Source organism: Pelophylax lessonae, assembly GCF_965119305.1.
Source record: "Pelophylax lessonae genome assembly, chromosome: 7".
Lineage (NCBI taxonomy): Eukaryota > Metazoa > Chordata > Amphibia > Anura > Ranidae > Pelophylax > Pelophylax lessonae.
The window spans coordinates 80,984,352-81,272,709 of record NC_138774.1 but is presented as its reverse complement, the minus strand read 5'-3'; the positions used below and the strand labels follow the sequence as shown (position 1 = coordinate 81,272,709).

The 288,358-nt window shown below is 45.5% G+C and overlaps 2 protein-coding genes across 3 annotated transcripts; one reads left to right on the top strand and one right to left on the bottom strand.

Moving 5' to 3' along the window:
* Positions 1 to 30,088: 30,088 nt before the first annotated feature.
* GMFG (glia maturation factor gamma) lies at positions 30,089 to 63,219 on the bottom strand. Its single transcript, XM_082262645.1, has 7 exons — positions 63,084 to 63,219; positions 49,083 to 49,179; positions 48,895 to 48,944; positions 43,663 to 43,736; positions 37,798 to 37,865; positions 34,113 to 34,186; positions 30,089 to 30,423 (listed from the first exon to the last, which is right to left on the bottom strand). The coding sequence occupies exons 1-7, from the start codon at positions 63,084 to 63,086 to the stop codon at positions 30,352 to 30,354; spliced, it is 438 nt and encodes a 145-aa protein (XP_082118771.1). The 5' UTR covers positions 63,087 to 63,219; the 3' UTR covers positions 30,089 to 30,351.
* Positions 63,220 to 96,697: 33,478 nt separating this feature from the next.
* On the top strand, positions 96,698 to 272,572 carry SAMD4B (sterile alpha motif domain containing 4B). 2 transcript variants are annotated; one of them, XM_082262800.1, is made up of 13 exons: positions 96,698 to 96,802; positions 132,575 to 132,911; positions 159,992 to 160,465; positions 179,058 to 179,297; positions 181,653 to 181,762; positions 198,656 to 198,742; positions 215,911 to 216,208; positions 216,298 to 216,383; positions 246,554 to 246,654; positions 260,761 to 260,959; positions 261,041 to 261,164; positions 271,085 to 271,168; positions 271,831 to 272,572. In XM_082262800.1, exons 2-13 carry the CDS (start codon positions 132,716 to 132,718, stop codon positions 271,857 to 271,859), a joined length of 2,028 nt encoding a protein of 675 aa, XP_082118926.1. In that variant the 5' UTR covers positions 96,698 to 96,802; positions 132,575 to 132,715; the 3' UTR covers positions 271,860 to 272,572. The 2 variants fall into 2 exon arrangements, with proteins under 2 accessions (XP_082118926.1, XP_082118925.1); XM_082262799.1 differs by having other exon boundaries at positions 246,554 to 246,678.
* Positions 272,573 to 288,358: the final 15,786 nt, after the last annotated feature.

Here is a 288,358-nt window from a genome sequence, read left to right as displayed (position 1 = left end):
GGTCAGCAGATCAGATAGCAGAGTCGTGGTTAGGCAAGCCGGGGTCATACACAGGGCAGATGACAAGAGAAGATCCGTGAAAAATCCGAGGTCAGAGCTGGAAGCGAGACAAGAGGAATCCAAGAGCAAGCCGGGTTGACAACAGGTGATCAGAAGCAGCAGTGAACACAGGAACAGGAAGCAGGAAACAGGAAGCTGAAGACCAGTCATCAATGTTCATGTGCCACAGATATCCTTTTAAAGGCCAGACGGTGGTGGGATTGGACGTCCACTTTGTGCACCAGCACACACACGTCTTCGCTCTAGTGAACGTGCGTTTGCAATACGTGTGTGTGTATTCATGCGGGCGCGGCCATGTTGAGAATTGGCTAATGTGCCAGGTCTATGAGCGATTATTCCCCTGCTAGTTCCCTGACAGCCAGGTTGTCTGCCGATGCCGGGTCGAGAGCCAGGAAAGTCGTCAGCCAAGCCAGGTCATAAACGGAGGAACATGGAGAACAGAAGATGGCTAGCAGAGATGCACCTTAAGGCACAAACACAAGGGCAAGGACTGCAACCGATCAGGTGATAGAAATAGTCAGGTGTGCAGCATCATTATTGTACGACGCCCAGGCAGCAGGCAAGTGATGATGCAATCAGAGTCTATAAGAGGCAGCAGTCTGCACATGTCCAAGATGGCTGCCAACAGGAGGGCAAGGTAAGACCTTGACACACTGTCTTTCTCTGCCCCCTTCTTCAGCCCCCACAGCACTGTCCTCCTCTGCCCCCTTCACCCCCCCCCCATAGTAATGTCCTCCTTTGTCCCCTTCTGACATGAGTTTCCTCCTCTCTTCTGTGGCCACAGCACCACCGAGACCGAGAGTGTCTTCTATTAAAAAATGGCGCCAAGCCAGTACATCACTGCGCATGCGCCTGTCCAAAAATTGGCGAGCGTGTATGAGCTTTTCCAAGCCCGAGGGGCTTTGGAACGGTGCATGTGCAGTTGCACGTCGGGCCGCAGCAATCTTTTTTATGGGCTAGCTGAAGGGATTGCCCCCTCAGGACAGGCCCTTTGACACAGATCTGTACTCACTGTAAGCAGAATCAGATCCATTCCAGTGTCTCTCTTCCATTCAGCTTTGCAGGACCTGCGGGTTTAGTTCCTTTGTACTAATTGGAACCAAGTGCTGCCATGGGGTTTTCCATATGGTAAATTTCTGTGATTTTGGAGATCCACAGCACAGAGAAGTGGGGGTCTCCTGCTTTCACAGGGCCAAGATGCAAGCCCTAACTGCATTTACTAGGTGGATCAGTATAGTCTTCCCTGGAACGCATGTACCAGGGAATATATATTTGGCCGGGTCCATTCTTAGGTCAAAGTCAGTCAAATGTTTGATAACATATCTAACAGTGGACCAGACATGTTGAAGTTTATCACATGTCCAAAAGACATGCAAGAGGATGCCCTCTTCCTCTCAGCAACTCCAACAGGTGGCAGAAGTTTGAGAAAATATTTTACAAAAAACTGATAGAGTTCTGTACCATTGTACTTGGCACTTATACCTTATGTCTTGATATTGATTAGCAATAAATGAATAATCTGTGAAATACAGGATATTCTCCCTTTGAGCTAGTAAGAAGGAGGCGCCCAGGTCACATTCCCAACTAAGTAAAAATAGCGGTACAAAATCTTCCTCAGGAAGCACCAGAAGGCTGTATGCAGCAGAGACAAAATGAGCTGAAGGCCCCTTAGACACTTGAAAGATGTTTTCGGAGGTGTGGAACTTATCACGTTTCACAACAGAAACCAGGTAATGACAAAGTTGTTGAGGCCGCCAGGGGTCTAAGGGAGGATCAAACATTTGCTTAATGGAAGAAACGGATTTCAGGCCTGTGTCCCTAACGAAACCTTCAATGTGGTAAGTACCCGAATGCAAAAGTCGCCTAAAACAACGATGGGAAAGTGTAGGCTTTTGAGGATCCACATTTCCCAGGATTGGGGTCATGGCAGAAGGTTGAGAAAGAATTCTGCCACAGTCATTGGCTTGCAGGAGCTCACGTAGAGTGGAAACTGTCAATGGGTGACTTCTGAGGTCCGTCAAAAATAACCATTGGGAGGCAGCGTAGAGGTACATCCAAAGTGGACTGCTCCAGGGAAATCCACTGCTAATTGTTGTAGTCTTTACACCAGGCCATCACTACAGCCAAGTTCGCCACCTGGCGGTATTTCACTGGATTCAGGAACACAATATGCTGGGCTGTTGAGTTTTTTGGATGCGCTCTGTCTTAGATGTATAATCCATTCCTAAATAAATTTTTTTAATAATAAAAAAAATACAATATCCCTTTTTAAACTTGTGATCATTAACAAAATAGCAAACAAATATATAGAAGCCATTATACTTTTTAAATGTTTAATAGGGGATTTTTTTGAGTTTTGGGCAGAAAAAATAATTAGCCCCCCCTACCCTCCTCTGTTAAAAAAAATCAGGCCATGTTCCATTTTTGCCATTTTGCATCTATTTTTACTAATTGCACATTCTTTTTGCATAAGAGATTTCCCAAGACAATAAAAATGATGCCTAGAATATACTAATTGTAATAGTCAGAATTATTTGTCAGACTCATGTACAAACTCAAGTTCATAGGCATTTTTAAAAAAAATAATGTAATTGTTCATATAATTTCATTTTAGTGTATTCAGTTTTAAAAAAATGAATAGTAATTATTTAATGTAAATGTTTCATAAATACCACTTGCAACAAGCAGATGGCAAGCTCTATGCAAACGATTAGCTTTTTCAAGGCTCTTTCTTAAAGCCATGGTCTAAAAATAGACAGCTGAAAGAAAAGGGATATAATCCTTTTTAGGGCCAGTTCACATTGGTGCAATGGAAGACATTGCATATGATTCACACTGCACTGCTATGCAAATCACGTGCGATGTCTTTGCGATGCAAATTCAGCCATAAAGATTGTTTGGTTGAATTTGCATCACATTCGGACTAAAGTCATGCAGGACCCTTTTTTTGGTCCACACCAGAATCTGATCGCATGGGTGTTCACACCCATGCAATCCGATTCCTGTCTGAATTGACAGTTCACACTGTGATATGCAAACTGATCTGGGGGTGTCATTAACTTTGTTTTAACACCCCCAGCGATTCGCATACGGCAGTGTGAACTGCCCGCTAGTCGGGTGTGATGCGAGAATCCTCAGTGGATTGGTAGAGTCTCCCGCATCCCACCAATGTGAACCGGCCCTTATAAAGTTTTCAGAGACAGGAGAGTCTTATTGGGAATGCAATTGCGTTGCTTTAACTGACAATTGCGCGGTCGTGCGATGATGTACCCAAATAAAATTGATGTCTTTTTTCCCACAAACAGAGCTTTCCTTTGGTGGTATTTGATGACCTTTTTATTTTTTGTGCTATAAACAAAAAAAGAACCACAATTTTGAAAAAAGATATATATATATATATACAGTATATATATTTTTTACTTTCTGCTATAAAACATTTAAAACAAAAAAAAAAATCGTTTTTTTCATCAGTTTAGGCCAATATGTATTCTGCTACATATTTTTGGTAAAAAAAATCCCAATAAGTGTATATGGACTGGTTTGCGCAAAAGTTATTGCGTCTACAAACTATAGGATACATTTATGGACTTTTTATTTATTTTTGATTGTTTTACTAGTAATGGCAGCGATCAGCGATTTTTAGTGGGACTGAGACATTGCGGTGGACAAATCTAACACTAATGCCCCGTACACACGTGCAGATTATCTGAAGACTTTTGTCTGCAGACTTACCAAAACCATATAATATGAGGTCAAACCTAAACACTTTCAATTTGTATGCAATCCGGCAGGCCCTTGCACTACATAGAAAAGGTAAATCTGAAGACAAAAGTCTTCAGATAATCTGCACGTGTGTACGGGGCATTAGTGACACTTTTTGGGGACCAGTGACACCAATACAGTGATCAGTGCTAAAAAACAAAATGCACTGTTACTGTATAAATGACACTGGCAGGGAAAGGGTTAACACTAGGAGTGATCAAGGGGTTAAGTGTGCTCCTAGGGAGTGCTTTCTAACTGTAGGGGGAGTGGATGTACTAGAGGAAAAGAGAGATCTGAAACACAAGATCCCTCTCTGCCTCTGTGACAGAACAGTGGTCTGCCTTGTTTACACAGGCAGACCGCCGTTTTGTCATTCCATGGAACGATCGTCTGGTCCCCGCGGCCATTGCGACCGCCGGAACTGCTGATTGGCTCCTGCTGTGACTGGATGTGATTGGACGCACGGGCCCCCGAAAACCCAGCACAAAATCATGTACATGTACAAGATTTGGTGCAGCTGGGCTACCCTGCCGCAGTATATATGCGGTGGGTGGTCCGGAAGTGGTAATATTATTATACAGGATTTATATAGCACCAACAGTGCTCTACAACATGAGGGCAGACAGTACAGTTACAATACAGTTAATTACAGGAGGATTTAGAGGGCCCTGCTCCTTAGAGCTTACAGGTAGACAATATGGCCCACTCTAAGGCTCCATGTACACGGGACGCTGGAAATGGCCATTTAGGAGCAGTTGGGTGTTTTTTTCAGAAGCCCCTGAACGCAGCTCCATGTTATATTATCTGTCCATGTACACATGGTCGTTTACAGTCATTTGCAGGCAGTTGCGTTCAGGGATGTTTTTTAGAACGCAACTATTTGCGTTGGAACGCGTGTTTCCCGGTGTCTCAAACGCAAAAACGCGACCGAACGCGATGACCCGCTTTAGCGTTCACGTTTTTCCATTTTAAAGGGGAATAGTTTTTTTGACCTCTAGGAACGGTTCTAAACGCAAACGCCCGCTAAACGCCCGCTAAATGCGGGTACAAACACGACCGAACGGACGTTTCAAACGTCCTAAAAATTCCAGCATTCAAAGGGACGTTTAACAACGTCCCGTGTACATGGAGCCTTAGGGCTCTTTTACATAGGTGTTGAATTTTAAAGCAAATAAACCACCAAATAATGATGTGCATAGTGCTAGAGGGTAATGCTGCACTCTATGTTCCAGATAGAGGAACATAAAACCTTGCAAGACCTCCAACCATAAAAAAAATCACAAAGAAAACAAACAGTAAAGTAATGAAAATAATATCAACATCAATAAATAAAACCACCAATAAAGTGGAAAAATAAACTCATATTCAGTATAAATCCAACAATGATATAACAAATTTCAATTTCCATGTTCTGTGTACTGTGAGACATAGTGAATGCAGGGTCCTGGGTTAAGTAACATTTTAAGGGCTCTGTGACGGAATCCTGGAATCTGGACACCACGACTGGGTATCTCCGCCAAGAACCTGCTTCCTAAGCTCTGGAACTTGGGATCCGTGAATCTGGCTATAGTTACAAAAAGAACTCGACAGTACAAGTTTTGGAGTAAAACCAGAATCAAACTGTTTATTGAAACACAAAGCAGAAGGAGATATACACTCTGACAACCCCTCCCCCTTAGCTAATCCACACAAACATGCACATCCCATAATAAGCTTACTCAAGGCAGACATGAACAATAGAACAATGAAATGCAGGTATTCAACAATAACAAACCCCCCACCCCACTAGCAAGGGTCTATGAAACCCAGGATAACTGGGGTAACACGAAAGGCTGAGTCCAGTGTGGTTGTACAGCGAGTCTGATTAGTGCAGTACCGACTGGGGTTCTTGGTCACCCTGTGCCCCTAATAGACACCGGGTGACTTACACATAAGAGGGGCTGGGGAAGCTGGACAAGTAGTCTCCCAATCTCCCTAAAGCAATCTAGGTTCCACAAGCCCCCCAGCCAAAGTGACTCACGTCACAGGCTCCACTAGGGGGCCAGTGTAGAATCTTGTGTGAAAATGAAATGCCATAGTTCCACTTGTTTTAGTCCCAAACCACCCCGGACATAGGTCTATGAATTCCCTTATAGGATAATCAGAACCTCCAGATTATAAGAGATCAAAAGCGCAGGATTCACCAAATGCAAATCACACCAGGGTATTGTAACAACCTGCGTGCCCACCAAGTCCTCCACTGGCTGTCCAGAAAGCACAATTCTCCGCAATAAGATTCAGAGAAAAATACAAAGAACCATAGTGTAATTTTGCTAAAAACCCCAATTTATTTAATGCACATATAGTCACAAGCATTTCAGGGTAACAAAACCTCAAAAGCACCACGCTGGTTATGACGCCAGGTGTGATAGCATCATAGGCCGCTAGCCCCATCCTACGCGTTTTGTCTGTGCAAGGGACATCCTCAGGGGACATAAATGAGAATTTTAGAATAGCCTTTGGGCTCGTTCACACCAACTGTTAACCCCCTTAGCTGAAGAGGGAGTGGCTAGGGGACTACAGATGCTGCAGCAGGTATTATACCCCCCTTTAAGGGAAGGGGGCCACTCTGCAAGTGCACTGCAACTGCATGCAATGCACAAGGTTGCAGAATACTAGTTCAGGGTACTAAGGGTTAAAGCAGTCCTCCTCACCACCTGTCAGATGCTCTCTGTAGAGAGAGATCCAAACACGGATCGATCTTTAAAGACCAATTCTAGTGTCAACAAGCCCTAATTGTTGCCTTACCACAACGCAAGGCGGCACCAACGCTGCACCTCCATCCACTCCCTAGTTTAACAATTTTGAGTGGCATTGATAGGCAGTCGGGAAGCACAATTGTAGAGCACCATAATAATTCCCACAAACATTTGAGATTCCCAGAGCTATCCTTTGAGCTAGTTTCATGGTGTAATCACTTTTCTCATTGCCTAAACATACACCAGACACACAACGTAGCTTGCCATCAGTTGCAGTTTGTCAGCTGATTAGTCTTCTAGGCAACCATACACACACAGGTGCCTATCTGGCAGAGGCAGGAGCTTCCATATACCGACACTAATCTGCATGCAGTCAGATTGGCCATCCTTTTTTTGGCAGACAATTAGTGCAACTGCAGAGCCACACAATGCAATCTCCCACAGATTATCAGTGAATTTACGACCAAGCACCCAGACAATGGTAACACAATGCAACAGTCTTTCTATAGGAGTTATAATTCTTAGCAAGTATCAGAAACCACTCATTTATTATTTGAATTGAATGTTCCTAAGTGGGTAGTGTACAGAAATATGTAAAAAAAAAAAAAAAAGTAAAAATTACAAAGGACATAGAAATTTGGCTACTGACTATAAAAAAAAGAAGAGAAAAAATAATTAAAAATGTTGTCTGTGCTGGTGGAAGCACACCCACAAAATTTAGCTTTTCACTGAGTTCAGAACAGGCTCCGTAGGAATTAAAACAGACATTTTTCCTTATGCTCAATATATTGAGGTATGGATATGGGCTGGACTCTAAACCTTGGCCAATCACTTCTGGGGGTGTCACCTCTCTGGGATATAGTTTAGGGTTGTCTCTGATTTAGCTATATACTGTATATACAGTATGTCGGCATGGTGGTTAGTCTGAGATGGTGAAAGTTATGACATACCATGTGGGAACATGAGGTGTATGGCCAGGGGTGTCTTGTTTTAATAGTTGTGTGATTTGGTTTAGAGGTGGTGAATGGAGAGTGTGAGTAGAGTTGGTTGTGGGGCGGGGGGTTGGGTAATAGGGGCCAAGAGTGACATGACTTACCTGAATATGGGCCAGTTTGGTTGGGTGGTGTGTGTTGAGCGTGTGCATAGTTGCTTGTTGCTGGCTTTGTTTTTATACTAGGTGTGTAAAGTTTTGTTGGTTGTGATTTAGCACTTCCTTTTATCCCATGCCTCTTTATGTACAGTTGGTATTGGTACACTCTGGTGTGGCCAGTTGTGGTCCTCTTCTCCCCCCTGGGTGCTCCAGTGCCCAGAAGACCGCCCTCTTAGGTTGCTACATAGGGGTTGGTGTTTAGGTCCCATGTGGACACCCTGCTTGGAGTCAGTGGTTTATTAATGTAATATGGAATCAAATTGTTACAATATTTGTACTGCCAAAATGTTTTTTAATTTTCAGATCATTCCATACTGTCCCTGATGAAGCAGTAAAGGACTGTAAAACACGTTGGAAATAATCAACGGAATACTGCAACAATTTTGATTTCTCTTGTATTTGCATTGATTTTAAATACTGTGTATCGCATATTTGATGTGATTGATTGGTGGTTATGCATTATTTTTTTTTAATAGGAACATATAAATAATGTTTTAACTATATATGTTTTAAGTTTCGGTACGATGCTTTTAAAGTCCTTTATTTTGGAGGGATAATTTCTAGGGATAAAATGATAAAGATTGTACTGCGCAAAACTGTGTATCCTATGTAAAACGTTTTTGTAAAATCAATTGTCTATACATAAATAGTAATCGTATAGACAATTGATTTTGCAATAACTTTTTACATAGGATACACAGTTTTGCGCAGCACAATCTTTATAATTTGACACAAACTGCACTCACGGTTAGGGAGTGAACAGTGCTAGCAGCATCTCTGACTAACATCACCATAGATTGCTCGCAGCCCCTCTCATTAAAATTTTCTATCGATAGACCGATATGGTGTTTTCAGGGCCAATACCGATATCGATATTTTGGTCACAACGTATCGGTATTGGCCGATATGGGCCGAAATATTGTACATTTAAAGTTTTGAAAGATAAAGACAATTTTTGACACAAATCTGGTACTGAACTTGTTAATTTTTGTTTATGCTTAATGACTGGTTTGCTGGCACCCTGTGGTGGGTGGCTGGCTGTCTGTCTGGCACCCTATGGTGGGTGGCTGGCTGACTGGCACCCTTTGGTGGGTGGCGGCTGGCACCCTGTGGGTGGCGGCTGACTGGCTGTCTGGAACCCTGTGGTGGGTGGCTGCCTGGCTCGCACCCTGTGGTAGGTGGGTGGCTAGCACAAGGGCTGTGGGTGGCTGGCTGGTACAGTGCCTGTGGCTGGCTAGTACAGGGTCTGTGGTTGGCTGGCTGTCTGGCACCCTGTCTGTGGGTGGCTGGCTGTCTGGCACCCTGTGGTGGGTGGCTGGCTGGCTTGCACCCTGTGGTGGGTGGGTGGCTGGTACAGGACCTGTGGGTGGCTGGCTGGTACAGGGCCTGTGGGTGGCTGTCTGGCTGGTACAGGACCTGTGGGTGGCTGGCTGGCTGGTACAGTGCCTATGGCTGGCAGGCACAGGGCCTGTGGTGGCTGGCTGGCTGGTACAGGACCTGTGGGTGGCTGGCTGGCTCGCTGGTACAGTGCCTGTGGCTGGCTGGCTGGTACAGGGCCTGTGGATGTGGGTGGCTGGCTGGCATCGGGCTGCTGTGGGTGGGTGTTTGGCTGTGATACACTCCTGTGAGATTAATCCTGACTCCAGACGAGGCTGTCCAAGGCGAGGGAGGCGGCCTAAGAAGGCAGAATGACGTCACAAAAATATCAGCAATATCGGCCAGTTCCGGGGCCAATACCGATATATCGGGGAAAGTGCATATCGGCCCCTGATATAACGGCCTTACCAATAATCGGTCTATCCCTAATATTTTCATTCTGTCCTTTTGAGTCAACCAAGTTTTAAAGCTACTCATGGTTAGGGGCTCCAGGGTTTGTGAATAATGAGTATGAAAACAAACTTTTTGTTTTCCCAGATCTTAATAAGTTTGGTTATGGGTCAAAGACTGCAGAGAATTTGTAGAGCTGTGGGTCGAAAAGTCTCCATTCCTAGGTCAGCATCATTACCAAATAACCAGATAGCCATTATTAGTCTCAGCTGGACAAAACTTTATGTATATATATTAGCAGACGGACATTTAAGGCTCTCTCTCTCTCTCCCTGCTGTGAGCTCCTGCTGCTGAGTGAAAAGGCTGAGTGCTAAAAGAAAACTAAAAGGGTAGAAGTGCTGGCTGTTTGTTTTGGGGAACTCATTCGGGGCACCCTGTTGGTCAGGAACTGACATGAATTTAGTTAGTTGCTCAGATGAGCAGATGTTTTGCTTGTTTTATTCCATTGACTTTCTGTGCAAAGCCCTCCTACATAGAAACTGTATTCGTCTAAAAACTGCAATTATCAATGTAAATGTGTATGCATAACCTGCTTTGTACCAGCAAACTATGTGTCTTACCAGTTCAATGCCAGTGCTTTATATTTGTCTATTAAAAATGAATAAAACTATGCTGTTAAAAAAAAAAAGTGCAGGACAAACCTGTTTGTTCTGTTCATGAGTGTCTCTGTCACCCGCATGGTTTACTGCTGCCAATACCAGTTTAGCCTGTCTTTAAAACTCACATAAAAAATATGAGAGGGAGCTGTTTTACATCCAGCTGTCCATCCAATCCTGCGATTTAAACAGCTCTGCCACACAGCACAGCCCTGCCTGGCAGGGTAGGGTAGCTTATTTTTCTTTGTTTTAGTTTCATGTACAGATCTCCTTCCAAATCCCTACCCTATAACTAGCCAAGAAAAGTAGAAGCAGAAAATTGATGAGTGCATTTATCCGGCTCTCTGCTCCCTCCCCCTATCAGCATGCTTCTATCTTTTTTCAAGTTGCCTTTCAAGTGGCTAATAACACATCAAATTCAATATTTAATGATAAATCAATAAATACAGAGCTTCATTAAAGAGGAAGTAAACTCTGCTTTCTTTTTCTCCTTTTTTGAATATTGTCATACAACAAAGTATTTTCATTCATTGCACATTATAACGTTAGTAAAAAAAGATTTTCAATGACCTTTTTTTAGTATTATAAATTATATCTCCTTCCAAGAATATTGATTTCTGTCTCCCCCTGTAGATGTAATTTTTGCCCTTCCTTGTTTCCCCTACCGAAATCTCACACATGCGCGATTCCATACTATCAAAGCCTCTTTCTCTATCGCCGTTACTACAACAACCAAGATCCGCCGTTCTTAGCTGCCATGACTAGTCACAAGGGGAGAACCAGGAAGCTGAGGAGGAAGGCACAGTATCCCGAACTATCCTAGCTGTGCTGTTTTCAGAGGAACTGACAGATCCGGCATGCTGTTGTTATGGAAACGGCACACATAGTGTTCCGTGAATCTAATGATGAACTGCGCATGCTACTAAACTGCTGAATGAATTGTAAGAAGATTATACAAGTGAGTAAAGTTTAACAGGCAGCGATCAATAGCATTAGTAACATAGATTACAACGAGCTAAAGTTTTAGAGAGTTTACAACCACTTTAATATGTGTGTATGTAGGATTCAGTTTTAAGTGCAAAGAATATTAAATATATATAATATATATATATATATATATATATATATATATATATATATATATATATATATATATATATGATTCGAGGGTGTCCTGTATTAAAAGTGGTCTCCGTCTCCTTCTCCTCTCCTGGCTTCCCTGTCTCCTCATTTCGCCGCTGGCCAGTCTCCTTTTGCTGCCTGTGCCTCCAGCCTGACAGTCTCTGCTGCTGACCAGGTAAGCCTGTGGTCCTCCCTATGTCTGTAACAGAGCTTGGCTTCTGGTCTGTGGAAATCCTGATGACTGATTCTGCCTTGCAGGTACCCTGATTAATTTCTGCCTGCCTTTAAGCACTGAAGATTGAATGGAATGGTGTGTATGTGTATATATACATATATATATATATATATATATATATATATATATATATATATATATATATATATATAGTATTTTTTTTTTATTAAAAGAGAGCACCCCTTTTTTTCAGGGGAAAGAGCCCATGGCGGGATAAACTCCCGCAAAGAGCTGCCAAGTCGACGCCCCAAGCTCAGAAAAAAAAGAAGGGGCAGGATATGACAATTCGCAAAGTCACCAAGAACAGGAGCATCGCCTGTCCGAACGGTCCAGATCACCCTCACCTTTACCTCACTGTAGCCGCTCGGATCCGAGCCAAGAGAGGTGATGGCATAGAAAGGCCTCCAAGAAGAGTAAATATGGGTGTAAGCACAGAAGAAGATCCTCTTCGTCTTCCAGGGCATCTTCACTAGGGATGATCGAACTTTTGAAAAGTTCGGTTCGACCAGAACACCCGAACTTCACGAAAGTTCGGTTCGGATTTCAGAACCCCATTGAAATCAATGGGACCCGAACTTCTGTAATCAAAAAACACCATTTTTAAGCCCTAAAACCCAATAAATGCCCCTAAAAAGTGCCTAGGGTTCTGGGTCATGCCCCAGGGACTATTAATCACACAAAAAAAAGTTCTTAAAAATTGTCATTTTTGATAAAAAAGCCAATTATTGAAAAATTAAAAAAAAAAAAAAAGAGATTTTTTAGATTTTTACTTTGGATTTAGTATCTGGGGGGTCTAAAAGGTGTGCATGTGAAGTTTCAGCTCTGTAGCATGTCCAGAACCATGAAAAAAAAAAAGATAATTTTTCAGTAGAACAGGGATGTGGTTCGGGAGCCTCCTTTAACTTTAACACCTATATGATCTTTTTTTCTGGTTCTGGACATGCTACAGAGCTGAAACTTCACAGGTACACCTTTTAGACCCCCCAGACACAAAATCACACAAAAAAAGTTCTTAAAAATTGTCATTTTTGATAAAAAAGCCAATTATTGAAAAATTTAAAAAAAAAAAAAAAAAAAGAGATTTTTTGATTTTTACTTTGGATTTAGTATCTGGGGGGTCTAAAAGGTGTGCATGTGAAGTTTCAGGTCTGTAGCATGTCCAGAACCCCCCAAAAATTAGCATTTTCTTATAATTTTTATTAGAACAGGAATACGGCTTCTCTACGGCGCTTTTTCTTGCATTTATCGGGCATTTTTGGAGGCAGGCATGACTTTTTTTGGATTTAGTGTCTGGGGGGTCTAAAAAGTGTACCTGTGAAGTTTCAGCTCTGTAGCATGTCCAGAACCAGAAAAAAAGATAATTTTTCAGTAGAGCAGGGATGGTGGGACCCCTCTTTTACACTTATATGATCTTTTTTTGGGGTTCTGGACATGCTACAGAGCTGAAACTTCACAGGTACACCTTTTAGACCCCCCAGACACAAAATCACACAAAAAAAGTTCTTAAAAATTGTCATTTTTGATAAAAAAGCCAATTATTGAAAAATTAAAAAAAAAAAAAAAAAAAAAAAAGATATCACACCTATATATGTCTCGGGGTATATATTCAGACATATATGCCTATATATACACCCTATACACATGTTCAGATGTTTTGCCTGCCTCAAAAGAACCCCAAAAAATGCCAAAAAAAACGCTAGCGTCAAAAAAAAAATGCCCAGGTGTGTTTTTGCTGGCATTTTTTGGGGATTTTGGAGGCAGGCAAAACATCAGAACTTGTGCACAGTACCACTATACACAAGTTCAGATGTTTTTCCTGACTGCAAAGAACCCAAAAAAATGCCTGCTATTAAACCGGCAAGGTGTTACAGCAGAGAAGCCATATTCCTGTGCTTAAAGTTTTCTAATACAAACGATCTTTTTTTTTCTGGTTCTGGACATGCTACAGACCTGAAACTTCACATGCACACCTTTTAGACCCCCCAGATACTAAATCCAAAGTAAAAATCAAAAAATCTCTTTTTTTTTTTTTTTTTTTTTTTTTTTTTAATTTTTCAATAATTGGCTTTTTTATCAAAAATGACAATTTTTAAGAACTTTATTTTTGATAAAAAAGCCAATTATTGAAAAATTAAAAAAAAAAAAAAAAAAAAAAAAAAAAAGAGATTTTTTGATTTTTACTTTGGATTTAGTATCTGGGGGGTCTAAAAGGTGTGCATGTGAAGTTTCAGGTCTGTAGCATGTCCAGAACCAGAAAAAAAAAGATCGTTTGTATTAGAAAACTTTAAGCACAGGAATATGGCTTCTCTGCTGTAACACCTTGCCGGTTTAATAGCAGGCATTTTTTTGGGTTCTTTGCAGTCAGGAAAAACATCTGAACTTGTGTATAGTGGTACTGTGCACAAGTTCTGATGTTTTGCCTGCCTCCAAAATCCCCAAAAAATGCCAGCAAAAACACACCTGGGCATTTTTTTTTTGACGCTAGCGTTTTTTTTGGCATTTTTTGGGGTTCTTTTGAGGCAGGCAAAACATCTGAACATGTGTATAGGGTGTATATATAGGCATATATGTCTGAATATATACCCCGAGACATATATAGGTGTGATATCTTTTTTTTTTTTTTTTTTTTTTTTAATTTTTCAATAATTGGCTTTTTTATCAAAAATGACAATTTTTAAGAACTTTTTTTGTGTGATTTTGTGTCTGGGGGGTCTAAAAGGTGTACCTGTGAAGTTTCAGCTCTGTAGCATGTCCAGAACCCCAAAAAAAGATCATATAAGTGTAAAAGAGGGGTCCCACCATCCCTGCTCTACTGAAAAATTATCTTTTTTTCTGGTTCTGGACATGCTACAGAGCTGAAACTTCACAGGTACACTTTTTAGACCCCCCAGACACTAAATCCAAAAAAAGTCATGCCTGCCTCCAAAAATGCCCGATAAATGCAAGAAAAAGCGCCGTAGAGAAGCCGTATTCCTGTTCTAATAAAAATTATAAGAAAATGCTAATTTTTGGGGGGTTCTGGACATGCTACAGAGCTGAAACTTCACATGTACACTTTTTAGACCCCCCAGATACTAAATCCAAAGTAAAAATCAAAAAATCTCTTTTTTTTTTTTTTTTTTTTTTTTTTTAATTTTTCAATAATTGGCTTTTTTATCAAAAATGACAATTTTTAAGAACTTTTTTTTGTGTGATTTTGTGTCTGGGGGGTCTAAAAGGTGTACCTGTGAAGTTTCAGCTCTGTAGCATGTCCAGAACCATAAAAAAAAAGATCGTTTGTATTAGAAAACTTTAAGCACAGGAATATGGCTTCTCTGCTGTAACACCTTGCCAGTTTAATAGCAGGCATTTTTTTGGGTTCTTTGCAGTCAGGAAAAACATCTGAACTTGTGTATAGTGGTACTGTGCACAAGTTCTGATGTTTTGCCTGCCTCCAAAACCCCCCAAAAAATGCCAGCAAAAACACACCTGGGCATTTTTTTTTTGACGCTAGCGTTTTTTTTGGCATTTTTTGGGGTTCTTTTGAGGCAGGCAAAACATCTGAACTTGTGTATAGTGGTACTGTGCACAAGTTCTGATGTTTTGCCTGCCTCCAAAACCCCCCAAAAAATGCCAGCAAAAACACACCTGGGCATTTTTTTTTTTGACACTAGCGTTTTTTTGGCATTTTTTGGGGTTCTTTTGAGGCAGGCAAAACATCTGAACTTGTGTATAGTGGTACTGTGCACAAGTTCTGATGTTTTGCCTGCCTCCAAAACCCCCCAAAAAATGCCAGCAAAAACACACCTGGGCATTTTTTTTTTGACACTAGCGTTTTTTTGGCATTTTTTGGGGTTCTTTTGAGGCAGGCAAAACATCTGAACATGTGTATAGGGGGTATATATAGGCATATATGTCTGAATATATACCCCTAGACATATATAGGTGTGATAGTAGCAGAAATATATTACTGTAAATGATTTCATTAGCGCAAGCATTTATTTCTGCTACTATCACACCTATATATGTCTAGGGGTATATATTCAGACATATATGTCTATATATACCCCCTATACACATATTCAGATGTCATGTCTGACATCAAACATGTCCTCAAAAAAGCACTGGCAGTGGCAGCCCCTGCAGCATTAAAAAATGCTTGCTGGTGAGAAGCCACATTCCTGTCCCGAAGCAGAGAAATGATCATTTCTCTATAGCGGTCACCCTGCTATGGAAGGGTTTTGTCACCCTGCCATAGCAGTCACTGTCAGTTAACCCTACACTACACTACGGTCCCCTGACACTTAACACTTTCCCTACAGAAACTAAATTTTTGAAGCTAACTTAAGTGTAAAGGAGCACTCTAACTACACTAGATATCCCTTTCCTCACACTAAAAATAGCTAAATGACACTTTTAAAGTAAAATTAACAGAACTGCTTCCACTCTCTTCCATGTCCAGTATAACAATGCTGGGAATATGGCGGGGGCGATCTTATATACTGGGGGGCGTATTCACTAATGATTGGTCTAGGGACCCCCTAGTCACTCCAATCACATTCCTAGCATTCTTCTGCCCCCTCAATTGGCTTTTGCTAATGGTTCTGGTCCAATCACGGGCTTTTAAAGCCCATTTCCTGAAGCATTGCATTTTGGGCGGTTCTGGTTGCCGAATTCCGAACTTTTTGGGCAAAAAGTTCTAAATTCGGCCGAACCTCGAACACCCAATGTTCGGGCCGAACCGATGGTGGACCCGAACCGTTCGATCATCCCTAATCTTCACCAAACCAGCCCGAAAGGGAAAGCCTGTTGGGCTTACTCGGCCCAAGTTTTGCTAAGGAAGCTTGTATTTGCCTCTTGCTTCAAGGGAGCTGCGCGTGACAATGCAGCAGATGCTCGGCAGGTGAAATTTTATTTTAAGGCAGCTGTCAAGGAAGGGTTGAGGCGCGTTTCAAGGAAACCAGCTCGCCACACTTTGTCTTAAGCTTCAGGTGGTTTGGAACTGGAAGCGTCAGTCCGTTTCAACTCTGATTTGGGGAGGGACTCTTATTCTTCTGAATCTGAAGTTGAGCCGGAATCTCATGCATTTGATTTTTCTTTGGTTCCCGCCTTGGTGGAAGCCATGAAGGATGGTATGAAAGGAGGCCTCCCCCCGAGGAAGAGATATTATCCTGATCTGAAGAAATCCGTTCCTTCCTTCCCCCGCATGTTTGAAATTCAGGAAGTGGTGAAGGATGAATGGGCAAGGCCAGACAAAAAGTTGAATGTCCATAATAGGGTCTCAAAGCTTTATCTTTTCAGCCTTAAACATGCAGAACTGTGGGACACTTCTCCTAGGGTGGATGCTTCATTGCAGAGGTTGGCCAGCCATTTTACACTTCCACTGGAAGATTCGGTCTCTTTAAGGATCCCATGGATCGCAGAATTGACACAAATTTAAAGAGATTGTATATGGTGGCAGGAGCAGCATGCAGGTCAGCTATGGCACTCACGTCTGTGGCAGCGGCCCTCAAGGTTTGGGTAACAGAGTTGGAGGCTCAGTCTTTGGGAGAGGTGCTTGGAAGTGGTAATTATTCTCCTTTGCAGTTTGTAAGAACAGCTGTATTTTTTCTGGTGGAAGCAGCAGTGAACCAAGTCAGGATGACCGCTAAGATGATGGCCTATTCCGTGACAGCACATTGAGCTTTATGGTTGAAGCACTGGTTAGCGGACAATGCATCTAAACACAGCCTTTGTTCAGTCCCAATCGACAGGAAGCTTCTCTTCGGCAAGGCTGTGGAGTCAGTAATTCAGGGGGTCTCGGACAGCAAGTCAGGTCAGATTCCCCAGGAGAGAAGGAGGCAGCGCCAGCACTTTCGCTTCTCCAAAAGGGCTAAGGAGGGTTTAAGAGAGGCTAGTTCCTATAGCCTGGTAAGCCATTCTTCAGACAATGGAGGGAAGTTGGCTCATCCTTCCCAAAATCTTCCAAGTCCAAGCCCAACCAGGACCCAAAGGGATCAGACAAGACCTTCTGAAGGTGTCTCCACCCAGTCCCCTCTGGTTGGAGCAAGGCTAGCTCATTTTGGAGGAGTCTGGGCGGACAAGGTGCAGGATGCTTTGATCTTGACAATCATTTACAATGGCTATTGACTGAAGTTCAGGGCAAGACCCCCTCAAGCCGTTTTTTGGGGAAACCCGACTTCTGGCTTGTTCAGAGAAGAAGCATTGCTTGCTAGTGTACATAAGGAAATTATTAGCAGCTGTGGCCATTGTCCTGGTCCCAAGTCGAGAATGGGGTCAAATAATTTATTCCCCTGTGCACTTAGTAACAAAGGCATCGGGAGGTTTCAGGCCGGTCTTGGACCTAAAATGTTTAAATTCCTTTATGAGGGTTCCGCTATTCAAGATGGAATAGTTGGAAAGGATTATTTCAGTCAAGAAAGGAGACTGGATGGCCTCCATTGATCTGGCAGATGGCTATCTGCAAGTTCCCATAGATGCGGAGCCCCATCGCTCCTTCAGATTTGCAGTGGAAGGCCGACATTTCCAGTTTCGTTGTCTTCCATTCTGCCTCTGCACAGCTCCCTGAACATTCTCGAGAGTGCTGTCAGCTGTCATTGCAATTCTAAGGGTTAAAGACATCCAAATTTTCCATTACTTGAATGACATGCTACTTCTGGGCCCTTCCAAAGTACTCATGACTTGCGAGACGCTATCTATTTTCTAGTGGTTAATCAATCATCGAAAGAGCCAGATATTGCTCCAAAACAAATTTCAATGCTATAGCACGTTTCTCCTGCACTCAGAGACAGGGCCCCGCCTATCCAACTTATTCAAAGGTGTTGTTCCACAGAACTAATGCTTGGCTTCCCAAATGGCCATGGCCTTGCTGCCCTTTAAAACTGGGGGTGTCTGTAGGCACCAAAATCATAAAACAGAGGGTGCACTATCCTGAATAATAGGCTTTATTAAGTGTAAGTACATATACTCACAAACAAATGTTTAAAAAGGCACATAAAATCTGAACAGCTGGAACAATCTGTATCACGTTGATAGATGATGGCTAATCTGTCACCCGAAGGCTAAAATTGATGGAGTGGAGATTGAAAGGAAATCTTTTAGAATGGGTTCTAGATACCTTGTTGCAAGCTTGTAAGAGGACAACAAATTCAACTTATCACCCAGTTTGGAAGGCTTTTTTGTCTTTCTCTGCAGAAAGGGATTGTAATTTCGGGTCTCCTTCGGTGTAGAATATTTTGGAATTCCTGCAGTATGGCCTAGGCAATGGATTAGTCTACAATTCCTTGAAGGTCCAGATTTCTGCCCTGTCAGCCATGACAAATAAGAGGTGGGCATTGGTTTCTTTAGTGGTCCGGATTTGGAAAGCAGCCATGAGGATTAGACCTCCAGTGAAATTGTTTTGAAGACAAATGGGTCTTGTCTTTGGTATTGAAGGCCTTGTTGGCTCCCCCATTTGATCCAGCTCCTCCTGCTCCTTATTCCATTTGACCTAAAAGGACGGTTTTCTTGACGGCCATTGCATTGGCCAGAAGAGTCTCCGAATGATGTGCCTTCTCCGCTAGGGAACCATATTGTCTGTTTCCTCAAGACACAGTTGTGCTCAGACCGGTACCAAGTTTTCTTCCGAAAGTGGCAACTTAATTTCATTTTGGGAGTTGGTGCTCCCGCCCTTTCCGGTGGGTGAAGCAGATGATGAATGGAAGAAGCTGGACTTGGTTTCCTACTTATCTACCTACCTGGACCGGACTAAGGAGTTCCGAAGACAGGATCAACTTTTAGTTTTCCCGATCGGTCCAAAGAAGGCTTTGGCAGTGCCATCCAGGACCATATCCTCTTGGATTGTCAAGACCATTTAAATTGCATACAAATCTCTGGGTCTTCCCCCACCCTCTGAAGTTAGGGCACATTCAACTAGTCATATGGCAGCTTCCTGGGCAGCGTATGCTAAAGTATCGCCTGAAGTAGTATGAATAGCAGCAAGCTAGAGTGCGCCCAATACTTTCATCCGTCATTACAGGGTGAATGTGTCTCTTCCGTCTTTGGTAGCCTTTGGTTCTACTGTTATTACAGTGGCTGTCAGCTATTTAAATATATTTAGCAGCTTCAAGTGCTGGACTATGTGTTTTTCTTTTTTACTTAGATTTTCTTCCCCGAGGGAACCATGAATGCCAACATGTACTGTGACATGCTGAAGCAGAGCATGATCCCCTACCTTCGGAGACTGGGCCACAGGGCAGTATTCCAACACGATAACAACCCCAAACACACCTCCAAGACAACCACTGCCTTGCTAAAAAAGCTGAGGGTAAAGTTAATGTACTGGCCAAGCATGTCTCCAGACCTAAACCCTATTGAGCATCTGTGGGGCACTCTTAAATGGAAGGTGGAGGAGCGCAAGGTCTCTAACATCCACCAGCTACGTGATGTTGCCATGGAGGAGTGGAAGAGGACTCCAGTGGCAACCTGTGAAGCTCTGGTGAACTACATGCCCAAGAGGGTTAAGGCAGTGCTAGAAAATAATTGTGGCCACACAAAATATTGACACTTTGGGCCAAATTTGGACATTTTCACTTAGGGGTATACTCACTTTTGTTGCCAGCAGTTTAGATGGCAGATTTACACTGTTATACAAGCTGTACACTCACTACTTTACATTGTAGCAAAGTGTAACTTCTTCAGTGTTGTCAGATACTGTGCATATATATATATATATATATATATATATATATATATACACACTATATAAACAATAGTATACAAAAATGTAAATAAAATTGACTCAAAACATTTACAGTACAGTTACATTTATTTAGTCGGTGTCCAGAGCTGGCAGAAAACATGCAGACATTGAAAGCAGAATGTCATAAATGCACCCCTTAAAACTGTTTATTTTTTTTAAATATCTTATACAATTAATTTAAAATGTATTTTTAAAAAATCAGTTTATAAACATTTTAACTTACAAATACTGTATATATAAATAAAAGGCATCAATACCAATTATACTTGCCCCCTGTGTTCTCTGTGCCCTTCACAGCTGCCTCAGCTGCCTTCCCCTAGTTAAATCTCTATGCAGACTTTTCTTTGCCCATTGTTCTCATGGCAAAATTTGAATGCATTGCACGTTGCTGTGCCTTTAGAGTTGGAAGGCATCGTCCTTAACATTGTGGTGTAAAATGTTCTTATATGCATACATTTATTCTTATAGCATCACTAGCTACTGACAGGTTTACATTATAGTATTAAAGAGCTACAAAAAGCCAGCTACTCAATCTATTTTTTATGAGCAGAGAACAACATGTTCTCTCTGCAATCTAAGGCTACACAACAAAGAAGACCTCGTTTAGAATCTCAAGTTAAAGATGTATCAAAAGCAAAGATTTGTGCGGCACAGTTTACACTTATACAGTTAGCCGGGTTTTATAATAAAAGAAAACTATGGCGCATTTTCAGGGTGTACATATTTTGGGAAATTACTGTAATGTTTGCACTAAACACATTTTTTATGTCAGTTTAAGATTTTAATATGCACTTTGTGCCTTCCAATACTTTATTCCGTACATGGGCATCAGACCAGGAAGTAAGTCTAATGTGGCATATTTTCAACTGCTTCTTAGCTGTCTTGCTAGCTTTTGAGTTGTTTTAAACTTAAAGAGGAACTCAACTCCCCTTTACATTTCTTTACCCTCGTATTTGTATCACTGGGTGGGCCACAAAAATATATACTCAACCACCTTGCAAATCCAGCACTGTTTGGTGTAACCCATATACAGCCCCTAAAATTATCCACATTTTGTCATGTTACAACCAAAAACATAAATGTATTTTATTGGGATTTTATGTGATAGACCAATACAAAATGGCACATGATTGTGAAGTGGAAGGAAAATGATAAATGGTTTTCAAACCTTTTCTACAAATATCTGAAAAGTATGGCATGCATTTGTATTCAGCCCCCTTTACTCTGATACCCCTAACTAAAACTTAGTGGAACCAATTGCCTTCAGAAGTCACCTAATTAGTAAATAGAGTCCACCTGTGTGTAATTTAATCTCAGTATAAATACAGCTGTTCTGTGAAGCCCTCAGAGTTTTTTTTAGAGAACCTTAGTGAACAAATAGCACTACGAAGGCCAAGGAACACACCAGACAGGTCAGGGATAAAGTTGTAGAGAAGTTTAAAGCAGGGTTAGGTTATAAAACAATATCCCAAGCTTTGAACATCTCACAGACACTGTTCCATAATCCAAAAATGGAAAGAGTATCGCACAACTGCAAACCTACAAAGACATAGCCATCCACCTAAACTGACAGGCCCGGCAAGGAGAGCATTAATCATAGAAGCAGCCAAGAGGCCCCATGTTAACTCATGAGGAACTGCTGAGATCCACAGCTCAGGTGGGAGAATCTGTCCACAGGACAACTATTTTTTGTGCACTCCACAAATCTGATCTTTATGGAAGAGTGACAATAAGAAAGCCATTGTTGAAAGAAAGGCATAAGAAGTGCTATTTGCAGTTTGCAAGAAGCCATGTGGGGGACACAGCAAACATGTGGAAGAAGGTGCTCTGGTCAGTTGACACCAAAATTGTACTTTTTTCCTAAAAGCAAAATGCTATGTGTGGAGGAAAACTAAAACTGCATATCACCCTGAACACACCATCCCCACCCTAAAACATGGTGGTGGCAGCATCATGTTGTGGGGATGCTTTTCTTCAGCAGGGAGAGGGAAGCTGTTCAGAGTTAATGGGAAGATGGATGGAGCCAAATACAGGGCAATCTTAGAAGAAAACCTGAAAAAGACTTGAAACTGGAGCAGAGATTTACCTTCCAGCAGGACAACGACCCTAAACATACAGCCAGAGCTACAATGGAATAGATACTTCAAAGCATATTTATGTGTTGAGAGGCCCAGTAGAACTCCAGGCCTAAATCCAATTGAAAATCTGTAGAAAGACTTGAAAATGTCTGTTCACAGATGCTCTCTATTCAATCTGACAGAGCTTGAGCTATTATGCAAAGAAGAATGGGCAAACATTTTATTCTCTAGATGTGCAAAGCTGGTAGAGAAATACCCAAAAAGACTTATTTGTAAAAAAAAATTGAAAACCATTTATAATTTTCCTTCCTCTTAACAATTTTGTGCCACTTTGTGTTGGTCTATCACATGAAGTCCCAATAAATTAAATGTATGTCTTTGGTTGTAACATGGCAAAATGTGGAAAATTTCAAGGGGTATTAATACTTTTTCAAGGCACTGTATATACAAACCAGTGACACACACTTCCAGGTGCTAGCTTCTATAGGGATGTATTGCCCAATACAACCATCTTTCAAAAGAGCACAGAAGCGCACACCGGGATACTGCCGAGTCTGTTGTGTAGCAGTTTGACTTCAGCTTGTCTCCTTCCAAGCCACGCCACTAAAACGAGATTCACCCACTAACTACATCACTACAATTTAGCCCATGAGTGAAACCCATTAGTGTTCAGACATAAGCTGAACCCGAACTGCTATACAGTAGATCTGGCAGTCTCCGGGTGTGTGCTGTTTTGATAGATGGTCGTCTGGTGTAATCCACTTCTCTGTCTAAGACCTTTTGGTTATAAGCCAATGTGTCATGAACTTGCAATAGTGTTTGGCAGCTTACCTGTTCCTTCATGTCTGTATTAGAGGTCAGACTTCACTTCTGGTTCCTTTTTATCACCTCTCCTTCTTGTTCCTGCCCCACCCCAGGTCATCATAGGAAGTCTATATTAACCAGTGCACTGCAGGTCTGCTTTGCTGTTCAACAGTGTTTATTTCCTGTTTGCCGTTTGCTTGATCTACCTTTCTGTGTACCGGCTTTGGCTTGTCTCTGACTATTCCTGTTTGCCTGTTACCCTGACCTTTGGCCTGTCCCTTGGTTACCCTCGTCTGTCTGTTACCCTGACCTCGGCTTACCCATCAACATTCCATGTGTCCTGAGTGGCTGCTTCCCTTCTCTCCCTACGGAGCGTGACCCGGGGGACCCCAGGAGCCGGGACCTGGGCCCAGCTGCAGCCAAGTCCATTCTCACCACTAGAGGCTCTGGTGAACACCTGCTGGGTCTTAGACTCTGGGGAATCTTGGGCTCACGTTCCGGTCCATCCGCAGCAGTCTGCTATCAGGTTCACTACCTTGCGCTGCACCCCTGCCTCCAACAGGGTGCAGTTGTCACCTGGCCACAGATGACCTGACACAATGTCTTCTGCAATGTCACTAGGGGACCAGCAGTCTCTTCTGAGTTCTTTGAGTTGGCCCACTTATGAAGTGGCTGTGCATGTGCAGTGCAAGGACCTTTTTCCAGACCGTATGCAGTGAGGCCAAGATTATCAAAGTCTTCTAGTATGTGTGAACATCAGTATCCCAGGAGGCTTCAGACGAGAAGGCAGGTGGGTTTGAAGACATCATTCTCATCCATGCAAGAAAGTGGTAAGTCTGGGTCCGGATCGTGCAGTTTTCTTTATTTATAAACAAGATACATACACTAGTTACAAAGCAGTCACAGACAATGTAACCCACCTCAGCTTACCAAGATCATGAAAGAATCCTTTGGATCTATCTAAACTTCTACATGGGCATTTTGATGAACACTTGGCAATATGATGCTGACAGAACATCACACACCAGGAACCAATTTTTTTATTGGTATTTACAGCCATGATGTCACGCTCTCTTCTGCTTGGACAACAATAAATATTCATTAAGGGCTGATTCACACCACAATTTCTCCATTGCGCATGTGTTTCTGAATGCATATTTTTGTTGCATTCTGGTAAGGGATAGGCCAAACACCCCCCTGTTCGGATCGCACCAGAACATCTCGCACAGGGAAAAAGTTATAGCGAACATGCAAACTCTATTAAAGTCTATGGGATACGAACATGAAAAATCAAGTCTTAATTTTAAAGGCTTATATGCAAGTTATTGCCATAAAAAGTGTATGTGGACCTGGGTACCGCCCCGGGGGACATGTATCAATGCAAAAAATGTTTTTTAACAAGGTACTTTTAAGGTACTTTGAAGCTCCACTCGTCTGCAATGTACTGTGGGCGAGCGGCCGGTGTAGGCAAAGCGACATACCCATACATTGCTGCCTACTTCCGGGTTTAGGATGCGTGCATGCACATCCCCCACCCAGCAGAATCCTGTTATTAGGCCCCAGACAATGACTCATGGCCGGGACCTGCTGATATGCTATGTACAATTTATTGCCCTGAGCTCTGTGTTAATAAACCACCATTAGTAGTATAAAAAAAAAAAAACTATGGCCAAGTTTTGTATAGGATATTTTTTATAGAAGAAAGTAAAAAATATTTTTTTTCTCAAAATTTTCGGTCGTTTTTGTTTTATATCGCAAAAAAAAATAAAAAAAAACCCAGTGGCGGTCAAATACCACCAAAAAAGCTCTATTTGTGTGAAAACAATGATATAAATTTTGTTTGGATACAGCATTGCATGACTGCGCAAATTACCAGTTAAAGTAGCACAATGCAGGATAAGAAAAAAAAGGCCTGGTCATGAAGGGGGTAAAATCTTCAGTTGCTCTAGTGGTTAAGAAGAAAATCGGGAAGTTGTAGGGACAGAGTTAGGAGCTTTAGGACTAGTTTGCTATTTTTGTGTGGTCCAGCGGCCACCATCATCCAAAGATATTGTCAGAAAAGGATTAGCCCTGGAGCACTTTTCTTTCTTTGCTGTTTATTTGAATAAAATATACAAAATGTTTATTTTCCCAAAGTTTTGACACTGACACATGAAATCCTTTTAAAACAAGAGAAAAATTGTGCTTGTGTTAAACCTATCAAAGAGCTGCAGACACAATAATGAGATATTTGCCGTGTTGTGCTGCCAATAATGATCAATGAAAATTAAATATAAATAAATGTCCAAAGAAAAAAACACAGTCCCGTAAAATTAATGATGAGAAGTGAGTGATCCACATAGCTAAGATTGAAGATGGGTGAAATTCTTTCCATCCAGCATAATGGCCAATCACCAACACCCACATAAGATGTCCTCTTACCGGAGCTCGAGTACCCCCTGAGAACAGGCAGGTCAAACAGGCTTTTGGGGACTTATTCCCTGCAACAGTGCTCCAGCCGTGTTTGACCAGGCACAGGAACAATGCCTCTGCATACATCTCAGGATGGATACCACCGACTCCCATAAGTGTACTATACACTATATTGTCAAAAGAATTGGGTCACCTACCTTTGCACGCACATAAACTTTAATGGCATCCAAGTCTTAGCCCGTAGGGCTCAACCCTTGCAGCTATAACAGCTTCAAATCCTATGGGAAGGTTGTCCACAAGGTTTAGGAGTGCGTCTATGGGAATGTTTGACCATTCTTCCAGAAGCACATTTGTGAGGTCAGGCACTGATGTTGAATGAGAAGAACTGGCTCGCAGTCTCCGCTCTAATTATTCTCAAAGGTTTTCTATCGGATTGAGGCCAGGTTCTTCCACCCCAAACTCGCTCATCCATGTCTTTATAGACCTTGCTTTGTGCACTGGTGCGCAGTCATGTTGGAAAGGGAAGGGGCCTTCCCCAAACTGTTACATAGTTACATAGTTAGTCAGGTTGAAAAAAGACACAAGTCCATCCGGTTCAAACAAAAAAAAAAAACAGTATTGAAAACCCAACCATGCAATCCCATATACACAATCCTATACCTGCTGTTGATCCAGAGGAAGGCGAAAATAAACCCCAGCAAAGCATGATCCAATTTGCTACAGCAGGGGAAAAAAAATCCTTCCTGATCCCCCAAGAGGCAATCGGATATTCCCTGGATCAACTTTACCTAAAAAAAAATGTTAGTACCCATTTATATTATGTACACCTAGGAAAGAATCCAGACCTTTTTTAAAGCAATCTAGCGAGCTACCCAGAACCACCTCTGGAGGGAGTCTATCCCACATTTTCACAGCTCTTATGGTGAAGAAACCTTTCCGTATTTGGAGACTAAATCTGTTTTCCTCTCGAGACGTAAAGAGTGCCCCCTTGTCCTCTGTGATGACTTTAAAGTGAACGACTCAACACCAAGTTCACTATATGGACCCCTTATGTATTTATACATGTTGATCATATCCCCCATTAATCTTCTCTTCTCAAGAGAGAATAAATTCAGTTCCTCTAATCTTTTCTCATAGCTGACGTCCTCCATGCCTCATATCAGTTTGGTTGCCCTTCTCTGCACTTACTCCAGTTCCCCGATATCCTTTTTAAGAACTGGTGCCCAAAACTGAACTGCATATTCCAGATGAGGTCTTACTAATGATTTGTAGAGGGGCAAAATGATATCTCTCTCTCTGGAGTCCATGCCTCTGTTAATACAAGAAAGGACTTTGCTTGCTTTGGAAACAGCAGCTTGGCATTGCATGCTATTATTAAGCTTATGATCTACCAGAACACCCAGATCCTTCTCCGCCATGGATTCCCCCAGTTCTACTCCACCTATTATGTATGATGCATGCATTTTCTTAGCCCCCAAGTGCATAACTTTACATTTATCAACATTAAACCTCATTTGCCACATAGTTGCCCAATGAAACAGTGCATTGAGGTCAGCTTGTAAGTTGGGTACATCCTGTAAAGAAGTCATTCCACTACAAAGCTTGGAGTCATCTGCAAAGACTGAAATGGTACTTTTAATCCCAGACTCTATATCATTTATACAGATATTAAAAAGTAAGGGTCCCAACACTGAACCTTGGGGTACACCACTGATAACCTTAGACCATTCAGAGTAAGAATCATTAACCACTACTCTCTGAATTCTATCTTTTAGCCAATTTTCTATCCAATTACAAACCGATCTTTCCAAGCCAGTAGACTTTACCTTACACACTAGCCGTGTGTGGGCAACTGTGTCAAACGCTTTTGCAAAATCCAAGTATACTACATCCACAGCCACCCCTCTGTCCAAGGTTTTACTCACCTCCTCATAAAAAGAAATCAGGTTTGTTTGACAACTTCAGTCTTTCATGAATCCATGCTGTCTGTTGCTTAAAATATTTTTTTCCAGCAAGAACTCACCTATGTGGTTTTTTATTAAACTCTCCAGTATCTTCCCAACTATAGAAGTTAAACTAACAGGTCTATAGTTACTTGGCAAAGACTTATATCCCTTTTTAAATATAGGCACCACATTGGCCCTACACCAATCAAGTGGTACTATTCCAGTCCTTAAAGAGTCCCTAAAAATGAGAAACAAAGGCTTAGAAATTACAGCGCTCCATTCTTTTAGGATGCATGGGTGGATGCCATCTGGTCCAGGTGCTTTATCCACTCTTATTCTGTATAAATATTTCTGGACCATATCACTTTTGAGCCATTGTGGATCATTTGGGGCCGTGACAATACCGTTCTTATTATTATGGTCATGAGCTCCCCCATGCTCCTTTGTATATACAGAGCTGAAGAAAGTATTTAATAAACTTGCCTTTTCTTTGTCCCCAGTCACCCACTCCTGATTATTTTTTTTGTTCCCACAAAGTTAGGAGTATGAAATTGTCCAAAATGTCTTGGTATGCTGACCCCTTAAGAGTTCCCTTTACAGTAACTAAAGGGCCAAGCCCAACCCCTGAAAAACAACCCCACACCATAATCCCCCCTCCACCAAATGATTTGGACCACTGCAAAAAGCAAGGTCCATAAAGGCATGGATGAGCGAGTTTGGGGTGGAGGAACTTGACTGGCCTGCACAGAGTCCTGACCTCAACCTGATAGAACACCTTTGGGATGAATTAGATTAGAGTGTAGACTGCGAGCCAGGCCTTCTCGTCCAACATCAGTGCCTGACCTCACAAATGCGCTTCTGGAAAAATGGTCAAACGTTCCCATAGACACACTCCTAAACCTTGTGGACAGCCTTCCAAGAAGAGTTGAAGCTGTTATAGCTACAAAGGGTGAGCCAACTCAATACTGAACCCTACCAACAAAAACTTTGATGCCATTAACCACTTGCCGCCTGCTCACTCAAGCACTACTGCGGCAAAGTGGTTAGTTATCGTCTGGCGACGTAGACCTACGTCGCCAAACACTCCCCTTTCTTGGCGGCGCGCGCGCCGCCGGAGGCTCGCTCCCGCTGTATTCAGTCACAGCGGGAGTCGGGCCAGGGGAGGAGCAGCGAGGATCGCCTCTGCTCTTCCCCGATCGTCGGGGAATCGAGTGTGGAGATCCGCCTGCTTGTGTAAACACAAGCGGGCGGATCTCCTAAGTGACAGACAGTGACAGATTGCAGGGTTCAGCAAAGTTGAACCCTCGATCTGTCCCTGTGTCAGTCAGTCACCTCCCCCCTACACTCGTTAGTAAGCACCAGGCATACATTAACCCCTCCCTCTCCAATGAAATTAACCCCTTCCCTGCCAGTGACATTTTTACAGTAACAGTCCATATATATAGCACTGATTACTGCAGAAATGTCACTGGTACCCCCAAAAGTGTCAAAAATGTCAGTCAAGGGTCCGATCTGTCCACCGCAATGTCGCAGTCCTGCAAAAAAAATCGCAGATTGCCGCCATTACGCGTTAAAAAAAAAAAACACCAAAAATGACAGAAATCTTTCCCTTGTTAGTAAACGCAATAAATTTTGCGCAAACCAATCAAAATACGCTTATTGTGATTTTTTTTTACCAAACATAGGTAGCAGAAAACAAATTGGCTAAAAATTTAAAAAAACATTTGATTTGTACATTTTTTGGGGGGGGGGGGGATTTCATATAAAAAATGTTAAAAATATTGTTATTTTTTCAAAATAAACGCTCTTTTTTTGTTTATAGCGCAAAAAGTAAAAATCGCACAGGTGATCAAATACCACCAAAAGAAAGCTCTGTTTGTGGAGAAAAAAAAAGGACGTAAATTTCGTTTGGGTACGGCATTGCACGACCGCGCAATTTTCAGTTTAAGTCGCACAGTGCCGAATCGCAAAAAGTGGCCCAGACGTAAGACAGCAAAATCCTCCGGTGGTAAAGTGGTTAAATTAATGTGGGTTTAAAGGCAGGTGTCCCAATACTTTTGACAATATTGTGTACATGGATAAAAAAAGACACTACACAGTGTAAAACCTTTTGACAGATCCTTTATTAAAAGTACTACTCACAATGTATATAAAATTCATGCGAATGTCTCCAACAAACAATCCCGTGCAAGAAAGATATGAAAACCATTGTAATCACACATTCATCTTTTGACATTCATTCTTCAACCAATGCATTTCTCAGGTCATTTTAGTTGTGCAGCAAGCTTCAATATCTGAATCAGACATCAGGTTCCTTCCCGTATATTGGCAGTAAAGGTCCACAGCAAAATTGCACATTCCCATTCCCTATTTTTATATAAAGACTTTATACAGTTTGTGTGTTTGGGGCCACGAAGGGCTGATGAACGTGAGAACTCAACAGGAATCACATGTTCTCTGCTCTCCAAGAGCGAAAAACAAAACATGTTTATAAAAGACCTGTCATGAGAGAGGATTATTACTGCCGGTCCTTTCCTAAAATGCTCATTGCCTGGCTGTTATCCTGACCTGTTGACCTCAAGTAACCATTTACTGACCTAGAACAATTATGCAGAGCAGAACAGTCAGAAGTCCTCTGCATCCATGTTCCAGGTCAGTAACAAAGTATTGAAGCCACAGGGTCAGGATCACTGCCAGGTAACCAACAATTTCAGAAGGAGCGGTCAGCATTGGCAGCCCCATATTTCTCTCATTACAGGTTTGCTGTAACCTATTAACACTTATAGTTGGAAAATGTTCAAATCACGGTTCTTATTCACATCATCACCCAGACGGCAGGGACCGAACTGTTGTTGAGACTGATTTTAGGAAATGTGCTTATTGGTATCCATATTGGTCCACTTCAACGGAAGAAAGCCAGGCGCTCTAGCAGCCATTCCTCTGTAAGGTCGCTGGTGTTTCTAATCTCAAATACCTGCAATCAGCATAGAAAGAACATTCTATTTGTTAAAGCATATCCAGACTCAAGAAAAAAAATGATGAGGTGGCTGCATTCGTTTTCTTTTTTTGTTTTCCTTTATTTTACCCTGGTAATCTTGCCGTTAAGTCAATTCCTGTCCTAGGGTGACAACTGTACTGGGCAGTGTTGCCTCCCTAGTACAGGGAGTGCATTAGAACTAAATAATGCCCCCCCCCCTTCTTCATAACATGGGGAGATGTTTTGTAGTCCACAGAGATAGCAGGGAACAGTGCTAAATAATAACAGAGGTAGAGAGTACGAGAAGTTATCATCTCACATGATTTCTGGTTGGATGAACAGCTATTTTTTTTTTTTGTTGAAGATATAATAAAACCCTTGCAGTGCGTTTTATTTTAACCACTTGCCGACCGCCGCACGACTATATACGGCGGCGGTCAGCCCCTCCTGGGCAAAGTGACGTACCGGTACGTCACCCACCCACAAGCCTCTAGGGGGCGAGCGTGCGCCGCCGGGGGCGCGCTTCCGCCCCCGCTCGTTCCCTGACATCCCTGTGCAAGTGACCGGCGGCTCCGATGTCCGCCGGCCACTTGCGATCTCCCGCTGTAGAGGGAGAAAGGCAGGCGGCTAATGTAAACACAGACGCCTGTCATTCTCCCTGGTGTAACTGCAGAGATTGTACGATCCTGCTATGTAGGATCGTATGTCTCTGTGGTTACATCCTAGCCACGCCCCCCCACAGTTAGAAACACGCCCCCAGGGATACATTTAACCCACTGATCATCAATAAAGTTAACCCCTTCCCTGCCAGTGTCATTTTTACAGTAACAGTGCATATGTATAGCACTGATTACTGTAATAATGTCACAGGTACCCCCAAAAGTGTCAAAAATGTCAGTCAAGGGTCCGATCTGTCCGCCGCAATGTCGCAGTCCCAAAAAAAATCGCAGATCGCCGCCATTACTAGTTAAAAAAAAAACAATAAAAATGACATAAATCTTTCCCGTAGTTAGTAAACGCAATAACTTTTGCGCAAACCAATCCAAAAACGCTTATTGCGATTTTTTTCCAAAAATATGTAGCAAAAAACAAAATAGGCCTAAAATGTTAAAAAATTTTGATTTTTACATTTTTTTTGGGGAACTTCATATAAAAAAATGTGAAAAATATTGTTATTTTTTCAAAATTATCCTTCTTTTTTTGTTTATAGCGCAAAAAGTAAAAATCGCACAGGTGATCAAATACCATCAAAAGAAAGCTCTGTTTGTGGGAAAAAAAGGACGTCAATTTAATTTGGGTACAGCGTCCCACGACCGCGCAATTGTCCGTTAAAGTCACGCAGTGCCGAATCGCAAAATAGGCCCTGGTCTTTGAGCAGCCAAATCCTTCGGGCCTTAAGTAGTTAACCGTTTCTTCAAAACCCTAAATTTATATCTGCTACCTATAGTGTTTTGAGGTGCTACGGTAAATATACTTTTAGAACCCCTAAACAGGGGGAAACTTAGTGAAAATGGGCGTGGTTTGTCCAAATATGGTCAGATTGGGCAGGATTTGATAGGTCTGAGGTTGGTTACAAAATTAATCTAATGCCAAATAAGTGTCACCAGCACACTTACTAAAAGCTTTCATTTGTTGCAAAAAGACATGCGATGTTTCAGAGCCATCATTAGGCCTCTTCGTTTTCCAACATTAGTGACCAATAAAAGCTCATTATATGCATTTTTGATGTGCTGGTGACGTTTGAAATGCATTGGATATACGGCAATGGCAATGGTATCATTCATTGATGAGTCACTACTGTGTTACAGAAATAGGAGTAGAATGGGAAAGAATACACAGCTTTGATTCATTCACTTGTGTATTTACTTTTCAGCTTGAGCTACTACACTCCATAAACATGTTTTAAACAAAGCTGAGGAGGATAGTCTGGAAATTGTGTAAAGAAGCCAAGAGTGCCACCTGCTGTCTGCATTTGAAAACACAAAATACTCATATGCAATCATTTTATACTTACCTACCATTTTTAACACTTGACATTTTTTATTATATTTTTAAGCTAGACAATAATATATAAATATATAAAAAGTATATACACCGATCAGCCATAACATTATGACCACTGACAGGTAAAGTCAATAATATTGAGTATCTTGTTATAATGGCATCTGAAAGTGGGTGGGATATATTAGGTAGCAATGGAACATGTTGCGCTTGAAGTTGATGCGTTGAAAGCTGAAAAAATTAGAGAGTGTAAGGATTAGAGTGACTCTGACAAGGGACAAGCTGTAATGGCTAGACGACTAGGTCAGAGCTACTCCAAAACTGTAGCTCTTGTTGGATGTTCCTAGTCTGCATATGTTAGGAAGTAAAGGGAAGGAAAACCGGTGAACCAGCGACGCAGTCATGGGCGGTCAAGGTTTACTGGTGCATGTGGTGAGTGAAGGCTCGCCCATGAAGTTTGATCCAACAGAAGAGCTACTTCTACCTTCTTGCTGGAGAAGTTAATGATGGTTCCAATAGAAGGGCGTCAGAACACACAGGGCAAACAAATGGCCACTGCCCCACCTATAACTGGGCTTTGCAGCAAGGAGCACATGGAAGGGCAACACATGTAAAACAAAACCAAAGAAAATTCCCAGCTCAACTTACAAGCCAGCCTGCAAGCAACCAAAGTGTCCTGCCTAAGAGTTCATGTTAAAAACAGGGGTTTACTGTGCACACATTTGCAAATACATGTGTAAGCTGCAAATGGTTGTGACAAGGCAACCCAGTATTATCTGCAGTCCTAACTCTATGAATTTTGAGAGTCTCCAAAGTAGAAGCATGTGCATAATAATGGATAGGCAAAGGGCATGTGAGCCTGGAGGGAGCCCACCCCTCCTTAAAGGCACAGGGACACTCTGGACACCCAGCATATAGCACAATTACAGCAAAGGTCTCCAGTACATCCACTCACCAATATTCCAAAGGTACAAATCTTTGCTGCCATTGTGCTATATGCTGGGTGTCCAGTGTGCCCCTGTGCCTTTAAGGAGCGATGGGCTCCCTTCAGGCTACAATGCCCTGCCACTGCAGATAATACTGGGGTTCCGTGACCTCTGCAGTTTTAGAATATATTTTCAAATGTGTACAAACGAAACCCCTGTTTTTAATGCAAACTGTTGGACAGGATAGTTTGGTTGGTTGCAGGCTGGCTGGTAAATTGAGCTGGGAATTTTCTTTGGTGGAACACACAGTGCATCACAGTTTGTTGTGTATAAAGCTGCGTAGCCACAAACAGGTCAGGGTGCCCATGCTGACCCACATCCACAGCCATAAGCGCCAACAATGGGCACGTGAGTATCAGAACTACTGTAGACCAAGGGACGAAGGTTGTCTTGTCTGTTTAATTCAAAAATAGTTTTGAGAAACACAACAAGGTGTTTGAGATGTTAACTTGGACTCCAAATTCTCCAGATCTCAATCCATTCATGCATCTGGGGAATGTGCTGGGAAAACAAGTCTGATCCATGGAGGCCCACCTCGTTACTTACAGGACTTTAAGGATCTGCTACTGATGGTTTGGTGCCAGATACCCCAGCATACCTTCACAGGTCTAGTGGAGTCTATGCCCTGACGGGTTATGGTGGGTGGTCATAATGTGTATTCTGTACGTTCTCGTTATCTCCGCTCCATTGTTTGTTTACCTTAGTAAGCTCAGCGATTTGAACCAGTCTGTTTTTACTTCCTGCGTACATCATCTGCTGCTCAGGCTTACAACCTGTTTACAGGGAAAATATCATGGTAAATGTATGTGAACGAGGACAGGTGCTTATTCAGTAACAGCACAATAGAGTGGTAACATATAGCAACCAACCAGATTCCACTTTCCCAAAGGGTCCCCATACATCTTATAATCTGAGCATTTTTTCTCACAATTTTTGTACAGTCAACTTTAGATTTACCAATTCAATGTGTGGCACTACTCCCATGGGAGCTGCTGAAAGCGGATTCCCCTGGGTTACCCATAGCAACGACTTGTGAATTCTTAGTACTTTAGATTCTTGGCTCAGTCAGTAAACAGTCCAGGGGATTTGGTTTTTGTTGTTTTTATTTTATGATTGGATGGGAGAAGGGATGAGTAATATACTCCAACTTGGTAAACTATGCACAATCTTGTGGACTTCTAGCTATGTTTAATGCGGCAAGGCCACTGCTTCACCTTGCCCCTGAAGTGAAGTATTTGAAAGGCGAACCACTTGGTAAATTTCTCTTCAGGGTTCTACTTGGCGCCCCCTTTCTCTCTGACTGTGTGCGCTGACCTTCCGTCCACTGACCTCACTGGAGGGGTCCCCTTCCTGGGCAGACCCCTTGGCAAGCCCCCTGGTACTCACGGACACTGTTTTTCCCAGGTAGCTCAGCCCTCAGCTCCACTGTCAGTTTCTCCAGGACCTTTATGGCTCAGCTCCACACCTGGCTCACCAGGCCAACTGCCTGTGACCACTTTCCTCAACATACAGAAGGAGAGACAGCCGTCACCCTCCTCCAGGGACTCGGCTTCCCGCCAAAGACTCCCTGTCACATGTGCCCTTGGCTTTTATGATCAATCCCAGGATGCACGGCGGTTGTGCCCTCCCACTGGGACTGTCACAAAAGCCTGTGTGTCATTGGCTGGGTTTCCTCCACTGTCCAACAGGCTCCCCTATTGGATACAGTGGGGACACTCCCTCAGACCAAGTGAATCACACATGGACACATGTAACAGGCAAAACTAACAATCCTGCTCCCCTGATAAGCAGAAGAGCAAAACAATGCTTTTATTCTAGCACCTAGGAGGGTGCTACAAATGTAATATGTGAGTAGTTGCCGTTTGTTTGTAATATGTGAATCTGCCTACTTTATTCAAACAATTGGTATCCAAACATACAGGCCCTTGCACTACATAGTTATTGGTATATCTAAAGGAGATTGTACAATTAGATTGTAAACTATGTGGTGAGCTTTAGTTAAATCACTGAAAGATTTGAAGGAGTGATGGCTAAACTTGGGACAAAAGGAAACATATAAAGCGAACACGGCTCCTAATGCTGGCTGTACACATGACAATTTTGTTGCTTTCCATCAATGAACGAACAATTAAGACTGTTGTTAAAGTGGTTGTAAACCCTTACATATATCCAGTGAAGTGACTATCCTCAGAGATGAAACAAATCCCCCTACATATGTTGTACCTGTTTATCCACGTCTTCTCTTCTCTACATCCATTCAAAGTCCAGAATGTATAAAGCTTGTCTGAGAAGTTACACTCTGCAGAGCTTAGTGAGGAGCACTCTGAGAGATAAATGGAGGGAAGAGACTCCCCCTCTTCACACAGCACCCAGGATCAGAGCTGAGGCTGTCAATCACAGGCTGCGTGCTGGAGCTCCCTCCCCTGTCACCATTTCTCTCTTGATGTCAGGAAAACTTGTCAGAAGTGATTCATGCTGATAGCAGAGGAAGGAAGTAGCAGACAGAAATGACACTTAGTGCTCTTAATTGAGACAAGTACACACTATAGAAGGGTATGCTTTGCGTATTTTATGTCTGAAGTTTACAACCACTTTAAACTGTCACATTTTATATATGTTTTTCCCTCCCTGTGGTAAAGTTGTCACTGAAACAAGAAGTGAGAGAAATTCTTCAATGGGTACACAAACAGGAACAGAAAACTGATAGATGTTTTAAATTTCCTAGACTGCTGAAACAAGTATTTAACTGCCATTGTGTCTGAGTTTTTTCCTTACTTTGATAAAAAGTTAAGAGAACCATATTTTAAGGTTGTTGCTGAAAGAGGAGATAAGGTGAAATCTTTGAAATTTTTTCAACGGTGGTAATTCCCTTTATTCTGGGAGATTTCCTCTCACTTCCTGTTGTGTCTTAGGGACAGGATATTATGGAGAATCTCCCTAGTCTGACCACAGACAACGAAAAACACTTATGACTATGGGCTTGTTCACACACGCTCACACTATTATTGCTGCTCCTCTGAAAAGTGATATGTTTTACTTTTCAGAGTGTGTTTGATTGGCAGTGAGGAGGCATTATGCCACCTCCTCACCATCTGTTTTAGCTCTCAAAATGCCAACCCACCATGCTGCAGCCATGTACATTGCATGTGGTTGCTGAACAGCCCAATTCACCAATTGCCACTCGTCAAATCCAATAAGCCAGTTACTTTTTGCCACAGCTTGTGTAAAGCCGTGAGCCGCTGCTTTTCTGTGTTTAGGTGGGTAGTCATGGGCCGGTAAAACCATGGCTCAACCGTCTGCTTTTACTGCCCACTGGCTGCCCATGTGAATGAGCCTTTAAGTCAAAAGTGGCAAATTTTGGGGCTACGGGCTAACCCTAATCTCAAGCCACTGCCAAACTGCCACCAGGATATAGGGGTCCTAAGGAAAAATTCATCCTCATCACCACAAACTCCTTCTCCTGTCCTGTGCTGTGCTGCTGCCTGAGATATATATATATATATATATATATATATACAGGGCATTTTTTCAGCAGGAACGCAGAGGAACGCAGTTCCGGCACCTCTAGCACTGAATGTACAGTATGTAATGGCAAGGGGTGCTGGGGTGAGGTGTGATGGAAGGTCTACTGATGCTGGCTGCTGGGGGATCTATTGTTGCCGGAGAGGATCTAGTTTTGTGTGGTGACCTATTGTTGCTGGTGGGATCAATTGTTGTTGCAAGGGATCTACTGTTGAGGGAGGGATCTATTGTTCCTGGCTGCTGGAGAGTCTATTGATGCTGGCTGCTGGGAGATCTGTTCTTGCTGCTGTGGGTCAATTGTTGCTAGAGTGATATTTTGTTGCAGGGGTCCAAAGTTGCTGGGGAGGTCTATTATTGCTGGGGGAATCTATTGTTGCTGGGGGTGTATATTGTTGCTGGCTGCAGGGGATCTATTTTACTGCTTTTCTTGTTATCATTAACAAATTCCATACAAATTAATTAGCACAACATGATGATACTTGGCTTTGTATTCTCTAAATGAGGCAGTGCTGGGAGGTCGGTAGGGGGTGGTACTAAGGGACGGTGCTCGCAGGTGTGTTGGGGGTGGAACCAAGGGACAGTGCTCGGAGGTGGGTTGGGGGTGGAACCAAGGGACAGTACTCGGAGGTGGGTTGGGGGTGGAACCAAGGGATGGTGCTCAGAGGTGGGTAGGGGCGGAGACAAGAAGTGTCTCAGAAGGGGGGAGTTCCTGCACCTATTCTCTGAGAAAAAAGCCCTGTATATGTATATGTATTATATCTGTAGTGTAATGTAAACTGAGTACTTCCAGTTCTGGTCTTAAAGATGGCATAGTATACAGGAAATATGGACGTCCCACCACTGCCCAGATGTGACAACTTACCGACTGGGCTGGAGAAGATCATGCACAGTGGATATGAGATGCGCCCATCATCATGCTTGTACTTGTAACTGTATACCAGAAATGTGTCCTGTGGTCAAGGAAGTCAACAAACACTATATTCTATTTCAGGGTCCCTAACCCTGTGTGAGCTCTGACTAGAGTTTACACAGGATTTACTTTTATAGTGCTACCCCCACTATGGCCACTAGTTTTGTGTGCCGGGTTCTCTTCCCGCTAGAGCTGCACAGCCAGGCAAACAACAGCTTTCACCATTCTGGCTCAAGAAACAGTCTAGGGGTTGTCTTTTTAAAAGTTTTATTACAAATCAAATTGGATGGGGATCAGGGAGCTGTGGGATACTCCAGAACACTAAACAAGAATGCAAGGACGCTATCCCCTTTACAACAGCTTCTTAACGCAGTTCTTCAAGTATTAGGACATGGAGTGGACAGCACTGATACACCATTAACAAGGTCCCAGGCCAGGCAAGTCTTAACAGTGTGGCAGGGGTTAACAGTCACAAGGATCCCTTTCTCGCTCTGGTCTGTACTCACAGTGTCCGCAGAGCTTGGATGTCTCCTTTGGACTCCATCAGGCAGACTCCTGTGTAGAGTTCCCAGATAAGATCCTTAGTGACTCCCCGCTTTTGGCTCCCAATGACTTGTAGAAATATAAGCCCCTAAACTGAGCACAGCTGTAACCTCGATGAGCAGGCTGGATACTCAGCAGGATGGCTAGGAAGGACTGATGGCTCTCCTGGCTGGGAACCTCTCCTCTTGGGAGAAGAACCCTGCTCTCTGGTACTACAAACTATTTATGCATCCTCCAACCACAATCTGGGCCCACCTTTCCAGGGATTGGCTGGAGCTACATAAATATTCAGGCTGCTCATTTGACTCTCCCATCCACTAGGTTCTGAAAAGTTCCAGAAAACAGAGGGAAGCAGTCAAACATGCAGCCTGCAGAGCCCATAGCATCCTTATAGTGGTTGTAAATCCTTACATATACCCAGTGAAGTGACTATGCTTAAGTGATTGATACACAGAGATAAAACCAATCCTCCTATATAAGTTGTATCTGTCTTTCTGCAGTCTTCTTTTCTCTACATCTGTTCAAAGTGCTACATTTATAAGCCTGTCTAAGAGTTCAGAAAAAGGGGGTGGAGGGCTGAAGTTACACTCTGCAGAGCTCAGCGAGGAGAGCTCTAAAAGCTGATTGGAAGGAAGGGACATGCCTCCTCCCCATAGCTCACAGGAACAGAGCTGAGGTTGTCACTCTCCTGGAGCTCCCTCCCCTGTCACCATTTTTCTCTTTGTGTCAGGAAAACCTGTCATAAGTGAGTCATAATGATAGCAGAGGAACGAAGTAGCAGACAGAAATTACACTAGTGCTACTAATTGAGACAAGTACACACTATAGAGGCATATGCTTTGTTCATATTTCATGTCTGAAGTTTACAACCACTTTAAGTAATCACACACTGCTCTCCTAAAGCACTAAATTTACCCAGTCAATCCTAGCAGCCTATATAGGAGGGAGCTGAATTTTTTTTGCTCCTGATAATGCAAAGGAAAGGAGAGTATATGCTCCTGGGGGAAGCAGTAAAGAAAACCCGTTGCGTAGTTCTGCCTCGCTATGCTTGCACAGATAATTCCCATAGGCATCTATGGATCAGTCTCAAGAGGCTGGAAACAATTGGAAGACTGCCCTATGTGGATAAACCACCATGTGTGGCCCCTGTACAGAAAATGGTATTGTAGGCCAGCCTTTCCCAACCAGCGCTCCATGGAACCCTAGGATTCCTCCTGAAATTGCTAGGGGTTCTTTGATCAGTGAGCAATGACAAATTAATCTGAAACCTGCAATGACCACCAATGTAAAAGGGCACTTCTACGTTGACCACTTATGGGAGGGAACACCACAATTTTAACTGTGTGTGGTTTTTTTTTCTTTCTTTTTTTTTGTTATTCCTTTTTTATTTCAATATTTTTTTTTATTATTTTTATGATGGGCAGGCTATGGTTTTTAATTTTTAATTTAAAACGTTGTATAAATGATTGATCACACATTGCTATTGTACTGGGAGTTGTAAGTATAATTATTTTTTAGTAGAGGTTCCCCAAGATCTAAAAATTATATCAAGGGTTCCTCAGGGGTAAAATGTTAAGAAATGCTGCTATAAGCTGTCAACATTACAGGGTGGCAATTTTGGAATAGAGCTGGTATTTTTAGGTCAAGCTGGTGCGCTTAAAGCACAAGTGTGCTTTGTATGGAAATGTATCATTTGAAGAGACACCGTCATTTTTACCCTTTAGGGCAAAAATACCCTGAGCTTCAGGAACTGGTGGAACATGTGAGTTCATCCCATGTGACGGTGCTAGGGTTACCACCTGGCCAGTATTTTAATGGCCTGGCCAGTCAAATTGGGGCTTGTTGCCAATGTTGTTAATAGGAAAAAGTTCATAAGGCTGATATTTTTCCCTAAAAAAAAATGCATCCTTAGACAGTGCTTAGTTCTAATATTAAATCTGGGATCCCCTTTAGATAGACACTGTCACTTAGCCCTGAATGGAAATGCTGACAATACCTGTTTAACAAAAGATCTGTGGGGATACAGATTGTCGCGTGGTTGCTGGGCGACTGCCTTTTTCATCTTTTTGACCTAGCTACTGAATTGTCATCTTCAGCAGCTCATCAGGTTACGCAATGCATCTTCTAGTGATCACAGTGCACTACTGATTTGTGGCTGAGTAAAGAAGCATTAGGGCTAGCTACAACATTACTTGTATAGCACCTATGAAATGGCTAATATTACTATTATTAATATATGGGATTTATGAAGCACCAACAGTTTGTGCAGTGCTTTATGAAATAGAGGGAGACAGTACAATTACAATACAGTTCAGTACTAGAGGGATCAGAGGCAGAGCTGTCTTAATGCAAGGGCACCCCTGGGCACTGCCCAGGAGCCCCAGGTGCTTGGGAGCCCCATGATAATTCTGAATTGCATCATACTTGCCAGATGTCTTGGATTTGCTGGGACAGTCATGCATTTTACTAAACTGTCCCAGAATAGCTGGGACCCAGGAAGCATCCCAGAACCTGTACTATGCCCTTCTGCTTTACCCCTGTTCTATGCCCTTTGTGTTGATTAGCCTTTGATTTATGCATGTTTTCCTATTGTTTATAATCAATTTTATTGAAAGTACTAATACATTTATGTTTAATTTAATTTATACTTTAGTTTTAGAGAGTAGGTGCGTAAATTTGGGCAGGCTGGGAGGGGGTCCCAGTGCATTACTTTGCCCAGGGGCCCATGATGCTGTTCAGACGACCCTGATCAGAGGGTCCGGGTCATTAGAGCTCACAATCTAAAAGGGAGAGTCTAGTGATAGAAAAGATAATAACTGTGAGCTGATGGAGAAAGTAAAAGATCAGTTAATTAGTTAAAGGCAGGATAGGCCTCTCTGAAGCTATGAATTTTCAGAGATCGACCTTAAAAGAGAAGTATGAGAATCTTTCCCCCCCCCCCCCCCCCCATTTATACTTACCTAGGTGGATGCAGCATTGGTTCGATGCTGCACTGAGAATCGAGCGATCGAACACTGCTGATCGCTCAGTTCTGACAGCTCCCTGAGCAGAGAGATGGTGACTGTCGGTCAGCAGCTCTCTGCTCTGCCCACTCCTCGCTCATAAGAGTGTTGGGCTGTAGAGGGGCGGGGAGCGGCTGGCTCAGCCTCTCAGCGGCTCGCTGAGAGACTGAGCCGGGTGTCAGTCCAGGCACCTGGCGAATCCCGACTTCGTGGTCGTGATGACGCGGTGCCTGGGTTGACTTCTGTGATCAGAGAGCGGACTTCAGCCCACTCTCGTATGAAAACCGGTCACAGGAGTGCAGAACGGACTGCACTCCTGTGATCCATAGGAGATGTACAGCCTAAGGAGCTTTGGCTGTACATCTCCTTTAAGGTGGATAGAAAAGTTACCTGTTGAGCATGGGAATTTTTTGATATGGAATTTTGAGATATTTGTTTTTATTGTTTTCAATAAATTTATATGAGGTAGTTCTAGTTAGTGTTGTGTTTTCCACAGCTTGTTTTTTTCTGTTTTGTGTTATCAGTACATTTGTGGTGACACCCATCTTAATGATAGGGGTGGGCACCTCTAATAACTAGTGGATTCCCGCAACCTTTCTATCAGTGGCGGCTGGCACTCAAAATTTGGGGGGGGGGGGGGGGCGCAAACAGAAAAATGTAATAGACATTGCTTCGTGACATAAAACGCTGTAAAAAATTGCGTGACTTTGAGGTCGCAAAAGTGTGAAAGGGGCCTTCAGTAATTAAGGTATAGTGTGCCCCCTTTCAATGCAGAGAGACCAGCGTGCCCCCTTTCAATGCAGAGTGACCAGCGTGCCCCCTTTCAATGCACAGTGACCAGCGTGCCCCCTTTCAATGCACAGTGACCAGCGTGCCCCCTTTCAATGCAGTGACCAGTGTACATGCCCCCTTCAATGCAGAAATCAGCGTTCATGCCCCCAATGCAGTGACCAGTGTACATACCCCCAATGCAGTGACCAGCGTACATGCCCCCAATGCAGTGACCAGCACACCATTCCCCCAATGCAGTGACCAGTGTACATTCCCCCAATGCAGTGACCAGCGTACATTCCCCCAATGCAGTGACCAGCGTACATGCCCCCAATGCAGTGACCAGCATACATGCCCCCAATGCAGAGATCAGCGTGCGTGCCCCCTTCAATGCAGTGACCAGCATACATGCCCCAATGCAGTGACCAGCGTACATGCCCCCAATGCAGTGACTAGCATACATGCCCCCAATGCAGAGATCAGCGTGCGTGCCCCCCCTGCAGTGACCAGCATGCATGCCCCCAATGCAGTGACCAGCATACATGCCCCCAATGCAGAGATCAGCGTGCGTGCCCCCAAATGTAGTGACCAGCATACATACCCCCAATGCAGAGATCAGCGTGCGTGCCCCCAATGTAGTGACCAGCATACATGCCCCAATGCAGAGATCAGCGTGCATGCCCCCTTACTTGCCTGGAGCAGCAGCGGCAGCGAATGGCTTATCCTCAGTCCCGGTGACCGGCGGCGCGTCTCCTCCAGTCCTTCCGCTCCCGCCTCCTCCTCGGCCAATGGCATGGGGTTTGCCTTGCGGCCAATCAGGAAGCGCGTATCAGACGCGCTTCCTGATTGGCCAGGAGGAGTATCGTTGTGACAATAGCAAATTTTCATTTGCTATTGTCACACAATGGGTGGGCTCGGGACGCACTGCTCTGCGCCCCGGGTCCACCCTTTGCATCGCCCTATTAGAGCCTCTGGCTCTAATTAGGTGATGCCAAAAAAAAAAATCCCCATTGAACTTCATGCGTCCAGCACCCCTGCATGCAGATTAGGGGGCCGGATGCATGGATGGGGGGGGCGACGCCCCTGCGCCCTCGGTACACCGGCCGACGCTGCTTTCTATATAGTTTTTTGTGTTAGAGTAAGATTTAGCCAGTCAGATTGGGGTAACGAGTTTCAGAGGATGGGAGAAGCTCTGAAAAAGTCCCGGAGGCGAGCATGAGAGGTCTTGGGAGGAGTGAAGATAATAATTAAAGAAATTTGTATCTGCTAAAAAGTTGCCTTCTGTGACAAAGAGCTAAAGACGTATAGTACAGTATTATTAGGGCAGAGATGATGTCTGTCACTGCCACTCTGCAACCACAATTGAATTGGTAGATAGTCCTTTGGAGTGCCCTGCCTTGGAGGATTGAATCAACTACATTCTTAATTCCTAATTTGAACAAAGAGATTTGCCCATTCCTTCTTATAAGAAGCCACTGACTGATTCATGCATAGCTACTACAGGTCACATGTCTGGTAAGGATATCTGGGTTGACGTTCTGGTAGCTCATTCTGTAGATCATCAGGGGAAATGTCCTGAAAAAGAAAAACAAATTTCAGAGAAATTAATTTGCCCACTCCACATTAGACAGTCAGGTTCCTCCACCACCCTTAACTCGCTCATCCATGTCTTTATGGACCTTGCTTTGTGCACTGGTGCACAGTTATGTTGGAACAGGAAGGGGCCATTCCCAAACTGTTCCCACAAAGTTGGGAGCATGAAATTGTCCAAAATGTCTTGATATGCTGACGCTTTAAGAGTTCCCTTCCCTGGAAGTAGACAATTGCAGTTAATTTCATTCCGAATTGAAATGCGGATGAAATTCAAATTCAAATCGACTCTAATAGTTTTCAAATTAATTTCAAATAGTTTTTGAATTTGAATAATTTTCAAATTCGAATTTGAAAAGTTTTCGAATTCGAATAGTTTTCAATTTGTTCTCCAATTTCCAAAGAGAATAAAATAGGATAGAATGTAAAGGAATAGAACAGAAAAAAATTGAATAGAATATAATAATATACATATATATATTTATATATATATATATATATATATATATATATAATAGAAAGAATAGAACCATCTGCTGGAATTCGAATGTCAAATAGAATAAATCTGAAATTCGAATATGTTAGAAAAGAATAGAATAGAATAGAAAAAAATAGAATAGACTATAAAAGGATAGAAAAGAATAGAACTCAAAAAACAATAGGACTAGAATAGAAAGAATATAACCATTTCCCAAAACTCAAATAGAATCAATTTGAATCTGAATAGAATAGAAAAGAATAGAATAGAAAAGAAAATAACAGAATAGTATAGAAAAAAAACAACAGACCAGAATGGAATAGAATAGAACAAATATAACCATCTTCTGAAATATGAATTTTAAATAGAATGAATTTGAATTTGAATAGAAAAGAATAGAATAGAAAAGAATAGATCAGTATAAGCAAAAAGAAAAATAATAGAATTTGAAAAACAATAGAATAGAATATAACCATTTTCCAAAATTCAAATAGAATCAATTAAAATTTGAATAGAATAGAAAATAATAGATTCTATTGTTTTTTAATTCTATTCTTTTGTATTCTATTATTTTCTATTTGAGTTTCAGAAGATGGTTACATTCTTTCTATTTTATTCTATTCTTTTTTTTTTATTCTTTTCTATGCTATTCTATTCTTTTTTTTTTTTTTTTTTTTTGCTATTCTACTGTGTTCTGTTTTACTCTATTATATTCTATTCTACTCTTTAATTTTCTGTTATATTATTTTCTATTCTATTATAATTTTTTCTTTTCTATTCCTTTATCTTCTTTTCTATTTTATTGTATTTGGAAATTGTAAAACAAATCGAAAACTTTTTGAATTTGAAAACTTTTCAAATTCGAAAAACATTCCAAATTAATTAGAAAACTATTCAAATTAGGAAAATTTGAATTGATTCAAATACGTATGAACGAAACAAATTCCGAAAACGATTTAAACAAATTAAACAAATTTAACTAAACAAATTTATGCAAAAAAACTAATCAAAACGTAACAAAATGAAACAAATTTTTTATTTCTGCACGTCTACCTGGAACTAAGGGGCCAAGCACAACCCCTGAAAAATAACGCCACACCATAATCCCCCCTCCACCAAATGATTTGGGCCAGTGCACAAAGCAAGGTCCATAAAGACATGGATGAGCGAGTTTGGGGTGGAGGAACTTGACTGGCCTGCACAGAGTCCTGATCTCAACCCAATAGAACACCTTTGGGATAAATTAGAGCAGAGACTGTGAGCCAGGCCTTCTCGTCCAACAACAGTGCCTCACAAATGAGCTTCTGGAAGAATAGTAAGACATTCCCATAGACACACTCCTAAACCTTGTAGACAGCCTTCCCAGAAGAGTTGAAGCTGTTATAGCTGCAAAGAGTGGGCCGACTCAAAATTGAGCCCTATGGACTAAGACTGGGATGGCATTAAAGTTCATGTGCATGTAAAGGCCAACGTCCCAATACATTTGACAATATAGTGTATGTCTTAACACTATGGGTCAGTTGTGGTGTTTCCCCAATTCGCCTCAATGGGTTGCGTTTGATGGTGGTACAGCCCACCGAATACGACAAGGGGAATACATTTTGCTGTGGGTGCAAAAAGCAATGCATCGTGACCATGGCTAGTGAACACCCCCATCAGCTGCCTTTTCAGCCTAAAGGTGGTAGTTAGACACAATTCTAAATGAGTCCTAAAGTTCACTGAGATTGGAACTTCCCCTTTTGGTTGAAGTTCCGATTTAAAGAAAACCTGTTCCTTTGTTGGCACTAGAAAATACAAGTAAAAAAAATTAATGGCAGTTATAGAAGTGTAGGCTAACCTCAGACGTCAAAGACTTGGGTACATTGAGATAATCTACTTCCTCTGTCCATAACACTTTTGTGAAATATTGGATGAAAGAAAAACATTGTAGGAATCCTCAATCCTCGGAATTCTTTTGTTTAATTCCTTATGCAAAAAAGTATCTACTGCAAACAATTAGCCTACCATAAAGAATCATCAAAAAAAAAGTGAGAGAAAAACATAGCACCCCGTGATTCTTCCTGATGTTTTTCTGATGTTCATTTGTGGTAGGAATTGAATTAGCATCAAATGTGTTTTTGCATTAAGAACAACTCTCTAAGTCAGGGGGGCTCCAAACTTTATAAACAAAGGGCCTGTTTACTTTCCTTCAGACTTTGGTGGGGGGCCAGACTGTGGTCAGAGGGAGTAGAAAATGCCTCAGTGACAGTGGGATTAAAAAATGCCCCATGCTTCAGTGTCAGAGGGATTTAAAATATGACATAGAACCTGTGGTCACTAGAAGAAAGAATAGTGCTCCATCATTGGTATTAGTGGGAATAATATTGCCACATCGCTGATGTTAGTAGGAGGAATAGTGCCCCATGGTTGGTGTCAGTATGAGGAAAAGTGGCCTCATTGTTGGTGTCAGCTGGAGGAATAGGGCCCCATGGCTGCTGTCAGTGGGAGGAATAGTGCCTCATCATTGGTGTCAGTGGGAGGAATAGTGCCTCATCATTGGTGTCAGTGGGAGGAATACTGCCTCATCATTGGTGTCAGTGGGAGGAATAGTGCCTCATCATTGGTGTCAGTGGGAGGAATAGTGCCTCATCATTGGTGTCAGTGGGAGGAATAGTGCCTCATCATTGGTGTCAGTGAGGGGAATAGTGCCTCATCATTGGTGTCAGTGGGAGGAATAGTTTCTCATCATTGGTGTCAGTAGGAGGAATAGTGACCCATGGTTGGTGTCAGTATGAGGAAAAGTGGCCTCATTGTTGGTGTCAGCTGGAGGAATAGGGCCCCATGGCTGCCGTCAGTGGGAGGAATAGTGCCTCATCATTGGTGTCAGTGGGAGGAATAGTGCCTCATCATTGGTGTCAGTGGGAGGAATACTGCCTCATCATTGGTGTCAGTGGGAGGAATAGTGCCTCATCATTGGTGTCAGTGGGAGGAATAGTGCCTCATCATTGGTGTCAGTGGGAGGAATAGTGCCTCATCATTGGTGTCAGTAGGAGGAATAGTTTCTCATCATTGGTGTCAGTGGGAGGAATAGTGCCCCATGGTTGGTGTCAGTATGAGAAAAAGTGGCCTCATTGTTGGTGTCAGCTGGAGGAATAATGCCCCATGGCTGGTGCCAGTGGGACGAATAGTGCCTGATCGTTGGTGTCAGTGGGAGGAATAGTGCCCCATGGCTGGTGTCAATGGGACGAATAGTGCCTCATCATTGGTGTCAGTGGAAGGAATAGTGCCTCATCATTGGAGTCAGTGGGAGGAATAGTGCCTCATCATTGGTGTCAGTGGAAGGTATAGTGCCTCATCATTGGAGTCAGTGGGAGGAATAGTGCCTCATCATTGATGTCAGTGGGAGGAATAGTGCCTCATCATTGGTGTCAGTGGGAGGAATAGTTTCTCATCATTGGTATCAGTAGGAGGAATAGTGACCCATGGCTGGTGTCAGTTGGAGGAATAATGCCCCATGGCTGGTATCAGTGGGAGGAATAATGCCCCATGGCTGGTGTCAGTGGGAGGAATAGTGCTACATCATTCTTCTCAGTGGAAGGATAGTGCGTCATGGTTGGTGTCAGTGGGAGAAAAAGTGCCCCATGGTTGGTGTCAGAGGGAGGAATGATGCCTTATTGTTGGTGTCAGTGGGAGGAATAGTGGCTTAAATCAGTGGGAGGAATAGTGCCCTAAGGGCCAGATAATAGTGCCCCATGGTTGGTGTAAGTATGAGGAATAGTGGCCTCATTGTTGGTATAGGTGGGAACAATAGTGCCTCATCATTGGTGTCAGTGGGAGGAATAGTGCCTCATTGTTGGTGTCAGTGGGAGGAATAGTGCCCCATCATTCTTCTTAATGGAAGGAATAGTGCCCCGTGGTTGTTGTCATTGGAAAGAATAATGCATCATCATTGGTGTCAGTGGGAGGAATAGTGCCCAATGGTTGGTGTCAGTCAGAGAAATAGAGACACACAGAGGAGTCCTGTCCAGGAGGCACAGGAGCAAGAGTGAGGACAGCAGAAGCCAGCTAGCACATCCAGGAATCTTCAGGAGAAGTCAGTGATGTGGGCTGGTGAGCATGCAGTCTGGGAGGACTGTGGTAAGTAGCCAGGAGGGCTAGGGAGAGAGGCAGCTGCAGCCAGGCAGGCTGGAAGTGCCTGAAGAGGTGGTGCTGGGATCAGTAGCCAGAGGAATGTAAGCTAGACTCTGAGCTTTGCTACACAACCAAAGCAGCCCGCGGTCCCTGCCTGCAAAGGGCTTTTGCTGAAAAAATCTGACAGTTGCTTTTTTGTCAGATTAACTATCAGTGTTCCAGCTGGGTCTGTGTTGTTTTCTGCAAGCAAGTGAAGTGCTGGAGGAAGTGGAGTGTATATAGATTGTGAATAGCAAAGTTGTCCCCGAAGAGTGCTAAAGTCAAGTGAGCATCCCATATTCTTCCTAATCCCTATCCAAGTTTTATCCCCTCAATAAAACATAAAAAACTAGCACTGGACTGTTTCTTAACTCTGGGATACTGCAGAGATTTGGTTTGCCTGGCTGTGCAGGGTGGGGTATCCCCTACGTGGGGTGCGCTACACGTTTTTTGACAAATCCCAGATGAGAGAATAAGCAGAAGATGAGTATGGTGCATGTGACATGGACAACCTACCTCAAACTCTTCCTCCAGGACCACCAGCTGTTTGTCCTTGTCAATCTTCACTAGGAAACAAATGAGAAAGGTGAGTGTGAGGGGAGGACAGACTTTGTGGCCCCCATATAAAACATCCACATGTGTCCACTCGGACATGGTGGCACAGGAGGTCCCAGTGTCCTGTATCTCTATGCATGGTCACTCACTTAAGATAGCAGCATTATTAGTCTCCTTCCTGAAGCGGAATTTCCTCAGCCTGTCTTTCAGCTCAGGGTCCACATCACACACCACCAACGAGTCCGACTGGAGAGGGGAAAGCAGATAAAACGGTTATTTTAGTTCTAGCTGGGATAAAACAAACAAATCAGTGAATTGCAGTGATTTTTTTTTTTTCGCTTTCTTCTGTTCCTTAACAATAATGTTCCTGCGAGCAAACCGGATCTACCTTTTTCTAGGTACTGCGGCGAGCCCAGCACTCTCTCATAAGTGTAGGTAATACATAAATAAATAGTGCAGTGCAGTATAGTGCTCCAAAAAGGAAGATGCGTAAGACTACGTATATAAATAATTTACCAATATTCAATATAACAGGGTAGCTCTGTGTATAATCAATATGTGAATTAAATGAAATAAATATTATTGAATAAATAAGAAATACATTACATGAGTGACAATCAACACACTTTCCAAAGTGATAAAAATATTAAAATGTGCAAACGTGATTGGCTATAAAAAATCTAAAAAATCTGTGAATATATTATTACAAAGAGCGTATCTTAAAGCGGAGTTCCACCCAAATGCGGAACTTCCGCTCATTTGCTTCCTCCCCCCCTCCGGTGCCACTTTTGGTACCTTTCAGGGGGGAGGGGGGAACGGGTACCTGTTTTTGTATTCTGGCCTAGGCCAACAAGGCCCAGGCCTAGGGCGGCACTTTGCAGGGGGGCAGCAAAAAAGCTGCTCCCCACATGAAAAAAAAAACAGCCTCCTCCCGGCTCCCGCACAAAAAGGGTCACCACCGGCTTGTGTTAAACTTTTAGTATAGTGCCACTTTTATGGGGTGAATTGGGCCAGAGGGCAGGGTCCAGGAAGCAAATCAGTCTGGCACCCCCATAAAGCGGTCACGCTGCTACCTGCCCTTATGATAATACCAGTGGGTGAGGACATATGGACAGACTGCCGGCCGCCATCCACACTTAATACAACTGGCCTGATGGCCCCCGATGCTAATAAGTGTGGCACTGCAGCCTAACGCTCCGCCTACCCTCCTCTGCCCCCAGGTATGGCAGGCATCATGTCAATAATATAATTTAATTTCTTTAAACATCCTTGTCCTTGAGCAAGCATATTGAATTGCATCATATACAATTAAGACTTTTAATTGTATATGATGGCAATAATATTTTGGACCTTCTCACTTCATTTGTGCGATCGCAATATGTCCCTGGATGAGTAAGATTACTCCAATCTTATAAGATATTTGGACTTGTGTTTGCTGCCACTGATTATTCCACATATTTGTATAATGACTATGGACTTCCTAGTCATACAAATAAGTGAAATAATCCTATAATTACAATCAGTGGCAGCAAACACAAGTCCAAATATCTTAAAAGAAAGGAGTAATCTTACTAATCCCATGACATAAGGCTGTACTAATGGGCACTGATAAGGCTGCACTGATGGCCACTGATGAGGCCACACTGATATGCTGCACTCATGGGCAGTAATGAGGCGGCACTGATAAGGCTACACTGATGAGGCTAAACTTATGGGAACTAATGAGGCTACGCTGATAGGCACTGATAGACTGTAGGTTATGGTCTGTGGTTTACAGGTGACAGGGCGGGCCATAGTCAAGAAGGGGTGTGGCATTTACAGGAAGGGGTGTTCCCTTTACAGGAAGGGGTGGGTCATAATTAAATTCGGGGATGCACAAGTTTAGTCAGGCCTAGGGCAGCACAAAACTTAAATACACCACTGGCTGCGGTGAAGTGAGGACCCCTCCTCCTACCCCCCCCCCCCCCCCCCTGCCGAGCCAATCCGAATGCTCAGCACACTTCGCGCAGTAGGGACCCGCCCGTGAAGCCGCAAGACTTCACTGCCAGGTTTCCTGACCGGCAATGGCGGCGGGAGCACCCGACAGCCGATGGAAACATGGGCTGCGGTGCTGACATCGCTGGACTCCAGGACAGGTAAGTGTCCTAATATTAAAAGTCAGCAGCTACAGTATGTGTACAGTATGTGTAGCTGCTGACTTTTAATTTTTTTTTGGGGGGGGGGGGGCGGAACTCCGCTTTAAACAGTGTTCACACTTATGTAGTGATTAAAGTGCTGATGATAATCTCTTCTGTGATAATAAAAAATTGCACATTCCAGAAAATGTGAAAAAGTATCTGTATATAGTCCACTTCAAAAGTAACAAAAAAAGTGTATCCAAATAAATCCTCCGTAGTAAAACGTGCCTTCACCACAACACCCTATGTGGCTGGGTCCTCACCTCCGCTCCAGTGACCTAGCAATTAAGCTCAGGTCTCACAGCGCAGTGTACCCCTTAAGGGTCACCTTGGAATCACACATGGTTAGTCAGTCCCCTCAAGAGCATCCCACTCTGGACAAATCTCCCTCATAGCACTCAATCGATGTGACATGAAAAGAAGGGAACTCCAATAGTGCTTATATCTCTTTAAAAATCAATTGTATTCAAAAGTAAAGTACTCACATTAATTAGGTGCTATAGTGCACCAAGCATGAACAGCCTCTGGTCCTTGATGCCTTCTAGAAATTCTATTTATTTGGTCATAGCCATGCTACTGTTATACGTATACTCAAAAGAGAGGCACCCGGTGGCCTTAAAGAGGAAGTAAACCCTCCTCTGCAACTTGTACCTATAGGTAAGCCTAAGAATACATGCACCGTTTAGGAGATATTTACTTTGCATGCAGCCAGTGACATCACTGGCGCGTGCACTCTGAAGGAACGACCGCTCATGCCGTTCCTTCAGAGCCCTGTGCCGTAACCGTCAACCGTCGTCTAAGATGGCCGGATGCCGCAAACCCAGAAGAAGGGTGACCGAACATGTCACCCATGAGACAGGTGAGCGGGCGGCACTGCGAGGCTAAGTTCTAAGGTAAGTATTTCATAATGAGCTAGTATGTGATGCATACTAGCTCATTATGTGTTTGTCTTTCAGGTGTTCGTTTTTTTTTTTTTTTTTATTTCTGAGGTTTACAACCTCTTTAAATGCCAATGAACCTCTCCTTATATATATATATATATATATATATATATATATATATATATATTGTTTATTGCCCTTTGTAACCTGGGTGTATGGAGTTTCTATTAGGTTTTCACAGATTTGTATGTACTCTCACTGCTTCTCTACACACCCAATGGGCTAGATTGTTATTTACCCTGCATAGTGTTTCCACATGTTTCCTTTGTTATGTTTTCTATATCAGTATTCACAATGTACTTTTGCCACTATTGTAGTGATCTTGTTATTGTCTCAGTGCCTTATGTTCTTTGTCTTTTTCTTGTAACTTTGTTATAAGCAAATCCTAATAAAAAGAGATTAAACATAATTACAGCAGATGTCACATAGGACTGTAATAATCTTTTGAATCCTCTAGATGGTGCTAGCATTGCACTGACATGAAAGCTCAAACACATCTTAACCTTTTACTCATTTTAGAGCAGTGTTTCTCAACCTTTTTTCAGTCAAGGCACCCTGTAAAATTATGCACAATCTCAAGGCACCCCATTCTAAAATGTAAAAGAAATGAATAGTGTCACATAATGCAGAAGCATCAACAGACGTAGTTCACTCAACATTAGAGATTATTTATTTTATACACCTTTGCACACTGGTATTGACTAGTATTCCAGTGTTTCTCCTCTCCCTCATTTTCCCTTCCTCATTCAGCTAATGTGATCTCAATGCAGACGGAGAAGGGCAAACAAGGACATCCTCATGTGCTCAATGTCTTCCTTATCAATAAATGACATAATTTATTAGAATCCCAGCAGCTGGCTCGCATGGTGCCTAAGGTTTAACCACTTTAGAACCGCTCACAGTAATACTACTGCGGCAGAGTGGCTCGTTATCGTCCAGCGACGTAGTATTAACGTCGTTGGACACTCCCCCTTCTGGGCGGCGCTTGCGCGCCGCCGGAGGCTCGCTCCCGCTGTTTTCATTCACAGCGGGAGTCGGGCCAGGGGAGGAGCAGCGGCGATCGCCGCTGCTCTTACCCGATCGTCGGGGATCGAGTCTGGAGATCCGCCCGCTGTGTGTAAACACAGCGGGCGGATCTCCATAGTGACAGGGAGTGACAGATCGGACTGTTCAGCATAGATGATTACTGCAGTAATGTCACTGGTACCCCCAAAAGTGTCAAAAATGTCAGTCAAGGGTCCGATCTGTCCGCCGCAATGTCGCAGTCCCGCAAAAAAAAACGCAGATCGCCGCCATTACGCGTTAAAAAAAAAACACCAAAAATGACAGAAATCTTTCCCTTTGTTAGTAAACGCAATAACTTTTGCGCAAACCAATCAAAATACGCTTATTGCGATTTTTTTTTACCAAACATATGTAGCATAAAACAAATTGGCGAAAAAATTTTTAAAAAATTGGTTTTTACATCTTTTTTGGGGGGAATTTCATATAAAAAAATTTTTAAAATATTGTTATTTTTTCAAAATAAACGCTGTTTTTTTGTTTATAGCGCAAAAAGTAAAAATCGCACAGGTGATCAAATACCACCAAAAGAAAGCTCTGTTTGTGGGAAAAAAAGGACGTAAATTTCGTTTGGGTACGGCGTCGCACGACCGCGCAATTGTCAGTTGAAGTCGCACAGCGCCGAATCGCAAAAAGTGGCCTGGACGGAAGACAGCAAAATCCTCCGGTGGTAAAATGGTTAATGTTGCACAAATTAAAACCTGTAGCTTTGTGTAACAAAAAAAATGCAGACGAGATACACCTGCCAGCATGCTGTCAATTTTGGGCAATTTAAGGCAATTGTTTGCATTTTACCAAGGTACCCCTGAAGAGCCCAGAAAGCACCCCGGTGTGCCATGGGCCACTGGTTGAAAAAGGCTGTTTTAGAGCATGTAAGATCCCTTATAGTTCTGATGTTATTCATAGGCTGACAACTCTCAAGCCACCCACGTCACATTTTACTGCTGTTGTCTTGTAATGATGCCTAAAATATATTGGGTATACATAGTGAATAATACTGTTTTACATTAAATGTTCTTGCAGCATTGACTGCAAAATCTATCCTTGCATAGACAACTGTCATCATCTTTTATAACCTGGCTGTGTTGACTTTTCATCAAGTTTAGAGTTTTGCATTTATCAGTGGAAGGTGATGGCAATGATCATCTAATGACTAGGAGTATTGTTCTCTTCTATATGTTGTAATAAGATGGGTATACAGACTTTGAACATTCCTTTATCCTCTCTGTTAACAAAATGCCCTGGGATTTCACAACCACTGCTGTCATAGATTACCTAAGCCAGCTCTGCAGAAGTTAAGACCACACTTCCGTTACACACAGTTCCAGCAAACTCATTCAAGTTTTTGTTCTTCAAAAGATGTTCAAAAGGAGTTGTCAATTTTCCTGCAGTCTTAATTGGGTCTTTTATTTTGCCACCTTTTTAATACCTGACTTCAGTAGGGCCAGCATGCATCCGTGGTTTTTAACCACTTTACCACCGGAGGATTTTGCTGTCTTACGTCTGGGCCACTTTTTGCGATTCGGCACTGTGCGACTTTAACTGACAATTGCGCGGTCATGCAACGCTGTACCCAAACGAAATTTATGTCCTTTTTTCCCACAAACAGAGCTTTCTTTTGGTGGTATTTGATCACCTCTGCGATTTTCATTTTTTGCGATATTAATAAAAAAAAGCGACAATTTTGAAAAAATAACAATATTTTTCTACTTTGACAGTTAAAAAATATCCAATATATTCAATTTTTGTCATATATTTAGGCCAAAATGTATTTAGCTACATGTCTTTCACAAAGAAATTCTCAATGAGCGTATTTTTAAGCACTTTAAGACCGGAAGATTTTACCCCATTCCTGACCAGGCTATATTTTGTGATTCTGCACTGCGTTACTTTAACGGACAATTGCACGGTCATGCAACGCTGTACCCAAGATAAATTTATGTCCTTTTTTCCCCACAAATAGAGTTTTCTTTTGGTGGTATTTGATCACCTGTGCGATTTTTACTTTTTGCGCTATAAACAAAAAAAGAGCGACAATTTTGAAAAAAATATATATATTTTTCACATTTTTTTAGATGAAATTCCCCCCCCCCCCCCCCCCCAAATGTAAAAATCGAAATGTTTTAACATTTTAGGCCAATTTGTTTTCTGCTACATATTTTTGGTAAAAAAATCGCAATAAGCGTATTTTGATTGGTTTGCGCAAAAGTTATCGCAGCTACCAACTAGCGCCGCCCACAAGGGGGGAGTCCAGTGACGTTGGTCTACGTCGCTGGACGATATCGAGCCACTTTGCCGCAGTACGGTCAACGTGACCGGTCGGCAAGTGGTTAAATAGTGGCCCAGGGGCCCTAAAAAGTAATTTTTATGATAGATAGTTTGAGACTTTTAAAGCATAATTCTTAAGGCCCCTTTCACACTTGTGCTACTTGTTCTGCGATTTGGGACTCCAAAGTCGCTTGACAAGTCGTACTCCATGATTTCCAATGAGTACCATTCATATCTGTGGGACTTCAAGTCGCAACGACTTCAAAGTAGTCCCTGCACTACTTTGGGACGATTTGAATGTTTTTGAGGTCTATTGACATAGGCATTGGTACAAGTCCAGTCAAAATTGCAGCAGAATCGCACAACTTTTAGGTCGCATGTGAAAGGGGCCTCAAACATATATTTAAGCTTAGTCCAATGCGATTTGAATATTACAGTCAGATAGCGGAAAATAAAATCCTTATCCTTGCTTCAAAGCAGAGCTCGCTGTACTTTATAAACAATGGACCACACTACTGTCCTTCAGGCTTTAGGGGGACTGGCCTGAGGACAGTGGAAGTAGAAAATGCCCATTTGTCAGTGGGACTAAGAAAATGACATAGTGCCTGAGGTTAGTAGGAGGAGGAAAAGTTTCCCATTATAAGTGTCAGTGGAAGGAACAGTGACCTATTGTTGGTACTAGAGGGAGGAATAGCACCCCATCGTTGGCCTCAGGTGAAGGAATAGTGCCCAATTTTTGTGTCCATGGGAGGAATAGTGTCCCATTGTTGGTATCAGTAGGAGGAACAGTGCCCTGTTGCTGGTTTCAGTGGAAAGAATAGTGTCCCATCGTTGGTGTCAGTGTAAGGAATTGTGCACCATCCGTGGTATCAATGGGAGGAATAATGTCCCATCGTTGGTGTCAATGTAAGGAATTGTGCACCATCCGTGGTATCAATGGGAGGAATAATGTCCCATTGTTGGTGTCAGTGGAAGGAAAAGTGCCTCAATCATTGGTGTCAGAAAAAGGAATAGTGCCTCACTGTTGGTGTCGTTGGGAGGAATAGTGCCTTAAGGACCAATTAAACACAAGCATAGAGCCACATTTGGCCTGTGGTGGGCATCTATCTGGAGATCACTGAGTTAAAGCATTACAAACTGAACCTATTGTATATTACTGAGAATTACAAATACAGTAGTATTCTTAGTACAGGGTTCACCAGCATCTGGTGGTAGAGAAGATCCTTACTGCAAATCTTTAAAGGACCCACATCAACTGATTGCAGATTACTAGGTAAGTGAGTTGAAACTATATGAACAAATAAAATACAAGCAAGTGTGCCCCTTTAAGTGGTAATAAAGAGTTATTAAAGCGGAGTTCCGACCAAAATTTATGTTTCACAATAAAAATACCCCTAGAATACTCATGCCTCTTCCGGTGTAATAAAGTTATGCTGTAATTTATACCCAGTATTGTATATGTGAAGCATGTTTTTCTTACTTTGAATGGTTCTTCCACACATCGGCCATCTCCAGTGTGGGCACTTGAAGTCGCTTTGTCCCTCTTCCTGTATTCCGTGCAAGCTGGCTACCCAGAATGCACCTGGCAATCTCGCGCATGCGCGGCGCGGTGCGTTGCAATCGGCGCGATAGCTTGTTTGATAATAACGAGATGCTATGAGCCAGCGATGCCCATTGCCTCCTGGGATTGATGACACATCTCCCAGGAGCCAATGCAAAACCGGAAATGACGTATGGTGCTGCGGCCTCTGAAGGAGGAAGTCTTCTTAAATAGATGCCTAAATAAGGTTAGTGAACAGAAGAAAAAAAAATTGCCAATTCATTGTAAGGAGATATAGTAGTGCTTCAACCTGAAAAGTGAAAAATGTGGGTGGAACTCCGCTTTAAAATAAAAAAGATGTTGTAGATAGTGGTCCCATACCTCTTCTTTGGTGGTTACCCCCCCCCCCCCACCCCCTTTCACTGTCCACTGCTTCTTATTCTGAGTGTCCTGTGCTATTGGGGCACTTGTGCGGGCACATTTATGAGCTGGACTGCATGCATACATAGACACACAGGGCAGCTCAGCCACGCTCCCCACTCCCTCCTCACTGGATTTGACTGACATCAGCAGGAGCTTTGGCTCCCCCTGCTCTCAGTAAAGCCTGTGAATCCATAAAGAGAGGAGAGCGGGACAGCGCTGGATCATAAGAGGTGTCAGGTAAGTGTTGAGGGGGGCAGAAAAAGTAGTGTGACATTTTTTACCTTAGTGCAGGAAATGCATTAAGGTATAAAAAAAAATGATGTCTTTATAACCACTTTAAGTAAATCTGTCACAAAATTTGGCAAGAAATGCATACACAAAGGTTTCCTTCAGTAAATATTTCATTTTAAAATGATCAGAAGGTCCACAGATACACATAGTCAGCTAAAGTTACTTCCAAATTTCAACTTTTCCTGTAAAAGTCAAGCTTGGCCCTTTTCCCTGCTGCCCACCAATGTAAAAGCCAGAAACACTAACCAATAGTGAGGCGGATGGGAGTATGACCATGCAAAGTTAGGATCTTTAAATAACTAAATCTACCTAAATACACTATAATGCCAAAAGTAGTAGGACGCCGGCCTTTACACGCACATTAACTTTTATGGCATCCCAGTCTTAGTCTGTAGGGTTCAATATTTAGTTGCTGAGTTGGCCCATCCTTTGCAGCTATAACAGCTTCAACTCTTCTGGTAAGGCTGTCAACAAGATTTCTCTACTATATTACATAGTTACATAGTAAAAACCAAACAATCAATTCAGCCAAGCGCTCACTCCGAAGGGGAAGACCGGTGTGCTGCTCTCCTCAGGCGGGGAACTCCAACTAGGATACATATAGGAAAGAGAAGGAGGCGCAACACCTAGTGCATTACCCGTGGTCACCGTATAAAATATTTTATTAAAATGCCAAATGCATACTCACAGACAGGAAGAATGTAAAATCGCATTAGAAGATTCCACCACACATGGAATGGAACACGTCCTGTAATGAGACCGCTAACGCGTTTCGGGAGTCAAGCTCCCTTCATCAGAGCTTGACTCCCGAAACGCGTTAGCGGTCTCATTACAGGACGTGTTCCATTCCATGTGTGGTGGAATCTTCTAATGCGATTTTACATTCTTCCTGTCTGTGAGTATGCATTTGGCATTTTAATAAAATATTTTATACGGTGACCACGGGTAATGCCCTAGGTGTTGCGCCTCCTTCTCTTTCCTATAGTTACATAGTAGTTGAGGTTGAATAAAGACAATAGTCCATCCAGTTCAACCTGTGTAGGTGTGTTTGGGCATAATCATTTCTCATACCCCTGAATGTTTTGATCCTTGAGATGTACGTCCAAGAGTCTTTTAAATGTAGCCATACTCCCCGCAGTTACTACGGCGCATCAGGCATCAGCATACCAAGACATTTTACCAAGCAAGGTCCATAAAGACATGGATGAGCGAGTTTGGGAGCTTTTGGAAAAATGGTCCCATAGACACACTCCTAAAGCTGGTGGACAGCCTCCTCAGAAGAGTTGAGTTGAAGCTGTTAAAGCTGCAAAGGGTGGGCCAACTCAATATTGAACTCTACAGACTAAGACTGGGATGACTTTAAAGTTCATGTGCATGATTGTAAAGGAAGGTGTCCCAAAACTTTTGGTAATATAGTGTATATTTATAATGTTGCTCTCATTTGTTTTTCCCCTAAGCAAGGTGTTGCTGTTGCTTCTGCCTGCAGCCAGTAAGTTTCTCTGGTACCACCATAGAGTGAGAGGTGACAGTAGCACTGGGTCATAAATATTTCTGTTCGTTCTGGCCAACCACTAGGAGGTTTACTGCCAGTGGTGTGTGATAAGAAGGACATAAATATTTCGGGAGAACTTTGTGAGCTCTCTTCCTGAGGACAAGGAACTCGCGGAGAGACTGAAGGTTCATCAGAAGGATCAGAGCATGCTTTTTTCAGCTGAAAGGCCATTTTGAGTAAGGCTTTGATTGGCTGAAACGCATTAATGTTCGCTCTGTTTGGAACATGTGTACTCCTTGGACAAAATAAAGAGAAATTTTATTCATCCTCATCTGGTTTCTGACTTTATCTACATGTAAAGACCCTTTTTAATAAACAGGTGTTCTAAATTCTCACCACTCTATCCAAAAACTAAAACAAAAAAAATGCCTTCAGTTATACTTTCAGGCTACATTTACACAGAGCATGTCGTTTAGCGGCTGAAGAAGGGAAATGGAGGTCATCGGTTCCTCAACATGCCACTCCCACCACCTCTTTATCGCTGTCCTGGGCTACTGTGTCCTTCCCCGGCTCCCCCTTGCACCCCCCCCCCCCCCCGCAGTGCTGCCGGGTCCCCCCCCCTTCCACTTCCTGCCGACTGCTCAGGGGATGTGTCAGGATGTAGAACGGGGAAGGAACCGGTAAATATGTAATTTACCAGCCCTTTACTTGTCTTAATGTCTTTTTTTTGTTGTTTTATTCATTCATAGCTGGGGCATTGTAAAATTGTGTTTATGAATGAACAGGAAGCTTTGTATAGAGCTATTCCTGATCATTCTGTGCAGCTGAGGCGAGGCTGCAGAGAAAGGGACTGATGAATGTGTCCTTAGTCGCTTTATCTGTCTAAAAAGTGAGACATCCGGGGTCTGTTTAGACCCCTGATATTTTATCAAAGCCCCCCAATGGGGGTCCAAAAAAAATATGTAGAAAATAAGAAAAAAAATTAAATTGTAAAAAATAAAAATAAAATAGTAAAACCAACAAAAATAAAAAATTAGTGACACCAGTGGCGGAGCTACCAGGGTTGCAAAGATCGCACTTGCGATTGGGCTCTGGCGCTCCACCACCGTGGGGGGACCCCAAGATGGCAGGAAGGTGGCCCGCTGAGGGACCATAATAAAAGGTCTCACAATGGAAGTAAAGGCCCAGTGGATCAGTGGGAAGAGCCCCGCATAGACTCTGCCAATAGAAGCAGCTCAATGTTATTTTATGTGCCCATGCACAGTAGGACGATTAGAGGTAGAAAAAAAAACTCTTTTGGTTTGTGTTTTGAAAGGGAGTTTTCTGGCAGGAAAAAAACGCTATACGCACCTAAACGCTAGTACAAAACGTTCTATATTCACTTCCAAACCAGGCCTTTTCTGGCACTTTTTGTGTACATGTAACAATTTTGCTATAAAATTACTTAGAACCCCTAAACATTATATTTTTTTAAAGCAGAGGCACTAGAGAATAAATAGGTGGGTTTTGCTATTTTTACAGGTTACCCCTTTAGATTTACACAGGAGGTCTTGTAAAAGAATTACTGCCCATGATTTAGCATTCCTGGTGATACCTCACACGTGCGAGACAATTGCTGTTTGCGTGTGTGGGGGACCGATGCGCACGTTCGCCTTTGCGTACGAACACGGGAGGACAGGGCCACTTTAACCACCTAAGGACCAAGCCTATTTCAGACACATGTTGTTTACAAGTTAAAGTCAGTATTTTTAGCTAAAAAATTACTTGGAACCCCCAAACATTATATATATATATATATATATATATATATATATATATATATATATATATATATTTTTTTTGTTTTTTAGCAAAGACTCTGGATAATAAAATGGTGGTTGTTGCAATATTTTTTGATACGTGGTATTTGGGAAACGGTCTTTCAAACGCAATTTTTTGGGAAAAAATTAATTTGACTGCATTTAAGAAAAAAACTAAACAGGGAAGTTAGCCCAATTTTTTTTGTATATTGTGAAAGATGATGTCACGCTGAGTAAATAGATACCTAACTTGTTACGGTTTAAAATTGCACACACTTGTGGAATGGCGACAAACTACGGTACATACAAATCTCCATAGGTGACGCTTTAAAATTTTTTACCAATTTAGAGTTACAGAGTAGGTCTTTTTTTAGTATTATTGGTCTCACTCTGAGGATCGTGGCGATACCTCACGTGTGGTTTGAACACCGTTTTCATTTGCGGGTGCGACTTACGTATGCGTTTTCTTTCGTGTGCGAGCTCACGGCGCTTTAAAATTTTTAATTTTCAATTTCTCCCACTGCTCTCAGCCAAGACTGTGTGTTTAGGGAGAGAGGAGAAGAGCTGTTGCAGGTGCGTACATACCCACTACCCTTATAACCACTTGAATTATAACAAGGAGGGCACTAAAACACATCTCTGCAGCCAGCAACGTAAACCCCTCCAGCAACAAAATAATTCCCCCAGCAAGAATACCTCCTCCACCTTCCACAATGGATATACTCCAGCAAAAAAAAAAAGACCCCTATCAGCAACAATAGATCCCCATGCAGCTATGATTATAGGCGCACCTGCAACATTAGATCAGAGTTTTTGAATGCTTTTGTTTTTTTAAAAATGGCACCGTTGACATCGGGTTAAACCGGAAGTGATGTCAGGTCATCGCTTCTGGGTTAACGTAGCGGAAAGCCGATCCAAGCCGATTCTGGTTTTATTCGACTAGTTGCTTTCGTTAGGATGGGAGAGCCTAAGCAAGCCGCAAAAAGGGGCAGGAGGGGAAGTGTCCCCTCCCGCTGTTTGTAAAAGCAGTCCAGCAGCTAGTTAGCCACTAGGACAACAAGAGAGCTGACCGCCGGCTCTAAAAAACAGTACCGAAGTGATGCCTGCAGCTGTGGGCATCATCCCAGTATAACCACCCGAAGTCCAGCGACATACGGGTACGTCACTGGTCCAGAAGTGGATATGAGCATTTTTTTCTGCCAAGGGAACTTGCATTTTTTAAGCCCATTGTGCATGGCCCCCTACATGCAAATAGCACCGATGCGGTCCATTGATTTGTGCAAAGTACCAATCTGACAGCTGCTGCTGGTCGCACATTGTGGGGTTGATTTACTAAAAGCAAACAGACTGTGCACCTCTACAGGTGCAGTTCCTTCAGAGCTTAGTGAATGAGGAGAAGCGCTGCTGACTTCCATCATCAAAAAATGAGCAAGCAAAAATTCATTTTTTTTTTGTCCTTGCAGGTGATTGCATACCTCCCAACTTTTTGAGATGGGAACGAGCGACACCTATTAGCAAAAGTATATAGGCATAGGACACATACCCCTGCCACGCCCCCTTTACGGAGACTTGTACAAAAAATAACGATTGGTTAAACCCACAAATGCTTTTTTACCACTACCTTTCCTTTATATTGGCTCTTGGAATTTACAAATGCAGCAATTTAGAAAATGGATGAAGGATTTAGCACTGGGAAACCCTTTTTGATAGATAAGTAGTGGATTTTATATACAACTATATAGATCAGACCACAATGAGAAGGAAAGAGGGACAGAGGGACTTTGTTCCAAATCAGGGACAATGTGATTGGGTAGTTTTACTTTGCGAAGTAAAGCTTCACCTAATTTACTAAGCTCTGCAGCAACTACGTTTGCAAAGTGCATAATCTATATGCCTTTAGTAAATCAACCCCATTGCGTGCATGCGGCATTTTGAACTGCCAGCAGCAATCTACCTGTGTGGCCTTGTGAATGTGGGAATGCAATATGTGCAGTAATCTCTAGTAATCAATCACTGATCCAACTGCAGAAAACTGAAACCTGTGTTTTATGACTAATGCACTTTACTCACTGTCTGTTTTAATTCCATTTAATAACTCTGCAAAGCTACACATTTCTGCAATAACTAAACCAGCAAGACAAGATAAAAGCCTCTTACCATCCTGCAGGGCGTTTCCTCTATGACTGGGTTCCTGTCTGCTGGTTTTGTACCTCTTGCCTGGATGACAGCAGGATGTAAGGGGCAGAAGGAGGAGGAGAGGGGTGCACAGCAAACTACTGTCTCTGCAGCTGCTCGGAACATGCGTCCTCTGACCACATCCTGTTATCACAGCCTTAGTTAGCTGCGATTTAGCTGACTAGGAACAAACATGGTAAGAGGAGACTTTGTGTCAGATATACAGTCATTTTTCTGTAAGATTTAAAGGGTAACTCCACTTTCGTGGGGGAAAAAAATAGCAAATAAAGAGAAAACAATATAGCGTATATAATTGCGACAAAATCATATTGTAATTTAATGTTATTAAAAATTACCTTTTGTTTTCAATCTGCAGCTGTTGTAATTTTCTGAAAATGCAATATGCCAACCTGGAGCTGTTCTGTACACAGAATGTATACTGACCACACCCCAGAAACATCAATTCCTGCTTGTGTGATTGGCTCACCAATTCCCAGAAGTCTGCACTAAGATACAAGTCAGATTTATGGCATCCCCTGCAACAAAGATGTCATTTTTGGTGAGATACTCCCAATAGGAACTCGTCGAAAGGGATGCAGGTCTAGCAGATTTCCTCATTAGAGCCCTGCAGCTGCACAGTTGACTGATAATTATGAAACCACTCCCATTAGACCCACTCAGCACAGAGGAACGAACAATGATTTCTTCAGAATAACAAAAGGTAGGAATCTGCAACAAAGTTTGTTAAAATCCTTGTAATGTATATAGATCACCCAGAGGGGAGTGTTTTTTTCTCAACAAAAGTGAAGTTACGCTTTTAACCACTTTACCACCGGAGGATTTTCCTGCTTTACGTCCAGGCCACTTTTTGCAACTTGGCACTGCGCGAATTTAACTGACAATTGCGCGGTCATGCAATGCCGTACCCAAACGAAATTTACGTCCTTTTTTTCCCACAAACAGAGCTTTCTTTTGGTGGTATTCGATCACCTCTGCACTTTTCATTTTTTGCGATATTAATAAAAAAAAAAGAGCGAAAAGTTTGCGAAAAAATTGACATTTTCTATTTTGACAGTTAAAAAATATCAAATATATTCAACTTTTGTCATATATTTAGGCCAAAATGTATTTAGCTACATGTCTTTGACAAAAAAATTCTCAATGAGCGTATTTTTAACCGCTTTAAGACCGGAAGATTTTACCCCATTCCTGACCAGGCCATATTTTGCGATTCGGCACTGTGTTATTTTAACGGACAATTGCACGGTCATGCGGGTCTGTACCCAAATTAAATGTATGTCCTTTTTCCCCAAAAATTTAGCTTTCTTTTGGTGGCATTTGATCACCTGTGCGATTTTTACTTTTTGCGCTATAAAATAAAAAGAGCGACAATTTTGAAAAAAATAACAATATTTTTCAAATTTTTTTATATGATATTCCCCCCCAAAAAAATTTGAAAAATCAAAATTTTTTAACATTTTAGGCCAATTTGTTTTCTGCTACATATGTTTGGTAAAAAAAATCGCAATAAGCGTATTTTGATTGGTTTGCGCAAAAGTTATCGCAGCTACTAACTACGGGTAATTTATGTCATTTTTATTGTTTTTTTTTTAACTAGTAATGGCGGCGATCTGCGATTTTTTTGCGGGACTGCGACATTGAGGAGGACAGATTGGACCCCTAACTGACATTTTTGACACTTTTGGGGGTACCAGTGACATTACTACAGTAATCAGTGCTATAAATATGCACTGTTACTAAAATAATAACACTGGCAGGGAAGGGGTTAACTTTATTGGTGATCAAGGGGTTAAATGTATGCCTAGTGCTTACTGACGTGTGTGGGGGGAGGGGATTGTGTGACACAGGCACAGATCGCAGGTTCAGCTATGCTGAATCCTGTAATCTGTCCCTGTCTGTCACATAGGAGATCTGCCTGCTTTGTTTACACAAGCGGGCGGATTTCCTCACTCGATCCCCAACGATCAGCAATTCCCACCAGCAGTAAGAGCCAGCAGTACCCACCAACAATACCTGCCAGCAGTACCCACCAGCAGTACCAGCCAGCAGTACCCACCTACAATAGCCACCAGCAGTGCCAGCCAGCGGTACCCACCAACAGTACCCGCCAACAGTACCAGTCGGCAGTACCCGCCAGCAGTACCAGACAGTAGTATCCACCAACAGTACCCACCAGCAGTACCAGCCAGCAGTGCCCACCAACAGTAACCACCAACAGTAGCCACCGGCAGTACCAGCCAGCAGTACCCACCAACAGTACCCACCAGCAGTACCCACCAGCAGTACCAGCCAATAGGGATGATCGAACGGTTCGGGTTGACCATCGGTTCGACCCGAACATTGGCTGTTCGAGGTTTGGCCGAATTCCAAACTTTTTGCTGAAAAAGTTCGGAATTCGGCAACCAGAACCTGACCAAAATGCAATGGTTCAGGAAATGGGCTTTAAAAGCCCGTGATTGGACCAGAACCATCAGTAAAAGCCAATTGAGGGGGCAGGAGAATGCTAGGAATGTGATTGGAGTGACTAGGGGGTCCATAGGCCAATCATTAGTGAATACGCCCCCCAGTATATAAGATAGCCCCCGCCAAATTCCTAGCATTGTTATACAGGGACATGGAAGAGAGTGGAAGCAGTTCTGTGACTTTTGCTACAAAGTGTCATTTAGCAATTTTTAGTGTGAGGAAAGGGATATCTAGTGTAGTTAGGGTGCTATTTTCCACTATAGTTAGCTTTAATTATTCAGTTTCTGTAGGGAAAGTGTTAAGTGTAAGGGGACCGTAGTGTAATGTAAGGTTAACTGACTGTGACTGCTATGGCAGGGTGACAAAACCCTGCCATAGCAGGGTGACCGCTATAGAGAAAAGATCGTTTCTCTTGTGTCACATTCAGTGCACTAATATGGCTTAGCCCCTTTCAGCATTCTTTTTGCTGCAGGCGTTGATAGTGCTTTTTTGAGGACATGTTTGGAGTCAGGCATGACATCTGAACATGTGTATAGGGGTATATATATATATATATATACACACATATGTATGTATATATACACCTGCACATATATAGGTGTGAAAGGAGCAGAACACTATACTTTCGCTAATGAAATAATTAACACTAATATGGCTCGGCTCCTAACACACCTATATATGTGTAAGTGTAAAATACATATAAGTGTGTGTGTATATATATATACCCCTATACAGAAGTTCAGATGTTTTGCCTGCCTCCAAAGAACCCAAAAAAATGCCCAAAAAAACGCCTGCAAGAACAAACCTGGGCATTTTTTTTTTGGCGCTGGCATTTTCTTGGGGCATTTTTTTGGGTTCTTTGGAGGCAGGCAAAACATCTGAACTTCTGTATAGGGGTATATATATATATATATATACACACACACTGATATGTATTTTACACTTACACATATATAGGTGTGTTAGGAGCGGAGCCATATTAGTGCTAATTATTTCATTAGCAAAAGTATAGTGTTCTGCTACTTTCACACCTATATATGTGTATGGGTATATATACATTTAAGTGTGTGTGTATATATACCCCCTATACAGAAGTTCAGATGTTTTAAAAAAGGTACACTTTTTAGACCCCCCGGACACTAAATCCAAAAAATCTCTTTTTTTTTTCAATAATTGGCTCTCTATCAAAAATGACAATTTTTAAGAACTTTTTGTTGTGTGATTAATAGTCCCTGGGGCATGACCCAGAACCCTAGGCACTTTTAAGGGGCATTTATTGGGTTTTAGGGCTTTAAAATGGTGTTTTTTGATTACCGAAGTTTGGGTCCCATTGATTTCAATGGGGTTCTGAAATCCGGGCCGAACTCTCGGGAAGTTCGGATGTTCTGGCCGAACCGAACTTTTGAAAAGTTTGATCATCCCTACCAGCCAACAGTACCCACCAGTAGTACAAGCCAACAGTACCCGCCAGCAATTCCCGCCAGCAGTATCAGCCAGCAGTACCCACCAGTAGTACCCACCAACATTATCCACCAGCAGTACCAGCCAGTGGTACCCACCAACAGTACCTGTCCGCAGTACCCACTAACAGTACCAGCCAGTAGTACAAGCCAACAGTACATGCCAGCAATTCCTACCAGCAGTACCAGCCAGCAGTACCCACCAACAGTACCAACCAGCAGTACCCTCCAACAGTAGCCGCCAGCAGTACCAGGCAGCAGGACCTGCCAGCAGTACCAGCCAGCAGTACCCACCAACACCACCAGCCAACAGTACCCGACAGCAGTACCAGTCAGCAGCACCAACCAGCAGTACCAGCCAGCAATACCAGCCAGCAGTAACCACCAGAAGTACCAGCCAGCAGTACCAGCCAGCAGTTCCCCCACCAGCAGTACCCACCAGCAGAACCAGTCAACAGTACCCGCCAACAGCACCAGCAAGCAGGATCAGCAAGCAGTACTCACTAGCAGTACCAGCCAACAGTACCTGCCAGCAGTTCCCCCACCAGCAGTACAGCCAGCTGTACCAGCCAGCAATACCCACCAGCAGTATCCGCCAGCAGTACCAGAAAGCAGTACCAGCCAGAAATACCCACCAGCAGTTCCAGCCAGCAGTACCAGCCAGCAGTACCAGCCCTGGAGGACAGCCAGCAGCAGCCACCAGCCATACCTGCCTGGGGGACAGCAGCAGCCAGTGATACCTGCAGTAATCCTGAGGAAGAAGTGAAGATTGAGGTCAGTTGAGGTGCAGATAAACTGCAGTGCATCTGTGTGAAAGCAGTATTATCCTCCTTTTACACAATCTGTCCGATTGGGTCCGCCTGCCTGTTTTTCAGGTGGACCCATTCAGATCCTCCATTCACCTCTATAGAGTGGCAGATGTAAAATGGACTTGTGTTTGTTAACACCCACCTATCTCCAATCCGATCCACTTAAAAAATCAGAAGAGGCCCATAGAATAGAGCTGGCTGTGTCTGTGTCTGCTCTGCACATGCTGAGTGAACACGGACCTGTCATCTGCCCAATCCACTGATTGTGGCCTGCGACTGGTTACCAAGTCGCTAAAGTGGTCCTCAAAAGGTATATATATATATATATATATATATATATATATATATATATATATATTTATACTTACACACACACACTTTTTTTTTATTTTTGAGGTGGGGGGGGATCTTGGGTGAGTTCCCACACTTTTTTTCCCAGGACTTGACCCCTGATACTGTGTGCTGCTTTCACTAAGAGATCTGCTTTGCAGAGATGAGAAACTGACATATCTCTCCCTCTGTAGAGAGCTCTGTGTTGTTTACCAACACAAGAGCTCTGGGCTGTGATTGCACGCAGCTGATCAGCAGGTCCCAGACGTGCATCATTGGCTGGGACTTGCTGACAGGCTCCCACTGCGTGCAAACATAGCGGGTGTCGGGCGAGGGGGCGCATATGCGCGCGCCCAAAATCCAGAAGTAGTCACCGACATGCCCCTGTCGCTTTGCTTACAGCGGGTGGGTGTTTGCTAAGTGGTCAAGAACCTCTAATGCAGAGGATGAACTATTCAAGTATATCTAAACCCCAATCACAAACAACGTAATAAGTTGCAGCTCACCAGCCAATAGATGCGGTGGCTGAATGAGGGCTTGTTTACTCACGTGGTAACAGGAGGTTTTATTCCCCTCCAACCCAAACCATTTGGTGACTTGATAGTTAAGCTGACATCACAAGCAACTGTGAGTTAGCATATGCCAAAAAAAGTAACTGTTTTGGGAAACAGTTAAAGTGGAACTAAAGTTGGAAAAATAACAATTGCAAACAGGCAGCCTCTTCATTGCAAAAAGAGATATGCAATTTCTCTTCTGGAATAAAATTAACTTAACCACTTGCTGATCGCTTACTGCATATCAACGTCTGCAAAGTGGCACGGACAGGCAGAATCATGTACCGATACGGCGCTCGCTCCCGATGCTCTGGGGTACGCTCCCGCGCGCCCCTGGTCCCGCCGGTGGTCTGATTCGGTACAGAACTGATCAGTCATCAGGTCCCAGACCTATTTGTGCCTGTGTAATGTTAACACAGGCACAGAAATTACCCTCTCTTCCCTCCCCAAATCCTTTTTGGATTCCAGCGTGAGAGAAGAGAGGATCAAACGTAAGTACAGCACACAGCACACTTCCACACACCTAGATAGGCACATTTAACCCCCGGATCATCCACCCCCTCCCCCAGTTAACCCCTACACCCCCTGTCACTTTGCACACTATACACAGTATATAGCGGTTTTCTATATTTCTGTAATAGTGTGCCTTTTGACATCATTTAGTGCTAGCGACTGTTAGTTTTAGAATACCCGCCACCACCCCAATAAAGATTGAACCCCCTGATCACCCCCAGTTAACCCCTTCACCCCCTGTCACATTGCACACTATATACAGGTAAATAGCGGTTTTCTGTGTATCTGTAATAGTCTGCCTTGTGACTTCATGCAGCGCTAGCAAGTTAGTTTCTCTCCCAAGTAGGTTTAGGGTATCTACCACCCCCCAATAAAGATTTAACCCCCTGATCACCCCCAGTTAACCCCTTCACCCGCTGTCACATTGCACACTCTATACAGGTATATAGCGTTTTTCTGTATTTCTGTAATAGTTTGCCTTGTGACTTGATTTAGCGCTAGTGACAATTCGTTTTAGGCTTAGGGTACTCCCCACCCCCCCCATAAAGATTTAACCCTCTGATCACCCCCAGTTAACCCCTGTATTGCCCTGTCACAGTGTAACTTTTATAGTGTACAGTTTTTTTCTGATCACTATTATTAGTGTCACAGGTGACATTAGTTAGTGTTAACGCTAGTTAGCGTCAGTCTAGGACAGCGCAGATCCCCGCCGCATAGTGAAAGATAATTTAACCCTTTAATTACCAGTAACACACACATACACACACTAAACACCTCCATTACTAGTATTGTTTCTGAACGGATCAATATCTTTTATCTGATCAGAACTATAATAGCATCCCCAATAGCTTAGGGTTCCCAAAACTCAGCGTTAGCAGGATCGTCACGACACCTGCCAGCTCCTGCGTTTAGCCTCTCCGCCCAGCCTGCCCCACCCCAGACCACCCAGGCAAGAGCAGTAATCAATAGATTACTGTCACTTCCAAAAACACAACACACATAAAACTGCAGCGTTAGCAGAGTCTAGCAGTTTTTTTGTAGCGGTTGAAATAGTCCTTGACAACCAGGTGCTTTTTTACCTGTAAGTCACACTACTGTACCTATAAATTTAGTGGCTAAAATGACCAAACAAAGGTACACTAGTGAAGAGGCCTACAGGATACTGAACATGCCAGATGAGAGCGATGGGGAAGCCTCACTGGCAGAATCAGGGTCAGTATACGAGCCAGTAGACAGCAGTGGCTCCCTGACAGATAGCTCTGACAACGGGTGGGACCCTGCTAAGGTCAGGCGTATCCGACCACATTCTGGAGTTGCTGAGGTGCAGAGATCGCAGGGTGCTTGTATGCAGCAGAGTGTCGGTACTAGTGCCGCTCAAACTTCTGGTGAACTGGCAAGCACCAGTGGCCTAGTACACGCTGATCCTAGACATACCAGCTCTGCAGTAGCACTTGGTGACGTGGTGAGTCCCATAAGTGCAGTTGAAGCTAGTGCGGTGGCTAGCACAAGTAGTGGCCTGCAGCCACCGAGAATTCAAAGACAGGCCCGTAGAGCCCATAGTGCCCTCCTTGAAGCGCTGGCATATACTAATTGGCAGCCCACAGATTCTACAGTGTACTTCCCCCGTTCACTGCCCATCCCCGAATTCAGGTGGAAACAGACAATTTTACTCCCCTTAATTTATTTGAGCTGTTTTTCACTGAAGATCTTTACAGATCTATTGTGGACCAAAGCAATTTATATGCTGGTCAATATATCACCGCACATCCAAATTTGTCCCTTGCCAGAGAATTCGTCTGAAAACCTATAACGGTTTCCGAGTATAAAACTCTTCTGGGCCTTTCCCTTAACATGGGCATAACTAAAAGGAGTGAACTGCGGTCATTTTGATCCACTAACCCAGTCCTCCATTTGCGCGTGTTCTCTGCATGCATGGCCAGGGGGAGATATGAGCAAATTCTGCAGTTCATGCACTTCAGTGACAATGAACTCTGTCGTCCTCGGGGAGACCCTGGATATGACAAAATTCTGCCCCTCTTAAACCACTTCAATCAGCGGTTTGCAGACTTGTTTACCCCCAACAAGTTGTCTGCATTGATGAGTCCCTGATTAAGTTTTTTGGCTGCCTTGCTTTCAAGCAGTTTCTCCCCAGCAAGCGTGCCAGATACAGGGTCAAGCTGTATAAGCTGTGTGACAGGGCCACAGGCTATACAGTTAGTTTCCGTGTTTGAGGGAAAAGATAGCACTGTGGAGACCCCCAACTGCCCAAACTACATAGAGAGCAGCTGCAAGATTGTGTGGGACTTGGTGTCACCCTTATTCGGAAAGGTGTACTATTTGTACGTGGACAATTTTTATTCAAGCGTGCCACTTTTTAATCATCTTCTTCAATCACAAATTGGCGCATGTGACCATGCGACCTAATCGCCAGGGCTTCCCCCAACAGCTTGTAGATTCCCGTCTTAGTCGGGGGCAAGAGCCTGCTTGAAAACAAATTGACAAATTGCTTGCAATGAAGTGGAGGGATACACGGAAGGTTTTAGTTCTGTCCTCCATTTTTAGTTCTGTCCTCCATTCACGCAGATAACGACGGTCCAAATTCAACTGGTGTTTTGGAGAAGCCCCTCTATGTCTACGACTACAAACTTAATATGGGAGGGGTGGACCTCAACGACCAGCTTATGGCGCCATACTTAGTTGCCCGTAAAGCCAGACACTGGTACAAAAAAGTGTCTGTTTATTTATTCCAATTGGCTTTGCTGAACCCTTTTGTGCCATACAAAGCGTCAGGACAAACTGGATCCTTCCTACATTTCCAGGTTGAGATCATCAGTGCCTACCTGTATCAAGGAGGTGCTCTTGCCCAACTTTCCCTACCAGATGCAGTGAGCTGGCTGCATGAGAAGCATTTTCCTTATGCCATCCTGAGTACCCCTACCCAAAGACGCCCCCAAAAAAGATGTTGTGTCTGTAGCAAGCGCGGATTTATACGTGACACCCATTATTGTTGCCCCGACTGTCCTGACCAACCTGGTCTCTGCATCGGGGAATGTTTCCATCGCTACCACACACTAGTGGAGTATTAGCGTAGGGTACAGCACGGCACAGTCTAGGGCACACTTACACAGGGTCTCGAAAATTACAAAAAAAAACATAAAATAAAAAAGCCAAAAATAGTTGTCGTTTGAGTTATTTTTCTGTTTTTACTCTGCTCTTCTACTTCTATTTCTACTCTTTCTACTTTTACTGTACTTTGTTACTGTTTTTCATTGGTAACCATTTTTTACTTTTCAGGTACCAATGTAATGTTTTATTTTTATTCTATTAACCAGTTTGCCTTCAGGTACACCCATCAGCTGCCACACTGATTTATATATATTCTGACACCGCAGTTAAAAAAAAATAAAAAATAGGTATACATGGCGTTTGTCATGTATACCCATCATTAGAAAGTAGGTTGGATGTTTTGGGAGGCTAATGATGGGTATACTACACATTTTCTGTCTGAGAATTCTTCATCTTCTTCTTTTACAGCCAGCAGTCGGCTTACATGTAAAAGTGATCCTAGTGGATAATTGGCCGCTAGACTGCTTTTACAAGCAGTGGGAGGGGACTCCCCCACTCCCACCGCCTTCTGTGTTTTTTCTCTGGCTCTCCTGTCCCACTGGGTAATCAGAGAGTGCAGCCAGTGGTTCAATTATCTAACCATAGAGCTGATTGGAGACGAGAATGGCTCCAATCATCTCTATGGCCTATGATACCGGAAGCTACAAGCATTTCATGACTTCTGTTTGGCCAGAAATAAACAGCGCCATTGGGAAATTGGGAAAGCATCTTATCACACCAATCTTGGTGTGGTCAGATGCTTTAAGGTCAGAGGAGAGGTCTAGAGTCTAAAAGACCCCAATTTTTAAAAAAAAAAGAGTACCTGACACTACAGATTGCTGTCATTGGGGATATTTAAATTCACTGTGATAACAATAAAAATGATTAAAGAAAAAAAAATGAAAGGGATGGTGTCAAAATAACATAAAAAAGCAAAATAAAAAAAAATAAAAAAATTCAAGCACCCCTGTGCACAAAGGTGCACACAAGCGTCAATCTAGTGTCATATGTAAACAGCAATTGCAGCATGCATGTGAGGTATCATCGCGAATGCCAGGTCGAGGGAAGTAATTCTTGCAGTAGACCTCCTCTGTAAGTCCAAAGTAGTAACCCGTAAAGACTTTTAAAGCTTTTAAAAATGAACATATTTTTTGCCGCTGCACGGGCGTGTGCAATTTTAAAGCATGTCATGTTTGGTATCTTTGTACTCAGCATAAGATAATATTTCAAATTTTACCAAACAATTAGGAATTATATAGTGTATATGTGCATTAAATTGAAAAAAAGTGTTTTTTGCGTTTGGAAAATCTGTGCGCAAATACCGTGTGACAAAAAAAATTGCAACATCCACCATTTTGTTCTGTATGGCCTCTGCTTTAACCACTTAAGCCCCGGAGGATTTGGCTGCTAAACGACCAGAGGGCTTTTTGCGATTCGGCACTGCGTGACTTTAACGGACAATTGCGCGGTCGTGCGACGCTGTACCTAAACGAATTTGGCGTCCTTTTTTTCCCACAAACAGAGCTTTCTTTTGGCGGTATTTGATCACCTGTGCGGTTTTTTGATCACGCGCTATAAACAAAAAAAGAGCGTAAATTTTTCAAAAATAGCAATATTTTTCCCTTTTTTTTATATGAAATTCCCCCCAAAAAAAATGTAAAAATCAAAATTTTTTAATATTTTCGGCCAATTTGTTTTATGCTACCTATGTTTGGTAAAAAAAATCGCGAAAAGCGTATTTTGATTGGTTTGCGCAAAAGTTATTGCGTTTACTAACAAAGGGAAAGATTTTTGTCATTTTTGTTGTTTTTTTTTTTAACGCGTAATGGCGGCGATCTGCGATTTTTTTTGCGGTACTGCGACATTGCGGCGGACAGATCGGACCCTTGACTGACATTTTTGACACTTTTGGGGTTACCAGTGACATTTCTACAGTAATCAGTGCTATATATATGCACTGTTACTGTAAAAATAAACTATAAATACTTTATTTGAGAGGGAGGGGCTGTGTGTGTCCCTAGGGGCGTGATTCTAACTGTGATTGGCTGTGGCTTCAACTGTATGCAGAGTGATCAATGGATCTACATAGTAGATCCATGTGATCATCTCTCATACAGGGAGAAGAATGACAGGCAGCTTGTTTACACAAGCTGCCTGACTTTCTCCCTCTCCCCCGCCGATCGCAGAGTGGCCGGCGGACATCGGGTCCGCCGGTCACACGCGCGGGGGGGTCCGTGACCACGCGGGAGCGGGAGCGCGCCTCCGGCGGCGCGCGCTCGCTCCCTAAACCCTCACAGGCGAGCGACGTAGACCTACGTCACTTTGCCTGTGAGGGGCTGACCGCCGCCGTAGATAGTCGTGCGGCGGTCGGCAAGTGGTTAAAAAAAATATATAATGTTTGGGGGTTCAAAGTAATTTTCTAGTGAAAAAAAAAATGTTTTCGTGTAAACAAAAAGTCACAGAAGAGGCTTGGTCTTCAAGTGGTTAGAAGAATGAGTGTTGTGTGGCTAAGATTGAGCATAAAATGCCAGGACAGTTCAAACACCCCCCCCCCCCCCAAATGACCCCTTTTTGGAAAGTAGACACCCAAAGCTATTTGCTGAGAGATTGAATAAGGGGAAATGGTCAAAACACTATCAATTGCAAACCACCTCCATCCCACATTTTTCATAGAAAAGCAAAAAAGGAAGCCCAGTGGGACTTTGAATGAGGTGGATGCAAAAATTGATTGAGAAACATAAATATACAATAACAGATTTATTAGGTACATGTATTACATATCAAAAATGCATATTAACAACAGACATCAATACATAGCATAAAAGCGTAATGGCATAAATAGCATGATTAAAAATGAACAACACGCATAAACTCATAAATGGAGTGTAAGCTCGACGCGTTTCGTGGGTCCTAATCGCCCACTCATCAGGAGCATGGGAGAGTATGCCTGTACAGAAATAAGAAACTGGAATGAGTCTAATGTAGATATGCATGAAATTAGCCAGCAGTTGTGGGACTGCAACATAAATATGTGTACCCCAAGTGGGGGAGTCGCACTTACATGCGGCTAGGTAAGGAGTAAGAAATAGTGGATGACCGCTGTCCCAGGGTGGAAAATCGAGAGGCATATTGAGTCCATGGAGTATTTTATATTTTGCCCAAAGTTTCAGGAAAATGACAATATGTTTTTTTTTTTTTTTTTTTCATTTACACAAAGTTGTAATTTTAAATGTAATTTTCACAAAACTTGTGGCAAAATATAAAATATTCCATGGACTCAACATGCCTCTCAGCAAATAGCTTTGGGTGTCTACTTTCCAAAAAGGGGTAATTTGGGGGGGGTCTTGTACCATCTTGACATTTCAGGGCCTCCAAAACCGTGATAGGTAGCGAGAAAGTGCAATAAGAAGTTTACGCCCTTTGAAATTCTGAAGGTGGTGATTGGTTTTTGGGGTCACACGTGTACTCAGGAGAAGCAGCAGAATATGTTTTGGGGTGTAATTACACATATACCCATGGCATGCATGAGCAATATATCATTTGAATGACAATTTTGTGTAAAAAAAATATATTTTTTTTTTTTGTCATTCTTCAAACACCTGAGAGGCATGTGCTCAAGATGCCTCTCAGGACATTCTTTAGGATGTCTACATTCCAAAAAGTGGTCATTTGGGGGGGGGGGGGGGGGTTGTACTGCCCTGTCATTTTAGCACTTCAACAAATGAGATAGGCAGCCAGAAAGTAAAAGCTGCATAAATTCCAGTATTTACACCATAGTTTGTAGAAGCTACAATTTTTGCGCAAACCGATAAAAATACATTTTTTATGATTTTTTTTGTCATGGACACGTAGCTAAATACATTTTGGCCAAAATATATGACAAAAATTGAGTATATTGGATATTTTTTAAAAGACAAAGTAGAAAATGTCATTTTTTCTCAAAATGTTCGCTATTTTTTTATTAATATCGCAAAAAATAAATGGATTTTTGTAAGAACTTACCGTAAAATCCTTTTCTCTTAAGCTCATTGACAGACGTAGTCTTCTTGATTCTCAAGAGCTGGGTTATGTTGTCTCCGCAGGAGTAGGACTAGGCAGAATAACAAAACGTTCTGGCTCCACCCTAGGGGCAGTCCCTGAGGGTATATCCTCCCTCTCTCTGCTACAGGGAATCAGTTCTGTTTAAAGCAGTACAGAGAATTTAACCCAACCCAACTCAATGATAGAGGGGCGGGTACTACGTCTGTCAATGAGCTTAAGAGAAAAGGATTTTACGGTAAGTTCTTACAAAAATCCATTTTTCTCTATCGCTCATTGACAGACGTAGTCTTCTTGATTCTCAAGAGCTGGGACATCCAGAAGCAGTGCCACAAATGAGGGGTGGGATTGACAAAATCAAATCCAATCTAGAAGGCCCAACCGGTGCCAAACTAGAAGTTTTAAAGGCTCATTATAAACAAAGAATGAGGCTAAAGAAAAATTTTTCCAACGGAAAAAAACCCTCGAGGTAGACCACTGGTCTCCTCAAATTGCGGCCTGCAAAACCTTGCGGCCAAATGAGGCATCAGACGATGCCATTACATCAACTTTATAATGTTTAGAGAAGGTATGCACCGACGACCAGGTAGCCGCCTTGCACACCTGGACCACTGACGCCTGATGGCGAAAGGCCCATGACGCACTAAGTGCCCGAGTGGAGTGCGCCTTAACAGGGAACGGGGGCTCCCGACCCTTAATAGAATAAGCCTGCACTACCGTCTGTCTGATCCATCTGGAAATGGTCGCGGCAGATGCAGGCAACCCCTTTTTGGGTCCATCTGGGATCACAAAAAGTGAATCCGTCTTGCGAAACGAGACTGTCGTTTTCAAGTATACCCTGATCGCCCGGACCACATCCAAGGAGTGCAAAGCAAATTCCCGAGGATGACTGGGCTTAGGACACAGGGAAGGTAATACAATTTCTTCATTCAGATGAAATTCTGAAACCACTTTTGGTAGGAAGGATGGATTCGGACGAAGAACCACCTTATCTCTATGAACCACCAGATATGGTGAACGACAAGATAATGCGGCCAGTTCTGACACCCTGCGTGCAGAAGTAATAGCCACCAAGAAGGCCACCTTCTGGGACAACGTGGGTAGAGGAATCTCCCTAATATCTTCAAAGGGAGGTTTCTGAAGAACCGACAACACTAGATTAAGATCCCAGGGGGGTAACGGCGCGTGCACTGGCGGAGCCAGATGTCGCACCCCCTGGATGAAATTCCGCACCAAGGAATGAGTAGCCAAAGGCTTCTGAAAGAAGATGGCTAATGCTGAGACCTGACCCTTGATAGTACTCAAGGCCAGTTTCTGCTCAACCCCTTGTTGCAGAAAAGCCAATATTCGACTAATCGAATAAGACCGAGGACGGAACCCCAAAGGTTCACACCATGCAATGTAGGACTTCCATGTGCGATGATAAATCTTTCTGGAAGTCACTTTCCTTGCTTCAACTAGAGTAGGAATAACTGAAGCTGACAAACCTTTGTCCTTCAGCACCTGGGTCTCAATAGCCAGGCCGTTAAAGCCAGCGATCGTAAAGCAGGATGGAAGATCGGTCCCTGAGACAGTACATCCTCCCTGAGAGGAAGTCTCCATGGGACGTCCGCCACCAGTCTGACCATGTCGGCGTACCAAGCTCGACGAGGCCAGTCCGGAGCTACCAGGATTACTGGGATTCCTTCCTCCTCTACCCTGCGAAGAAGTCTTGGCAGTAACGCGAGAGGAGGGAAGGCATATATTAGCTGGTATTGCCCCCACGGGGCGATCAGTGCGTCTGCGGTTTCTGCTAGAGGATCGCGGGAGCGAGCCACGAATCTCTGAACTTTCCTGTTGAATCGTAATGCCAACAGATCCACATCCGGGGTGCCCCACCGTAGGCACAACTGGTGGAAAACGTCTGGATGGAGGGACCATTCCCCCTGATCCAGGGTCTGACGGCTGAGATAATCTGCCTGCCAATTCTCCACCCCCGGAATGAACACCGCAGAGATTGTTGGAACAAATCATTCCGCCCAGCGAAGAATGCAAGCCACTTCTTTGGCCGCTCGGACACTCTTGGTGCCCCCCTGATGATTGACATAAGCCACGGCCGTGGCATTGTCCGACTGGATCCGAACCGGGCTGCCCTGGAGCTGCTCGGTCCAGTGAATCAGACAAAGTCTGATCGCTCTCAGTTCCAATACATTTATCGGTAACCTGAATTCTTCCGGGGACCAAAGTCCCTGGACAGATAACTGACCAAGAATTCCTCCCCATCCGGATAGACTGGCATCCGTGGTCACTATCGTCCAATATATTGGCAGAAATGACTTTCCCTGGCTGAGCATTGGAGACCGAAGCCACCAAACCAGAGACTCTCTGGTCTGTTTGCTCAATCGTATCTGATTGTCCAGGGATTCCGGATTCCGATTCCATCTGAGAAGAATCTCTTGCTGAAGAATTCAGGTATGGGACTGGGCAAATGGGACTGCTTCGAATGAAGCCACCATCAACCCCAGAACCCTCATGCACTTCCGAAGGGAAGACCAGCTGTTGGACAGTAACAACTGGACTGCTGATTGAATCTTTCGAAGTTTCCCTACCGGAAGGAAAACTCTCGTCCTGACTGTGTCTAGAATTAGACCCAGATATTCGAGCCTCTGGGTGGGAACCAGAAATGACTTTTGCTGGTTCACCAGCCACCCGAATTCCTGTAAAGAAATCATAGTAATTTCTATGTTTTGTAGCAAGGTCTGAGGAGACTCTGCATGAAGCAGAAGATCGTCTAGGTAACCTAGAATCGATATACCTCTTTGGCGCAGAAGTGCCAACATTGGGGCCAACACCTTTGTGAAGACCCGCGGAGCCGTGGCGAGACCGAAAGGTAACGCCACAAACTGATAGTGGTTCTCCTCTACGGAAAAGCGTAGAAAACGCTGATGTCCTGCGAAAATGGGAATGTGAAGATAGGCGTCCTTGATGTCTATGGACGCTAGGACATCCCCTGGATGCAGGAAGGCTGCTACCGTGCGAATGGACTCCATTCTGAATCTTCTTATGTTGACGAAAGAATTGAGTGCTCTTAAGTCCAGAATTGGACGCACTTTGCCCTCTTTCCTGGGTATTGTAAACAGGTTTGAATAAAACCCTTGAAACCGTTCTGTCCAAGGAACGTGGACTACCACTCCTTGTTGTAGTAAATCTGTGACTGCTCTCCTCAGATCTTCTAAACGATCTGCAGATAGACGGATATTGGAAGGGAAGAATCGCGCCGGTGGGAGAGATCGAAACTCGATCTTGTACCCTGACCTTATGACTTCGCAAACCCAATTGTCCGGGATTCTGGAAAGCCATGGATCCGGGAACCGGCGAAGACGTCCCCCCACCCCAGTTATGGGTGGGGGCGCACCTTCAGGCTTTGGATGGTTTATCTTCAGGTCTGGAGGGGGCGGGCTTTTGCTTGCCCGACCAACGACCCCTGACGCCTCCTGTAGGAGCTTTGGAGGACTTAGTTTTTTCACCCGCTGGACGAAAAAACCTCTTGTGAGCAGAAAAAGAAGGCCCTCGTCTTTGACGAGTTCCTCTACCTTTAAAATTTTGCGATAAAAAGGTGCTTTTTCCACCGGTGAGATCCTTAATGATCTCATCTAAGTTGGCTCCAAATAGACGCTCTCCTGAAAAGGGGATATTAGCCAATGCTTTTTTGGAACCTTGGTCGGCTAACCAACCTTTTAGCCACAGTGTACGCCTGAGAACCACTGCTGAGACTGATGCTCGCGCCATTAATGGAGTGGCGTCTAACGCCGCATCACATACAAACTGTAACCCCTGTATCATTTGTTCCAACAAATCTGATACCGCCTGAGGGACTTCTTCTAAGTCCCGGCGTAACCACTTGGTCCATTCAGTTACAGCCTGCGAAACCAGACCAATAGCAATTATTGGTCTGAAAGCTGATCCAATCAAGGAAAACATGGTGCGAGACATAGCTTCTATCTTGCGATCCACTGGATCTTTAAAAGACGGAGCGTCTTCTAAAGGAATAACCGTGGCTTTATTCAATCTAGCAATAGGTGAATCCACCACAGGTGGTTCTGTCCATTTCTTAATAAGGGTTTCCTCAAACGGATAACGCCTGTCAATGCGTTTAGAAATATTAAAAGTGCGTTTTGGCAGACGCCATTCTTCTTCGATTGGATTGCCAAAACATTTGGGCAATGGAAAAACCTTCGCCACTTTGATGCGCTTTTTAGTCCCAAAAGGGATCTCAGTTTCAGCTATTTCCGATGGAGTACCCTGTAACCTTAAAGTCTCTTGAACAGATACAATGAGTGCGTTTACCAACGCTTCCTCTCGGGCTATGGCGGATGCCGAAACATCCTCCTCACTGTCTGAAGAGACAGGACCCGAGACACCAATACCAGATGAAGTACCTGCAACTGCAGAAATAGGCTCAGAGTCTGAATCCGAAGTTTCAGATAATAAGGGGTTAGGCGGGGGTCGCTTTCTTGCGCCCTGTCCCTGACAAGCCACTTCCACCCGGGACACAAAAGTTTCCATAATAGCTGACAAAGATTCAATTGTCAATGGGGTGCTGGAGGATCCCGCAGACCCCTCGAGGGGATCCGGAGGAGATACATGAGTGGCAGGGTCCATGTTAATACAGGACACCTTTGCCAGCAAAAACAAAAAAACTTTTTCTTTTTTTTTTTTTTTTTTTTTTTTGTGTGTCTCCCCCTAGCGCAATAGCGCCCCTCAGAGTACCTGCTTCTCGATCCCAGAGAGAGAGAGAGGGACCCCCAAGGCTCACCAACCGATGCAGTGCAGTTTCCAACAAACTGCAGTCAGCGTCTGTCTTACACAGACTGGAAGGAGCTGTTTGCTTTTTTCCCGGGCAGAAGGCGTGGCTCCGCCCCCTGTGTACGCCTTCCGGCGTTCCCAGCCCTCCACGAGGTAGCTGGGCTCACAAAACATGGCCGCCCCCATAGAAGAGACATAAGACTCCAAAAACATGGCGGCCGGCGTGACCTGAGGACATACATGCATTCGGTCTACGGCAAAATGGCGGCGGACCGCCGATATCGTCTTCCCAGCACATCCACCTGCACTCTGCTAAGAGGTGACATATGGATCTACAGAGATACACTGCACATAAGGTAGGATTATACCTCCTATGTCTGCTGTAATTTACAGTCTGCTGGGTAGAGTGTTAGCTCTTGAACCAAGTCCACTTCCCACAAACACATGCTGTATTACAAGGGGGACTTGTAAGTATCAGATATATACTGACCATATATGGAGGGGCCCATAATATATACTGCCTCATAAATGAGGAAAAAAGGGAACGTTTTACTCACCATACCGAACCGACAGGCACCCTCTCTTCATAATACCCTCTCCACCAAGGTGGGGGTTTGTGGACGCCTCGACTCTCTGGTCCTGGCGTCCAAGCGAGCTTTTAACTCGCAAAGTCAGTCCCTTTACTGGGACTCCGTCGCGGCCGACTCAGCGCACTGGTCTGCACGCGCTCTTAGGCAGAAACCGGGGTGACCACTGGATCTCAACATCCAGCCCGTCGCCCGGCCCCGCATACTTACTTGAATATGTCGCGGCCGACCAAGCGCAATGCCATGGTCTGCGCGCGCTCGTAGGCCGGCTGGGGTGACCACTAGTGTCGCCCAGTCCGGCATTTTTGCTTGAAGATCTCACAGGAAAAAAACACTGGAGAAAACTACCTAAAAAATGTCTTTTTCTTAAAGAAAAAAAGTCTTGCCAGGACCAAAAGATCCCAGCAAGGAACTTAGGTCCTTACTCCTGACTAGACAGAAAAAAACTGATTCCCTGTAGCAGAGAGAGGGAGGATATACCCTCAGGGACTGCCCCTAGGGTGGAGCCAGAACGTTTTGTCATTCTGCCTAGTCCTACTCCTGCGGAGACAACATAACCCAGCTCTTGAGAATCAAGAAGACTACGTCTGTCAATGAGCGATAGAGAAAAAAAGCACAGAGGTGATCAAATACCACCAAAAGAAAGCTCTGTTTGTGAGGAAAAAAAAGACGTTAATTTCGTTAGGGTACAGCATTGCATGACCGTGCAATTGTTAGTTAAAATTATGCAGTGCCAAGTTGAAAAAAGTGGCCCGGTCATTAAGGGGGAAAATCTTCCGGTCTGAAAGTGGTTAAAGCATTTTTTACTTCAACATTTTCCTGATAGGTGCCTGCTGTAACAGCAGGCTTCCTTTGTGTGAAATCCCCGGTGTTTCTGCCAGTCCCCCTACTTTCCTATTAAAACTGACCACACTAAACAGGAGAGCATACTTTGATCAGTTCTCTAGCTATGCTATGCTGAGAATGTGGCCTGCTCTCCTCCGCTTATCATACTTTTCTTGACACCCCCCCCCCCCTACACAGCCATTCACTGGGAAGCTTAGTGTAATTTTGCTTCTCCTCCCCCTAGCTCTTATGCAGCTGAGAACAGAGGGAATATGATCACGTATAAGGCCTCATGTACACTGGCCTTTTTTTTTACAGCTGCTGTTATTGGCTTCAGCTTCTGCAGCCAGTAAACTCCCCAGAATGTTATCTTATGTCTCCATGCACACATAGGCTGTTATCAGCTTTTATCAGCTTTTTTTTTGGCAGAGGCATTTTTTGACTGAAAAAACCCCAGAAATAGTATTTCATCTGTAAAAATTTACTAACTCTGATAAAAGCCTGAAAAACATGGCTATTCTGCATTTATCAGCGTTTTTGAGCAATAAGCTTTTGTGGGAGTATAGTTTTGCTAACAAAAAAATAAAAAAACGCTGCAAAACTCATTCTACAGCTACAGCTTTCTACAGCTAATGCTACTGGCATTTTTATAATGTCCAGTGTGCACAAGGCCTAAAAAAGGGGGAAAAAAATGTATATATAATGTCTTGGTTTTTTTTTTTTTTATATTTATATACAAATGTTTTGCTTTTTGCTTCAATCTTAAACTAAATGGGCTCTTTTTCAAGGTGATCGCTTACAATTACAGCTGGCCATACATTATACTGTATATAGTATGTAGTGAAAGGGCCTGCCTGATTGCATACGAATTTTAGGTTTAGGTGTGGCCTTATATTATTTGGTTTTGGTGAATCTGAAGGAAAATTGAGTTATAAATTAGGTATTACCTGCCTCTTCGCAATACCTTTTAGAATGTACACTGAGCTGCTGCCTTTGTGCCGGTGTTCTATCAGAATACCGCTACCTATCAGATTCTGCAACCAGAAGTGACGTTCAGACGAGAAATACTTAATGCGCATGCACAATGCGTTCCAACATGGCCGCTATGCGTTCCAATAGATTTCCTAATGTGACAGAACACGAAGCAGCGGCGGACATCTTCCTACACTCACGCAAGTCTTGAATTTTATATTTATTTTAGCAGTAAACTCACCTTATAGTCTGAATACCAGTATTACATTTCTATTATTATTGTAATATAGTAACAGAGTTGTATAAAGTACTCGAAACCCATACTTGAGTAAAAGTACAAGTGCTCGATCAAAAAGTGATGAGTAGAAGTGGAAGTGCTCGATCAAAAAATGACTTGTGTAGAAGTACTAAAGTATTCAACATTTTTTGTACTTAAGTATTGCAAGTAGTTTTTTAAAAATTTTGCTACTCAATTACTGAAAGTAAAAGTACCAGTAGTTTTGAAAAAAAAAATTGCTACTCAAGTACTGCAAGTAAAAGTACAAGTACTGTGTTATGTAGTTATTAAAGAAAGAAGTCAAAAGTTTGAACATCATATTGTTTTCCATTATTTCAAATGCAGCTTTCATTTATACATACAGTAGCTTTTATTTTCGTATGCGCTGATAATACACACGTTTTGAGCTTCATGAAACCTGCCATCTACTGTTCTGGCAGTGGTAATTTTTATAATTGTAACGAGTAACTATGCAGCACAAAAAAAAAAATATTGGAGTAGAAGTATTGAAATCATCGAAAAAATGTAGTGAAGTAAAAGTGGAAGTAGGAGAAAAAAATTCTACTCTAGGAAAGTACAGATACCACCTTTCGGTACTTAAGTACAATAGTGAAGTAGTTCTACTTGGGTATTATACATCTCTCTATAGTAAATATAGCGAGAAACCTGCAGGTATAAGGTGGCGACGGCTATCTTGGTACACCCTGCACTGCTAACGACAAACTGATTTTGTAATGAAATAAACTATTTCACTCGGTCGTGGTGAAATAGTCTATTTCAGTATATAAGGTGAGTTTACTTCTAAAATAAATGTAAAATTCAAGACTTGTGTGGGTGTAAGAAGACGTCCGCCGCTGCTTCGTGTTCTGTCACATTAGGAAACCTATTGGAACGCATAGCGGCCATGTTGGAACTCATGGTGCATGCGCAGTAAGTTGTTCTCCTCCGAACATCACTTCCGGTTGCAGAATCTGATAGGTAGCGCTATTCTGACAGAACACCAGGAAGACTACAATCCTGTACTTGCACAGGAGTAATGTCATTGCATGCCATCCATTAAAGTAGAACTATAGGCAAAACTTTATTTTTTTTGATAGAGTAATAGAGCCCTGTCAATTTATTTTTTGCCATATGCGTCCCATTGAGGAGATTAAAGCCTCGTACACACGTAACGATTATCGGCCGACCGATCGGCCGTCTTTTGTTGTGTTGGTTGAAATGTGCTCTAGACTGCACACGAATTTTCTCGGCCAACAAAAACCAACTTCAGAAGTGATGTCATGTTCTGGTTTACTTTCCGTGTTTTTTCTTCTCTGAGCATGCCCAGTCTTGCTCATCAGATTTTTGTCTGCCAAAATCTGTACTGACTGACGGAAAATCGGCCGTTGTGTTGACGGCCAACAAAAATTTTATAGCATGCACACCAGATTTTGTTCGGCCGAAAAGTCGAAGTCGGTTGTCGGAAGCATCATACTAACAAGCCGAAAATCGGCCGATCGGACGTTGGCCGAAAATTCACGGCCAACTATCGTTGCGTGTGTACGAGGCATTAGCTTCACTTCCTGTACCATAGCCAAAACAGGAAGTTAGAGGAAATCTCTGCAATTTAGGGAATTCTTTAGGGAATCCCAGGTCACCAGAACCTTATGGACCTTGCTTTGTGCACTGTTGCTCAGTCATGTTGGAATAGGAAGGGGCCATCCCAAAACACTTCCCACAAAGTTGGGAGCAGAAAATTGTCCAAAATGTCTTGATATGCTGACGCCTTAAGAGTTCTCTTCACTGGAACTAAGAGGCCAAACCCAACCCCTGAAAATCAACCCCACACCATAATCCCCGCTACACCAAATGATTTAGATCAGTGCACAAAGCAAAACATTCCCATAGACACACTCCTAAACCTTGTGGACAGCCTTCCCAGAAGAGTTGAAGCTGTTATAGCTGCAAAGGGTGGACCAACTTAATATTGAACCCTACGGACTAAGACTGAGATGCCATTAAAGTTCATGTGCGTGTAAAGGCAGGTGTCCAAATACTTTTGACAATATAGTATAGTTTTGCACGCATCTAATTGCAGCACTATAGTAACCAATAAGCCCATACACACAGCTGCTTCTTCATGCAAAAAAGTGCGCTGCATTTAGCTAAACACAAAAAAAAGTAGGATACAGCTATCTAAGGCCACATAGATCTGATAGATTGTATGCATGTGCGCTCATAAATGCATGTAAAAATGCACACAAACATGCATGCTATATAAGTACCTGTAATAAAAATAATTAAAATCAAATATACCAATGGAGAAACTATGAATCTAAACACAAGTACAAAACCAAGTTACTCTCAAACCAAGGTTTTACTTTACTTGTATTTAACACAGGATCTTCTGCCAGCTCTGCCAACAAGATCCTGCATTTTGTGCAGAAAATATGCATATGCCCGTGTTAATGAAGCCCAAAACCCCCCAAAAAAATGCTGACAGGCAGGATTTTTATGGCAGAAGAGACCCTTTCAGTCCCACCTGTCATCAGCCCTTCTCCCGCCAGTCATTGTTTATGTGCGCAGGAGTGACTTCATCGCTGCCAAGCCTACCAAACGACTATAAAGTGAGAACTTGGATGGAAGACCTGGAGAAGATGGAAGCGCAGCACTGGAGGGGATTGCCTGCCTAGTAAGTCTGCCATAATGGTGCATACTAGCGCATTATGACTAAAAGCTCCTGGGGTCTAATTAAAAAAGGTTGGCGAAGGTTTAACCACTTTAGGACCGGAGGATTTTCCTGCTTTACGTCCAGGCCACTTTTTGCAACTTGGCACTGTGCGCATTTAACTGACAATTGCTCGGTCATGCAATGCCAAACTCAAACGAAATTTATGTCCTTTTTTCCCACAAACAGAGCTTTCTTTTGGTGGTATTTGATCACCTCTGCGCTTTTCATTTTTTGCGATATTAATAAAAAAATAGCGACAATTTTGAAAAAAAAAAACAATATTTTTCTACTTTGACAGTTAAAAAATATCCAATATATTCAATTTTTGTCATATATTTAGGCCAAAATGTATTTAGCTACATGTCTTTGACAAAAAAATTCTCAATGAGCGTATTTTTAACCGCTTTAAGACCGGAAGATTTTACCCTATTCCTGACCAGGCCATATTTTGCGATTCGGCACTTCATTAATTTAACGGACAATTGCGCGGTCGTGCGACGCTGTATCCAAATAGAGATTTCTTTTGGTGGTATTTGATCACCTGTGCGATTTTTACTTTTTGCGCTATAAACAAAAAATAGCGACAATTTTGCAAAAATAACAATATTTTTCAAATTTTTTCATATGAAATTCCCCCAAAAAAATGTAAAAATCAAATTTTTTTTACATTTTAGGCCAATTTGTTTTCTGCTACATATGTTTGGTAAAAAAAATCGCAATGAGCGTATTTTGATTGGTTTGCGCAAAAGTTATCGCAGCTACTAACTACGGGAAATTTATGTCATTTTTATTGTTTTTTTTTTAAACTAGTAATGGCGGCAATCTAGCGGCGATCTGCAATTTTTTTTGCGGGACTGCGACATTGCGGCGGACAGATCAGACCCCTAACTGACATTTTTGACACTTTTGGGGGTACCAGTGACATTACTACAGTAATCAGTGCTATAAATATGCACTGTTACTGTAATAATGACACTGGCAGGGAACCAGGTTAACTTTATTGGTGATCAAGGGGTTAATGTATGCCTGGTGCTTACTGACATGTGTGGGGGGAGGGGACTGTGTGACACAGGCACAGATCGCAGGTTCAGCTATGCTGAATCCTGTAATCTGTCCCTGCCTGTCACATAGGAGATCCGCCCACTTTGTTTACACAAGCGGGCGGATCTCCTCACTCGATCCCCGACGATCGGGGAAGAGCGGCGGTGATCACCTCCTCTCCTCCCCTGGCCCGACTGCCGCTGTGTCTAAATACAGCGGGAGTGAGCCTCAGGCGGCACGCGGGCAGTACGCTCAGTGTGAGCGGTCGGCAAGTGGTTAAACGGGTTGACAAGTCAGAAGGATGTTTTTCCTAATGCATTCAATGCGATAAGATAAAAAGCCTTCTGTTTGTAGCATGCCCCTTCAGCCCCCCTAATACTTACCCGAGCCGCCTCCCTATCCAGCGATGACCGCGAGTTCCTGAGTCATCTCTCTCTTGATTGGCTGAGACACAGCAGCGGCGCCATTGGCTCCCGTAGCTGTCAATCAAACTCAGTTAGCCAATCGGGAGAGGCGGGGTCGACCGGTACCGCTGTGTCTGAATGGATACACGGGGCTGCGGCTCAGGCTCGATTCCCCCCATAGCAAGCTGCTTGCTGTGGGGGCACTCAACAGGAGCTCCAGCCAGAGACCCGAGAAGGGGAGGATCTGGGCTGCCCTGTGCAAAACCAATTGCACAGAGGAGGTAAGTATAACATGTTTGGAATTTTAAAAGAAAAGTAAATGAGACTTTACAATCGGCTTTAATTTGATGGGTTTAGTTCTGCTTTAAAATAACACAAGGATGTACACACGCCCCTCTGTCACATTTGGTGGGCTATACGGCTGCCAAATGTGACCCATTAAAAGTGTTACTTCACCTTTACCTTTTCATAAAAAATTAAAAGTGAACTAAAGCCCCGTACACACGTACCGATTGTCGGCTGCAAATATTCGGCTGCCGACCGATCGGCCGATTGTAGGCTTGTTAGTATGATGCTTCCGACAGCCGACAGCGCATTTTCGGCCGAACAGAATCTGTTGTGCAGACTTTAAAATATTTGTTGGCCATCACCAGAACGGCCGATTGTTCGCCAGTCAGTACAGAATTCAGCCGACAATCAGCAGATTAGCAAGACTAGGCATGCTCAGAAAAGAAAAAACACACGGAAAGTTAACCATCACATGACATCACTTCTGCAGTCAGCTGTTGTTGGCCGACAAAATTTGTGTGCAGTCTTTTGCAGTTTTCAACCGACAGGACAGCCCTGGACAAAAGACGGCCGATTGTTCGGCCGACGATCGCTACGTGTGTACGGGGCTTAACACCAGAAAACACCCCCCCCTTCTGGTCCTCGCTGTACTTGCCTCCAGGGATGCTGAGTTGTCAGTGATCCCTGCTCTTCTCCCTCTTTTCTGTGCAGCACTTCCAGGATTGATCAGAGAGAATCACTGTGCAGTTGCTGACCAATCACAATCATTGAGGTCCATCCCAGAAGCGCTGCACAGACAAGATAGAGAAGAGCAGATATTTCAAATCTCCAGACTGCTAGACCGGCAGCATGGACACTGAAGGCTCAGCTTCCTTTGAGGTAAGTACAGCAGGGATGGGGGGGGGGGGGGGGGGGGTTAGAGAGGGTATATGCATACCTCCCAACTTTCTGTGATGGGAACGAGCGGCACCTATAAGCATAAGTATGTAGGTATAGGACACACCCCTTGCCATGCCCCCCTTAACCTCCCTGGCGGTATGATTCTTTTGGATTTTAGGTGCTGAAAGTGGCACAATTATTTTGCATGTACTGTAATTCTTGTGAATGAGCAGCCCAAACCAACTGTATACATTTATTATATATATATATGTATGTATACATATATTATGTATACATATATTTTATATATATATATATATATATATATATATATATATAATGTATACAGTTGGTTTGGGCTGCTGATTCACAAGAATTATGTGTATATATATATATATATATATATATGTATATATATATATGTATATATGTATATATATATATATATATGTATATATGTATATAAATGTATTGTAGCAGAGTGTCCCAGAGAGAGCCAGGAAAGGTCCTGTTCGGGGTTTATATATCACCCAGGCATCTCTCCTATACCTTTAGGGATCTCTGAGCCATGATCCAGTTTGGATCTTCGTCCTCTTCAGAAGGCCAATTTAATCTCACCTGAGACAAACAGCAGTGCTCTCCCCAGCCTGGGAATTTAGACAACATTTGTCTAGGAGAGCAGAAGGTTGGTAACACTGTCAGTGTGTGTCTTGGGAAGCTGGCAAGCTGTAGGCTTGCTCAGTCTGAGTTAGTGAGGGACTGCATTGTGTATAGTAAGTGCCGGGACACGGCTAGGCTTTTGTTTATTATTATTATTTCTGTTTGTTTTCCTTAAAGCACTGTACAGCACCTGTATATAGACTTGTATATAGCACAAATAAACACCGTACTGTTTGTCACTAGCACACTGGATTTGGTATCTGTGCCTGAAAAACTGCTCATCCCAGGGAGCTTTGCACCTGCTACCTGTTCCCCAGCTTACAGTATATATATATATATGTATATTTTTATATATATATATATATATATATATATATATATTTACATAAAAAGTACTGTAAAACTGCAGGAAAGGGCACTGGGGGGCAATCTAATGTGATTTATTTTTTTTATTTTGAATGGTATCGGTGTGTTTGGTGTGTTTTTACATTTGAATTTGCCGCCGGTTCCACCCCCCTGCGAACGTCACGTCGCAGGAGACGGAAGCCGGGGCACGGAGACGATCGGGAGGAAGATCCGCCGCGAGACACCGCCGAGACACATCGCTGGATCCCGGTGACAAGGTAAGAAACCTCTTTTACAGGATCCAGCGATGCTTCTGGCGGTACCTCGAGTGTGGCTCGGGGTTACCGCTTTTGGCTCTGAAATTTAACCCCGAGCCACGCTCAGGAATACCGCTAGGAAGGTTAAAGGAGAATTATTTAAAAAAAAAAATATTGGTTAAACTCACAAGTGTTTTTTTTTTTAACAATTACTATTCCTTTATATTGGCTTTTGAATTTTACAAATGCAGTAATTTAGAAATCGGGTGAAAGGTTTCGCACGTAAAACTTTTCGAAGAATAAATAGTGCATTTTTTGTACAGCTATATCATAGTTGCCAACATTTGAAAAATATTTCCAGGGACACTTTGCAGCACAGCTATCAATTACTTACCACACCCACTTCCCTGAAGCTCCGCCCACTTCACATAATTAATCTCTGCCTACTTATCATCAGATTATAGGGTCTACTCAATATAGACAGAATTACAGGAAATTAAAAAGGGAATTTCAAACTTAAGGCCACAGTAGCAGAGTTGGAATAATTTTCCCATTCAGCTGCACTACTTCTGCATAACATTTACGGGCAGCCCGATTAACAGGCGCTTCCAGGGATAATGTAAATTACCCGGGACAGGCTCCTATTTGCCGGGACTGTCCCGGCAAAAACGGGACAGTTGGCAAGTATGCTATATAGATCAGACCAACATGAGGGATAAATGAGAAGGAAGAAGGGACAGAGGGACTTTGGGTTGATTTACTAAAGGCAAATAGACTGTGCACTTTGCAAACTGTAGATGCACTCTGCAAGTGCAGTTGCTGCAGAGCTTAGCAAATAAGGTAAAGCTGCACTTTGCAAAGAACACCCAATCACATACAAGGAAAATTAAAAAAACATTTTTGCTTGCACATTATTGGATGATGGAAGTCAGCAAAGCTTTTGCTCATTTACTAAGGTCTGGAGCAACTGCTTTTGCAGAAATCAACTGCGCTTTGCAAAGTGCACAGTCTATGTGCCTTTAGTAAATCAAACCCTATGTTCCAAATGAGGGACAGTCCCTCAAAATCAGGGACACTTGGGAGCTATGGAGTATGGTATTAGATCACCTTTTCATTTTTTCTTAAAGCGGAGTTCCGGCACAAAAACGATATTTTTTTTTTGTGCCCCTCCGCTAGGTAGCCCTCACCTGAAAAGGAATTGGATAGTTATTTATTTATTTTTTTTATTTACTCACCTTGTAATTGAAGATCGAAGATACTCACCTCAGAGTACTTCCTCCCTCGGAGCCGCGGCTCACCCCGTCACTTCCTGTCTCGCTATGATTCCTGGGAGCTGAACGTCATAGCTCCCAGGAATCAATGCGACGGCACCGGCCCCGCTCCTCATTTCCGGGCGACGCCGTATTCCCCTGCTAAACAGCTTCTGGGCATGCCCAGAAGCTGTGGAGGAATGCAGCGCCGCACCGGAAGTGACGAGAGGGGCCGGTGCAGCACATTCTGGGACAAGAAGATGCGGAAGAAGACACAGAAGAGGACCGCGCCGGCTTCAGCTGCCCACAAGAGAGATGGAAACGCTGTGGAAGAAATTTTATAAGTAAGTATTTCTTCTAAAAGGTAAGTGCGAACCGGGACAGATCAGAGGCTAGCCATTGTGGAATGTACTAGCCCTGACTGTCCCGGGGGTATGTTTATTAAAAAATGACATCTGTGCCCGGAACTCCGCTTTAAAAGGTGAACCTAGCACTTGAGGTTGATTTACTAAAACTGAAAAGTACAAGATCTGATGCAGCTGTGCATAGTAGCTAATCGGTTTCTAAATATAGCTTGTTCAATTAACCACTTCCTGCAAACCGACGTACCTGTACGTCGGCTTGAAGAAGTGGTTGTACCGGGGTGATGCCTGCAGCTCCAGGCATCAACCTAGTACCGTTTTTTAGAGCTGGCAGTCAGCTTGCTTTCTAATGATAACAACCGATGCGGCTCAGCAGCCACTCGGCCATTATCCCAGGAAGAGGGAGGGGACATTCCCCCCTCCTGCCACCTTCTGCCGCTCTGCCTGGGTCTCCCTTCCCACCGGGAGACCCGAGCGACCAGCCTGCATGTCCGTCGGGTGGTTAGAGTCCCGAACGAAGCCGGATTTGGCTTTGATTGGGTCTCTGATCAAATAACCCTGAAGCGACGTCACTTCCGTTTTACTCGGCTGCCAACAGCGCTGATTTAAAAAAGTGACAGTGTTCAAAAATGCCAATTTCGCCATTTTGGATACTTTTAAAGGGGAATGGAGGGGTTTGGGGTCTTTTAGACCCCAGATCCCTCCATAAAGAGTACCTGTCACTGCCTATTACTGTCACGAGGGATGTTTACATTCCTTGTGACAGCAATAAAAGTGATCAGATTTTTTGTTTGTTTAAAGGAACAGTGAAAAAAATAAAATGAATAGGAAAAAATAAAATGTAAAGTACCCCTGTCCCCGTGAGCTTGCGCACCAAAGAAAACGCATACATAAGTCACGCCTGCAAATGTAAACGGTGTTCAAATCACACATCTGAGGTATCGCATCGATCGCTAGAGCAGGAGCAATAATTCTAGAAAAAGACAAAATATAATGTAAACGGGTATGGTAGTGGAATTGTACGGGTAAGTGGGGAAAAGGACAAAGGTGGAAGTGTATCTACCAAACCTGGATTGTGGATTTAAATGTGCCTCTGGATCAACAAAACATTATAAAATAGAATATAAAAAAAGTTCATATTTCTTAGATATTACAAACAATCCATATTAAAAAGGAGATACAGTTATAATAAAGTGTGACAATGCATGTGTACAACAGGTCACATGACCTAAATCCTAAATGTGGACCATATGATCTGCTTGTGGATCTACGCGTTTCGCTCACATCTAAGGAGCTTCTTCAAGATCCAAAAATACATGCATTTCATAATGTCACAGTATCCTTTGTTTAAAATCAATCGATAAATCTCCTACAGGATTTAATAGAATGTGATCATATCATGGAACCCACTGAATCAAACTCGCTAGAGTGAAAGGTATTCATAAGCTCAAAACCAGACCAAAGATGGAATAGGTAGAGCAAAAACCCATATAGGGGAAAGAGACCGGATAACTCCCCTAATCCAGTAGCCTTGGGGTAGAACAGTCCAATAACAAAAGGTCTACCTGTATGTCCAAAAAGCAGGATAGAGAGACCACCAAGATATTTTCTTTACAGATTCAACACGTGTCTGCCAAAGGACCAACGGTAATCTGATAGAGTCCAGTAATTTGATAGACAGACTATCTCTCTCCATACAAATCTCAATTCTAGCAAAAGACCTCCTCTGTAACTCTAAACTGGTAACGGTTAAAACATTTTAAAACGTCACCCTTGGAGATTTTTAGGTAACGAAGTTTGTCGCCATTCCACGAGTGTGCGCAATTTTAAACCGTAACATGTTAGGTATCTATTTACTCGGCGTGACATCACCTTTCACAATATATAAAAAAATTGGGCCAACTTTACTGTTTAGTTTTTTTTTAATTCAGTGAATCAATCACTGAACAATCAAGAGACTGAAAAAAAACAGCATTCAGAAGAGGATAAGAGCAGCCATTGAGGTATATAACTGCTGCATCACTGGAAAGTAGAGGTGAGCATAGCGGGGAGTTCAGTTTCTGCTTTAAATGGGCCGAAGTTGTTGGCAGTACTGCCAGAAAAATGAGACAACGGTATAATTTTTGTGACCCTATTAGGTCAATGATGTCACCAACATCTCCGCCCCCTTTGTTTACGTTCAGCTGTGGGCTGAGGCAGGGCGTGTGCTGCATGCAGATGGTTGGTCCAGCAATGACAAGTGTCACTTTCTGTGTACTGGAATGACATCTCAAAAACTGTTATAAGCTTTCCCGGCTATGGTCTGTGAAATTCACAACCTCTCCTCCCTATCTTAAAAAGGAGCTCCAGTCTGGGCAAAACAAAAAATGAGGGTCAACAGCTACAAATACTGTAGCTGCTGACTTTTAACCAGGTGCTGACCCCCCCCCCCCACATACATTTAGAGGCAGGGCAGCCGCCCGGGGCGGAATCCCATACCCATACATTATTCTGCACTTCCGAGTCTGGGGCGCACACTGCTGCTGTGATTGGACACAGTGGGAGCTAATCAGGGGGTCTGGCGGACGCGATGTCTGCCAGCACCCCACGATCGTTCGGGAGACAGGCAGAGCTGCGATCTGCCTATGTAAACAAGAGAAGGTAGTGATCCTGTGTTTCTGCTAAGCAGGAACACGGATCTCTGCCTTGCCACAGTAAAAGCACCTCCCACACAGTTAGCAAGCTGTACCTATGAACACATTTAACCCTTTGATCGACCCTAATGTTAACCCCATCAATGCCATTGTCATTAGTACAGTGACAGTGCATTTTATTTTAGCTCTAATCACTGTATTAGTGTCACTAGTCCCCAAAAAGTGTCAAAAGTGTCAGGTGTCTGATTTGTCCGCCGCAATATCGCAGTCCCACAATAAGTTGCTGAATGCTGCCATTACTAGTAACAATAACTAAATAAAAATCCCCCAAAAAATCCCTTAGGGCTCTTTCACACGGGCGGTCCGATCAGATCCGCCTGTCAGTTTTTTAGGCGGATCTGATCGGATCCTCCATGCAGCTTTATGAGGCAGCGGATGTCAGCGGAGACACATCCGCTGACACCCGCTGCCATCCGTATCCGATCCTGTCCGTGAAATCTGGACGGATGGAAACCCTATTTTCCATCCATCCTGGGGATCGGATGGGACCAAAGGAGAGCGGACAGGCGGTCCACTCTCATCCGATTCCCCATAGAGAGCAGCGGGGGCTGTGACACCTCCCTCTCCGCACTGCAAGCGGAGACGGAGCTGTCATCCGCCGGCTCAGCGGGGATCGGCGGATCGATCCCCGCTGAGCAGCACGGATCCGCCTACGGAGGCAGACCGTGTGAAAGAGCCCTTAGTTTGTAGACACTATAACTTTTGTTCAAATTAATCAATATACACTCTTTGGGATTTCTTTTTTTACCAAAAACATGTAGCAGAATACACACTTGCCTAAATTGATGAAGAAATTTGATTTTTTTACATATTTTATTGGTTGTGTTTTATAGCAGAAAGTCAAAAATTTTTTTTTTTAAATTGTTGTTTATTTGTTGTTTATAGCGCAAAAAATAAAAACTGCAGAGGTGATCAAAACCACAAAAAGAAAGCTCTTTTTGTGCGTTAATTTGGGTACTGCATGGCTGTGCAATTGTCAGGTAAAGTAACGCAGTGCTGTATCACAAAAAAATAGCCTGGTCATGAAGGGGGGTAAATCGTCCAGGGCTGAATTGGGTAATATAAGGACACTTACCTGTCCAGGAATCCAGCGATATCGGCCCCCTGATCTAATTCTTCAATCGGCTTCGGGTGCAGGCACCGGCATCTTTAGTGCCGGTTTACTACTGCACAAGTCACGCTGCTTTCTGAATGGTTCCACCATCTTCTGGGACCTGTGTGTGTACCAGAAGAAAACAAGGGAATGGAGGAGGGGTCGGAAATACTCAGAGATTGCTGCAGCGATCTTACCCAGATGTGGGTGCTGGCACCTGTCACAACCAGGTACCCGCTCCCCCTAAAAAGGTGCTGAATGTGGCAGTGGAGGGGGGAAGGGTTTGAACAAGCGAAGCTCTTCTTTATGATTGGAGCTCTTCTTTATGATGAGGATAGGGGGAGGGGTTTGTAGTCCAAATCAAGAGAGCAGCCTAGGGTGACTACACTGCTCCTCCATACAGTACAGTGAGGGAGTGTTGTCACCCTAGGACAGGAAGTATCTCCAGGTGAAAATAAAGCAATAGTAAAGACAAACTTCAGCCACCACATCTAAGGACTGATCAGCTGCAATCTGTTTTAGTTTTGGGGGGGAATAGATTTGTTTTTATCTGGAACAAAAGTGGTGCAGTTGCCCATAGCAACCAAGCTTACGCTGTCTCAGAGAATGAAGGGGAGGTTCTGATGTCCCTATGAATGGCCTGTCATCCACAACCATCATTCACATCCCTGCCATCTACATGACATTTCTCCCTCTGCAGTACTCTGCACGCCACGCCCTCCTGCATTGTTCTCCTCCTGTCAATTAAATCCGTCTCGGCCAATCGCGCCGTCAGAGGCGTGGCTTAGAGGTGGGCTCATCGGAGCGGCTGTCAATCACCGGCTCTGGCCGGCCAATCCGCAGTCGGAGGCGTATTCTGTGTAGGGGGCCCCGACGTGCGTGGTGACGTCAGTCTCCAACGCAGAGCGTAACGTGCGACGTGCTGGCGGCGGTGGTTGCCTGTGTGGCTCCCCGGGGGAGTGCAACGGCCTGAGCGGGCGGTAAGTGTGAACGGGGAGCTGAGGGGAGGGTTCTGGGAGCCGGTGGGGGGCACTGGGGGATTCTCCGGCGCTGAAGGGAAGCGACTGCGAATGGGGAGGGGGACTGAGGAGTCACCCCCAACTCATCTCCATAGCAACCGACATGGGGCTGTGCTGTGAGGTAAAGGGGAGCTCAGGGTGGGGGATGGTATTGTGCTGTATAATGGGGGTGATGTGTGTGTCCTATACAGCTCTGTCAGCCCACCCTGTCACTAGCAATGGCACAGCTCCCATCTGTGTCCTCTACACCCCATTCTTCATCACTTCCTGTGCACAACTACTTTATATAGCTGGTGGGGGACTTCTGGCAGCTTTCTTTTTAGAGTGGAACTTCTGTGAGGTTTCTTTTTTTTAGGGTGGAACTTCTGGCAGGTTTCTTTTTTTAGATTGGGTGGGTCACTGTATTTGTATTGGTGGATTGTTGTCACTTGAAGTGGTGGGAGAATAACACGTCACCAGAACATGAAATCGGGGGGCCTATTCACACCTGTGCAGTTGCAGAATAGCGTCGGGCATCCAGTTTACATGAATCGGCTGCCCTGCGACCCACAAACTGGCCAGTGCAGCCCCTGGGCACGGCAATGTGCGGCTGCTAGCTGTCATTAGGCCGGATCATTTACCTGTACATCATTGCCAGTCTAACGTCTTCAATGCGCGCCCCCTGACACAGCGCTCGTTTGGCAGCAGATCTGCTGTGTCCAATCACGCGCAGCATTCGGTGTTTACAAACACCCAGAACTCTGTGTGCTGTGAACAGCGATCTGGCTGCTGCTTCTCCCTAAATAGCAGGGAGAAAAAACAGCCAGATCAGTAAGGCTCCATTCACCATAGTCAGCCTGACAAGTCGCGGTCCCTCGTGGTCCATTGACTGCTACAGGACCCGTTCTAATAGGAGCGACACAAGTCGCTCCGACTTAGAAAAAGGCTCCTGTACTACTTAGGGGCGACTTGCATAGACATTCATTATATGAAGTCCGTGCAAGTCGTGCCGAAGTCGCGGTGCACGGGACTTCACAAGTCGCCCCCGAAGTAGTACAGAGTCGTGCCGCGCTAGTGTGAATGGGCTCTAATGCCTCGTACACAGGATCAGATAATCATACGAAAAAAATCGCTTTCGAATTGATCGTACGATAATCTGATCGTTAGTACCCAGCTTTCAACAACTGATAACGTTTCGTCCAACAAAATCCGAAAGGACAAACAGGAAAACTTTTGTCGTACGATGGCCTAGCCTAGCGAATGACAATCGTTTAATCAGTACAGTATGCGTTTGCTAAAAATCGATAGACAAAGACCGCGCATGATCAGAAACGCTAAAATAACCTGGAAAAAGCCTGGCTGCCATTGATTTTGTTTTGCACTCTCCGATATGCAAACAGGAAGCTTTTCCAGAATCGTACGGAAAAAAACCCCAATATGATTAGTATGCATTGTTGAGTTCGATACTAGTATCATGCAACAAAAAGTGAACGATAAGTCGTCCGATTATCTGATTGTGTGTACGAGGCAAAAGCAGCACACATTACACATTGTGAGGCACACATTTGAACCCTTGATTGCCCCTAGATGTTAATAGAAATTGTATACCCCAGCTATATGAAAGCTTGGAAGTGATTTGCCAACATCCCTGTAAACTGAACAGACAGAGTGGAGGGGGTCTCCCTAGGGTGTGGGATTTTAGCGGCAAACACACTTCCACAAGCGAGTAAAAATTAAATCATTTTATTAACAAAATTATTAAAATAGATCTAACACAGATCTAAAGTGTCACATTTAATGTTCTATACAGAGAATATGTATGGGTGTAATTCAAGGAGATAGAGAGATGCATATACTCAATGGCATATGTTGGCTTCTGAAGGAAATCCTCCCAACCGACGCGTTTCAGGCACGCAGGCCTTTCTTCAGGGGTCTGAAAGTGGGGAGATTTGTGATTTCCTACATAACATGGTAAACTGTATTTCTGGTAGTTGCATAATTTGAAATAGATTACATTGCAGGTAAATTTCAAACAATAGCCCCTAGATGTTAACCCCTTCTCAGCCAGTTTCATTAGTACAGTAACAGTGTATAGTATTATCACTGATCAGCATCACTAGCAACCATTGTTAATTTTGGCAGCAAATTTCGATTTCGTTTTAGTTATAGTCTTTGACTAAAATGCCATTTTAGTTTTAGTCGTATTTTAGTCTTTTGACTGAAATGCGATTTTTTTTTTTTTAGTTTTAGTTGTGTTTTAGTCATTTTTAGTTGAATAAAATCTCATACATTTTAGTCAACTACAAATCGAATAGGTTTAGGTTAATTGTAATGCATTATTTAACCACTTTATCACCGGAGAATTTTGCTGTCTTTCGTCCAGGCCACTTTTTGCGATTCGGCGCTGTGCGACTTTAACTGACACTTGCGCGGTCATGCAACGCCGTACCCAAACGAAATTTACGTCCTTTTTTTCCCACAAACAGAGATTTCTTTTGGTGGTATTTGATCACCTGTGCGATTTTACTTTTTGTGCTATAAACAAAAAAAGAGGGTTTATTTTGAAAAAATAACAATATTTTTCACATTTTTTTTATATGAAATTCCCCCCCCAAAAAATTAAAAAATCAAAATCTTTTTAAATTTTTTGCCAATTTGTTTTCTGCTACCTATGTTTGGTAAAAAAAAATCACAAGCGTATTTTGATTGGTTTGCGAAAAAGTTATTGCGTTTACTAACTAAGGGAAAGATTTCTGTCATTTTTGGTGTTTTTTTTTTTTTTCTTTAATGAGTAATGGCGGCGATCTGCGATTTTTGTAGGACTGCGACATTTCAGCGGACAGATCGGACCCTTGACTGACATTTTTGACACTTTTGGGGGTACCAGTGACATTACTACAGTAATCAGTGCTATACATATGCACTGTTACTGTAAAAATGACACTGGCAGGGAATGGGTTAATTTTATTGGAGAGGGAGGGGTTAATGTATGCCTGGTGCTTACTAACGTGTGTGGGGGGAGGTGACTGAGTGACACAGGGACAGATCGCATGTTCAGCTATGCTGAACCCTGCAATCTGACACTGCCTGTCACTTAGGAGATCCGCCCGCTCTGTTTACACAAGCAGGTGGATTTCCAAACTCGATTCCCTGACTATCGGGGCAGAGCAGCGGCGATCGCCGCCGCTCCTCCCCTGGCCCGACTCCAGCTGTAACTGAATACAGCGGGAGCGTGCCTCCGGTGGCGTGTGAGCGCCGCCTACAGGGGGAGGAGTCCAGCGACGTAGGTCTACGTCGCTGGACGGGATCGTGCCACATTGCTGCAGTAGTGTCAATGTGGGCGGTCATAAAGTGGTTAAACATTTCTCTAGCATTTACAAATTGTATACTCCTGGGGTAAAAATCTAATATCTTTTTATAAGGTTTGAACGCGCAATACAGACACAGATTTAGCCCCCGTTCACACTGGGGCAACCTGTCAGGCGACCTGGTCGCCTGACAGGTCGCCTTCCATAAAGAAGCTGTGGACCCTTTCTAATAGGAGCGACACAAGTCGCTCCGACCTAGAAAAAGGGTCCGGAGCTTCTTTGGGGCGACCCAGAGCGACCTGCATAGACTTCAATGTTATGAAGTCCGTGCCGGCCGCTCCGAGGTCGCGGTGCGAGCAGTGCGCCGCGACCTATGAGGTCGCCCGGCAAAGTAGCGTCGCCCCAGTGTGAACGGGGCCTCAGGCTGCATTCACATGTCAGCGTTTGGATCGCGGGCAGAACCGCCGCGGTTCCGCCCTCGATCCGGAAAATATTGCAAATCGCGGGACGCCTAGCGTTGCCCCGTTGATTTGCAATAGCCCCCCAAACGCCGAGCGATGTTGCCGCGATTTCCGCCTGCCGAATCGCGGCAACATCGCGCAAACAATCGCGGGACGCAATACGCTCCAAAGAAGCTCTTGTACAAAGAAGCTCTTGTACTTCTTTGGAGCGTATTGCGTCCCGCGATTTTGTTTGCGCGATGTTGCCGCGATTCGGCAGGCGGAAATCGCGGCAACATCGCTCTGCGTTTGGGGGGCTATTGCAAATCAACGGGGCAACGCTAGGCGTCCCGCGATTTGCAATAATCTCCGGATCGCGGGCGGAACCGCGGCGGTTCTGCCCGCGATCCAAACGCTGACATGTGAATGCAGCCTTAGCCATTGTGAAATATAACATCTTTATAAATAAAACAAAGTTTCATAAACAAACATAAATATTGCTTTTTGACAAACCGAAGTGCAACTTTAAAATACAAAAAACTGTAAACTCCATTGGCTGTAATGTCATTGCAAGAGAGAGAGAGACAGAATAATAACAATATCCAGAAAAAAGTTATAAATTGATTTGCATTTTATTGAGTAAAATAAGTATTTGATCCCCTATCAATCGGCATGATTTCTGGCTCCCAGATGTCTTCTATACAGGTAACAAGCTGAGATTGTAAGCTCTAACGAGCAGGGCCCTCTAGCTCCTCCTGTTTTGAACTGTATTGTAACTGTATTGTCTTCCTTCACATTGTAAAGCGCTGCGCAAACTGTTGGCGCTATATAAATCCTGTATAATAATAATAATAATAATTAGGAGCACTCTCTTAAAGGGAGTGTTGCTAATCTCCGCTTTTTACCTGTATAAAGACCCCTGTCCACAGAATCCATGAGATTCAAATCTCTCCACCATGGCCAAGACCAAAGAGCTTCCCAAGGATGGCAGGGACAAGATTGTAGACCTACACAAGGCAGGAGTGGGCTACAAGACCATCGCCAAGCAGCTTGGTGAGCGGGTAATAATTGGTGCGATTATTCGCAGATGGAAGAAACGGAAAATAACTGTCAACTCCCTCGGTTTTGGGCTCCATGCAAGATCTCACCTGATGGAGTTTCAATGATCATGAAAACGATGAAAATCAGTCCAGAACTACACGGGAGAATGTTGTCTATGACCTCAAGGCAGCTGGGATCATCATCACCAAGAAAAAAAATTGGTAACACACATGAAGGACTGAAATCCTGCAGCACCCGCAAGGTCCCTCTGCCTGTCTGAAGTTTGCTAATTAACATTTGAATGATTCAGAGAAGAACTGGGTGAAAGTGTTATGGGCAGATAAGACCAAAATCGAGTTCTTTGGCATCAACCCAACTTGCCGTGTTTGGAGGAGGGGGAATGCTGCCTATGACCCCAAGTACACCATCCCCACTGTGAAACATGGCGGTGGAAACATACTTTGGGGGTGTTTTTCTGCTAAAGGGACAATGGACAGGGCCACGTACCATCAAATCTTGATTGAGAACCTCCTTCCCTCAGCCAGGGCAATATAAAATGGGTCATGGATGGGTATTCCAGCATGACAATGACCCAAAACACACGGCCAAGGCAACAAAGGAGTGGCTCAAGAAAAAGCACATTAAGGTCCTGGAGTGGCCTAGCCAGTCTCCAGACCCTAATCCCATAGAAAATATGTGGAGGGAGCTGAAGGTTTCGAGTTACCAAACGTCCGCCTCAAAACCTTAATGACTTCAAGAGGATCTGCAAATAGGAGTGGGACAAAATCCCTCTTGAGATGTGTGCAAACCTGGATTCCAAATACAATAAATGTCTGACCTCTGTGATTCCCAGCAAGAGTTTTGCCATCAAGTACTAAGTAATGTTTTGCGAAGGGGTCAAATACTTATTTCACTCATTAAAATTTAAATCAATTTATAACTTTTTTGAAATGCGTTTTTCTGGATTTTTTTGTTCTGTCTCACTGTTAAAATAAACCTACCATTAGAATTAGACTGATCATTTCTTTGACAGTGGGCAAACATACAAAGTCAGCAGGGGTTTAAATACTTTTTTCCCCTCACTGATGGGCACTGACTAGCAGCACTATGGGCACTGACTGTGGGCACTGATGTCGGGCACTGTGGGCAGATGTGGCATTATTTCCCCTCTTCAGTAATCAGGGCACTGGTGATCTGTGCCCTGATTACCTTGCTGTGTGTTCCCTTACCGCCGATCGGGCTCTGCTCCTTCCTCACACGCAGTCTCTGTTTGAGGAAGAGAGCTGGCGATGAGAGATGATCTCATATGTTTGGTGACTAGCAGCAGTGTGGGCACTGATGGTGCTGCCCATCAGTGCTGATCAGTGCCACCCGTCAGTATCCATCAGTGCCGCCTCTAAGTGCCACCCGTCAGTGCCACCTCTCAGTGCTCATCAGTGCCGCCTATCAGTGCTCATCAGTGCGGCATATTAGTGCCACCTCATCAGTGCCCATAAGTGCCACCTCATCAGCGCCCATCAGTGAAGGCGAAAAATTTATTTATTTTCAAAATTTACTCAGAAAATAAGAAAAACTTTTTTTTTTTTTTCAAAATTTTCTTTTTTTTTTTTTTTTTTTTTTTGTAAGAAATAAAAAACCCAGAGGTGATTAAATACCACCAAAAAAAGCTCTATTTGTGTGAAAAAAAATGATAAAAATCTCATCTGGGTACAGTGTAGCATGACCGCGCAATTGTCATTCAAAGCGTGAGAGCGCTGAAAGCTGAAAATTAGCCTGGATAGGAAGGGGGTATAAGTGCCCAGTAGGCAAGTGGTTAATGCTCTCCTTGCCCGGCCTGTCAGTTTAGGTGGCTGTCCATGTCTTAGTCGGTTTGCAGTTGTGCCATACTCCTCATTTCCAGATGATAAATTAAACGGTGCTCCATGAGATGTTCAAAGCCTGGGATATTATTTTTATAATCTAACCCTGCTGTAAACTTTTCCACAACTTTATCCCTGACCTGTGATATGTTCCGTGGCCTTCATGATGCTGTTTGTTTACTAAGGTTCTCTAACAAACCTCAGAACAGCTGTATTTATACTGAGAATAATTGACACACAAGTGGACTTTATTTACTAATTAGGTGACTTTTGAAGGCAATTGGTTCTACTAGATTTTAGTTAGGGGCAGGGCCGCTGATAGGGGGGACCACCAGCCCTCTTGTAGGGGGCCCGAGCACACAGGGGGGCCCACACAGAGAGGGGGATTAGTGATGGACAACAAATACAGAAATCTTCCTCCAGCACCTGAATCTGATCTGTCCCTCTCCCTGCTATCAGCTTTTATCTGTTGAGAAAGAGACAGTCCTCCCTACACTAATCCCCCCCCCCCCCCCCCCCCCCAGCACTTATCTCTGCTCAGGAGTTTATTTGTAAATTGTAACTTTGTTTTTCTCTCTCTGTCTCTCTGATCACTGAGCTCCAACTGCCCAGCCTGTATATTTTTCTCATCTCATCTTCGTACGGGGCCCCGCGATTTCTAACAGCAGCCCTGGTTAGGGGTATCAGAGTAAAGGGGGCTGAATTCAAATGCATGTCACAGTTTTCACATATTTATTTGTAAAAAAATGTGAATACCATTTTTATTAGAGCTGCACTATTAATCATTAAAAAATCGCAATCTGGATTCATTGCCCAAGCGACCCCCCCCCCCCCCCCCCCCCCACGATCCTAAATCGGCATGTCCTCGCTTCTTTCAGAGATGTTCTCGCTCACTCACAGCTGTCAAAAAAAAAAAAAGCCTCCATTAAATGTTTATCAACATTGTTAAGGCTGCTAGATAATTTAAATGCAATGTTATACAATGTATCATTTCATTCTTTTAGATCAAAGGAATGAACTTCTGTCTGTAAGCCCCGGTTCACACCACAGCAATGACAGACATTGCATGTGATTCGGAGCGCACTGCTGGGAATTCAGCCATACAGATTGTATGGCTGAATTTGCATCTGATTCGGACTGAAAACGCACAGGACCCTTTTTTGGGTCCACAGCAGAATCGGATCGCATGGCGGTTCACACCAGTGCGATCCAATACTGTCAGTTCGCACTGCGATATGCAATGTATGTATTATTTATTTTTTAGCAGAGACCCTAGAGAATAAAATGGCGATTGTTGCAATATTTTATGTCGCATGGTATTTGCGCAGAAAAAAAAGCAGTTTTTTGGGAAAAAATACACTTTAATGAATTTAAAAAACTAAACCGTAAAGTTAGCACAATTTTTTTTTGTATAATTTAAAAGATGTTACGCCGAGAATCATGAGAGAATCGCGATCGTTATTCTATGCAAACAAAATCGTGATTCTCATTTTATCCGGAATTGTGCAGCTCTACCATTTATCATTTTCCTTCCACTTCACAATTATGTGCCACTTTGTGTTGGTCTATCACATAAAATCCCAATAAAATACATTTAAGTTTTTGGTTGCAACGTGACAAAATGTGGAAAATTTCTTGGGAAATGAATACTTTTTCAAGACACTGTAGATGTAGATGAATTCAAAGACACCCCAAAAATCAAAGTGAAAAAAATGATGCAGCAGGCTAGTCCATTTTGCTGAAATTTCAATGCAGCAACTCAGAATGGTAGTTTTTATGGCCCCCGCGTGCTTGTATGCATGCCTGACAACTTAGGGGTACGCTCTTAATGAGACGACGGATGGTGTCCTGGGGTATTTACTCCCAGATCTGGACCAGGACATTACTGAGCTCTTAAACAGACTCAGGTGCAACCTGATGGTGGCAAATGGACAGAAACCTAATGTCCCAAAGATGTTCCATTGGATTTAGGTCAGGCGAGCGTGGGGGGCCATTAAATGGTATCAATTCCTTCATTCTCCAGGCACTGGCTGCATACTCTCGCCACATGAGGCTGGGCATCGTCGTGCACCAGGAGGAGCACAGGACCCACTGCACCAGCGTAGGATCTGACAATGGGTCCAAAGATTTCATTCCAATACCTAATGGCAGTCAGGGTGCGATTGTCTTGTCTGTACTCCATGGATATGCCTCCCCAGACCATCACTGACCCACCAGCAAACCGGTCATGCTGAACAATGTTACAGGCAGTATACCGTTCTCCATGGCCTCTCCAGACACTTTTTATGTCTGTCACGTGCTCAGGGTGAACCCGTTCTCATCTGTGAAAAGCCCAGGTCACCAGTGGCAGACCTGCCAATTCTGGTGTTCACTGGCAAATGCCAATCAAGCTCCATGGTGCCAGGCAGTGAGCACAAGGCCCACTAGAGAACATCGGGCCTTCAGACCACCCTCATGAAGTCTGTTTCTGATTGTTTGGTCAGAGACATTCACACCAGTGGCCTGCTGGAGGAGGTTTGGTAGGGCTCTGGCAGCCCTGCTGATGGATTAAGGGCCTTCTACGGCCCAGTCCAGCTCTCCTGGAGTATCTGCCTGTCTCCTGGAATCTCCTCCCTGCTCTTGAGACTGTGCTGGGAGACACAGCAAACCTTCTGGCAATGGCACGTATTGATGTGCCATCCTGGAGGAGTTGGACTGCCAGTGCAACCTCTATAGGGTCCAGGTATCGCCTCATGCTACCAATAGTGACACTGACCCTAGCCAAATGCAAAACTAGTCAAAAACAGTCAGAAAAGAGGAGTAGGAAAAATAATTTTCAGTGGCCTCCACCTGTAAAACCATTCCTGTTTTAGGGTTGTCTCATTGTTGCCCGTCTAGTGCACCTGTTTTTATTTCATAAACGGCAAACCAGCTGAAACTGATTAACAACCCCCTCTGCTACTTAACCGGCCAGGTCAATATCCCAGCAGTTTAATTGACTTGATGCTGTACTCTAATAAAGTGTTCCTTTAATTTTTTTAAGGATTGTATGTGAAACAAATTAAAAATACTTTTTTGTTTTTTTTAGTGATCACATTCCCTCTGTTTTCAGCTGTATAAGAGGCTTGGAAAAACAGCAGTGCACTGATCTTCCCAGTGAATGGCTGTGCTGGGGAAGGGGGTGTGTCAGCACAAGTCTGATCATTGGAGGATAGACAGACTGTGCTTCTAGCACAGCCAGAAAACTGACCACGCTGGGAAGGATGTGCTTTCATGCCTAGCTTTGTTAGTTTGAAATAAGGAAGCAGGGGGCTGGCAGGTTCACCAGGGTTTTTACACCAAAGAAGAAATGCAAAGAGAACCGAATACTTTTTAATTCAGGGGTGGGCAAACTTTTTGACTCGAGGGCAGCAATGGGTTCATATATTGGACCCGGGGGCCGGACCAAGAGTAGATGGACTGTGTGGTCAATGCAGATATGCCAGTGTGCCCCCTTTCAATGCAGATATGCCAGTGTGCCCCCTTTCAATGCAGATATGCCAGTGTGCCCCCTTTCAATGCAGATATGCCAGTGTGCCCCCTTTCAATGCAGATATGCCAGTGTGCCCCCTTTCAATGCAGATATGCCAGTGTGCCCCCTTTCAATGCAGATATGCCAGTGTGCCCCCTTTCAATGCAGATATGCCAGTGTGCCCCCTTTCAATGCAGATATGCCAGTGTGCCCCCTTTCAATGCAGATATGCCAGTGTGCCCCCTTTCAATGCAGATATGCCAGTGTGCCCCCTTTCAATGCAGATATGCCAGTGTGCCCCCTTTCAATGCCGATATGCCAGTGTGCCCCCTTTCAATGCCGATATGCCAGTGTGCCCCCTTTCAATGCCGATATGCCAGTGTGCCCCCTTTCAATGCCGATATGCCAGTGTGCCCCCTTTCAATGCCGATATGCCAGTGTGCCCCCTTTCAATGCCGATATGCCAGTGTGCCCCCTTTCAATGCCGATATGCCAGTGTGCCCCCTTTCAATGCCGATATGCCAGTGTGCCCCCTTTCAATGCCGATATGCCAGTGTGCCCCCTTTCAATGCCGATATGCCAGTGTGCCCCCTTTCAATGCCGATATGCCAGTGTGCCCCCTTTCAATGCCGATATGCCAGTGTGCCCCCTTTCAATGCCGATATGCCAGTGTGCCCCCTTTCAATGCCGATATGCCAGTGTGCCCCCTTTCAATGCCGATATGCCAGTGTGCCCCCTTTCAATGCCGATATGCCAGTGTGCCCCCTTTCAATGCCGATATGCCAGTGTGCCCCCTTTCAATGCCGATATGCCAGTGTGCCCCCTTTCAATGCCGATATGCCAGTGTGCCCCCTTTCAATGCCGATATGCCAGTGTGCCCCCTTTCAATGCCGATATGCCAGTGTGCCCCCTTTCAATGCCGATATGCCAGTGTGCCCCCTTTCAATGCCGATATGCCAGCCCCCACACACGAGACCAGTGCACTCACTTACCTCAGGCAGCGCTTCTCTTCAGTCCCCCAACGTCTCCTCAGTCCTTCCTCCTCGGCCAATGGCATGAGGTTTGCCTTTCGGCCAATCAGGAAGCGGGAGGACTCGCTTTCTGATTGGCCAGGAGGAGGATCCGTGTGACAATAGCGAATTTTCATTCGCTGTTGTCACACAATGGGCGGGCTCTGGGCGCACTGCTCTGTGTGCCCCGGCCGCCACTGCCGAAGTTCCTCGGGCGGCCTGGTACTGTTTGATACACGGTACCGGTCCGCGGCCCTGGGGTTGGGGAACACTGTGCGCTCCGCAGGCCCGATTAAAAGGTCCGCTGGGTCGTAGTTTGCCCGTTCCTGTTTTAACCACTTCAGCTTGGAACGATTTTACCCCCTTAATGACCTGGCCATTTTATGTGATTCGGCACTGTTACTTTAATGAAAAATTGCGCGGTCGTGCAACGCTGTACCCAAATACAATTGATGTCCTTTTTTCCACACAAATAGAGCTTTCTTTTGGTGTTATTTGATCACCTCTGCAGTTTTTAGAATTTGCGCTATAAACAAAAAAAGAGCGACAATTTTGAAAACTCAATGTTTTACTTTCTGCTATAAAACATTCCCAATAAAAAATAAATTAAAAAAATCTAATTATTATCAGTTTAAGCCAATGTGTATTCTGCTACATATTTTTGGTAAAAAAAAAATCCCAAAAAGTGTATTTTAATCAGCTTGCGTAAAAGTTATAGCGTTTTACAAACTAGGGGAAAGATTTTTGTACTTTTTTTTTATTTATTTTTTTGTTTTTTAGTAATCGCAGAGATCAGCGATTTTTTGCGGGACTGCGACAATGGGGCAGGCAGATCGGACCCCTAACTGACATTTTTGACACTTTTTGGGGACCAGTGACATTAATCAGTGCTAAATATTATGTACTGTTACTGTATAAATGACACTGGTAGGGAAGCTGTTAACACCGGGGGTAATCAAAGGGTTAAATGTATACCGGTTTGTGCTTACTGACTGTGTGGGGGTGGCTCTGTGACAGGCACAGAGAGATCGGGGTTTCAGCTTAGCTTGAAACTCATGATCTCTCCCTGCCTGTGTGACCAAAGACCCGCCTGCTTTGTTTACATAAGCAGACGGGTCTTCTGTCAGTTTGTTAGGATTGCGGGAGGCTGGCAGGGATCGCCACCGCTCCTCCGCAGTCTGGCTCCCGCTGTGTTAATCATAGTGGATCTATGTGATTATGTGCAGCCGAGCCGCCCTGCCTCAGTAAATCTGTGTGGGGTGGTCGGCAAGCGGGTTAAAGGAGTACTATGGGCAAAGTTTTTTAGTTCAGCATGCACTCCTGTGATACGTTTTCAGCTAACAGTGGGCTGATATCACTCAGTCGGTCCAGGTGCTGGATTGATTCTGGCTTTATAGTTGGGATCCACCAAAATGCCTGAACTGGTAGATGGCTCAGCCTCTGAGAGCCGCTGAGTGACTGAGCCGGCTGCTTACACCTTCCCACAGCCTGGAGGGGGAGAGCAAGGTGAATCGGTGAGCTGGTGACCGACAGCCATGACTTTCTGCTCAAAGCGGAGGGGAGAACTGAGTGAACAGCGGTCTTTGGTTGCTCACTTCTCACTACAGAGCCATTGGGGGACAGGCGCATCATCAGATCAATGCGGTATCCACCTGGGTGAGTATAACTTTTTTTTTTTTTAAATCCAATACCTCTTTTAACACAAATGCATAGTGCAACAGATACATATCAATATACTCTTTTAAAAAAATGACACAGCAAGCACACTGCTAATTTCTTTTGTGTTCCTGGATATGCCTAAAGACGCACAGGTGCGAATGAAGCCATAGGAAAACCTGGCCAATAGGCCTCTATATCAAAGGCTTAGAGCTGCAGCAAAATTGACACCTGGGTTATAGCGTTATACCACACTAAGGACGCATTTCACACACATTAATGAATGCTATCCAAACCCCTCCTCTGTTCCAAGTTTTTTTTTTTTTCCCCCTAAAGGGGAAATTCTACCACTGATGCACTGTGAACACTTTAAAAACATGGGCTCAATGCTTCAAAATGCATTGAGCACTTGTAAGTGAGGCCTAAGGGCTCATTTACGCTAGCATGAAAAGGCAGCAGGCGAGCTTGTTAAAATGATGTTGCTTGGCAGGAATTATATCCCCTCTTGCCTTCTGGCACTACCCAACTAAACGCAGCCCATACAAGGGAATGGGGCAATGCTGCAACTGACCCTGATGTACATGGTTGCTGCACAGTAGTCCAGCAATTAAGGGTTAAAAGAGACATTGTGCAGGCGATACAATGCCTCCTCGAAGCCTGCCAGATGCATGTTTTTCCTGCATTTTTTTACACTCCTACTATTTTTTTTTTTTTTTAAATCATACTGCACCACAACGTATAGTATAAATATAGGTGTGATGGCTAGGTGTGTTAGGGCTCTTTCACACGGGCGATCAGTTTTTATTCTCCGCTCTGGTCCTTTTTTTTTTTTTTTTTTCCTTCACGGAGCAGATGACATTTGTGTCATCCGGTCCGTATGTCCGCATATCATCCCATCCGTTTGCGGATGATATACGGACATAATGTATGTCTATGGGCATTGCGGATGTCAGCGGATGACACCGCTGACATCCGATTTTGCTTCCTTTCCGTTTTTTGAACGGAAGAAAAATAGGGTTCTGTTCCGTTCCAAATGCATACCTACATTCAAAAAGTGAAGTCCCACTGGTTCGCTCTCCCCCTTTACCCCCCCCCCCCCCCCCAGCCTGCATTGGAGGTACAGGTTTATTCTGGTTAAAGGAGGCGGGGGGGGGGAGTGAGTAGATTTTTTTTTTTTTGGGGTACCTGCTCCCATTTCCGAAATCCTTACCTATACCTAGATGAGAATGACGTTGCCTCAGTCTTTTAGGACATGCTGCAGTCCATTAATAGAATGCCACACAAGATTGTGGGGGGGGGGGGGGTGGTTGTGGTTCCTCAGGAGCCCAGAGCCGGCTCCTATGTTCAAGATGGTGGTGATGGGGGGCCTGCAGTTTCGGGAAGATAGCACTGAACTTCAGGCACTGATTAGTACATGTATCTGAAGTCGGCAGCAACATGCTTAAACTTGAGTTCCTCTTTATCAGTTGTATTTCACACAGCTTCTACAAATTCTTATTTTAAAATCCATTAAGAATAGATAAGTCTTAGGTGTAGCTGTGTGTCTTAGAGCTGGTTCACACTACCAGAAAGTTTCCCCGTGACTTGTTTAGAGACTTGTTTAGAGACTTGTTTAGAGACTTGTTTAGAGACTTGTTTAGAGACTTGTTTAGAGACTTGTTTAGAGACTTGTTTAGAGACTTGTTTAGAGACTTGTTTAGAGACTTGTTTAGAGACTTGTTTAGAGACTTGTTTAGAGACTTGTTTAGAGACTTGTTTAGAGACTTGTTTAGAGACTTGTTTAGAGACTTGTTTAGAGACTTGTTTAGAGACTTGTTTAGAGACTTGTTTAGAGACTTGTTTAGAGACTTGTTTAGAGACTTGTTTAGAGACTTGTTTAGAGACTTGTTTAGAGACTTGTTTAGAGACTTGTTTAGAGACTTGTTTAGAGACTTGTTTAGAGACTTGTTTAGAGACTTGTTTAGAGACTTGTTTAGAGACTTGTTTAGAGACTTGTTTAGAGACTTGTTTAGAGACTTGTTTAGAGACTTGTTTAGAGACTTGTTTAGAGACTTGTTTAGAGACTTGTTTAGAGACTTGTTTAGAGACTTGTTTAGAGACTTGTTTAGAGACTTGTTTAGAGACTTGTTTAGAGACTTGTTTAGAGACTTGTTTAGAGACTTGTTTAGAGACTTGTTTAGAGACTTGTTTAGAGACTTGTTTAGAGACTTGTTTAGAGACTTGTTTAGAGACTTGTTTAGAGACTTGTTTAGAGACTTGTTTAGAGACTTGTTTAGAGACTTGTTTAGAGACTTGTTTAGAGACTTGTTTAGAGACTTGTTTAGAGACTTGTTTAGAGACTTGTTTAGAGACTTGTTTAGAGACTTGTTTAGAGACTTGTTTAGAGACTTGTTTAGAGACTTGTTTAGAGACTTGTTTAGAGACTTGTTTAGAGACTTGTTTAGAGACTTGTTTAGAGACTTGTTTAGAGACTTGTTTAGAGACTTGTTTAGAGACTTGTTTAGAGACTTGTTTAGAGACTTGTTTAGAGACTTGTTTAGAGACTTGTTTAGAGACTTGTTTAGAGACTTGTTTAGAGACTTGTTTAGAGACTTGTTTAGAGACTTGTTTAGAGACTTGTTTAGAGACTTGTTTAGAGACTTGTTTAGAGACTTGTTTAGAGACTTGTTTAGAGACTTGTTTAGAGACTTGTTTAGAGACTTGTTTAGAGACTTGTTTAGAGACTTGTTTAGAGACTTGTTTAGAGACTTGTTTAGAGACTTGTTTAGAGACTTGTTTAGAGACTTGTTTAGAGACTTGTTTAGAGACTTGTTTAGAGACTTGTTTAGAGACTTGTTTAGAGACTTGTTTAGAGACTTGTTTAGAGACTTGTTTAGAGACTTGTTTAGAGACTTGTTTAGAGACTTGTTTAGAGACTTGTTTAGAGACTTGTTTAGAGACTTGTTTAGAGACTTGTTTAGAGACTTGTTTACTACTTTGAAGAGGCAGGCGACTTTGTCTGTGGGGAATGCCTGGCTAATCTCTCTGTTCTTCCTGGAAAGTCTGATAACAAGTCGTGTCAATTAAGATAAGGAGGCAACTCCCATTGAAGTATATGGGACAGTCGGATCACTGGTCGCCTCAAAGTAGTACAGGACCCTTTTCTGAAGTCGGAGCAACTTCAGTAGTGCCAATTAAGACGGTACTGATTGATTAACATTGCTTTTGTTATGTCAAGCTACCTGGGGCAACACAAGTTGCCTCACAAGTCACGCTAGTGTGAATGGGCTCTTAGACTTAGATGACATTTATAAATCGACCCCTATATGTCTTATGACAAAAATATTTTTGCCTGATGACTCGCACACCTTATTATTGTGTGTGGTCAGCTGCTTGTACGGACCTGGCATGGAAATGTCCTTGTACTATTGGAAGGCCATCAATCCATATGGCATAAAAACTCATATAAAAATAATGAAGGCTTGCAGTGAATCTAGAGACCCCTGTAAGGAATCGTTTAGGCGATTGGCTGAGCTGTCGTTGAACCTAAAATATAACATGCAGCTGTACTGTGGCTGACATGCTTTGCTGCTGCGGCAAATTCAACCCCACTTTGCGAGTTTGACAGACACCACCGCCTGGCAGACTTGTCCGTTGAAGTCAAAGGGACCCACCTTGCGCATACTGCAATGCTTTTTCTTCACCGCCACAGCAAATTAGAACTAAAGGTAAAAACTTTTTTTTAACAGGGAAAGCCATCTTTGCCATCTTTGCTTCACTTCTTGTACCATAGCCAAAACAGAACAGGAAGGAGAGGAAATCCCTCCAAAGTAATTGAATCCCTGGTTGTCACTAGTCTAGTGGTCCCCATTGGAAAAATTCCACCGATACTGTCCTGGGGTCCCAAAATTCCGGATTTTCTTTTTACTTTCACTCAGTGACAATGGTGACCATGACAAATAGAGGCTCAATCTTTATAACAGGCACAGACAGCAATAAAAACCTGACAGGGGTTCTAATCCCTCTCAACTCTATCCAAAATCAAAAAACAGTTCTGCCTGTAGTTCTACTTTAACTTGACTTGTCAAGTTTGGCACCAAAACTGCAAGCCAAACGCTTTGCCTGTGGTGCAGCACATTACTCCAACACAAAATTCAGCTTTGGCTGGAGGAAAAAAAAAGGCATTCGGGAGGTGGCAGGATCTCCTCCTAAATGCCTGGTTGCCACAGTTCTACGGCCTTTAAAAAATCGATTCACCGCAGATTGGTTTTTCGGAGGGGTGGTAGAGACTTTTGCCTAAATGAAAAAACATTTCTCTTACGTCCTCCGACAGTCGCCGCCCCTTCATAATCTTCACCAATGGGTAATTGACCTTTGCTCCGCAGGAGTAGCTAGGCAACAAGATTTGTTAATATCAAAGCTTTTAGCATATCACACCCCTAGGGGGCGGTCCCCTCAGTCAATACCTCCCTGCTTCCAGCATTCTCAACTCAGTTTTCAATTGCCTAGCTTAGGAGTAGCTGGCTGTTCCTGTGCTTGGGCTTTCAATCTCAGCCTTCTATCCTCTTTTTGATTTTATTTCAAGTATTTTTCTCTTTCTTTTACTTAGCTGTTTTTTTCTCAGCATTAGTTTAGTTTTCTTCGGATGAAGATGATCATGCGGAGCTGGGTCTCGGACTGGCCACCCTGGATCCCAGGGCTGAGAGCCAGGGGTTTCCCCAGCCTGCCATCGAGTGTTCAGCTCAGGTTTCCCTGGCATATTGAACGACCCATCCCTGTTCGCTGCAGGGATGCTGCCTGTGAGGTGGCTACCTCACCGGACGCCATTTGCGGTTTCGCACAGCAGTCCACTGCGTCCTGGCTACGACACTCCCTGTTCTCAGTACAGCGGTTTGGTCGCTAGAGAAGGCTCCCCACGCCATCCGGAATGGTAAGTGTTTTTCTATGTGGGGACCTGTCTGTTTGGGTGTCAGTCTGTGACTGTGTGACCCGCATGTCTGTGTAAGTGCTGAGCTCCCTGTCAGATTCCTGTGATAGCTGCCTTTCTGTGGGCTGCGGGGGGGGGGGGGGGGCTCTCCCGCTCTGCTGTGTGAGATGTATGGGGCAGACTGGGCTCAGACATGCTGTGCGGCGACCGCTGAGCGGCCCGCCATTTTTTTCGGCAAACTGTGGTGACCGGCCCTGTGTGGTACAGTGCGGTGTTTTGGCGCCATTGCCTAAATTCCCTCAGCCGAGCGGCCATGTTTGTGAAGCCTTCATAGGCTATATAGGGCGGTCAGTCATTGCATCACTTCCTTTTTCACTGGAACAGCGATCGGTGGCAGCAGCTGTGTGCTCTCTCCAGGTTTTTACCTTCCTTATCCTGTATTTCCTTGCTCAGTGCTCCTTATCCCTGCGGGGGTCGGTACATCCAGTAGTGTGCGGTGGGCTGCGCTCGCCGCGGTCTTAAAGGGGCGGTCCTTTATTTCAGTTGATACTGGGGCATGGATTCTCAGGATTGCAAGTTTCCTCCCACCCTGGTGGGGGGCAAAGGGGCTGCTGCATCCCCCGAAGGGGGCTGATCTGGCTGCTGTTGTAGCGAACTTGGCTTCTCAGGTGCAGATGCTAATGGCTGATCGATCCGCAAAACGGCCCAGGTTATCTATTTCCTCTGATTCAGAGGGCGATGGGGCTGCTATGGCTGGAGTGCCCTTCTCAGGGTCTCGTTCATCTCTGGACCTTGTGGGGTCTGAGGGGGAGGCTGAGGTAGAAGGAGTTGATACTTCTCCCCCCGGCTCGCCTGAAGAGCTTGCACTCATGGATGAGTTGATTACTTCTATCAAGGAAACACTGCGTCTGCAGGATGAACCAAGTCCTCCTGTTTTGATGTCCTCTTATGGGACGCAAAGGAAACGCAAAACAGCGCAGGTTTTTCCCTGCCCTGCGGAATTTCAGCGCACTGTTGATGGCGCAATTTAAAGAAGCCCTTTACTGTGCCAAGTAAGTTCAAGCTGCGTTATCCATTTACACCCACCACTGATGAGCGTTGGTGTGTGCTGCTCAGGTGGATCACGCGGTGGCAGTTTTGAATAAATATACTGCGATTCCTGCTGAGGATACCCCGGTGTTCCGGGACCCTACGGACAGGAGATTGGAGTCTCTGGCCCGTCATGCTTATACGGTTGCTGGTTCTATGCTGAAGCCTATTTTTGCTTCCATTATGGCAGCCCAAGCTATTACGGATTGGACGCAGGTGCTCAGGCGCACCCTGGTGGCTGACTCTGCTCCGCCGACAACATTGGCTATGGTAGATCAAATTCATCAGGGTGTCATGTATTTGTGCGATGCGGACTTGGATTTGGTCCCTTTGGCTGCACGCCTCTCCAGTGTAGCGGTGTTGAACCGTCGCCTGATATGGCTGAAATGTTGGTCGGTTGACCAATCCTCTCGCAAGACTCTAGCTAATCTTCCCTACGCGGGATCTCGCCTTTTTGGCAAGTCTTTGGATACTCTGATAAAGGGAATTTCCGGGGGTAAGAGCACTCTCTTACCCCACACTCGCAAGAATAAGTCTGTTCGCGGGAAGAAGCCGTGGGCAGGTAAGCAGAAGTCCGGCCAGTCCGGGTCCGCTGCCCATACCAATTCGGCCTGAAGGGGCGCCCTCACCCGGTTCTGGGGTGGAGGGACGTTTGCTCGGTTTTCTTCAACCCTGGCTGGCCCGTATCCGGGACAGCCGGGTTCAGGAAATCGTTTGATCTGGTTACAAGATCGAGTTTCTCTCTTGGCCGGCGGGCAGATATTTCCCCTCAAATCTTCAGCTATCTCCGGAGCGCTTGCAGGATCTGCACCTGGCGGTGCGGGACCTGCGGACTCAAGGAGTGGTGGTTCCGGTGCCTCATCGGGACAGATTTCGAGGGTTTTACTCCAATCTGTTCACTGTGCCCAGAAAGGAGGGCAAGGTACGTCCGATTCTGGACTTGAAAGCTCTGAACCGCTTTGTGCGGGTTCGCAAGTTCCGCATGGAATCCCTGCGATCGGTGGTGGCTGCCCTGGTTCCGGGGGAATTCATGGCCTCCATCGACTTGAAGGATGCGTACCTTCACATCCCCATTTTCGAGGGTCACCAGAGGTACCTTCGTTTCGCCATTGCGGAGGATCCCTATCAATTCATGGCGTTACCTTTCAGTCTCGCTTCGGCTCCGCGGGTTTTCACCAAGGTACTTGCGCCGGTCCTGGCTCTGTTACGAGCCCAGGGCATCTCTGTCTTGGGGTATCTGGACGATATCCTGCTTCGATCGGCAACCAGTCAGGACCTGGTGACTGACCTGTCCACTACGATATAGACTCTGCAGGAGTTCGGTTGGACGATAAACTTTCCGAAGTCAACGCTGTGTCCGTCGGTTCGTCTTCCCTACCTGGGGATGATCCTGGACTCTGTTCAAGCGAGGGTCTTCCAAACCGGAAGACGAGCTCCGGACACTTCAGGACGAGGTCAGGTCCCTCAGGGACAACTGACACTCGTCTCTCCGGACATGCATGAGATGTCTAGGTTTAATGGTCTCGGCTTTCGAGGCGATCCCCTTTGCCCAGTTTCACACGGGGGGTCTCCAGATTCTTGCCGAATGGGACGGGCGTCCGCAGTCCCTGGATCTGAGGATCTCATTGAGCCAACGCACCAGAAGGGACCTTCTGTGGTGGCTCCAGTCCCCGGCGGTGTCGGGGGGCGAATCTTTTCGTCCATTGTTGTGGACGGTGATCACCACGGATGCCAGTCTGTCGGGCTGGGGTGGTGTTCTGGGCGCTCTGTCCGCCCAGGGAACTTGGTCGGGGGAGGAGTCGTCCCTTCCGATCAACATTCTGGAATTGAGGGCGATCAGACTTTGCCTTCTGCGATGGACGGACCGGCTTTGGGGCCGTCCGGTTCGGGTTCAGACGGATAATGCCACCGCAGTGGCCTATGTCAACCATCAAGGGGGCACCAGGAGTGCCCGAGCGGCTCGGGAAGTGGCCGCCATTCTGTCATGGGCCGAGACGCACGTCCCGGCGATAACGGCAGTTCACATTCCGGGGGTAGAGAACTGGCAGGCGGATTATCTGAGTCGCCAGACCCTGGACCAGGGAGAATGGTCCCTCCACCCGGAAGTTTTCCGGATGCTGTGCACGAAGTGGGGTCTTCCAGATGTGGACCTGTTCGCGTCTCGTCTGAACAACAAGGTGGAAAGGTTCGTGGCGAGGACGCGCGATCCACGGGCGGACACCTCGGACGCGTTGGTGGCGCCCTGGCATCAGTATCGCCTGATGTATGCCTTTCCTCCGATTCAGCTGCTGTCCAGGTTCCTTCGCAGGCTGACCTCGGAGTCACATGCGGTGATTCTTGTGGCACCGGACTGGCCTCGCCGGTCTTGGTACGCGGACATCGTCAATCTGGTGTCTGCCGCTCCGAGAAGATCTTCTGTCTCAAGGGCCGATATTCCATCCTGCTTTACAGTCGCTGGCTTTAACGGCCTGGCTGTTGAAGGCCAGGTCCTGAAGGATAGGGGTCTCTCCCCTGAGGTCATCCCTACTTTGATTAAGGCTAGAAAAGCCTCTTCCGGTAAAATTTACTACCGTACTTGGAAAGCGTACTTTGCCTGGTGTGAGTCCAGGGGGTATTCCCCTCGCTCATATTCGGTGTCGAGAGTGTTGGCTTTCCTTCAAACTGGAGTGGACCAGCGTTTGGCGCTGGCCACGATTAAGGGTCAGATTTCTGCGCTGGCCGTTCTTTTTTCAGCGCCCAGTGGCGTCTAATTCGTTGATTCGCACTTTTGTTCAGGGGGTGCGACACTTGGCCCCTCCTAGGAGGGAGCCTTTGCCTCCATGGGACTTGAACCTTGTACTGTCCATGTTGCAACATGCTCCTTTTGAAAAGATCAGGGAGATCTCGTTGTCTCTGTTGTCCAAAAAGGTTGCCTTTTTGGTGGCTATAACTTCGGCTCGTAGGGTGTCGGAGCTGGCACTTAGTCCTGCAGCTCTCCCTACTTGGTGATTCACTTGGATAAGGTGGTCTTGCGACCTAACCCTTCCTTTCTTCCGAAGAGGATCTCGGAATTTCACCTGAATGAGGACATTGTCTTGCCTTCGCTTTGTGCGAAGCCTAAGCATCCGAAGGAGGTGGCTTTGCATGCCTTGGATTTTGTTCGGGCGATCAGGGTTTACATGTCATCGACTAAGTCCTTTCGCAAGTCGGATTCCCTATTTGTCCTTCCAGAGGGACCTCGGAAGGGCATGGCGGCGTCGGCTGCTACCATCGCCAAATGGATCAGACAGACGATTGTGCAAGCCTATGCTTTGAGGGGGAAGGTTCCTCCTTTCCCTGTGAAGGCGCACTCTACCAGATCTCTGAGTACGTCTTGGGCCTATCGTCATCAGGCTTCTGTGGCCCAGGTGTGTAAGGCGGCGACTTGGTCGTCCGTTCACACCTTCTCCAAATTCTACAAAGTGGATGTTCAGGCATCGGCAGATGCTTCCTTTTGGCCGTAAAGTTCTTAGTGCGGCGGTGCCTTAGGGTCCCTTGTTTGGGCCCTTGGCTGTTGGGGTGTTTTTACCCCTGGGTTACTTGTTCTTCCTGGGTTGTTGCTCCTGTTGAGCACGTTTTCCTGTTGCCAGGTTGGTTCTCTTACTTTGGTAAGGTTCCTTTCTCTGATGTGGGTACTGCGTTGCTTTATGCGCGGCTGTGTTTTTTTCCCACCCCTCATGTCTACACTGCTCTGGGACGTCCCATTGGTGAAGATTATGAAGGGGCGGCGACTGTCGGAGGACTCAGAGAGAGGAATTTTACGGTAAGATTTTACAAAAATTCCGTTATTTAGATATAAACATTTCTTAGGATTTTAATATGGAACTCTGGGGGGAAATTACTTTTTGTGTTTTTATTTTAACCTGCTGGGTTACTTGTATAAAGGAACTTTCTTCCCAGATGGTGCGTCACCTGGTCTGTATGGACTCCATGCTCCACCAGCCTTTGGTCATGGGGACATCTCAGGATGCTGCAGGAGCAGGGACCCATGCCTAGGAGAAAATGGGGAAAGGGACAAAGTAGAACGTGTGTTTAAAAATGTAAACAATCTCAGGAAATACTTGCCACCTCCTGGATATCAGATTTACACTTTCACTTTCTACTTTTTACCTTCATAATTTTTCTATGCTATGTTTCTGACGCTCTAGAAAGAGACTTGCAGCTCACCCACTAGCAGCTGCTCTTTCTGCCTCTCTCTCCCCCGTCCATTCACAGAACGCTTTGTATTTTATTAATACAAAGTTCTGTGATGACAAAAGAAAGGAGGGAAAACAGCTGGTGATGCTGAGTTTTTCCATGATTGAAAGGACAGGCCAGGCAGGGACTGTCAGGCGGGGCAAGAAATGAGGCAGGCTCTCACAATTCACACTGTGAGAAGCTCACTTATCAATGAAAACACAATAAGCCATTTGAATAGGGGAGAGGAGCCTGTACACATGTGCAGGACTTAAGATGTGGCTGGAGCTTAGCTTTTAGGGTGCATTCGCACATGTGTTTAGTACACTTTGCGATTTCCAGCTGCAAGAATCTGCGGATTATGGCAGTTGGAATCGCAGGTGTATGCGAAGAACGGCAGCTGCTCAGCTTCTACAAAACACTGATAGGCCGACTGCCTCCTGCCACAATGATCTGTCTTTAACTACAAGTAATGGCCGGTAAATAGACATGGATATCTGTAGAAGCTGTTGGCCAGTCATTGTTTTGTATGGGCTGGGCGGCCTATTGCACTGGTGAGCACCCTTGTGGTTCATTGACTCTTTAAGGGCTCCTTCTAAAGGTCTGCCTCCGTAGGCGGATCCTTGCTGCTCAGCAGGGGATTGTAAACACAGATCCCCCCTGAGCAGGAAGGTGACAGCTCCCTCTGCGCTTTGTACGTGGAGAGGGCGGTGTCAGAGCTCCATGCATCTCTACAGGGGAATCGGATGAGAGTGGACAGGCGGTCCCATCCAATCCGATTCCCCTGGATGGATGGAAAATAGGGTTTCCATCCGTCCAGATTTCATGGACAGAATTCGATGTGGATGGCAGTGGGTGTCATCGGACATGTCTCTGCTGACCCATAGGGATGCCTGGAGCATCCGATCAGATCCGCCCAAAAAAACTGACAGGCGGATCTGATCGGAGCGCTCTTGTGAAAGGACCCTAAGCCATCTGCCGCAGTGAAAGATGGAACTTGTAGTTCAGTCATTCACAGAGCTCCATGAATGAATGATGTGGCTGTGTTGGCAGAGCCCCTCACAGCCCTGCTGTTTTTGAAATTGTGACAGTGGATGCAGGGAGAGGATCCCCTGCTTAATGTCACGTGGGGGGGGGGGGGGGGGCTTCTGCTTTAGTAACAAGTTACTCCCTGAGTAAGGATGATGTAACCTGGTACTAAAGGTGTACTTATCCTTTAAGCATAAGTCCCCATTCACACTAGCGCGACTTGTCAGGCGACTTGGTCGCCTGACAAGTCGCGGTCGGTCGCCTGCCATTGATTAGCACAGGACCTGTTCTAATAGGAGCGACACAAGTCGCTCCGACTTAGAAAAAGGGTCCTGTACTACTTTGGGGCGACCTGGAGGCAACCTGCATTGACTTCAATGATATGAAGTCCGTGCATGTCGCGCCGAGGTCGCGGTGCACGCTGTGCACTGCGAATTCACAGGTCGCCCCAGCAAGTAGCGTCGCCCCTGTGTGAAAGGGGTCTGAATGTCCTGAAAGAAGCACTGTGTGTGGGAGCTTTGGTTATGACTGGTGAGCATTACCAGGATCTTCTAACGCTTGGCCTGCTCTTTTTTTCCAGAAATTCCACCTTTTCCAGAAGCACAATAAAAGTTTGGATGTTGTTGGATGACACTTTATGCTGAAGTGATCTAATAGTATTTTTTTTTTTTTTTTTTTAATATTATATCTGTATTGTGGGTGTCTGTACAAGCAACAAAGTTTTTTTTTTTTTTTTTTTTTTTTTTTTTTTTTAAATACCAGATTCTAATTGCCTGTCCTATTTCCTGTGTCTAAACTGGGTGTAGTCTGGATGTGCTGAAAGATGTTACTATTTCAGTTAGCTAGAAGATGCAGAATATTCTAGCTTCTGTCCTTGTATAAACCTAAAGTAAATCTCCAGACATTTATTTCCTGGGTGTACATAATATAAATGGGTACATACATTTTTTTTAGGTAAAGTTGATCCAGGCAATATCCGATTGCCTCTTGGGGGATCAGGAAGGATTTTTTTTCCCCTGGTGTAGCAAATTGGATCATGTTTTGCTGGGGTTTATTTTCGCCTTCCTCTGGATCAACAGCAGGTATAGGATTGTGTATATGGGATTGTATGGTTGGGTTTTCAATACTTTTTTTTTTTTTTTTGGTTGAACCGGATGGACTTGTCTTTTTTCAACCTGACTACGTAATGAGAATTTATTTTATCTGTTTTTAAAAGTAGAGCAGGATTAGAACACCAGTCAGGTTTTTATTGCTGTCTGTGCCCCCTCTATCTAGGGAGATTCACCCTCCTTTTTTCCTGTTTACCAGTATTGCTTTTGGTGAAACATAAAGTTTGGATGTCTTGATGTCAGCACATGTCAAGGAGTGTGGCGAATGGGTCGCTCTGGATGACCAGGAGACTTTGACAAACAGTACATGACTGGCTCTTGAAATGTGAATAATGCAGCACTTCAGAAGAGGGAAGCACACTCTGTAGGTAAAACAAAGCAGAGAAGAAGGCGCTTCTAAGTGCAGTAATAAAACACTTTATTAACAAGGGTGTAAGTGAAAAGCAGGCAGTATGTCTGTCTGTTTTTCACTTTCATCTTATGTTTTTAACCCTTCCTGGTTATTAAAGTGTTTTATTACTGCACTTAGAAGTGCCTTCTTCTGCCTTAAGTCAGCATATGGGACCATTATTGCATATTATTTTTTAAACTTCAAATTGCCTCCTAGGCAGTATAATAATTTATATTTAGAAAGGCAAAGTAGAGGTTTGGCCATACTCTGGGTGGTACAATTTAAAAGATGCGCTTTAAAACTTTTAAATAAAATCTGTTTTTTTTTTTTTTTTTTTTTTTTTTTTTTTTGAGAAGCCTCTTGCCGTGTTTAAGGTAACCATAGATGTCCGATAATTACCAGATCTTGCAGATTTGGTGTTAAGCCCCGTACACATGTAGCGATTGTCGGCCGTAAATATTCGGCCACCGTCCGATCGGCCGATTGTCGGCTTGTTAGTATGATGCTTCCGACAACCGACTGCGACTTTTCGACCGAACAGAATCTGGTGTGCAGCCATTAAAATTTTTGTTGGCCGTCACCAGAACGGCCGATTGTTCGCCAGTCAGTACAGAATTCGGCCGACAAACAGCAGACTGGGCATGCTCAGAAAAGAAAAAACACAAGGAAAGTTAACCATTACATGACATCACTTCTGCAGTCGGCTGTTGTTGGCCGACAAAATTCGTGTGCGGTCTTTAGCACTTTTCAACCGACACGACAGCCCTGGACAAAAGACGGCCGATCGTTCGGCCGACAATCAGTGCGTGTGTACGGGGCTTTAGTGGGAATATGCAGACACCACTGGCTGGGAGATTTTATGGGGTTGTAGCGATCAGACAGGTTACACAATCGTGTACAGTGGCTGTTAACTGATCATTGGAGGTGCTTCTATATATTTTACTATCCTCACTCCATAGCATAAACCTATACACTTGGAGGACTGAAGAATTGTTAATACCTAGGGCCCCTTTAACATGATCAGACCCATCTGGTCCGCCTGTCCGTTTTTCAGGCAGACCTGATCTGGCCGCCCATTCTCCTCTATGGAGAGGCGGATGTCAGCGGAGATGTGTCCCCTGACACCCATCTGTCATCCAATATGACAAGATCTGCTTAAAACAGATGGATGCCGATACATTTGGCATCTGTCCAGCAGGTCGGATAGGGTGAAAACAGACATGCTGTCCCTTTGCATCCAATCCCCTCTTAGAGGAGAGCGTGACTCTGACAGGTCAGTCTCTGCAAAGTGAGCATAGAGGGACCGGTCATCCACCTGCCTCCATTGATCCCCGCTGAGCTAGCTGGGTCCGCCGAGCAGATCCGCCCTGTGTGAAAGGGGCCTAAAGTTAGACTGAAATACATTTTCAAAGCAGTTGGAGTATGCCTGCATCTTCCACTGCTCTCTTCTTTACTGTTAGCTTGCAATTCCAACACCCCAAACTCTGTAGCCTTGGGCTTAATTTTAGTTTATATCCGGGGGAGAAAAATATCGGTTTCCAATATAAGCACACTTCCCTTTTTAAAAAAAAAAAAAACTGCAAGTGCAGAAAATGTCTTGTTTTTTCTGCCACAAATCCTGTGGGATCTGAACTTCTGCACTCTCTGATGTACTGAAATCTGAAGCATGATCAGCCCTGCCTTGTTTACCTTTATGGACTACACATTCCACCACCTGTATTATATGGTGGGAAGAGGGAGGTGTTTTTTTCAAGTTAAATCATAAGTGAAGCAGCCTTGGGTGACTGCTTCTTTATAGATACATTAATGAGTGAATGTTGTCAGCCTCGGACAGGAAGGGTTTTATTAGCAGGATCACCAAGTGAAAAAAAAAAGAAAACTAATGCAGCCACCACATGCTAGTTGAATCTGGTTGTTTGCCTTCCCCAGCCCAATGACGCTTGTGGGATCAGTCATTTAAAAAGAGGCTGAGTAGCACTGTTGGCCCAGCAGCAGAAATAAAGCAATGCACAAGAAAATGGCAGGTTCACCAGGCATTTTACTTAGTGGTTGAAAAGGCACAAGGTTTTTTACCTTCATGCATTCTATACATGAAGGTAAAAAACCTTCTGTGTGCAGCATTCCCCCCCAGACACCCCTAATACATACCTGAGCCCCCTCTAGATCCAGCGATGTCCACAAGAGCCTTGCCTTTCCAGGGGCTCGCACTCCTGATTGACTCTTGGCAGCAGCAAGAGCCATTGGCTCCCGCTGCTGTCAATCACAGCCAGTTAGTTCATCAGGAGATGGAGGAACCTGTCCAAGGCACAGCTCCGTGTGTGAATGGACACAGTCGCGGGTCTGTCAAGCTGCTTGCTGTGGGGGGCACCTGACAGAAGGGAGGAGCCGAGAGTGCCAGCGAGGGACCCAGGAAGAGGAGGATCCGGGCTGCTCTGCAAAAACTGCACAGAGCAGGTAAGTATAACATGTTTTGTTATTTAAAAAGAAAAAAAACAAGGCTTTAATAGCGCTTTTAACTCGTATTAAGCCAAGAAGAGTACCTTTTGGGGTGGTTTCCATCATTAGGGACTAGAAAGAGTGTTTTCTCTTTCGTTCACTGACGGACACAGCTCCATGTCTTCTAGACCCTTGGCTTATGCTACTCTCTCTTCAGGAGTAGGACTAGGCAGAAACAATTTTGGCTACACCCCTGAGGCAGTCCCGGGGGTATACCATCACTTCCTGCTATAGGACTCCAGTTTTTTCTGGCTAGTCAGGAGTAAGGACCTGGCTCTCTGCTGGGATCTGCACTCCTGCCATTTCTTCCTTTTTTAAACTGAATTGTTTTCTTTTTTCTTTATTACTTTTGTTCCTGTGTGAACTACAATTAACAGCTGGACTGGCCGAAGCACTGGATATCCTAGATCCTTACGGTCTTCCCAGTCTGGCCTGCAAGTGCGACCCAACTATTAGCTCCACGCTAGGTTGGCCACAACATGGCCCCTTTTGGATGGGGGCTGGCTGGCGAATGAAACACCTTGCGAGGTCGCATAGCACTGGTCACGACAACAGTCACGATCAGAGTGGCAGTGTACCTTGGGCCACAGCACCCCCATTCCAAGATAGTGCAGTGGACTGCTAGGAGTGGTGCCCACCTAATGCCATGGTGTGGTAAATAGTGTCCCTCCTTTCTCTGGGAATTGCTGGGGTGGTTGCGGGCCCTTTCTGGGGATTAAGACCCCCCTCTGTGTGCTTCCTCCCCTCACTTTTTCTCCCTTCTCCCTAGCGGGGTTCCTCTGCATCGGTCGCCTTCACCTGCCCCCTGTCTCGTCCCCTTTTGGGGGGCACGGGTGTGTTTTTGGGTGGGGGGGCTTCACTGGTGCTGGGCCGGAGAGCGGGGGATGGGTGTCACTGATGGCCCCCCTTTGGTGTCTTTACCTTTGCTGCTGCAGGGGGGGGGACCCTGGGGGGTTTCCTCCTGGTGGAATCTTATTTCCCTAGGGTCCAGTGGGGTCCCAGGCGCCGCCATTTTGCCATAGATGATGTTCTCTGGCTTCGGCGGCCATTAGAGCTGCACGATTAATCGTAAGATAATCGCGATCTCGATCCATCCCCAATTTTTATGATTCTCAGTGCAGTGGGTTAAGCGTTGTGTGTCTGGGTATGACACATAGCCAGACATCCCAAGGCTCTGGCATGCGGGCTGCAGCTGTCTGACACCCGGGCGATATCCTGGCTGTCTGTGTCAGAGCTGAGCTGACAGAACGGATCCAATGCTTCTTGTGTAGTTCCGGCTCTGTTCTTTCACAGGTGGAGTGATATCAAATGCACTCCACCTGTAAGAGGAGACCGAGGAGAGCTACAGGAAGCATTGGCTCTGCTCCGCTCCTCACACTTCGCCAGCAGTACCCACCAGCCAGCAGTACCCACAGCAGTAACAGCCATGGGTACCCACCATCCAGCAGTACCCACAGCGGTACCAGCCAGCAATACCCACAGCAGTAAACAGGGGTAATCCATGACAGGAGGTGGGGGGGGGGGGGGAGTAATCCTAGTCACAGCTTTATTTCAAATGGTTAATAAAAAATATATGCATGTGTGTTTATATAATATAAATTACCGGTAATCTCTCCAGCCCATGTGAGCTGTTACCCTGGGTGTGACAACTGAAGCAGCGACAACTCTGGCATCTTTGTTTGTGGTTTTTATTGGAATAAAGGGGATGGGAGAAGGGAATAAGTGGGATACTTCTTGAGGCTTGAACTAATTACAATTGGGACTTTACTTCTGAAATGCCTGTTGGCGCTTCCTTGACGCCAGCCAACACTCACTGACACTGAGAACACTCTGTAGAACAGAAGAAGTGCTGAATCCTCGACTTAGTCCAGAAAATCCAAGACTGAGAACTAGGCCTGCACGATATTGGAAAAAAAATATATTGCGATATTTTTTTTCCAACGATATATATTGCGATATTGTGGGACCCGTCCTTTATATGGAGAAATATAAAGGAGGTTGGCTGCAGCCCACTTCAGAATATAACCCTGGAAGGGGTTATATAATAGATTATAAAAAGGAAGAGGAAGTGATTGGTGCTGCCAGTATATATGTGAAATACAATAAATAATCTATATTGACATGGTGTGTATACAAAAAGGGAAAAGTAGATGTATGTATGTATGTATATGTAGAGGAAAATAAATGATTAATATATAAATATATAAATCACCTCTGAATTATTAATTTATTTTCCTCTACATATACATACATACAAACATACATACATCTACTTTTCCCTTTTTGTATACACACCATGTCAATATAGATTATTTATTGTATTTCACATATATACTGCTACTGGCAGTGGTGGTAGGAGGCTGGAGCGGTGGATTAGAAAGGAGCACAGCCGCATACATTACATTACTCACTCGTGCATGCTGCACCCCGACCCACACGTTCAGTGTGTCTCACTCTCTGCCCTAGTTTTCTCAATGGCACATTCAGGGAGCCAATCACGCCGTGAGTAGCGGCACAGCGAACCAATCGGGTGTGCAGGCACGCGTGATTGGTTAGCTGTGCAGCTGCTCACGGCGTGATTGGTTGCCTGAATGTGCCATTGAAAAAACTAGGGCGGAGAGTGAGACTCACTGAACGTGTGGGGCGGGCTGCAGCCTGCAGTGGATTGGAAGTGTGAGTTCTCCTCCTGAGTCCCTGCCTAACACGGAAGTCTGCGAGTCCTCCTCCGAGTCCCTCCCCCTGCCTATGCAAATATCGTGACCTCGGCGATATGAATATCGCCTACGGCCACAGAACGATAGTCTATATCATATCGACTATCGTTCAGCCCTACTGAGAACTGTAGAACTCCTGATACTGTTGTACTGTGAAAGTCACTGAATACTTTCCCCCCGCCTGGCACAGCTTGAGGTTGTATGTAGTAGAACTCTGTATAGCTGTCTCTGTAACTGGCATGCTCTGTACAATTCAGGGCCCAAACTGCAGGTGCCCCCTTTGACCTCAAACTCTTCAGGGTCCACTGACTAGGTACCCCCCTCTGTAGCTTCAGGGTCCTCAACCTAGGTACCCCCTTTACAGCTAGCTGACACTGGATCCCAGAACCTCTTCTGGAGTGGTCCCCTCTAACTTCAGGTAGACCCCTAGGGGCAATCTTCAGTACTCACGACCTGTGTAAGCTTTCCTGGGACTGGACCCCTCTCTCTCCGCAGGCTCTCGGTGAACCGGATCCCCTCAGCTCAACTCGGCACTCTCTGGACACTCAGGTGACACCCTGAGGCATCCATCTTCCTCAGACAGGAGGAAAGACAGCCGCACTCTTTCCTGGGACTTTGCTCCCGCCAAAGACCCCCATACCACGCACTTCCCCCCAAACTTATACCCACGCCCAGAATCCCTTGCAGCATAATCTGCCTTCTGTGGTTGTTACAAGCTGGGATGTGTCCCCTGATTGGGCTTCCCACACTGCCCTATGAGAATCCACTCACAGGAGCCAGTAGGGATACTTCTCCACTCAGCAGGCACATCTGGAAGCCCTGACACCCTACTAAATAAATCACAGCACTGCTGTTAAGCAGACAAGGCCCGCTATACATTTATCTAGCACCTAAATCGATCTCTTTAAAATAAAGAGAGATTTTGAGAATCGTGATCTTCATTCTCATTTTTGCCAGGGGGGTTCCAAAAAAACTCAAACTTTTTCTTTTTGTGCACCGCGCGCTCTGATTAACTAAGGAGCCTCTGAACTGAAGCGTGTATCACCACCCACTCCCTGAAGCTGCAGGACCCTCTCGGTCTGTCTGCCCTGGTGGCCATGACGGCAGCCTTACAGTTACTTGTATCTAAGGTTGATATGGCCCTGAAAAGACGGCCTAGCAAGAAGCGGCCCCTGCCTTAACCTCTATCCTCTGCCTCCTCAGAGTCTGAGGTGGATTTGGCTGCCGTGGACTAGTTAGCCCACTGGGTCTGTATCCACGCACCCTGAGTGCTCGGACGAATTCTCCTCCACAGCCGCGCATGAAAAGGCGTTGGTGGAGGCCTCGATTGTGTCAGTGCGGGAAACCTTAAATTTGGAGGACTCAGCTGATGCTGAGTCGGCAATGCCATGGCAGTTTGGCACCCGCAAATCTTCCAAGGTGGCAAAGGTGTTCCCCTTTCCTGCCTACTTAGACTATATTGTCACTAGTCAGTGGGGTTCCTCTAAACGCGTGGTTGGAATACCTTAGTGTTTCGCTAAAAGATATCTCTTTGAGGAGTCTCTTCTAAAGAAACTGGCAGCGCTTCACCTTGATTAGACAGTGATCACTACAGATGCCAGCCTGTCCCAGAGGGGAGGTGTCTTCTTGGGAGTGTTCTTGTCTCCAAGTGTTTGGACTCGAAAGGAGTTCAGTCTTCTGATCAACATCCTAGAGATTCGGCCGATCAGGCTTTGCCTGTCTCAATGGATGGATCGTCTGCTGGGACGCCCAGTGAGCATACAATTGGACAATGCTATGGCTGTGGCAAATGTCAATCATCAAGCGGTCACAAGGAGTGCCCTGGTGGCCTGAGAAGTAGCCGGCATCTTGAGGTGGGCAGAACTATATGTTCCAGGCCCTCTGCTGTGCCCATTCTAGGGGTAGAGAATTGGCAAGCGGACTATCTCAGTCGGCAGGCGTTGGATCCGGGAGAAGGGTCACTTCACCCGGAGGTGTTTCATCAGTTGTGCCTTTGGGGGACCCCCGATGTGGACCTGTTGGCCTCCCATCTCAACAGGAAGGTGCAGAGGTTTGTGTCAAGGTCCTTGTTGGCCCCTTGAGGTCAGTATCGTATGATTTACGCTTTTCCTCCAATTCAACTTCTGTCAAGACTTTTACGCAGAATCGAGGTAGAAGGGATTCCAGTCAATCTGGTGGCACCAGACTGGCCTCACCTATCTTGTACGCAGGCCTGGTAAGGCTGGTAGCAGACGTCGTTTGGAAACTTCCTTTTGGGGAAGATCTGCTGTCCCAGGGACCAATCTTCCATCCTGCTTTACAGTCGCTGGCTTTAACGACTTGACTATTGAAAGCCAGGTGCTGAAGAGCAGAGGGCTGTCGGAGTGGGTGATTCCTACTTTGTTAAAAGCTAGGAAATCTACTTCCAGAAAAGTTTGGAAGGCGTACATTACGGTACTTAGTGTGAGTCCTGGGGGGGTTTCTCCCCGTTCCTTTTCTGTGACTGGCTGTTGGAGTTTCTACAACTGGGTGAAGACAAACATTTGGCTCTGGGCACCATCAAGGGCCAGATTTCTGCCTTGGCCAAATTTCCAACGGCCATTGGCTGCAAAGTCCTTGGTTCCCACTTTTCTGCAGGGAGTTTGCCATCTGGCTCCTCCGGTGTGATCCCTGGTACCTCCGTGGGATCTCAATTTGGTACTATTGGTGAACTCCCTCTGTTCACCCTGTCACAGAAGGTGGCCTTTTTAGTCACTTCTACTTCTGCACCTAGGGTGTCGGAGTTGGCTGCTTTGTCCTGTCGGTCACCTTACCTGGTGGTTCACAGTGACAAAGTGGTGTTGGGACCCTGTCAGGTGTACCTGGCGGTGACTGAGTCGATTTGGAAATCGAATTCTTTGTTCTTATGGATGGACCCTGTAAGGGGCAGGCTACATCTACTTTTCCATTTCCAGATGGATCAGGCAGACCAATGCTACAGGCCTATTCTACTAAGGGTCAGGTTCCTCCTTTCCCTGTCAAGGTGCATTCTACAAGGGCTCTCAGTGCCTCCTGGGCCTTTTGTCATCAGGCGTCAGTGGTGCAGGTGTGCAAGGCAGCTACGTGGCCGTCTGTACACACATTCTAAAGGTTTTACAAGGTTTATGTACTTGCATCTTCGGATGCTGCTTTTGGCTGCAAAGTTTTGCTGGCTGCCGTTGCAGAGGCTCCCGCTTCTTGAAGGGTATCTTTTTCCTGGTGGTGAGCTCCACTTGTTCCTGGTTGAGCTCCTTTTTTATCTGCTTGGCTATGTTTAGCCTTGTTGGGAATTATATGTATTGCTGTGTTTTTCTCACCCCTCATGTTGATACCGCTTTGGGACATCCCAAGGGTCCAGAAGACATGGAGATGTGTCCGTCAGTGAACCTCAGAGAAAAGAATTTTATGGTAAGAAAAAAAATCCAGTTTTCTCTTAGACAGTCCTTTTGGGTAAGATAAGAGAGGGTCGGCAGGAATCGATGTCAGGTTATGTAATAAGCTGCTGTAGCTGCCCCAGGCTACATATATAATTATATTACAACATCAACACTTTGAGATTGGATTTATATTTAGCTGATTTCATTATGTGTCTATATAAACAAAAAACATTTGAGGAAATTCTCTGTAAAGCGTACCTGTACCTTGGCCATGCTAGGCAAAGTTATAAAGTCATTTGCTGCTTAGGATAAATTATAAGTACCCTGTACTTGCCTTCCTCTACCACCAGAGACCTGAGAGAAGTTTCTGGTAAGGGGTTCATATGACGCTCACTGTGTCTCCATATTTTAGTGCACAGTGTATTAAATGGCAAGTCTCAAGACCCAAAAACCATCACATTGTGAGGGATTGTGCATAACCCTTTTAATGGTTTGGTGGACACACAGCCTGGCTCATGATTGCACTCGCACAAGTGCCCCCACAGCACACAGCTTGCTATGGGGGCACCTCCAGAAGGGGAGGAATGGAGAGCGCCAACGTCCCCAGAAGAGGAGGTAGGGGGCCTTTGCAGGTTGGTATAATAAAAAATATTCTTTTACAGCTGCTTTTAAAGAATAAAATTTCTACTGAAGATTTATTTTTTTTCACCACCGTTTGACAGAGCTGGATGCCTAAGCAGGCAATCGCAAAGCGCTGTTACATGAGAGGGAGGTTTTTCCCATGCTCAGATTTAGAAACATGCAGAATTGTTGGGAACTTTTCTTCCACCTGGTGGCCAAACCAAGCAGCGTAGCGGTGATGGGAAGCCAAGCATTAGCTGCTTGTGGGGCTGCTAATATAGTGTGTCTTTTGCTTTATGCTGCATGGTCAAACTACAAGTTAATTTTTAATTCAGGGCTCAACAAATACCAAGCTCAAGGTCGCCATGGCGACTAGAAATTGTGTCCTGGGGCCTCGACTTTTGTCAGCCAATTCAGTTGCCGCAATACACAATTATCACCTGATGCCCAAGAGATGCAGTTCCAGGCGCCGGGCAAGTAGTTTTTTTTTTTTTTTTTCTGCATTTAGCCCTGCTGCTGCGGGCAAACAGCAGGGCTCTTGCTGCCAGCTGGAAGCATTCAGGCGGCCCTGCTGCCACCTAATTGCTTTCACGCACATGCATGCTACCCGCTATGTATCCTGGGCTCCGCTTGCCCATCTGCGGACTGGGAACGGCATAGCAGGCGTTGCAGGGTAGAGGTGAGGAAGGTGGGTGGACACATGTCCGCTTCTCCCCTATCTTGAAAAGTGACTTGTATGACGTTAATTCCGGTTCCCCGTTGATGGTCCCCCCCCCCCCCCCCCACCCAAAAAAAAAGTTTGTATATTGGGATGTTCACATATGCAAATTTAAATGCACGTGTTGGGGTGGATGCCTATGCATTAAAACATTGATTGCGATACACATGCTACATGTCAATTCGCATGCGCACAAGCGGACACCTAGGTTCAAAGCAAATTTGTCAAGCCCTGTTTTAAATATATGTACTTTACCATTTTGTATTACCCTTTTTGTCTTCTAACTTTTTTTTTTTTTTTTTTTTTCAGTCTTAGGATTTTGTGGTGCTTACGTGGCCGTCCATACATCCCCGATGTGCCATCCTGTGGTTGGGCCACCCCTTAACACAGTGTTGTGTGCCATGTCATAGAATTGCTCCTGTGCTTGTTGTTGATTTTCTCACCTGCATCATGAAATTCAGAGACCAGGTGAGCACATTATCCGAGTGGTTCAAGGGCTGGAACGAATGTGAGCAGACAGTGGCTCTTCTGTCTCTGCTGAAGAGGATCACGAGGACACAGGCCCGTTTCCTGCAATTGTGTTTGGAGCACTCACTGTCAGATTGCCCTGAGATACACCTGCTAGAGACAGAGGCAAATAGTGCCGGTGAGTTTGATTTTCCACTTTTATATCCTATTGGTATTATTTCCTTTTTAGTGTTTGAGAGCAATCCACCTTCAAGAAATGAATGCCTGCACAGGTAGCATTTCAATAGATGAAATCCTATGATGAGATGTTACTACTGCGTGTACGACTGTCTGAATACATGTTATAAATTAAAGAACAAAGAAAGGTTCCTGTGTGCCAGTCTAAAAAGGTAATGAATCTAGTTAATATACAATGCCTTGAAAAAGTATTCACACCCCCCCCCCCTAAATTTTACACATTTTGTCATGTTACAACCAAAAACTGAAATTTTTATTCAGATTTTATGTGATAGACCAACACAAAGTGGCACATAATTGTGAAGTGGAAGGAAAATAAATGGTTTTCTAAATTTTTTACAAATATCTGAAAAGTGTGGCATGCATTTTTATTCAGCCCCCTTTTACTCTGATACCCCTAGATAAATTCTTTTTGAACCTATTGCCTTCAGAAGTCACCTCAATAGTAAATAGAGTCCACCTGTGTGTAATTTGATCTTAGTATAATATGTTCTGTGAAGCATTCAGAGGTTTGTTAGAGAACCTTAGTGAACAAACAGCATCATGAAGGCTAAGAAACACACCAGACCGGTCAAGGATAAAGTTGTGAAGTTTTAAAGCAGGGTTAGGTAAAAAGAAAAATATCCCTAGCTTTGAACATCTCACGGAGCACTGTTCAATCCATCATCCGAAAATGGGAAAGAGTATGGCACAACTGCAAACCTATCAAGACATGACCGTCCACCTAAACTGACACCCCGGGCAAGGAGAGCATTAATCAGAGAAGCAGCCAAGAGGCCCATGGTAACTTGAGAAGTTGCATCCACAGCTCAGGTGGGCGAATCTGTCCACAGGACAACTATTGGTCGTGCACTCCACAAATCTGGCCTTTATGGAAGAGTGGCAAAAAGAAAGCCATTTTAAAACATGAAGAAGGTGCTCTGGTCAGATGAGACCAAAATTGAACTTTTTGGCCTTAAAGCAATATGCTATGTGTGGTGAAAAACACTGCACATCACCCTGAACACACCATCCCCACTGTGTAACATGGTGGTGGCCGCAGTATGTTGTGAGGATGATTTTCTTCAACAGGGACGGAGAAGCTGATCAGAGTTGATGAGAAAAGTGGATGGAGCCAAATACAGGGCAATCTTAGAAAAAAAACTGTCTGCAAAAGACTTGAGACTGGGGCGGAGGTTCACCTTCCAGCAGGACAACGACCCTAAACATTTAGGTTTAGATCAGAGCAAATTCGTGTGTTAGAATGCCCCAGTCAAAGTCCAGACCTAAATCCAATTGAGAATCTGTGACAAGACTTGAATATTGCTGTCGCTGACGCTCTCCATCCATTCTGAGAAAGCTTGAGATATTTTGCAAAGAAGAATGGGCAAAAATGTCCCTCTCTAGATGTGCAAAGCTGGTAGAGACATCCCCAAAAATACTTGCAGCTGTAATTGCAGCAAAAGGTGGTTCTACAAAGTATTGACTCAGGGGCTGAATACAAATGTACGCCACGCTTTTCAGATATTTACTTGTAAAAAAACTGAAAACCATCTATCATTTCCTTCCACTCCACAATTTGTACCACTTTGTGTTGGTCAGATGAAAGCCCAATAAAATACATTGACATGACGTGGAAAATTTCAAGGGGTTTTGAATACTTATTCAAAGCACTGTATGTGATGCACAAGCCCCATAAATATAGCAAAACTTCCTTTATTTTTCCTGACTTGTTCCCCCTCCCAGACACTGCAGCTCATAGTTGGCAATGACACTAAAAATCTAAAATCTGCTCCATGACATTGTAATATTGCTTCACCTCTGACAGGTTCTTGTTAAATAATTTAAATTTTTTTTTTTTTTGTTTTGGGTTTTTACGCTATTATTATGTATGGATCATGGCTTATTTGTATGGCCCTTGTTTATATGATACTATAGAGCGGGGATCAAACTACGGCCCTCCAGCTGTTGCGGAACTACACATCCCATGAGGCATTGTGAAACTCTGACATTCACAGACATGACTAGGCATGATGGGAATTGTAGTTCCTGTACAACTGGAGGGCCATAGTTTGAAGACCCCTGCTATAGTGTTTTTTTTTTTTTTTTTTTTTAAAAACCTGCACTAAGAATAATAAATAGGCCTCCATTGCCAACCTTTCCTTTTGAAAATGCTAGTTGCCTAGCAGTCTCTGGTTTAGTACTTTTTAAGCCACTGCCCTGCAGCTTACAGAGCAGAACTTATTCTGCATATTTGTTGTTGTGGGTTGGTAATTAAAGTATTGAAGTTGCAAGGTCCGCATACCTGCTATATAACTTCAGAATAAGGCCAGCAGCCACAGCCTGCCTAGTTCTCTCAGTACAGGTTTTCTTTAAATCAATGTCATGCATCCTGGGGCTGATATGAAGCTGGCAGGGGTTTTCCTGCTCAATAGTTCATTTGCATTTAGGTTTCAGAGTCACTGCTTCATTACACTGTAAAATATTAGGCAGCTCCTAGGACCCAACAGCTTTTTTTAGTTGCCCTTCTTTAGAAAATGCAAAAAGCTGTTGGATTGGGGGTCCGAACACAGAGCCCCTTACTAGCATTATGATTATTCTAATACTGGATTTATAAATCGCCAACAGTTTTTTTTTTTTTTTTTTTTGTGCTGGGCTTTACAAAAAAAAAAAAAAAAAGGGAAACAATAGAATTCACTACCAAGAGGTTTAGGGGGGGTTCTGTTCCTGGGAGTTTACAATCTAATAGGGAGGTACAAAAGGTAATAACCAAATCTTTTTTATTTCTCCCATCCGTTCATTCCTCAGTTATTAGCAGAAGGCAATATAGGCTTCCCTGAAGAGATGAGTCTTCAGGGATCGCCTAAAAGTGGAAGAGTAGGAAATAGCCAGACAGATTGGGGTAGTGAGTTCCAGAGGATGGGGGAGGCTCTGGAGAAATCCTGGACAGAGCATGGCAGGAGAAGACGAGGGAGCTTGAGAGAAAGAGGTCTTGGGTGGAGCGGAGAGGACAGTTTGTGATATTTGGAGACAAGATTGGTGATGTAGCTCTGGGCAGAGTTGTAAATGGCTTTGTATGTTGTTCGTGTTTTTGAAGTTTATTTGTTGGGCAATGGGAAGCCAGTACAGGGATTGGCAGGGAGGGGTAGCAGACGCTGAGCGGTTGGTAAAGTGGATGAGCCTGGCTCATGATGGACTGAAGAGGGGACAGCCTATGAAGAGATAGGCCAATGAGGGGGGAGTTAAAATAGTCAAGGCGAGAGAGAACGAGAGTAGGGTTGCACCAATACTAGACATTTGCATGGGTATCGGTACTCGTGCAAATGTACCAGTACCTGATACCTTCTGGCTTCTTTTTTTCATCTGTCGGCGGGATTTCCCCGCTAACAGCTGAAATTTAAAGAAAAGATTGCCAGCAATTTATTGATAAGGAGCGGAGCCGCCACATCCCTAACAACCAATGACATTTCAGCCACAAAGGTGACCCCATTAGGTAGCACTGTTATAGGTTTGGCGGGGGGAGCAATCTCGATGCTCGTAGACTGGCCGTTCACTAACAGGCAGCGGAGAACTATAGCTCCCACCATGCAGTGTGGGCCTCACGCTGTGAGCGAGCTTCCTAGTTATTGAGCTAGCGGGCAGGTGGCCCCTCCTTTTGAGCTGTCATTGCTGGCTTTGACTACTATAGCAAGGCCATCAAAGTGAGCCCAGAGTATGATCCAGAGAGAGGGCAGAGATGGGACAGGACAGCAATGTCTTCCCAGACTCTGAAGCTCCTCCAGCATCAAGGAGCATTGGAGCTGCTGGCTTTAAACTTTTCTGCTCATCCTCACCATCTGGCTCTTCAGGCTTCTGCATGAGAATGGAGGGGCCATGGTGTATGGTGCGTGCATGGGCCAGCACTGTACTCATCACCCCTGTGCTTCTTTATCCTCACTCCCCTGTCCTCATTTGCTGCCAAATGTAAAAGCATATTTCATGGAAGAACACAAACTTCCAAGATATTCTAAGTGTATCTAAACACAAGAATAAAAATGTAATCTATTGCATGTAGGGACTGCATAAATCTACTTTTTTTCTTTTTCTAGGTTTTTTATTCTTTTATTTTTACCAGGTGAATCTTCCAGTAACACCTATTCTGTCCTAAGGTGACAATGCTTACTGTTCTATATCTATGGAAAAGCAGAGTTGTCTTGCTAGGAAAGGAAGTGTTGACTACTGAACACCTCTCTCCCTCTTTAACCTGGGGGAGGTGTTTTGTAGTTTACAGACGTGAACAGGGCAAAGAGGATAGCAGAGAGCACAGTAAATTACAAGGCTTCTTTCAGGAACAAAAGATTTTTTTTTTTTTTTTGCAGCTATTCAATGGATATAATAAAATTTATGGTTTTAATGGATCAAAAGGGAACAAAAAAGAGAAGGTCATTGTTAGGGTTACTTTTTTTAAGTATGATCTTGTGCAAGAGAGCAAACTGAAAGGACATCTTTAAATATACCCATCCTATACCTGGGTAACTGTATACAGTGCATTGCGAAAATATTCGGCCCCCTTGAACTTTTCGACCTTTTGCCACATTTCAGGCTTCAAACATAAAGATATAAAACTGTAATTTTTTGTGAAGAATCAACAAGTGGGACACGATCATGAAGTGGAACGAAATTTATTGGATATTTCAAACTTTTTTAACAAATAAAAAACTGAAAAATTGGGCGTGCAAAATTATTCAGCCCCCTGAAGTTAATACTTTGTAGCACCACCTTTTGCTGCGATTACAGCTGTAAGTCGCTTGGGGTATGGCAAAACAGCTCGAGCTCAGTGAGGTTGGATGGAGAGCGTTTTATGAACAGCAATTTTCAGTTCTTTCCACAGATTCTCGATTGGAATCAGGTCTGAACTTTGACTTGGCCATTCTAACACCTGGATAGGTTTGTTTGTGAACCATTCCATTGTAGATTTTGCTTTATGTTTTGGATCATTGTCTTGTTGGAAGACAAATCTCCGTCCCAGTCTCAGGGCTTTTGCAGACTCCATCATGTTTTCTTCCAGAATGGTCCTGTATTTGGCTCCATCCATCAATTTTAACCATCTACCCTGTCCCTGCTGAAGAAAAGCAGGCCCAAATCATGATGCTGCCACCACCATGTTTGACAGTGGGGATGGTGTGTTCAGGGTGATGAGCTGTGTTGCTTTTACGCCAAACATAACGTTTTGCATTGTTGCCAAAAAGTTCGATTTTGGTTTCATCTGACCAGAGCACCTTCTTCCACATGTTTGGTGTGTCTCCCAGGTGGCTTGTGGCAAACTTTAAACGACACTTTTTATGGAAATCTTTAAGAAATGGCTTTCTTCTTGCCACTCTTCCATAAAGGCCAGATTTGTGCAGTATATGACTGGTTGTTTTCCTATGGACAGAGTCTCCCACCTCGGCTGTAGATCTCTGCAGTTCATCCAGAGTGATCATGGGCCTCTTGGCTGCATCTCTGATCAGTCTTCTCCTTGTATGAGCTGAAAGTTTAGAGGGACGGCCAGGTCTTCGTAGATTTGCAGAGGTCTGATACTCCCATTTCAATATTATCGCCTGCACAGTGCTCCTTGGGATGTTTAAAGCTTGGGAAATCTTTTTGTATCCAAATCCAGCTTTAAACCTCTCCACAACAGTATCTCGGACCTGCCTGGTGTGTTCCTTGTTCTTCATGATGCTCTCTGCGCTTTAAACGGACCTCTGAGACTATCACAGTGCAGGTGCATTTATACGGAGACTTGATTACACACAGGTGGCTTCTATTTCATTAGTCATTTAGGTCAACATTGTATCATTCAGAGATTCTCACTGAACTTCTGGAGAGAGTTTGCTGCACTGAAAGTAAAGGGGCTGAATAATTTTGCACGCCCAATTTTTCAGTTTTTTATTTGTTAAAGTTTGAAATATCCAATAAATTTCGTTCCACTTCATGATTGTGTCCCACTTGTTGATTCTTCACAAAAAATTACAGTTTTATATCTTTGTTTGAAGCCTGAAATGTGGCAAAAGGTCAAAGTTCAAGGGGGCCAAATACTTTAGCAATGCACTGTATCTCTGCTCTAGGTGGGTTCACCTCTGATACATCCCCATACACCTCCTTCAGTTGGATACCAGCCCAGCTTGTATACTGTACGGTATGGGGCAAGAAAAATCCAGATGGCTGCGCACCAACCATCCACTTTAAAATAAAAGTTAAGACCAAAATGACAGGTGGTACAAATACAGTAAAGGACTGACTGGTAAAGTTGTTTCGCACTTAAACCACCACCTCTTCTAATGTCCCCTGCTAGCGATCTTGGCATGTCCTCTTCTACGTAGGTCACAATGGCAAGCCACTTGCTATGGGGTTGAGTGTACTCCAAAGCTGATCTGTGTGCATCCACAGACACACACAGTGCTGCTCGGCCCTGCCCTCTAATCCCTTCTCCACTGGATTTGACTGACAGCAGCAGTCAATGAAGTAAATTAAGAAAAAAATCTTAAGATTTTAGAACCACTTTAAAGCTGGCCTATGTGTAGCTGCTGACTTTTTCGTTTTTAAAGGGGGGAGAGGGGAGGCTGGAACACCGCTTTAATTTACAACATACTTTTTTTTTTTTTATGTGAAAATCAATGGTTCCCTATGGGAGCCTATTGATTTGAATGGAAGTCGCATTCCAAGTCTCATCATGATGGTCTGACTTGTGGTGCGAATTGCGAGGACCTTAAGGGAAAATTCCACGCCAAAATGGGGAAAAAAAAATGGCGTCCACCCCCCCCAGGTTTTATACCAGGCCCTTTGGGTCTGGTATGGATTTTGAGGGGAACTCCATGCAAAAAATCGGCGTGGGGTCCCCCCCGTAATCCATACCTGACCATTATCCACGCATGCAGGTCAGGAAAGGTGAGGGGATGAGCGTGCGGCCCCACCCCCTCCTTGACCATACTAGGCCACACGCCCTCAACATGGGGCGGGGGGGGGCTCTGCACCCACCCCAAAGCACCTAGTCCTAATGTTGATGGGGACAAGGGCCTTTTCCCGACAACCCTGGGCGGTGGTTGTGGAGGTCTGCGGGCAGGGGGTTATTGGAATCTGGATGCCCCTATAACAAGGGGGCCCCCCAGATCCTGCCCCCCTGTGTGAATGGGTATTGGGGTACATTGTACTCCTACCCATTCACCCCAAAAAGGCAGTGTAGTGTAAATAATGTCAAGAGACGGTTTTGAGAAGTCCTTTATTAAAAATTGTCCTCCGATCTTCCTCTGGTCTTCTCCGCTGCCAATCTGGTCCTCCTCCAACAATGTCTCCCATGATTATGCCAGCTCCGCTCTTTGCGGGTTTTTATATAGCTGTGGGGTGGGGCCACCCTGAGACCCCGCCCCTTGTGTCGTCACCTGACGATGCGTAACGGCACAAGGGGGCAGGGTCTCCGGGTGACGTCACGGGGTGGCCACGCCTCACGGCTACATAAGAGGCCGCAAAGTGGCATAATCGTGGGGAGACATTGTCGGAGGAGGATCGGATTGGCAGCGGAGAAGACCAGAGGAAGATTTTTAATAAAGTAATTGCCCCCTGATTTTTTTGATTTTTTTTTTTTTTTTTTTTTCTTTCATATTTGTAACCCTTAAATGATTCAGATCATTAAACACATTTTATTACGCAAAGATAACCCTAGAAAATACAAAAAGGAGTTATTAAAGAATTTCACTTATTAAGGAAAAAACTGTCCAAACCTGCCTGGCCCTATGTGAAAAAGTAATTGCTAATGCGAATTCATAAATTAACTGTGATTAACCACATATTTTAGAAATTTTGAGCTAAATTTCACTTGCTACCCCATGGCCTGATTAACGCTAAACCTGTTGAATCAAGAAACCACTTAAATAGAAGCTGTCTGACAAAGTGAAGCACGCTAAAAGAACTTAAAAAGCAACCCATCATACCGCAATCTAAAGAAATGCAAGAACAGATGAGAAAGTAAATTACACATATCAGTCCGGAAAGACTTTGATTCTAAGGCTTTGGGACTTCAGCGAACCACGGTGAGAGCCATTATGCACAAATGGAGAAAACTTGGAGCAGTGGTGAACCTTCCCCAGAATGGCCTGTCTACCAAAATTACTCCCAAGAGCATGACAACATCTCATCCAGGAGGTCATAAAAACATAAACAAAGAACCACAGGCCTCATTTGCCTCAGCTAAGGTCAGTATTTGTGATTTAGCAAAAGGAGACTGCGCAAAAATGGCATCCATGGGAGAGTTCCAAGATGAAAGCCACTGCTGACCAGAAAGAACACAAAGGCTCGTCCCACATTTGCCACAAAAATCTTGATTATTCCCAAGACTTTTGGACAAATATTCTGTGAACTAATGAGACAAAAGCTGAACTTTTTGGAAGGTGTGCGTCCCGTTACGTCTGGCATAAAACTAACACAGCTTTTCATAAAAATAACAGCATACCAACAGTCACGTGGTGGTAGTCTAATGGTCTGGTGCTGCTATGCAGCATTAGGACCTGGACGACTTGCCATAATTGATGGAACCATGAATTCCGCGCTCTAACGGAAAATCCTGAAAAATGTCTGTCTGCCCGCCCGTTTTGTGAGCTTAAAAGATCTTGGGTAATGCAGCAGGACAATTATCCAAAACACACCAGCAAGTCCACCACTGGCCCTAAAAAATTAAGGTTTTGAAGTGGCCAAGTCAAAGTCCAGACTTAAATTCGATTAAGATGCTTAAACGGGCTGTTCATGCTCGAAAACCCTCCAATGCGGCTGAATTGAAACAATTCTTTATAGAGTAGGCCAAAATTCCTCCACAGCGATGTGAAAGACTCATTGCCAGTTTTCGCAAACGATTGATTGCAGTTGGCTCAGCCAGTTGTTAGGTTTAGTGGACAATACTTTTTCGCATAGGGCCAGGCTGGTTTGGACAGCTTTTTTCCCTTAATAAATGAAATCCTTTAAAAATTGCATTTTGTATTTACTATTGGTTTATCTTTGTGTAATGTTAGAATTTGTTTGATCTGAATCATTTAAGTGTGACAAATATGCAAAAAAAATCAAAATCAAGAAGGGGGCAAAATCTTTCACAGCACTGTAAATCTTTTTTTTTTTTTTTTGCAGGAAAACTCAAGATTTGTATGTCACTTCAACTGCCTATGGTCTGGTTGTTTGACATCCAATTTCCACAATATGCTTTGTTTGAATTGCACAGGTTTGTGATAATTGTACTAGAAGGGGATAGAATGATCAAACACTTTATTTTGCTTAGTGTAACTTAACCACTTAACGCAAACTGTCTACGTCGGATGCCTTCAAGTGGTTGTACCGGGTGGATGCCTCTAGCTAGAGGCATTATCCCGGTGCCCTTTTTTAGAGCCGTCGGTCGGCTTTCCAGCGGTAATGTCCGATGCAGCTCGGGAGCCGCTCGATCGTCACCCCAGCGAGCGGGAGGGGGCGCCCCTCCCGCCACCTTCCGTGGCTCTGCCCGGGTCTCCCCTCCCACCGGTAGACACGAGCAACCAGCCGGTGTGTCCACCAGCTGGATGTAGACCCGATCAAAGCCGAATGCGGCTTCGATCAGGTCTCCGATGACGTAACCTAGAGGCGGCATCCATGACGTCACGCCCGGGTTACTCGGCTGCTAAAGGCTCCAAATTGAAAAAGTGAGTGTATTCAAAAATGCAGTTTTCGGCGTTTTGAAAACATGGAAGTGTAGTGGAGGGGTCTAGAGTCTTTTAGACCCCGATCCCTCCATAAAGAGCACCTGTCACTGCCTATTGCTGTCACAAGGGATGTTTACATTGCTTGTGACAGCAATAAAAGTGATCAGATTTTTTTTTTTAAAAACCTGTGGTAAAATAAAAAAAAAGAAATGGGAAAAAAAAAATCATTTTTGCTTCCCCCGTCGCCGTGAGCTTGCGCACTAAAAAAATGTATACTGAAATCGCACCCGCAAATTAAATCGCTGTTCAAAACACGTGAGGTATTGCCGCGATCGCCAGAGCGTGAGCAATAATTTAAAAAAAAGAGCTACTCTCAAACTCTAAACTGGTAACTGTTAAAAGTGTCCCCTATGGGGATTTTTATTGACCGTAGTTTGTCGCCATTCAGCGGTTGTGCGCAATTTTAAACCGTAACCTGTTGGGTATGTATTTACTCTACGTGACATCTTTTGCAATATACAAAAAATGTGGCTAAGTTTACTGTTTAGTTTTTTTTTAAATGTAGTGAAATGTATTTTCTCTTACGTCCTCCGACAGTCGCCGCCACTTCATAATCTTCACTAATGGGGTAATTGACCTTTGCTCCGCAGGAGTAGCTAGGCAACAAGATTTGTTAATATCAAAGCTTTTAGCATATCACACCCCTAGGGGGTGGTCCCCTCAGTCAATACCTCCCTGCTTCCAGCATTCTCAACTCAGTTTTCAATTGCCTAGCTTAGGAGTAGCTGGCTGTTCTGTGCTGGGGCTTTCAGTCTCAGCCTTCTATCCTCTTTTTGATTTTATTTCAAGTGTTTCTCTTTCTTTTACTTAGCTGTTTTTTTCTCAGCATTAGTTTAGTTTTCTTCGGATGAAGATGATCATGCGGAGCTGGGTCTCGGTCTGGCCACCCTGGATCCCAGGGCTGAGAGCCAGGGGTTTCCCCAGCCTGCCATCGAGCGTTCAGCTCCGGTTTCCCTGACATATTGAACGACCCATCCCTGTTCGCTGCAGGGATGCTGCTTGTGAGGTGGCTACCTCACCGGACGCCATTTGCGGTTTCGCACCGCAGTCCACTGCGTCCTGGCTGCGACACTCCCTGTCCTCAGTACAGCGGTTTGGTCGCTAGAGAAGGCTCCCCACGCCATACGGACTGGTAAGTAAATTTCTATGTGGGGACCTGTCTGTTTGGGTGTCAGTCTGTGACTGTGTGACCCTGCATGTCTGTGTAAGTGCTGAGCTCCCTGTCAGATTCCTGTGTGGAATCGCTGCCTTTCTGTGGGCTGCGGGGGGGGCTCTCCCACTCTGCTGTGTGAGATGTATGGGGCAGACTGGGCTCAGACATGCTATGCGGCGACCGCTGATGCAGCCCGCCATTTTTCTCGGCAAACTGTGGTGACCGGCCCTGTGTGTTACAGCGCGGTGTTTTGGCGCCAAACGCCGCCATTTTGGCGGCGATCGCTCCTGCAAGCACATGTCGGCGCCATTTTCTTATTGCCTTGATTCCCTCAGCCGAGCGGCCATGTTTGTGAAGCCTTCATAGGCTATATAGGGCGGTCAGTCATTGCATCACTTCCTTTTTCACTGGAACAGCGATCGGTGGCAGCAGCTGTGTGCTCTCTCCAGGTTTTTGCCTTCCTTATCCTGTATTTCCTTGCTCAGTGCTCCTTATCCCTGCGGGGGTCGGTACATACAGTAGTGTGCGGTGGGCTGCGCTCGCCGCCATCTTAAAGGGGCAGTACTTTATTTTCAGTTGATACTGGGGCATGGATTCTCAGGATTGCAAGTTTCCTCCCACCTTGGTGGGGGGCCAAGGGGCTGCTGCATCCCCCGAGGGGGCTGATCTGGCTGCTGTTGTAGCGAACTTGGCTTCTCAGGTGCAGATGCTAATGGCTGATCGATCCGCAAAACGGCCCAGGTTATCTATTTCCTCTGATTCAGAGGGCGATGGGGCTGCTATGGCTGGAGTGCCCTTCTCAGGGTCTCATTCATCTCTGGACCTTGTGGGGTCTGAGGGGGAGGCTGAGGTAGGAGTTGATACTTCTCCCCCTCTCCCCCCGGCTCGCCTGAAGAGCTTGCACTTATGGATGAGTTGATTACTTCTATCAAGGAAACACTGCATCTGCAGGATGAACCGTGTCCTCCTGCTTTGATGTCCTCTTATGGGACGAAAAGGAAACGCAAATCAGCGCAGGTTTTTCCCTGCCCTGCGGAATTTCAGCACGCTGTTGATGAGCAATGGCGCAATTTAAAGAAGCCTTTTACTGTGCCAAGTAAGTTCAAGCTGCGTTATCCATTTACACCCACCACTGATGAGCGTTGGTGTGTGCCGCCTCAGGTGGATCACGCGGTGGCAGTTTTGAATAAATCTACTGCGATTCCTGCTGAGGATACCCCGGTGTTCCGGGACCCTACGGACAGGAGATTGGAGTCTCTGGCCCGTCATACTTATACGGTTGCTGGTTCTATGCTGAAGCCTATTTTTGCTTCCATTATGGCAGCCCGAGCTATTGCAGATTGGACGCAGGTGCTCAGGCGCACCCTGGTGGCTGACTCTGCTCCGCCGACAACGTTGGCTATGGTAGATCAAATTCATCAGGGTGTCATGTATTTGTGCGATGCGGACTTGGATTTAGTCCCTTTTTGGCTGCGCGCCTCTCCAGTGTAGATGTGTTGAACCGTCGCCTGATATGGCTGAAATGTTGGTCGGTTGACCAATCTTCTCGCAAGACTCTAGCTAATCTTCCCTACGCGGGATCTCGCCTTTTTGGCGAGTCTTTGGATTTTCTGATAAAGGGAATTTCCGGGGGTAAGAGCACTCTCTTACCCCAAACTCACAAGAATAAGTTTGTTCGCGGTAAGAAGAATACCTCGTTTAGGCCCTCTCAGGGGTCCTTTCATGCCTTTCGGTCGCAATACAAGGGCAAGCCCTTCAAGGGCCAAGGCTCCCAGAAGAAGCCGTGGGCAGGTAAGCAGAAGTCCGGCCAGTCCAGGTCCGCTGCCCATACCATTTCGGCCTGAAGGGGCGCCCTCACCTGGTTCTGGGGTGGGGGGACGTTTGCTCGGTTTTCTTCAACCCTGGCTGGCCCGCATTCGGGACAGGTGGGTTCAGGAAATAGTTTGATCTGGATACAAGATCGAGTTTCTCTCTCGGCCGGCGAGCAGATTTTTTCCCTCAATCTTCAGCTGTCTCCGGAGCGTTTGCAGGATCTGCACCTGGCGGTGCGGGATCTGCGGGCCCAGGGAGTGGTGGTTCCGGTGCCTCATCGGGACAGGTTTTGGGGGTTCTACTCCAATCTGTTCACTGTGCCCAGAAAGGAGGGCAAAGTGCGTCCGATTCTGGACTTGAAAGCTCTGAACCGCTTTGTGCGGGTTCGCAAGTTCCGCATGGAATCCCTGCGCTCAGTGGTGGCTGCCCCGAGTCCGGGGGAATTCATGGCCTCCATCGATCTGAAGGATGCGTACCTTCACATCCCCATTTTCGAGGGTCACCAGAGGTACCTTCGATTCGCCATTGCGGAGGATCATTACCAATTCGTGGCGTTACCCTTCGGTCTCGCTTCGGCTCCGGGTTTTCACCAAGGTGCTTGCGCCGGTCCTGGCTTTATTGAGAGCCCAGGGCGTCTGTCTTGGGATATCTGGACGATATCTTGCTTCGGTCTGCGACCAGTCAGGGCCTGGTGAACAACCTGTCCACCACGATGCAGACTCTGCAGGAGTTTGGTTGGACGATAAATTTTCCAAAATCGACGTTGTGTCCGGTTCTTCTTCCCTACCTGGGGATGATCCTGGACTCTGCTCAAGCGAAGGTCTTCCTGCCCGAAGACAAGCTCCGGACACTTCAGGACGAGGTCAGGTCCCTCAGGGACACTCAGTGCTCGTCCCTCCGGACATGTATGAGATGTCTAGGTCTAATGGTCTCGACTTTCGAGGCGATTCCCTTCGCCCAGTTTCACACGCGGGGTCTTCAGGCGGAGATCTTGGCCAAGTGGGACGGGCGTCCACAATCTCTGGATCGGCAGCTTTCGTTGAGCCGCCACACCCGAAGGGGTCTTTTGTGGTGGCTCCAGTCCCCGGTGGTGTCGGGGGGCAAGTCCTTTCGTCCCTTGTCGTGGACGGTGATCACCACGGATGCCAGCCCGTCGGGCTGCGGTGGTGTTCTGGGCGTTCTGTCCGCCCAGGGAACTTGGTCGGAGGAGTAATCCTCCCTTCCGATCAACATTCTGGAATTGCGAGCGATAAAACTTTGTGTTGGTCGGAACGGCTTCAGGGCCGTCCGGTTCGGGTTCAGACGGACAATGCCACAGCGGTGGCCTACATCAACCATCAAGGGGGCACCAGGAGTGCCCGTGCTGCTCGGGAAGTAAACAGCATTCTGTCGTGGGCCGAGACGCACGTCCCGGCGATAACGGCTGTACACATTCCGGGGGTGGAGAACTGGCAGGCGGACTATCTGAGTCTCCAGACCCTGGACCAGGGGGAATGGTCCCTTCACCCGGATGTCTTCCAGATGTTGTGCGAGAAGTGGGGTCTTCCGGATGTGGACCTGTTCGCGTCTCGTCTGAACAACAAGGTGGAAAGGTTCGTGGCAAGGACGCGCGATCCTCGGGCAGAAGCCTCAGACGTGTTAGTGGCGCCCTGGCATCAGTATCGTCTGATGTATGCCTTTCCACCGATTCAGCTGCTGTCCAGGCTGCTTCGCAGATTGGCCTCGGAACCGCACGTGGTGATTCTGGTGGCACCGGACTGGCCTCGCCGGTCTTGGTACGCAGACCTTGTAAATCTGGCAGTCGACGCTCCGTGGCGTCTGCCGCTTCGGGACGACCTTCTGTCTCAAGGGCCGATATTCCATCCTGCTTTACAGTCGCTGGCTTTAACGGCCTGGCTGTTGAAAGCCAGGTCCTGAAGGATAGGGGTCTCTCTCCTGAGGTCATTCCCACTTTGATCAAGGCTAGAAAAGCCTCTTCGGGAAAAATTTACTACCGTACTTGGAAAGCGTACTTTGCCTGGTGTGAGTCCTGGGGGTATTCCCCTCGCTCATACTCGGTGTCGAGAGTATTGGCTTTCCTCCAAACTGGAGTGGACCAGCGTTTGTCGCTGGCCACAATTAAGGGTCAGATTTCTGCGCTGGCCGTTCTTTTTCAGCGCCCAGTGGCGTCTAATTCATTGATTAGCACCTTTTGTTCAGGGGGTGCGACATTTGGCCCCTCCTAGGAGGGAACCTTTGCCTCCTCCGTGTTACAACGGGCTCCTTTGAAAAGATCAGGGAGATCTCGTTGTCTCTGTTGTCCAAAAAGGTTGCCTTTTTGGTGGCGATCACTTCGGCTCGCAGGGTGTCGGAGCTGGCGGCTTTGTCCTGCAGCTCTCCCTACTTGGTGATTCACTTGGATAAGGTGGTCTTGCGACCTAACCCATCTTTTCTTCCGAAACGGATCTCGGAGTTTCACCTGAATGAGGACATTGTCTTGCCTTCGCTTTGCGCGAAGCCTAAGCATCCGAAGGAGGTGGCTTTGCATGCCTTGGATGTTGTTCGGGCGATCAGGGTTTACCTGTCATCGACTAAGTCCTTTCGCAAGTCGGATTCCCTATTCGTCCTTCCAGAGGGACCTCGGAAGGGCATGGCGGCGTCGGCTGCTACCATCGCCAAATGGATCAGACAGACGATTGTGCAAGCCTATGCTTTGAGGGGGAAGGTTCCTCCTATCCCTGTGAAGGCGCACTCTACCAGATCTCTGAGTACGTCTTGGGCCTATTGTTGTCAGGCTTCTGTGGCCCAGGTGTGTAAGGCGGCGACTTGGTCGTAAAGTTCTTAGTGCGGCAGTGCCTTAGGATCCCTTGTTTGGGCCCTTGGCTGTTGGGGTGTTTTTACCCCTGGGTTACTTGTTCTTACTGGGTTGTTGCTCCTGTTGAGCATGTTTTCCTGTTGCCAGGTTGGTTCTCTTACTTTGGTAAGGTTCCTTTCTCTGATGTGGGTACTGCGTTGCTTTATGCGCGGCTGCGTTTTTTCCCACCCCTCATGTCTACACTGCTTTGGGACGTCCCCATTAGTGAAGATTATGAAGTGGCGGCGACTGTCGGAGGACGTAAGAGAAAACTGAATTTTTGTAAAATCTTACCGTAAAATTCCTTTCTCTGAGTCCTCTGACAGTCGCCGCCCCCGCCCCTCTTTTGGGGTTTGTTTATGTACTCTAGTGCTATGCTACTGAAACTGAGTTGAGAATGCTGGAAGCAGGGAGGTATTGACTGAGGGGACCACCCCCTAGGGGTGTGATATGCTAAAAGCTTTGATATTAACAAATCTTGTTGCCTAGCTACTCCTGCGGAGAAAAGGTAAATTACCCCATTAGTGAAGATTATGAAGTGGCGGCGACTGTCGGAGGACTCAGAGAAAGGAATTTTACGGTAAGATTTAAAAAAAATTACGTTTTTTTTCAAAAAAAAATGGCGTTTTAAAAGACCGCTGCACTAATACCGTGTGACAAAAATTATTACAATGACCGCCGTTTTATTCTCCAGAGTCTTTGCTAAAAAAATATATATAATGTTTGGGGGTTCTAAGTAGTTTTCTAGCAAAAAGTACAGATTTTTTAACTTGTGAACAAAATGTGTCAAAAATAGGCTCGGTCCTTGAGAACCAAGAAAATCTTTATTTCTAGGAATCTTTTTGGCAGTCAGTGTATCGGAATCCTGCTGAGTCACCAAACACATGATTAGTGACAAGCAAAATCCCTAAAAATAGATACTTTTATCTCTGTTATTTTGAAGGCTTTCTTTCCCTGAGCACTCAATCCAGCTCTGCATCATGATGGTTTAGGATGGCAATTGGGATATTTGGGAGTCGTGGTATTACAGGAAAGAGGGACAAGTATTTTTGCTAGAGGCAAAATTTTAGCTTTGATTTTGGTATGCTTATTGTATGTACAGTTGTTCTCTACAGTGTCTGGGTTATTGGTACCCAACTATGTCTTTTTGACACATTTTAGATTGTTGTTGGTGTGGCTTCTTACCTATAATTCCGGGCTTATGGTTGTCTGTGTGCATAGAGCTTAGGCGCTATTGGAAAGTAGTGTCTTTCTTTACCCCTGGCTATTCTTTCATCAACATTGTTGCTTAATAGTGTGTTTGTTTGAGTCGGTTCACACTGGGGCGACACGACTCCTTACTACTTCGGGGTGACTTGTGCATTACATTGCACCACAACTTCGGAGCGACTTGCACGGACATCACATAATGGAAGTCTATGCAATTCGCTCCGAGGTCGCCCCGAAGTAGTACAGGACACTTTTTCTAAGCCGGAGCGACTTGTGTCGCTCCTATTAGAACGAGTCCTGTAGTGGTCAATGGACCGCGAGGGAGCGTGACTTGTCAGGCTGACAAGTCGCGGCAGTGTGAACCGGCTCTTAGTCTTTATTCCATTACTTTTAATAGCAGAAGTAATGCAAAGACTGTTCTACAAATCCAGTTTACAATTAGCAGACTGTGAATGACATAAAGTGCCCCAGTAATGTCTGAGCAGTAGAGCTCATCAAAGCGTAGATCTCTCGTGCTGATATGTAAAAAGACCCGCTATATATGCATTTTCTCAGGCTTAGATTCGGGAACATTCAGATAATGAGGTGGAGAAGAAAATTAGAGCCAGTCAGCAAGGGCGCATTGCTTGGTGAATTTAACCTGAACCTGTACTTTGCAAGCAAAATTCAGGCTAATACATATACTGTGCAGAAGCCACTATAGGGTGCTTAATATTTTTTTTTCTTTTTTTTATTCCTTGCCACCTTCAGCAGTGGAGTGCCTCCTGCCTCCCACAATGCATTGATCAGTGCTTTATTGGCCAGTTGCCAGCCCCAAGCTCACTCAAATGCATCCGTAAATGCCTAGGAAAACATTAACTTTCAGAAGGAAATTTCAGGGGACTATATCAGTGGGATGGACATGGTAAAGAGCAGGAACAGAATGTCTAATGTGTGTTTTTTTTTTTTTTTTAGAATTAAGGGTCCAATTTTTAAAGAGACCCTGTCACCAGCTTCAAAAATTGCAGATAAAACCAATTTTAAAAAAAAATTATATATTGTTAATGCTTACTTGCAACCTTTTTTTCTTTTCCTAAAACGTTTTATTATTTACTTGCAATTAGGCTTGTGACGTTATCAGATTTTCATGCTGCGATTAATTGATTAAGGTTTTGCCACGGTATACGGTATTATCACGGTATTCTATTAAATTTAAATTATTAAATTTCCACCTCACTTCAATTTCATTGCTGAATTTAGGGGCTTTGGTTCACTTATGCACATTATTATATAGTCAGTCAGTACAGACACTGTGAACCAGGCCTAAAATAGGTCATCAAGCAGTGTCTGGCCTAACTGGTGATAACTGGTCCTGGCGCTCGGCTCCGATCCGATGGCCTGGTCATTAAGAGGGCAAATCTTTGTGGTCAAGAAGTGGTTAAACCTGAAGGAGGTGTTGTTTATAAATTACTTTACTATTGCTTTAGGCCTGGTTCACATGTATGCGGGTTGGCGGTTCACATGTATGCGGGTTGGCGGTTCACATGTATGCGGGTTGGCGGCCCACATTTGCACAGGCATAGCAGCCCATTGATTTGAACGGGCTGCTATGCCCTCATTTTCCGCAGAAAAAAGGTGCATGCAGCATTTTTTTAAAATTCAGTGGCCTTGAAATCCATCCTGCTTTTGCACCATGCGACTAACCTGCAGTTCCTGCTCTGGCAAGCTTTCTGCATTTTTTGTATACGTGGGCACGTCATTTAAAAACAGTTTGCGTGTGCAGCAACGGCAGGTAAGTCGCATGGTGCAAAAGAAGGATGGATTTCATGGCCACTGCATTTTTTTAAATTCTGCATGCACCTTTTTTCAGCTGAAAACGCAGGCATAGCAGCTCAAGCCCATTCACATCAATGGGCTGCTATGCCTGTGCAAATGTGGGCCCCCAACCCGCATACATGTGAACCAGGCCTAAAGCAATAGTAAAGTCATTAATTGGTTAAACCTGCAGGAGGACCGGTGTTTTTATCTATTAATGACTTTACTATTGCTTTAGGCCTGGTTCACATGTATGCGGGTTGGGGGCCCACATTTGCACAGGCATAGCAGCCCATTGATGTGAATGGGCTTGAGCTGCTATGCCTGCGTTTTCAGCTGAAAAAAGGTGCATGCAGAATTTAAAAAAATGCAGTGGCCATGAAATCCATCCTTCTTTTGCACCATGCGACTTACCTGCCGTTGCTGCACACGCAAACTGTTTTTAAATGCCGTGCCCACGTATACAAAAAATGCAGAAAGCTTGCCAGAGCAGGAACTGCAGGTTAGTCGCATGGTGCAAAAGCAGGATGGATTTCAAGGCCACTGAATTTTAAAAAAATGCTGCATGCACCTTTTTTCTGCGGAAAATGAGGGCATAGCAGCCCGTTCAAATCAATGGGCTGCTATGCCTGTGCAAATGTGGGCCGCCAACCCGCATACATGTGAACCGCCAACCCGCATACATGTGAACCGCCAACCCGCATACATGTGAACCACCAACCCGCATACATGTGAACCAGGCCTAAAGCAATAGTAAAGTCATTAATAGATAAAAGCCCTGGTCCTCCTGCAGGTTTAACCACTTCTGGATCGCAAGGATTTGCCCCTTTAAAGACCAGGCCATGGGATCAGAGCGCCAGGACCAGTCATCACCAGGTAGGCCAGACACTGCTTGATGGCTATATAATAATGGAATGTGGGCTGCTATGCGTGTGTGTATGTATGTATGTATGTATGTGTGTGTGTATATATATATATATATATATATATATATATATATATAATATTTATTAGAGCTGCACGATTCTGGCCAAAATGAGAATCACGATTTTTTAGCTTGGAATAAAGATCACGATTCTCTGTGTAACAAAAAAAAAAAATTGGGATAACTTTACTGTTACGTTTTTTTTTTTTTTTTTATTCATTAAAGTCTATTAATTGCGTTTGAAAGACTGCTGCGCAAATACAGTGTGACATAAAATATGACAACAATCGCCATTTTTTTCTGTAGGGTCTCTGCTAAAAAAATATATAAAATGTTTGGGGGTTCTAAGTACTTTTCTAGCAAAAAAAAAACTGATTTTAACTTGCAAGCAACAAGTGTCAGAAAAAGGTCCAGTCTTTAAGAGGTTAAACTTCCTTTCTCCCTGGCAGAGGGAAGGAAAAGATACAAATGTAATCATTTTTGTTTATAGTTAGGAGACTTTAAGACCCGGTTCACACTTCTGCGTGTGCCGGGTTCGCATGTCATGTCGGAGCGCACTGCTCCGACATGACATGCGATCAGCTGTGCGGTGCGAGTTTAGCCATACAGTTTGTATGGCTAAATTCGCACCGCACCCGCAGCAAAGACGCACAGGAGGCATTTTTGCTGCCGCATCAGGATCGGATCGCACAGCGGTTCACACTTGTGCGATCCGATCCTGTGCGAACTGCACGATCGCACTGCGATATGCGATCAAACTGGGGGTGTCGTTAAGATTACATTGACACCCCCAGCGGATCGCATATGGCAGTGTGAACTGCCGGGGGTGCGTGTGCGATGCGGGAACAGGCTGCGAATTCGCAGCCTTCCCACATCGCAATAGTGTGAACCGAGCTTAATGCTGAAAGGCGTTAGCTGTGTGAGTGAATGAGTCATCCAGCTCACTGAAATGTATCAATTCACAAGTCAGACCCAGGAGCAGAGAAACTCGGTATTTTAAAAATGCCACAATAACAATACCGTGGCTATGCAATACCGCGATATATCGAATTACCGAAAACCGGCATATGTCTACTTGCAATGTATCCTTGAATTCGATGGCAGTTTTTGACTTGTTCATGAAGAGAGTCAGTTCCCTAGCCCAGTCAACACCCCCATTGCATTTTTAACCCTCTCCTTTTCTGTGATTTTCTAATTACTGTCTGTTCTGGTCTAGCTTCTCTGCATAAAGCTACATAAAAGGTTTTGCAGAGAGGTGAGGGGAGGACATGCTGGGTCAGCACAGACTGAAATTAGATACTCCTTGAAGAGGAAAGGGCCATAATGTGCAAGGGAGGGGGCTCTTCTACGGAATTGACTCTCCTGCAATCACATATTCTGAGAGGTTTAAAGGCACATTGCAGTTGACTAAAAATAATTTATGAAAAGGGAAAACACTGAAAGTAAGCATTTTAAAAGACTTCAAGTGATACTACACGCACACTGTTTAATTTACATTGTCCCTTCTATTTTTGCATGTGGATGATGGTACTGTCATTATTTTAATACAAACAAAAAAAAAAAAATCGAAGTACCTTTTTCCTAATATACAGTGACCCAGACCTTTCTCAGCCTGTCTGCAGGGAAACATAACCAGGAGGAGCTTCTAGTCATCTGCTGCTGGTCACACATTCAAAATATTAAAAAAAAACAGCAGTTGGAATACAGAGTAAAAATAAATATCAATGAACTGTTTTTTAAATTGACATGCAAATATATATTTGAAATCTTATCTCTATCATTTTGTGGAAATAACATGGTGTGGGCAGATTTCTGCCAGTCACACGATGTGTCAAGCCCCGTTGACCTGTGTCTTAGAATAAGAGGGAGGTGAATCCACCATTAATCTACATGTAATATCCCACCCCCGTGGTGCTTAGCTAGTTAGTGGGCATGCTGAAGGAGTGAGGGTAAGGGCTGTCATTTACCACTGTGTATACGCCCGCATGTGTTACCCTCTAGTCACATGGGCTGCTCAGATGTGATAGGGAGGAAATCCTCAGCATAGAAACTCACAAACTGAGCATGTGCAGAGTTGCTACCACAACTGCAAAATTCCTAGCTGAATTGGGGACATGGACTGAAGGTGGATATAGTGACTGAGTATGAACAGCTTGTAATAAAGCATTTTATTGATTTTTATATTTAGTGACACTTATTTTTTTGCTTTTGTTTTCAATTTTAAATTGGAACCAGGTTCTCTTTACTATGAAATAAATGTTACATTTTTGGTTCATTGGGAGCCAGTGGGAGAAGGGATGTCTTTTTGTTTTGGTGTTTTTGTAGTTTACAGAAGTGAACAGGACAAAGCTCATAGCAGATCACAGTAAGTTACAAGGTTTCTGGCAGAAGCAATAGGTATTTTCTCTTTCGTTCATTGACATACACGGCTCCATATCTTTTTTGACCCTTTGGGTTATGCTGCTCTTCCTAGGAGTAGGACACTAGGCGGTAAAAGGGTTAACAAGACAGAGCTGCTGTTGAACTCTCGGCTCTCGCAGCCGGATCAGGCCCCAAATTTAGGCCGCGGCTTTGTGGCCTACTCGTGGCTGGCTATCCGAGCTGATAACCAGGCTGTTTGGCCTGCTGACCGGGTTGATGGAGCAGTGGACGGGTGTCCCCCCCCCCCCCCCCCTCAGGGGGGGGATGCAGCTGCGTCAGAGATGCTGGTCCCCTTGGGGCCTGCAGATCCCCTAAAGCGACAAAAGCATTTCCCTTTTCCCGCCTACTGTGACAAAACTGTCACGAGTCAGTGGAGTTGTTCTAAACGCAATATGGCAGTGCCTAAGCGTTTCAATAGATGTTCTCTCTTGAAGAGTCTCTGTTGCATACGTGGGCAGTCCCACTTGTGGTGGATGCTCAGGTCTCCAGGCTGCATAATTCTGCCCTATTTTCGGTGGAGGAGTCTCCGTTTTTTTTAAAAGATCCTTTTGACGGGAGAGCGAGACTTTTGTCTGTCACATGTTTTCTGTGGCCGGTTCGGTCCATAGCATGGTGTGTCTGACTTTCCCAAGTGGGCAAAGCTTTTGCGCCAGGATCTGGAGGGGGAACAGATTCCTCCAGCTTTTGTGGAGCAATCGTCTGTTCTGCGCCTCCCTGGAAAGACCTCCTCCGGAGGTTCCATGAGGACCTGGTCTGGTATGCTGAGAGCGGGTCTTTCCAGACCTGCAAACAAACACCCCTTTTACCTGAAGGGGCGCTCTTACCTGTATCTGAGGTGGGGGAGGACGTCTGTTTCTTTCCAGACCCGTGGATCTCCCTGATTCAAGACAAGTGGGTCCACGAGCTTATTTGGTCCGGGTTCCAAAATCAAGTTTTCAGTCTTCTCCTCTAGACAGGTTCTTTCCTTCCAACCTGCGTTGTCTCCAGACCACCTGCGAGGTCTCTTGGGGGCAGTGCAAGACTTACTAGTACAAGGGGTGATTGTTTTGGTCTCAGATCTCAAAACGTTTGTTTCATGTTTGCAGGTCCCAGGAAAGAAAGCGTGGTCGGTCCAATCTTGGACCTCAGGCTCTGAACCGCTTTGTGCCGCTACAAATGTTTCTAATGGAGTCCATTCGTACAGTAGTGGCATCCCTACATCAGGGGGATCTTCTGGCCTCTATCGATAGGACGCTTACTTTCATATTTCGATATGTTGGTCATCTGCGCTTCCTCCGCTTGCTGTGGGCAAGGAGCATTTTCTAAGAGGTCTCACCTCCACCCCCTTGGTTTTCGCAAGTGTTGGCCCCAGCGTTGGCATTGTTGTGCCAGCGGGGAATTGTGATACTGGAGTACCTGTATGATCTTCTTCTGCAAGCAGAGTCTACGACTGCTCTGAAGGACAACCTAGAGATTACAGAGATTACTGGGGGGACTCTGCAGGAGTTTGGTTGGAAATTACATTTCTAGGTATTGGCTCTGGGTCTGTTCTGGCCTTAGCCAAGGGTGTTCCTCCCATGGGATGAGTTTCAAAAATCTGTCCACACGAGACCTATACAAAGAGAGATTCTTGCCGGCTCTTCCACAGGGTGAATCTTCCTTCTCCTGTACTGGACGGTGGTCACCACGGATGCCAGTCTGTCCAAGTGGGGTGGCGTTTTTTTGGCAAGGAATGTGCTCGGGGTTGTCTCTGGTGGGGAACTCCTGAGGTGGACCTGTTGGCCTCTCGTCTCAACAGGAAGGTGCTTGGGTTTGTGACACGGTCTCAGGATCCTCTGGACGACACCACACTCACTGGTGGCTCCTTTGGGTTCAGTATCATCTGATGTAAGTCTTTTCTCTTCTAGAACTTCTGCCAAGACTCCTGTGTAGGCTAGAGACAGATGGGATTACGGCCATCCTAGTGGCTCCAGACTGACCTCGCTGGTCTTGGTACGCAGATCTGATACGGTTGATGGACTTGGAGACTTCCTCTTAGAGGAGATCTTTTGGCTCAAGGGCCAATCTTCCATCTGGCTTTAATGGCTTGGCTGTCTGAAGCCAGGTGCTGAAGGCTAGGGGATTGTCTGAATCAGTGATTCCCAGCTGCTGTAAGCTAGTAAATCTTCTAGGTAGATTTGCCATCGCGTTTGAAGAGCATACTTTGCGGATGTGAATCTCTTGGGGTTCACCGCTGCTTCTTTTCGGTGACTCAGTTTGGCTTTTCTCCAACGAGGTGTGGAGCAGCGTCTTGCCTCGGGTACCACCGAGGGCCGGGTTCGGCCTTGGTGGTTTTCGTTCATCATCCTTTGACTGCGTTTTCTGTGGTTCACACCTTTGTTTGGGGGGTTTGCCACTTGGCTCCCCCAATGCGGTCTCCATTGCCCTTGTGGGATCTCAACTTGGTGCTGCTGGAAAATATTCACGAGATTCCTTTGCTTACATCTCCCATAAGATAGTCTTCTTGGTTGCTTTTTCTTCTGCACGTAGGATGTCGGAGCTGGGAGCTTGTCTTGTTGTTCATCTTACTTGGTGGTTCACGGAGATAAAGTGGTGCTTCGGCTCTGCCAGTCGCTCCTTCATAAAGTCGTTTCTGTTTTCCATTTACATAAAAGCCTAAGCACCCTAACGAGCTTGCCTTACATTCTTTGGATGTGGCTCGGGCAATCGGGTGTACCTGGCGATGACTGAGTTGTTCCGAAACTAGGATTCCCTATTTATCCTTACGGATGGACCCTGTTATGGGCTGGCCACGTCTGCTGAGACCATTTCCAGATAGGCAGGTGGTGGTGCAGGCCTATTCCCTCCTTTCCCTGTTATGGAGCCTCTTACATGGACGCTTAGTGCCTCTTGGGACTTCCACCATCAGGCGTCAGTGGTGCAGGTTTGCAAGGCGGCCACCTGGTCGTCCGCGCACATTTCCACAAAATTTTATAAGGTGGATGTGTTGGCCTCTGCGGATGCCTCCTTTTTGGCTGCAAGGGTTTGCAGGCCGCTGTTGGAGAGGATTAGTCTTCTTTGAGGGTGTACTTTTTTGTCAGGTGAGCTCCAGTTCCTGCTTGAGCTCCTGTTTTACCTGGTTGGCTATGTTTACCCTTTGGGAAGTATATTTATTGCTGTGTTCTTCCCACCCCTCATGTTGACACTGCTTTGGGACGTCCCACGGGCCAACGAAAGATGTGGAGCTGTGTCTGTCAATGAATGAAAGAGAAAACTGGATTTTTTTTTTCTTACCGTAAAATCCTTTTCTCTGATGTTCATTGATGGACACAGCACCTACCCCTATGTGGAATTGGGTTATGTATTCTTCTGGCACTGCTTGTTACAAAACTGAGATCCTAGAGCAGGAAGTGGGAGTGGGGACTGCCCCATAGGCGTATTTAAGCTTTAACTTATGTTAACCCTTTTTACGCCTAGTGTCCTACTCCTAGGAAGAGCAGCATAACCCACAGGTCAAAGATATGGAGCTGAGTCTGTCAATGAACATCAGAGAAGTTTTTTTTTTTTTTTTTTCACCTATCAAATCGATATAATAAAACTATAGTTTTGGACCAAATAAGAGAAGTTCATTGTTACATTTAGGTATGATCTCAGCCAATCTCCGTGCTCTTTACCATGTGACCAGTTGTGTCCAATCACAGCTGATCAGAGTGCAAAGGGGATTTGCCGTTATTAGCAATCCTCTCCTCACACTGGCAGCACGTGAGGAGAGAAGAGCCGATACCCGGCAAATCCACACAGGGGACATCTACACTGATAATCTGGTCACTGATCACCCGTGTCCTGATTATCAGTGCAGCCCCAATAAGTGCCCACAAATGCTGCCAATCAGTCCTGCCTCGTCAGTGCAGCCCATGGGTGAAGGAGAAAAATTACCTACTTAGAAAATTGTATAACCGTAACTAAAACTTTTTTTTTTCCCTTATTTTTTCGTTTGTTTAGCAAAAATAAAAAAAACCCAGTGGTGATTAACAAAACCCCAAAAGAAAGCTCTGTCTGATAAAATTTTTATTTGAGTACAGTGTTGCATGACCGCGCAATTGTCATTCAAAGTGCAACAGCACTGAAAGCTGAAAATTGGCCTGGGCAGGAAGGGGGTGAAAGTGCCTAGAGGGCAAGTGGTTAAATTTGAAACGATATTAAAGCGCTTTGAAAAGCACTTTCAGTGACTTAGTAATGTAAGCAGCTAAAATTGTATGCAAATCTTGACACTTCCTGTTAAAGTCAGGATTAGTGCCAACCCTCTGGTCTTCCTATAATTCAGTACACATTAAAGGAACTCTATATAGGCAGCGGGATCAATCTTTTTTTTCTTTCTTTTTTTTTTTTTTTTTTTCTACAGGAATATTCAAATGGTCTGGTTGTTTTGACATCCAGTTTTCACAATATACTTAGTTTGAATTGCACATGTTTGTGATGGATATACTGGAAGGGGATAAAAAGATCTAACACTTTGCTTGGTGTAACTGAGCAAAACAAAATCTTTATCTCTAGGAATCTTTTTGGCAGTCAGTGTATCAGCATCCTGCGGAGTCTCTACCATGAAATAAATGTTACATTTCAGAAACATTGAGAGACGGTAGGAGAAGTGATGTTTAGCCACCCTCAGTTATTATTAACCGCTAAGTGCCGGTTTACACTATTGCGATGCGGGAACACTGCGAATATACTGCGTGTTCCCGCATAGCATCCGCAGCACAGGCAGTTCATACTGCCATATGCGATACGCTGGGGGTGTCAATTCAAAGTTAATGACACCCCCAGATCAGATCGCAGTGCAATCTGACAGTTCGCACAGAAATCGAATCGCACTGGTGTGAACCACCATGCGATCCGATTCGGCTATGGACCAAAAAAGGGTCCTGTGCGTGTTCACTGCGATTGCGGTGCGAATTCAGCCATACAAACTGTATGGCTGAACTTGCACCGCACAGACATCGCATGTGATTTTAGGAGCAATGCGCTCCGAATCATATGCGATGTCTGTGATGGCAATAGTGTAAACTGGCACTTAATGGTTATTTTAGATTAGTAAATAATGAATTGTTAGCAAACATTAAAATTTTAAAGTTCTGTCCCCTGCTGGGGGTTCATGTGGAATCGAAGAACTACACCTTTTTATATTATTTTCTTGTTGTGTTTGCAGCTCTGATAAGTCAGTGGCAACAAGAGTCCAAGGAGAAGGTGATCGCTCTGCTTTTGTCCCACCTGCCTCTACTGCAGCCCCGGAACACCGAAGCAAAATGCGAGTACATGAAACTGCTGCAGAAAGTGCTGGCATACACCACAGAGAGCAACCAGTACATAGAGGAGAGCCGGCAACTTTTGTCCTATGCACTAATCCACCCAGCCACCACGCTTGATGACCGCAACTCTCTGGCATTGTGGCTCAATCATCTGGAAGAACGACTTTCCACAGGTTACAGCCGGCATGGCAGACCAGATGTACCTGCTACGCATTTACGGCAAGGCTCTGACGAGTGGCAGGCCGCAGGAGAGCCTGGCATTGGAGATTCTGGACATAGTTGGCAAGAAAAGCCACCCAGAGAAAATGGTCTGATGCCCTTTCATTCATCCAGCTCAGTGCCCTCCACTATCCAGAGTGTCGGCAGTGGTACAGGTAGGTGTTGGGAGAAACACCAAGTGCGCCACCCTTTTGTTGTCTGTGGATTCATGCATTCCGACATATATCTATCGTCAAAATGTGAAATCAAATTTTTATTTCCTCATGTTATTTCATTTACAGTAAATATAAGTCTACACACCCCTGTTAAAATGTCAGGTTTCTGTAATGTAAAAAAATTAGACCAAGATAAATAATTTCACAGCTTTTCTACCTTTAATGTGACCTATAAACTGTTCAACTCAGTTGAACAACAAACTGAAATCTTTTTTGTGGAGGGAAGTAAAAATAAACTAAAATAATATGGTTGCATAAGTGTGCACACCCTTAAACTAATACTTTGTTGACGCACCTTTTGATTTTATTACAGCACTCAGTCTTTTTGGGTATGATTCTATCAGCATGGCACATCTTTACTTGGCAATATTTGCCCACTCTTCTTTCCAAAAACATTCCAAATCTGTCAGATTGTGAGAGCATCTCCTGTACACAGCCCTCTTCAGATCACCCCACAGATTTTCAATCTGATTCAGGTCTGGGCTCTGGTTGGGCTATTCAAAAACTTTAATCTTCTTCTGATGAAGCCATTCCTTTGTTGATTTGGATGTATGCTTTGGGTCGTTGTCATGCTGAAAGATGAAGTTCTTCTTCATGTTCAGCTTTCTAGCAGAAGCCTGAAGGTTTTGTGCCAATATTGACTGGTATTTGGAACTGTTCATAATTCCCTTTACTTTGACTAAGGCCCCTGTTTCAGCTAAAGAAAAACAGTGCTAAAGCACGATGCTGCCACCACCATGCTTCACTCAATGGGTTTTTGCACCAATCACATCTTTTGAATTTTTTGCTATAAAGTTCAACCTTTGTTTAATCGCACCATAACATATTTTCCCACATGTTTTTGGGAGACTTTAGAAGTATTTTTGCAAAATTTAACCGGGCTTGGATGTTTTTCTTAAGAAAAGGCTTCCGTCTTGCCACTCTCCCCCTTAGCTCAGACATATGAAGAATACGTGAGATTGTTGTCACATGTACCACATAGCCTGTACTTGCCAGATATTCCTGCAGCTCCTTTAATGTTGCTGTAGGCCTCTTGGCATCCTCCCCGACCAGTTTTCTTCTCGTCTTTTCATAAATTTTGGAGGGACGTCCAGTTCTTGGTATTGTCACTGTTGTGCCATATTTTCTCCACTTGATGACTGTCTTCACTGTGTTCCATGGTATATCTAATGCTTTGGAAATTCTTTTGTACCCTTCTCCTCACTGTTACCTTTTAACAATGAGATCCATCCTACTGATGCTTTGGAAGCTCTCTGCGGGTCATGGCTTTCGCTGTAGGATGCGACTAAGAAAATGTCAGGAAAGACCTACTAGAACAGCTGAACTTTATTTGGGGTTAATCAGAGGCACTTTAAATGATGGCAGGTGTGTACTGACTCCTGTTTAACATGAGTTTCAATGTGATTGCTTAATTCTGAACACAGCTACATCCCCAGTTTGAGGATGTCCACACATATGCAGTCACATTATTTGTTTTTTATTTTTACTCCCCCTTCCCCACCCCCCCCCCCCCAATTTTTTTTCAATTAAGTTGTACAGTTTATAGGTCATATTAAAGGTGAAAAAAGTTACATCACAGAAACCTGATGTTTTAATAGGGGTGTGTAGACTTTTTATATCCACTGTATTTCTAGCCTGCTCCTGTTAATTTGAATGTTTTTAAAGTTTTTGTAAACTTTGTGAAGATCCCCCACACATTTACATAATTTGAACTTGTACCATAGTTTGAACCCTGTAAGTAGGCACTGCTGTGTTACAGGATTCACAGAGCCTGTCTACTGAATTAGAGATGCTGAAAGAGTTTAAGGAGGCAGTCAGTACAGGGGACATTGCTTGCAGAGGCAGTAATGTACCATGGGATATGTAGTCCATAGAGATCAAATGTAATCAGAGGAGAAGTTGCAAAGCATGCAGGGATTTTAGGAAGTTGTGGAAAGAGATGGGCAGCAGACAGGACTCACAAGGAGATTTTTCAAGTAAGCCTATATTGGATTGTCAAAAAAAAAAAAAAATTAGTATTACAACTCTGATGTTATAAAATAGTGTATGCTGTGACCATAACTCCTTTAATTGTAATGCTTACTGTACAAACTAAGAGTCCAGAGGGTATTAATAAATGGGGAGTACTCGGATTAGTCGGGTGTGGAAAGTAGGGTCCCCCAAAGATCTGTCCTGGGACCAATCCTGTTTAATTTATTCATAAATGAACTGGAGGATGGGATGACCGGAACAATCTCGGTATTTGCGGACGATGGTAAGCTATGCAGTAGTGATCGACCGATATCGTTTTTTCGTTGCCGATACCGATATTTTGGCCAAATCGGTGTTGGCCGATATTTACGTACATTTAAAAACATTTTTTTTATTTTCATCACTTGACAGGTACTCTTATAGAGGGATCCGAGGATCTAAAAGACCCCAAACCCCTCCTCTGCACTTATAAGCTTTCAAAATGCCAAGTTTGGCTGTTTTGAATGCTGTCTTTTTTTTTTTTTTTTTTAATCTGGGGCAGAGTACCCGGAAGTGATGTCATGACATCACTTCCAGGTTTTTACATGGAGATCCGATCAAAGACGAATGCGGCTTTGATTGGGTCTTCGGCGGCCGTGCTGGCTGGTTGCCCGAGACCCGGGCGAGCCGCGGAAGGGGGGAGACGTCCCCTCCCGCTCCTTGTAATGACAGCCGAGCAGCTTCTCAGCCGCATCGGTTGTCATTACACGACAGTCGACCGCCGGCTATGGATGTCGGTACCGGGCTGATGCCTCTTGCTGCAGGCATCACTCCATTACAAGCACTTTACCGAAATATCGGCAATGTCGGTCACCTTAGTGGCCGATTCCGATAAATCGGGGAAAGTGCAGATCGACCCTCGATATATTGGCTTTGCCGATAATCGGTCGATCACTACTATGCAGGGCAATATCATCTTCACAGGACGTGGAAACCTAACAAGAAGACCTGAACCAAATAATGGGGTGGGCAACTACATGGCAAATGAGGTTTAATGTGGCAAAATGTAAGATAATGCACTTGGGGGCCAGAAATACGAACGCAAGTTACTCGCTAGGGGGAGAACCTCTGGGGGAATCTAGAATGGAAAAGGACCTGGGGGTCCTAGTAGACAACAAACTCAGCAATGACATGCAATGCCAATCTGCTGCAAGCAAAGCCGACAGAATACTGGCATGTATAAAAAAAGGGATTCACTCTAGAGATAAAATGATTATAATCATTATGACACTTGAGAGGGGATATGATATCAATGTACAAATACCATACTGGCGACCCTAGCATAGGGAACAAACTTTTCAGCGAAAGGGAATTTAAAAAGACGCGGCCATTCACTAAAATTAGAAGAGAAGTGGTTCACCTTAAACTGTGTAAAGGGGTTCTTTACTGTCAGAGCGGTAAGGATGTTGAATTCTCTTCCACAAGCAGTGGTATCAGCAAGGAGCATTGATAGTTTAAAAGAACTATTAGATGGGCACCTTAGAGACCACAACATACAGGGTATAGGATGTACTGTTAACAGCAAACACACACATCATAGGTTGAACTGGATGGACTGATGTCTTTTTTCAAGCTCACTAACTATGTAAAGCTGTGCAGCTTTGACTTCTCTGATTACATAATCCTATAACCTGGGAACAGGAGAATGGGGAGTCCCAGGTGAGGATTCACAGGTATTTTGTTTTTACCTTTTTTTAATCTATTACCTGAAGAATGCTAGGATGTATGGCATGATTTTGCCTAGGCCAGAAACCGGGAAGTAACTGAAGAAATGTAAAAAAAAAAAAAACCTTTAAAACTTTTTCAAAGTGACTATGATACAATTTCCTATCTATTTACTGATGCTAGCAGCATAAGGTCTCAAAGTAGTCGACGTTGATTGAGAGAGTGAAGTTCCATGTTAAATGCTTTTACAGGTGGATCAATACAAAAGGCGTTCCAAGTCTTACATACAGTGCTCAGAAAAATTAAAGGAACGCTTAGAGAACACCTCAGATCTCAATGGGGAAAAATATTATTATGCTGAATATCTATACTGAAATAGACTGGGTAATGTGTTAGGAACTAAACAATGCCACATTGTTTAATGGAAATGAAAATTATCACCATTTGTCGTGTCAGAAGGCTGAATTCAAAGACACCCCGAAAATCAAAGTGAAAAAATGTATGCAGCAGGCTAGTCCATTTTGCTGGAGTTTCATTGCAGCAGCTCAAAATAGTACTCGGTAGTTTTTAGGCTCCCACGTGCTTGTATGCATGCCTGACAACAGGGCATGCTCCTTTTGACACGACAAATGGTGTCCTTTGGTATTTCCTCCAAGATCTGGACCAGGGTATCACTGAGCTCCTAAACAGACTGAGGTGCAACCTGGTGGTGTCAGATGGACCAAAACAAAATGTCCCAGAGCTGTTCTACTGGATTTAGGTCAGTTGAGCATGGGGGCCATTTAATGGTATCAATTCCTTCATTCTCCAGGAACTGGCTGCATACTCTCTCCACATGAGACTGGGCATTGTCATGCACCAGGAGGAACCCAAGACCCACTGCAGCAGCGTAGGGTCTAACAATGGGTCCAAGGATTTTATCCCGATACCTAATAGCAGTCAGGGTGCCATTGTCTAGTCCAACCTTTCTCAACTCATGATACATTAGTGTGATGGTCAGTGGGAAGAATGTTCCTCACACTTGAGGTCATTGGGAAGAACTATCCCCTTACAGATGGCTTAAAAGATCAATGGCGTCAGTGGGGAACTTATCTGAGGCAGAATCTACTCCTTGCTCAAGGAACTCCTAGCAACCTCTTGATGAACCCCAGGGTTCCATGGAACCCTTGTTGAGAATCCTTGGTCTAGTCTGTAGAGGTCTGTGCATCCCTCCATGTGGATATGCCTCCCCAGACCATCACTGACCCACCACCAAAACCGGTTATGCTGAACAATGTTACAGGCAGCATAATGTTCTCCACGGCTTCTCCATCTGTCACGTTTGGAATTGGGAAGGAAAAGCCGCTCAGGTGAGACTGAATGAACCGGTGCTGATCAGATCCGCCGTCTAGAAACAGTGCAAACAAAGAAATTGGACCACACTCGGAAATATGAAAACAAAACTGTTCTTTATTCCTCATCGAATCCATACAGACAGTGCATTGAGACATGTCAGGTTGACGCGTTTCACGATATAGATAAACGCTTACTCATAACCACATTGTTAAAAAAAATCACGATCTCAATTCAACCCCCCCCCCCACAATCATAAAACTGCATTTCCTGGATTCATGCAGAGCAGAGCTGTTCTCTGCTCACTCAGCTGTCAAAAAAAAGTTGAGGCTAGGAGATCACTGTAAACACTGTTTTTTGTAATGTCATTTTGTTCTTTTAGATCAAAGGAATGAACTTCCGTCTGTGAGGGCAGTTTAACCTCTTAAAAACTAAACCTTTTTCTGACACTTGTTGCTTAGAAGGTAAAATCTGTATTTCTGCTGGAAAATTACTTGGAACCCCCAAGCATTTAATATATATTTAGCAGAGACCCTAGAGAATAAAATGGCGACCATTGCAATAATTTTGTCACACCGTATTTGCACAGCGGTCTTTGAAATGCAAATTTTTGGAACAAAATTCACTTTAATGAAGTACAAAGAAATAGTAAAATTAGTCCAATTTTTTTGTATAATGTGAAAGATGTTACACCGAGAATCGTGATCTTTATTCTAAGCAAAAAAAATGTGATTTTTCATTTTATCCAGAATCGTGCAGCTCTACTATTTGTACAGCGTTTCTTTGGCAAGAATATCGCTTGAGACCCTCAGACTTCCGACTCACTTAGCAGGGCTGGCATTCTCTAATTTCTATCTATACTATTTAGCTTCTCAATTGGTCCATATCCATGATTGGCTGCACCCTGTTTCTGCTAATGCCTGTACCACCACAGAGGTGGCTATTGTCTCCTCCTTAGAAACCCTTCATAACATTTATTTACAGGTGGTGTTTGTTGGCTCGTAGTGGTACGTCAATTATGCATACCTCTCCCCATTCCCAATAATATTTACTCAAATCTCCACCGAATCTTGGCTGTATTTCGCTAATAATCCCCTGTGGTTTAACCCCACCCTTCACAAACTGTATTCCCTGCCCAACCTGCAAAGGTGGTACTCTAAAGGGATTAAGTAGCTATGTTACCTATATACCCAAGCAGGCTTTAAGTCCTACCAACTGCGAATAGACTTTGACTTGCCCATCAATTACTTATTCTACTACTACCAACCTCCCCATGCTGTACAGGCACAATTTGTATCCCTAGACACTGCTATCCAAGTACCACCCTTGGAGAAAACTTTGAGATGACCAGACTGTACTAAACTTCTTTCAACTTGCTATTCTGCCCTTAGAACAGACTCCAACTCCTGCACAGGTGAAATTGACTTCCATGGATATACCTCTAATGGAATCGGATTGGTCTGAAATTAGTGACGCCTATAAATAAACTGTCTTCTCATCTAAAGACAGAATTATACAACCAAAATTTTCCATCACTTCCATCTTACTGTTTTGGGTGTTGTGGCCAGGTGCCTGACTTTTTTTTATTAAATATACAAAACAAACTTTTTAAACTGCTACTGGTCCTGTCAAATAGTCCAGGGATTCTGGTTTAACATGGACTCTTTTATTTCCTCTGCATTGGGCCTACCGAATATTTTAGCTCCTAAGACATGCCTCCTGGGTATATTGGGAGACCTGACTATCCCATTTCACGCCAAGAGATTGTTGCGTATCCTGTATTATGCTAAGAAACCTCTATTACTATCTTGGAAGGAATCCGTATCACCTACACCAGGGATCTGCAAACTGTGGCCCTCCCGATGTTGTGGAACTAGAAGTCCCATGATGCATAGCAAGACAGCCACAAGCATGACACCCAGAGGCATGATGGGTCTTGTAGTTTTGCTACACTATCACATTGGTTGAAACTGGTTAGATTCCTGCCTATATATAAGCTCACCTTTTGAGCTTAGGAAGAGACCAAAATAATTTGGGGCAAATGGCTTGCTAGTCCCTTGACTTTGGCCTCAGTATTGTAGAAGTTTAATTACTATCCTATCCATTTATATTCACAATTGTTGTGAATTTTGTTCTGAAAAATGGTATGTCTGCTTGTATTGTACCATATGTTCAACCCAGTTCATAATATTACGGGACATGTGAGTTGATTTAAACCAATTTTATTGTTTGGTTATTGTACACTTTTTTTATTTTCTTTTTTTGTTTTGTACAAATGCACGGTGTTTTTTTTTTTAAATTAAATTCAATAAAAATATATTTAAAAAAAAAAATACAGACAGGTTGGTTGTACCTAATTTAATCGATGAACTTGGGTACATTCAGCCTGCCCATATATGGTTCCACAGTTTTTTTTTTTTTTTTTTCCTTACCTGAAAAGTAAAGGCCTAATGTGCTAGTATGCACATTATGTGACACTTGCCTCCAAACTAAGCTCTCTTCGTCCCCACTGGAGGCCGCATTCATCTTCGCCCGTCTTCATTCCGGGTCTGTGGACTCAGGCTGTGCTACTGGCCGGAGCTGCATCATGTCAGTCCCGCACATGTGAGCGGGAACCGCCGGTCACTGCACAGGGCTCTGAAGAATCGGCACATGACGTCATCAGCGCAGTATACAGTAAATATCTCCGTACCGTTTAGGAGATATGTAGAGTACTTCTAGGTAAGCCAAGGCTTACCTATAGGTACAAAAATTACAGGGGGGTTTACAAACTCTTTAAAGGCTAGGAGCATTAAGTACTTGAGTGTTTTATTACAATGGGAAGAATACATTTCAGAAAGACCATGGCAAATCCACGCCTCGATCTCGCATGCAAACAGTGAAATGTGACAAGTGAGTGATGTGACTTCTGGTTTCATATGCACACTTTCCTGGCCAGTGTAGCCAGGAGACGCATCTAACCCTGCCGATATGTGCTTGGTTAGATGGTGTGAAGGGCAGGGGAGGCACTGGGGTCTATTAGACCCCTAATGTCTCCAAAAACACCTGTCACCTGCCAAATGCTTTCAAATAGGGGTTTTTTAACCCCTTGTGATGGCAGTCACGTAAAAATAAAGAAAAAAAGTAAGAAATTAAAGATAACAAAATATATAAAAAAAAAAAAATTGCCAAAATGCCTGTTGCCCCACACACCTGCTCAAACGCAAGCTAGGGTGCGTACGTGTATGTAAACTTCAGTTTACACACGTGACATATCGCCACTAACGTCAGAGTGAGAACAATTCTAGCAAAAGAGTTCCTAGTTGGCTCTAAATGGATGAGCTGTAATGGGTTTAAAACGCCATCGTGATTTTTTTTTTTTCATCATAGTTTTTGGCGATATCATGGGAGCACGCAATTGTAAAACATGGAATGTTAGGTATGGATTTACTCAGAGCAACCTCATCTTTTATATTTTAACCAAAAATGGGTATTCTGTGGCATGGTTTTGCTCTAAAATTTATTTTAGTACATTTTTTCCAGAAAATTTAGTGTAAACAAGCCGCCTGTCATTCTCCCCTGTGTAGAAACAATGATCATACGATTCTACTATGTAGGACCGTTGATCATTGTTCCTACAGCTCAAGCCACAGTCAATCACAGTTAGAATCACGCCCCTAGGGACACACACAGCCCCTCCCTCTCAAATAAAGTTAACCCCTTCACTGCCAGTGTAATTTTACAGTAACAGTGCATATTTATAGCACTGATTACTGTAGAAATGTCACTGGTAACCCCAAAAGTGTCAAATGTCAGTCAAGGGTCCGATCTGTCCGCCGCAATGTCGCAGTACCGCAAAAAAAATCGCAGATCGCCGCCATTACGCGTTAAAAAAAAAATGACAAAAATCTTTCCCTTTGTTAGTAAACGCGATAACTTTTGCGCAAACCAATCAAAATAGGCAAATTACGTCAAATTCGTTTAGGTACAGCGTCGCACGACCGCACAATTGTCCGTTAAAGTCACGCAGTGCCGAATTGCAAAATACCCCCTGGTCTTTCAGCAGCCAAATCCTCCAGGGCTTAAGTGGTTAATCAACAGTTGCGCAAATGTCACATGTAACAAAAATTTTAAACTATCACCTTTTTATTCTACAGGGCCTCTGCTTTCAGAAAATATATGTTCTCGGGATTTATGTAATTTTATTGCCAAAAATTAGGATTTTTACATGTATGCGACAAAGAAAATCACTCTGAAAACGAGCTTGTTAAAGTGATATTAAAGGCAAAATCAAAAATGATACATGAAGATGCAGTCTATCACAAGTATTACTAAAGCAATCTGTTTTTCTGTTCATGTTTTTTTTTTTTTAACTTGTTGATTTTGCCATCCTTTTTCAATTTTAACAGATTACGCTGTGCAGCATAAGTAGTAATTAGATGCTTGAGAAAAAACATTTAACACTGATGAGGTTGCTTACAATGATCGACTTATTCATTTAGGATCCATTCACACCTGAGCGTATTGTTTTCAGGTGTTGTTTTGGGCAGTTTTCAGGCGTTTTTTTGCAAGTGTTTGGAGGCTGGCTTTGACATCTAAGGCCCCTTTCACATGGCTCCGTCCCGTCGACTGAGCCATTTTGCTCAGTGGGGGATCGTTCCGCTGATCCCAGCTGAGCAGGCAGATGACAGCTCCGTCTCCGCTCTGTGTTGCGGAGATGGAGCTGTCAGATCCCCGCTGTCCCCTATGGGGGAATCGGATGAGAACAGATCGCCTGTCCATCCTCATCCGATCCGCTGGACGGGTTGGAAAATAGGGTTTCCATCCATCCAGATTTGACGGACAGGATTAGATCGGATGGCAGCGGGCGTCAGCGGACATGTCTCCGCAGACATCCGCCGCCCCATAGGGATGCATGCGGTATCCATTTAGACCCGCCCGGATCTGACCGGCATGTGTGAAAGGGGCCTAACAAAAACGCTTGTAATCTACCAAAAAAGAAGCTCATGTACTTTTTTGAGCTTCAGGCATTTTGCTTTAGGCGACAAAACGTTCATATGTGAACAGGGCCATTAAAATGAATGGGTTTTTGCTTGTTGGGTGTTTTGAGACTTCAGAGATGAGCGTTTTACGAGCTGGAAAACGCTCAGGTGTGAACAGGGCCTTTTATACCAAAGGGAAGAACATGGTTTCGAACTCATACCCTTAGCATTATCCAGGTGTACCTGACTCCTTGACTTTATGGAAAACATCTATGAATTGGCTCCACTGAGATGATTTCTGGGGCACTTATCAAAGCAGTCAAGTGTATCCTTGGGAGCATTGTGTATAACATGAACAAGACTTGCTGAGTCTGAATTGGCCTGCTATCATTAGTACAGGGCTTGACAAATTTGCTTTGAATCTAGGAGCCAACTAAAAGTTAGGAGCCAGTTTTTTTTTTTTGTTTTTTTTTTTTAAATCTCAAACAAAGCTTACGGGTAGAACATGTAACATGTTCCCGAAGGCAAGCTTATGCTTAAGACCCCGTTCACACTGGGGCGACCTGTCAGGCGACCTGGTTGCCGTAGGTCTCCTGCCATAGAGAAGCTGTGGACCCGTTCTAATAGGAGCGACACAAGTCGCTCCGACTTAGAAAAAAGGTCTGGAGCTTCTTTGGGGCGACCTGAAGCGACCTGCATTAACTTCAATGTTATGAAGTCCGTGCCGGCCGCTCCGAGGTCACGGTGCGAGCAGCGCGCCGCGACCTGTGAGGTAGCTCCGAGAAGTCTGATCGCCCCAGTGTGAAAGGGGTCTTAACCCTCTCACAGCTAGAGCCCTTTTTGCGTTTTTAAAATAATTTTAGGACTGATGGAACTGTCTTATCTGAGTGCACTTATATTTCTCTATCGCTCATTGACAGACGTAGTCTTCTTGATTCTCAAGAGCTGGGTTATGTTGTCTCCGCAGGAGTAGGACTAGGCAGAAAGACAAAACGTTCTGGCTCCACCTTAGGGGCAGTCCCTGAGGGTATATCCTCCCTCTCTTTGCTACAGGGAATCAGTTTTTTTCTGTCTAGTCAGGAGTAAGGACCTAAGTTCCTTGCTGGGATCTTTTGGTCCTGGCAAGACTTTTTTCTTTAAGAAAAAGACATTTTTTAGGTAGTTTTCTCCAGTGTTTTTTCCTGTGAGATCTTCAAGCAAAAATGCCGGACTGGGCGACACTTGTGGTCACCCCAGCCGGCCTACGAGCGCGCGCAGACCATGGCATTGCGCTTGGTCGGCCGCGACACATTCAAGTAAGTATGCGGGGCCGGGCGACGGGCTGGATGTTGAGATCCAGTGGTCACCCCGGTTTCTGCCTACGAGCGCGTGCAGACCAGAGCTCCGCGCTGGGTCGGCCGCGACGGAGTCCCAGTGGAGGGACTGACCTTGCGAGTTAAAGGTCTCGCTTGGACGCCAGGAACCAGAGAGTCGAGGCGTCCGGAGTGGTCCACAAACCCCCACCCCGGTGGAGAGGGTATTGTGAAGAGAGGGTGCCTGTCGGGTCGGTATGATGAGTAAACGTTCCCTTTTTTCCTCGTTATGAGGCAGTATGTATTATGGGCCCCTCCATATATGGTCAGTATATATCTGATACTTACAAGTCCCCCTTGTAATACAGCATGTGTTTGTGGGAAGTGGACTTGGTTTAAGAGCTAACACTCTACCCAGCAGACTGTAACATTACAGCAGACATAGGAGGTATAATCCTACCTTATGTGTAGTATATCTCCTGTAGATCCATATATCGCCTCTTAGCAGAGATGCAGGTGGATGTGCTGGGAAAACGATTTCGGCGGTCCGCCGCCATTTTGCCGTAGACCAAATGCATGTATGTCCTCAGGTCACGCCGGCCGCCATGTTTTTGGAGTCTTATGTCTCTTCTATGGGGGCGGCCATGTTTTGTGAGCCCAGCTACCTCGTGGAGAGCTGGGAACGCCGGAAGGCGTACACAGGGGGCGGAGCCACGTCCTTCTACCCGGGAAAAAGCAAACAGCTCCTTCCAGTCTGTGTAAGACAGACGCTGACTGCAGTTGGTTGGAAACTGCACTGCATCGGTTGGTGAGCCTTGGGGGTCCCTCTCTCTCTCTGTGGGATTGAGAAGCAGGTACTCTGAGGGGCGCTATTGCGCTAGGGGGAGACACACAAAAAAAAAAAAAAGTTTTTTTGTTTTGCTGGCAAAGGTGTCCTGAATTAACATGGACCCTGCCACTCATGTATCTCCTCCGGATCCCCTCGAGGGGTCTGCGGGATCCTCCAGCACCCCATTGACAATTGAATCATTGTCAGCTATTATGGAAACTTTTGTGTCCCGGGTGGAAGTGGCTTGTCAGGGACAGGGCGCAAGAAAGCGACCCCCGCCTAACCCCATATTATCTGAAACCTCGGATTCAGACTCTGAGCCCATTTCTGCAGTTGCAGGTACTTCATCTGGGATTGGTATCTCGGGTCCTGTCTCTTCAGACAGTGAGGAGGATGTTTCGGCATCCGCCATAGCCCGGGAGGAAGCGTTGGTAAACGCACTCATTGTATCTGTTCAAGAGACCTTAAGGTTACAGGGTATTCCATCGGAAATAGCTGAAACTGAAATCCCTTTTGGGACTAAAAAACGCATCAAAGTGGCGAAGGTTTTTCCATTGCCCAAATGTTTTGGCAATCCAATCGAAGAAGAATGGCGTCTGCCAAAACGCACTTTTACTATTTCTAAACGCATTGACAGGCGTTATCCGTTTGAGGAAACCCTTATTAAGAAATGGACAGAACCACCTGTGGTGGATTCACCAATTGCTAGATTGAATAAAGCCACGGTTATTCCTTTAGAAGACGCTCCGTCTTTTAAAGATCCAGTGGATCGCAAGATAGAAGCTATGTCTCGCACCATGTTTTCCTTGATTGGATCAGCTTTCAGACCTATAATAGCTATTGGTCTGGTTTCGCAGGCTGTAACTGAATGGACCAAGTGGTTACGCCGGGACTTAGAAGAGGTCCCTCAGGCGGTATCAGATTTGTTGGAACAAATGATACAGGGGTTACAGTTTGTGTGTGATGCGGCGTTAGACGCCACTCCATTATTGGCGCGAGCATCAGTCTCAGCAGTGGTTCTCAGGCGTACACTGTGGCTAAAAGGTTGGTTAGCCGACCAAGGTTCCAAAAAAGCATTGGCTAATATCCCCTTTTCAGGAGAGCGTCTATTTGGAGCCAACTTAGATGAGATCATTAAAGATCTCACGGGTGGAAAGAGCACCTTTTTACCGCAAAATTTTAAAGGTAGAGGAACTCGTCAAAGACGAGGGCCTTCTTTTTCTGCTCACAAGAGGTTTTTTCGTCCCGCGGGTGAAAAAACTAAGTCCTCCAAAGCTCCTGCAGGAGGCGTCAGGGGTCGTTGGTCGGGCAAGCAAAAGCCCGCCCCCTCCAGACCTGAAGATAAACCATCCAAAGCCTGAAGGTGCGCCCCCACCCATAACTGGGGTGGGGGGACGTCTTCGCCGGTTCCCGGATCCATGGCTTTCCAGAATCCCGGACAAATGGGTTTGCGAAGTCCCATTTTCGCAGGACATCAGCGGTTTCTACGCTTTTCCGTAGAAGAGAACCACTATCAGTTTGTGGCGTTACCTTTCGGTCTCGCCACGGCTCCGCGGGTCTTCACAAAGGTGTTGGCCCCAATGTTGGCACTTCTGCGCCAAAGAGGCATATCGATCCTTGGTTACCTAGACGATCTTCTGCTTCATGCAGAGTCTCCTCAGACCTTGCTACAAAACATAGAAATTACTATGATTTCTTTACAGGAATTCGGGTGGCTGGTGAACCAGCAAAAGTCATTTCTGGTTCCCACCCAGAGGCTCGAATATCTGGGTCTAATTCTAGACACAGTCAGGACAAGAGTTTTTCTTCCGGTAGGGAAACTCCGAAAGATTCAATCAGCAGTCCAGTTGTTACTGTCCAACAGCTGGTCTTCCCTTCGGACTTGCATGAGGGTTCTGGGGTTGATGGTGGCTTCGTTCGAAGCAGTCCCATTTGCCCAGTCCCATACCCGAATTCTTCAGCAAGAGATTCTTCTCAGATGGAATCGGAATCCGGAATCCCTGGACAATCAGATCCGATTGAGCAAACAGACCAGAGAGTCTCTGGTCTGGTGGCTTCGGTCTCCGATGCTCAGCCAGGGAAAGTCATTTCTGCCAATATATTGGACGATAGTGACCACGGATGCCAGTCTATCCGGATGGGGAGGAATTCTCGGTCAGTTATCTGTCCAGGGACTTTGGTCCCCGGAAGAATCAAGGTTACCGATAAATGTATTGGAACTGAGAGCGATCAGACTTTGTCTGATTCACTGGACCGAGCAGCTCCAGGGCAGCCCGGTTCGGATCCAGTCGGACAATGCCACGGCCGTGGCTTATGTCAATCACCAGGGGGGCACCAAGAGTGTCCGAGCGGCCAAAGAAGTCGCTTGCATTCTTCGCTGGGCGGAACGATTTCCGCCCAGCGAAGAATGCAGCAATCTCTGCGGTGTTCATTCCGGGGGTGGAGAATTGGCAGGCAGATTATCTCAGCCGTCAGACCCTGGATCAGGGGGAATGGTCCCTCCATCCAGACGTTTTCCACCAGTTGTGCCTACGGTGGGGCACCCCGGATGTGGATCTGTTGGCATCACGATTCAACAGGAAAGTTCAGAGATTCGTGGCTCGCTCCCGCGATCCTCTAGCAGAAACCGCAGACGCACTGATCGCCCCGTGGGGGCAATACCAGCTAATATATGCCTTCCCTCCTCTCGCGTTACTGCCAAGACTTCTTCGCAGGATAGAGGAGGAAGGAATTCCAGTAATCCTGGTTGCTCCGGACTGGCCTCGTCGAGCTTGGTACGCCGACATGGTCAGACTGGTGGCGGACGTCCCGTGGAGACTTCCTCTCAGGGAGGATCTACTGTCTCAGGGACCGATTTTCCATCCTGCTTTACGATCGATGGCTTTAACGGCCTGGCTATTGAGACCCAGGTGCTGAAGGACAAAGGTTTGTCAGCTTCAGTTATTCCTACTCTAGTTGAAGCAAGGAAAGCGACTTCCAGAAAGATTTATCATCGCACATGGAAGTCCTACATTGCATGGTGTGAACCTTTGGGGTTCCGTCCTCGGTCTTATTCGATTAGTCGAATATTGGCTTTTCTGCAACAAGGGGTTGAGCAGAAACTGGCCTTGAGTACTATCAAGGGTCAGGTCTCAGCATTAGCCATCTTCTTTCAGAAGCCTTTGGCTACTCATTCCTTGGTGCGGAATTTCATCCAGGGGGTGCGACATCTGGCTCCGCCAGTGCACGCGCCGTTACCCCCCTGGGATCTTAATTTAGTGTTGTCGGTTCTTCAGAAACCTCCCTTTGAAGATATTAGGGAGATTCCTCTACCTACGTTGTCCCAGAAGGTGGCCTTCTTGGTGGCTATTACTTCTGCACGCAGGGTGTCAGAACTGGCCGCATTATCTTGTCGTTCCCCATATCTGGTGGTTCATAGAGATAAGGTGGTTCTTCGTCCGAATCCATCCTTCCTACCAAAAGTGGTTTCAGAATTTCATCTGAATGAAGAAATTGTGTTACCTTCCCTGTGTCCTAAGCCCAGTCATCCGCGAGAGTTTGCTTTACACTCCTTGGATGTGGTCCGGGCGATCAGGGTATACTTGAAAACGACAGACTCGTTTCGCAAGACGGATTCACTTTTTGTGATCCCAGATGGACCCAAAAAGGGGTTGCCTGCATCTGCCGCGACCATTTCCAGATGGATCAGACAGACGGTAGTACAGGCTTATTCTATTAAGGGTCGGGAGCCCCCGTTCCCTGTTAAGGCGCACTCCACTCGGGCACTTAGTGCGTCATGGGCCTTTCGCCATCAGGCGTCAGTGGTCCAGGTGTGCAAGGCGGCTACCTGGTCGTCGGTGCATACCTTTACTAAACATTATAAAGTTGATGTAATGACATCGTCTGATGCCTCGTTTGGCCGCAAGGTTTTGCAGGCCGCAATTTGAGGAGACCAGTGGTCTACCTCGAGGGTTTTTTCCGTTGGAAAATTTTTCTTTAGTCTCATTCTTTGTTTATAATGAGCCTTTAAAACTTCTAGTTTGGCACCGGTTGGGCCTTCTAGATTGGATTTGATTTTGTCAATCCCACCCCTCATTTTGTGGCACTGCTTCTGGATGTCCCAGCTCTTGAGAATCAAGAAGACTACGTCTGTCAATGAGCGATAGAGAAAAATGGATTTTTGTAAGATCTTACCGTAAAATCCTTTTCTCTTAAGCTCATTGACAGACGTAGTACCCGCCCCTCTATCATTGAGTTGGGTTGGGTTAAATTCTCTGTACTGCTTTAAAACAGAATTGATTCCCTGTAGCAGAGAGAGGGAGGATATACCCTCAGGGACTGCCCCTAAGGTGGAGCCAGAACGTTTTGTCTTTCTGCCTAGTCCTACTCCTGCGGAGACAACATAACCCAGCTCTTGAGAATCAAGAAGACTACGTCTGTCAATGAGCTTAAGAGAAAAGGATTTTACGGTAAGATCTTACAAAAATCCATTTTTTGTTGTCTTTATACTATGCCTGCTCAATTCCTTTACCCTGTTTGTTTGATAAAATATAATAAAAACTATTTGAATTTAAAATAATTTTAGGACTTAAGATTACACAAAACCCCCAAACATTATATATTTTCTGAAAGCATACATCCTAGAAAATAAAATAGTCGTAGTTCCAATTTTTATGTCACAAGATATCACAGCAAAGGTCTAGGAAACACAAAATTTCAGTAAAAATAGAAAATGTTAATTTTAGGGGGCATGAAAACACAATAAATTACCCAATTTTTTGTAAAATATAAAAGCTGAGGTTGCACTGAGTAAATACCCAACATGTCAAACCTTAAATTTACATACACCTGTGAATTGGCAACGAACTTCAGTACATTTTTGCTTTCCATAGACACTTTAAAAGCCACCTAATAGGTCATCAGTTTAGCGCTACGAAGGAGGTCTGGTAAAGGAGGTCTAGTGCACGGCGATATGTAAAGTGTTTCGCAATCAACGTTTTCAGGCTTGGACGTCACGTACGTTTACGTTTGTACATACGGGGGTGGGGAGGGGAGCGGATTTCTTTTGTGCTTAAGTGTAGCTTTAAATTTTTACAATTTACATTTTTTTTTTTTTTCTTAAAAGCGGTTCTAAAGGAGGAAGGTTTTTTTTTTTTTTTTATCTATTCTATGCATTAAGAAAAAAAAAACTATTTGCAGCAGCCCCCCAAATGCTTACCTGAGCCCATCTCAATCCAGCAATGTTGCATGAGAGAATCGGCTGTCAAGGACTCTCCCTCCTGATTGGTTGAGACCATTGGTGCCCGCTGCTATCTCAGTGAGCCAATGAGGAGAGAGAGGGCGCAGGGCAGAGCCACTGCTCTGTGTCTGAATGAACACAGAGCAGCAGCTCGGCTCGTAGCTTGCTGTAGGGGCACTTGGCAGAAAGGAGGGGCCAGGAGCGCCGGCAAGGGACCCGAGAAGGGGGGGATCAGGGCTGCTCAGTGCAAAACCACTGCACAGAGCAGGTAAGTAGAAGATGTTTGTTATTTTTAAACCAAAAACACTAGACTTTAATATCACTTTTTTAACTTTTCTTTTCCAAAAAGTCCCCTATGTAAAGACTTTTTTGGTTTTGCACGGAGCAGCCCAGAATCTCCTCTTCTCTGGTTTCTCGCTGGCACTCCTGGCCCCTCCCTCTTAGCGAGTGCCCCCAAAGCAAGCAGCTTGATATGGGAGTAGCCAAGCAGCTGCTGTGTGTCCATTTAGACACAGAGCCGTGGCTCGGCTCCCCCCCCCCCTCCTCCTCATTGGTTCACATACTTTGAGTGGCAGCAGCGGGAGCCAATCGGGAGGGAGTGTCCCGGACAGACGAGTTTCTCATGCAGCATTGCTGGATCATGTAAGTATTAGGGGGAGCTGAGGGGAGCTGCTGCACACAGGTTTTTTTTTACTTTATGCATTTAGATAAAACCTTCTGCCTTTAGAACCAGCCTCTGCCCATTGAGTAAATGTTGTAGGTGATTATCCACTTCTGAAATAGTTTACGGGCTAGATACAGAGACCGTGTCCACATTTAAATGCGTATCAGATGGAAGAATATCTTCTACTATAACTACTAATAGGGCTATTTTCAGTTCAGGTGACACGTGTGAAACATAAAATATTTAAGTTGTTGAAAATGTACTCCCAAGAACGATGTAACTTGGGGCAGCGCCATAACGTGTAAAAAGGAATTTGATCCCAGCTGGTGTGTATATAGATGCATAATTTCAGTAGATGAGCTGATCTTGAAAATTGGTCCTGGGTTAATGGTGTCGTTCTTTTCACTAGATTTTGGACATATACATATTGGTACATCTGTAATTCATCCTCCCCACCATCCTTAGTGTAAAAGAAAAAAAAAAAACATATAATTTAGTTGCTCAGTTTCTCAGAGTATGTCTCTGCTTCCGTAATGATTCATTGAGCTCTCTGTTTTTCAGGGCTTCCCTGCCAAATGCACCCAAGCCCCCTAAAGCGCTCCATGTCCCTGATTCCCACTTCCCAGCAGACGTCCAGTGAATGGATGGGGGCAGATGAGGTTTCTGGACGTTCTGTCTTCCTCACCCCAGACCATGCTCCCCTTTCCCCTCAGAGCAGTGTGGCCTCATCAGGTAGCGAACAGACAGAGGAGGTCATCTCTGGACGCAATTCCTTCCAGGAAGACGGCAGTGGAATGAAAGGTAGGAATAACACTAGTGTGCACTATTGTGTTGGGTGTTCTGATGTATGCATATTGCCTGATGCTGTGTTTGTGTTGGAAAACAGTGACGTAAGTTGCCTTTACCACTTGACATATGGAAGGTTTTACTCCCCTTCATGACCTCTGCATTTTTAACTATTCAGCACTGTGCTACTGTAACCTCTTCAGGTCCACCCGATAGCAGTTTTACTGTTCTCTGTTTATCTGTTCACCGGATCACTATATATATATATATATATATATACTGACTATATGCATATTGCATATTTTTTAGCCCTGATCGCTGGAATAATGTCACTGGTTCCCCAAAAGTGTCGGTGTCTAAATTGTCTGCCACAATATTGCAGTTCCGCTATAAGTAGCTGATCGCTACCATTACTAGTAAAATAAAAATATCCCGTAGTTTGTAGATGCTGTAACCTTTGCTCAAACCAATCAATATACGCGTATTTTTTTTGGCCATGTTTTAGGCCCCTTTCACACTAGTGCGACTTGTCCCACCATTTTGGACCGCAAAATCACATGACAAGTCGTTTTACATTATTTTCAATGAGCCCCATTCATATCAGCGCGACTTGAAGTCGCACTGACTTCAAAGTAGTCCCTGTACTACTTTGGCACGATTTTGAGGCCAAAGACATTCAAGCCCAGTCAAAGTCGCGGTAAATCGCGCGACTTTGAAATCGCACTAGTGTGAAAGGGGCCTTATAGCCGAAAGTAAAAAAAATATATATTTTTTTTTTGCCCTGAAACGTTCTGCCTTTCTTTGCTTATAGCGCAAAAACAAATAAAAACCGCAGAGGTGATCAAATACAACCAAAAGAAAGCTCCATTTGTGGGGAAAAAAAGGACATACATTTTATTTGGGTAACTGTCAGTTAAAGTAATGCAGTGCTGTGTCGTAAAAAATGGCCTGGTCATGAGGAGCTGTAAATCTTCCGCAGGTGAAGTGGTTAACTACTTGCCAACCGTGCTATAGAAAAATGACGTCCTGGTCGACAAGTGGAATTACCCAGGGTTATGGCTGCAGTAATATGCCATAACCCTGGTATTGTTTTTTCAGCCGATGATTCTCTACAAGATAACAGGGGGCTTAGTAGCGAATTTGCCACTGGATCTCTTTTAGAAGCGGTTCCTGGGCCTACCTGATGATTGGTTAAGCTGGTGGCTTGCAGGAGAGATGAGTGAAGGCAAGATGGTTTCCGCTCATCCGTATAGCCTTGAAAGACCGGAGCAACGTCATGACGTCCCTTCTGGTTCCTCCAGCACGCAAACAAGGATTTTTAGTTCAACAAGTAACGGATCATAAAAAAAAAATTTGGGATCTTTTGCGTTTAAAGGTAGAGGAGAGATTTGGGGTTTCTCCATAAACAGGACCTGTCATGCTGTATTGCTATTGCAAGGCATGTTTACATTTCTTGTAATAGCAATAAAAGTGATTTAGAATTAAATCTAAAAAAATAAATAAATAAAAATGTAAAAAAATGTAAAGCGCAGTGCTGAACGCATACGTATGCCACGTCTACATATTTTAATGAACGTCAGAGCGAGAGCAAAAATTCTAGCACTAGACCTCCTCTAACTTGTAGAAATTTTAAAAGCGTCACCTATGCAGATTAAGTACCGTAGTCTGGTGCCATTCCACAAGCATGCACAATTTTAAAACATGACATGTTGGGTACCTATTTACTTGGAGTAACATCATCATCAAAGGACTGGTAAGCTGAAATATATTCCTTTTTTGCTTTGGGGGTTAAAAACTCTTTAGAAGTCTTAAGGTCCTCACTAGGGGTGAGCTCAGGCAGGCTTGGACACAGGCCTGAACCTGCCTAAAATCCCAACAGGAAGCTGTCAAAGCTGCAAAGGCATATCTCACCCCGCAGCCACACAAATACAAGGGGCGTGTAAATACGTAGATGTGGGGCAAGCCTTTGTCACCTATGATTGGCTGTCCACTTTAACAGCTCAGGTGGGTTTAGGACTTGTCTCCAAACTGGTCTGAGCTCATCCCTGGTCTTCCCCTGCCAAGCACTTTTAGGAAGAGCATGTTCCACAGCTTATATGTCTCCAGCAAAAGAGGGTTGCCACCAATAGCAGTTATAAAAAAAACACCACAAATACAATACCTTCTTCAGCACAGGAAATAAAAAAAAAAAAATAAAATCATATTATATGGCTAAAATGATATTGACATTAGTAAGAAAAGGTACAAAAGAGTTGTTCACTACATCACAGCTTCTCTTTTGTCTAATTTAAATTTTTAAGTTGCACTCTTATTTGATTACCTGTTATTTTCACATCTAATGATATGTCCTGTTCCCTGAATCCTGTGCAGACGTGCCGACCTGGCTGAAGAGTTTACGCCTACATAAATATGCATCGCTCTTCTCACAAATGACCTATGAGGAAATGATGACACTGACAGAGCAGCATCTGGAGTCACAGGTGATTGGTTGTGCTATTTTCTGTCTTCATATACTGTAACCATTTTTCTGATATTGGTGATAAAAAACTATACAATGGGTTTGTTAAATGAAACGTATAATTTAGTACAACCTCCAGTTATTAAATGAGCACACTAAACCTTGTCTGTAAAGGAGGTGTGTTTCCATCCTTAAGATCTTATTTTGTTTGGGTTTCCTAAGGCAGGATGGCAGCTAATATGGAAATAAGGTAATCTTTTAAAGGAGCCTGTCAGGATACAAATAGGAGCTGACATTGATGACTTGTATTTGAGGTTTTGATCTTTCATCCTCTTGCATTAATTTTTTGACCAATTGGTCAGGGACCTAGAACCAACACGCATAGTTATGTGTTGGGCACCTCATATGCACATACCTATTTTAGGTGAATAACTCATTGTGTAGTGAAGCATGGATAAAGATGACAGCTTTGGAACTTTCACCTTAAAAAACAAGTCTGTTTATGGCAGCTCTCCTATTTATATTTTTGGATTGTTTTTCAAGTGTAACTCCAACCATAGAGATATACTGTATATAATTTCTCAAAGCAAAAAAAGCTACATTTTGTAAATGGCTGTAAAATATTACTTCACCTGCCAATAATCAGTGTGTCAGTTACTACTGTCTGTGCCAAACTTCTGGCACTGCGGTTATGAGAGTTATGGCTCCCATACAGTGAAGCAAATAAATAAAAAGAATCTCAGTGTATGATAAGATAAACAATGAGAACCCTATGCGCTTCAGGAGAAACTCTGCAGCTACTTAAAAATAACAATATAAACCAGAAATTTTGATCGTGGATGAAACCATTAACACAGTAGTGCAATGATGGTAATTATTAATCATCACACCACACAACGCTTGTGGTGATTAATAATTACCATCATTGCACTACTGTGATTTGTATGTTGATGGTTTCATCCTTCACGATCAAATTTCTGGTGCATACAGTGAAGCAGTCCTGTTTCTTTTTTTCCATCCCTCTCCCCTGCCTTGATCTACGCACTAATAAAAGGCATTTTGTGGATGGACAAGGGGAGAGAAAAGATTGCATTGCTAATGAGAGTGGCAGCTCCTATTCCTGCAGCGCTAACAAATAGTATCCTGCCATAATAAATAAATGGATTATAGAGTAAACAGAGGCGATGTAAACATTTTTACAAGAGGTAGCCTTTTTTCTCTTCCGTTCTTTGAAGGACTTGGCTTAGATCTTGTTATCTCGCCCATAGGGTTGTAGTTTTTTGTCTAATGTCAAGGAGTTAAGGACCTTTCTGGTTTCTTTTCCTTTTGCAAGGACTTTTATTTTTTTGTATTTGTTTGGTCTTCCAGACCTTTAGACAACTGCTGTGCTGGGTGACAGGCTGGTCAATAATAGACCCTTGCAGTTCTCCCGGCTCACAACTGGTTTGACTTTGGCATTCCAATCTGGAATTGGGGCGGGCTATGGGATATCTTATAGTGTGCAGATATGACTCTTGGATGTTCTGTCAGTTTCTGCCTAGTGTACTCTCTGGTGGGAGGCAGCCTGTCATGGGAGAAGTTACCGGCTACGTTGGTAAGTGTATATAGTTGCTCTCTTTCCTCAATTTAGGTTGAGTGTCAGGTGGGTACTGCACCTGTCTTCCCTGCTGTTTGGGGCTGGTTGGTTGGTTGGTTTTAGTCAACCCAAATTTTTTGGCCCTTCTGCCTTTGGTAAACTGTGCTTAAGGGGCACCTGGCTCAGGGGTTTTTGGCACTGACTCTCTGGAGGGGTTCAAGTAAGCCACTTTCTAGGCACCTAGCATCGAACTGTAGCAGCCTAGTGTCTCCTGCACATGGCTGCAGCAGTCACTGTTGTGGGCTACAAATGTCTCTTAGTGGTGTGACAGGTCCTGTTGGGGGTAAGTCCTCCTATATGAGGCAGCTACACCTATCTGTAGGATCCTAGCCCTATTGGTGTGTTCTGTGGGAGCTGGATACATTCTCCTGTAGGGTCTCTAGAAACACTCCCCTACTGCAGTGCTGCGGACCTTGGTCCTTGTGGCTTGTCTTTCAGTATACAGTATCATGCTTTAAAAGGACAGCAGCTTTTTTTATAGGGTTACAACTAGGGATGCACCGAAATGAAAATTTTGGACCGAAACCGAAAATGCAGGATGCCATTGGCCGAAAACCGAAACCGAAAATGACTTTCCCCAAAAAAAAATTAAAATAGATAGAGGGGCATACACCAAAAAACAGGCAGCAACGTACACCTGTCGCTGCCACCCTGTCACAGTATATGTAGTGTGACGGGTTGGCAAGAGGTTAATTTAATTACCAATGGTATTTGTATTATGCAGCATGAGAGGGTTAATGTATTGTCACTGATGCATTAGTGACCGACCAGTGGCAGGTAATTAACCCTTTTGTGCTGCATTAGTGCAACCAGTATCAGTGTTAATTAACACTGGTTGCACTGATACTGGTTGCACTAATGCAGCACAAAGGGGTTAATTAACTGCCACTGGTCGGTCACTAATGCATCAGTGACAATACATTAACCCCCTCATGCTGCATAATTAATACAAATACCAATGGTAAGCTGCCTCAGCTATCACCCCTCCCCCCTCCTCTCTCAGCCTCAGTGTCCCTCTCCAACTCAGCTCCTCCGGTCACTGTGTCCATTATTCAAAAGTCCCGCCTCTGGCCGGCCGCCCGCCTCCCGGTGATGTCACTACTACTAGGATCTGTCCATGAATGAACTGACACACCGGGCGGGCGAGCGGCCTCTAATAGCTTTCACTATGAGCCGTTCACTTCTCTTCAATTCCCTGACAGTCCGAGCGGCCGCTAATACATAGTACTATGTGATCCTTCCTGTCAGCTCAGCGGGACTATGACTATGTGTGAATGAGATCTGATCTGACCTGACACCGGGCGGGGGGGCGGGTTGGAGCGGCCGCTATTAGCTGTAACTATGCAAGCGCTTCACTTGTCAGGCATGTATCTCCGCTGACAAGGAAGTGAAAGGCTCACATAGTTACAGCTAATAGCGGCCGCTCCAACCCGCCCCCCCGCCCGGTGTCAGGCCAGATCAGATCTCGTTCACACATAGTCATAGTCCCGCTGAGCTGACAGGAAGGATCACATAGTACTATGTATTAGCGGCCGCTCGCCCCGCCCTCCTGCCTGGTATGTCCATTCACTAATGCAGAGATCCTAGTAACAGGGACGTCATTGAGAGGCGGGCGGCCGGCCAGAGGCGGGACTTTTAAAACCTGCCCTGCGCTGCGCCCTCCTCCTTCCTCATGGCGGCCATATTAATTTCGGCACCGTTAACCCATTATCGGCCGAAATGAGAGAGGCTCATTTTCGGCCGATAATTTCGGTGGCCGAAATTTCGATGCATCCCTAGTTACAACCACTTTAGGACTTGCACTGTGTTCTTTAAAGCGGAGTTCCAGCCATTTACTCACCTCTCCAACGGTCCAGCGATGCGGCCGCCCGAAGCCTCGATCCTCTCCCTCGGCGCCGGCATCACTGCTGTGGGCACCCGGCTGTTAGTTTGCGGCTTCACAGCCGGGTACCCACTGCGCATGCGCGAGTTGCGCTGCGCGCCGTGATTGGCCGGCAATCTTCTGGGACCTCTGACGTGTCCCAGAAGATTGCAGGGAGGGAGGGGGAGAGGAGAACTTCCGCTCAGGGCGCCGCGGCGCTCCGAGCGGAAGTGGGAGCGGGTACCTGTCAAAACTAGGTACCCGCTCCCCCCCCCCCCCCCCCCCAAAAATGACATGCCAAATGTGGCATGTCGGGGGGTCAGGACTCCCTAAAGCGGAAGTTCCACTTTTGGGTGGAACTCCGCTTTAATGAATGCAAGAGAATATTGCGGGAAACAATGTACCTGTACGTCATTTCGTGCAATAGCCACAGGGCGCACGTACTGATTGGCCATAGGGGGAGCCAGTGTCCGACCACCCTTGATCGCTCCCTACAGGGGTAGAACGATGGCGGTCTACGTATGTAAATAAGGCAGACCGCTGTTCTGTCAGGGGTGAACACAGTGATCTTGTGTTCCTCCTAAGCAGTAACATGGATTTCTGTGTTCATCAAGTGAGTCCATCTCCCACACAGAAAGTATCCCCTAGGGACACATCCCTTTGATCGCCCCTGATGTTAACCCCTTCCCTGCCAGTGTCATTAGTACAGTAACAGTGCATATTTTTAGCACGGATTACTGTAATCATGTCACTGGTTCTCAAAAAAGTGTAAGATGACTGCCGCAATGTCGCAGTCCCGCTTAAAATCGCTGATCGCCAATATTACTAGTAAAAAAAAATATTCCATTGTTTGTAGATGCAATAACTTTTGCGCAAACCAGTCAATATATGCTTATTGGGATTTTTTTTTTTTTTTTTTACCAGAAATATGTATTGGCCTAAATTGATGAAGAAATTCGATTTTTTTTTTTTTTTTTTTTTTTTTTTTTTTTTTTTTTTTTATTAGAGGTGTTTTATAACAGAAAGGTAAAAAATGTTTTGTTTGTGTTTTTTTTTTTTTCTCCAAAATTGTCGGTCTTTTTTTGTTTCTAGCGCAAAAACTAAAAAACCGCAGATGATCAAATACCACCAAAAGAAAGCTCTATTTGTGGGTGGAAAAAAATTACATCTTTTATTTGGGTACAGCATCATGCCATGTCGCAAAAAAAGGTTCTGGTCATTAAGGGGGTAAAAACCTTTTGGTCCAGAAGTGGTTAATGGCATTTTTTTCTCCAGGTTTTTTCCTTTGAACTCTACAATCAACTGCCGGTCTGTGTGACGGACTGGATAGCTAAATCCAGCTGTCCCCCCAGTTTGGCCAACGTGCAGACCAGAGCTCCACGCTAGGTCAGCCACGACATAGCCCCTTTGGGTCTTGGCCTGAGTCGCAGCGTTCCTCCTGGCTGACCTTCCCCCATTGCGATGGTAAGGAGGTTCTGTCTGGAGTGGTGCCCGCCTTTAACTGGTATGGTGAGTACGATCCCCACCCCACCCCCCCCCCCCCTTCCACCCCTGGATGTGGTTTGGCGTGGATGCGGGCACCCCACTAAGATGGTCAGACCTGCGGGTTCCCCTCCTTCCAGATTCCCCCCCCCCCCCTGCGCCAGCTCGACGGGTTACCTGGCTGTGGTGGCCATTTCACCGTGGTCGGCGCCATTGTATTGGGGCCTGTGTGATTCTCTATGCCGGTGGCCATGTTTGTGAAGTCTGGCGGCCATTTTTGGTTGGTCCGGCGTGCATTAGGAGCAGCGGCCATGACAGTAAAGCCTTTGGGCAGTGACTATGGTTGTGGGGGCTCCTCCTTTTCCCCTGTGTCAGGGAATTCGGTAAAGGGGGTCTCTCTATCTCAAGGGCATGGTTGTGATATAGGTCTCTGTGTTTTTGCAGGTTGGAGAGATTGCTGTGATGGGTTTCTGGGAAAAGGGAGTGACAGTGGTCTTTGTATCTCTGAGTGGAAAGGGAAGGATGGCTGAGTGGCTGTGATGGGGTCCCTGTGGGCTGCAAAAGAGAACTTAACATATTCCTCCATTCACATTGATCGATGTGGATGAAGAAATCTCTACCAGAAATTGTGTGGTGTGCACCCACCATTAGACCTCCCAACATCCACCCACTTCTAATGATGGGCATACATGCAATGTTTTTTTTTTTTTTTTTAATGCAGCCCATGAGCTGAAGGGAAAATAAAAGAATATAGCAGATTCCTCCATTCGCATCGATCGATGTTGACGAAGAAATCTCTGCCAAGAAAAGTGTTAAAAAAATATATTGCGAAGCATAGGGGAGATCCTCCTCCTCTGTCCACACCCCATCCCCTATGCTTCGCCATATATGCTCTTTTTTTTTTTTTAACTGCGGTGGTGGAATCAACTCCTACAGCGCTGCCATCAAAGATTTCCATATATGCTGAGTGCAAACGGCTGTTGCTGTCAGAATATATAAATCAGTGTGGCAGCTGATGGGTGTACCTGCAAGGCAAACAATGGTTAACATTAAAACAGTACCAATAAAATATTAACTTATAATAGCTTAGAATGTTGGTATCTAAAAAGGAAAAAATGGTTAACAATGAAAAACAGTAACAATAAAACATTACAGTATAAGACTATATTATAAAGTACAGTAAAAGTAGAAAAGTAGAGTAAGAAACAGAAAATTAACTCAATAAAATGACAACTATTTTTGGCTTTTTTACTTTATTTTTTTTTACACTTTTTTTTTTTTTTTTTTGTAACTTTAAAACGTTCCAGGTTAGGGTGTCTCAAAATGCGATTGCCATCTAACTTCTTTCGAGACCCTGTGTAAGTGTGCCCTAGACTGTGCCGTGCTGTACTCTCTACTAATTTTCCACTAGCGCGTGGTAGCGACGGAAACAGTACAGTCCCCGATGCAGAGACCAGGTTGGCTTGGACAGGAGGGACAAAAAAAGCGGGTGTCACGCCTATATCCGCTTTTTCGACACACGGCCTCTTCTTTGGGGGTGTCTTTGGGTAGGGGTACTAGGGAGGACATCTGGAAAATGTCTCTCATGCAGCCGGCTCACTGCATCTAGATTGTGGATTTGGGCCACAGCACCTCATGGATACAAAAAGGCTGTGATGATCTCTTCCTGGAATTTTAGGAAGGATCCACTTCGTCCTGACGCTTTGCACATAAGCGTTCAGCAGAGCCAATTGAAATAAGTATACAAACACTTTTTTGTACCAGCGTCTGGCTTTACAGGCATTTAAGTACGGTGCCATCATCTGGTCGTGGAAGTCCACCCCTCCCATGTTAAGGTTGTGTTCGTGGATACAGAGGGGCATTCACAACAACACCAGTCGCCGTTGGAATTTGTACTGTCGTATCTGCGTGAATGGAGGACAGAATGAAAACATTCCGTGGGTCCCTCCACTTCACTGCAAGCAATCTGTTAGACTTCAAGCAGGCCCTCTCCCCCCATCTAAGTCGCGTATATACAAGCCGTTGGGGGAAGCCCCGGTGATTAGATTGCACGGTGCCACATGCGCCAATTGCAAATTCAAAAATGTGACTAAAAAGTGCCATGCTTGTATAGAAGTTGTCCACGTATAAGTGGTACCTCTTTCCAAATAAGGGTGACACCAAGTCCCAAACAACCTTGCCACTGCTTCCTATGTAGTCTGGTCAGTTTGGGGGGGGGGGGGGGCTCCACACTGCTATGTTTGCGCTCGTAAATCCGTATAGGCCCCCCTTGCTGGTTACAGTACCTCGTGGGTCCCAGGAATCGCGCTGCGTGGCGTCACCATTTTCCAGTAGCCGCACACATGGTAACCGGCGGCCATGTTTAGTGGTTTCCTATACTATTCCTGTACATGTGGCGCCATTTTCTTGAAGCTGAATGGAGCTGTGCTCTGCGCAGGGCCCTCTAGTGACAGCTCAGCCGTTTCCTCTTTCTTTCTGATCGGCGTGCAGCAGGCAGTTTGGTGCTTCTGTCTCCCCCTAAGTCGGTTGGTGGTGAGTTCCTGGAGCAGTATAAACCTTTTTTCTGCTATAGCAGCGCTGCTGGTGCGCTGGGACCTGTAGTGCCATCGGTGCAGTTGTGGAGGGTTTTTTCACAGCATTTTTAAAGTTTTTTTATTACTTTTGCTGGCGGTCACCAGGGTACCATGGAGCCCCTAGAGCACGTGCCACCACCTGACCCACTCTCAGAAGCTGCGGGAGCTTCTGGGTCTCAGTCTGCCCTGGTGGCCATGACATTGCTCTCCAAAAGAGACCTAGTAAAAAGTTCCCTCTGCCTTAAGCTGCTTCCTCAGACTCTGAGACCCTGATTTGGCTGCCGCGGACGCGAGCTGTCCCACGGTGTCTGCATCCACACACTTCGAGTGTTCTTTTTGCCTTCCTCTGGATCAACTGCGGGTATAGGATTGTGTATATGGGATTGTATGGTTGGGTCTGAATGTTTTCAGGGGTTTTATTCAAACCCTTTTAGTGTTCCCAGGAAGGAGGGCAAGGTCTGTCCAATCTTGGACTTTAATGCCCCGTACACACGCACGTCGATAGTTGGCTGTGAATTTTCGGCCAATGTCCGATCGGCCGATTTCCGGCTTGTTAGTATGATGCTTTCGACAACAGACTCCAACTTTTCGGCCGAAAAAAATCTCGTGTGCAGGCTATAAAATTTTTGTTGGCCGTCACCACAACGGCCAATTTTCCGTCAGTCAGTACAGATTTCGGCAGACAAAAATCTGATGAGCAAGACTGGGCATGCTCAGAGATGAAAAAACACACGGAAAGTAAACCAGCACATGACATCACTTCTGAAGTAGATTTTTGTTGGCCGAGAAAATTTGTGTGCAGTCTAGAGCACATTTCAACCAACACAACAACACTGGACAAAAGTCGGCCGATTGGTCGGCCAATAATTGTTGCGTGTGTACGAGGCTTAAGGCCCTGAACCGCTTTGTGCAGGTTCAGAAATTCAGAATGGGAGTCCATTCGTACGGTAGTGGCTATCCTTCATCAAGGGGATTTTCTGGCCCTTATCGGTATCCAGGACGCTTACCTTCATATCCTAATATATGTCGGGCATCAGCGTTTGCTTTGCGGTAGGTGAGGAGCACTATCAATTTGTGGCGTTACCCTTTTGGTGTGGCCTCAGCTCCTCGGTTGTTAACAAAAGTGGTGGCCCCTGCGATAGCCTTACTCTGGCAGAGGCGAATTGCGGTACTGGGTTACCTGGAAGATCTCCTCCTGCGAGCAGAGTCTTCGTCTGCCCTGAAGGACGATCTGGACATCACGGTGCGAACTCTGAATTTTCAGAAATTCGCTTTAAATCCGTCCAACAAGCTGGACTACCTGGGTCTGACTCTGGTTTCATCCTCAGCTCGGGTATTTCTTCCATTTAAATACAAAAAAACAGTCAGCGCAGACAGGTGATAAAACACAAATATAAAAGTGAAATGCTGGCTGTACACCGAACCAAAATACACAGAGGATCTCAGACAGAAATTATTGCAAAAATTGGTGCAGCGCAAATCAAAATATGAATAACAAATATGTACATTAATAAAACAGAAACATATTAGAGCTGTCCATCACTAATGGTAAAAATTCCCAGAGAGTCATCAGAGGTAGATAAATCCGTAAAAAGAGCTAAAAAAGGCAGGTCACACAGAATCCAATCAGTGAATCCCTTCACCAAGAAGCACACCACTGTGCTCACCTCAAAGTTTGACCCCTGTTTCACCAGCAGGTCAAACAAAGCAGTATAACAGATTCCTCCAATGATCTCAGGAAACAGCTTGCCTTCTATACTCCGGTCCGTTTGAATAAAACTCCATTTGCAGTGTAAAGGAATAGACAATGCCTCTAAGTGCACACTGTATGTTTAAATAACATTTAATAAAGAATCGCACTTACAAGCAAAGAGGCAGTAATACATCCATCGGGTAAAAATATCGCCGAGGGCTCTGCACAACTGCAGCCAGCCCAGCAGAGGCTCGAGACAGCAGCGGGTGACGTCAGAAGAAACCACTCCACCTCCCGTAGGCGGCGTTACGCCCTACGGGACTTCGTCAGCGGGGGTGGAGTCTCCAAGTCACCAGTACTCTAATATAAAAGGACGCTGCTAAATGATGTCAATACGTTCTTCCCAATTGCACTGATGAGGACATCTAGTGGCAAATAATGTAATACATCCACTACAGATGTCATACTAGGGAATAAAATCAATGATTCAGAAAAAATATATTAAAATGGTAGATCTAAACTTAATACTACCTACAGGTCTCAAACCTGCCCAATATTAAATAATAAAATATATTATATGAAATATATATTAAGATATATGCTAAACATATTAGAATATATATATATATATATATATATATATATATATATATATATATATATATATAACATCAGCCGCTGCTGTTTATACAAAATACATCAAACATATATGGACTGTACATGTTAAAAACATATTAAAAATCAAACAAAAACATCTTCAATAATAATGAAGAAAAATACATAAATAAAAAAAATACTCTAGCCTTAAATACAAAAATGAGAATAAAAATAAATAAGATTTTAACATGTACAGTCCATATATGTTTGATGTATTTTGTATAAACAGCAGCGGTTGATGTCATATATATATATTCTAATATGTTTTTTAGCATATATCTTAATATATATTTCATATAATATATTTTATTATTTAATATTGGGCAGGTTTGAGACCTGTAGGTAGTGTTAAGTTTAGATCTACCATTTTAATATATTTTTTCTGAATCATTGATTTTATTCCCTAGTATGACATCTGTAGTGGATGTATTACATTATTTAGCCACTAGATGTCCTCATCAGTGCAATTGGGAAGAACGTATTTACATCATTTAGCAGTGTCGTATTATATTAGAGTACTGGTGACTTGGAGACTCCACCCCCGCTGACGAAGTCCCGTAGGACGTAATGCCGCGTACGGGAGGTGGAGTTTCCTCTGACGTCACCTGCTGCTGTCTCGAGCGTCTGCTGGGCTGGCTGCCGTTGTGCAGAGCCCTCGGCGCTATTTTTATCCACGGTCCCTGGACAATCTGATCCTGTTGAGCCGGGGTACGAGGGGATCCCTCATATGGTGGCTTTGTTCTTCGGCAGGGAAAGTCTTTTTCTTCCCCTGTACTGGACGCTGGTTTCCACGGACGCCAGCCTGTCCAGGTGGGGAGGTGTCTTGGGCACGGAATCAGCCCAGGGGTTCTGGTCTCAGGAGAAGTTCAGTCTGCCAATCAACATCCTGGAAATTTAGCGATCAGGCTTTGCCTGTCCCAGTGGACGGATTGTCTACAGGGATGTCTGGTAAGGACTCAATCGGACAATGCCACGGCTGTGACATATGTCAGTCATCAAGGGGGCACCGAAAGTGCCCTAACGGCCAAAGAGGTGGCCGGCATTCTAAGGGCAGAACGCTTTGTTCCAGCCCTCCCTACTGTGCATATTAAAGGGGTGGAAAATTTGCAGGCGGACTACCTCCGTCGGCAGGACCTGAGTCCGGGCGAATGGTCCCTTCACCCGGAGGTGTTTCAACAACTGTCTCTCGGGTGGGGGACCCCTGATGTGGACCTGTTAGCCTCCCACATTAACCGGAAGGTTGAGGTTTGTGGCAAGGCCTTGAGACCCTCTAGCAGAGGCTCTGGTGGCCCCTTGGGGCCAGTATCCCCTAATATATGCCTTTCCTCCACTACAGCTTCTGCCGAGAATCAAGGCAGAATGGATTCCAGTAATTCTGATGGCCCCAGACTGGCCTCCACGGGCTTGGTATGCGAGCCTAGTAAGACATGTAGCTGATGCCCCTTGGCGGCTTCCTCATAGAGAAGAGTTTTTGTCTCAAAGACCGATTTTTTCCATCCTGCTTTACAGTCGCTGGCTTTAACGGCCTGGCTATTGAAAGCCAGGTACTGAAGGATAGGGGCTGTCGGATTTGGTGATTCCTACTCTGTTAGAAGCTAGGAAATCTACTTTTCAGAAGATTTACCATCGAGTTTGGAAGGCGTACATTACTTGGTGTGAGTCTCAGGCCCCCCCCCCGTTCCTTTTCAGTGTAACGTCTGTTGGAATTTCTACAAAGAGGTGTAGATCAACGTTTGGCCCTGGGCACTGTCAAGGGCCAGATTTCAGCCTTGGCACCAATTTTCTTCCAAAGGCCGTTAGCCACAAATTCCTTGTTTCACACCTTCCTGCACAGGGTTCGACACCTTGCTCCTCCGGTACGGTCCCTGGGTCCCCGGTGGGATCTTAATCTGGTACTGTCAGTTCTTCAAAAATCACCCTTTGAAACATTTTGTGAGATTCCTCTGCTTACCTTTTCACAGAAAGTGGCTTTCTTGGTAGCTATTACTTCTGCGCAGGGTCTCTGAGCTGACTGCGTTGTCCTGTCGGTCTCCTTACCTAGTGGTTCACAGGGACAAAGTTGTGCTACGTCCCTGTCATTCGTTCCTTCCTAAGGTCGTTTCGGTGTTCCACCTCAATGAAGACATTGTGTTGCCTTCGTTGTGTCCTAGGCCAAAACATCCAAAAGAAATTGCCTTGCATTCCCTAGATGTGGTTTGGGCCTTTAGGGTGTACCTGGCGGGGACTGAGTCGTTTAGCAAATTGGATTCCTTATTTGTCCTTCTAGATGGTTCTCCTAAGGGGCAGGCCGCATCCGTTGCGACTATTTCCAAATGGATCAGGCAGACAGTGGTGCAGGCCTTTTCCATCGAGGGTCGGGTTCCTCCTTTCCCTTTTTAAGGTGCATTCTACGAGGATGCTTAGTGCCTCCTGGGCCTTCCGTTGTCAGGCATCAGTGGTCCAGGTTTGCAAAGCAGCCATCTGGTCGTCTGTACACACGTTCACCAAGTTTTACAAGGTGGATGTTTTTGCATCTGCAGATGCTGCCTCTAGCCGAAAAGTTATGCTGGCCGCTGTTGCAGAGGCTTCTGCCTCTTAAAGGGTGTAATATTCTTGTTAGGTGAGCTCCAATTGTTCCTAGCTGAGCTCTTTGGTTACCTGGTTGGCTTCATTAAGTCCTGTGGGGAATTCTGTTTTTTTTTTTTAACTGTGTTTTTTCCCACCCCCTCATGCTGACACTGCTTTGGGACATCCAATCGGTCAAGGAAGATATGAAGTTGTGTCGGTCAATGAACGAAAGAGAAAACTGGATTTTTGTCTTACCGTAAAATCCTTTTCTCTAATGTTCACTGACGGACACAGCACCCACCCCTTGTTGAGTTGGGTTATGTATTCTTCTGACACTGCTTGTTACAAAACTGAGATCCTATAGCAGGAAGTGGGAGTATACCCCCTGGGACTGCCCTATAGGCGTAGTCAATTTTTTTCTGCCTAGCGTCCTACTCCTGTAGGGGACAGCATAACCCATCGATCAAGGAAGATATGAATCTGTATCTGCCAATGAACATCAGAGAAAAGGATTTTACGGTAAGACAAAAATCCATTTTTTTTCATTTTCGATAGAGTAGGGAAAGGTTATTATTACACCTGTAAGGTTTATTTTTGCCATCTTTGCGCCAATGTGGAGATTTACCATCACTTCCTGTCCCAAACCAAAAGTGAGAGGAAACCCCCAACAACACTTTTTTTTTTTTTTTTTTTTTATTTCAATGATGATGGTAACACAGTACAAATAGAGAGGGTGAATCTCTATAATGGGGATACAGACAGCAATCAATACTGACAGATGTTCTAATCCAGGGGTGGGGAACCTACAGCCCGTAGAGTCATCTGATCCAGCCCCCCATGCAGTTGAGTCTGTGTCTCTCAGCTGATCTGTAAGAACGGAGCCGATGCTTCCTGTATAGTTTTCGGCTCCGTTCTGACAGTCTGAGTCACAGGCGGAGTGATATCAAATGCACTCCGCCTGTGACCAATACAGGAAACATCGCCTATGCCTCCAACGCGGCACCGCTGCACGCTACACTTCTCCTAGCCATCATTTCCCACCAGCAGCACACACAGCCATTCCAGCCAGAGCCAGCAGAACCAGCATTACCCACAGCGGTACCGGCCAAAGCCAGCATTACCCACAGCAGTACCGGCCAGAGCCAGCAGTACCCACAGCAGTACCAGCCAGAGCCAGCAGTACACACAACAGTACCAGCCAGAGTCAGCAGTACCCACAACAGTACCAGCCAGCAGTACCTACAGCACAGTACTAACAGCAGTACCTGCCTGAGCCAGCAGTACTAACAGCAGTACCTGCCTGAGCCAGCAGTACTAACAGCAGTACCTGCCTGAGCCAGCAGTACTAACAGCAGTACCTGCCTGAGCCAGCAGTACCTGCCTGAGCCAGCAGTACCTGCCTGAGCCAGCAGTACCAGCCAGCAGTTCTTTTCAAAACCACCACAAAGAGTCGACTGCACTCCAGACTGACCCCTAACCATCACATTAGGGGTGAATTAATGAATTGTTTGACCAAATATACCAGGCACATTTTTAAGTTGATAAGGCCCTAAACTGCTTTGTGCTGGTATAGAAATTTAGAATGGGGTCCATTCGCACGGTAGCGGCATCCCTACATCAGGGGGATTTTCTAGCCTCTATCGACATCAAGGATGTTTACTTGCACATTCCAACATGTGCCATACACCAGCGTTTCCTCCATTTTTGCTGTGTGAGAGGAGCACTATCCGTTCGTGGCGTTACTCTTTGGTCTCGCCTCTGCTCCTCTGCCTTCACAAAAGTTTTGGCCCCGGTTCTGGCGTTGCTACGTCAGCGGGGATTGCGGTACTGGGCTATTAGGATGACCTCCTCTTGCGAGAGAAGTCGAAAATTGGCAGGCAGACTATCTCAGATGGCAGGCGTTGGACCAAGGGGAGTGGCCCCTTCATCCGGACATGTTTCATCGGCTATGTCTGCGGTGGGACACCCCCCGAGGGGGATCTGTTGGTGTCTCGGCTCAACAGAAAGGTGCCGAGGTTTGTGGCATTGTCATGGATCCCCTTGCAGATGCCACAGACGTTCTAGTGGCCCCATGGGGTCAGCATCATCTGATCTACACCTTCCTTCCTCTCAAGCTTCTTCCACGGCTTCTGCGCAGGATCGAGGCCGAAGGGATTCCGGTCATGGTGGTGGACCCAGATTGGCCTTGCTGACCTGGTGTTTGGATGTGTTACCATCTGCGAATGCTTCCTTTGGCCGCAAGTTTTTGTAGGCTGCTGTTTAGAGGGTTTGTTCCCTCTTTGGGGGTGTATTGTTCAGGTTGGGCTCCAGTTGGTTTTTATTTTTTTTTTTTTTTTTGAGCTCCTGTTACCTGGTTGGCTCTTGTGTTTAGCCTTGGGATTTTTATGTTGTCCCGCCCCTTATGTTTGGCACTGCTTGGGGACATCCCTGTGGTTCTGAATAATGGAGAGCTGTGTCTGTCAATGAACAAAAGAGAAAATAGGATTTTTGTACTTACCGTAAAATCCATTTCAGAGTTAATTGACGGACACAGCAAACCACCCCTCTATGGAGTTTTTAATACTTCTGACACTGCTTGTTACTAAACTGAAGGCCTATAGCAGAGAAGAGGATGTAAACCAGCTAGGACTGCCCATAGGCGTAGCTAAGTCTTTCTCTTCCTAGTGTCCTACTCCTGTAGGGGGAGATATAACTCTATGGTTCTGAATATGGAGCGCTGTGTCCATCAATGAACTCGGAATGGATTTTACAGTTAGTACAAAAATGCTTTTTTTTTTTTTTTTGCATTTAACAATACATTTTTTTTGGTCTGTGCTTAGTTGCCATTGTTTATACTGTTTTTTGTGACTAAGCTGCCTCTACCACATTAGGGGCATCCCCCGTCTGGTGGGCTAACTCTTCTGACACTTTTGTGTGGCGAGTGCCTTACCCTGGAAGGTTGTGCTATAACACTATGATAAAGATTTCAGGATCTGAGCTGTGTTCTTCAGAAAAAAGGATTTTACAATAAATACCATAGATCCTATTTTTTATTTTTTGCCTTAAGAATTTATGTGGATCTCTGTAGCTAGAGTTCTGCTTTAAACGGTACACCTATAATGATTTATTGTATTTGATAACCATGCTTTAAGAGTCCGAGGAAGCCCTGGTGTTCTTATTCTCACACTATCATTACAATATCATGGTTCACACATGGAAGTATAGCCAGAAATCCTCCAGGACTGTCTTGTTCTGTCTCCGATTTTTCTGCTGTGACTTGCTTTTGGAGGAGTGATGGCATGCAGGCTCTCTTTAATTCTTTCATGTTGCATGGCTGTAGAGAACCCATGTAAGCGTTTTCTAAACATTAATAGAAATTTAATTATGTGGCCACTTTCGAAGATCTTAACAGACTTCTCTTTCTATTGGATCCTCCTGCTCAGCTTCACATTATTACTTTTTGATGCATGTTGGTTACCCAGTTGAATTTGGACCATTTCTCAGGAACAGAATAGTGTTGGGTGGCGATGGCGGTAGGAGAGATATTTATTTAGACTCTTCTTTACAGGTATGTTCTTTGGTTGAGCAGTTTAATGATGGGACTTGGCCTCTTTAAAGGAAATTTGTGCTGTGAGGTGCAAATCTTTAGACTTTATTGAAATTTGAGATATCCAGGAGGTTAATTTCTGCAGGAGGCCAGCAGAGCGAGCCTACATAGTTAATACAGTAAAGCAGTGGTCCTCAACTCCGGTCCTCAGGGCCCACTAACAGGCCAGATTTTAAATATTACCTTGGGGGAGATGCAGACTAAAATACTGCAATCACTGAGCAGCAAATCATCTCACCTGGGATGTATTTCACTTATCTTGCAAACCTGGCCTGTTCGTGGGCCCTGAGGGCCAGCGTTGAGGACCACTGCAGTAAAGGATTCCAATATAAGATGAAGTATGTTCCGAAGCCTGCACAGTTGTATGTTACCCCTTTTTTTTTTTTTTTTTTTTGAGTTCTGCTGTTCTGGAGGAGCAATGTAGAGACAAATACAAGATCCTGGGGAGAAGTTGAATCTTTTTTCCTCTCCCTTTTTGTTCTGCATTTTTCTGGCGTGAACTAAACTAAAAAAACAGCAAAAGATGAGCTTCTGATTGCACATTCGGATTATCACACTTATGTACCTCAAGGAAATGTTACTGCAGTAGAACTTGTATATTTAGTCTTTTCTTGCAGTGGACCTACTACAATGTTCTAGGTTCTATTTTTGGTGAATGTCACTGTGTGTTTATTTTGCGAGCACTTTTGTGTACTAGGAAAACAGCATAAACTTGCTGCAGCTGGATTACCACTGACGGTTCACTGCCATGCCTTCAACCAGCTAGGAAAAATGCAAAGAGTGACTGTACAAAAATAGTTTGGTTCAGTGACTTGGGAGGAAAATCATTATCGTCCTCACTAATTGTTTTTTGTCTTTTTTTTTTTTTTTTCCATGGTAGAACGTTACCAAAGGTGCAAGACACAAAATAGCTCTAAGTATCCAGAAACTGAGGGAAAGACAGAGTTTGCTCCGTGCACTGGAGAAAGTAAGTAGAAATCTATACATCAGGAAAACTTAAATACGAAGTATGGCTTTTTTTTTTTTTTAATCCTACATATCTAGGTGGATGCATTGATGCAATGCTACATCTGTCCCCCACCGTCTCTAAAGCTGAGAACTGAGCGATCAAACGCTGCTGATCGCTCAGTTCTCCCTGCCACTCTGGGCAGAGAGCAGTGACTGCTATTCAACTCGCTGAGAGGCTGAGCCAGGTGTCGTGGTCACAATTTTTTCCCAGCCTGGACTGGCTCTGTGATGTCACCCGACTGTGGGCCTTTTAATAGGTGCTGTATTACTGGGACATCCAGTCACAAATCCTTCTTCATGGCCTGATTGTCCTCCTGTCGTATTGTAAGTTAGCACACATCACTGCTTTTTACTTTGTGTTATTAAAACTGATCTGCGGACATCATTTGCACCTCCCCAGCTAATCACATTGGTTTAAAGAACATTTTGATCCAAAAAGCGCCCTAACTTAAAGAAGGCCATAGATTATGCGATTTTCTTTCCTGCAACCACAGATTTCAAGAAAGGAGAGAATCGCTTGATTCCCCCATCAACACATTCAATGTTGATGGGGGAATCCCTCCCATGGAAGTATTGAGTTTCCCAGCAGGCGGGGCATTGGGAGCCGTCCCTGCCGGGGGAACACAGTGACTACTGCTAGTGGCTATAGCAGTTGGTAGCAATGGTATGCTAAAATCTGACAAGCTGGTTGTACCTAAGTCAGTCGATAGATCGACTTGGGTACAACCAGCCTGCCCCATTGATAGATCAAATCACGGGCAGTCCATGCATAACCGACTGAGATTTGATTAATCTATGGCTGGCTTTAGTGCATTATGTGACATGGTGGGTTCTGAGTCGTCTTCTGTCCTTCACTTCAGAGTGGGAGGGTCCTTCTTTTGGGTGCCCTTGTCTCTGCTTGGGTCATGTGGACATTTTCTGTTGACTGTCCAGCGGTGAGGTCCTGACTGCAGCACCATAGTGATATAGTCATTGGCACAGACTGCAGCACTGAATCACAGGACATCACTCTTGAAAGAGGTGTTGGCAAGAAATGTGAGTAAACAAGGGGTTAAAAAAAAAAGATAGAATTAGTGGTAGAGGCGATAAGTGTGGTGTTTTTTTTTTTTTCTCAAGATGGCCTTTATGGAAAACATGTCATGAATAATATGTGGAGGATGCTCTTGCTGTTCTCTCCTGAAAATGCTAGTTGCCTGGCTATTCTGCTAATCCTTTGACTTCAATACTTCGAGTCACTGGCTCAGAACAAATATGCAGATCGGAAGTTCTGAGCATGTAACTATGACATAAGTCAGTTGACTATCATTTGCAAAAGGAAGTTGGCATTGGCACCTTCAATTTCTGTTTTGATTTGTTTCCTTAAGGCTCTGTTCACATATATGCAAATCGAATGCGTTTTGAACCGCATCTGATTCGCATAACATGTGAACCAGCAGTCTTCTCAATGCAGCCAGTTCACACTTGTAGGGCGGCCTTCGTGCGGCTTTAAAAAGAGTCACGCAAGCAGCAGCAGGGTCCCTATTTCTGGCTCGTAGACTTGGGGCTCTTTCACACAGGCGGACTGTTCAGATCCGCCTGTCCGTTTTTTTGGCGGATCTGAACGGTCCCCCTATGCATCTCTATGGGGCATCGGATGTCAGCGGAGACATGTCCGTAATGTGGTAGACATGTCAGCTGTCATTCTCCTGCTCAGCGGGAGATTGGCGGATCGATCCCCCACTGAGAAAAACGGACTCCATCCGACGGACGGACAGTGTGAAAGGGGTCTTATACTTAAGTATTGGATCTCACCTGATCCGCCTACGTCTAGGATGTGGCTTGTGCAGCTGGGTAACCTAATACGTTTAGAAAAATATATCTACCAGCCCAGAAGCTCCCCATCTAAATTTGAACAGATCTGGGGCAGATGGTTGGATTCCCCTGGGAGCCAGGTTCCAATGGAAATGGTATTAGAGAGATGAATCCACTGAGTCACACGCTTACTGGATATATATGCACTATGATAGCATGGTCACACTTATTTAGAGGACTTTCCTTTATATATGAGTGAAGGGGGTAATAGTTGGGACACATTGGTCTGTATTTTGTTTTATATGTTTGCTACTTTTGTATAATGATTGTTCAATGGTGCTTTTCATACTGATGTGAATATGCTAATTTTTTGTAATTGGAATTTACATCTCAATAAAAATTTATCCTTGATTTAAAAAAATAAAATTGTGCGTTTTTTAGTCCGGTTCGAACGTGATTTTCAGGTAAAAATTTGCATCTGAACCGTTGAACAGAACCACACCGCGGACTCCCGCACTGAAACCATGGCAGCCTAAGGGCCCATGTACACAGGACAGTTGAAATTCTTTTCTGAACGCTAGAAACTTGACAGCTGGAAACCGACGGTGAAAAACATCAGTTTTATAGCTTTTACATACTGAGTTTATCAGAGTTTAGCTATTGTTATTAACGTTTTGAGGTTAGAAGCGTTTATTTTTTAAGTCAACCTCAGGAGACCCTCCCAAGTGCCCACAATGCATGAAAACCAAGTAAATTAAACTATAAACTATTTCAGACATCCTGTGAGAGAAGAAAGCAGTGCGCTTGTAGATACAGTGGATATAAAAAGTCTACACACCCCGTTAAAATGTCAGGTTCCTGTGATGTAAAAAAAAAATGAGATAAAGGAAAATAATTTCAGAACTTTTTCCACCTTTAATGTGACCTATAAACTGTACAACTCAATTGAAAAACCAAAATCTTTACCGGGGGGGGGGGGTAAAAATAAAAACTAAAATATGTGATTTTTTGTAAAATGTGATTGCATAAGTGTGCACACACCCTCTTATAACTGGGGATGTAGCTGTGTTCAGAATTAAGTAATCTCATTCAAACTCATGTTGAGGCCCCTTTCACACCTGTGTGACTTGCCCTGCGACTTTGGACTGCGAAGTTGAACAACAGACTGAAATCTTTTAGGTGGAGAGACGTAAAAATAAACGAAAATATGGTTGCATAAGTGTGCACACCCTTAAACTAATACTTTGTTGAAGCACCTTTTGATTTTATTACAGCACCTCAGTCTTTTTGGGTATGAGTCTATCATCATGGCAAATCTTGGCAACATTTGCTCACTCTTTTCAAAAATTCTCCAAATCTGTCAGATTGCGAGGGGATCTCCTGTGTGCAGCCCTCTTCAGATCACCCCACAGATTTTCAATCAGATTCATGTCTGGGCCATGTCTAATGTATGCAAGACTGCAGCCAAGGACAAAAAAGATAAAGTGAAGTCTCAAAGGAAGCAGCTGTTGCTGGGTGATTCAATCATAAGAAGTGTGGAGCTTAAAGAAAATGGTTTTGTGAGATGTCTCCCTGGTGCTACTGCTAGACGAGATAGAAGACGTATTATTAATATTGTTAAGCAAGCAAAGCAGGAAGGGGACGTGGATGTTCTTGTCCATCTAGGGACAAATGACCTGGCTTGCAATGAAGTGTCAGAGGTGAAAAAATATTTTATCACACTTGGTAATGACGTACAGGATTTTGCATCCACCATTTCATTTTCTGAAGTTCTGCCTGTGCATAATGTTCAGAATGATAGGCAGAGGCGCATAAAGGAGTTCAACATATGGCTTAGTAAATGGTGTCAAGAGCAAGGATTTGGCTTTGTTTCTCATGATAGCTCTACTTGGAATTGAAAGGAACTGTACAAAAAAGATGGTTTGCATCTTTCTCTCAAAGGAACAAATGTACTTAGTGAACAACTCCAAGAATTTGCGAAAGAGTATTTAAACTAGGAAGGGGGGCAAAAGAGTGAAAATACAAGAGTCCAATTGCCCCCCGAAACAATGCCAGAACAGGTCAGAAGCACAGAGGTTAAGAAATGATAAGCTCAGAGTCCTGTCTACAAATGCTCGCAGTTTAGGTAAAAAAAATCAATGAACTTGGGTCAATAATGGCATCTGAGAATGTAGATTTAATGGCTGTTACGGAGACATGGTTTAATGAAAGAAATGACTGGGACATAACCATACCAGGGTACTCTTTTTATACAGAAGAGACAGCGAAGGCAAGAAAGGAGGAGGAGTGGCCCTGTATGTGAAAGATAGCATTAAATCTAACCTAATACAAGTTGGTGAGGCCAACATAGAGTCAGTTTGGGTTACGTTGAAGTTTGCTAATCATGCAGTAACTCGTGTAGGTGTGATATATAGACCACCTGGTCAAGTCAAAGAACTAGATGATCTACTAGTTGAAGAAATAGCTAAAATGACAATGAAAGGAGAAGTTATCATTATGGGAGATTTCAATCTTCCAGATATAAACTGGAAAACCAAAATGGCAAGTTCTACCAGGAGTACAGATATTCTAAATTCCCTACTGGGGTTGTCTCTGCAACAAGTGGTTGAGGAGCCAACCCGGAGGGAGGCCATTTTGGATTTGGTATTCACAAATGGGGATTCGGTATATGATGTCATTGTAGGCGAAACCTTGGAATCTAGTGATCACCAGTCAGTGTGGTTTAATATAAGAGCTGTGAAAGAGTCACACCACACAAAAACAAAAGTTTTTTAGATTTTAGAAAAACAGACTTTTCAAAAATGAAATTAGTCATAAATGAGTCCTTATCAGACTGGAACGGATTACATGGAGTCCAGGAGAAATGGGACTATTTAAAAGGTGCATTATTGAAGGCAACAGAAAATTGCATTAGACTTGTCAGTAAAAGCAAAAAAAGGAAGAGACCACTGTGGTACTCAGCAGAAGTGGCCCAAATCATTAAAAATAAAAAGCTAGCATTTTGTAATTATAAAAAAAACCCAGAGCAATGAAGATAAGGAAATCTACAAGATTAGGCAGAAAGAGGCCAAGCAAGTTATAAGAACTTCTAAAGCGCAGGCAGAAGAAAAACTAGCTCAGTCTATGAAAAAGGGGGATAAGACATCCTTCAGATCTATAAATGAAAAAAGGAAATTAAAACAAGGAATAACTAAATTAAAAACTAAGGACGGAAGGTATGTAGAAGAGAATAAAGGGCTAGCCGACTGCCTTAATGAATACTTCTGTTCAGTTTTTACAGAAGAAAAAGAAGGACCTCCACTTGAAAGGATGACTAATGAATCGTTTGATGCATGTGTCTTTACAGAGGAAGACGTTCTAAGATTGCTGTCTAAAGTGAAGACAAATAAGTCACAGGGTCCTGATGAGATACACCCAAAATTATTAAAAGAGCTTCGTGGTGAGCTGGCAAAACCATTAACAGATTTATTTAACCAATCATTAGTAACAGGAGTCGTCCCGGAAGAATGGAAATTGGCAAATGTCGTGCCCATTCACAAGAAAGGTAGTAGGGAGGAATCGAGCAACTATAGACCAGTGAGTCTGACATCAATAGTAGGCAAATTAATGGAAACCCTATTAAAGGATAGGATTGTGGAACATCTTAAATCCCATGGATTGCAAGATGAAAAACATGGGTTTACTTCAGGGAGATCATGTCAAACAAATCTTATAGATTTTTTTGACTGGGTGACTAAAATAAGACGGTGGAGGTGCAGTAGACAATTGCATATCTAGATTTTAGTAAGGCTTTTGACACTGTCCCACATAGAAGACTTATCAATAAACTGCAGTCATTGAGCATGGACTCCCATATTGTTGAGTGGATTAGGCAGTGGCTGAGTGACAGACAACAGAGGGTTGTAGTCAATGGAGAACATTCAGAACAAGGTCATGTTACCAGTGGGGTACCTCAGTGATCTGTACTGGGACCAATTTTGTTTAATATCTTCATAAGTGATATTGCAAAAGGCCTCGATGGTAAGGTTTGTCTTTTTACTGATGACACAAAGATATGTAACAGGGTTGATGTTCCTGAAGGGAAACGCCAAATGGAAAAGGATTTAGGAAAACTAGAAGAATGGTCAGAACTCTGGCAACTGAAATTTAATGTGGATAAGTGCAAGATAATGCACCAGGGGCGTAAAAACCCAAGGGCAGAATATAGAATATTTGACACAGTCCTGACCTCAGTATCTGAGGAAAGGGATTTAGGAGTAATTATTTCAGAAGACTTAAAGGTGGGAAGACAATGTAATAGAGCAGCACGAAATGCCAGCAGAATGCTTGGATGTATAGGGAGAGGTATAAGCAGTAGAAAGAGAGAAGTGCTTATGCCGCTGTACAGAACACTGGTGAGACCTCACTTGGAGTATTGTGCGCAGTACTGGAGGCCATATCTCCAGAAGGATATAGATATTCTAGAGAGAGTTCAGAGAAGAGCTACTAAACTAGTACATGGATTGCAGGAAAAAACTTACCAGGAAAGGTTAAAGGACCTTAACATGTATAGCTTGGAAGAAAGAAGAGACAGAGGGGATATGATAGAAACTTTTAAATACATAAAGGGAATTAACTCGGTAAAGGAGGAGAGCATATTTAAAAAAAGAAAAACTACCACAAGAGGACACAGTTTTAAATTAGAAGGGCAAAAGTTTAAAAGTAATATGAGGAAGTATTACTTTACTAAGAGAGTAGTGGATGCATGGAATAACCTTCCTGCAGAAGTGGTAGCTGCAAATACAGTGAAGGAGTTTAAGCATGCATGGGATAGGCATAAGGCTATCCTTCATATAAGATAGGGCCAGGGACTATTCATAGGATTCAGATATATTGGGCAGACTAGATGGGCCAAATGGTTCTTATCTGCCGACACATTCTATGTTTCTATGTTTCTATTCCAAAACTTTAATCTTCTTCTGGTGAAGCCTTTCCTTTATTGATTTGGATTTATGCTTTAGGTCATTGGCATGCTATAAAATGTTCAGAAGCCTGAAGATTTTGTGCCAATATTGACTGGTATTTGGAACTGTTCATAATTCCTTCTACTTTGCCTAAGGCCCTTGTTCCAGCTGAAGAAAAACCACCCCAAAGCATGATGCTGCCACCACCACTCTGGGGTTTTGCGCCAAACATACCTTTTGGAATTATGGCTAAAAAGTTCAACCTTGGTTTCATCAGACCATATAAGAAGGTGTGCGCACTTATGCAACCACATTAGTTTAGTTTTTTATTTTTACTCCCTCCTCTTAAAAGATTTTAGTTTGTTTTTCAATTGAGTTGTACAGTTTATTGGTCAAATTAAAGGTGGAAAAAGTTCTGAAATGATTTTTCTCTTTTTTTTACATCACAGAAACCTAAAATTTTAACAGGTGTATAGACTTTTTATATCCACTGTAGCGGTCTTATTTTTTGTGTTTTCACTATGGATCCCACCATGAGCATGTGTGAGGAAATGTTCCTGATGATGCTGTTGCTTCGAAGAGGTAGAAAATTGCGTGAGAGGACCGGAGTTAGTCGCTGCTGGACTCCTCTGTTGATGCAGGCAACAGTATGTGGTGAAACTTGTTTCTCTTTTGTTTATTGATGGACACAGCTCCTGATCTTCTTAACCATTGGGTTAAACTGCCCCCTACGGGAGTAGGACACTAGGCAGAAAAAAAGTCTGGCTACACCTATTGGCAGCCTCAGGGGGTATACTCCTTACTCCTTCTCTGCTATAGGTACACTGCCTAGTCAGGAGTAAGGACCGAGTTCCTTGCTAGGATCTCTGATCCTGGCAATTGTTTCTTTAGATATCATTTTTTCTCCTGTTTTTTTTTTTTTTTTTTTTTTTTCCTGTGAGATCTACAACTTCCGGACTGGGTGATAAGCTGGTTAATCTAGATCCAGTGGTCAACCTAGTCTGGCCAGCGAGCATGAGCAGACCTCAGCTCCGCGCTAGGTCGGCCACAACCTAGCTCCACTGGACTGGGGCTGGCCTGCGAGTTAAATGCCTTGTGAGGTCATACGTCTGGATCTCGGCCCCCATTTCTATGGAGAGGAGGTTTTGTCTGGAGCAGTGCCTGGGATGGCTTGGTCCACCGCCTGGGGTGGGGGCAGGGTGCTCTGCTGGCGATGGGAGCGTGCGCCGCTGGCATTTGGCTGTGGGGGGACTGTACCTGGTGGGGGCTCCCCTTCCTGTCTGTCCCATTTTCTGAGGTCTAGGGATCCCTCCTGGGTCACTGGGAGCCACGTGGTGCTGCACAGGGCTGCCATTTAGCTGTAGCCTGTGTGCCTAATGCACGGTGGCCATGTTTATGTAGTCCGACGGCCATTTTGTGGTAGTTTGCCATTAAAAATAGCGGCAGCCGTGATAATGGAGCCCTGTGGGTGTTGACTTTGGCGGTGGGAGCCCCTCCTCATCCCCTGGTGCTGACTCCTGGATCTTCTGACTTCCTGATCGCCGCAGGTGGAGTGCAGATTATCCTGGTGGCTTTTCTTCCTTTTCTTGTGGGATCCCCCTTTTGACTTATGGAGTCTTTGGAGCACATTTCCCCACCTGATCTCCTTTTAGAGGCTGCGGGGCCCTCCTGGTCCCAACTGTCCATCGATGGACTGGCAGCGGTCCTGGAGTCCTTCGTGTCCCTGGTGGAAGTGTTTTTTGGGCGGCGAACTAGCAAAAAGCGCCCCCTGCCTCCCCCGGTCTCCTCAGATCCTTTATCTGATTAGGCCACCATGAAAGTGGGTCAGCCTGCTGGGTCTGCAATCACGCGCCCTGAGTTCTCAGATAGTGAGGCTGATTCCTCCACTTCTACAACTGCGCAAGAAAAGGCGCTGGTGGATGCATGATTGTATCTGTGCGTGTAACCTTAAAAATGGAGCACGCACCTAAAGCTGCAACGGAGGCGTGGATTCCCTTTTGGCACTCACAAGCCATCCAGAGCAGGAAAGGTGTTTCCTTTCCCTGCCTATTTTCACAGAATGGTCGCTAAAGAATGGTCCCTAAGCGAATTTGCTATGCAGTACCCCTATAAGGATTCCCTTCTTAAAAAGTGTACTGTTCCACCGGTGGTAGCCCCTCTAGTCTCCAGATAGAACAAAGCAACCATGATTTCGGTTGAAGAGTCTTCGGCATTTAAGGACCCGGCTGACAGAAAGGCAGGTGCTGTGGCCCGCAATATGTACACCCTGACTGGTTCGTCACTGAGGCCGATATTTACCATTGCACTGGTGTCACAAACTCTGACCAAGTGGGCTAAGCTTTTACACTGTGACCTGGAGGGGGAGTAGCTCCCCCCTGCCTTTGCTGAGCTAGCATACCAGTTGGTCAAGGGGCTGCAGTTTATCTGTGATGCCTCTTTGGATGTGGCTTCCCTAGTCGCTAGGCTCTGTTTCAGCAGTGGTCCTTCTGCGTATTTTTTGGCTCAAATGCTGCGGACCAGACTTCTAAGAAGGCCTTGACTGATCTTCGTTTTCAAGGACATTGCCTGTTTGGAGCTACTCTGGATGACATCATTAAGGGTCTCACAGGGGGGAAGAGTACCTTTCTTCTGCAGGCTACTAACGGCAAGGACCCGTGTTGTAGACGTGGGCCATCCTCGGCTCATAAGTTTTTTTTCATCCCCCAGGGGTGACTGACAGGGGATCAAAGCCGTTTTGGGCCGCCTCTGGTGAATCCAAGCAAACTTGGTCTGGCAAGTCGAGAGCGGGCTTATCCAGACCCGCGGACAAGGCTACCTTTTAGCATGAAGGTGCGCCCTCACCCATATGGGCGGGGGGGGGGGGGGGCTTTTCGCTGGTTTCTGGACCCGTGGACTTCCCTGGTACAAGACAAGTTGGTCCACGAAGTGATAAGGTCCGGGTACAAGATGGAGTTTCGCAAGGTTCTTTCCTTCCAACTTGCGCCTGTCCCGGACCGCTTACAGGGTCTGTTTGGGGCGGTACAAGACCTGTTTCTATAAGGGATGATTGTCCTGGTTCCGACATCAGAACTTTTTCAGGGTTTTTACTCAAACCTGTTTATAGTTCCCAGGAAGGAAGGCAAGGTGCGTTCATTCCTGGACCTCAAGGCCCTGAACTGCTTTGTGCGGGTGCAGAAGTTCAGAATAGTCCATTCGCACGGTGGTGGCATCCCTGCATCTGGGATTTTCTTGCCTCTGTCGACATCAAGGAAGCTTACCTTTGCATTCCAATATGTGTCGGGTACCAGTGCTTCCTCTGCTTTGCCATGGGAGAGCAGCATTATCAGTTTGTGGGGTTACCCTTTGGTCTCGCCTCTGCTCCTCAGGTCTTCACAAGTGTTGGCCCTGGTTCTAGCATTGTTAGGCAAACAGGGGGGTTGTGGTACTTGGCTACTTGGATGACCTCCTTCTGTGAGTGGAGTCTCCTACTGCTCTGGTGGACAACCTGGAAATCCCCATACGAACTCTGAGGGAGTTCGGCTGGATTCTGAATTTTCAGAAGTCTGCTCTGGTTTCGTCCACAAAGCTGGACTATCTGGGTCTGACTCTGGACTCAGCCTTAGCCAGAGTGCTTGTTCCTCTGGACAAACTCCAGAAACTGCAGGCTGCAATTAGTCTCCTGCTGTCCAGCAGATGGTCATCCCTCCGGACTTGCATGCGGGTGATGGGCCTAATGGTGTCTAGCTTTTTGAGGCGGTTCCGTTTGCACAGTTCCATGCGAGGTCCCTGCAAATGGAGATGCTGGCTAAATGGGACAAGTCTCCCGAGTCTCTGGACAACCAGATCCGTCTGAGTCAGGGAATGAAAGAGTCCCTGATATGGTGGTTTCGTTCTTCAGCACTTCTGCTGAGCAAATCCTTCCTCCCCTTGTATTGGACAGTGGTCCCCACTGATGCTAGCCAGTCCGGCTGGGGAGGCGTCCTTGGCAAAAATTCTGCTCAAGGGATCTGGGCATTGGAAGAGTCCAGACTACCGATCAATGTAGTGGAACTCCGAGCGATCAGATTGTGCCTGGGACATTGGACGGATCGTCTTCAGGGATGTCAAGTGCGCATTCAATCGGACAATGCCATGCTTATGTCAATCACCAGGGGGGCACAAGAAGTGTCCTGGCGGCTCTGGAGGTAGCCGGCATTCTAAGGTGGGCAGAACGGTTCGTTCCAGCCCTCTCCATCGTACACATTTCTGGGGTGGAAAACTGGCAGGTGGATTACATCAGCCAGCAGTGGTCCCTTCATCTGGAGGTGTTTCATCAGTTGTGCCTCCGGTGGGGCATTCCCGAGGTGGATCTGTTGGCGTCACGGCTCAACAGAAAGGTGCAGGGGATCCTCTGGCGGACACCATAGATGCACTGGTGGCCCTGTTGGGTCAGTGTCGTCTGATTTACATCTTTCATCCTCTCAAGCTTCTGCCAGGACTTCTACGCAGGTTTGAGGCAGAAGGGATTCCGATCATCTTAGTGGCCCCGCCGGGCTTGGTACGTCGATCTGGTGTGGCTGGTCGTAGACGTTCCTTGGAAGCTTCCTCTCAGAGAGGATCTGCTGTTCCAAGGACCAATCTTCCATCCTGCTTTACAGTTGCTGGCTTTGACGGCTTGGCTGTTGACCGCCAGGTGCTGATGGATAGAGGTTTTTCTGAGTCTGTGATTCCAACGCCGTTAAAAGCTAGGAAATCTATTTTTAGGAAGATCTACCATCGTATGTGGAAGACGTACATTGCGTGGTGTGCGTCTCTTGGGGTTCATCCTCGTTCTTTTTCGGTGGCTCCGATCTTCACTTTCCTATAATGGGGGGGGGAATTGAGCAGAAACTGGCCTTGAGTACCATCAAGGGCCAGGTGTCCGCATTAGCAGCCTTCTTTCAATGGCCCTTGGCCACATACTCCCTGGCGTGTACTTTTTCTTCAGAAAGTTCAGCACATGGCTCCTCCAGTGCGGTCTTCTTTACCGCCTTTGGACCTCAATTTGGTGCTCTCAGTCCTCCAGAATCCTCCCTTTGAAAACCTTCAGGAGATTCCCCTGCTTACGATGTCCCAGAAGGTGGCCTTTTTGGTGGCTCCTCCAGTGCGGTCTTTTTTACCGCCTTGGGACCTCAATTTGGTGCTCAGTCCTCCAGAAGCCTCCCTTTGAAAACCTTCGGAAGATTCCCCTGTTTACACTTTCCCACAAGGTGGCCTTTTTTGGTGGCTCTCACCTCTGCGTGCAGGGTGTCGAAATTAGCAGCGTTAATTCTGTCATTCACCTTACTTGGTGGTTCACAGAGATAAGATGGTTGTGTTGTAATAACATTGTGTTGCCTTCCCAGGCCTAAACATCTGAAGGAAATTGCTTTGCATGCCTTGGATGTGGTCTGGGCGATTAGGGTGTACCTGGCAGCTACGGAGTCTTTTAGGAAATCAGAATTATTTGTGCTCACGGATGGGCCTCAGGTTGCCCGCTTCTTCTGCAGCCATTTCCAGATTGATCAGACAGACGGTGGTTCAGGCCTATTCCATCAAGGGTCAGGTTCCTCCCTTCCCTGTCAAGGCGCATTCTACTTGGTCATTCTACTCCGTCATGCGTCTGTGACGCAGGTTTGCAAGGTGGCCACCTGGTCGTCGGTGCACACTTTTACTAAGTTCTATAAAGTGGATGTGTTGGTATCTTTGGCCGCAAGGTTTTGCAGGCTGTTTAAAAGGACCTGGTCCTCTTAAGGGTGTATTGTTCTTTTCAGGTGGGCTCCAGTTTTGGTTGAGCCACGGTTTACCAGGTTGCCTATAGTTTGGCCCTGGGAATTTTTTTCGCTGTTCCCACTCCTCATGTCGAACACTGCTTTGGGACGTCCCAATTGCTAAGAAGTTCGGGAGCTGTGTCCGTCAATGAACGAATGAGAAAATTGGATTTTTGACTTACCGTAAAATCCGTTTCTCTGATGTTTGACAGACACAGTACCCACCCCTCTGCGGAGTTGTAATTTTTCTGACACTGCTTGTAACAAAGCTGAGTACCTATAGCAGAGAGAGGGAGTATACCCCCTGGGACTGCCCATTGGCGTAGCCAGATTTATTTTTTTTTCTTCCTCCTAGTGTCCTACTCCTAATAGGGGACAGTATAACCCAATGGTTAAGAAGATCAGGAGCTGTGTCAGTCAATGAATATCAGAGAAATGGATTTTATGGTAAGTCAAAAATCTTTTTTTTTTTTTTTTTTTTTTTTTCCAACGTGTTCAAAAATTATCAATTAATTTCCCCTTTAAAAAAACCTATAAACGCAAACACGCATAAACGCAGTTTACCGGTTACAAGCATTTGTGGTTTGCTTTTTCTGCTTTGCTTTCAAAAAAGTTCATGTAACCTCAACTGCCTCTAAACCAATGACTGAGTGTAAATGTACAAACATAGAGGAGCGTTCACGGGGTGATGAAAAAAATGCCCAACTTTTCCAAAATATTAGTTTAGCAGTTGCAGTGTACATAAGGCCTTAAAGTGTTACCAATCTGGAGAAAATGAAAATATTGTGAATGCTTAGATTAATGCCTCATACAATGGCAATGCAATGTCCTCATTTAAGCCCTGGTTTACGTCAGTGCGGCTTTGAAATTGCACTACTTTGGCATCATTTCGAAGCCGCTGATCAGTGGCGTTTTCATTTGTGGCTTGCTGACATCAGTGCAACTTCATTTACACTAATGTCAATGTAATTCGCTAATTAAATCGCGCATAGATAGTGCAGGAACCTTTTTCAAAGTCTCTGCGACATGAGTCGCGGCAATTAGAAAGATTTTATTCCTGTCTATACTTGTCATGCGATTTTGAACTGTCAAATCACATGACAAATTGCTTTGGTGTAAACCAGGGCTTAGTCCTGCATGTGTTTAATTTTCAAAATGTTTATTTCTGTGCAGAATGGCATCGAACAGTAAAACCGCTTCATAACATGAATTTCTAAAACCTTCAAAATCAAAAGTCCCAAATGATAAATAATTGTATCTGAATACAAAAAATGTGTGCAGCGCTAAAACCATATTAATGAGAACAATAAAACACTAAGTGCTGTGCTTTTAAACGAGATAAACAGTCCAAAGGTGCATGAAAAGTCCATAATCCAAAGATTATAATAGTGTCCATTGTACATATAGAGTGTCGGAACACTCTCACCAGACGTAATATCAAATAATGCAGTGAAAATCGGTACACCACGAGGGAATAGTAATCTTGAAAATGTGCTCCTCCTTCACCATATGTATGCACTTACCAGAAATCGCATATATATGAACCTGAATAACAATCCAAACTAAAGCCGGTCTGGTCTGAAGGACTACCCTTTAGGACGCCGTGCACTGGATATGCTGTGTAGATGCTCACCAAATGCAGCCAGAAATGCTCATATAGTGTAGTATTTATTTTAAAAAATATTAAGATACATGTACATGTTTAAAAGCAAACAAATGGCCAAAACTCGCATAGATAGACCGCTGTTCCTGAAAGGATACGGCGGTCTGACGCCAGCATGTAGGCCCCTCACTATTCGCTCGTGGTGTATCATTTTTCACTGCATTATTTGATATTACGTCTGGTGAGTGTTCTGACACTCTATATGCACGATGGACACTTTATTATAATCTTTGGATTATGGACTTTTTGTGCTAGCGGCTGAAGCCTTATAGTGCTCACCTAACACATGGTTTTGGATTTTCTGTTTTGAATACAATTGTATCTGGCTTTGGACTTTTCTGGGGTGTGTTTCTCAACACGTGCTGTTAACTGTTTCTGGTGGTATGTTGGTTTTGAGACTTTATTTTATGAGGGCACGGTGCTGCACTGTGAGTGGCTTACAGTTACAAGGCATAGTTATCCTGGCCCTTTTATGTGCAGATCAGTCATGGCATCTAGGTTGAATACAGTATGATGGAAAGAGGGAAAAGGGTCATTTATAATGAAAATTGAAAAATGGTTTATAAAAGATTGAACTATATAGAAAATTTTAAGATTTGGAATTATGTGTAAATTGCACTGCCCCAATACCACTTGATTTTTTTTTTTTTTTTTGTCCCTTTAAGACCCCTAGTTTCTTTCTTCTACTCCTCTGTCAGATGATGCACCTATGAGTCAATGAAGAAACTTCTGGGGCACATTGGAAGATTGCAAAACCCATTGGGGATAAATGGGAATCCTGGCTTGGATTTGCTTAGAATTAGAATGAGAGCCGTTGCTGTCCATTTATAAAATGGTACTTCGACATAAACATCAGCTATAGTTAACCAGTCAAACTTTAGGCCTCATGCACACAGGGCGTTTTTGCAGCTGCCATGAGGAGCGTTGGATGTTTTTTTTTGCAGCTTAAAACGCCCCTCAATGTTATCTTATGGCCTCATGCACACACAGAAGTTTTCAAGCTGCAAAAAAAATCCGAGGACCAGCGTTACAGCTGTAAAAATATCTGACGCTGTTAAAGGCTGCTTAATGTCGCTTATACAGCGTTAAGCCTCGTTATGTTTTTTTTTTTTTTTTGTGAAAATCAATGATTCCCTATGGGAGCTCATTGGTTTGAATGGAAGTCGCATCCAAGTTGGATAAGGATGACTCGACTTGTGGGGCGGCTTGCTCTCTGAGGATCTTGAGGGGGAACTCCACGCCAAAATGGGGGAAAAAATGGCATGGGGGTCCCCACCCCAGGTTCTAAATCAGGCCCTTCGGGTCTGGTATGGATTTTGATGAGGACAAGGTACTCTTCCCGACAACCCTGGGCGGTGGTAGTGGGGGTCTACGGGCTTATCGGAATCTGGACACTCCCTGTAATCAAGGGGCCCCCCAGATCCCAGGCTCCCCCCATGTGAATGAGTATGGGGTACATTGTTCTCCTCCCCATTCACCCCATAAAAGGCAGTGTAGTGTAAATAATAAGAGACAGTTTTGAGAAGTCCTTTATTAAAAATCTTCCTCTGATCTTCTCCCTCCGCTCCTCCTCCGACGAGGAGGAGTGCAAGTAGCACCACAAGTCGAAACATCCTGATCCGACCTGGATGTGACTTCCATTCAAATCAATGGGCTTGAAGCCGTATCAAAGACTGCTCATAGGCAACCATTGATTTTAAATAGAGGCAGAAAAACGCTGCTAAAAGCTAACGTGGCTAAACGTGCATTGACGCCAATGGAAAAAGCTACTAAAAACACGTTTTTACAGCAACTTTTTCCTGGCGTGAGTAGTAGCTCTGCAGCTCATTTTTTTCTAACGCCCTGTGTGCATGAGACCTTGGATTTTATTTGCTGGAGTATTAAAATTAAAATGTTGGTCATTTTTGCTCCATTCTTGGGAAAGTCTAGCTCCAGCCAAAGCTTAGTTTGTGTAAGATAGAGTGGGGGGGAAGACTAAGGCTGGCCATACACTATACAATTTTCTTATTCAATTTCCTTTAGATTTACCTTAAACTATGTAGTGCAAGGGCCTGCCTGATTGCATACAAATTGAAAGTGTTTAGGTTTGACCCTACATTACATGGTTTTGGTAAATCTAAAGGAAAGTTGAACAAGAAAATTGTATAGTGTATGGCCAGCCTTAGCCCTCTCTCAGGTTTATGTTGCTGTGTGTCTCTATTGGGAAAATATCCTCTTTTTTTTCAGGTGAGAATTGAGAAAAAGTCCTTATTTTCATTAGCACAAGATCTGCTGTGCAATCATTTTGTAGAGGAGCGCCACTCCTTCAGCCATATTGTTGACAGCATTGGTTTTACTAGTTGCCAGCAAGCATTTTTGTCTTCTTTTTATTTATATAGTGTTAACAAAATGATCTAAAAAAAAAAAGTTGGAAGTTGGAAAAGTAAAATATAATTGATTTATTGTTTCTTACCTTTTATTTTTGTTTTGTTCTAGTCGAGGCACCCTTTAAAATCATGCACAATCTCGAGGCACCCCATTCTAAAATGTAAAAAAAAAAGAATAGTTTAACATATCGCAGCAGCATCCACACATGTAGGACACCCAACATTAGAGATGATTTATTCCTCCACCTTTGGAAACTGGTACTGACAAGTATTCTAGTGTTTTTCTCTCTCTCTCTAACAGTGCTGACAAAGGCATGGAAGGGGCAAACAAGGATTCTGTGCAGGCTCCCAACATTCTCCTTATCAACCAATGAAGTCATTGGTTGTTTGGATGCCAGTGGCTGGCCCGCAAGATGCCCAAGGTTGTAATGCTGCATAATAAAAACCTGTGGCTTTTTGCAACAAAATGTCAGGCTTGTTCCACTTACTGGTTTGTTGAGAATTTGTGTAAATTTTATGGCATTTTGCCAAGGCACCCTGGTTGACAAAGACTGCTCAAAAGGTACTCTGCAATGATGACATGATTACAAACCTAACATTCTTTATTGTTTAAATAGGACATCTTGGAGGGAGGAAATGTACGCAATGCACTTCAAGAGCTTCAGCAGATCATTATCACACCCATCAAGTACTATAGGCCCAATCAGACAGAGACTGTGAACAGCGAACAGTCTTCCCAGCATAGGCCTGTTCATGATTCAGCCAACAAAAGCCCAGATGAGAACGAGCCACCCACTGGACTGACAGCTGATGGATTTCAACAGCAGAGTGATCCAAGGTGTGACTTGGAAACATCTGTGCCACCCATAGCAGATGGGGACCTACCAGGACAACTGACAAGAGTGCTGGGCAAAGGTGAGGGTGCAGGTTTCACCTTGTTATATTTGTACACATTGTATGTGCAATTTGAGCACATGGCTGATTTCTCACATTTCTCTCTACAGTGTGCACACAGCTGCTTGTCTCCCGGCCAGATGAGGAGAATATCACTTGCTATCTACAACTGTTAGAGAAGTGCCTGACACATGAGGTGACTGATCAGTGCCCAGCATTGCTTTTAGTGAAATAATTAAAAGAATAAATATGCGCAGCCATCTAAATGGGAATTTAAACCTATAAAATGCAACTTTATCCAAAACCATTTTTCTCTTTCGTTCATTGACGGACACAGCTCCAGAACACTAGGCAGGAAAAAGCTTTACCATGCCTATGGGGCAGTCCCAGGGGATATACTCCTTCACTCTGCTATAGGCATTCGGTTTTTTTCTGTCTAGTCAGGACTAAGGACCTAGTTCCTTGCTGGGATCTCTAGTCCTAGCATATTTTTCCTTTTTGAATGGAATTTATTTCTCCTTTTATTATTTCCTGTTCCTGTGAGAACTACAATCAACTGCTGGACTGGGCGTCGGACTGGATATTCTAGATCCTTAAGGTCTCCCCAGTTCGGTCAGTGAGCGCACTCAGGCCTCAGCTCCACGCTATTTCGGCCATGACATAGCCCCACAGCACCCCCATACTGATGGTGCAGTGGCCACCCAGTTCCATGGTGTTGTAAGTAAGGGGGGACGTGGGCACCTTTCTGGGACGGCCGGACCTCCAGTTCCCCTCCCCCCCAGCCTCTCTAAACGGTCACTGGGTCTTGCCAGATTGCTGATCCTGACCGGGCTGCTGGCTCAGTTTTTCCTGTGGCGGGGGGGGGGGGGGTTCCTTGCCATCCTGGGTGTTGGTGACTAGGGCAGGGATGTCCTTTGGGCTCTCTGCGGCGGTTGTTGGGCTCGGGGAGTGGATGTTTTGCCATCATCGGGTACGCGCCTCACGTGGTTGGATCCAGCCTAAAATTTAGGCCGCGGCCTATTCGGCGGATCCTATTTGCGGTGGCTCCTGTAAGGATGGCTGAAGCCACTGCCTCCTGTGTGGGCATCCGTCTTCCTCTTCGCTGCCCTGGGTGGTCGGATCCGTTGGGGCTCTCGTCCTGGTGGCGGGGCGCCCTCAAAATTTAGATGGCAGCCTACTAAGCTATGCAGCTGAGTTGGGCACCGCTTTTGGGGGGTGGCCTCAGTGAGTCTAGCTGAAGCCCCCAATGCCCCCCTTGGGCATATGCCAGACAGAGGACCTGTGATACTTGCGGCTGGGCCCCCACAAAAATTTAGGCCGTGGTTAGGCCATATGGTCAGCTTGGCACCTCCCTTGAACCGGGTGGTGCCTTGGGGGCGCTTCATTGTTGGTGACAGCCTTGCCGCCATTATGTGAGCGGGGGTACCCTGCCTGCACGTCCGCTCCCCGGTGGGCAGCTCACCTTTGGGGGGGGGGGGGTTATGTTCTATTATGTCCTCTATGGTGGGCTCTTAAGGCGACCCCTCGCCCTTGTCTTTTGTGGGGTCTCATAGGTGGTCCAATTGTGGACCCTTGGCCGGCATCCCCTTGGTTTCCCCCTGCCCTTGCGGAGCTGGCGGACCTGTTGGTCCAGGGGTTGCAATTTGTCTGTGATTATGTGCAAACGTATCAGCGCTGCTCTAAAACGTCCACATTTTAGAGCAGCGCTAATACATTTGCACATAGACACTTTAAGGGAACTTATTCCTTTTTATCAGCAGCAGCCTAATTTAATTAACTTTGGTTATAATTTTAATTTTTGCACTTATTTTTGCACTAATTCAAATAACTTGTTTATCAGTTTATATATTGAGCTTAAGACAGAACTCATTCCTAAGCGTAGGTTCTCCTCCGTTTTTTCAGTTTATCTGTGATGCCTCTCTGGATGCAGATCCCCTAGTTTCTAGGCTGTCTGGATGATATCATTAAATGTCTTACAGGGGGGGAAGAGTACTTTCTTCTACAGGCTGCCAGGGGAACCGAGTCTCGTTGCAGATGTGGGCTCTTTTTTCTCTGCTCATATGCGACCTTTTCGTCTCAAAGAATCTAAGCCTGTCAGGAACTGCTCCGGAAGTTCCAAGAGGACTTTGTCCGATAAGGCGAGAGTGGGTTCTTCCAGACCTGCAGACAAGCCCTCTTCTGCCTGAAAGGGTGCCCTCGCCCGTGTCTGAGGTGGGGGGACGTCTTCGCTTCTTTTCGGACCCATGGACCTCCCTAACTTAAGACGGAGGGGGGGGGAATTCCATGAGCTGATTGGGTCTGGCTACAAGATAGTTTTGCTCTTATCCTCCAGTGAGGTTCTTTCCTTCCAACCTGTGTTTGTCCCCAGACCGCCTGGGGTCTCTTCGGGGCGGTGCAGGACTTTCTACTACAAGGGGTTATTGTTCCGGTTATAAAATTGGAACTTTTTCAAGGTTTCTAGTCAAACCTGTTTACAGTTCCCAGGAAGAAAGGCAAGGTACGTCCATTCCTGGACCTCAGGGCTTTGAACCACTTTGTGCGTGTACAGAAGTTCTGAATGGAGTCCATTTGTGCGGTAGTGGCATCCCCACATCAAAGGATGCTTACCTTCATATACCAATATATGTTGGTCAGCAGCGTTTCCTCCGCTTTACCGTGGGCGAGGAGTTTTATCAGTTCATGGCATTACCCTTTGGTCTCACCTCAGCTCCTCGGGGATTCACAAAAGTGTTGGCCTCGGTGTTAAAATTGTAACCACAGCAGGGGATTGCGGTACTGGGTACCTGGACGCTCTTCTGGGAGCAGAGTCTCCGACTGCTCTAAAGGACAACCTGGAAATTACAGTACAGACTCTGCAGGAGTTTGGTTGGAAATTGAACTTCCAAAATTCTGTTTTGGACTATCTGGGTCTGATTCTGCACTCTGCTTCTGCCAGGGTGTTTCTTCCAGGGGAAAAAAACTCCAAATGATGCGATTTGGCTCCTTTTGTCCAGCAGTCAGTCATCTTTCAGGACTTGCATGCGGGTGCTGTGCCTGATGGTGTCTACTTTCAAGGCTGCTCCGTTTGCACAGTTCCACTCGAGACCTCTGCAAAGAGATTCTTACCAAGTGGGACAAGAATCCAGTCTCTAGACAATCTTATCCTTTTGGGCCGGGATACGAGAGGGTCCCTGGTATGGTGGCTTTGCTCTCCGGCGCCTCAACAGGGCAAATCCTTCCTTCCCCTTTACTGGATGGTGGTCTCCACGGTTGCCAGCCTGTCCGGGTGGGGAGGCGTTTTGGGTACGGATGTGCTCAAGGTGTCTGGACTCTGGAGGAGTCAAGACTACCAATCAAATTGGAACTTTGGGCGATAAGATTTGTCTGGGTCATCGGACAAATCGCCTTTAGGGGTGCCCGGTAAGATTTCAATGGGACAATGCATATGTCAATCACAAAGGGGGCACAAGAAGTGTCCTGGCAGCTCGAGAGGTAGCCTGCATTTGAAGGTTCAGCTGTTTTTTTCCCGGTGGGGAACTTCCAAAGTGGACCTGTTGGCCTCTTGCCTCAACAGGAAGGTGCATAGAATTGGGCAAGGTCCCTGGATCCTCTGGACAACGCCACAGACGCACAGTTTTCTCTTCCTGTGCCCAGGACATATGAACAGGGATAACCCCCATGATGATGCTGGGTTGGAATTATTGGCACTCCTCTGGTCGGTAGGGTAAATCCTTGGGGGGTCCCTGTTATTTCTCTCTCTCACTGCTGATAGGTACTCTGAGCCTTGAGGGTATCCTTTAGTGGTGCCAAAAGATCGTTTTTGTACTGCAAGGTCTTCCTTTCCTCATGGAGCCTTAGGGTCACCTCTCCCCCCCCCACTGACCCCCTTATGGGGGTTGCAGGTCCCTTGGAACCCCAGCTTCCCATGATTGCACTGACGGCGGTCCTGCAGTTCTAGTGGCGTGTGGGCAAAGGCCCAGGAGGAAGCGCCCCCCGCCTTCCCCTGCGCAGTCTGTCTCATCTGATTCTGAGCCTTATGCCGCCTTGAACACGCCCTGTCCAGGGGGACCTAATATCACACCCCCAGATCCATCCGATAGTGAGAATAATTCCTCCATAGTTGAAGCAGCGAAAGAAAAACTGCTGGTAGACGCACTTATCACTGCAGTGCGTGAGACTTTAAAAACTGAGGATGTGGCTGATGTAGCCACGGACGTGGCTGTGTCGTTTAGTACACATAAGTCGCCTCGTTTTCCAAAGGGGTTTCCTTGTGTGCCTTATTTTGACAGGTTTTCTTTTATGGAATGGGAACAACCAAAATGACCCTTTGTGTTCCCCAAACGTTTTGCTGTACGTTACATTTTTGAGGAGTCCCTTTTAAAAAAAAAAAAAAATGGATTAGTTCAGTGGTGGACCGTCCTGTTTTCAAGTTGAATAAAGCAACCATGATCCCAGTAGAGGAATCCCTGTCCTTTAAGGACCCAACTGACAGGAAAGCAGAGGCTGTGGCACGCAGCATGTTTACTATGGCTGGTTCAGCATTGCGGACAGTCTTTGCAATAGCCCTGGTGTCTCAGACCCTAACTTAATGGGCCAAGCTTTTGTGCCAGGGACTGGGGAGTGAGCAGATCCCCGCTGCTTATGTTGATTTTGCAGGCTAGCTGTTCCATGGGCTGCAGTTTATTTGTGACGCAGCTTTGGATACAGCGCCTGTGCTGTCCAAACTTTGTTTCACCGGTGGTGATTAGGCGCATGCTGTGACTTAAGAATTGGTCCGCAGACCAAGCCTCTAGGAAATCTCTCATTGATCTGCCCTTTCATCCAGGGTAGCCTGTTTGGGGCTACCCTGGATGACATCGTAAGGGTATCGTGGGGGGGAAAGTACCTTCCTGCCACAGTCAAAGTAAGGGAATAAGTCTCATCGCAGACAGGGGCCCCCTCAGCCCAAAGAAAATTAGTTTGTGCTTCTGGGATGGAGAATAAGGGAAATAGATTTTTTCAAATCAGACAAGACCCCTTTCGGCATGAAGGTCTGCTCTCATCAATTATTGGGGTGGGGGGACAACTTTGCTGCTTTCCGGCCCCATGGACGACTTTTGTGACCGTCAAGAAGATCCACAAAATTTTTCTTTTGGGGGTACCCAGAAAGGGGGGCAAAGTTTGTTCTTTTCAGGTTTTTTAGGTCCTGAGTCTCCTTGTGCGGATTTAATTCTTGCAAAGGTTCAGGTGATGTCCGAACTACCTAAGGTCCCCCCTATCCCTGTCCAGGGAATTGATTTACCTAGGTCTGATTTTTATTCTGACCAGGGTGGTTCTTCCTCTGGACAAATTTTAGGAACCACAGGCCGTGATTCACCGGTTGCTGTCACACAGACAGTTCTCTCTCCTGATTTGCATACAGGTTCTGCGTCTAGTGGTATCCACCTTCAAGACAGTTCTGTTTGCACAGTCCCTACATGCAGCTCCTTTAGCAGGTTCGGTTCCACAGGAGGATACTGAGGTTTGTGACGAGGTTACGGGGTCCTCTAAAAGATGCCGCAGGCGCCAAAGGGCCACGGTAAGGCCAGTATCATCCTCGGCTAAGGCTTCTTCCGCAGTTCCTGAGAGGAATCAAAAGCGCGAGGATCTTCCAATCATCCTGGTGGCTGTAAACATCCCTTGGGGGCTTCCTCTCCAGAGATGACCATTTGTCCCAAGGACTAATCTACCATCTTGCTTTACAGTCGCTGGTTTTAATGGCTTAGCTATTGAAAGCCAGGTACTGAGGGATAGGGGTTTGTTTGGATTAGTGATCCCTATTATGGTGAAGGCGAGGAAGTTGTCTTGCAGCAAGATATACCATCGTATGTGGGAAGGGGACATTTCTTGGTGTGAGTCGGCTGGGGCTCATCCTCAAACCTTTTCTGTGGCTCAGATCTTAACCTTTCTTCATTGGGGGTGTTGATCAGAAGTTGGCCTTGTGTCTTCCTTAGCAATCTTTTTTCAGCGACCCCTAGCCACGCACTCTTTAGTTTGTACCTTCATTCAGGGGGTTCGGCATGTGGCTCCACCTATACGGTCTCCCTTGGCTGGCATAGGATTGAAATTTAGGGCTTTTGGTTCTCCAGAAACCTCCATTTGAGAATATTCGGGAGATTCCCTTGTCTACGTTATCCCACAAGGTGACATTCTTGGTGGCTATTACCTCGGCCTGCAGGGTATCGAAACTTGCTGCATTATCCTGTCACAGTCCCTATTTGGTGGTCCATAGGGATAAAATGGTTTTTCGTCCCTGTCCATCATTCCTGCCCGAAGTTGTCTCTGACTTCCTTTTGAATGAGGACATTGTGTTGCCTTCCTTGTGTCCCAAGCCGGCTAATCCCAAGGAATTTACTTTGCATACCTTGGATGTGGTTCGTGCGATTCAGGTGTATCTGACAGCTACTGCGTCTTTTCAGAGGTCAGACTCGCTTTTTGTGGTTATGGATGGACCAAGAAAAGGGCTGGCCACTTCTTCTTCGGCTACCATCACCAGATGGGTCAGACAGACGGTGACTCTATTCCATTAAAGGTCAGGTTCCACCTTTCCCTGTCACGGTGCATTTTACTCAGGCGCTGAGTGCTTCTTGGCCCTTCCGTCATCAGGCATCAGTATCACAAGTTTGCAAGGCTGCCACTTGGTCGCCGTGGCATACCTTCACAAAATTCTATAAGGTAGATACTTTGGCATTAACGTTTTGCAGGTGCTGTTTAAGAGGGGCTGTTCCCTCTTGAGGGTTGTTTTTCTTTAAACTTTTATTTTTTTCAGATGGGGCTCCTGTGACCCGGTTAGGGCTCCTGTGTTCTGGTTAAGGGCTCTTCGGTTTAGCCTTGGGTTATTTTCCCCACCCCTCATTTTCCTTTTGGCACTGCATTTGGACATCCCACTAGTTATGATTTATGGAGCACTGTGTCCGTCAAACGAAAGAGAAAATGGGATTTTTGTACTTGCTGTAAAATCCATTTCTCTGAGTTTATCGACGGACACAGCACCCACCCCTCTATGGAGTTCTGATACTTCTAATACTGCTTGCAACTAAACTGATTACCTAGAGCAGAGAGGGGGGTTATATACCAAGCTCAGGATGGCCCATGGGCATAGCCAGGTGTTTTTTGCTCTGCCTAGTCCTACTCCTGGAGAAGGCAAAATAACCCGGTAGTTAAAGCGGAGTTCCACCCATGTCATTTTTGGGGGGGGGGGGGTGAGCGGGTACCTAGTTTTGACAGGAACCCGCTTCACTTCCGCTCGCCCTGAGCGGAAGTTCTCCTCTCTCCCTCCCTCCCTGCAATCTTCTGGGACATGTCAGAGGTCCCAGAAGATTGCCGGCCAATCACGACACATAGCGCAACTCGCGCATGTGCAGTGCGTACCCGGCTGTGAAGCCTCAAACTGTCACAGCCGGGTGCCCACATCAGTGATGCCGGCGCCGCGGAGCAGAGAGGGAGAAGACGGCGCATCGCTGGACCGTGGGACAGGTGAGTGTGCGGTTAGGCTGGAACTCCGCTTTAAGATTTATGGAGTGCTGTGTCCACTGATAAACTCAGAGAAACAGATTTTATGGCAAGTACAAAAATCCCATTTTTATTATTGCATTGTCCTCTATCTTGTTCTTAAATGAGCTAAAGTCTGTTATTGCATTGTCCTCTATCTTGTTCCTAAAAGAGCTAAAGTCTGCTGATTACGGGTGTCCATAGGCATATGGAAGCTACTTCTGGCTCTGTTTAGATTACTTGAACTGTCACTGTATGTCTGCATACCTTTCTTGGTTTATTGTGTCTAAAGTGCCACTAAGCCGGCTCTGTGTTGAAAACAAAAATCTTAATAAAACCAATCTGATTTTAAAGAAAGTTCTGTAAGAACTGAACTCCCAAGTCCCCTGGTTCTGGAGGCAAATCCTCTACAGTAAAGGGGTGCTCCAACTCACGTGTATGTGTGGAGATGTCTATTGCCCTTCTTGGCTGCCTGGTCTGAGGAAGTCACAGGCGACTGGGTCTGCAGCATGGTAGCCAGAGGCTTGAAGCTGGAGCTTTTCTGCTTTCCCCCTCAGCGCTTTATGCACTCAAAGGTGTCTTCAGATTCACAAAAGAGGTTTTCTTTGTGGCCTTGGAAAGACTGCTTTCTCAAGGGGTCATCATACCTGTGCTGGCAGAGGAGAGGTCCGACAGCTTCTATTCCAAAATCTTCATAGTTACCAAACCGATTGTCAAGGGACTATTCAAGGGTCTCAACAAGTTCCTGAAAATTCAGGATGGAGTCCACCCGGTCTGTGATTGCTTTACTTCAAGGGAACTTCCTGGTGTTTGTTGATATCAATGACGCCTACCTACACATGTTGATTTTCCAGTCTTTCCAATTTTTTTCTGCAGTTCGCAGTGCAAGATCACCACCGTCAATTTGAGCTGTTACCTGCTGGCCTATTCCATGGCCCCCTGCTGTTTACCAATGTGTTGCGTCCGGATCTGGGGTTATTGAAAACCCGGGGTACCTGTATGACATCTGCAATAAGGGATATCTATGCAAATGCTGGATTCAGGAAATCCCTTTCTTCCGAATTGAAAGATTTTGATGATGGGTGCCAGCTTGTTGGTCTAGGGAGGTGTTCTGGAGAACTTGTTCTAGTTACTTCCTTGGAATCAATTTCCCATGATCTATGCCTTCCATCCATTGTAGCTTTTTCTGTGCTTTTCGCGCAGGATAAAGGTGAATGGCTTTCTGGTGCATCTAATACCGGGCAAGAAGAACCTGGTACGACATCTTAAATCTCTTGGCAGAGGAGTAGTGGGCTCTTCCAGCCTGACCAGACTTGATGCCTCAAGGTCTGATATTCCATACTATTTTACAGTCGCTAGCTTTGAAGACATGGCTGTTAAAGCCCAAGTTCTGAGGGATAGGGAAGTCTGAACCTAATCCCTACCCTTTTTAAGACTAGGAAGTTCACCTCCAGGAAAGTGTGCCATCATACATGGAAGGCTTATTTTGCTTGTGTAAAACTTAAAAAGTTTTATCCCTGACAGTATATTGACTTTTCTCCAATCTTGTGTGGAGATTTTTTCGGTGTTTAGTACCATCAAGTGATAGATCTCAGCCCTGGCCATACTCTTTCAGAGACGTATCAGGTCTCATTCATTGGTTAAAGTCTTTCTTCAGGGTGTATCAGTAGCCCAATGTCTCCTGTATGGCGGCGGCCATCTTGGATACACCCAACTGCCTCGAGGAGCAGCGGTGGGAGTACCGGAAGACGTATAAAGGGGCGGAGCCGCCTCCTTTACCCGGGTAAATCGATCCATAAGACTTCCTGTTCTGTAAGGACAGTGCTGAGAGCAGTTCGGTAGAAGCTTTTGTGCATCAGGTGGTGAGCCCTTGGGGTCTCTCTCTCTCTCTCTCTCTCTCTCTCTGTGGGGGTCCGAAGCAGGTGGCACTGAGGGGCGCTGTTGCGCTGGGGGATTACATACAAAAAAAAAAAAAGTTTTTTCTTTTGCAATCCTTGTTTGCTGGCAGGTGTTCCTGGATTTGTCATGGACCCTGCCACACATGTATCCCCACCTGATCCCCTCGAGGTGGCCGCAGGACCCTCCAGTTCTCCACTTACTATTGATGCATTGTCAGCGGTTTTGGAGTCTTTTGTATCCCGGGTGGAGGTGGCCTGTCAGGGACGGGGGGCGAAAAAGCGACCCCCGCCTATCCCTATTTCGTCTGACACTTCAGATACAGATTCTGAGCCTGTTGCGGCGGCTGCAGGTCCCTCTTCTGGGGCTAGTGTCTCATATCCCATCTACTCAGATAGCGAGGAAGACATTTCTGCCTCCACTATAGCGCAAGATGAAGCGCTGGTAGATGCACTGATTGTGTCTGTGCGGGAAACTTTAAGACTTGAAGTTACACCTACGGAGGCAGTTGATACTGAAATTGCTTTTGGTACTCGCAAGCCTACCAAGATGGCAAAGGTGTTTCCTTTGCCCAAATGTTTTCAAGATATAATTAAGGAAGAATGGGTCCGTCCAAAACGAACCCCTCGTATTTCCAAACGGATTGCTAGACGCTATCCGTTTGAAGAATCCCTCCTTAATAAATGGACGGTACCACCGTCGGTGGATTCGCCGATTTCCAGGCTAAATAAAGCTACTGTTATCCCGTTGGAGGACGCTCCGTCTTTTCGGGATCCGGTGGACCGTAAGGCGGAATCTATATCCCGCTCTATATTTTCCCTGATAGGGTCAGCCTTTAGGCCAGTGTTCACCATTGCTCTGGTTGCACAAATATTGACAGAGTGGACCAAGTTGTTACTCCGAGATCTGGAGGGGAGAAGTCTCCCCCCGGCAGTATCGGACTTGCTGGAGCAGATGGTACAAGCGCTACAGTTTGTGACGCCTCTCCATTAATGGGGCGCGTATCGATCTCGGCGGTGGTCCTTAGGCGTATGCTGTGGTTAAAATGCTGGTCGGCGGATCAAGCTTCCAAAAAAGCTTTGGCTAATCTCCCCTTTCAAGGGGATCGCCTGTTTGGTGCCACCTTGGATGAGATCATCAAGGGTATCACTGGTGGCAAGAGCACCTTTTTACCACAGACTACTAAGGGGAAAGGACCTCGTCGCAGACGGGGACCTTCCTTTTCCGCTCATACGTTTTTTTCGCTCCTCTGGGGCGGGCGATAAGGCGAAGTCCTCCAAAGCCCCCCCAGGGGGGTTCAAAGGGCACTGGTCGGGTAAACAAAGTTCCAGCTCTGCCAGACCTGAAGATAAGACCACTACAGCCTGAAGGTGCGCCCCCACCCATAGGTGGGGTGGGGGGACGTCTTCACCGGTTTCCGGACCCATGGCTCTCCAGGATTCCAGACAAATGGGTTCAAGAGGTCATACGGTCGGGGTACAAGATCAAGTTTCGATCACTTCCACCGGTGCGGTTCTTCCCTTCCAATATCCGACTATCCCCGGATCGCTTAGAAGCTTTGCGGGGGGCAGTGACGGATTTGATGCAACAAGGAGTGGTGGTCCCCGTTCCTTGGACAGAACATTTTCAGGGGTTCTATTCGAACCTATTCACTATACCCAGAAAAGAGGGCAAGGTGCGTCCAATTCTGGACTTAAGAGCACTCAATCATTTTGTCCGGGTGCAAAAATTCAAGATGGAGTCCATTCGCACAGTAGTGGCCTCCCTGCATCAGGGGGATTTTCTGGCGTCCATAGACATCAAGGATGCCTATCTTCACATTCCCATTTACGCAGGACATGAGCGTTTCCTTCACTTTTCCGTGGGAGAGAACCATTATCAGTTTGCGGCATTACCCTTTGGTCTCGCCTCTGCTCCCCGGGTCTTTACAAAGGTTTTGGCCCCGGTTTTGGCGCTGTTGCGACAGCGGGGCATTTCGGTTCTAGGCTACCTAGATGACCTTCTTCTTCGTGCGGAGTCTCCGCAGGCTCTGTTGCTAAACTTGGAGATGACTATGATCTCTTTGGAAGAGTTCGGGTGGATAGTGAACCGGCAGAAATCATCCCTGGTCCCCACCAGGAGACTGAACTATCTGGGCCTAACTTTGGATACATCTTTGGCAAAAGTGTTAATCCCGGCGGAGAAACTCCGGAAGATTCAGTCGACGACTCAGTTATTATTGACCGTCAACTGGCCTTCCCTGCGGACTTGCATGAGGGTTCTGGGACTGATGGTGGCCTCCTTCGAGGCAGTACCATTTGCCCAGTCTCATACCCGGATTCTTCAAAAGGAGATTCTTTTCAAATGGAACCGGAATCCCGATTCCCTGGACAATCGGATCCGGCTGAGCGAACGGACCAGGGAATCTCTGGTTTGGTGGCTTCGGTCACCAATGCTCAGTCAGGGGGAAGTCATTTCTTCCAATCTATTGGACGATTGTCTATATATATATATATATATATATATATATATATATATATATATATATATATATATATATATATATAGTCCCGGTTCCAACTTCGGGATGTTTTCAGGGGTTTTACTTAAACCTGTTTACAGTCCCCAGAAAGGAAGATAAGGTGTGCCCAATCCTTAACCTCAAGGTGCTGAACAGCTTGAAATTCAGAATGGAGTCTATTCGCATGGTGGTGGCTTCCCTGCATCAGGGGGGATTTTCTTGCCTCCATCGACTTTAAGGATGCTTACCTTCACATTCCAGCGCTTCCTCCGCTTTGCCGTGGCAGAGGAGCATTATCAGTTTGTGGCGTTACCTTTTGGTCTCGCCTCCACTCCTCGGGTCTTCCCAAAAGTGTTGGAACGTTGCTAGCATTGTTAACGTCAGCAGAAGCAAAGGTCGGCATATTGTATTTTGACTGTTAATGAAGAGCTATTTCACATTTTGATGTATTTATTTCTAAAATTAATCCAATTTATGTTACAGAAGTGGATATAATGTCCCTGAGGAAGAATTTTTTGATATTTATTAGGGATGCACCGAATATTCGGCGGCCGAACATTATTCGGCCGAAAATAGAAAAAATAGCACTTTCGGTGTTCGGCCGAATAAGTCAAAAGGCCGAATAATTTTGTGCCGAACAATAGGGCTGAACGATAGTCGATATGATATCGACTATCGTTCTGTGGCCGTAGGCGATATTCATATCGCCGAGGTCACGATATTTACATAGGCAGGGGGAAGGGACTCGGAGGAGGACAGGAGGACTCACAGACTTCCGTGAAGCCGGGACACTTCAGCGGTGAGCATACATACATTACTCACTCGTGCACTGCAGCCCGCCCCACACATTCAGTGAGTCTTACTCTCCTCCCTAGTTTTTTCAATGGCACATTCAGGGAGCCAATCACGCCGTGATTAGCTGCACAGCGAACCAATCGCGCGTGCCTGCACACCTGATTGGTTCCGCTGTGCCGCTCACCTGCCCAACAAAGTACCCGAGTACCTGTCACCCTTCATACAGCCACTATGTCCAAGTCCAAAAAGGTTTATATACGTCCTCCGTTTAAACCTAAATACCGGTGTTATGGCAGCAGATAGCTGCCATAACCCTGGTATTTTTTTAAACGGTGGACGGTTGGCTTTCCAATAAGGGTGGTCCCAGCGGCGGATTCGCCGTGGGATCACCCTTCCGGGATGGCGGAAGAGGCGCCCCTCCCGCCGCGTTCCGGTCCTTTTCCCCGCTTACCGGACCCGCCGGCAGCGGGGAAAACGATCCGGTCCCGGATCCTCACAGACAGGATGTCGAGTGAGGGCAAGCTTGCCCTCACTTGACTCTATGGTCTTGGAGGACCGGAGCTACGGAAAATGTTGTTGACTAGCAACCGGTTTAAAGGTCCTTTTTTTTTTTTTTTTTTTTTTTTTTCATTTTATATAATAATTTTTTTTTTCCTATCTTTTAGTGTACTTGTGAGATCTGAGGACTTTTTGACCCCAGATCTCACAAAAAAGAGGTCCTGTCGTGCCTATTTCTATTACGAGGAATATTTACATTTCTTTTAATAAAAATAAAAATGATCAATTTTTTTTTTTTTTTTTTTTAAACGGTGTAAAAATAAAAAATAATAAATAAAATAGTAAAAAAAAAAAAATGAAAGCGCCCTGTCCCCGTTAGCTCGCGCGCAGAAGCGAAACGCATACAGAAACCCCGCCCACATATGTAAACGGTGTTCAAACCACACATGTGGGGTATCGCCGCGATCGTTAGAGCAAGGGGAATAATTTGAGCCCTAGACCTCCTCTGTAACTCAAAGATGGCAACCTGTAGAAATTTTTAAATTGTCGCCTATGGGGATTTTTAAGTACCAAAGTTTGTCGCCATTCCGTGAGCGTGCGCAATTTTGAAACATGACATGTTGGGTATCTATTTACTCGGCGTAACATTATATTTCACATTATGGAAAAAAATTGGGCTAACTTTACTGGTTTCTTATTTTTTAATTAAAAAAAGTGATTTTTCTCTTACGTCCTCCGACAGTCGCCGCCCACTTCATATTCATCACCAATGGGGGTTATGTCCTTTATTCCGTAGGAGTAGCTAGGCAATAGAATATGTTAATACAAAGATTTTTAACATATCCCACCCCCAGGGGGTGGTCCCCTCAGTACATAACCCTCCACTTCCTGTATCCAACTCAGTTTCAATGTCTAGCTTGTCAGGAGTGGCTGCATGTCTCTATGCTAGGACTTTTGTCTCAGCCTTTTCTTTTCTTTTGATTTTATTTGAGTTTTTTTCTCTTTCTTTACTTAGCTGTTATTTTTTACCAGCATTAGTTTAGTTCTTCTGATGAAGAGGATCATGCGGGTTGCGTCTCGGGCTGACCCCCCTGGTCGCAGGTTGTGGGTCAGTGGTTTCTCAGCCCGCCATCGAGCGTTCAGTCAGGTACCGCTCCTGAAGTTTCTGAACGACCCATCCCTGTTCGGTGCAGGGATGCTATGGTGAGGTGGCTACCTCACTGGACGCTGTGCGGTTTCTCAACCCACCATTGCTGCGTCCTGGATGCGACTCTCCCTGTCTCATGTACAGCGGCTTGTTCGCCTGTGCGGGTTCCCCACGCCACCTATGAGGTAAGTGTAAATCTATGTGGGGACCTGTCTGTCTGAGGGCTGTCAGTCTGGGACTGTGTTACCCTGCCTCTGTCACACTGTAAATGTTCCCTATCTCTCTGGTGCATGCTGTGGGCTGCAAGGAGGGGGGCTGTGCTGCACTTCTGTGTCAGACTGGATCTGTGTGTCAGACTGTGTGCTGTATAACATGCATGTATCGTGTTGGGGCACATTTCTAAGACCGCTGCGGCGGTCCGCCATGTTTACTGTGCTTTTCACTGTGTGAGGGAGCGGAGTTTTCGGCGCCAAACGACGCTATTTTGTCAGCGCTCGCTCCGGCCGCATGGTAACACTGCTGGCGGCCATTTTCTTGTAGCCTTGCATAGGCTTACACAGAAGCGCCCTGTATTGCATCACATCCCTGGGCGCACCGATCGGAGCAGCAGCAGCAGCATTGGACCTTACAGGTTTTATTTATCTCTGTGTCATTACCTAAGTTTAGCCTTTTCTCCCTGTGGGGGTCTCATATTGGGCTAAGTGTGTGTGTGCAGTGGGCAGCGCTCGCCGCGCTTGTTGTGGGGGCTGTTAACCCTTTCTTTTCCGATCTGCTCTGGGGGCAATGGATTCTCAGGAAAGCAAAATTCCTGCCACCTTGGTGGGCTCACAAGGGACTGCTGTCTCTCTCCCCCCCCCCCTCCAGGGGGGGGGTTTTGGCTGCGTTTGTGGCTAATCTTGCTGCTCAGGTGCACCTGCTGGTGGCTGCTCAATCCACACATGGCCCAGAGTTTTAATTTCCTCTGGTTCGGAGGGGGATGGTGATGGGGCTGCTGTGGCTGGGGTCTCCCTATCGGGGTCCCGTTCCTCCCTGGACCTTGTAGGGTCAGAGGTGGAGGCTGAGGTAGAGGGGGTTGATAATTCTTCCCCTGGCTCGTCTGAAGAGCTTGCACTCATGGATGTATTGGTTGCTTCTATCAAGCAAACACTGCGTTTAGAGGATGAACAATGTCCCCCTGCTGCCTTGGTGGCTTATGGGACGCAGAAAAGGCGCAAAATGTCGCAGGTGTTTCCCTGCACTGATGTTTTTAACGCGCTGTGAATGAACATTGGCGTAATATACGCAAACCTTTTGCTGTACCGAGTAGGTTTAAGCTACGCTATCCTTTTACGACCGCTACTGATGAGCGTTGGTGTGTCCCCCCTCCGGTGGACCACGCGATAGCAGTTTTGAACAAGTCCACTGCGATTCCTGCTGAAGACACCCCGGTGTTCCGGGATGCCACGGACAAGAGGATGGAGTCCCTTGTCTGTCATACCTATTCTATTATGGGTTCTATGTTTAAAGCCTTATTGCTTCACTTATGGCGGCCCAGGTGGTCGCGAGCTGGACGCAGGTGATTAGACGTGTCCTGGTGGCTGATTCTGCCCTCCAGGCGACTTGGGATATGGTGGATCAAATCCACCAGGGTGTCATGTATTTGTGTGATTCGGACCTGGATATGGTTCCGTTGGCTGCACGTGTACATGGTTTGGCGGTGTTGTCTCGCCGCCTGGTTTGGTTGAAGTGTTGGTCGGTGGCCAATCTTCGCGTAAGACCTTAGCTACTCTGCCTTTTGGTGGTTCTCGCCTTCTTGGTGAATCCCTTGATGCCCTAATTTAGGGGGTCACGGGTGGTAAGAGCACGCTCTTGCCTCGATCCCACAAGACTAAGACGGCTCCTGGTAAGAAGCATGTCTCCTTTCGGCCCCCTCAGGGGTCTTTTTTCGTGCCTTTCGGTCACACTATAGGGGCAAGCCGTCCAAAGGTCGAGGCTAACACACCGATTCCGCGGCCCACAACAGTGCGGCCTAAAGGGGCGCCCTCACCCGACTCAGGGGTGGGGGGACGCTTGCTCGGTTTTCGCTCAGCCATGGCTGTCCCGGGTTCGGGACAGGTGGGTTCAGAAAATCGTTCGATCTGGGTACAAGATCGAGTTTCTCTCTCGGCCGGAGAGCAGATTTTTTCCCTCAAATCTTCTGCTATCCCCGGAGCGTTTGCGGGACCTGCATCTAGCGGTGCAGAACCTGAGGGCTCGGGGAGTGGTGGTCCCGGTGCCTCATCGGGACAGTTTCGGGGGTTCTATTCCATTCTGTTCACCGTGCCCAGGAAGGAGAGCAAGGTACGTCCGATTCTGGACTTGAAAGCTCTGAACCGCTTTGTGCGGGTGCGCAAGTTTCGCATGGAATCTCTGCGGTCGGTGGTGGCTGCCCTGATTCCAGGGGAGTTCATGGCCTCCATCAACTTGAAGGATGCGTATCTTCACATCCCGATTTTTTCGAGGGGCACCAGAGGTACCTTCGATTCGCCATAGCGGAAGATCATGCCCAGTTTGTGGCATTGCCTTTTGGCCTCGCCTCGGCTCCGCGGGTGTTCACCAAGGTGCTGGCGCCTGTTCTGGCTTTGTTGAGAGCCCAGGGCATCTCGGTCCTGGGATATCTGGTGTCTGCGACCAGCCAGGGTCTGGAGGAGGATCTGTCCTTCACGTTACAGACTCTGCAGGAGTTTGGTTGGACGATCAATTTTCCAAAGTCGACATTGTGCCCATCGGTTCGGTTTTCTTACCTGGGTATGATTCTGGACTCTGTCCAGGCGTAGGTCTTCCTGCCGGAAGAAAAACTCGCAGCTCTTTAGGAGGCAGTCAGGTCCCTCAGGGACGTTCCATCTTCGTCCTTTCGGACGTGCATGCGGTGTCTGGGATTGATGGTCTCGGCTTTCGAGGCGATTTCCCTTCGCCCAGTTTCACACGCGGGATCTCCAAGCGGAGATATTGTCCAGGTGGGACGGGCGTCCGCAGTCTCTGGATCTCCAGATGTCATTGAGTTCTCAGACCAGAAGGGATCTTCTGTGGTGGCTTCTATCCCCCTCAGTATCGGGGGGGCAAGTCTTTTCGTCCCCTTTCGTGGACGATGATCGCCACGGACGCCAGCCTGTCGGGCTGGGGTGGTGTTCTGGGCGTTCTGTCCGCCCAGGGTGTTTGGTCGACGGAGGAATCCTCCCTTCCGATCAACGTTCTGGAACTGCGAGCGATACTCCTCTGTCTTCGTCGTTGTAACCCGGTTCGGGTGCAGACGGTCAATGCCACGGCGGTGACTTACATCAATCACCAAGGGGGCACCAGGAGTGCCCGGGCGGCTCGAGAAGTGGCCGCGATTCTGTCTTGGGCCGAGACGCATGTCCCGGCAATATCGGCAGGTCACATTCCAGGGGTGAAAATTTGGCAGGCGGTTTTTTCTGAGCCGTCGAACCCTGGACCAGGGAGAATGGTCCTTTCACCCGGCTGTCTTCCAGATGTTGTGCGCGCGGTGGGGTCTTCCGGAGGTAGACCTGTTCGCGTCTCGTCTGAACTACAAAGTACCACGGTTCGTGGCAAGGAGTGCGATCCTCGGGCAGACGCGTCGGACGCGTTGGTTGCCCCGTGGCATCAGTACCATCTGATGTATGCGTTCCCGCCGATTCAATTGCTGTCCAGGTTCCTTCGCGGAACCGACCACGGTGATTCTTGTGACACCGGACTGTCCTCGCCGGTCCTGGGACGCAGACTTCGTAAATCTGACAATCGACGCCCCGTGGCGTCTGCCTTTTCGAGAAGATCTTCTGTCGCAAGGACCGATCTTCCATCCTGCTTTACAGTCGCTGGCCTTGACGGCCTGGCGGTTAAAACCGAGGTCCTGAAGAACAGGGGTCTTTCCCCTGAGTTCATTTACACCTTAATAAATGCGAGGGAGTCTTCCTCGGAAGGTTTATTACCGTACTTGGAAGGCGTATTTTGCCTGGTGCGTATCCAGGGGTTTCTCTCCTGACACTTATTCGGTGTCTAGGGTGTTGCCCTTCCTTCAGACGGGTGTTGACCAGCGTCTGGCGCTGGCCACGATCAAGGGTCAGGTGTCTGCTTTGGCCGTTCTTTTTCGGCGGCCTGTGGCATCTGATTCTTTGGTTAGCACTTTTGTGCGGGGGGTACGTCATCTGATCCCTCCTAGGAGGGAACCTCTTACCCCTTGGGACTTGAATCTAGTTCTGTCAGTATTGCAGCGTGCTCCTTTTTGAAAGGTTCAGGGAGATCTCGCTGTCTTTGTTGTCCAGGAAGGTCGCCTTTTTGGTGGCTATCACCTCGACTCGACGAGTGTCGGGGCTGGCAGCCTTGTCCTACAAGTCTCCGTGTCTGGTTGTGCATTTGGACAAGGTGGTCTTGCGACCTAACCCTTCTTTTCTTCCAAAAAGGGTTTCGGACTTTCATCTCAATGTGGACATTGTCAAACCTTCGCTTTGCGCGAAGCCGAAGCATCCGACGGAGGTGTTGCTTCACTCCTTGGATGTTGTCCGGGCGATTAGAGTCTATTTCACATCGACTGAGTCTTCTCGCAAGTCGGATGCCTTGTTTGTCCTTCCGGGAGGTCCTCGGAAGGGCATGGCGGCGTCGGCTCCTACAATCGCCAAATGGATCAGACAGACCATTGATCAGGCCTATGCTTTGAGGGGAAAAGTTCCCCCTGTACCTGTGAAGGCGCACTCTACCAGATCTCTGAGTACGTCTTGGGCCTGTCGTCATGGGGCCTCTGTGGCCCAGGTGTGTGAGGCGGCGACTTGGTCGACCGTACACACTTTCACGATATTCTACAGAGTAGATGTTCAGGCATCGGCTGATGCTTCCTTTGGCCGCAAGGTTCTTAGTGCGGCAGTTCCCTAGAGCCCTTGTTACGGGTTCTTTGGCTTTTTGGGATTTTTGTTTTTTCCCTGGGTTCTCTTGCTCCTGTTGAGCGAGTGTTTTGTTCTTATGCCCAACTGGTTTCCTTCCTTTGGTAAGGTTCCTTTCTCTGATGGGGAGACGGCGTTGCCTTGGGCGCGGCTGTGTTCTTCCCACCCCTCATGTTTACACTGCTTTGGGACTTCCCCATTGGTGATGAATATGAAGTGGGCGGCGACTGTCGGAGGACGTAAGAGAAAACGGAATTTTTGTAAAATCTTACCTGTAAAATTCCTTTCTCTGAGTCCTCCGACAGTCGCCGCCCCCGCCCCTCTTTTGGGGTTTTGATGTACTCTCTACTGCTATTCCACTGAAACTGAGTTGGATACAGGAAGTGGAGGGTTATGTACTGAGGGGACCACCCCCTGGGGGTGGGATATGTTAAAAATCTTTGTATTAACATATTCTATTGCCTAGCTACTCCTACGGAATAAAGGACATAACCCCCATTGGTGATGAATATGAAGTGGGCGGCGACTGTCGGAGGACTCAGAGAAAGGAATTTTACAGGTAAGATTTTACAAAAATTCCGTTTTTTCCAAAAATATTGCGTTTGGAAGACCGCTGCGCAAATACGGTGTGATTAAAAAATATTGCAATAATCTCCATTTTATTCTCTAGGGTCTCTGCTAAAAAAAAATATATAATGTTTGGGGGTTCTAAGCAGTTTTCTTGCAAAACAACTGATTTTAGCTTGTAAACACCAAATGTCAAAAATAGGCCTAGGCAAGTTTGCTAGGATGCATGATGATGCTCCATGGATGTTAGGCCCCTCTATATGGCTAGGCTGTGAAAAAGTCTCACACATGTGGTATTGCCATACTCAGGAGGAGTGGCAGAATGTATTTTGGGGTGTCATTTTTGCTGTGTACATGCTATGTGTTAGGAATATCCTATAAATTGAAAACTTTGTGTAAAAAAAAAAAAAAGTTTTCATTTTTTTCCCACATTTTCCAAAAACCTGTGGAAAAAAATGATATGTTCAAACGACCCATAATGCCTCATAGAATATACGTTGGAGTGTTAAGGGCATTTTGTGGACTTTTCCATTGTATTGGTGCTCTAGGGCCTTGAAAAGTGTGATGGGTAGTAAGAAAGTTTTATGTGTATTTATGCTCCTAGAACGCCTGAAGGTGCTTCTTGGACGTGAAGTCTCTTTTGGTGGCCAGGCTGTGTAAAAGTCTCACACATGTGGTATCGCCATACTCGGAAGGAGTAGCAGAATGTATTTTTGGGTGTAATTTTTGCTGTGTACATGCTATGTGTAAGAAATAGCTTATAAATTGACAACTTTGTGGGGAAAAAAAGAAGAAAATAATTTTTTTCTTCATTTTCCCAAGAATTGTGGGGAAAAATTACAACTTCAAAAAACTCCCCATGCCTCTTACTAAATACCGTGGACTGTCTACTTTACAAAAAGGGGTCATTTGGTCGGTATTTGTACTGTCCTGACATTTCAGGGCCTCAAGAAAGGAGATAGGCAGTCAGTACATCTGGTGTGATCAATTTTCAGTAATTGGTACCATAGCTTCTAGACTCAATAACTTTCACACAGACTAAATAATATACACTAATTTGGGTTAATTTTACCAGAGACATGTAGCAGTATACATTTTGGCCCAAATGTATGAAGAAAAATTAATTTTTTGCAAAATTTTATAATTGAAACTAAAAAAAAGTGTTTTTTTTTTCAAAATTTTTGCTCTTTTTTTGCATATATCACGAAAAAAAAAAAAAACCCAGTTGTGATCAAATACCACCAAAAGAAAGCTCTATTTGTGTGAAAAAAAATGATAAAAATTTTGTTTGGTTACAGTGTAGCATGACTGAGCAATTGTCATTCAAAGTGTGAGAGTGCTGAAAGCTGAAAATTGGTCTGGGCAGGAAGGGTGTCTAACTGCTCTGTATGGAAGCGGTTAATGTCCCAATCAAAGGGGAGTTATTTCATACAACTCCAGAAACTGCAGGCTTCAATCCGCTTCCGCAGATCATTCCTCAGGACTTGTGTGCCAGTGCTGGGCCTGATAGTGTCTACCTTCAAGGCGGTCCCGTTTGCACGGTTCCATACGAGGTCTACCCAAGGGTGAATCTAATGAAATGGGACAAGACTCCGCAGTCTCTGGACAACCAAATCCAGCTAAGCCAGGGTGCAAAAGGGTCCCTGATCTGGTGGCTTTGTTCTACGGCAATACGGCAGGGCAAATGCTTCCTAATGTTTTGGACGGTGGTCACCATAGATGTCAGCCTGTCTGGGTGGAGAGGCGTTCTCTAAATAAATTCTGCTCAGGGGGTCTGAACCCTGGAAGAGTCCAGACTAACGATCAATATACTGGAGCTCCGGAGCTGCAAGCAATCAGACCTGAGATGGATCTATTGGTGTCTGGGCTCAACAGAGAGATGCAGAGGTTTGTGGCACGGTCACGGTATCCTCTGAGGGACACCACAGATGCGCTGGTGGCCCTATGGGGTCAGTATCCTCTAATTTACGCCTTCCCTCCTCTCAAGCTTCTGCCAAGACTTCTACGCAGGATTGAGGCAAAAGGGATTCCGGTCATCTTAGTGGCCCCAGACTGGTCTCACCGGGCTTTGTACGTTAATGTGGTGCGGCTGGTGGCCAACGTTCCTTGGAAGCCTCCTTACAGGGAGGATCTGCTGTCCCAAGGGCCAGTCTTCCAAACTGCTTTACAGTCGCTGGCTTTGATGGCTTGGCTGTTGAAAGCGTAACTCCACCCAAAAGGGGAAGGTCCACTTTAAGGACAACTCGTCACCTCCTCTTGCACAATAGGCACTTTTATTGGGGGGGGGGAGCAGTTACCCGATTTTGACAGGGAAGTTCCCCTCCCTCCCTTCTCCCCCCTGCAGTCTTCTGTGACACTGACCGGTCACAGAATCCACCAATCCACGATGCACAGCGCGATTCACGCATGGGCTGCGGACACCCAGCTGTGAAGCCGCAGGCTGTCACAGCCGGGTGCCCATAATGAAGTAATGAACATGCCAGCGCTGCCGTGTGAGGACAGAGGATGAAGACGTCTGGGGTGAGCTCACCGCTGAACCGCGGGACAGGTGAGTGGCTGTTTTGTTTTTTAAAGTCAGCAGCTACACTTTCTCTATCGCTCATTGACAGACGTAGTCTTCTTGATTCTCAAGAGCTGGGTTATGTTGTCTCCGCAGGAATAGGACTAGGCAGAAAGACAAAACGTTCTGGCTCCACCTTAGGGGCAGTCCCTGAGGGTATATCCTCCCTCTCTCTGCTACAGGGAATCAGTTTTTTTCTGTCTAGTCAGGAGTAAGGACCTAAGCTCCTTGCTGGGATCTTTTTGGTCCTGGCAAGATTTTTTCTTTAGAAGAAATATTTTTTAGGTAGTTTTTTCTCCAGTGTTTTTCCTGTGAGATCTTCAAGCAAAAAACGCCAGACTGGGCGACACTAGTGGTCACCCCAGCCGGCCTACGAGCGCGCGCAGACCATTGCATTGCGCTTGGTCGGCCGCGACACATTCAAGTAAGTATGCGGGGCCGGGCGACGGGCTGGAGGTTGAGATCCAGTGGTCACCCCGGTTTCTGCCTACGAGCGCGTGCAGACCAGAGCTCCGCGCTGGGTCGGCCGCGACGGAGTCCCAGTGGAGGGACTGACCTTGCGAGTTAAAAGTCTCGCTTGGACGCCAGGAACCTGAGAGTCGAGGCGTCCGGAGTGGTCCACAAACCCCCACCCCGGTGGAGAGGGTATTGTGAAGAGAGGGTGCCTGTCGGTTCGGTATGGTGAGTAAACGTTCCCTTTTTTCTTTCCTCATTATGAGGCAGTATGAATTATGGGCCCCTCCATACATGGTCAGTATATATCTGACACTAAAAGTCCCCCTTGTAAATACAGTATGTGTTTGTGGGAAGTGGACTTGGTTTGAGAGCTAACACTCTACCCAGCAGACTGTAGCATTACAGCAGACATAGGAGGTATAATCCTACCTTATTTGTAGTGTATCTCCTGTAGATTTATCAATCGCCACTCAGCAGAGATGCAGGTGGATGTGCTGGGAAAAACGTTTTCGGCGGTCCGCCGCCATTTTGCCGTAGACCAGGTGCATGCATGTCCTCAGGTCACGCCGGCCGCCATGTTTTTGGAGTCTAATGTCTCCTATATGGGGGCGGCCATGTTTCATGAGCCCAGCTACCTTGTGGAGAGCTGGGAACGCCGGAAGGCGTACACAGGGGGCGGAGCCACGTCCTTCTACCCGGGAAAAAGCAACAGCTCCTTCCAGTCTGTAAAGACAGACGCTGACTGCAGTTGGTTGGAAACTTCACTGCATCGGTTGGTGAGCCTTGGGGGTCCCTCTCTCTCTCTGTGGGATCGAGAAGCAGGTACTCTGAGGGGCGCTATTGCGCTAGGGGGAGACACATAAAAAAAAAAAAAAAAAAAAGAGGTATTTTTTATTTAAAAAAAAAAAAAAAAGTTTTTTTGTGTTTTCTGGCAAAGGTGTCCTGAATTATCATGGACCCTGCCACTCATGTATCTCCTCCGGATCCCCTCGAGGGGTCTGCGGGATCCTCCAGCACCCCACTGACGATTAAATCATTGTCCGCTATTATGGAAGCTTGTGTCCCGGGTGGAAGTGGCTTGTCAGGGACCGGGCGCAAGTAAGCGACCCCCGCCTAACCCCTTATCTGAAACCTCGGATTCAGACTCTGAGCCTATTTCTGCAGTTGCAGGTACTTCATCTGGTATTGGTGTCTCGTGTACTGTCTTTTCAGACAGTGAGGAGGATGTTTCGGCATCAGCCATAGCCAGAGAGGAAGCGTTGGTAAACGCACTCATGGTATCTGTTCAAGAGACCTTAAGATTACAGGGTATTCCGTCAGAAATAGCTGAAACTGAAATCCCTTTTGGGACTAAAAACGCATCTAGTGGCGAAGGTTTTTTCCATTGCCCAAATGTTTTGGCAATCCAATCAAAGAAGAATGGAGTCTGCCAAAACGCATTTCTACTATTTCTAAACGCATTAACAGGCGTTATCCGTTTGAGGAAACCCTCATTAAGAAATGGACAGAACCACCTGTGGTGGATTCACCAATTGCTAGATTGAATAAAGCCACGGTTATTCCTCTAGAAGACGCTCCGTCTTTTAAAGATCCAGTGGATCGCAAGATAGAAGCTATGTCTCGCACCATGCTTACCTTGATTGGATCAGCTTTCAGACCAATAATTGCTATTGGTCTGGTTTCGCAGGCTGTAACTGTATGGACCAAGTGGTTACGCCGGGACCTAGAAGAGGTCCCTCAGGCGGTATCAGATTTGTTGGAACAGATGATACAGGGGTTACAGTTTGTGTGTGATGCGGCGTTAGACGCCACTTCATTATTGGCGCGAGCATCTGTCTCAGCGGTGGTTCTCAAGCGTACACTGTGGCTAAAAGGTTGGTTAGCCGACCAAGGTTCCAAAAAAGCATTGGCTAATTTCCCCTTTTTAGGAGAGCGTCTATTTGGAGCCAACTTAGATGAGATCATTAAGGATCTCACGGGTGGAAAGAGCACCTTTTTACCGCAAAATTTTAAAGGTAAAGGAACTCGTCAAAGACGAGGGCCTTCTTTTTCTGCTCACAAGAGGTTTTTTTCGTCCCGCGGGTGAAAAAATTAAGTCCTCCAAAGCTCCTGCAGGAGGCGTCAGGGGTCGTTGGTCGGGCAAGCAAAAGCCCGCCCCCTCTAGACCTGAAGATAAACCGTCCAAAGCCTGAAGGTGCGCCCCCCACCCATAACTGGGGTGGGGGGACGTCTTCGCCGGTTCCCGGATCCATGGCTTTCCAGAATCCCGGACAGATGGGTTTGCGAAGTCATAAGGTCAGGGTACAAGATAGAGCTTCGATCTCTCCCACCGGCGCGATTCTTCCCTTCCAATAGCCGACTATCCCCGGATCGTTTAGACGATCTGTGGAGAGCAGTCACAGATTTACTACAACAAGGAGTGGTAGTCCACGTTCCTTGGACAGAACGCTTTCAGGGGTTTTTATTCAAACCTATTTACAATACTCAGGAAAGAGGGCAAAGTGCGTCCAATTCTGGACTTAAGGGCACTCAATTCTTTTGTCTACATAAGAAGATTCAGAATGGAGTCCATTCGCACAGTAGCAGCCTTTCTGCATCCAGGGGATGTCCTAGCGTCCATAGACATCTAGGACGCATATCTTCACATTCCCATTTTCGCAGGACATCAGCGGTTTCTACGTTTTTCCGTAGAAGAGAACCACTATCAGTTTGTGGCGTTACCTCTCGGTCTCGCCACGGCTCCGCGGGTCTTCACGAAGGTGTTGGCCCCAATGTTGGCACTTCTGCGCCAAAGAGGCATATCGATTCTAGGTTACCTAGACGATCTTCTGCTTCATGCAGAGTCTCCTCAGACCTTGCTACAAAACATAGAAATTACTATGATTTCTTTACAGGAATTCGGGTGGCTGGTGAACCAGCAAAAGTCATTTCTGGTTCCCACCCAGAGGCTCGAATATCTGGGTCTAATTCTAGACACAGTCAGGACAAGAGTTTTTTCTTCCGGTAGGGAAACTCCGAAAGATTCAATCAGCAGTCCACCAACAGCTGGTCTTCCCTTCGGACTTGCATGAGGGGTCTGGGGTTGATGGTGGCTTCCTTCGAAGCAGTCCCATTTGCCCAGTCCCATACCCGAATTCTTCAGCAAGAGATTCCTCTCAGATGGAATCGGAATCCGGAATCCCTGGACAATCAGATCCGATTGAGCAAACAGACCAGAGAGTCTCTGGTCTGGTGGCTTCGGTCTCCGATGCTCAGCCAGGGAAAGTCATTTCTGCCAATATATTGGACGACAGTGACCACGGATGCCAGTCTATCCGGATGGGGAGGAATTCTCGGTCAGTTATCTGTCCAGGGACTTTGGTCCCCGGAAGAATCCAGGTTACCGATAAATGTATTGGAACTGAGAGCGATCAGACTTTGTCTGATTCACTGGACCGAGCAGCTCCAGGGCAGCCCGGTTCGGATCCAGTCGGACAACGCCACGGCCGTGGCTTATGTCAATCACCAGGGGGGCACCAAGAGTGTCCGAGCGGCCAAAGAAGTGGCTTGCATTCTTCGCTGGGCGGAACGATTTGTTCCAGCAATCTCTGCGGTGTTCATTCCGGGGGTGGAGAATTGGCAGGCAGATTATCTCAGCCGTCAGACTCTGGATCAGGGGGAATGGTCCCTCCATCCAGACGTTTTCCACCAGTTGTGCCTACGATGGGGCACCCCGGATATGGATCTGTTGGCATCTCGATTCAACAGGAAAGTTCAGAGATTCGTGGCTCGCTCCCGCGATCCTCTAGCAGAAACCGCAGACGCACTGATCGCCCCGTGGGGGCAATACCAGCTAATGTATGCCTTCCCTCCTCTTGGGTTACTGCCAAGACTTCTTCGCAAGATAGAGGAGGAAGGAATTCCAGTAATCCTGGCAGCTCCGGACTGGCCTCGTCGAGCTTGTTACGCCGACTTGGTCAGACTGATGGCGGACGTCCCGTGGAGACTTCCTCTCAGGGAGGATCTACTGTCTCAGGGACCGATCTTCCATCCTGCTTTACGATCGCTGGTTTTAAACGGCCTGGTTATTGAGACCCAGGTGCTGAAGGACAAGGGATTGTCAGCTTCAGTTATTCCTACTCTAGTTAAAACAAGGAAAGCGACTTCCAGAAAGATTATCATCGTACATGGAAGTCTTATATTGTGTGATGTGAATCCCTTGGGTTCCATCTACATCTTTATTCGGTAGTCCGAATATTGGCTTTCTGCAACAGGGAGTTGAGCAGAAGCTGGCCTTGAGTGTTATCAAGGGTCTGGTTTCAGCATTTGCTATCTTCTTTCAGAAGCTTTTGTCTACTCATTCCTTGGTGCGGAATTTCATCCAGGGGGTGCGACACCTGGCTCTGCCAGTGCACGCGCCGTTACCATCCTGGGATCTTAATTTGGTGCTGTCGGTTCTTCAGACACCTCCCTTTGAAAATATCAGGGAGATTCCCTTGCCTACTTTATCCCAGAAGGTGGTCTTCTTGGTGGCTATCACTTCTGCACGCAGGGCGTCAGAACTGGCTGCATTATACTGTTGTTCCCCAGATCTGGTGGTTCATAGGGATAAGGTTGTTCTTCATCCGAATCCATCCTTCCTTCTAAGGTGGTTTCAAAGTTTCATTGAATAAGGACAGTGTATTGTCCTTCCTATGTCCTTAGCCCAATCATCCTCGAGAATTTGCATGGCATTCCTTGGATGTAGTTCGGGCGATCAGGATATACTTGAATACTACGGATTCAATTTGTAAGACGGATTCACTGTTTGTGATCACGGATGGCCCTAAGAAGGGGTTGCCTGTTCTGCTGCGACCATCTTTAGATGGATCAGACAGACGGTGGTATAGGCTTATTTTATCTAAGGGTCGGGATCCCCCGTTCCCTGTTAAGGCGCATTCTACTCGGGCGCTTAGAGTTTCCTGGACCTTCCGCCATCAGGCGTCAGTGGTTCAGGTTTTCAAGGCGACTGTTTAGTAGTCGGTTCATACCTTTACAATATTGTATAAGGTTTATGTGATGGCATCGTCCGATGCCTCTTCTGGCTGCAAGGTTCCTGCAGGCCACTGTTTGAGGAGACTGTTGGTCTACCTCGAGGATTTGTGGGGTAGGTCTCATCTGTTTACTCGATGAGTCCTTTGATACTTCTGGTTGGCTCCGGTTGGGCCTTCTAGATTGGATTTTGATTCTGTCAATCCCACCCCTCATTTTGTGGCACTGCTTCTAATTGTCCCAGCTCTTGAGAATCAAGAAGACTACGTCTGTCAATGAGCGATAGAGAAAAATGGATTTTTGTAAGATCTTACCGTAAAATCCTTTTCTCTTAAGCTCATTGACAGACGTAGTACCCGCCCCTCTATCATTGAGTTGGGTTGGGTTAAATTCTCTGTACTGCTTTAAAACAGAACTGATTCCCTGTAGCAGAGAGAGGGAGGATATACCCTCAGGGACTGCCCCTAAGGTGGAGCCAGAACGTTTTGTCTTTCTGCCTAGTCCTACTCCTGGGGAGACAACATAACCCAGCTCTTGAGAATCAAGAAGACTACGTCTGTCAATGAGCTTAAGAGAAAAGGATTTTACGGTAAGATCTTACAAAAATCCATTTTTTTGTAGCTGCTATTATTTTTTTAACAGGTGCCTGGAGATCCTCTTTAAGGATAGGGGTTGGTCTGAATCAGTGATTCCAACGCTGTTAAAAGCTAGGAAATCTACTTCTAGGAAGATCTACCATCTTACGTAGAAGGTGTACATTGCATGGTGTGAGCCCCTTGGGGTTCATCCTCGCTCCTTCTCGGTGGCTCGGATCTTGATGTTACTTCACGGGGGGTTGAACAGAAATTGGCCTTGAGTACCATCTAAGGCCAGGTGTCAGCTTTGGCGGTCTTGTTTCAGTGACCCTTGGCCACACACTCCCTGGTGCGTACCTTTCTTCAGGGTGTTTGCCATTTAGTTCAATTGGGACTTCAATTTGGTGCTTTATGTCCTCCAGAAGTTTGCCTTTGAGATTCTTTGGGAGATTCCCTTGTTTACGCTGTCTCAGAAGGTGTTGACTGGCGGCGTTATCCTGTCGTCCACCTTACTTGGTGGTTAACAGAGATAAGGTGGTTCTTTGCCCTTGTCCGTCATTCCTTCCAAAGGTTTTCTCTAAATTCCATTTGAATGAAGAAATTGTGTTGCCTTCCCTGTGTCCCAGACCAAAACATCCTAAGGAAATTGCCTTGCATGCTTTGGATGTGGTTAGGGCAATTAGGGTGTACCTGGAAGCTGTGAAGTCTTTTAGGAAGTCAGACTCAGTATTTGTGTTCACGGATGGGTCTTGGACGGGGTTATACGCTTCCTCTGCGATTGTTCCCAGATGGATCAGACAGACAGGGATTCAGGCCTATTCCATCAGGGGTCGGGTTCCTCCTTATCAAGGCGCAATCTACTCGGGCGCTTAGTGCCTTCTGTCATCAGGCATCAGTGACGCAGGTTTGCAAGGCAGCCACCTGTTCATCGGTGCACACTTTCGCAAAGTTCTATAAAGTGGATGTGTTGACATCTGCGAATGCCTCTTTTGCCTACAAGGTTTTGCAGGCTGCTGTTTACAGGACTTTATCCTCTTTGAGGGTTTGTTTTTTTCAGGTGGGCTTTAGTTGTTTTGGTTGAGCCCCTGTTGCCTGGTTGGCTACTGTTTTTAGCCTTGGGATTTTTTTGCTGTTCCCACCCCTAATGTTTAACGCTGCTTGGGATGTCCCAATGGTTAAGAATATCAGGAGCTTTGTCCGTCAATGAACGAAAGAGAAAATTGAATTTTTGACTTACCGTAAAATCTATTTCTCTGATGTTCATTGACTGACAGAGCACCCACCCCTCTGTGGAGTTGCCTTTCCTATGACACTGCTAGTAACAAAACTGAGTGCCTATAGCTGAGAGTGGGTGTATACCCCCTGGGACTGCCCATAGGCGAAGTCAAGCTTTTTCCTGCCTAGTGTCCTACTCCTGTAGGGGGCAGTTTAACTCAGTGGTTAAGAAGAATGAGCTGTGTCCGGCAATGAACATCAGAGAAATGGATTTTACGGTAAGTCAAAAATCCCATTTTTCCTCTCTGCATGCTCATTAAATGATAGCCGTTCAATGGATTCCCCCAACCACACTACACAGCTTGAATTAGGTCTCCACTACCAGCCATTGTATTCTAAATATGGTGACACTGACTCCAAAAAGGCTCCAGTCACTGTTTGACTGATAATTCTCCTCCCTGCTCAGTCCATTTTACAAATCGACTTGTTGAGGCAGCTGGTGTTTGCAGGAATCCATCAACATTGAGCTGTCAGTGGGGCCTTAAAGTAGGAGGTTGCTGTTGTGGTTCTTGGGTTTTATTGCAGCCTTGAAGTTAGATTCTGTTCCCGGGATTTTGCGCTGCCATTTGTTGATAGCTAGATGATAAAGTGAATACTAACTCTTAAAATATAAACGTAATTGCTATTGAATAGTAGAAGCCCTGTAGGTATTGTAAAAAATGTTCCACAGGTTTGGTAATCAAAGCTTTTTCTCCATCTTTCTGCAGGCATTTACTGAAACGCAGAAGAAGAGAATACTCTCCTGGAAGCAGCAGGTTTTAAAACTGCTCCGGACATTTCCACGCAAGGCGTTACTGGAAATGCAGGGGTACAGGCAACAGAAGGGGTGCAGGTGGGCTGTGTATGGAGGGACATGCAAGGCATGAGGAAGAAACAGGCTACTTTTAGTGATCAGGGAACAGATTGGATGCAGCTAAATTGTTGGCTACAACATATAAAACCTCAGTGAGGGTCATTGGTATTGGGCAGCAGGATGGGGATGCCCCTTATATCTTGTATAAAAACCTTAAAGGTTTTACTCAGTCCTTTGTTAAAACCCCACTCCAATTTTATTTCCTTTTGAAAGAATTGGAAGGGATAAAAATGTGTCGGGTATTTAATTCTGACCATGTCCCACTGGAGAGAATAACACTTTATTTTTTTTTAAGCCTTTACTATTTTTGAGACAGAAAGTGACCTGGAATGTAAAACTTTTGCTGAAAGAGGAGTAAAGGAAAAATGTTTCATGGAAATTTTCAAGTTGTAATTTCCCCTCACTTTGGGAAGATTTATTCTCACATCTTGTTCTGGGACAGGAAACGAGGGAAGTGCAGTAGAGACAAACTTGAACAAAAATCGGACATAGCTAATACACCTATTCCTTCCTCATTCCATTTGCTTGTCATTCCACTTTAAAGGGAAACAGTTGTATTTAGAATGCATTCACCGACAGTGACTGGATTAATAGTACAGTTAAGGCCACATTTTAGCCGAACCAGAGAGAAACCCAGCGAGATGTCCCAGTGATTGGCAAACTATTTAAGTCATTAGCTTTTGGATCTGGGAGAATGGGCTCTCCATCTCGAAGTGTTTCAAGCCCTTTGCCACAGGTGGAGACAGACAGATCTGTTGGCGCCCAGTTTAGGCATTAAGCTAGTAATGTTTTTTGGCAGATCGAGCTGCCCTCGGACATTTGTAGTGTGACAATGCCATGGGATCAATTCAGCCTTTCTCTGAAGTTCATTGACAGACGCAGCTCCAAATAGTTTTTGACCATAGGGTAATGCTGCCCCATACAGGAGTAGAACACTAGGCAGGAAAGAGCTTTACCACGCCTATGGGGCCGTCCCTGCAGGTATACACCCACACACTCTGCTATAGGCTTCAGTTTGTTTCTGCCTAGTTTAGGAGTAGGACCTAGTTCCCTGCTGGGACTTCGGTCTTAGCTTGTTTTTTTTGTAAACCTTTTTTGTAAGACTTTAATTTTTAGTTAGTTTTGTTCCTGAGAGAACTGCAACCAACAGCCAGCTGGGTTTCGGACTGGATATGCTAGATCCTTAAGGTCTCCCAGCCTGGCCTGCGAGCGTGCACAGGTTATAATCCAGCACTAGGCCTTGCCACAACAGAGCCCCCGATGGACGGCCTGCGAGTAAAACACTTAGTCAGGACGCATATGACCTGGGTTGCCCTGAGTCGCAGCGTACCCCCCTGGCCGTCAGCACCCTCAACCCGGATGGAGAGGTAGTCTGTTCGGAGTGGTGCCCACCTGATGCCGTTGGTATGGTGAGTAAGTTTCCCCCCATTTCTCTGGTGGTCTCGGGTTGTACGTGGGCCCTCTCCCTGGGAGAATTGGACCCTCTGGTATTCCTCGGTTCCCCTGTCCTCTTGGTGATACCGCCCCCCCCAGACTTCTCCCCCTCACAAGCAGGTTCCTACCTCAGAGGGGTGGATGTAATGCGGCCACTGCAGGGGGGAGGGGGAGGTTTATCCTGGTGGGGGCACCTCCTGGGGACCCCCGATGCCACTGTCTAATGACCCACCTGGGGGTACTGGAGACCGCATGGCGCACCGTGGTGGCTGCCATTTTGCTGTAGTTTCGCTTTGCATCAATGTAAAAATGTTCCCATTTGAAATGCATAGGCGACCATGTTTTGGTAGTTCCCCTATAGGAATGCATGGAGCGGCCATTTTCTTGGAGTCCACAATCGATGAACAGCAGGGAGAAGCTAGGGTGACTCTAGTACATGACTCAGGTATTTCCTGTTCCTGTGTCAGATCGTTTTTCTCTCTGCACAGAACATTTCTATAACCCTCCATATCGTTTTGGTGGTATGTTACTGGGGTCCCTGTAGGTATTTCTCATTCACCCTGCTGCAGGCTGTGCTAGGGCTGGGACTTGTGGTGCCGCTGGTGCAGAGGTGCGGATCGCGGTTTTTGCAGTTTTTTCTTAAAGCGACACTGTTTTTTTTTTTGTATTAAGTAAATATGGAGTCCCAGGGCCAAATCTCCCCACAGACCCCCTCAGTGCGGTTGCGGGACCCTCCGGGTCACAGCCCCTGTCTACATTTACAGCAGTTTTGGAAAACCTGGTGTCAAAAGTGGATTTTGTTTTTTAAAAAATGCCACTAGTAGGAAGCGCCCTATGCCTTCCTCTGCTTCTCTAGTATCCTCAGATTCTGAGGCAGATATGGCCGCCAGGGACACAGGCCATCCTGGTGGATCTGCTTCTTCGCATTCTGATGGCTAGGAGGATGTATCCTCGTCTGCAGCCGCGCGGGAAAGCGCGCTGGTGGAGGCACTTATAGTGTCAATGCGGGAAACCTTAAAAATGGCGGATGATTCTACAGCATCAGGGACGCAGGTGTCTTTTGGCGCCCGAAAATCCCAGAACCCGCAAACCCCAACGTTTTTTTGTGTCTTAAACTTTTTGACAACAGTGTCAATGAACAGTGGGGGCACATCAAACAAATGTTAGTGGTGCCTAAGCTCTTTAAAAGGCGCTACCCCTTCGCGGATACGGTATCCGCTAGATGGACCGTACCACCAAAGGTGGATCATCCGGTTTCCAGACTAAACAAGTCTACCGTGGTTCCGGTGGAGGAGTCCCTGGTATTTACAGACCCTGTGGATAGATTGATTGGGTCTCTGTCATGCCATTTGCATGTGATAGAGGGCTCAATACTGAAACCTGTCTTTGTGATCACTCTGGTGTCGCAGACCATAACGAAATGGGCAAAATTGCTAAAAGGTGACTTGGAAACGGAGCAGCTCTCATCGGGCCTGATAGAGCTAATGGACCAAATGGTCCAAGCCCTTCTGTATATACTGTATGTGATGCGTCGCTGGATGCAGCTCCACTGGTAGCCAGAGTTTCTACGGTGGGGGTTGCTATTAGATGCATGGTGTAGCTAAAAAGCTGGTATGCGGACCAGGCTTCCAAAAAGGCTCTTTCTGACCTTCCCTTTACGGGGGACAGGTTGTTTGGATCCTCCCTGGATGAGTTGATCAAAGGCCTTACGGGTGGGAAAGAGTACTCTTCTTCCCCAATCCACCAAGTGCAAGGCAACGCGTAATAGACGAGGTCCTTCTTTTACTGCCCTTTCGTAACTACAGGTCTCAGGACAAAGCTAAGCTATTCAGGTTTTCTGGGGGTTCCAAGAAGACCTGGTCGGGTAAGTCTAGAACAGGCCAATCCAGATCTGTGGACAAATCCTAGTATGCATGAAGGGACGCCCTCACCCCTTTCTTGGGTGGGGGGGGGCATCTTCGCTTCTTTCCGTAACCATGGACTTCCTTGATTCAGGACAAATGGGTTCACGAACTGATCTGATCGGGTTACAAGATCGAATTCAGGTCCTGACTGTTGGACAGGTTCTTCCTGTCCAACCTCCGCCCATCTCCAGATCGGTTAACAGACCTACGGTGGGGATGCAAGATCTGCTGTTACAGGGAGTGATTGTGCGGGTTCCCTCTCAGGAACATTTTCAGGGGTTTTATTCAAACCTATTCACTATGCCCAGGAAGGGTGGCAAAGTGCGTCCAATCCTGGATCTCAAAGCTCTGAACCGCTTTGTGCGGGTACAGAAGTTTTGAATGAAGTCTATTCGCACAGTGGTGGCGTCCCTACATCGGGGAGACCTGTTGGCCTCAATCGATATTAAGGATGCATATCTACACATCCCTGTCTACCCTGCACACCAGCGTTTTCTTTGCTTCGCTGTGGGAGAGGAGCACTTTCAATTTGGAGCGTTACCCTTTGGTCTCGCCTCTGTCCCTAAAGTGTTGGCTCCAATATTGGCACTTCTACATCAGAGGGGGATTGTGGTCCTGGGGTACCTGGACGATCTCCTGTTAAAAGCAAATTCTCTTTCAGCTCTGTTGGGGGGGATATGGCAATCACTGTAAGGACTCTGCAAGAGTTTGGCTGGTCCATCACTTTCACAAAATCAGCTCTGGTACCATCCTCAAGACTCGTCTACCTTGGTCTGACTCTGGATTCTGCTTTGGCAAAGGTTTTTATTCCCCATGACAACTTGCAGGGAGCGATTTGTTTGTTGTTCAACAATCTGTCCTCCCTGCAAACTTGCATGAGAGTCCTAAGCCTGATGGTGTCAACCTCCGAGGCGGTCCCATTGGCTCCGTTCCACACCATCTCATTACAGAGGGAAATTCTGGTCAAATGGAACAAAGATCCAAAGTCGTTGTATTCTAGAATTTGGTTGAGTCACAACACAAAGACTGCTCTTCTGTGGTGGTTTCGCTCATTGGCATTGCGCCAGGGCAAGTCTTTCCTTCCATTTGTATTGGACCGTGGTAACCACGGACCCCAGCCTGTCCGGACAGTGGAATAGTCCAGACTACCGATCAATGTTCTGGCACTTAGGGCAATAAAGCTTTGCCTTTGTCACTGGACAAATCGTCTACAAGGTTGTCCAGTCCGGGTTCAAGCGGACAATGCCACAGCTGTGGCTTACATCAATCATCAAAGGGGCACTAAGGGTGTCCTAGCGGCCCGGGAGGTGGTCGAGATCTTGAAATGGGCAGAGAATTTTGTTCAGGCTCTCTGCAGTGTACACAACCCAGGTGTGAAAAACTGGCAGGCGGACTACTTGAGCTGTCAGGTGTTGGATCAGGGGAAATGGTCTCTACACCCGGAGGTGTTTCATCTCCTATGTACTCAGTGGGGGACACCCGATGTTGACCTGTTGGCCTCTCGGCTCAGCAAGAAGTTTCAAAGGTTTGTAGCCAGGTCACGGGATCCCCTAGCCGAAGCCGTAGATGCACTGGTGGCTTCTTGGGGTCATCATCGGCTAATCTATGCGTTTTCACCGCTAAAACTCCTGCCGAGACTTCTGTGCAAAATAGAGGTGGAGGGGATTCCTGTCATTCTGCTGGCTCCAGACTGGCCTCGCCGGCCTTGGTACGCGGATCTGATAAGATTAGTTGCCAATGCTCCTTGGAGACTTCCTCTCAGGGAAGATCTGCTGTCTCAAGGGCCGATCTTACATCCTGCTTTACAGTCGCTGGCTTTCATGGCGTGGCTGTTGAAAGCCAAGTGTTGAAGGATAGAGGTCTTTCTGATTCAGTGATTCCTACACTGTTGAATGTCAGGAAGTCTACTTCTAGAAAGATCTATCATCGTACGTGGAAATCATACATTTCATGGTGTGAATCCATGAAGGTGCATCCTCTCCTTTTTTCGGTGGCTAGGATCTTGGCTTTCCTTGAAAGAGGTGTCAAACAGAAGTTGACTTGGCTACTATTAAAGGCCAAGTGTCGGCCTTGGCTGTATTTTTCCAATGTCCTTTAGCCTCACATGCTTTGATTTGCACTTTTATCCAAGGGGTCCATCATGTAATCCCTCTGAGGCGGTCCTTGTTGCCTCCGTGGGATCTGAATTTGTCTGTTCTTCAAAAACCTCCTTTTGAGAACATTAGAGAGATTCCTCTGCTTACCTTGTCTCAGAAGGTTGCCTTTTTGGTGGCTATTACTTCTGCTTGCAGAGTATCAGAATTGGCGGCGCTTTCCTGCCATTTGCCCTATCTGGTGGTCCACAGATATCAAGTGGTACTTTGACCTAGTCAGTCGTTTCTTCCTAATCGTTTCTGATTTCCATCTAATGAAGACGTTGTGCTGCCTTCTTTATGTCCTAAGCCCAAGCATCCTAAAGAAATTGCTTTGCATTCTTTGGATGTGGTTGGGGCAATTAGGGTTTACCTGGCACCTACTGACTCTTCCAGGAAATCCGATTCTCTTTTTGTCCTTCTGGAAAGACCTAGAAAAGGATTGGCAGGGTGTCACCAGGATCACCAGAACTTTTTTTTTTTTTTTTTTACTATTTGGGATTTACTTTTACTTTTAAGATAATGGTAAACAGGGCAAATGGAGAGGGTAAATCTCCCTAATGGGGACACAGACGGCATTAAAAACTGACAGGTGTTCTAATCCCTCTCCACTCTATCCAAAAAAATCATCTTTATTTACATTTTAAAGTATAAGTTCATAGAAAAGTAAATCCCCCTACGCAATTCTAGATTTAAAGAATAGTACATACCATGGCTCCTTCTGTTGTAAATTGTGACGCTCCTCCCATTACAGACTCAGCTTTCGGGACCCTCTCCTAAAAAAGCACTGGCCACTAATTTACGGCAGACCAGGCTGAATTGCAGAATAATGTGCCCCTTAGCGACCTCTCCCGGCTCTATCTTAGCTTAGTATTGGCTGTTCCAGGCCATTCAAACTCCAGTTGAAAATGCAGTGTGCACAGCTAGAAAAGGAGACTGCGCACAAGCAGAGTTTGAATGGCTTAGAGCAGTCTCTACTAAGCAAGGCCAGAGCCATGAAAGGACACACTGCACAGCAAGATAGGAATGAGAGACCAGTGCTTTTCTCAAGAGAACCCCTAACAGCTGCATCTGTAATGGGGAAGACCGTCCCCATTTACAACAGTAGTAGTTAGGGTATGTATTGTTCATTGGCTTTAGGAACTGCATAGGGGTTTTTCTGAAAATCTACCTGAAAAGTGAATTTTAGCAGCATTGCTGTTAAAAGCACAGTATGGAGCACAGGGGTCTTTCAGGTTTGTTTAGATCTACATTTCTGTGGGCTGAAAGTAGACTTGTCTACTATCACACCTGGAAGACCTATTTTGCTTGATGAACTTTCATCCTAGAAAGTATTCTGTGGGATATATATTTCTCCAGTTTCAACACCTGGCTTTGAGTACCATCAAAGGACAAGTCATTGCCTTGGTCATTCGTTTTCAGACCTTTTAGCCTTTTATTCCTCAGGTGAAGGTCTTTGCTTAGGCCATAGTTTACATGTTTGGCTAAGAAAAAAGAGTTTCTCTTTCGTTCATTGATGAAAACCGCTCTTCTTGACCGTAGGGTTATACTGCCCCCTACAGGAGTAGGACGCTAGGCAGAGAAAGCTTGAACACCTATGGGGCAGTACCTTGGGGTATACTCCCACTTCCTGCTATAGTTATTCCGTTTTTATTTGTTCTGCCTAGTCAGGAGTAAGGACCTAACTGTGTATGGTGTGAAAAGTGCGCTTATTAGGGACTAGGTTAAGCTGCAACCATAGATCCAAAATGTGGTAAACGTGTAAATAAAAAATATCAGGTGCGCTAGTGTGTAACACAAGTGTGTAAGTGTTATAACGGTGTAAAACACTAAAAATTATGTGATATAAACAAGTGTAAAAAATGACCAATAAATCTAGGTCTCTCCTAAAGTAAATCGTCAAACATGGTGTATAAACATACAACGCTATAGGTGAAATACAGGAATCAAAGTGTAGAGACCACTGTTGTGATAAATGTGGCAGAAAAATGCACCACGGAACAAAGTACACAAAAATGGTGAAAAAAGTGCAAAAAAAAACCAAAAAACAAGTGGTAAAAGTCCAAACATAAGTGTCCGTGATAAGAAAAGCAGATAACACGGTTATCATTCACAGTGATGATCAGATGATAGCTGAACTTGCAGAATGTCCCAACACCAGTGTAGGTGAGCTTCTTACCAGAAAGACAATACAAAAGGGCATATAGGTAGCTAGATCCAGTTGTAAAATCACATGCCAAGGAGAGGAAAAGGTAAATATCTTCCCACTCCTTCCTAGTCAGGGGGGGTGGGTAAGCCTCTTACCAGATACACAAACAGTAAGGACCTTGGATATCCCTGGCTGGAAAAGAATTCCCTCCTCTCCTCAGAATGTTAATGGATCGATGCTTCCAGGTGGTCTGTGGCTGTTCTTAATCCTGCCAGGTTGTCGCATTCATTGAACGTGCGGTCAATACATTCCAAAGGAGACACTTTTGTATTGTCTTTCTGGTAAGAAGCTCGCCTACACTGGTGTTGGGACATTCTGCATGTTCAGCTGTCATCTGATCATCACTGTGAATGATACCTGTGTTATCTGCTTTTCTTATCACGGACACTTATATTTGGACTTTTACCATTTGTTTTTTGTTTTTTCTTTGCACTTTTTTCACCATTTTTGGTGTACTTTGTTCCGTGGTGAATTTTTGTGCCACGTTTATCACGACAGTGGTTTCTACAGCGTTGTATGTTTATCACCATGTTTGATGATTTACTTTAGGAGAGACCTAGATTTATTGGTCATTTTTTTACACTTGTTTATGACATAATTTTTTGTGTTTTACTCTGTTTTAACACTTACACACTTGTTTAGCGCACCTGATATTTTTTATTTAGGCGTAAGGACCTAGTTCCTTGCTGGGATCTCTGGTCCTGGTAATGTTTTCTTTTTACATGGAATTTTTTACTCTTTTTATTATTTTGTGCCTGTGAGCGCTACAATCAAGTGCTGGACTGGGCGGAGGACTGGATAATCTAGATCCTGAAGCCCCGTACACACGTACCGATGGTCGGCTTACAAATGTTCCTCTTTTCTCCCCGGGATGTCGGTGTCTGCTGAAAAGTGCAAAGACAGCACAAGGACAGCACAAGAATTTTGTCCGCCGACTGCAGAAGTGATGTCATGTAATGGTTAACTTTCCCTGTGTTTTCTATTTTCTGAGCATGCCCAGTCTTGCAAATCTGCGGTCTGTCGGCCGAATTGTGTACTGACAGGCGAACAATCGTCCGTTCTGGTGTCGGCATACAAATATTTTCATGTTTGCACGAAAGACTTTTGTCCGCGGATTGTGCGCAGACATCTGTCGGAGGCACCATACTAACACGCGTACAATCGGCAGATCCTTCGTCCACCGACGTTTGTATGCCGACGATCGGTACGTGTGTACGGGCCTTTAGGGTCCGGCCAGCGAGCGTATGCAGACTGCTAGGTTGGCCGCGACATAGCCCCACTGGACAGGGACTGGCTTGTGAGTTAAATGTCTCGCGAGGACTCATTCGAACTAGCTTCGGCCTGAGTCGCAAAGTTTCCTCTTGGACGACAGCACCCCCATTACGATGGAGTGGTGTCCTGTCTGGAGCGGTGTCCTGTCCGAAGCAGTGCCCACCCTGTTCCTGTTGTGGTAAGTAGCTGTCCCCCCCACTATCCCTGGAGGGTTTTGGGGTGGACATGGGCCCCTCCCTGGGATCGTTTGACCCCTGGGTTCCCATCCTCCCCCCCCCCCCCACCCCCTCTAAAATTTTAGCAACTTTGGGCCTCTCCCTCCTCCACCACATGCTCTTAAGGGGGGCTGGTTGAAGTTTCTGCTCACTGGGTTTTCCTGGGGTGCAATGGGGTGTTGAGCAGGGTTCCCTGCCACACTGGGGGTTTGTGACTAGGACAGGGATGTCCTCTAGGCTCCCTGTGGCAGTTGTTGGGCTTGGGGAGCGGATGTTTTAACATCCGCGAATACGCGCCTCACGCGGCCAGATCCGGCCAAAAATTTAGGCCGCGTCTTTGCTGCCTACTCGCTGAAAACTGTGAGGCTGATGCCACTGCCTCCAGTTTAGGCATCTGCCTTCCCCTCTGCGTGGTCGGCTCTACTGGGGCTCGTGTCTAGGCGGCTGGGTGCCTTCAAAAATTCATGTGGCCAAATCGGGCGCCGCCGTTGGGGGGAGCTGCCTCAGTGTGTGTAGCTAAAACCCCCACTATTCTTTTGGGCACCTGCCAGGCTGAGGATCTATGCAGTTGCGGCTGGTCCTCCACAAAAATTTAGGCCTGCTAGGCAATGTGATCAGCTTGGTACCGCCCTTGATAGGTGCTGTGGGGGGGGGGGCTTCATTTTTTTAATGACAGCCATTATTGTGTGGGACACTTGCCCTGTTTTAGTGAGGGTACCCTTCTTGCGCTTCTGAGTCACGGCGGGCGACCCTTTTTTAAGGGGGCTATGTCCTATTATGTCCTCTATGGAGGGATCGGAGGGTGACCCCCTTGTTTTTTTGCGAGGTTTAATAGGTGGTCCTCCTTGCAGGATCGCAGTCGGCGGCCTCCCCTGATTTGTTTTTCACGGTGAGCTTAGTATATAGTGACCCTACTGGGTCTGCGTCCACGCACTCTTTGGATGCCGCTCCCCTGCTTTCTCGATTGTCTGTCTTTCTCAGCAGTGGTCCTGCGGCCCATTATCTGGCTAAAATGCTGGTCTGCGGACCAGGCTTCTAAGAAGGCCTTGTCTGATCTTCCATTCGTGGAGGATCACCTGTTTGGAGCTTCCTTGAATTACCTCATCAAGGGCCTCACAGGGGGAAAGAGTTCTCTTTTTTCATCAGGCTTCCAGGGGTAAAGAGTCCTGTCGCAGACAGGGATCCTCCTTTTCCGCTCACAAGTGATCCAAGCCCTTTTGGGCCTCCGCTGGGGGTTCCAAAAAGTATTGTTTGAGCAAACCACAAGCTTCCTCCGCATGAAGGGGCGCCCTCACCCGTATCTGGGGGAGGGGGGGGGGTCTTCGCTGCTTTCTGGATCTGTGGACCTCCCTGATCCCGGACAAGTGGGTCCACTAAGTCATTCACTCCGGCTGCAAAATCGATTTTCGATCATATCCTCCGGAAAGGTTCTTCCCTTCCAAGCTGCACTTATCCCCAGATCGCTTGGATCTCTATGGGGCGGTGCAAGATTTGTTACTTCAAGGGGTGATTGTTCTGGCTCCAAAGTTGGAACGTTTTCAAGGTTTTCACTCAAACCTGTTTACATTTCCCAGTAAGGAGGGCAAGATGCGCCCAATACTGGACCTCAAGGCGCTAAACTGCTTTGTGTGGGTACAGAAGTTCTGCATGGAGTCCATGCGCACAGTGGTGGCGTCCCTACATCAGGGGAGATGCTGACAATGCTGCCATGGGTCACACAGCAAAGATCTGGAAGAAATGATGACATGTAGAAGAATGACAGCAGAAAGACCCAATGGTCCAACCAATCTTGCCCTGGTGGGGGTCCAGAGCAGGGGGCCCCCTTGCTGCCCAACTGCACCTGGTGGTCCTTGGAGGGTCCTGGGAACCACAAGCAGCTGCCATTTTGTTGTGGATGGCTGCTGTATCTATTGGCCATGTTTATGTAGTTTGGCAGCAATTTGCTTGTAGTTTCCCATTACTATCAATCCGCGGCCATGTTTTTGAAGACTATGGGGAGGTGATTTGGCGGTGGGCCTCTAGTGGCAGTTCTATGAACGTTCTCTTCCTCTCTGATCACTGCACGGCGTGCAGCCTGACACTCTGCATGTGCATCTGTGACGGAGGTGGTGAGTCCCTGCGGGAGTTATTTGGCTCCATCTTGCTGCTGTAGCGATTTTGATGCACTATAACTTGTAGTACCGCTGGTGCAGAGGTGGATTGGTATTTTTTCAGAGCAATTTTACACATTTTGCTGGCGGTTCCAGGTTAACCCTCGAAGTCCCTGGAGCATGTGTCACTACCTGACCCCCCTCTCTGAGACTGAGGGACCTGCTGGGCCTCCTTCAGGTGGAGGACTCTCTCCGTCCTTTAAGAACCCCGTTGACGAGACAGCTGAATTTATGGTATGATCACCTTTTCACCATGGCCAGTTCCATTCTGTGGCCAGTTCCATTCTGTGGCCAGTGTTTGCCATAACCTTGGTTTCACAGACATTAACGGAATTGGCTAGGCTCCTGCACCAGGATATGGAAGGTAGACAGCCTCCTCCTGACCTGGCGGACCAGTTGGTCCGGGGGTTGCAGTATATCTGTGATGCCTCTCTGGATGCGGCCCCCTTAGCCTGCAGGGTGTCCATGATGGCGGTGACTCTGCGCCGCATGAAAAGGCTGAAATACTGGCCTGCGGACCAGGTTTCCAAGAAGGTATTGACTGATCTCGCCTTTGTAGGAGACCTTTTGTTCGGCGCATCCATGGAGGAGATCATTAAGGGTCTTTCAGGTAAGAGTACTGTGCTTCCGTAGTCTGCCAGGAGTAAAGAGACTCGTCGCAAGCATGGTCCTTTCTTCTCAGCCCATAAGCGGTCCTTTTGTCCTTCAGGATCTAAGAACCAGGGATCAAAATCCACCTGTAACCCCGCAGCGGTTCCAAGAGGCCCTGGCTGGGTAAGTCAAGAGCGGCCCCCTCCAGGACTGCAGAAAAGCTCCCTTCTGCCTGAAGGGGCGCCCTCACCCGTTCTTGGGGTGGGGCAGATGTCTTCACTTCTTTCTGGATCCGTGGACCTCCTGGATTCCAGACAAATGAGTCCACGAGTTGATTTGGTCCAGGTACAAGACGGAGTTTCGGTCCTTGCCTCCGGCAAGTTTCTTTCCTTCCAATCTGCGTTTGTCCCCAGATCGTCTACAAGGTTTTCTTGGGACGGAACAGGATCTGCTCTCACAGGGGGTCTTTGTATCGGTGCTGGAATCGGAACACTTTCAGGGGCTTTATTCAAACCTGTTTACTGTTCCAAGGGAATGAAGGCATAGTCCGTTCCATTCTGGATCTTAAGGCTTGGAACTGCCTTGTGCGGGTTCAGAAATTTTTAATGGAATCCATTTGCACGGTGGTGGCATTCCTTAATAAAGGGAATTTCCTGGCCTCTGATATTAAGGATGCTTACCTTCATATCTCAATATATGTCCGGCATCAGCGTTTCCTTCGCTTTACTGTGGGTGGTGAGAAGCACTATCAATTCGTGGCATTACCCTTCAGTCTTGGTCTTTCCTCTGCACACTGACACAGAAGGTAGCTTTGGTGGCTATTCTGCGCGCAGGATGTCGGAGCCTGGTGGCGACTGACTCGTTCCGAAAATTGCATTCTCTGTTTGCCCTTACAGATGGACCCCGTAAGGGGATGGCCATTTCTACTGCAACCATTTCTAGATGGATCCGACAGACTGTGGTGCAGGCCTATTCCATTAAGGGTCAGGATCCTCCTTTCCCTGTTAAGGCGCACTCTACGAGGTTGTTTAGTGCCTCCTGGGCCTTCCGTCATCAGGCATCGGGGATACAGGTATGCAAGGCGGCCACATGGGTGTCTGTGCACATTTTCACAAAATTTTATAAGGTGGATGGTATCTGCGGATGCTTCTTTTGGCCGCAGGGTTTTAAAGGCCGTTGTTGGAGAGATTTAGTCCTCTTTGAGGGTGTATATGTTATTTTTGTCAGGTGTGCTACAGTTGCGCCTGGTTGAGCTCTTGTTTTGCCTGGTTGGCTGTGTTTAGCCTTTGGGAAGTGTGTTTATTCTTGCTGTGTTATTCCCACCCCTCATATTAACACTGCTTTGGGACATCCCATCGGTCAAGAAGATATGGAGCTGTGTCAGTCAATGAACGAAAGCAAAAACTTTTTTTTGTCTTATCGTAAAATCCTTTTCTCTGATGTTCATTGACGGACACAGCACCCTCCCCTCTATTGAGTTGGGTTTTATGTTCTTCTGACACTGCTTGTTACAAAACTGAAGACCTATAGCAGGAAGTGGGAGTATACCCCTTGGAACTGCCCTATAGACGTGGTCAAATTTTTTCCCGCCTAGTGTCCTACCCTTATAGAGAGCAGCGTAAACCCATCGGTCAAGAAGATAGGGAGCTGTGTCCAATAAACATCATAGAAAAGGATTTTATGATAAGACAAAAATCCCGTTTTTTTGGGCTTACCGATAAATTCTGTTTCTTGGAATACAGTATGGAACACAGGTCCCCTACCCTTTATTCTTATGAACTCACTATTGCTTGCTACAAAAGTAAGGTTAGCAGGGAGTGGGAGGGATTTTGTAGGGGAGATGACCCTGCAGCCCTCCTTTTTTTTTTTTTTTTTTGCCAATGTCCAGTTGCCCAAAAGTAGCAGCTTATAACCTAATTATAAAGATTAAAGAGCCTGTGTCATGTACTATACTCAATGAATCAGATTTCACTGGCAAGTCAAAAATCTTATTTTACTCTTACATCTGTTGGGAGGCCTTTCATATGAGGATCAAGATGATGCATTCAGCCAAAGCCCAGAGGCACCAGTGTTTTCACTTGTGTTGTGTTGGCTACTGCTGTCACCCAGTGTGTAGGTATACTGTGTGTTAACATTGACTGTCTTTCTCTGCAGCTGGGCATTTGCATCAAACTCTCTCCCCATAGCTGGATCTGTGGGTGCCTCCGTAACACGAAGAGGTCAGCGCCCATTTCAGATGCCTCCTAGGGCTGTTCCACCTTCTCGGATTGGCGTAATGAGTCCTGGATCAATTGGGGGTGTCTCTCCTCGTCATGCACTTACCAGCCCAAGCACTGGGAACCAGGGGCGGCAGGTCAGTGATTTTTCTGTACAATATTCTGCTCATTTTAAATGAAATATGGGTTTGTAAATGTCTGCATTTATTTTCCTACAGAATCTCTGGTTTGCCAATCCAGGGGGAAGCAACAGTATGCCATGTCAAAGTCACAGCTCAGTGCAACGTACCCATTCACTGCCTGTACACACTTCCCCGCAGAGCATTCTCAAGTTTCCTCCTGGTAGGTTTTTTTTTTTTCCCATATATATTGTCCTAGCTAGGTTTCTGCAGGCATCTGGTATCAGCCTGCCCAGTGCCATCAGTATCTTTTCATCTGAATCTTTTAATGCCTTAAAGCGGAGTTCCAGCCCTAAAATAAACTTTGCAGCATCAGTTAACTTAAAAAAACCTGAAAAAGAATTGGAAATTTTTTTTTTTTTTTTGTTTCATTTACCTTGTTTTTAATTAAAATAAACTTCCCTTTCTTCCTCTTCCTCCTTATGCGGCCACGGCCCCCGACGTCACTTCCTCCTTTATGATTGGAAATTTTGGTGTTAGTCACCAAAAACCTGCGCTAAAGGATATTAAATTCAAAGTGTAAATTGTTTGTGAATGTGGAAAATTCCAACAAGTGAGCTGCAACGTAAATGTGAAAAAACGTGAATAGTGCCATAGAGGGGAAAACTACCGCGCTCAAACAAGTATCATACCTTCAAAATAATTATATATATATGTAAATACACATTATAATTGGATATATTATATAAATGAAATATAAACCATAGTGTGACTCTAAATAAATCAGTGCAAATATTAGTGAAATTGTGGATATAGTGATGGATTAAGGAAGTCTCTAGTGCAAAAAAGCCACAGAAGATATCTCAATCTCAGGACAGCTGTTATCAGAAACACTGCGACTTGATAGCAGAGACAATGTTCACCTTTACCCCTTCACCCAGTGTGTACAAAAAAACTTCTTACCAAAATTATCAGACCCCTTGATTATAGGGGGTCAGATAAGGCGACGATCTCACTCAGCTGCTCAGACAGGACGATGTTCCATAAAGGTCCCACTACAATGAATGTGTGCAGCTGGTATGTATATGAATCACTCTCCCTTAGGATGCATTGTTTTTCCGCCCGTTATTAAATCTTAAGGACCACAGCATATCCTCACACTCACGGGCCCTGAATACACCTCCTTTGCATTGTGTCCTGGGAGATGAGCGTCCTCAATCCAAGGATGCAATGGGAGCGGCCGGCCGCTACTGAGTGCCAATCGCGATCTACAGCGCACACTCAAGATTGCGATCGGCATTATGGGTAGCCCAGAACCAGGAAGAGGGACACAGCGGGGGACACCACGGCTTCAAATGCCCACACCGGTGATGGCCACACTCTGCAATTAATTTTAAAGGTAACTATTTATCTTTATTCAGTAAATGCAATGTACTGTAATTTGGGGTTAGGGTAATTGGGGATAGCTAAGGATTAGGGGGGTGTTTTTAGCTCAAAAAATTGTATGTGGCCGGAACTCCGCTTTAACCTAAAGTGGACCACCACACAAATGTTAGACACTGTTACAAAAAATAACATTTCTGAAAGATGTTCCTGCAAAGAAGATGGCAAGTACTGACTTCTCCTGCTGTCCTTTGAAAAGGAAGTATTTGCTGAGGTCTGTTCAGAAGCTGACACTTCCAGGGATGTTGTTCTCCTGTGTAGATCACAGCACTCATGATCACAGCACCCAGCAGTGATGATGAGCGTGAAGAATCACAAAGCACTGCGGGGGACACAAGAGATTGTCTCTCCTGAGATCTATTTCTTCACTGACTTCAGCCAGCAATTCTTCTTAATCAAATCAACCTATGCAGGTGGAAAGGTGAGTTTTTTGACAGACGCAGCTCTATAGTCTTCTTAACCATTGGGTTATGCTGCCCCCTACAGGAGTAGGACACTAGGCAGAAAAAATCTTTATCATGCCTATGGGGCAGTCCCTGGGGGTATACACCCAACCACTCTGCTATAGGCATTCAATTTTTTTCTGCCTAGTCAGGAGTAAGGACCTAGTTCCCTGCTGGAATTTCAGTCCTAGCATGTTTTTTATGTAAAAAGGGGACCTTTTGTCTAAATTTTTTTTTTTTTTAGCTAGTTATGTTCCTGAGAGAACTACAATCAACAGCCGTACTGGGCGTTGGACTGGATATTCTAGATCCTTATGGTCTCCCAGTCTGGCCAGCGAGCGTGTGCAGGTCGCAGCTCCGCGCTAGGCCTCGCCACGACATAGCCCCACTGGACGGGGGCTGACCTGCGAGTAAACACTTCACCAGGACGCACACGACCTGGTTTGCCTTGAGTTGCAGCGTATCCCCTGGCCTTCAGCACCCCCACCCTGGGCCAGCTGGAGAGGTAGTCTGTCCGGAGTGGCGTCCACTCGAATATCATTGGGTATGGTGAGTAGTGTCCCCCATATCTCTTGCGGTCTCGCAGTGGACGTGGGCCCCTCTCTGGGTGGTCGGACCCATGGGTTACCCCCCATGTCCCCCCTCTTGTATGTGGGGACCCTTGGGACCATCAACCATCCAAGGCTCCCCCTGCAGGTCATCCTCCCCACTATTTCATAGGGGGTCCCTACCTTAGTCGGGTACAGTGCAGGGGCTGTAGCAGGCGATGGGGGCACTCCGATGCTGATAATCGCGTGATCCGCTGGGTGGGGTAATCCTGGTTGGTGGTCCCAGCCAGGGCCCCCCCATGCCTGATTGATCACTGGACCCCTCAGGGGATCCTGTAGACTGCATGGCGTGCCGTGGACACCGCCATTTTTTTGTAGATCAGCTATATTAGGCTCGGCAGCCATTTTTCATTAGTTTCCCATTGAAATGCATTGGGCGGCCATTTTTTGTGGTCTCCCCATTGAAATGCATTGGGCCGCCATTTTCTCTGAGACCGAGAATGCTGTACAGCAGTGAGTGGCAAGGCTTTACCTCTGGTGCTGACCCAGGTACTTCCTCTTCCTGTGAGGATTGTTTTCTGTACACTTCAGACTTGCTCTGCTCTCCCTAATATCAGGCGGGGGTGAGCCTATTGTTCCTTCACTCTGCTATATTTCAGCTTAGTGTGCTGGGACCTGTAGTACCGCTGGTGCAGTGGTGTAGGGCCATTTTTTTTTTTTTTTTTTTTGCAGTATTCTTAAAGTGACACTGCGCTGTCCCCGGGTTAACATGGAGTCCCAGGAGCAAATATCACCTACTAAACCCCTTTTTGATGTTGCGGAGTTCTCCGCGTCGCAACCCTTTGTCTGCCTTTAATGGCTTTTTTTTTTTTTTTTAATTTTCAAACCCAGGTGTTTAAAGTTATGATCCTAAAAAAGAGGACTAGTAAATAGCGCCCATTGCCCTCACTTGCCTCATCTGTATCCTCGAATTCTGAGGTTGATAACGGCTGCCACAGACGCAAGTTACCCTGAGGGGTCTGCGTCATCGCACTCTGATTTGGATGGCGAGGATGATATATGCTCATCTGCAGCTGGTGGAGGCACTTTGTGTCAGTGCAGGAAACTAAAAATGGCAGATGATTCTACAGCATCAGGGACGCAGGTGTCTTTTGGCACCCGCAAAACCCAGAGTTGGTCAAAATTTTCCCTTGTCTGGAACTTTTTGAGAAAATTGTCACTGAACAGTTTGGGTGCCTTAAACACGTCAGTGGTGCCGAAGCGTTTTACGAGACGCTATCTCTTTGCGGATGCTGTGATCAAAAAATGGACCGTTCCACCGAAGGTGGACCACCTAGTCTCCAGACTGAACGAATCCACTGTGATTCCGAGTAACCTCCGATCTTTAACCTCTTAAAGACCAGCTGCCGCAGATATACTGCGGCAGGCTGGCTCTCCTGCGCAAACTGATGTAGGGATACGTTTCGCAGATCTCGGGCTCTCTAGCCCTGCAGCTAAGCAAACGGGTCCAGCAGCCGTGATGGCCTCCGGGAACCCGGCAATCGCTGCAGGGACTGACAGAAGGCCGTGTGCTGTTGTAAACCATTCAAAATACACTTTTTTTTTTTTTTTTGGATTTTTGTATTACCAAAAATATGTGGCAAAATACAAATTGTCCAAAAATGATGAAAAATTTAGATTTTTACATTTATTTTTTTATTGGGAATGTTATATAGCAGAAAGTAAAATATACTGCTTTTTTTTTTCTCTAAATTTTCACACTTTTTTTGTTTTATAGCGCATAATCAAAAAATTGCACAGGTGATCAAATACCACCAAAAGAAATCCCTGTTTGTGGGGGGGAAAAAAGGACGTCAATTTTATTTGGGTACAGCGTCGCATGACCGGGAAGTTGTCAGTTAAAATAACGCATTCCCGAATCGCAAAAAAATAGCCTGGTCATTAACCTTCCTAGCGGTATTCCCGAGTGTGACTCGGGGTAAGATTTTAGTGCCAAAAGCGGTAACCCCGAGTCACACTCGGGGTAGCGCTAGGAAGATCGCTGGATGCTGGAGGAGGTTTTACTTACCTTTTCTCCGGGATCCAGCGAAGACTGCGAGCGGTATGCGGCGGCGGAGCTCTCTCCTGATCGTCTGCGAGCCCCGGCTTCCGTCTCCGGCGACGTGACGTCCGCCGGGGGGTGGAACCGGCGGCAAATTCAAATGTAAAATGCACCAAACACACTGATACCGTTCAAAATAAAATAAAATCACATTACATTGCCCCCCAGTGCCTTTCCTGCAGTTTTACTGTACTTTTTATGTAAATATATATATATGTGTGTGTGTGTGTGTGTGTGTGTATATATAATATACGTAATTCTTGTGAATGAACAGCCCAAACCAACTGTATACATTATATATATATATATATATATATATATATATAATGTATACAGTTGGTTTGGACTGCTCATTCACAAGAATTACATGCAAAATAATGGTACCGCTTTCAGCACCTAAAATCCAAAAGAATCATACCGCCAGGGAGGTTAAGGGGGCAAATCCTTCCGGTCCAGAAGTGGTTAAAGACACTGTTGATAGAAGGATGAGGCTCTGTCCTGCCACTTACATGTGATAGTGGGCTAAATACTTAGGCTGGTCTTCACGATCGTGCTGGTGTCCCAGATCATTACAGAATGGGCAATGCTCTTGAAGAGTGATTTTGAAGCGAGACCGCTTCCCCCTGACTTTGTCCGAACTGGTGGACAAAATGGTCCAAGGTATAAAATTTATGTGTGATGCATCTTTAGATGTGGGCCCCCTTGCGGCTAGAGTATACGCGGTAGGGGTTACCATGAGACACATGGTGTGGCTAAAAAGCTGGTCTGCAGACCAGGCTTACAAAAAGGCTCTGTCAGACCTGCCCTTTACAGAGGATCGCCTAAATGGCTCTTCTTTGGATGAACTTATCAAGGGTCTTACTGGTGGACAAGGCAAGGGACCTCGTCACGACGGGTCCCTCTTTTTCAGCATACAAGCGGCATTTTCGTGCCTCCAGCATGCAGGAGAAGGATCTAAGACTTCCAAATCATCTGGGGGTTCCTAGAAGACGTGGTCGGGTAAGCCGAGAGCAGGCCCCTCCAGTTCTGCAGTTAAGCCCTCTTCTGCATGAAGGGGCGCCCTTACCCGTAATTGGGGTGCGGGGATGTCTTTCTTTCCGGAACCATGGACCCTTTTGATTCAAGACAAATGGGTCCACGAACTGATTCAGGTTTCGACTTTCCGACAGATTCTTCACACCCAATCTACGCCCATCTTCAGACCAGTTCAGGGATCTACAAGAAGCGGTACAAGATTTGCTGTTGCAGGGGTGATTGGGCCGGTTCCCTCTCGAACGCTTTCAAGGGTTTTACGCAAACCTGTTTACTGTGCCCAGGAAAAGAAGGCAGGTGCGTTCTGTCTAGGACCTCAAGGCTCTGAACCGCTTTGTGTGGGTACAGACGTTTCAAATGGAGTTCATTCACACAGTAGTGTCGTCCCTACATGAAGGAGACCTTTTGGCCTCTATCGATTTTAAGGACGCCTACCTTCACATCCCTATTTACGCTGGACACCGGCGTTTCCTTCGCTTAACTGTGGGCGAGGAGCATTATCAATTTGTGGCATTACCCTTTGATCTCGCCTTCGCTCCCAGGGTCTTCACCAAAGTGTTGGCTCCGGTATTGACATTACTGCAACAGTGGGGGATTGTGGTACTGGGGTTGCTGGACGATCTCCCCTTAGGAGCAGACTCCCATTCAGCCCTGCTGACCGACTTAACCACCACTGTACGAACTCTGCAAGAGTTCGGTTGGATTATCAATTTCCAGAAATCTGCTCTAGTCCCATCCTCCAAACTGGATTATCTGGGACTGACGCTGAACTCAGCTTCAGCAAGTGTGTTTCTTCCTATGGAAAAACTGCAAAAATTGCAGAGGGCGATTCGCCTGCTGTTATCCAGCAAAATGTCCTTTCTACGGACCTGAATGCGAGGACTGGGCCTGATGGTGTCTACCTTCGATCCGGTTCGCACAGTTCCACACGAGACCTCTGCAAAGAGAATTTCTTGTCAAGTGGAACAAGGATCCAAAATTTTTGGACTATCTGATTCTGCTGAGCAGGCTCCGCTCCCTGGCTCTATGTCAGGGCAAGTCGTTCCTTCCCCTGTATAAGACTGTGGTTACTACCGATGCCAGCCTATCCGGTAGGGGGGGAGTACTTGGAAAGATGTATGTCCAGGTAACCTGGACTCTAAAGGAGTCCAGACTACCGATCAAAATGATGGAACTCGGAGCAATAAAGCTTTGCTTGATTCACTGGACAAATCACCTTCAAGGGTGTCCTATTCGGCGTCAATCAGACAATGCCACTGCCGTGACTTACGTCAATCATCAAGGGGGCACCAAGAGTGTCCTGACGGCTCGAGAGGTGGCTAAGATCCTAATATGGGCAGAAAACTTTGTTCCAGCCCTATCCGCCGTGCATATCCCCGGAGTGGAGAATTGGCAGGCGGATTACCTGAGTTGTCAAGTGTTGGATCAAGGAAAATGGTCCCTTCACATGGAGGTGTTTTCACCTGCTGTGTGTGTCCGGTGGGGGACTCCTGATGTGGATCTGTTGGCCTCTCGGCTCAACAGGATGGTACAGAGGTTTGTAGCCTGTTCTCGGGATCCTCTAGCAGACGCCACAGACGCACTAGTGGCTCCTTGGGGACAGTATCGGCTGATCTATGTATTTCCCCCAAGTAAAAACTACTGCTGAGGCTTCTGCGCAGAATAGAGGTGGAAGGGACTCCAGTAATCCTGGTGGAAACAGGCTGGCCTCGCCGGTCTTGGTACGCCGATCTGGTGAGATTGGTCGCTGATGCTCCTTGGAGACTTCCTCTCAGGGAAGATCTGCTGTCTCAAGAGCCGATCTTCCATCCTGCTTTACAGTCGCTGGCCTTATCGGCGTGGCTGTTGTAAGCCAGGTATTGGATAGAGGTCTTTCTGACTCTGTGATTCCCACACTTTTGAAGGCCATAAAATCTACCTCTGAAGATTTCATACATGGAAATTGTACATTGCATGGTATGAATCCATTAAGGTGCATCTGCGCTTGTTTTCAGTGGCTCAGATATTGACTTTCCTCCAAAGGAGTTGAGCAGAGGTTGGCCTAGGGTACTATCAAAGGCCAGGTGTCGGCTCTAGGGGTTTTTTTTTTTTAATGCCCTTTAGCCATGTATTCGATTCCCACCTTTATTCAGGGTGTTCGCTACATGGCTCCCTGGCGATGTCCCAGTTGCCTCCGTGGGATCTTAACCTGGTACTGTCAATTCTTCAGAAATTTCCTTTTGAACACATTAGGGAGATTCCTCTGCCTACACTGTCACAGAAGGTAGCCTTTATAGTGGCTATTACCTCTGCGCACAGAGTGTCGAAATTGGTGGCGCTATCCTGCCGTTCACCTTATCTGGTGGTCCACAGAGACAAGGTGGTAGTTCGACCTAATCAGTAGTTTCTTCCCAAGGTGATCTCCGATTTCCATTTAAATTAAGACATTGTGCTGCCTTCGTTATGTCCTAAGCCTAAGCATCCTAAAGAATTTTCCTTGCATTCCTTGGATGTGGTTAGGGTAATCAAGGTTTACCTGGCGGCTGCTGAGTCCTTCGGAAAATCAGACTCGCTTTTGTCCTCACGGACAGACCTCAGAAAGGATTGGGTGAGTCTGCTGCGACCGTATGCAGATGGATCAGGCAGACGGTGGTACAGGCTTATTCCATTAAGGGTCAGGTTCCACCTTTCCCTATGTAGGCGCATTCTACATGGGCGTTAGGTGCTTCTTTGGCTTTTCGCCGTCAGTGGTACAAGTCTGTAAGGCAGCAACTTGGCCATCTGTGCACACATTCACAAAATTCTACAAGGTAGATGTGTTGGCATCTTTGGATGCTTCTTTTGGCCGCAAGGTTTTTGCAGGCTGCTGTTTAAAAGCTACTTTTCTCTTTGAGGGTGTATGTTGTTTTTAGGTGAGCTCCAGCTGTTCCTGGTTGAACTCCACGTTACCTGGTTGGCCTTTGAGGAATTACGTTCTTTTCTGCGTCATTTTCCCACCCCTCATGTTAATACTGTTTTTGGACGTCCCAATGGTTAAGAAGAATATGGAGCTGCATCTGTCAATGAACGATAGAGAAAACTGGATTTTTGACTTACCGTAAAATCCTTTTCTCTGAAGTTCATTGACAGACGCAGCACCCGCCCTGCTATGAGTTGTTGTGTTTTTTTTTTTTTTTTCTGACACTACTTGCCACAAAACTGAATGCCTATAGCAGAGTGAGTGGGTGTATGCCCTCGGGGACTGCCTCGTAGGTCCTCTTCCTCCTCTTCTGTCAGTGGTGGGCAGCATTCTTCTGTGAGTCCAGGGTAGCCTGCTGATGCTCCCCCCTAAAGGTGCGTCACTGATCATCAGAGTTCACATAAGAGAAGTGGATGGGCACTGGATTACGAAGAGGTGAGTGCATTAGTCTTATCCTGATATTATATTGGCTGTCAATTCCAACATTGCTTTAAACGTGTATGTGTCACTACATGAATGACGCAATAGAAGTAGAAAAAGGAAACCTAAAAACTTCATAGATGTGTCCTGTGCTGCAGAGTAGCCTTATCTGAATCAAAGTTCACCAGTCACATGACTTTGATGGACTTTCATTCAGATGAGGCTGCGTGCGTCATTGATGGAGCGACACATACAAATATAAAGCAATGTAGGAATAAACGGCCAATGTATTTGTATTCCAGTGCCTATCCACTTCTCTTATGTGAACTCTGAACATCAGGGACACACCTCCATGGGGCGCGTCAGCAGACTACCCTGCACTCCCAGGAGAATGCTACTGCACACTGGACCTACCCACCGCTGACAGAGAAGGAAGAAGACCTGTGATGACATGCAGTCAGTCGACTAAAGACTCCTGCAAATAAGATGTGTCCATAGACTCTCTGCCCAGAATATCATTTATAAGCATGCAGACCGTGTCATCTGCACAAACTCTTCCCTCATTCGCTGGAGTACATCAGGGGGTGCCATTGGAAGTGAGTTGGTTCACTGATTCATGTGGGATTTATATTCATACTTAGGCACACATGCTGCTGTAATGGTAGCCATTTGCCCTGGTGAGTTTTGAAGTCACTTGATGTTGGTGGCTAGTCTCTCGTGCACCGTTTGAGAAGTATCTTCACGATCACTGGTGTTGCTGCATCAAGTCCATTTTTCACTTTATTATATACACTGTGGGACTGTTTCTTTTTTTGTTTTTTATATATATATATATATATATATATATATATATATATATACACACTTCTGGACTTCTATATAATCTTTTTTTCATTTTTTTATAACTTTTTGCATTAGTAGCTTTGACGCCTCTTATGTTCACCATTGCATATGTAATTTATTTTTTGGCGCAATACTAATGCTTTACATTTATTTGAGGTTCAATATAGTACCTTTTGTGTTAGCAGCTTTATATTGAAGTTTTATATCACAGCACAGATCTTGTCACAGTATATTGTAAGAAATAATAATCATCTCTAAAGTAGTCTGTGTATCGAGTAGGTGCCATTATACATCTGCTGCCTGCGGTGCTTTGGATAAACCAAGCTTGTTTTTTTGGTTTCACTGACCATGTACAATTTTTTTTTCCTACCACAGACTGCCAGGTTCCTGGGGCTGACTTGGAGATTAATCCCCGGCTGGAGTCCTTGTGCCTGAGTATGACAGAGCATGCATTGGAGGGTGAGAGACACGCACCTTATCATTGACAGTTAAAGGCCAGACTGCAGGCTAGTAGTGAAAAGGCTTATTAATGCCGCGGTGCCTTTTCCAGTGTTGTGTTGATCTCAATGTATGTCTTAGGAGTAAAGTAATTCCCCCATCATACAGAGCAGGTATTGCACATACTATAATGTCTATGCATATTATAAAGGTAACCGCTTGTGGTATACCAGAGGTGCGGTAGTCTAGAATATATGGAAGCCTACTGCCAGAGCTTTTTGTGTTTGGCATGAGACATGTCAGCTAAAAATATGCCCTTCAGTGGGAATTCCTGCTTTGTAAATTGATGGTGAGGGAAAGTGGAACATTCAGGAGGGGCAAAACTAGTGAGCAGATGTTGCCTTTAGTCCATAGAGCAGGCTTGAGGCAGAGAACAGACAGTCTTCCGAACTGCTTCCTCTGGAAAGTGGTGGTTCCTTCAGTGTGCTCAACAGGGATGGGTGGCGCAGGATAATATGGGCATTGCTTTACACATCTCTATTCAGAAAATGTCCTACATCACTTTCAACTTTGTTTTAGCTGAAGTTGAAGAAAATTCCCAGTGTGAACTGTATTTTTCACTTGCTATCTAAATAAGACCCTTATATGTGTTTTGTTTCAATTTTTTTTTTTGTTTCTTACAGAGGGAACAGACAAAACATCTACCATTTGACCGTGTGCTCGGTAAACACTTCTCCAGAGGGGCGCCATTTTGTATCCCTTCCCGTGACCTTGGCAAGGGAAGTGACAACGCCTTTTCCCCCACCAGTCCCCCCCCCCCCTTTCCCCCCTCCCCTCCGAGGCCGTCACTACATCATCCACCCACTGCGTTCTAATACTCGTTTCAGCTATCATAACTTTTTAACTTTGGTTTAATATCCAAATACACACAGCACTGCTAAGAGTTCATGTTGAGGAAGGAGCTTTTTTTTTTTTTTTTTCTCTTCTCTTGTTTACCTGAATACCAAGACATGTAACACTGGGGGAGCTTAGTGAAGAGTCTGTGCTGGTGCACACAGCTTTACCCACCATGCTTGGAAGGGTCACAGAGACCTGGTGGAGGTGAGCAGGAAGGAGCAAGTTCCTCCAGGACGTGCAAAAGCTGGACAGGCAAGGTGTGCCATTTCATTGTGGAGCCAGGTGCTCCAGAGAAGGAACCTCTGTCGGGCAAACACACTAAGCTAAGGAACAGCATTTGTTCCCACTACAAGGACTGGCATCTGTCAGGCAGGATACTGCCCTGTGCAGTCGCCAGCCCACCGATGAACAGAGGAGGGACGGCACAGCATAGACATTGATAAAGTGTAGTTCTATAGGGTGCTAGTATGCATGCTTGGGGAAAAAATACATTTATCTATGAAGGTACCCAGAAGGCAGGAGTGTACTGTCTTTTTTTTCTCTTTGGCACTTTTGTACACAAGTGTTTTCTTTTTTTTTTTTTTCTTACACAGGAGACCTAGCTTATGTTGAGTGTATGTACAACTAAGGAAGCTGAAAGAATTCCCTCTTTCTTCTTAGGTTGTCCTGGATAGGAGATAGCATCTATATTCATGGCTTTCTTCTTTGTGCCAATTATTTTGGATATTCCTTTGTGATCTACCTGTTCTGGAAGAAAGGAAGTGAAGGAAAGGGATTTTTCCTGTGCTTCTATCAGTCTACTGCCCAATATAGGACATCCTCCTCTGTCTTGCTTGCACAATGCCAGACCTCAAATGTCAGGATTCGTAGGGCTTGTATAAACATGCACAGTGCACCTGGTGTTTTTGTTTTTTTATGTCCTTCACTTTCTGTAACTAGCAATGAAGAAGCCAGTAGTAGAAGCCGGTAGATTGACTGAGGCCATAGAATCAGTCCTTACCAAGTCCAGGATCGGGCAAGAATCAAATATTTCACTGGCCAGTCTTGTTCGTTGGCTAAGTGCACTTCTTCAGCCCCGGTGGCTGGAGAGCATTTAGCAGACAGGAACGTGGGATGATTACCTAATCGGAACAATGTCTCTCGCATAATCCTGGTTTATATGTTTTCCTTGAGGATAGGTGCATCTCTGCTTTGTTGGGAGGATGTTACTCTTTTATACGGGCAGTGGCCACTGGTGGGATGTGGACTCGCAGCCTCCTGAATTTTAATAAACGTGCAGTTGAGTTTCTCTCGATGACCGACATTCATCTGTTACTATATCATTCACTGGACGTTATTGATGTGATATGCATGTTACTTTGTATTGATATTACTAAACAGAGCTGACTGGGCTTCACAGATGGCTGTGGTGTAGACAGGCACTTGGTTTCAGTGCAATCCTTCTGTCACTAGGACCATTGACTAATTTTTGGCAGTGATGTCAAGCTGTTTGCACTACAGTAGCACAGCCCATTGTTTTCACTAAACACTTGTGCTAGTCAGCAGTGTTCACCAAGCTGAATACAAAGTTAAATGTGTGCATTGAAAAGATCTGTGTGTACAAGTCTTGCAAAAGGGAAGGTTGTGGCTAGGGATGCTAAATGCAGAAGAATACAGCATCACTGCTGTAGCAACTGCTCCAGAACTATGCTGGCTGGGAGTCCTAGTGCCAGCTGCCATCAAAGGCTTTTCTAAATGGTATTTAGCTTAACAGGTTCTTCTCTCTGCTTCCAGGTTTTACCCAAGCTTTGAACTTTAAAAAATAACTTGCAGCATGGATATATTAAAACCGCTATTTCCAACTATTTTCTTTGAAATTGTTCTGTGACTGTCATCCTCTTTCTAGCTTCATTCCTTAAACTTACACATATTAAGGCATGCGTTGATAGGCTTTTGTTCACTGCAAATGTGTTCTTATACATGCATATATATATAGGATAACAAAACTCACTCGAAGCGGATCAAATTCAGGTCAACTACACCAGTCAGTGAATTCTGAATGATCTCAGAAGCATCTCTAGCTGATTCCTTAAACACAGGCCTTTACAACCTCATTGTGCATTAACATTTAGATCTGGCAACAACTACAATACAAGGCTCTGAACAATTGGATATGGATTGTTTGTTCTCATTGCATACATTTGGTAAATTTGAAGGAGACTGCATGACCTTATTGTAATATGTATGGTTATCCTTAATGTGTCACAGGCCCAGAACAAGCATTCAGCAGTGAAGTCTAGTGCTTTCAACCTGCATACTTTTTCCAGATCCGTGGCTCATTCACTTCTGAAGCATGGATAAGGATGACAGTCCCTGAGCTTCTACTTCAAATGACTATGTGGTCCCATATTGCTAGTCTTACAGTTCGTCTTTAATGCCAAATACACAAGTACAGTACACCCAGCACGTGTGTTCTGTGACCTGACCTGTCCTGGTTGTGATGTAATATCTTTCTCAGACAGGGAGGGGTAGAGGATCTGGGATTATTTTGCCTTTCTGTTGCTGCCTGTAGTGTTCTTTGAATGCTCAGTGAGGTGATCTTCGCTAGGTACTCCTGTGGATTTTGCAGTTTGGCTAAGTAAAGCTTTTAGGACCAGACATTCTGAGGAGTGTTCAGTGAATGTTAGAAATGGTCTGAGGGTGGCATTTTGATGGCTTTGTGGAGCCTGTTTTGTAGAGCAGTAGCTTCAACTACTGAATTCTGGTATTCTGTTAAAGAACCTTTTTTGTTCTTTTTCTGTTTTATTTTAATTTAAATTACCAGATGCAAGTTCATTGACCACTGCAAAAAGAACAGTGTTTGTGGATGCTGAGGACCTGCAAAGAAGGGTGCCAGCAGATAGTGGGTTTTCATTTTTCTTAGAAATCCACTTTAAGTATGGTAGAACATTGACTCAATAATGGGCTGTTTTGCCATTTTATCTACACTAACATAAAATGAATAGAGTTCATGGTTGGTCAGCTCTATATAAACTAGATAACCTCCTTTTATCTACTGTGCTTCACAGCCCATGTATGTAATCCTCGTTTTTGGCTGTCTGTTTGGCCGTCACCTGCCTCCTCTGTCAACGGTGGACTTGGAACTGCCCCTGTACCCACACGCAGCGCGTAGGGGTCAGGAGCTGGGCAAAGCCTGCCAAGACCGCCTTGTGGCCACCTTCTCCAAAGTATTTTCAGAATAGCGCTAACTATTTATTTCTAACATAGAAACACAGCTCCTTTTCTGATAGAAAACAAAATTGTTATTTTAGATACATTTTATTATGAATAACTTTTGTTATGACTATGGCTGGTAACCATGAGTACAAAATTATTAAAAGAAAATATAAAAATAACAGTGTGTCCTTGTCTGTCTGATTTTTTTTTTTTTTTATTTTTTTTTTGCATTTTGGATAATCATGGTAAGTTTACTTCTGTCTTATCCATTGAGGGACACAGGACGTCTTTGACCTTCGGGCTGTATTACTGCCTAAAGAAGGATTGGATGCTAGAAAATAAAAAAAATTTTAGGCCAACCCAAGTTTCCTAGGAGGATGACATTTTTCACAGCTCTGATTTGTTCAGGCTAAATTGTTTTTGTTTTGGTTGCATCCTTTACATCTTTATCAGTACTGTTCTGTACATCACTCCTGGAACCTTATATTTCTCTTACGTCCTCCGACAGTCGCCGCCTCTTCATATTCGTCACAATGAGGTAATTGACCTTTGCTCCGTAGGAGTAGCTAGGCAACAGAATATGTCAATATTAAAGCTTTTAACATATCCCATCCCCAGGGGGTGGTCCCCTCAGTCAATACCCTCCTACTTCCTGTATCCATACCTCAGTTTCAGTTTCATTGTCTAGCTTTCAGGAGTGGCTGGATGTTTCTATGCTGGGACATTTTGTCTCGGCCTTTATCTTCTTTTTTGATTTTATTTGAGTTTTTTTCTCTCTTTACCTAGCTGTTACTTTTGTCAGCATTAGTTAGTTGTTCTGATGAAGAGGATCGTGCGGGCTGGGTCTCGGGCTGGCCCCCCTGGTCACAGGTTGTGGGCCAGTGGCTTCCCAGCCTGCCGTCGAGCGTTCAGTCAGGTATTTTTCCTGGCATATGTGAGCGACCCATCCCTGTTCTCTGCAGGGATGCTATGGTGAGGTGGCTACCTCACTGGACGCCATGCGGTTTCGCACCGCAGTTCTACTGCGTCCTGGCTGCGACTCTCCCTGTCACATGTGCAGTGGCTTGATCGCTTGTGCGGGTTCCCCACGCCATTCAGGAGGTAAGTGTACTTTGTGTGGGGACCTGTATGTGTAGTGGGTGTCAGTCTGGGACTGTGTAACCCTGCATGCCTGTTCACACTGTTGGGCTCCCTGTCTGGTTTAATGCTGCTGTGGGCTGCAAGGAGGGGGGCTGTTGTACACTGTTCAGTGTTAATACTGTGAATATCTGTGTGACATGCTGTATGTTATAGGACATGATGTTATACATGTTGGTGCATACACGCGGTGGCCGCTACGGCGGTCCGCCATTTTTATAATAGCTGCAGGCGTGTGCTGGCCATATCTATGTGATAGGAGCGCCATTTTGGCGGCGATCGCTCGGGCCGCATGTCAGCGCTGCATGCTCTGCCTTTGCTAGTCCCTCACCGGCGGCCATGTTTGTGGAGCCTTCCATAGGCTTTATAGGAGCGGTCTGTGTTTCATCACTTCCTTTCCCTGAGCAACAGCGATCGGTGCAGCAGCTGAGTGGTCTCTCCAGGTTTATCTTCCTTATCCCTGTATTCCTTGCCTAAGTTTTGTGTTTATCCCTGTGGGGGTCGGTGTGTGCTTGTGTGCGGTGGGCTGCGCTCGCCGCGCTGTTAAGGGGGCAGTACTCCTTTTCTTCCTAACACACTTTTGGGGGCATGGATTCTCAGGAAAGCAAATTTCCTCTCACCTTAGTGGGGGGCCAGGGGACTGCTGCTGCTTCCCCCGAGGGGGGTGATTTGGCTACTGCTGTGGCTAACCTTGCTGCTCAGGTGCAAATGCCTTTGGCTGCTCAATCCACAAAACGGCCCAGAGTTTCAATTTCCTCTGATTCAGATGGTGATGGGGCTGCTATGGCTGGGGTCTCCTTATCGGGGTCCCGTTCGTCCCTGGACCCTTGTAGGGTCTGAAGTGGAGGCTGAGGTTGAAGGGGTTGATAATTCCCCCCCTGGCTCGTCTGAAGAGCTTGCACTCATGGATGACTTGGTTGCTTCTATCAAACAAACACTGCGTTTGCAGGATGAGCCTTGTCCTCCTGCTGTCCTGGCCTCTTATGGGACGCAGCGAAGATGCAAATCATCGCAGGTTTTTCCTTGCACTGAGGATTTTCAGCGCGCTGTTAGTGAACAATGGCGCAATATACGGAAGCCTTTTGCTGTGCCAAGTAGGTTCAAGCTGCGTTATCCTTTCTCACCCGCTACTGATGAACGTTGGTGTGTGCCGCCTCCGGTGGATCACGCGGTGGCGATTTTGAATAAATCCACTGCGATTCCTGCTGAGGATACCCCGGTGTTCCGGGATGCCACGGACAGGAGGCTGGAGTCTCTTGCCCGTCATACTTATTCGGTTACCGGTTCCATGCTGAAAGCTATTTTTGCTTCTCTTATGGCAGCTCAGGCTGTCGCGGATTGGACGCAGGTACTTAGGCGCGTCCTGGTGGCTGACTCTGCCCCTCCGGCGGCGCTGGCTATGGTGGATCAAATCCATCAGGGTGTCATGTATTTGTGTGATGCGGACTTGGATATAGTCCCGTTGGCTGCACGTGTGCACAGCGTGGCGGTGTTGTCACGCCGCCTGATTTGGCTGAAGTGTTGGTCTGTGGACCAATCTTCGCGCAAAACCTTGGCTAATCTACCCTATACGGGATCTCGCCTTTTTGGCGAACCCTTGGATACGCTTAATAAAGGGATCACGGGTGGTAAGAGCACGCTCTTACCCCAATCCCACAAGGCTAAGGTTGCTCCGGGTAAGAAGCATGCTTCTTTTCGGCCCTCTCAGGGGTCCTTGCGTGCCTTTCGGTCGCACTATAAGGGCAAGCCCTTCAAAGGTCAAGGCTCCCAAAAGAAGCCGTGGACAGGTAAGCAGAAGTCCGGCCAGTCCGGATCCGCTGCCCATAACAATGCGGCCTGAAGGGGCGCCCTCACCCAGTTCTTGGGTGGGGGGACGTTTGCTCGGTTTTCTTCAACCCTGGATGGCCCGTGTTCGGGACAGGTGGGTTCAGGAAATCGTTCGATCTGGCTACAAGATCGAGTTTCTCTCTCGGCCGGCGAGCAGATTTTTTCCCTCAAATCTTCAACTGTCTCCGGAGTGGTTGCGGGATCTGCACCTGGCGGTGCGGGACCTGCGAGCTCAGGGAGTGGTGGTTCCGGTGCCTCATCGGGACAGATTTCGGGGCTTCTATTCCAATCTGTTCACCGTGCCCAGGAAGGAGGGCAAGGTGCGTCCAATTCTGGACTTAAAGGCTCTGAACCGCTTTGTGTGGGTTCGCAAGTTCCGCATGGAATCCCTGCGGTCGGTGGTGGCTGCCCTGGTTCCGGGGGAATTCATGGCCTCCATCGACTTAAAGGATGCGTACCTTCACGTTCCAATTTTCGAGGGTCACCAGAGGTACCTTCGATTTGCCATTGCGGAGGATCATTACCAATTCGTATCGCTACCCTTTGGTCTCGCTTCGGCTCCACGGGTGTTCGCCAAGGTGCTTGCACCGGTTCTGGCTTTGTTGAGAGCCCAGGGCATCTCTGTCCTGGGGTATCTGGACGACATTCTGGTTCGGTCTGCGACCAGCCAGGGTCTGGTGAAGGACCTGTCCGTCACGATGCAGACTCTGCAGGAGTTTGGTTGGACGATAAACTTTCCAAAATCGATGCTGTGCCCATCGGTTCGTCTTCCCTACCTGGGAATGATTCTGGACTCGGTCCAGGCGAGGGTCTTCCTACCAGACGACAAGCTCAGGACTCTTCAGGAAGAAGTCAGGTCCCTCAGGGACGTTCCGTGCTCGTCACTCCGGACGTGCATGCGATGTTTGGGATTGATGGCCTCGGCTTTCGAGGCGATTCCCTTCGCCCAGTTTCACACGCGGGGTCTCCAAGCGGAGATCCTGTCCAGGTGGGACGGGCGACCGCAATCTCTGGATCTCCAGATTTCATTGGGCCATCGCACCAGAAGGGATCTTCTGTGGTGGCTCCAGTCCCCGGCGGTGTCGGGGGGCAAGTCTTTTCGTCCTCTCTCATGGACGGTGGTCACCACGGATGCCAGCCTGTCGGGCTGGGGTGGTGTTCTGGGCATTCTGTCCGCCCAGGGAACTTGGTTGGAGGAGGAATCCTCCCTTCCGATCAACATTCTGGAATTGCGAGCGATAAATCTCTGCCTTCGACGTTGGACGGACAGGCTGCAGGGCGTCCGGTTCGGGTGCAGACGGACAATGCCACGGCGGTGGCCTATATCAACCACCAAGGGGGCACCAGGAGTGTCCGAGCGGCTCGGGAAGTGGCCGACATTCTGTCTTGGGCCGAGACACACGTCCCGGCGATAACGGCGGTTCACATTCCGGGGGTGGAGAACTGGCAGGCGGATTATCTGAGTCGCCAGTCCCTGGACCAGGGGGAATGGTCCCTCCACCCGGATGTCTTCCAGATGTTGTGCGCGAAGTGGGGTCTTCCAGATGTGGACCTGTTCGCGTCTCGTCTGAACAAGGTGAAAAGGTTCGTGGCAAGGACGCGCGATCCTCGGGCAGACGCGTTGGTAGCTCCGTGGCATCAGTACCGACTGATGTATGCATTTCCACCGATTCAACTGCTGTCCAGGTTCCTTCGCAGGTTGAACTCTGAACCGCACACGGTGAATCTTGTGGCGCCGGACTGGCCTCGCCGGTCCTGGTACGCAGACCTCGTGAATCTGGCGGTCGACGCCCCGTGGCGTCTGCCTCTTTGAGAAGATCTTCTGTCTCAAGGACCGATATTCCATCCTGCTTTACAGTCGCTGGCTTTGACGGCCTGGCTGTTGAAACCGAGGTCCTGAAGGATAGGGGTCTCTCCCCTGAGGTCATTCACACTTTGATCAACGCGAGGAAGTCTTCCTCGGGGAAGGTCTATTACCGTACTTGGAAGGCCTATTTTGCCTGGTGTGAGTCCAGGGGGTGTTCCCCTCGCACATACTCTGTGTCTAGGGTGTTGTCCTTCCTTCAAACGGGTGTTGACCAGCGTTTGGCGCTGGCTACGATCAAGGGTCAGGTTTCTGCGCTGGCCGTTCTTTCAACGTCCTGTGGCGTCTAACTCCTTGGTTAGCACCTTTGTTCAAGGGGTGCGACATCTGGTCCCTCCTAGGAGGGAACCTCTGCCTCCTTGGGACTTGAATCTTGTTCTGTCCGTGTTACAACATGCTCCTTTTGAAAAGATCAGGGAGATCTCGTTGTCCATGTTGTCCAAAAAGGTTGCTTTTTTGGTGGCGATCACTTCGGCTCGCAGAGTGTCGGAGCTGGCTGCTTTGTCCTGCAGGTCTCCGTATTTGGTCATTCACTTGGATAAGGTGGTCTTGCGACCTAACCCTTCTTTTCTTCCGAAGAGGATTTCGGAATTTCACCTCAATGAGGACATTGTCTTGCCTTCGCTCTGCGCGAAGCCTAAACATCCGAAGGAGGTGGATTTGCACTCCTTGGATGTTCGGGCGATTAGGGTTTACCTAAAATCGACTGAATCTTTTCGTAAGTCGGATTCTTTATTTGTCCTTCCAGAGGGACCTCGGAAGGGCATGGCGGCGTCAGCTTCTACCATCGCCAAATGGATCAGACAGACCATTGAACAAGCTTATGCTCTGAAGGGACAAGTTCCCCCCATGCCTGTGAAGGCGCACTCTACGAGATCTCTGAGTACATCTTGGGCCTGTCATCATCGGGCTTCTGTGGCCCAGGTGTGTAAGGCGGCGACTTGGTCGTCCGTTCACACCTTCTCAAAGTTCTACAAGGTGGATGTTCAGGCATCGGCAGATGCTTCCTTTGGCCGCAAGGTTCTTAGTGCGGCAGTTCCTTAGGGTCCCTTGTTTTTAGACCCTTGGCTGTTTGGGATATGTTTTTTATCCCTAGGTAATTTGTTTTCCTGGGTTGTTGCTCCTGTTGAGCAAGTTTTTTTTCGTGCTGCCCAGCAGGTTTCCTTCCCTTGGTAAGGTTCCTTTCTCTGATGTGGAGACTGCGTTGCCTTAGGTGCGGCTGCGTTTCCCACCCCTCATGTTTACACTGCTTTGGGACGTCCCCATTGTGACGAATATGAAGAGGCGGCGACTGTCGGAGGACGTAAGAGAAAATGGAATTTTTGTAAAATCTTACCTGTAAAATTCCTTTCTCTGAGTCCTCCGACAGTCGCCGCCCCCGCCCCTCTTTTGGGGTTTGGTTGTATACTCTACTGCTATTCTACTGAAACTGAGGTATGGATACAGGAAGTAGGAGGGTATTGACTGAGGGGACCACCCCCCCGGGGGGTGGGATATGTTAAAAGCTTTAATATTGACATATTCTGTTGCTACTCCTACGGAGCAAAGGTCAATTACCCCATTGTGACGAATATGAAGAGGCGGCGACTGTCGGAGGACTCAGAGAAAGGAATTTTACAGGTAAGATTTTACAAAAATTCAGTTTTTCATTGCAGCTTTCTGCCAAGATCGTCCTCAGCCTGGGAATTTTAATATCACATTCGAACCCCACTGGACTGGTTGTTTGGGGCTAGACTGAAAGTGACTTTTGGGCACTAGGTTTTAGTTGGGGTTTTTCCAGTTGCCATTCTGCTAAAAAATGGCTTTGAAGTTTCTGCGAGCTGTTGCCATTGCCTTAGTGCTTGCCTTATGTACAGCATTTTGCATGTAATAAACTTCAATGGACTTGCATCCAAAATGAAATTATTGGGCTTTACTGCGATTTTGCAGTGATTTGCCTTTTTAAATCTGCTCAACAATACATTTCCCCCCCCCCCGGCCAAAAAAAAAAAAAAACACAAATTGCGGTAAAAATACGATAAAAACCTGTGGAAAGCACAGCAAAAAGCACTACAGAAATGCTAGAAAGCAATATGCATAAGTGTGAATCAAACCTTTGGCCCTGTGCTGTGCTTAACGCTCAAGGACTGACTGCTGTAATCTGAGTGTTGTCATGCACCACCTGTGCTTTTTCCTGCCATAACGTGTTAAGGAAGCATTTCCTACTGCTGTTTGAAAAGAAAAACTTTGATTTTCAAAACCTTTTTTGCTGCCCACTTGGGTTACTGCCATCTGTCTGACCCTCACCTGCTACTATCTGTCCTGGATTTGAGTACTGGAGGCATCCTAACCCTGAGCCTATGCATTGGCTTACTGCCATGCAGTTGCAACCTGTCTAATCCCAGGCATGGGGTGAGAAAAGTTCTGCTTTACCCTGTGCCCTCAGCTCACATTCAACTTAGTTCTGGACCTGGTTGCATGTCCTCATCTTTTAGCATATCAGAGATATCCAGTACTAGCTGTCCTATATTTGTGGTATCCCCATTGTGTGGGATATTTAGATGAGAACAAGCTCTGCTAACAGAACAGTCGGTGTGTGTTCAGACGTCACAATTCAAGTTGATCCTAAGCCTTAAGAAAATCATCAATGGAACAGACTCCTCATTAGAAGTATCTGGGTCTAGCCCTTGACACATTATTAGGAGAATCTTCTGACCCTCCAGTCTTAGACTCCAACCCTTCAATCCAGGAGCCACCTGACTCCCCTTTTTTTGCATAAGAATTATATGTCTGATAGTGGTCTTTTGGGGCAGTTTCATTTTCCCATTTTACTCCAGCTCTTTACAAAGCAACATTCTTTCATTGTGTGACAAATTGACCAAGTCTCTAGACAGGCCAATTAGTCTATTCCCAGGGGATGAACATTAGCCTATTGGGCTAGAGAAGGTGTCAGGAACCTTTTTGGCTGAGAGAGCCATGAACACCACATATTTTCAAATGTAATTCCTTGAGAGCCATACACTATATTTCAGGGGTCGAGAACCTTTATTTAATCATATTCTTGTACAAAAGTTTTTATTTTAAGAAGAGGCATAAACATACATCAAAAACATGGTACATGTGTACAATAAGACAAAAGAAAATGGAACGCATGGGAACAGATGGTAGCAAAACATGATACCGACATATGGCGTGAGCCAACCGGGAAACATCACGGACCAAATAATGGGTATCAACAAGTGGAAATGCATAAATAGGGACATAAAATCCCTTAGTGCTTCACAAAGCAGGAAGACTAACAAAATGAAAAGTTCTATTACGTTCCAATGATCAAACAGGGGCTGGGCCTGAGAGTACCGAGCCAGGAAGGAAAACAACATGAAAAGACAAGGAAAAGAGAGAAAGAAGGAGTGAAAAAGTAGGACAAACAAAGAGAAAAACGACAAAGAAAGAAGACTAGAGAAAGGGTGGGGAAGGGGAAGAGGGGGGAACGAGTCCTGCGGGGCGAGCGTCCAGGAGGCTTTAAAGGGAGAGAAGGGTGGTCTGGAATCTGGAAGGGGCAACGTTCGAAATCCAAGGGTCCCACACCTTAAGAAACTTGGCGTGGGAATCAGAAACTATCGCAGTCAACTTTTCATTAACGAGGATATCATTCATACGGTTCTTGACCGCCTCAAAACTAAGCAACGGGGTCTTCCAAGATCGGGCAATGGTCAGTTTCGTAGCTGTAAACAAATGCTGAGCCAACTGACGTTGTGTACGAGTCAGGTCAGGTATAGGTTTACACAAGTGCTTCATATGGGTCCCTCTTCAGAGTAACTTGAAAAATATTACGGAGCAAGGCATAAATCCTAATCCACAGTCTGCACACCTTGGGGCACTTCCACCAAATATGAGCCATAGTCCGTTCCTGAGCACATCCCTGGAAGCACAGGGGGGAATATGAGGGTATAAATTTAGCCAGCCTAGCCGGGGTATAGTACCACCGGTAAAATACCTTTTATATGCATTTTCCAGAATCAAGACATTTCGGGAACATTTAGAGAGAGCCGCCGTCATATGCCGCCAGTCTTCCCTGTCCAACCCGCCCCCCAATTCTAATTCCCAGTTAGAGTGATAGACCGTGAAAGGGGGTGTATCGCAGGCAATAATGGAGGCATATAAGAGGGATATGAGTCCCGGCGAGTGGGGCCGTGCCCTGCAGAGGCTTTCAAATGGCATAAGCGTATAGGGTAAGGGTCTATGTATAATGAGTTGCTGAAGAAAACTATGGAGTTGCATATATCGAAAATGTTCTCGCAAAGGTATATCGTGCGAAGAGCGGAGGGCCCCAAAAGGGAGTATCCTCGTGGGGGTAAATAACGAGTGGACATCCATGAAGCCATGGTCCGTCCACCATGAAAATTAGTGGATTAGCAAGACCAGGTGGAAACATAGGGCAAGGGAAGAGACGCAGTAAGGGTAAGTGGGGGGAAATCAAGTTGGCTGAGTACTTGACAGAGTCCCAGAGGCGGAGAGAGTGAAGGAGGCAAGGGCGCAAGTCCGGCGGTCGGAATTTAGGAGGGAGCCAAGGGATAGAAGAAAGGGGGACTGGGCTGGCATCCACCAAGTCAATCGTGGCCCATAGTGGCAATTGAAACGAGCCGTGTAAATGAGAGAGAGGGGCTATTGACGCTGCAGTGTAGTACGCCTTCAAATTCGGAACCGAGAACCCCCCCAGAAATCCTCCGAGCATACAGAACGCGTTTATTAATACGGGGTCTAGAAGAACCCCAAATAAATTTCAGAATTTTGCGCTGATGAATGCGTAAGATATGAGAGGGAATCTGAACCGGTAGCACACGGAAATAGTACAATAGTTTAGGAAGATAGGTCATACGAACGGCCGTGATCCTACCAAACCAAGACAAAGAGAGGTGAGACCAGGAAGAAAGCAGGGATGTCAAGTGGCGAAAGAGAGGCGGATAATTAACAGCATAAAGACCTTCATACGTGGGAGATAGTTTAATACCCAGGTAGGGTAAAGCAGGGTGCCATTTGAAAGGAAAGGCCGCTTGAAGGGCCACCACATCCTCAGGGGGCAGAGTAACGGACATTGCACTAGATTTGGCAGGATTGATATGCAGGCCTGAGAAAACGGCAAACGCATCCATCAAAGCCAGAAGGTTGGGCAATGAAATCCTAGGCGAAGTAAGGGACAGCAAGATATATTTAATCATATTTATGGGCCGCAGAAAGACCAACTATAAAGTATCGTGGGACTTTTAGGGTGAGTTTTTTTACTACATTGAGATAATAACGATTATCATGACACAAAATATAGTTTAAAAAGGAAAATTTATTTTCCAAAACGTTTATTAAATAATTATATTAAAATACATATGAAAAAACACACATAGAAAATACAAGTTTCATGCCTTTCCAACGGGCATGATATAGGATGAAGTTTCTTGAAACGCGAAGTAATTTTGACCAGTTTCGCCAAAAAACAGGCTTCCTCAGAAAATTTAGCGCAAGACAATGATCCTTCTATCCGATCCAAAAGAATATATGTTAAATACATGAGGTAAGCAAAGCAGCAGATACAGAATGATTGGCATTATAAATAACAAACTATATTTCTCTTACGTCCTCCGACAGTCGCCGCCTCTTCATATTCGTCACATATGGGGTATTAGACTTTGCTCCGAAGGAGTAGCTAGGCAACAGAATATGTTAACAATAAAGCTTTAACATATCCCACCCTCAAGGGGTGGTCCCCTCAGTCAATACCCTCCTACTTCCTGCAACCATATCCCAGTTTTAATGTCTAGCTTGTCAGGAGTGGCTGGCTCTCTCTGTGCTGGGACTTTTTGTCCCAGACTCTTTCTTCTTTTTGATATTTTGTTTGAGTTTTCTCTCTACCTTTACTTAGCTGTTATTTTTGTCAGCATTAGTTAGTTCTTCGGACGAAGAGGATCATGCGGACTGGGTCTCGGGCTGATCCCCCTGGTCGCAGGTCGTGGGTCAGTGGCTTCCCAGTCTGCCATCGAGCGTTCAGCCAGGTATCGCTCCTGGCACAGTGAACGACCCATCCCTGTTCGGTGCAGGGATGATTGGTGAGGTGGCTACCTCACCGGACGCTGTGCGGTTTCTGAACCGCCATTGTGTGCGTCTTGAATTGCGACTCTCCCTGCCTCATGTGCAGCGGCTTGTTCGCCTGTGCGGGTTCCCCACGCCATGTGAGGTAAGTGTATCTATGTGGGGACCTGTCTGTCTGGGGGGGGTCTCAGTCTGGGACTGTGTAACCTGCCTTTAATCACACTGCTTGTCTCCCTATCTCTCGGCTGCATGCTGTGGGCTGCAAGGGGGGGGGGGGAGCTGTATGACACTGAGTATGTCAGGCTGGGCAGTGTGAGGAGCTGTGTGCTGTGGGGCATGTTTTTAATGGCATGTTGGGGCATATACAGCGATCGCTGCGGCGATCTAACATGTATCCATATAATGGGTTAATATTGTGTGTGATTTTATGCACTGTGGAGCGGCGATTTCGGCGCCTAACGACGCCATTTTACCGGCGCCCGCTCCGGCCGCATGGTTTACATGCACGGCGGCCATTTTCTTGTAGCCTCCATAGGCTTACATAGAGCGCCCTGGCAGCATCACTTCCTCTCTCCTGGACGCACCGATCGAGGCAGCAGCAGCAGCGGAGTCTCCTCAGGTTTTATCCTTCTATTCCTGTGTTCCATTGCCTGTATTCAGTCTGTATATTCCCTGTGGGGGTCTCATTGTGCCTGAGTGTGGTGCGGTGGGCTGCGCTTGCCGCGCTTGCTGTAAGGGGGCAGTTAACCCTTGGTTGTCTGGCATACAGGGGCAATGGATTCTCAGGAGGGCAAGTTTCCCACAGTATTGGTGGAAAGCCAGGGGACCGCTGTTTCCCCCCCAGGGGGGGATTTAGCCACTATTGTGGCTGGCCTTGCTGCACAGGTGCAAATGCTGGTGGCTGCTCAATCTACTAAACGGCCCAGAGTTGCTCTGTCCTCTGATTCTGAGGGTGAAGGTGATGGGGCTGTTCTGGCGGGGACCTCCCTATCGGGGTCCCGCTCCTCTCTTGATCTAGTGGGGTCTGAGGTAGAGGCCGAAGTTGAGGGGGTTGATAATTCTCCCCCTGGCTCGCCTGAAGAGCTTGCAATCATGGATGAGTTGATTGCTTCCATTAAGCAGACGCTACGTTTGCAGGACGAGGTGTGTCCCCCAGCTGCCTTGGCGGCTTATGGGACGCAGAGAAAACGCAGGACGCCGCAGGTTTTTCCCTGCAATGCTGATTTTCAGCGTGCTGTTAAGGACCAATGGCGCGATTTGCGCAAGCCTTTTGCGGTGCCAAGTAAATTTAAGCTGCGTTATCCTTTCTCGCCTGCCACTGATGAACGGTGGTGTGTGCCTCCGCCAGTGGATCATGCTATTGCGGTTTTGAACAAAGCCACTGCGATCCCTGGAGAGGGATCCCCTGTTTTCCGTGGTGCCACGGATAGGAGACTGGAGTCTCTTGCCCGTCATACTTATTCTGTTACGGGTTCTATGCTTAAGGCTCTGTTTGCTTCTCTCATGGCGGCCCAGGCGATCGCGAGTTGGACGCAGATGCTTAGGCGCGTCCTAGTGGCCGATTCGGCCTCGGCGGCGACCCTGGATATGGTGGATCAGATCCACCAGGGTGTCATGTATCTGTGTGATGCGGACCTGGACCTGATTCCGTTGGCCGCGCGTGTGCACAGCGTGGCGGTGTTGTCTCGCCGCCTGGTTTGGTTGAAATGTTGGTCGGTGGACCAATCTTCACGTAAAACCTTAGCCAATCTGCCTTATGATGGGTCTCGCCTTTTTGGGGAGTCCCTGGATGTGTTGATTAAGGGGATTACCGGGGGTAAGAGCACTCTCTTGCCCCATTTCCCCAAGGCTAAGGGGGCTTCTGGGAAGAAGCATGCTCAGTTTCGGCCCCCTCAGGGGTCCTTTCGTGCCTTTCGGCCGCACTACAAGGGCAAACCGTTCAAGGGCCAAGGCTCTCAGAAGAAGCCCTGGTCTGGGAAACAGAAGTCCGGTCAATCCGGACCTGCGGCCCATAACAGTTCGGCCTGAAGGGGCGCCCTCACCCAGTTTTGGGGTGGGGGGACGCTTGCTCGGTTTTCTTCAGCCCTGGTTGGCCCGTGTGAGGGACAGATGGGTTCTGGAAATCGTTCGATCTGGTTACAAGATCGAGTTTCTCTCTCGGCCGGAGAGCAGATTTTTTCCCTCAAATCTTCAACTGTCTCCAGAGCGCCTGCGGGATCTGCACCTGGCGG

Coding starts and splice junctions, on each gene's coding strand:
- GMFG (XM_082262645.1), bottom strand. Junction 37,866..43,662: donor CCTTACCAGACATGTGACCT/GTAGTAGCTATG, acceptor TCTGGTATACAG/TTACAAGTACAAGCATGATG. Junction 30,424..34,112: donor AAATCGCTGAGCTTACTAAG/GTAAACAAACAA, acceptor TGCTGATTGCAG/GTATTTGAGATTAGAAACAC.
- SAMD4B (XM_082262799.1), top strand. CDS start 132,716: ATGAAATTCAGAGACCAGGTGAGCACATTATCCGAGTGGTTCAAGGGC. Junction 179,298..181,652: donor AGACGGCAGTGGAATGAAAG/GTAGGAATAACA, acceptor AATCCTGTGCAG/ACGTGCCGACCTGGCTGAAG. Junction 198,743..215,910: donor TGCTCCGTGCACTGGAGAAA/GTAAGTAGAAAT, acceptor TTGTTTAAATAG/GACATCTTGGAGGGAGGAAA.